This window comes from Polyodon spathula, chromosome 14, assembly GCF_017654505.1.
Source record: "Polyodon spathula isolate WHYD16114869_AA chromosome 14, ASM1765450v1, whole genome shotgun sequence".
Taxonomy (NCBI): Eukaryota; Metazoa; Chordata; class Actinopteri; order Acipenseriformes; family Polyodontidae; genus Polyodon; species Polyodon spathula.
In genome coordinates this window covers 24465316-24705479 of record NC_054547.1, presented here as the reverse complement: position 1 = coordinate 24705479, position 240164 = coordinate 24465316, and the positions used below count along the sequence as shown (strand labels likewise).

Below are 240164 nucleotides of genomic sequence, written 5' to 3'. Positions count from 1 at the left end.
AGGGTTAATACATCAAATCTAATACTTATACATAAAAAAATGTATCAACTAGTTCTGTGCCATTGGAGCATTATACATTATTACATTAGTATGTTAACACACCATAGGGGGATTTTACAAGTGTTGTGAGACATACAGTTTTAAACATGCATACGGTATTCCGGCAGGGCCCAGTGTTCTTAATGCACACATGGGGATCAGCAAGACGAGGGGCTAATGCACAAAAAAGCCAGGCTCACTAGGACGAGCAGTTAAAGACTGCTTGCTAGTGCACTACCTCATTTACACCACAGGGATCAGTCTCATACCCACACTCCCTGCACCTTTTAACCCCTACCTCACTCCCCAATTCTCCATCCCACACAATATTTCAAAGGGTTGCTACTTTATAAACTCATATTGAAATATTAGTTGTACAGGTATTTCCTGTAACATCAGAATAACAAACTAAATGGCAATCCCCTTTTCAAAATTCTGGTTTGTTTTCTGAGCTGAACTGGTGCATGCAGAAATGCATACAGGCCTATTTGACTAAAAGTGTGACGTAGTAGAATGCAGGTTCCTAGAGGGGCTGAAGCACGCACACCTAACACTACAGTTGCAAATGTAAACACACTGGGGTGTCAGCTTTGTCAAACATCTCTAACAAAACCACTCTGACCCAAACACTTACCTTAACCACATCGTAACTAAAAACAATAATACTAAAGAAATGATAAACACAGATTTCAAATCCCTTCCTACCTCTTATTATCATTGCCAGCATTATAAATGCTCTGCCTTCACTGTTGAAGATCTTTGGTCCTATATTTTATACTAGTATCCAGAGAGTGACAGAAACACGACATAGAAAGCAAAAGGACAGCAAGAGAACAGTCTCACTGCACCTGCAGCGCACTCCCACCTCATTCGGTGGTTAGAAACATTCCTCTCTCTGCCTCTATATCTGCTAGTCGTAGCAATGGAAAATGCATTGGTCTTGTTGTCAAATCGAGCACATCAGACAAGGTTTCAGATAAGGACGCGGTTTCCTGGCTAGAAGACTGCAGGTAGTTTCCATCACATTTCCAGTCCACTCATTTAAATTTAGCCCTACTTGGCTTTCTGCTCTGAAAAAGCAATGTAATATCTGAAGCAGATCTTTAAGCCTCCACACCTGTTGGAATGCCCTTCTAACCACAGTGCAACCTCAGACAGCTCTCTGTAACTGTTACTATGGCTTGTTTATAATATGTTGTTCAAGACAACAAAATGGGCTAAAAGTGACTTTGAACACTAGCAACGCACTCTGGTGAGAAAATGTTCATTCAGCCTATCTTCAAAGCTAATTCCTTTGTGCCCTGGAAAAATTGTGGTTGCTATGCATACAAAGCTCTTTGGTTATAACACCATATTGTGTGTCCCCCGAGACCCGTTATATAGCAAGGAAGCACCGTATGAATAAATCTCCCTCTCGACCTGTGAGGGTGATAAATAGTGAAAGGAAAAGTATCTGGACGGGCTGGCCTGAAAGTTCATTTCCGAGGTCGAGAAGTCGGTCAGCCTGGATGGAAGCGAGACTCTGTTGCAGGAACGTATTGACCTGCAAGGTAAATGAGGTAGCAGATGTAAGCAATAGACGCAGCTGGAATCGTTTACCAAGGGATCATGTGGGGTAGCATAAAAGGGGCCAGAGAAACGCTAATCTTTTCCTTCGCTTGGGTTGTGTACATAAACCTGGAAGGACTGAGAGCTGCAGTAGGAACTGCCTAAGAATATTCGTTTGTTTGTTTTGTGTGTTAGTAACTGTCTTGTTTTTTTAATCACCAGATGGCTAAACACATTCCTGAGCTGTTGCTTTTGGGACAGCACAACCCGGAACTACACTTCACAAACTGTCACCAAATAGCCTGCTATCACCCACCACGAGCACTACTACACACACCCGGGACTGGTGACAGTGTTTTAGTATTGTGGGGCGGATAACGATTATTGTTTGGGACTGTAAACCCGTTTGTTTGGCTTCGCGCATTACACATTGTTGTGTATTGCCGGAGCGTTTTTGTTTTTGGTCACCAGACCCGGATTATAATTAAAAACCCCTTTTCCTACCGGATTACAATTGTTTGTGATTTCTTCTGCACTGCGTCACCTCTACACCTGTTCACAATCACTGGCCAAATTGCCACAGTTAGCTAAAACCACTTTTGATTAATTGCATATAACAAAAGTTACAATTATTTTAATATGTTTTTAAGAAACACAGTTTTTAAAAAAAAGTTGTATCAAACTGTAAAATTAAAAAAACGATCTTGTTTTCAAATGTTAATAAAATTATAAAAAATTCTGTGTGCAAAATTTTTTTTCAAATACAAACTAAAAAAGTATCTGGGGCTACACTAGTTCTCACTTAGCTTTCCTTGCCTTTAAGGAGGTCTAATAATGCTTTACTTATTGGGTCATGCTCGGTCAAAGCAAGTTACTGGCTGAAAACATGACAGTTAATTGGGGAAGCAGCTGATTGGTTACTGACAGGAAAGAAACCATTGAAGGGGTGGATAAGTGCAGCACTAACTGATTTGTTTAGCCAAGTGTAGTGCCATATTTTCTTTTCAATAAAAATGTTTATTGTAAAATGTGTTTCTTTCAAAGCTGCACATTTGAGACCCATATAATGAACGGAAGTGCACAACAGGTATGCTTTATGGGATTATTTCCTGAATTGGCTTTAATACTGAATACATGGGTGGTCCTAATATTGACAGTAACTTTACATTGCAGTCAATAGGAGCATTAAGGGACTCTAAAAAAGTGGCCTTAATTCTGAGGTGGTCTTTATACAGAGATTTTGCTGTAGTGGAAAGGCAGATGATTGGGCCAAATGACCTCCTCTTGTTAATTTTTTATATTGTCATGTACTGTCTAATGAAAATGTAAGGTCTTATAATGTCAGTTGTACAAAGTGTATCTGTAAGTAAACATTAAATGCCAGTGCTCTGTCCTTAAAACACTGTGGATTGTACAGAATTCACACACAGCCTGCAGCTGTACTGAAACCAGACTGGCTGCATTTCTAAGCTTGCAGTTCCATGTCTCTTCTTGGTGTGGGGCAGTAAAGAAAGTGTCCCATTTGAAACATGTATATTACAGACTAAATCAGCCTTATGTTGCTATGTAACCCTCAATGTCACTACTATAAAGGAGCACTGGCATTAAGCTCTGTAAGAAATGGCAATGCCTACACTAATTTGACTCATATGTCTCTGTCACAAAGACAGCCGGAGTGGGAGACGTCAGACCAGAAACAGGAACCCGGAAATAAATGACAGAGAGGTGGAGCTGGGTGGAGCTTGTTTGCGCTCAGCATTTAATGAATTAACAGAACAGTAAATAAAAAGCCTTTATGCAGCTGTACCGAGACTCGATTGCTAATCAGTCATTCAATTGGAGTCACGGTACAACTGCTCATGAATTAATAAAGTGCAATTCCTCGTGCTCACATATTATTACATTTCACTTGAACGTGAAGTGCTGTGCAATCCTCGTGCCTAAATACAAATATACATTTTAAACACTCGTGTTACACAGACCTGTTTATATCCTGTGTACCAATGATTATACACCAACATTAACACACAACACAAAATACACACAGGGGTGGGCACTTTGCCACAGTCTCCAATTTGAGTGTGCATGGCGTCTATACAACAAGCACTGAGATAGCTAGCATGAGCAACTCTGGGAGTTTGTTTGTTTTTAAACATTGTATGAATGTTAACTTGCTGTCGACAACAAAGCAGAGCGTTTAGTTTCTTCATGAGTGAAGCTTAAATTACATGATTGCAAAATTTGGCGAAGGTCAACAGCACATCACATTTTGCCTTACAGGGGTGCTTAAATATAATTGAGAGCTAATCCATACAAACAAGCTTATATTCAAAGTTTCAATGCAAGTTACTGAAACCATCTGCTTGTCTGCTTACACTATTTTATTCATACAGAAATGTAAATGCACTGAACTGGGCTCATATAAAGTGGGTACCTGAGGGTACTAAAGGCACATTGTTGTATTGTTATAGCGCCACCTGTGGCAAAAAAGTATATGCTTGTCATTCTTAGCCCACTGCTTAAAAATTGATGAAAACTTGGTACCATGTGAATGATACATTTACTTTCAGTTAGCATACATTTCTAAGGATTCCTTTCAGAGCCAACCTCCATAGCTTAATGCAATTCATTCTTTGCACAGAAATTTTCCAGTTTTCCCATAGGGATAACATGCTTTAGCTTGGGCTATGATTTACCTTGCTTGACTAAATATCAGCATACCACTGTACTTTAACACACATGGTAAACTTGTTAATTCTCCAGGTTTAAATAAGTTCAAGGAATGATTACCTCTTATTAGCATAAGCAGCATCACTGCCCACTCGTTCATTTATGGTTCTTGTTTTTATAATTCAGTTTAGACTATGCAGATTTTTCAAAGACACTGTAATAGTGTAAAAGTCCAAGTTGCTGCTACTTCCTGGTACAAAATCACTTCCTGTGCCGTAGCTAAATAACACGTTGTTGTGAGTTTGTTTAGACACTGAGTGAATCCAGACACAGAGGGTCCAATATTGCTGCCAAAAAATGTGTTTAGCTGGCGTAAAGTGGGACTTTAGTGGTCACTGAAAATACGGCGTATGTAAAGAATAGTTTTCATCTGGTGTTCTGGACCCGCTATCAAATTAGCAGTTTGCTATCATTAACCCATTTAAATGATATTGAAATGTATTCAAATGAAGAAAAGAGCATGGTCTGGAATGCTAAGCAGGTGCAAACATTATGAGATGTAAGGATTTTGCCTTGCACATGGACAATTGCTGACCCTCCAAAAACTTTACGCCTCTGACAAGGTACAAACCATTGTAGAAGTGAGTAATTAACAGCTGTATAAAAGCACACACCTTCAGAGACCTGTCATTGGCCCCAGGATGGCTGCTGCGGTGACACCTGGCTCTTGTTGAGGACAGGAAGGAAAGCCTTCGGAGGAGGGCGAGACGGAGAAGACCCTGCATACTCAAACCCAGGGTCACTTTGTTTGGGATGGATTGTCCTCTCTGCTTGCCTCTTGAGCGGTGTCCGCTGTGATGTGGATGACGGCCCTCCTCCTGTTCCTGCTGCATGCCTGTGCTGCGTTTCGAGTTTTGCTTTTCATCACCTTTTCATCACCTGGTTTACTGGCCTTCTGGTAAAACCGACAGCATTGACTTTCTCCACTATAGAGGATCATATGGCCTCTTTGGTAGCATAACTGATGTTGGCTGAGGCTTTTCCAGATAGCTAAATATCATGCTGAGAGACCTCAGCTGTAAGGAAACTTTTATTTTGTTTTCCGTGCAGCAAGAGGACTTTGCTGCCTTTCTTTTTGTTTGGTTTTGTTTGGTTTGATTTTCGTGCTCTACAAATCTCAAACAATGTCTACTGCTGTCTGTACTCCCAGATCACCTCACCTCACCTCTGGGCTGTAAGTGAGGACGCTAAATAGCCCGAAGCACAGGCAGAGCTCACTGCAACCCTCATTATCATGATTGCGGCTCATTATTGGTGCGTGTTGAATAATTTGCATTGATCTTAAGCTTACATAGGCCGCAGTGAAAAATAATTGCCTAGTCGCTAGGCAATTTGGATTTTACAGCTGCAATAGTTTACACTGCGCCTTTCTTTACATCAACCCCAGAGGCTCAAACAAGTTTAACAGCTTTACTATACAAGTTACAAAATGCAAAATACAATCTTCTAGAACCTCGTACTTCAGCTTTCCACTTTTATATTCTTGACGTTTCACATCACCCAGCAGCAGTTCAATCTATCAGTCCCAGTCCTTCCTTTGTGGTAGCATCACCCCCAACACAGTCATTGCTTTTATGCAATTCCTTTGTTACAGACTTATTTTTAAACTGTAAAATGCCACAGAAAATTCTCATCTTTACCATCATAGTGATAGCTCTAAGTCTGAACTTACTGTTGTGGCGGGGTGTGTTAGCAACATGCTTGTTATTACTTTGCTTTTCCTTAGTTTTCACTTTTATATGAGTTCAAAGTTTTATCAGTGCATTCAGGCTTGGCTGTTTTTGTCTTGGCAGTGCTGTGTGCAGACTTGCCTTGGGAGAGGCTACAGTCTTGCTGCCTGGAGCCAGTCTCGTTGTTATTTCAGTGTAACAAATCCTCCATGTCCACCCATTTTCCTCAGAGCTCTCACCACTGAGATAGATGTCTTTCCCTGGGGAGAGCGCTTTGCCTGGGCTTGCTGAAAGAATGCACGGTGTTCAGCTTTCCTCCCACGCCTTGCTACATCCCCGCCTCCTCTCTCTCTTTGATTAACCTCGCTGGCACAGTCAGCATATTCAATCTCAGCGGGGAGAAATCCTGCACTGGTGAACAATGTACAGCTGTGGATCTGGTGGGTTTGAATTGTAATCCATTCTGGGGAAGTTACTTTTAAGAAGTAATCTGTTACATTTAGAAGTCACAGTAACTTATTACTTTGAAAAAGAGTAACTAGACACAGTTGCAATTATAAGATGTTACTACTTAGCCACAATTTACATTTTACAGAGAGATTTTTTTTTTTCGGTTTAAAAAAAAATATTGTTTGAAGATCCAGCTATCGAACCCTCTTGTTCCCTCTACTGACACCATTTTCTATTAAAATGATATGAAAAGCACGTTCTTGAAACACAATAAGTTTGACTTGCACTGCTGAAGTGGTTTAGGGTCTCTGTGCTTTAGCTGCGGTCCTTTTATTAAATGAAACAAAAAGCAACTATGTTATTTTCTCACATAAAATGTAATCCATTACCTCATGTCAGTGCTTGTCTGAAAAAGGAACCCTTACAGTTACAAGTAACTTAAAAATGTTTCTCCTACAATAACTGACTGCAATACAAGAAATGAAAATGGCAAAGGCACATTCTACTGCAAAGGACAATCATTTTAACAAGCAAGAAACTCACAGTTGCAATAAACAACGGTTACTGTTGTTGTTTCTTGATATCGTTATAATAGTTTTTTCCCCTCAGAAAATATGCCTGAGCTGAAAGCAGAGCCTGTAGTTTCCTTTATAAAAGTTTCCCATAGTCAGAGTACAGCAAAGTGTAATAACACATAGTGAAAGCATACTAAAACATGGGCAAGCATTGAGAAGCACAGAATGGTGTACTAAGGCATTTTAAAACACATGGTAAATAATTGTAAACTATGGTAAATTTGAAGTATAATCATAAGAAAAGCATGGGAAAACTGCCAAATTACTGTGGCAAACTTCAGACTGAGAATAGAGTGTTTTCATTACTAAAGTCAGGCTGAGAGCTGAGAATGGAGTGTTGTCATTATTAAAGTCAGGCTGAGAGCTGAGAATGTAGTGCTTTCATTAGGGGTTCAAAGCTCTTCATTCAGGCTGCAGGACGAGAGCAGCAAAATACTCACATCTGATAAGGCAAGACTGTTCCAGAGAAACAGAAAAAGGCAGCAAAAATGCATAATTGCTTCCTTCATTTACCCTCTTGCACAACACAAAAGCCTCTCCTCCTGAAACGAAACAGTTGATTTCTGTAGCGTATGTCTCCCCGTTAGCAGTTTCACTAACAGCCCTCTGTTAACAATCACTTATAAAAGCTAAAATTGATGAACTGCATGTCAGCGAGGCTTAAATAATGCTGTTAGCCGCTTGTATGTTTTTAAATAATGCTATTAGCCATGGTATGTTGTTTATTATGTCCTTAAAGAACACAGTGACAGTTTGTTTATATTCTCAGAGTGCCTGTGGTCATTTGCTCCTCAGATTAATATGCTCCAGTTTTCTGCATGAGATGTGCTTTACTGCCCCCTACAGTCCAGCCCTGGTCGGTGCCAGCGCTAGGGTTTACTGGGCCCTGGTGCAAGACTGAAGTAGGTGAAAGCTATGATCCCTTATTGATGTAACCTGTTAAATCCACTTCGAACAGATTAGATGAAGGGGAGACAGGTTAAAGAAGGATTTTTAAGCCTTGACACAATTAAGACATGGACTGTGTATGTATGCCATTCAGAGGGTAAATGGGCAAGACAAAAGATTTAAGTGCCTTTGAACGGGGTATGGTAGTAGGTGCCAGGCGCGCCTGATTAAGTGTGTCAAGAACTGCAATGCTGCTGGGTTTTTCATGCTCAACAGTTTTCCGTGTGTATCAAGGATGGTCCACCACCCAAACGACATCCAGCCAACGGCAGGCCAGTGGTCGAAAACGGCTCATTGATGAAAGAGGCCAAAGGCAGCTGACACGAATTGTATAGAGCAACAGACAGGCTACAGTTAGTCAAATGACAGTCCAGTACAAAGTTGGTGCCGAAAGACCCATAAAAGAATACACAGCTCGTCGTACCTTGACACGAATGGGGTATGGCAGCCGACAACCACAATGAGTTCCAGTTCTTTCAGCAAAACACAAGAAACTGAGGTTGCAGTGGGCTAAGGAACGAAAACACTAGACACTGAATGATTGGAAAAATATTGCCTGGTCTGATGAATCCTGGTTCTTGCTGTTTCACGCTGATGGGAGGACTAAGGTATGGAGAAAACCACATGAGTACATGCATCCATCATGCCGTGTGTCAACATTGCAGGCTTGTGGTGGTGGTGTGATGGTGTGGGGTGTGTTTTCGTGGCACACATTGGGCCCCTTGATAAATGTAGAGCAACGTTTGAATGCGACAGGTGGCAGTGTACTCATCTGCTAATGGATTTTTTCAGCAGGATAATGCCCCATGCCACAAGACTAGGATTGTCCAGGAATGGTTCCTCGAACACGAAAGTGAATTCAGCTTACTGCAGTGGCCTGTCCAGTCACCAGATCTCAATCCAATTGAGCATCTGTGGGATGAAATGGAACGAGCTATTCGGAGTAGAGATCCACTACCAGCCAACTTGACACAACTGTGGGAGGCATTGGAGTCAACATGGGCCAGCATCCCTGTGGAACACTTTCAACACCTTGTAGAGTCCATGCCCCGATGAATTGAGGCTGTTCTGAGGGCAAAAGGGGGTGCAACTCAATATTAGGGAGGTGTTCCTAATGTTTTGTACACTCAGTGTACTCAGTGTATGTAGGATGCAGTTGCATCCCTTGCACCCCTGACACAAGTGTTGTGAAATATCCTGCATCCCCTGGGATTTCTGCAGTCTGTCCAGCCAGGGGTGGACCTGAAGGATGCAAATTTTCATGTTCCTATCCGTCCAGTGCACAGGAAATATCTCTGCTTCACCTTTCAGGGGAGCGCCCTAGAGTTTTCCATGCTACCTTTCGGCCTCTCCTTAGCCCCCCGCACATTTTCAAACTGCATGGATGCCATCCTAGCTCCCTTCAGCTGCAAGGGATCAGGGTGATGAACTGCCTGGACAAATGGTTGATTTGTTGCCAGTCCCAGGAAGAGCAGTGGCCCACACAGCGATTGTGACAGAGCATCTGTCGAGGCTGGGTCTCACCTTCAACAATGCAAAAAGCCAATTAATATTGGTGCAGAGTACGGTCTACTTGGGTCTCCGACTGGATTCCCTCATGATGCGAGCCTACCTGTCGGACAACAGAGTAGCTGCCATTCACAATTGTCTGGCCCTGTTTCAACAAGGGTCCACAGTACAACTGGTGTTGTGTCAAAAATTACTGGGTCTGATGGCCGCAGCTTCATCAGCCATCCAACTGGGGTTACTTCACATGCACCCGCTTCAAGCATGGCTCAATGCTTTTCTGCTACACACCAAGCGCTAGACACCATCGGCTGACAGTGTCTTGCCTATGTTGGAAAGTGCTACACTGGTGGAGACTAGCCCCTCACCTGAGCGAAGGCGTAAGAATTGGAGTGATTTATAACCATCAGGTTGTGACGACAGACGTATCCAACTCTGGTTGGGGTGCAGTCTGGGCAGGCAGAGGAGTCCACGGATCCTGGTCGGGTCGCTGGAAATCCCTGAATATAAATGCGCTAGAGCTGAAAGCAGTTCACCTCGCATTACAACATTTCCAACATGCACCACAACCAACATGTCCTTGTTCGCACGGACAATGTGTCAGTAGTTGCTTACGTGAACCATCAGGGAGGGCTTAGGTTCCTGGGGTTACACCACATAGGCTTTCAGTTGCTGATCTGAGCACAGAGACACTTCCTGTCCCTCCGGGAGCAGTGAACTGGGCATCGGACCCAATGCGCTTTTGTACACTTTCCAACCTATACCGCTGCTCCCTGCCTTCCTTGAGAAGATCAGGAGAGAAGAGGCAACAGTTCTCCTGGTGGCCCAGGAGAATCAGATTTTCGAACTTCTGTCAGCTGCTGCAAGGCCAACCCTGGGAGATCCAGCTGCGCATGGATCTCAGCCAGGCGAAAGGCACCCTCTGGCACCCATAGCCGGGCAGACTCCAGCTCTGGGTCTGTCCCCTGAATGGGACCACCTGTCTGCCTTAGGGCTCTCAGGCGCAGTAGTCAGTACACTGCAGAATGCTAGGGCTTCTTCCACAAGAGCGTTGTACGCTTAGAAGTGGACATATTTTCAAAATTGGTGCATCGAAACAGCAAAAGAAAAATGAACAGCAGATAAGCAAAACAGAGAATGGGCAGAATACAGGAGTAGTGTCTGAGAGTTAATGTATGAGAGAGGGGTGCTATCATTTATATTTTGTTATTGTCTTTTTTGTTTGTAAGCAGCGCTAATAGTTTTGGCCATGTGTGTGGATAGAGAAGGAATAGAATGGGACAGATTGAGCAGTAGAGGTAAAAGAAACAAAGGTACAGGGAACGAGCTGGGTAATGCTAAAAGATTAACAGCATATAAAGAATATAAACGCAATACAGCCTGGTTGCGCTGCAGGTGGAATTAAGCTGGGAAGTGTTCACTAAGGCAGAGAGGCTGGGGTGCTGTTTTTATTGTAGCTAAACTAGTTTTCCTCGAGTATCAAAATTACTATACTCTTTTTATTATTTTTGATTATATTTTTGTTTTGTGTTTTTGTTTGGACTGAGACTTTTTTTTATTATTTTTTTTTTATTTACTGAGACACATTACCGTCAGAGAAGCACTGGAGATTGTTTGACTATTTATTATTTTGTGTCTGGGGCGCCCTCTGGTGTTCTTTACATCTCAGTGATATTTCACTTGGATATTTTTTGGGGGGGGATTTGTTTTTGTTTTTGTTTTATTTGCTGAGACGCATTACCATCAGGGAAGCACTGGAGATTGTTGACTACACTATGTAACACAATTTTTGTTCCTGGGTAGTAAGTGTTATTTCCTAATTGCTTATGCCTCAAAAGTATAGAAAATGGCTATTATTCCCCACAAACTTTGCTTTTTGTGACCAGGACAGTGATATTTTGAAATTTACCTATTTCCAATGAGAAAACAGACAAATTTGTGTCTTTTCGTTCACATAAAGTCAGAAAAAAACAACATATGAATCCAAATTAACATGTATTTATACTAAAGTAATACAAAAAAAATGACTACAAAAGATTTAGAAGCGAGTAGTTTTTCGGGATTTACGATTATACTGTAAATCACTTTCACCAATCAGCCCCCAAATGTAGTCTCCCATCATGTTCTCGTTATACTGTCCTTAGTAGCGGCGTTCAAAGTCCAGTATATCCTGGTGGAAGCGCTCGCCTTGCTCCTCCGAGTACGCTCCCATGTTCTCCTTGAATTTATCACGATGAGCATCAAGGATATGGACTTTGAGGGACATCCTACAGCCCATTGTGCCGTAGTTCTTCACCAGAGTCTCAACAGCTCCACATAGTTTTCGGCCTTGTGATTGCCCAGGAAGCCCCGAACCACTGCGACAAAGCTGTTCCAAGCTGCTTTCTCCTTACTAGTGAGCTTCTTGGGGAATTCATTGCACTCCAGGATCTTCTTTATCTGTGGTCCGACGAAGACACCGGCTTTGACCTTTGCCTCAGACAGCTTAGGGAAGAATTCTTGAAGGTACTTGAAGGCTGCCGTCTCCTTATCTAGAGCTCTGACAAATTGTTTCATAAGGCCCAATTTGATGTGCAGTGGTGGCATCAGCACCTTCCGGGGGTCCACCAGTGGCTCCCACTTGACGTTGTTCCTCCCCACAGAGAACTCGGTCCGCTGTGGCCAGTCCCGCCTGTGGTAGTGCGCCTTGGTGTCCCTGCTGTCCCAAAGGCAAAGATAGCAGGGAAACTTGGTAAAACCGCCTTGGAGACCCATCAGGAATGCCACCATTTTGAAGTCTCCTATGACCTCCCAGCCGTACTCATCATACTTAAAGGCGTCCAGCAAGGTCTTGATGCTGTTGTAATCCTTTTTGAGGTGCACCGAGTGAGCCAGGGGAAGAGACGGGTACTTGTTACCATTATGGAGCAGCACGGCTTTGAGGCTCCTGGATGAGCTGTCAATGAAGAGGCGCCACTCATTCTGGTTACAGGCGATTCCGATTGCCTCGAACAGACTGGTCACATTGTGGCAGAAGCAGAGCCCATCTTGACGGGTGAAGAAGCTGGAAAAAGGTTGGTGACGCTTCCTCTGATCTGCGACTTGCACACTTTCATCCAACAAGTTCCATTGCTTGAGCCTAGATGTCAAAAGCTCGGCATTGGACTTGGTGAGACCAAGATCTCTAATCAAGTCGTTGAGGTCTTTTTGGTTGGGGTAGTATGGGTTTCTCTCCTCAGCTCCACCTCTGAAATTGTCATCTGGATCTACAACGTCTTCCTCGCTCTCTGACTTGCTGCTCTCTTCTAAAGACGGCTGCTCTCTCTCCGGAGGAGTGGGTATGGGGAGCTCATGGCAGTGTGGCACCGGGGCGATGGATGAAGGAAGGTCCGGATACGTGATAGCAGGTGCATTCTTGCCAGTCCGACATTTGGAAGGGTCCACCATGCAGAAGTAGCAGTTGCTTGAGTGGTCAGTGGGTTCCCGCCAAATTCTTGGGATAGCGAACTTCATGGCTCTCTTTTCCCCTCTGTACCATCCTACAAAAATACATTTATTTCACCCATGACTAATGTGTAAGAGATTCTCGCAACATTTTTCATATATGATAATATATTTCAATAACATTGAAAATTATAAAACATTTTAAAATTAAAAACTTTTACAATTTAAAAAATTTTAACAAATTTTATAACATAAAATTCCGAGCAACAATTGTCCATCTTACCTTCCAGAGTTTTTTTGCAGTGCTCGCAGGTGAAATGAGGTGCCCAGGGTTTGTCTTGATCCCCGACAGGCATGCCAAAATATGCCTTGTAGGCCTCACACATCTTAGCAGATGCTTCCACTGAGTACTTTTTCGCTCTTGTCTTGATAAATTGGCCGCAGACCTAGCAAAATGCGTCTGCCGGATGCTTGCAGCCTCTTGATGCCATCTCAGAAAAATGCAGATATGTATCCACTTAGGCAGCTGGAACTAAACTGCACTGGTGGGCTTAAGGCCCTTGTATTTATACTACTATTTATATTATTGGAAAATTCTAGAAAGTTCTAGAAGTTACTTCAAGTTTACTCAGCACTGAATCTATCTGGAATGTTCTGGAAAATAGGTAAATTTCAAAATATCACTGTCCTGGTCACAAAAGCAAAGTTTGTGGGGAATAATAGCCATTTTCTATACTTTTGAGGCATGAGCAATTAGGAAATAACACTTACTACCCAGGAACAAAAAAAAAAAAAATAATTGTTACACGGTGCTATTATTATTTTGTTGTCTGGGGTGCCCTCTGGTGTTCTCTGCATTTCGGTGACATTTCACTTGGATATTTTTTTGGAAGATTTGTTTTTGCACAACGGGACTTTAATCGTTTTTTAAGAAGTTTTGCCTTGGATTACCTGTCTGATCGTTTGTTGTTCTGTGGTGATCTTTTGCAATTGCAACTGCACCGCACCCCGTAGAATATAAAAGTTTACTGGAGACGGAGGTTCCTGATTCCACGGCGAGACGTGGCTTGGATGTGCTAACTCTCCAGTAGCAAGATAAGTGCATTCGTATACTGGGATACACCAGCCACGGATAGTGGTGTACGGTGGCTCCCTGCCTATAAAGACATTTTAAGCTGCACCAGAGCTTGAACTGTGGAGACACATATGTATATGGTATGTGTATGTGTATGTGTGTGTGTGTGTGTGTGTGTGTGTGTGTGTGTGTGTGTGTGTGTGTATACAGTGCCTTACAAAAATATTCAGACCCCTGACCAATTCTCTCATATTACCTAATTACAAATGGTACACTCAAATTTCGTTCTGTTTGATATTTTATTTTTAAACACTGAAACAATCAATTATTGTAAGGTGACATTGGTTTATGTTGGGAAATATTTTTAAGAAAAATAAAAAACTGAAATATCTTGCTTGCATAAGTATTCAACCCCTGTGCTGTGGAAGCTCCCAGTTTGCACCGATGAAAGAAATTGCCCTATCGAGGACACAATTACCTTACCATTAGCCTCCACCTGTGAAACATTAAAGTTGCTGTCACATTTTCTTGATAAAAACCCCACTGTTGAAGGATCATTGGTAAGGCTGTGAATCTGAAGGAAAATGAAGACCAAAAAGCATTCTACAAAGTTAGAAATAAAATAATACAAAAACATAGATTAGGGAGAGGGTACAAAATAATATCCAAGTGTTTGGATATCCCAGTGAGCACAGTTGGATCAATAATCAGGAAGTAGAAGCTGCATCACACCACCCAGGCTCTGCCAAGAAAAGGCCGTCCCTCAAAACTCAGTGCTCAAACAAGAAGGAGACTTGTGAGAGAAGCCACAGAGAGGCCAACAATCACTTTGAATGAGATACAGAGTTCAGTGGCTGGGAGTGGAGTAATGGTGCACCAGTCAACCATATCAAGAGCTCTGCATAACACTGGCCTGTATGGGAGGGTGGCAAGAAAGAAGCTGTTACTCAAAAAGTACCATCTGAAAGCATGTCTGGAGTTTGCCAGAAAGCATGAGAGTGACCCAGCTGTGATGTGGGAAAAGGTTTTGTGGTCAGATGAGACCAAGATAGAGCTTTTTGGCCAAAACTCAAAGCGCTATGTGTGGCGCAAACCTAACACTGCCCATGCCTCAAGACACACCATCCCTACAGTGAAGTATGGTGGTGGCAGCATCATGCTGTGGGGATGCTTCTCATCAGCAGGGACTGGGCATCTTGTTACAATTGAAGGAAGAATGGATGGAGCAAAATACAGGAAAATACTGCAAGAGAATCTGCTTCAGTCTGCTAAAAAACTGAAGCTTGGGAGGAAATTCACCTTTCAGCAGGACAATGATCCCAAGCACAAGGCCAAAGAAACATTGGAGTGGCTCAAGAACAAAAAGGTGAATGTCCAACAGTGGCCCAGTCAAAGTCTTGATCTCAATCCCATTGAGAATCTGTGGCAATATTTGAAAATTGCGGTCCACAAGCATCGTCCAACCAACCTGAACAACCTGGAGCAAATCTGCCAAGAAGAATGGGCCAAAATCACTCCGACACTGTGTGCAAAGCTAGTACATACTTACCCCAAAAGACTTAAAGCTGTTATTGCAGCGAAAGGTGGCTCTACCAAATATTAATGTGTGGGGGTTGAATACTTATGCAAGCAAGATATTTCAGTTTTTTATTTTTCTTAAAAATATTTCCCAACATAAAACCAATGTCACCTTACAATAATTGATTTTGAGTTTAAGTGTTTTAAAAAAAAATATTGAACAGAACGAAATTTCAATGTACCATTTGTAATTCAGTAATATGAGAGAATTGGTCAGGGGTCTGAATACTTTTGCAAGGCACTGTATACATATATATATATATATATATATATATATATATATATATATATATATATATATATATATATATATATATATATATATATATATATATAATATTATACTAGATAAAATGGCAGTTCCCCATATTCTTTTCCTGTTCTTGCTCTCGTTTTTCTTCCTTCCTATCTTCTCTCCCAGGTCAACTGCAGTGGTGATTGACGCTTTGGGACAAGGAGACTAGCAGTGCACCAGAAGCCAATTCAGACAAGACGGTGCACTTTCTTGCTCGTGAAGGGACCATCTTGAATAAACGTGAAAGCACGAGCTTTCTTCTCGTGAAGCGGTACCTATTTGAATTAAACGTGTTGCGCAAAAGACTTTTCAGAAGAGTCCCAAGGTAACACCAGGACGAAGGTGGACCTAAAAATTGTAAAAAATTGATATACCACTTATTTTCTGAATAAAGAAGATGGCGTTAGTTAAGTTATCAATAGGTAAAATGGTAAACGTTGGTGTGCAACACCTTGTTGGAACAACGTGTGTGTGGGACACCCTGGGGCCTAACGGAACCAGCTTAGAAAACAAAGAATTAGATTAGTGAAAAAAAAAAAAAAAGAAAAGTGATTAGAATTAGTTGGTACATACCTGAGTGCAAAGTCTTCTGTGTAGTATTATTAGGGGAAGTATTTCCCAGTGAGTCCTGGTGCTCACTGGCCAAACACCAGGTGGCTGTAGTCCAGGAAGGAGATAGCTAAAGGTGACAGCTACATGTTACAAGTGTTCCTAGCAGCCATATCTCCATGCAATGTTCCTATTGTCTCAATATCCCTGGGTGCTGATGTACTGGCGACCCATTTTCTGAAGGGTGCTCAGTGGTTACGTCCTCCTTTAAAGGATGTCCTTCCCAAATGGAGTCTATACATGCTACTAAGGCCCCGTTTGAGCCCATATATTCCATAGAGCTGAAGTATCTCTCTATGAAGACAGCCTTTCTATTAGCTATCACCTTCGTTAAACGGAGGTGAGCTACAGACACTGTCCACGCACACTTCCTGTATGCATATTTGGGACAATGGAAATAGGGAGTCGTTGCACATGAACCCTGCTTTCCTCCCCAAGGTGATTACAGCTTTTCACTTAAATCAGTCAGTGGAACTAAAGACTTTCCATCCTCCTCCCATTGCGTAGGAGTGTGACAAACTGCCCTTCCCTGTGTATATTATCTGTTATATGTTGCGTGTGGTGTGTTAAATGTTGATGTATAGTCATTGGTACACGGGATATAAACGGATCTGTGTAACATGAGTGTTTAAAATGTATATTTGTATTTAGGCACGAGGATTGCACAGCACTTCACGTGCAAGTAAAAAGTAATAATATGTGAGCACTGGGAACTGCACTTTATTAATTCACGTGCAGTTGTACCGAGACTCCAACTGAATGATTGATTAGCAATCGAGTCTTGGTACAGCTGCATAAAAGCAACATGTTTTCACCCACTCGGGGTTGGGTGTTTGGTGAGTGGAGAACGGGAGAGAGAGTAGGAGAGTTATAATTTCAATTGCTATTGCGTGCTGGTGGGACCAGCACGATACTTGTTTATTGAACTCACCGTGTTTGTTTGTCGATCTGTTTACCATTTGTAAAGTGTTAGTCCGTTTTTGTTTGTCTTTTTATTTTGGCGAATGTGCCGTGTCCTGTGTTTTTCGTGTCTGTTTAAACCTTTTTATTTACAATAAACCGGCGCAAGCAAGCGTCTCATCATTTCACATTCATCTGTTCTGTCTTTGTGTATTTCATTCCTTCCTGGTTCTGACGCCGCCCACTTCGGCTGTCTCTGTGACAAGGAGACTGATAGGAGATTAAATTCCCTCTGTCCTGTTTGGGAAGTGAGATGTTATGTGGATAGAACGAGAGCGAAGAAGACAGGCCAGACACAACAAAAAACAATAATAAAGAAGCTGCCCGCATTATCATTAAGATGAACTACACCACTGCTAACCATATACTGTAACTGCCAATCAGCCACTTACTTTCTGCCATCTTAGAATCCACAGTAACAACTGACCTGCTCCCTTGCAATATTTATAGTGATGTCACTTAAGGATGAACACGCTCATTAGCATTTACACGTGAAATACAGTTTCCATGCAAAACTGGGCGTGGATTTTCTCATGTGTTTCATCATTTACACGAGTAAATGAGATTTATCTCTCTCTTTGGCGTTTTTTTTCAGTCACAAGCCTGATTTATATGAGTAGTTCTCCCAAAAATGCACACGCATCGCCATTTCACGTGTAAATTGCCCCACATGGAAACCCCATTAACGAGACATTAATTCAACTTATTTTGTATTTGGTAGCACTGGAAGGTGTGTGCTGTGCTGTTTTACCCTTTCTTAGACTTTCCCATTCATTTTTCCTGAGGGGATGTCAGATATTACAGATATTATAGGGTTAACATTAAATGAGAAAGTACTTCAACTTATTTTATATTTGGTGGTTTTAGGGTTAATTTGTGATGTCAATGTAATTACTTTTTGGGAAACCCCAACTACTTCTATTTTGGTATCAAATTGCTATAATACTTTTGTACTCTAGCTTGCAAAATACAAGGGTTTATAACTCCTACATACAAACTTGTAAAAGAATGGTGCTGCATCCAAGGAGTAAATTCCGCAGTCTAAATTATTGGTGAGTTATTCATATTAATATGTAGGAGTTATGAACTGTTATATGAGGTAGCGCGCTGTACAATGTAAATGGAATATTTTGCATGTTCATAACTAGAGATTGCGAACAGGTGGTTGAACCCCACCATGCTAGGTAAAAGATACCAACTATTTCATATCAACCTTTCAATCAAATTAGGTTGCTTTTAAGGTGGTCCACATGGAAAGTACCTTTAATTTGTGTATAAAACAGGTAGAAAATTTGACAGAAAAGGCTGTCCAAATAGCAGTTTTTCAAAATAAAACTTTGATAAATCACTCATTTGAGAAAAAAATCTAAGCATGAAGTTTCAGAAAACATTTCTGAACAAATTCTGAACACCAACACTTTAATGAACAAAGGCTAAAGCAACATCTTTCTCAATATATCTCTTAGGGGAAATGGTTAAAGGTTTGGGGCAATGCGATTGACATACTTGTAATAACTATTGAAATGATGTTACCCACTGGTTCATTACAGCTGTCATTTCTACATGAAGAATGCATTGCTCCAAGATAATTTCATATTTTACAAGGCGTTTTTTTTTTTTTTTTACATAGAAAGGCCAGCCATAATTAAATAATATTTGCAGGTGAGGGCAGGTGTCTAAAACGCATTGGCACAAAACATTGTTAATTTTTTCTAAGATCTATGTGTGTGCATATATACAAAATTGAAATTACCTTTGAAATACGTTCTTCATACATGAATGACACTGACAGCTTGGTGACGTCACTATAATATTATAGCGATCTTGGTTAACGCAGGCAAGCGCCTCCACACACAGGCGGAGGGCGGGCGCGAACCCAGGCCCTCTTACACCAAAGGATAGCACCAATACAGCTGTACAAAAGAGATGGCTCCTTTGCAAGGAGCGTATAATCGGGCCTATGTCTTTGTGTGTAATTACATCACCTACCAGCCCTTCTGCTGCCTTGCCCCATGCACACTACAATATTTAATAGATATAAATAATTTACATTGCTTCAAACATGTTTTTTGAAGAGATATTTGTCTATGCCAGTGGTCCTCAAAGTAATTTTGGCATGGACATAAATTGATCTTACTTGGCTGTTTGCGGGCATGCTGACTATTGCATAGGATCTTATCGTATACCCTGACTTCTCGCAACACAACACATTTATATATATATATATATATATATATATATATATATATATATATATATATATATATATATATATATATATATATATATATATCACGAGAAGGCGCTCTAATAAGGCTAAGTCTCAGGTACTAATTGTGCGTGCTACACTTATTCTTTAAATAATTTACATAAAATATCCAATGCAAATATTTTTTAAATAGCATGTTTACACAAATAACCGTGAATAAACTAAAATAATAAAGTGTAGACAGCGTCTCGCTTTGTTTCAATTTGACAAATCTGTCAACACTACAGATTTACAGTACAAAGCATTACACACAAAAGACAATATTCCTCCATCCAGGAGAGCAATCACCAAGAAAAGGTATTAAAACCAAGCCTCACCCAGGACAACTGGAAGAGGCTAGAGACTGGAAAATGCTGGCAGATGTTGGTCAACAGCTTATTTTTCTACCTGACATTGTCACCACTAACCTTCGACCAGACATTGCCTTGTCGTCTGGATCAGCACGCCTTATTCACCTGGTAGAGTTAACAGTGCCATGGGAGGATTCTGTGGATGAGGCGTATGAGAGGAAGAAACTTTGGTATGCTCAACTAGCTGCTGAAGCGGAACAGCGAGGATGGAGAGTCCGAGTTTACCCAATGGAGGTGGGTTGTCGAGGATTTGTGGCACACTCTACAACCCGGTTTCTCAGAGATGTTCAGTGGCCAAGAGTTGCATAGCACAGTGAAGAACTTATCTGAAGCAGCAGAAAGGAGCAGAAACTGGCTGTGGTTGAGACGGCAAGATTCAGGATGGGGATCTCAAGAACAATAGAAAGAAAGCAACGCTGATGTACGGGTAAGTAAGCTGGGCTGAGCTGAGTGGGGGATGCTGGGATGCCAGATTCACTGTTGAGCCCTCTTGAGGTGTCGTGGGCTAGTCGATGAAACACCGAGGATGGAAGGTGCCCATTTGAAGACCCCAGAGATGTACCCTACTTAGCTCAATCCAGACGGTTGTCATGCTGATGTGCTGGGGAGACCGCACTCGGTTGATCCCCGGAGCCAGCATCGCAGCCATTGTGTGTGCTGATGCGCTTGGGAGGCAAAATAAGCTGATCCCTGGAGCCAGCATTACACTTCAGCAATCAACACCAGACAGAAGGATCCCATCAGATGGAAAGCAACGCAAATGGATGGAGATGAAGATGGATCACATTAGTTTACTGTAAAGCTAGGTCTTAGTTGGTGCTTATCTTGGCGAGAGCCGAGTTCAAATCAGCATGGGGTTAACATCTAGTCTCATGTAATGGAAATCATGAAGATCTGGATATATCCATTGACTGCTGTGAATAGTGCAGCTGGCAACAAGGGAAAGACCTTGTGACAGCATGGAGAGACAGCTGACAGGAGGAAAGAGACCCCATTGGAGCTGGCAGGGGTTAGCTACCCTGGTCGGCAGTATCCAGCTCTGTGCTTTCAAAGGTAAGCAGGATGCTGGAGACACCCGCCCAAGGCTTCTAAGAAATTAAAGAGAAAAATACCCCTAGAGTCTGCGAGAGCAGGGGCAGAAGATGACTCAATGTTGGACAACATGGTTAATGACTTAGGAACGGAAATGGATATGAGAATGGAGAGTACTTCACAAAAGACTAGTTCAAGATCTGCAGTTAGCAAAGACATGGAACTCCAGGTTTGTGTCTGTGGCTGGAGCAAGGCGACAATGATCAGGGGTTTGAAGATTCATCAAGGGAGAATGAAATACTTAAGGGAGAAGGGACAAGGGCCTCGCATTGATCAATACTTCTTACAAAGTCAGTCAAGTCAGTCGAATGAAATCTAGCGACAGGAAGCAAATCACAGTTTGCAGGATATCAGCAGCCCTGTCATAGATGTGAGGAGGACTTGCATGGATACAACTAGTGATGAACCTAATGATCCTTGCGAACCCGGTCAGAAGAACCAGCATAAGAGAGAAAAGAACCTCAACGGACACAAGCCTGGAGTTAAATGGCCAAGAGCTTGTGAGAAAACTGCGTGGGACACAGTAAACACAGATCTCTGTTTTACTTTGGAAAGGTTAAATGGAACAGTTGAAAAGAAGCTGGATACATTTGGGGACATCATCTATGCATAAGGAAGTGAGAGGTTTGGAATTGAAAAAAGGAAGGAAAAAGTAAAAACTATTCCTGGAAAATCTAGACAGCAGTAGGAGATTGAACGCTTAGTTAGAGAAAGGAGGCAGTTGAGGAAGCAATGGAGAAAAGCAGAACAAAGTCAGAAGGAGGGACTCAATCTGTTACAAAGGGTCATAAAAGATAAGCTTGCAACATTGCGCAGACCTGAGAGCCTATGGAAATGCTACAAAAAGAAAGAGCATGCAAGAACTAACTTTTATAAAGATCCATTCAAATTTGTAAAGAAGATATTCACCAGTGAGAAAAATGGCACACTAAAATCATCTAAGTTTAAGCTAGAGAGCTATTTGGAGGAAACACATACAGATTCAAAAAGGCAGGAGCCTATGTCAATTCCTTCAGACATACCACCTATCAATCCACCCGAATACCTAAGTGGAAAGAAGTAGAGCAAGCTGTGAAAAAAGCAAGGGCATCATCATCTCCAGGGCCTAATGGAGTTCCATACAGAGTGTACAAGAGTGCTTCTGGAGTTCTACGAATCCTGTGGAAATTGATGAAAGTGGCAAGGGAAAAAAGGTTGTACCAAGAGCATGGCGCCGAGCAGGTGGAGTCTTTATACCAAAATAAAAGGATTCTACAAGCATCGATCAGTTTCGTCCTATTTCCCTATTAAACGTAGAAGGCAAGATTTTCTTCAGCATTATTGCGCAGAGATTGTCAACCTACCTATTAAAGAACTGGTTCATTGACACTTCAGTACAAAAAGCAGGCATTCCAGGTTTCCCAGGATGCTTAGAACACATCAGTGTAATCTGGCAACAAATTAAATCAGCAAAAAAGGAGAGGATGAAGCGCCATGTGACATTCTTGAATTTGGCTAATGCATATGGTTCAGTGCCACATAAACTTCTTTGGGTAGCATTTGATTTTTTCAGAGTACTGATGGCAATAACAAATTTAATGAAAGCCTACCTTTGAGGTTTGCAATTTAGTTTTTCAACTTCAGAATTCAGCACTACATGGCAATGCCTAGAAGTTGGAATAATGGCATGATGTACCATTTCTCCACTGCCTTTTACCATGGCAATGGAAGTAATTATTAGGACATCAAAATGGGTAGTGGGAGGAGAGCACTTGGCTTCTGGAATGCGACTACCACCAATTCGAGCATACGTGGATGACATGACAACAATGACTACAATCACTAGTTTAGAAGCAGTAAGGAGAAATTGCATCTTTAATTGCTTTAATCAGAAAACACAGGACATTGGGGAAACACAGCTCAAAGTCAAACAGCCGCGTGTTTTTTTCTGATAACAAGCTGGAACTCGGAGCAGATGATTCAAATTCAGCGTCGTTCCTAGACACGGGCGAGGGGAGGAGCCAACAGCACAGCAGAACAACGCAGTTAAACAAGGCAATCTTCCCAGTGACAGCGAGTGGGAGAAGTACAGGCGTGGGAAAGTGCAGAGCAGTTTAGAAGCAGTTTGAAAGCAGATTTACAGCTGCAGAAGAAACTAAACTTCAAAAAAAAAAAACCTCAACATCTCTTCAAGCCAGTAATCTGTGACACCTGCTTGATGTGGGAAATCCGAGAAAACCCAACGGAGCTAAACCAAGTGTGTGTAAAGTGCCGTGCAATCCAAGACTTGCATAAACTAGTAAGTATGCTAGAAATGGAGCTGGAAGAAGTGCGACAGCAACAGGATCTTGAGGAACTGGCACACCCACAATTCATGGAAGTCTACATCACCCCTAACAGACTGAAAGCCACTAGGGAGATATAAGGTCAGAACAGCTGGGTTCAGGTAGGCAGAAGCAGGGAAAAAAAGAAAATTCGTCAAACACAACCACCAGAAATCAAAACAACCAACAAATTTGAGTCACTTCAGAATTTTGATGAGCAGAACCAACAACAAGAGAACGAAAGGAACAACATCCAGGACCATATTAACAGTGGTGACCAGACAGCAAAAAGAAGGGAGGTCATTGTTATGTTTGTTCCTTTAATAATGACAAACAGGGCGTAGGTTTATAACCTTTATTAACAAACGGAAACTAGCTAATCGGATACAACTCAGGATTACCATACCAAGCTCAACTCCCCGGTTATTAACATATTCATGTACGTCATTTCCTCTCTGCCTATCAGGAACTGGAGTCCTTGTTATTAACACATAACAACACATCTTCCCACCTTTAAAAGAAACTACTTTTCTTTATAAATAAGGAAGTTTTAAACAGAACACATTTGTTTAATTTTTTTCCTTTCTACTCCATCTACCCCATCCTCAACATATCTCTGTTTACACAAACATACTTTTTTACTTTTATTTTTTACTTTTTTTTTTTTTAACAGTCTGTCAAGTTGTTGTCTAACCACAGTCCCTGTGCTATTGCAATTTAACAAGTTTCAATAAGTCTCTCATGTGGCTTTACAGTTCTTTGTGGTCTGCTATATAGCTCTGCTGGTGTACTGGGTACAGCTGTCAGACCAAAGTCAGTTTGATTCATGGAACTGTGATTAACCTGTTCACTGATGGTGGCTTTTGACCATTCTGTAGTGTTTTTTTGATGAGTATCAGCCTCTTGGTTTGATGTTTGATAACGAAGATCCACACGATTTCTCCTCAGAGCTGTTCCATGCTCTGTCTGGATCTCATAAGAACGAGGTGAGATTTCTTGTTGCACGCATCCTTGCTGTGTCCAGGTTCCTGTGGAGTAGTCTCTGAGTCGTACTTCATCTCCAGGCCTCGGGTTGGGTAGCTGTTTTGCACTCTTGTCATATTGCTGTTTTTGTATCTTCTTTTGTTGCTCTTTAGCGTGTTTGACTTTGTGCGCTCCCTTAGGTGTCAGCAGGTCTTTGTGCATTGGAAGGTTAGTGCGTATGCGTCGTCCCATCAACATCTGGACTGGTGACAGGCCGTTCTGCAGTGGTGCACTTCTGTATATCATGAGACTTCTCTGGAAGTTCTCCTTTCCATCATATGCGTTTTTCATCAGACCTTTGACGATTTTGACTGAGCTCTCCGCAAGACCTTTGGACCTTGGGTAGTTCGGGCTCGAGGTTGTGTGTTTGAATTCCCATTCCTTGGCAAAGGAAACGAACTCACTGCTCGAGAACTGAGGACCATTGTCAGAAAACAGTTCAACAAGGACCCCATGTCTCGCGAAGATTGTCTTCAGGTAAGAGATGACTGCTTTACTAGATGTTGATTGCAGTGTCGCCACTTCCGGATAGTTAGAATAGTAATCAGTGACTACAATGTGACTTTTTCCATTACAGTCAAATAGGTCAACTCCAACTTTGAAGTAGGGTCTGTCGGGCACAGGATGAGACATAAGCGGCTCTGCTTGCTGTTTGGGTCTGCAGGTGAGACATATTTCACATGAAGCTGTGGTCTGGCTGATATCTTGGTTCATTCCCTGCCAGTACATAGCTTCTCGTGCTTTGCGTTTGCATTTTTCTTCACCTAAATGTTCTTCATGTATCTTTTGTAGCATTTCCTTGCGTAGTGCTATCGGAATCACAAACTTGTTTCCCTTGAAGACGATGTCATTCACGACGGAGAGTTCTTCTCTGCACGTCCAATAGTTCTGGATTCTCCTTGTACAGTCATTCTTCTGTGCAGGCCATCCTTTCAGTATTCTCTCTTTGAGCTCTTTCATTGTCTCATCTGATTCTGTCTCTTGTCTGATCTGCTCAGTTCTCATGGCAGACACAGGAAGTGATGTCACAATCATGTTGACATAAGCTTGTATTTCTGCACTTTTCTTGTTATCTGCGCTTTCTTCCTTGTCTAAAGCTCGAGAAAGAGTATCGGCCACAAACATAAATTTTCCCGGTGTGTATATCATCTTCACATCATATTTTTTCAGTCTGATCAACATGCGTTGTATCCTCATAGGACAATTGTTCAATGACTTGGCCATGATGGACACCAGCGGCTTATAGTCAGTTTCTACTTCAAAGGCTTGTCCGTAGACGTACTGGTGGAACCTTTCACATGCATATGTGCTGGCTAGGAGTTCCTTCTCTATTTGAGCATATCTGGATTCTGCGCTCGTTAAGGCTCTCGACGCATAGGCAACAGGTTGCTAGGTTTCTTCGTGCCGTTGGAGTAGCACTGCACCTAGGCCGTACTGTGATGCGTCTGCAGAAATCCTGGTGCTCCTCTCTGGGTCATAGAACTTAAGCACCGGCTCCTCCATTATTGTCTTTTTCAGGTTTTTGAAGCATTCTTCCTGCTGATGGGACCACATCCATTCAGTTTTCTGCTCGAGAAGGCACCTGAATGATGCTTACTGCGTTGACAGTTGGGGTATGAACTTTGCCAGGTATGTCACCATCCCTAGAAACCGTCTGACGTCATCTTTGTTCTGGGGACATTCCATGTTCTCGATGGCTGATGTTTTCCTTGGGTCTGGCTTTACTCCTGCCTCGGAGAGGACATCTCCCACGAAGGTAAGTGTTTTCACGCCAAACTCACATTTGTCTTTGTTTAGTTTTAAGTTTACTTTTCGTGTCAAGTCTAGTACTTGCCTCACTCGTGCGTCACGTTCTTCTCGTGTGGACGCCCATATGATGATGTCATCCATCATAGTCTCTACCCCTGGTATATGCTCAAATAGCATATGAATTGTCTTGTGGTAGACCTCTGGTGCTGAAAGAATCCCATATGGTAGATAAAGAAATCGGTACCTGCCTTCGGGTGTATTGAAGGTGCATAGCTTCGAGCTTGCCTCGTATAGCTTCATTTGCCAGAAGCCTGATGAAGCATCCAGCTTACTGAACCACTTGGCACCAGCAAACTGCGACATGATCTCTTCTCTTGTGGGCAACTTGAAGTGCTCTCGCTTAATTGCTTTATTGAGATCTCTTGGGTCTAGACATATCCGCAGCTGTCCGTTTTTCTTGGTCACTATTACCAGCGAGCTCACCCAGTCTGTAGGTTCATCAATTTTCTTTATCACTTTCATCCTCTCCATACGTGCAAGTTCCTTCTTAAGTTTTCCTCTCAGTGCAAAAGGAACTTTCCTGCAGGAATGGACAACTGGAGTCACACTCTCATCCATGTGTATTTTGTGTTCACCAGGTAAACATCCAAGTCCCTTAAAAACATCTGTGTTCTCCTTCAGGAGTGAGTTTTGGTCGTTTTCAGTCTGTGATGTTACTACAAACACTCTCTTTACCAGGTTGAGTCTTTCACATGTTCTGAGTCCTAGGATTGGCTTTACGCTCTTCTCCTCGATTAGTAGCTGTGTCTTGATCTGTTGTCCCCTGTGTTTGAAGGTTACCATGCAGCCTACTTTGACTGGTACATTTTCTCCGGTATAGCCAGTCACTTTCACTTTCACAGGGTGAATTTTGCTCTTTGTTTTTAGTGTCTTGTAGTCATCAGTGGATAATAGGTTTACCTGGGCTCCAGTATCAAGCTTGAATGGTATTATAGTCTCATTTACAGTCAATGGCACAATCCATTCAGCTTTATAATCATAGCAGCTCTGCACAGAATCAACAAAGAATTCTTCTGGCTCTTCATTGACTGTGTGGACCTTTTTCTTTGCAGCCTCAGCTCTGCAGCATTTTGAGAAATGGTTCCTTTTCCCGCAGTTGTTACATGATTTGCCGAATGCTGGACATGACTTGGGTTTGTGACTGCCTCCGCATCTGCCACATTTGTTCTCTTGTTTCCAGTTATCAGCAAGATTGTCAATCAAATGCATAGGTGTGGGCGGGCTTAACTTATCCATGACGGGAAACACTCCTGGTACAAGAATTTCTCTTACTTGGTTTGATTGCTGATCATCAGCAGTAGTATTCTCTCCTGCTTGGGTAAGTTGCTCCTCAGTTTCGCTTGCACTGGTATTGCTTGTTGTATCGCTCATCTGTGTTAGCTAGCATTTTCTCTCCACTACTCACGCTTCCCTTTCAGCCTCGTGTAGCAGCTGTTTACTTTCGTTTTCACTCGCGGCGCTTGTGGCGTTTTACTGAGTCTTTTCTTTGTTTGCTCTGTCTATGCTCGCCAACATCCCACTCTGACACCATGTTATGTTTGTTCCTTTAATAATGACAAACAGGGCATAGGTTTATAACCTTTATTAACAAATGTAAACTAGCTAATCGGATACAACTCAGGATTACCATACCGAGCTCATCTCCCAGGTTAGTAACATATCCATGTACGTCATTTCCGCTCTGCCTATCGGGAACTGGAGTCCTTGTTATTAACACATAACAACACAGTCATGATTGTTGGGGACTCCATATTGAGAAACACAGCAAGTTCAATTCACAGTTTGGACCCCCTTACTACAACAGTGTGCTGCCTTCCGGGAGCCTCGGTCAAGCACATCACTGAGAACGTGGACAGGCTCCTAGAACGAACAGGAGACGACCCGGTAGTAGTCGTCCACATCGGTACAAACAACATTGGAAGAGACAGACCAAAATCCCTGCAAAACAAATTCAGAGAGCTAGGAAGGAAATTAAAAGAGAAAACCAAAACTGTGGTATTTTCTGGTATACTACTGGCACCTTGCAAAGGACCATATGGACAGCTGGAAATAATTAATCAAAACGCATGGCTGAAGACGTGGTGCACATGGGAAGGCTTCACCTATCTTGATCATTGGACCACATTCTACAACGAGGACTATCTGTATAGACGGGACAGACTGCACTTAAATAACAAGGGAACCAGTCTACTCGGAGAAAAGATCCTCGAGCAGGTTCAGAAGCATTTAAACTAGAAAGGAAGGGGGGAGAAATCAATAAAAAAACAGGAGGGAGACCGCATCAAAACAAGGACAACAACTCAGGTAAGACAACCATTAAATGTATGTATCTAAATGCTAGAAGTATCAGAAACAAAATTCTAGAACTTGAAGCTACTGCACTAACAAGTAACTATGATGTGATAGGTGTTACAGAAACTTAGTTGTCTGAGAGTGATGGGGACGAATATAATATTTGTGGGTATACACTGTATAGGAAAGACAGGCAGGACAGAAGAGGAGGAGGGGTAGCGCTATACATAAGAAACAGTCTTGAAGCCCAGGGGTTAAACCTGGACAAAGAAAATAAAGCCGAATCAATATGGGTCAGAATAACGGACAAAAATTCAAAGGGCATAATAATAGGAGCATGCTATAGACCACCAGATTCAGACGGTGAGCACAATAATCTGTTATACAATGACATTAGAAATGCGTGTAGCAAAGGAGAAGCCATACTAATGGGGGATTTCAACTTCCCCCATATAAAATGGGAAAACCCGGTGGGTAGCACGAAGGATGAAATAGAAATGGTGGAAATGACAAATGACTGCTTCCTAACACAATTTGTCAAGGCACCGACTAGAGGGGAGGCATGCCTTGATTTAGTCTTTTCAAATAACGAAGACAGAATAACTAAAACAGAGGTCAGAAAACCACTGGCAAACTCAGACCACAACATGGTCTCATTTGAAGTGTTTTTTAAAACCCCAAAAGTAAAGACTAAAGCTAAGGTTTACAATTTTAGAAAAGCAAAGTATGAAGGTATGAAACAGAGACTAACAGAAGTAGATTGGAGTAAAATAGAGAAAACACCCACAGAAAAAGGATGGTTGTTCTTCAAAAATGTAGTACTAGAGGCGCAAAACAATTACATCCCTAAAGTAGACAAATCTAAATGTAAAACTAAATGGCCAAAATGGTTTAATAGATCAATTAAAAAAAATATTCAGCGAAAAAAGGCACTTTACAGAGTATTAAAAAAGGACCAAAAAGAAAGTACGCAGAAAGAGTATACGGAACTGCAAAAGCAAGTCAAAAAGGAAGTTAGAAAGGCCAAGAGAGAAATAGAAATGAACATTGCTAAGGGGGCTAAAACCAATTCCAAAATGTTTTTCCAATATTACAACAGCAAGAGAACATTCAAAGAGAAGGTTAAATGTTTAAGAGATACAAATGGCAAAATCGTAGATGAAGAAAAAAAAATAGCAAATATATTAAATGATTACTTTTCACAAGTTTTTACAAAGGAAGATACTGACAACATGCCCCACATGTCATCCAGTTCCTATCCAGTTTTAATTAACTTTACCATAACCGAGGCAGAACTGTTAAAGGGACTAGGAGCTCTTAAAATAAACAAATCCCCTGGGCTGGATGAGATCCTCCCAATAGTACTCAAAGAAATGAAAGAAGTTATTTACAAACCGCTAACCAAGATCATGCAGCAGTCTCTTGACACAGGGGTGGTACCGACAGACTGGAAAATTGCAAACGTAATACCGAGCCACAAAAAGGGAAACAAAACTGAACCAGATAACTACAGACCAGTAAGCCTGACTTCTATTATATGCAAACTTATGGAAACTATAATAAGATCCAAAATGGAAAATTACCTATATGGTAACAGGGTCCTGGGAGACAGTCAACATGGTTTTAGGAAAGGGAGATCGTGTCTAACTAACTTGCTTAATTTTTTTGAGGATGCAACATCGATAATGGATAATTGCAAAGCATATGACATGGTTTATTTAGATTTCCAGAAAGCTTTTGACAAAGTCCCGCACAAAAGATTAATTCTCAAACTGAACGCAGTTGGAATTCAAGGAAATGCATGTACATGGATTAGGGAGTGGTTAACATGTAGAAAACAGAAAGTACTGATTAGAGGAAAAACCTCAGAATGGAGTGTGGTAACCAGTGGTGTACCACAGGGATCAGTATTAGGTCCTCTGCTGTTCCTAATCTACATTAATGATTTAGATTCTGGTATAGTAAGCAAACTTGTTAAATTTGCAGACGACACAAAAATAGGAGGAGTGGCAAACACTGTTGCAGCAGCAAAGGTCATTCAAAATGATCTAGACAAGATTCAAAACTGGGCAGACACATGGCAAATGACATTTAATAGAGAAAAGTGTAAGGTACTGTAAGGTAAGGTATGTCTTCATCTAGACAATGTGGGGAAGCTATAAAAAAGGCTAACAAGATGCTCGGATACATTGTGAAAAGTGTTGAATTTAAATCAAGGGAAGTAATGTTAAAACTGTACAATGCACTAGTAAGACCTCATCTTGAATATTGTGTGCAGTTCTGGTCACCTCGCTATAAAAAAGATATTGCTGCCCTAGAAAGAGTGCAAAGAAGAGCGACCAGAATTATTCCGGGCTTAAAAGGCATGTCATATGCAGACAGGCTAAAAGAATTGAATCTGTTCAGTCTTGAACAAAGAAGACTACGTGGTGATCTAATTCAAACATTCAAAATTCTAAAAGGTATTGACAGTGTCGACCCAAGGGACTTTTTCAGCCTGAAAAAAGAAACAAGGACCAGGGGTCACAAATGGAGATTAGACAAAGGGGCATTCAGAACAGAAAATAGGAGGCACTTTTTTACACAGAGAATTGTGAGGGTCTGGAATCAACTCCCCAGTAATGTTGTTGAAGCTGACACCCTGGGATCCTTCAAGAAGCTGCTTGATGAGATTCTGGGATCAATAAGCTACTAACAACCAAACGAGCAAGATGGGCCGCATGGCTTCCTCTCGTTTGTAAACTTTCTTATGTTCTTATGTTCTTAACATTGAATTACCAACTAAATCAAGGAGCATCTCTATAATTAAAGGTAAAGTAGTAGATAAAAAGTTTTACATTAACGGTGAGACAATACCAACAGTGTCTGAGAAGCCAGTAAAAAGTCTAGGGAGATGGTATGACGGGGATCTAAAGGACACAGTTCACGTGGGAGAAATTAGACAACAAGCAGTGGAAGGTTTGAAGAGCATAGACAGCAGTGCTTTACCAGGCAAACTGAAACTCTGGTGCTTTCAGTTTGGTCTACTGCCAAGACTGCTGTGGCCACTGAGTGTGTACGAGGTTTCCTTGACAACAATTGAGAAGCTGGAAGCTTTAATCAGTTCATAAATCAGGAAATGGTTGGGAGTTCCACGCTGCCTCAGCAGCATACGTACAAGTACAGCATAAGCGAGCAGAGCTGTCAACAGACTGCTGTGGCGCTTTTGTTGGAAAAAGTGTTCAAAGCGTTCTTTATTTTTCCACGCTAAGACCCTCCAGAAATATGTTCACGACCCATAATTTAAGAATAGCTGCCGCGGGCACAACGGCCTGGCTTCGCAGGCACAACTTTGAGGACCACTGGGTATAAAAATTATCAATTATGGTGGGGCGAGTCATTTTTTATTGATAAAACAGCCTTAACTAAAAACTGTATATTGCCTAAAGAGAAATGTAGATTCATTACACTTATTTCAAACTTTAGCTGCTTCTTGAAACAGGTATGATTCTATAATATATATGGGAAAAAGAAAGTTCCAGACTCAGGTCGTAGGTAGAATAGCAAAATTTCATTTTTTTTAAAGTCAAATTTTCTCCCTAGGGCTCTTCTGTAGCTGTGCGTGTACGTAAGGTAAAAAAAAGCAAGAAAGCAAAGAGACCTGAAGGAAGGGGGGGGGGGGGGTACAGAAATTCCAAGGGATGCAGGATACTTCACAACACCAGCCCTGGCCCCTGGTATCACCCCCATAACGTATGGACCTAATTCTCAAACAAACATTTGGGATCATTTTGTTTAAGTTTCTGCTCTGTCTGTACCTGAGTGTTCCCTCATCAATTGTCCTATGTCTTATGAGTTTTATTTATAAAAGAAAATATGTCTTTATCATGAAAATGTTCTCTTCACATAAAAGAGAACCAGTGATTATGTTAATGAATCTAATAAGAGGTAGCATTGGTTACAGCTTCGATAAATCTATTGTAGTTAACAAAATAATCCCATCTGCTTTGCAGTTCCATTATCCACCTACATGGGTCTCAACTTTGCAGTTTTGAAAGAATATAGCAAATTTACTTTCATCTCAAAACATGGCAGCTGATTCTACATTAGATTACAGAAAGTTTTCAGTTTCCATGCCTTCATGAAAAGTTACACTTCCTGGGTCATTTCACAGCAGCAGTCAGTGTCTTCTGGGTCAAAGTATTGTGGCTTACTTCAGTTCCCACAGGCAGGCAAGGCAATCCACGCACAGGTGGAGGGCGGGCGCAAACCCAGGACCTCTCACACTAAAGCATAGCGCAGATACCGCTGTACAAAATTGTACAATACAGAATGTTATCGACTGAAGCATGTCAGCATCTGGTTAGTTAATGATAGGAATGAAGCCATTGAAGTGGTGGGGATAATTTCACCCTCCAGATGAATGAAGCATGGCTTCAGTGTCTTTATTGATGACATAGTGCAGTACCAGATATCATGTTTTAAAATAAAGAACATTTACTCTAACATGTGTTTTTTCTCAATCTGCACATTACATCACACGTGGAAATACTGGAATATTGCATCCTTATAAAAGTTCACCACAGTGTGTTTTCACCTCTACTTTGCTTTTCCCATGGTTAGTCAAGTGTTAAAAAGAGGTACCGTTAGGTTATTACCATAACCCTGGTTCCCTGAAAAAGAATAACAACCATTACCAAAGTTGCTCTTCTGTTAATGTATTGAGAGCCTTAACTTCGTCACATGATCTATGACCTGTTTTGTTTGACCCTCTGCGCGTGTTTTGGAATGCGCGCAAACTAGCCAATTGTCCAGACAGTTCAGGATCTGAATACCCTGCAGTCTGAGTGGAGCCAGTGCTGTATCCATGCACTTTGAAAATGTGCGGGGCGCCAATGATGGCCAAATGGCAGCATGCAAAATTCGTACGCGTTGCCTCGAAAGGCGAAGCGCAGATACTTTCTGTGCATGGGATGAATCGGGACATGGAAGTAGGTGTTTTGCAGGTCGATCAGTTGGACGGACTGGAGGATACGCTGTGCTGTCAACATGTTGAACTTCCTCTGTTTGAGGAACAAATTGAGGACCCTGAGGTCCAGAACAGGTCTGAAACCACCGTCCCTCTTGGGCACTAGGAAGTACCTGGAGTAAAAGCTGCTGAGGGCATTGCTTGGATCCATGGAGCGCACAGCGTTCTTCTGTTGAAGATTGGAAATCTCTTGCTGAAGGAGTATTGCGCTCGCTGGTTCGACGGTGGTGAGGGGCACACCCTTGAAGGGTGGCGGACCTAAGCGGAATTGTAGAGCGTATCCATGTCTCATTGTCGATAGCATCCAGGAGTGGGTGCAGCCTTGCCATGGGTCATTGCCTTTGGTCAGTCCAGTTGTGAGGGGGGTTAGTGGCAGCCCTTGGGCTTAAGAGGGGGCGGGTCTTTCTTATGCCCCGGCCTCGGTCTCCAGCCGGAGAACCGGTTACCCCTGGCCGGCAATGGTCCCTTGCCTCCGGCTCTGCCTCTGCCTGCTTGTCTGTTTTCGGGTGGAGGGCGGCGTTCAGGCCCTGTTGCCCCAGCAGGCTGTGAATACCAGGAAGGTGCGAGAACTTGGAGGCTACCTCAGTGGCCTTGTGGGACCTTTCAAGGCTCACATCAATGGTCGCTCCAAACGACTGCCAGGGAGTAACAGGGGTATCTAGTAGTACTGCCTTTTCGGTCTCGACGACCTTGGCATGTGCTAGCCAGAGGTGTCTGCACATGGCTACCAGTGCTGCTAGAGACCTGTCTGATGACTGACCGAACTACCCCATTAGGTTGGTAATTGCTCTTGTTACCGTGAGTAACTCCCCTGTCTCTGCCTCCATTGCCTGCTCCTACAGCATCTCTGCCAGCTGTGTCTGGTACACGACCAGCATAGCCATTGCATTGGCCGCCTGGCTGATAGTGCCACTGAAGTATACGCCTTTTTAAGCATGGCGTCAGTTATTCTGCATGGCTTGGATGGGCAGGTCGGGTCTTTGTCCCCTCTGGTGAAGGTGGATCCCTGCACCAGTACTGTGACCGTGTCCCCGATGGTGGAGAACAAGCCTAAGCCCGCTTCTTGGGTTCCTGCAGTGTGTAGCAGGGCCTCTGCTGTTCTAGAGGCTGAGGGAACGGAGGCTGGGTTACTCCAAGACGAGCAAACTAGCTCCAGGAAATCCTGGCACAAGGAAAGGGCAGCTGTGGGTACCCTTTCTTCTGTAGGAAGCGGTTTCCCTTTTCCTCCTGTTCTAATGGCCAGGGAATGTCCGTGGTTGCAGCTGCACGCTGCATGAGTGTCTGGAACTCTTCCTTTTGCGACATATGCGGCAAGGAAGGTAAGGAACCCCCCGCTGTGGCTTGCCCAATGGATGTGGCTGTGTCAGACACGTCTGACCTCGACGCTGTAAAAGACAACTCACCTGGGCTAGGAGGTCTATGCTGGGGATGGGGAGTGAGACTGGGAAAGTTGGGGCTGCCCGGTGGTAGGGTGCAATCTGCCCTGAGATTTAAGCAGGGTCTCAAGCATTGTCTGCTGAGCCCTCACAGTTTCAGCCAGCTCCCAAACACGGCACTCAGCCGAGCTTGGGCGACTCTGAGGTGACTGCGATGGCGAGCTTCTGCGCCTGCGCAGGGAAGGAGAGAGACGTCTGCGCGGTGACAGCCTGTCCCCTGGTGAACGCCCCCTCGAGCGGTACCGCTGAGGTGGTGACCATCTCGCTTCCTCTGAGGTGGAGAAGGGGAGGGTGACCCAGGTGTGTGGGGGAGCCCACTGGTCACTGTGGCAGGGGGACACACACCTCTGCGGAAGACCTTGGACCATGGACCTCATTCTTCCCTGGCTCGGGGAAGGAGACTCCATTGGTGATAGGGCTGTTCTCCTGCGTTTAATTCTATTGGAGAACTTTCTGCATGTAGAGCGGTCCAACTCACCCACCAATGCTTTGGTTGTGTGTTCTGGCCCCAAGCATCTGGCACAGGACAAGTGCTCATCCTGTCTATGCAGCTTCGCCGTGCACTGGTCGCACTGGTGAAAGCCAGCAGAGGACCCAATTGATTGCACTGACATGGCGCCTTAGACAGGGCTGCTGCACTCGGTGCCGAGATCGAGCGGTTGGTGTTGAGTCAATTGGAGCCGAGGTTGGTGCCAATAGTAGCGCGTTCGGTGTCGGGTTGTAGACGGCTCCGAAGCTATTCACCAGTGCCGAATCAGTCGGTGCCAGAATCGGCGTCGAAGAGAGCGCTATCGGTGCTGAGCAGTCGGTGCCGAGCAGTCGGTGCCGAGTCAATTGGTGCCGAGGTTGGTGCTGATAGGTAGCGTGGTCATAGCAGGGCTGTAGACGGCGCTGAAGAGGTTCACCGGTGCCAAATCAATCGGTGCCGGGAATGGCACTGAGGAGAGTGCTGTCGATGCCGAGGTCGGTGCCGATGTGTAGCGCGGTCGGTGCTGGGCTACAGACAGCTCCAAAACTAGTCACCAGTGCCGAGTCAATCGGTGCCGGGATCGGCGTCGAGGAGAGCCCTGTTGGTGCCGAATAGTCGGTGCTGAGTCAAATGGTTCTGAAGTTGGTGCTGACGGTAGCCGTGGTTTTGTGTCAGGTTGTAGGTGGCACCGAAGATGGTTACCCATGGTGCCAAGTCAATCAGGACCAGGTAGGCGCTGTTTTTCTCAGCCTCAAGGTCGGCAGGAAAACCACGGTCGATGCCGGGGTATGCAGCTGATTCAGTCGGCTTGGTCGCTGAGGGCAACCGCAGCCGCGCTAGGAGAGCCCAAGGCTTGAGAGGGGCGCTAGGCCCTAGCTGTTTTTTTCTTTTTAAATCGGCATAGAGGACGACCGCGCGAGTCTGCGGGGTCTCCTTACAGCACCAGACTAGCTCTCAACACGGTACCTGGAAACTACACAAATCCTCATGCAGTTAAAAAGAGAGTAATGGCCGCTTACCAATCTCCCGAGAGGGGTCGAAACCAGCTCTAGTCAGTAAACTGACGAGAGTATAAGGTAGCAGCACTCTCAAGAACACTTGGAAGCATGATTCTAGTGTGGAAAAATCAAATTTGACGGTAAAAAACTGACAAACCAGCCAAATTCGGGCAAAGAAAGCACAAGGCAATCTGTGACCTTTCTCAGTGAAGTGAGAGAGAAAATGGCGATATGACATCTGTGAGGATGTCCAGCAGGAGGTGGGAGGGACTTTCCCCTCACAGCAGGGCCCTGATAGGGCAGCTTTTTTATATATGCTCAGTGATTGGCGGCCAGAGAGGGCTCTTCCCATTTGGTAATGGTTGTCATTCAATTGAAAGGGACGCTTGAGTTATCTTTAAAGCATTAGATACAGACAGAAACTACATTATGTGAGCTTTCCACAAATCTCTTAATGCATTTAACGCCGTTTACCCTGGCTTTCCAAGTTTTTAACTGGCTTTACTTTACCTCTCTGTGTTTTACAATGCTTAACCATGCTTTCACTGTTCTTTGTTACACTTACTTTGGGCAACTTTTATAAGGCAATCATTTCAAGGGCTGCATATGGCTTTGCTCGAAGGCAGATGCAAATAATACTAGAAATAGATAGCCATAAAAAGTGAATATGTCTGTCCACTGAAGCTGTGCATGCAGTTACTGCTGTTCTACTGCACTTAAATGGCTTTCTGAAACATTCTCAACTTGCACAATTCTCCTCTGGCGACATCTGGTGGCCTAATTAGATTTTTATACCTTCACATATTTATTTTTGTAAATTAAATACAATCTACTACATTTTTACAATCTACTACATTTCAAGGATTTTAATAATAATCTATTAAATGGTACACCTATTCAATTTGCATTTATGTACGGTATGTTATATTTCCCTGATAAAAGTTGACCACAGTAAACGTGCTTAGTAGTTTTCCCCTTGTTTTCCCCACTTATACTATGCATTTACTATAGTTTACTGAAGTGGGCTGATTGTATTTTTAGATTTGTGGAAAGCTCACATAATGTAGTTCCTGTCTGTATCTAATGCTTTAAAGCTAAAACAGTGATAACTAAAGCGTCCCTCTTTTTAGCATTTGATTTTTTTTTTAATAACATGTGCTTTCTATTTATCAAGTATCATCCTATTGCTTTGGAAACACTGTGTTTTACTGGTACCTTTGATTTTTATCTTAGCCTCACACCCACTGTAACAATGGGAGACTGGAACCCTGAGGCCGATCGACTTTGGAATTTACCTTAAGCACAAGAAATGATATACAGCACTGTACCAAAGCAGCAGAGCTAGCCTTCAAAAGCTACAGTGTGAAGACTGAGAAATCTGCATTGCTCAGAAGTGAAACACACACACACACACACACACACACACACACACTCTCATTCATTGTATGAAGTAACACAGGGAGAGGATAGTACTTTGGGATTTGTAGTTCACAGCGCAAAAATACAACTTCCATTATGCAATGGCGTAAACAGGAGGGACTCGCGCATGCGCAGTATGTACCTGTTCCTCTCAAGCGAGAAAAGCTGGGAGAGCCTCTTCAAATAGAAATAAAATATTTATACTCGATTTTTTTTCAAGTTAGCCATCTTACAGATGGAGGTACCACAAAATATTTGTTGGGCTGTGAGACCTTTAGCTGGGCCAACTGAAGCCAAATAGACCGCGAGTAGAGGGGGAGACTGCCTAGGATTGAAGAACCCAAGAAGAACAGGAAAAAAAAAGAAAAAAAACAAAATAAATCTTCCTCTCCAGGCGGAAAGGGCTGCGGCTGCCCTGTCAGACCAGCCCGCCCGCAGAATGGCTCACCTCCTGCGGAATCAGGTAAGGCCGGTGGGGTGGGGGCAATTCTTTTCTTGGCAGGGGTGAGAAAATACACACTATGATATTACAGACGTGTAGTAACAAAAACAAATCGTTGTATTGTCTTAAATTCTACGGCTTGTTTAGTCAGATTCAGAACGCAGTTCATCAAAATATATTTTAGAAAAAGTAGCAGTTTAAGCACTACGTGTAATATTCCCGAATTCCTCTAGTTTATCCCAGTGGTCGGATGTGGTGTTGTGCGCGACTGCAAGTGTACCTGTAGCTTTTGGAAGCCTCAGTACTGACAATGTTAGATAAATATGCTTTTAAACGCGTTTGTCTTTTCCGCACCTAAATGATTTATAAGATTTGTAACCGTCCAACGGGGTCAGTTTCTGTTTTAATTAAAAAAAAAAAAAAAAAAAAAAAGGATTTGTTTTATTTATGGGCTTCCTTTTTGGCCAAGAAGAAAACGTAATAAAAGGTAGTGATCCTGGCTAAAGAATTAGGAGTGCATTATGTATTGGGAGAGTTACAAGTAGAATGTCTTTGTACAGAACTTTATGCACTAGCTGCAGAGCAGAAAGTCAGTACAAAGATCTGACAGCTAGACCAGCAGCGGGCAATCAATCAATCTTTATTTTATATAGCACCTTTCATAGTGGACCACCATTACAAAGCGCTTTACAAGATGCATTAACAACAACAATAAAGTCCATAATAGTTTAAATACAGAGAAATGCATTATACATTAAATACAGTGAAAAATACATAATACATGATATAGTAGCATAGTACATGAAAAGGTAGCAACAACACAGCAGCTAATTGCAGATAGTAGGCTTAAAGAGCATGCAAAGCAAGAGAGAACAAGTGGGTCTTGAGAGTTGATTTAAAGCGAGCGATGGTGGGTGCATCACGCACCAAAGCTGGAGAGTTGAACTGAAGAGCTGAAGAGAGTTCTAGAATCGGAGCTATGAAGCTAAATGAACATTCTGCAAGTGTGGTGCACTTTTGCTTGTGGATAACAAGCAGGCCAAGCTCAGCTTGCTTGCGGGCAGGGACATAACGGGTCAGCAGGTTGAGGAGATACTCGGGACCTGTGTGATGAAGGGCATTGTAGGTAAACAGGAGAGTTTTGAAAGTAATCCTGAACTTTATAGGTAACCAGTGCAGCTGGGCAAGACGCGGTAATGTGTTCACGTTTTTTACATCTGTTAAAGATCTTGGCAGCAGCATTCTGAACTAGCTGCAGTCGGTTTATGATGCGTGCCGGGAGACCACCATAAACAGAGTTGCAGTAGTTCAGTTGAGAGTAGACACATGCATGACAAAGTATCTCCGCGTCCGGGAGGAAAAGGTAGGGACGGACTTTGGAGATGTTTCGAAGATGGTAGAAGGAAGATTTGACCAAGGAGGAGATGTGGGCATCAAAGGAGAGGTTGCTGTCAAGAAGTACACTAAGACTTAGTACTGTGGGGTAAGGTAGCGGCAGATAGTTTCTGAGGTTCAGGGCAGCTATATTGAGATTCTTAAGTTGAGTTGTAGATGCTGCTAGAAGGAGTTCAGATTTGTTAGTGTTCAGCTGAAGAAAATTCAGACATCCAGGCCTCGATGTCTTGAATGCAAGCTGAATGCAAGCTGAGAACAGATCCTTGCAGTTTTTTGAGTACCGGTGTAACTCAGGCATGCTTAAGGGCAGCAGAAACCAAGCCAGAGTCCAGGGACAGGTTGAGAGTGCTCCTAATGGAAGGAGCAAGGTCATAAGCACAGACGGACAAGGTTAGTCAGTCACGGGTCCAGTGGGCACGTGGCAGTAGTTGATTTCAACAATAAGCTGGACACATCAGCAGAGGAGAGAAAGAGGAGAGGGCAGGACAGGCAAGTGGAAGAGAGTGAAGGTGGTCAAGTAGTAGACTGGGTTTGTGGCAGGAGAGCATAGAATAGATGTTTTCAATTTTGTTCTGAAAGAGGAGAAATTATGACATGTAACGAATCAAGGAGTTAGAGCAGTTTGTAGACTCCCAGGTGGAATTGCATGTGGCCCTGCTTTATACATAGAGGGAGGTGGGTGGACCAGAGAGAGTGGACAGTAGCGAGAGGGAAAAGGAATAGGGTAGAACAGTAGGAGGAGAGTAGAGTCAAGAACCTGCAAACAGGTTTCCATCTCTTGGGTCACAAGAACAGGAGTTGGATAGTGACCAGGGGGAGGAAAGTTAAGAGTAGCAACAGATTACAGAATAGGTCAGTAACACAGTGGAGGATAGTGTTGGTGCTCCTAGCAAGCCTGCTAATCAACAGAGTATGGACAGACTGAAGCAGACAGTCATAGTTGGGGCTTCAGTTATAAGGCATATAAGCCCCTTTTACACTGGCACTAAACTTGTTCCTGACAGGTTTTATCTTTGGGCCATGTTCAAGGAAAATAAAACAAATAAATCCAGGGGAAAAATCATTGACATTTTGAGCTGATAGTGCGAATGAAAGGTCACATATGAGTGTAGAGAATATTACATATTTCATCATTCAACAAAGCAACATGATCTGAGTAGGGTTTTTTGTTGTTCAAAATAATGACAACAAAATCTGTTCAATCAGATACATCCTTTCACCATACATCCTGTCAAACCTTACACTAGTCACAAGCTGGTCACCCCCTGGCAAGCTGGTCACCCCCTGGCAGCCGGTCTACCCACTTAGATCTGAGACCAAAAGAAAGTAACAATAGAAGGGTCTTTCAGTCCCATGAGATAGGCAAATCCTGAGGTCTGTTCATTTTCATAATGACATAATGCATTGGATATTGTCATTCCAGTTTTCCAAGATTGTATTGTTTGGTTGTCATGGTATAGCTCTGAGTGTAATTGATGCAGATCTGATTTGCAAACGTGACAGGCCTTGTGACAGCCAAGATTCTTTTTGAATATAAAGTTTCCGAGCATTCTAAAACCACAACTAATCCCTAATGGCTACACAATATTGATGGTGGAGGTTAAAGATTTAAATGAATTGTTCAGTAAATGCAATTTACGGTTTTTCTTTTCTGATTGGGTAATGTGTGGGAATTTGTAGATGTGGGAATTGGAACAATTCAGGTCAGAATGTGCCCCCATTCTGTTTTTTTTAATAATGATGTATTATGTGAATGCCTAACTTATTATTTTTCTTGCCTTGTAAACTGACCCTCTTGTGCAAAACATGTTACAGACAGTTCACTGTATTTGTTGGTTTTACGTGTACAACAATGTAGAGTGTAACCAAAACAAGCATGAAGCATTTGGGTGGCAGAAGAGTTTTAACACTTGGAATAGTTCTAAATAACATGGCCCACTTCTCTTTTGGAGCAATTCTACAATACGCAAAGGGACAGCTAGCCTGCATTTGCTATTTCTTAATCAGAACTTAAAACCACATTGTTGTAAATTGTGTTAAATTTAACACTGACATATAAATGAAATCAAAGAAGACCGAGCACCCTTATTTGCTCCATAATACACTAAAATACAATACTTTGCTATCTGTTACCTGTACATTACCTGTATATTTTTCCATAGTCACCTCTGCACTTGGTGAGAAAGCATGCTTTTGACTGTGTTGTTGGGTTACACTCCCAGTGAGTCTATATACGAGGATGCGAGCACCACTCGGTTTGCTATGGTACAAAGTCAGCCAAATAGGCATACTATTACCTACAGCAGTAGGTTGTTATGCTATTATAGCTCTAATCAAACATGTTTTAAAAGGTGTGACCTTTTCCAAATTGTGTTTATGTTTTACAGTGAACCCAACAGTTGTTTTTTTTTTATTCATATAATAACGGTGTACATAATGTTTCAAGGCAAATTGCTTGAAGTCTGTGTGTCTTTTTTGAGGTCAGGAGATGTCTGAGGTCAGGAGATGCTTTCAAATCTAAGCTCAGCTACTGACTTGCGGTACAGTGAGACCTGGGGTTTTATTTTTGTGTATGTGTGTACAGTATTATTTTGTAATTGGTGCTTTAACAAACACTTCCTTCTGGTGTTTTGGCGAGTAAAATAAATGTCCCTTCATGATTTTTACAGAGTTGTTTTATATGCACTTTCAGGTTGTATGACTGGATTTATTTTAATAGGAAATTAAAAGTAAGATGGGTCAGAGGTCTATTTTGTTTGGAATATCGGTGAACATTGTTTGAACTGCTGATTAAGGCTAAATTTGCTTCCTTCATGAGAAATCATCCAGCTCAGGCATGTGGCAAAATGAACCTCTGACCCTGGATACAAATATTCAATTACAGAGATTTTACAATGAGGAACATAAAAAATATATTAGAAGGGTCACGTAAACAAAGTAAAAAAGATAATGATCTATATTCAAACTCTCATTGACATAAAATGCTGTGTTTCTGTGCAGAACTCGCGGCTGGACCCCGAGGAGTACTTCACTAAGTTGGAGCGCATAGGCAAGGGCTCTTTCGGGGAGGTGTACAAGGGGATTGATAACCGCACCAAGGAGGTGGTGGCCATCAAAATCATCGACCTGGAGGAGGCAGAGGATGAGATCGAGGACATCCAGCAGGAAATCACGGTGCTGAGCCAGTGCGACAGCCCCTTCGTCACAAAGTACTATGGCTCCTATCTCAAGGTACAGTTAAAAAAACAGCAACGTTTATTTTTTGAAACTACATGAAACGTCTTGCAGGGTCTGACGAGCCGTTGATAGTGCGGTCGGGGTGGAGATATCCAAGCTAAGGAAACTCAAATGAAACCGGTGTCAGTCATACCTGACGTGTTCCTAGTGTTGATTTTGGATACCAGTATCTCTGCCCCTTTAATCACAGTGTGCCATAAGCTCAGCTGGTCAGAAGTGACTCGCAAACTGAAAGTGATAAAACCTGTTGTGTAATTTACAGGTTTCATGGTGTTGCAATGAATAATCCCAGTCAAATGCATACTCTAAAAGATGAGTGATTTATTATGATATTTTGTAAGCTCCTGAAAAATAAACATTCAAAAGGAACAAGCCTAATTCTAGGTAATGTTTTTCCCTTAACAACTCAGACCTTTGTATTGATTTTCGATATTGTATTTGTGTGGCCTGCTGTGATTGAACACCAAGAAACTATCTGAACATGGAACACGGTAGTGATATAATGATTCGTTGTGTGTCGATGAATGGTGATTCTTTCCTTGCGTGGTATATCCTTTCAGGATGCAAGACCAAACAACATAGTTAATTGAAGTTGACCAGATGGTTTTTGAATGAAGAGTAAGTGTGTTTATAGTTGGTATGAATACCACTTTTTGTCTTCCTATCCCATTAAATTTTTTTGTCTAAGTTAACGGTCCATTATTAAATGACCATTTGATCTTATTCTGCATCATACATGTACCCCATTGGGACCATCACTTGTATCGTGATGCATATCTTGATACATATCATATCATGACATGTGTATTGTTACACCTCTAGAACACAGTGCAGAGATGCCAGCATTGAAGAAGGGCAACCTCAATTACTAACTGTTTTATTGAACTTGTATAATACAACCATTTCATGAACTGCAAAACACAAATGTAGTCATTAAAATTGTAAAACTGAACTACCTAACTAGACATGCCCTGAAAATATGTAAAGATAACCCTAAATACATTGTCGCAACTCATTGGTTAAAGAAACGAACACACAAGTAGTATTATAAGAAATGTATTTCAAACGTCCTACTTTCACTATGAATTGATATATGTCATCTACCAGATAAAACATTACGTATTAACCAAGTAAAAAGCCTACTTCAAAACAAATATGCCTACTGTCGCACAGGTGGAAAACCTCCTTGTGAAACACATTTTAAATGGTCAGCATGCTACAAGGCTAGGTTTTGGCAGTATTTCTTGCACTATGTAAAATTTGTCGTTTTCACTTCATAAACAGCTGTTTCCACAATGTCATCTTCATAAGAGACAGACAGACTCCTCGGGAATGAATGTTAAAACACCTTCGCTGCTAATCCACAGTTAGTCCAGCCCCACAAACATGGCAGTGATGTATAACAGTGCGTTACAGTATGTTGATTTTGAGAAGTATACTATAAGTATAATATACAGACAACACTTCTTGTTCTGTACTGATGAATTAAAAAAAAAAAAAATACAAAAATCAGTCTTTAAGTGTGTTTTTTGGCAGAATACACAGGTGGCATGTGTCATTGTTATGCTTTGTACAAATATTTAAAATCAACAGCTGGGTAATCCAAAGGAGGTGAAATTTCCAGTAAACTTAAAATTTAAGATACTAACCTTGACTTGGCACCTTGGGTTTTGTTCAACCTGAGTAGACCTTTTATCACACGACAATGTTTGTTCTGCCAACCATTATTGCTAAGTGGAACCCACTGCTCCATCGAGTTGCATTGAACATTACTTTGACAAAATGTTCACAATGGTGACGCCATTGTGAAAATTGAAAATTCCATGGATGCGGTTCAGTCAATCACTTGTGCTGAAAGTGCTTTCGTATTGGATTCTAACAAGACTTGATCTAAATGACAAACAAAAAAGGTGAATTCCGAACACGGTATTTAGAAAAATAAACCTTTTATTGGAGGCATCTTGATGATTTGTCATACAGTAGTGTGTGTAATACAGGAGACAGCCTTTGACTCACAGGGATGCCCTACATTCTTTTTATATGTAATTTTACTGTGGTTGTGTACGTTTACACAACACTGTTAAAGATATGTCTTAGAAGTATAGCGGATCAGTTGAACCCTTAAAGTTAGTCCTGTCAGACTTCTAATACAACACAAAGACGGGAACCTGAATTTCTGCTTTTTACATGTACAATTAAAAAAAAAAGAAAAAAATCAATTGTAATTTAACCTGTATTACTATTAGTCATTGTGATTTCCACAGACAGTTCTTCTGCTGACCTGATAAGCACTAATCAGTTTTTGGAAAGCTCCATGTAAATTCATGTGAAATTCTATGCAAATTGCTTTTTGTTGCAAGTGGAGTTGCCAAGATATTACTGTAAAACAGGATGAACTGGATTAAGAAGTGAAGATGCTTATTTCTCGATTTCATTGTTTATTATGAGTCATTGTGCAATTCGTAACTGCTTCTTATTGTGTTGTAGAACACGATGGAAAGTTTACCTTTTCTGTGTGCTGTGTTGTTTGAATCGCACCGTTATGTTTTTAAACCCATTGCCGACCTATTACTCGCACATCATGGGTCATAAATCAACTATCAATACATTTCTCAACATTTACCTGAGCGTTCACCAGGAGAAAAAACAATGTCATCTAAAGATCGCAGTGTATCCAGATCACGCTCCCTCCTGCAACAATGCTGGTTCTCTGTTCCCACAGTATACCTCTCATTTCAGTCAGCACCAGCATTGTTGCAGGAAGGACAAGGCACTGGGTATACTGCGATGTTTAGAAGAGAAATCTCCTTCTCCTGGCGCATGCTCCCAAGTAAAAAGTTGAAAAAATTAATTCCTTTTTTGATTATCTGTGATGTAAATAATAAAATATAGCAAAACTATCAGGAATATGTTAAGAAATGTTGAGATATGGACAACAGCTAATAGAGCAAAGGAAAGGTATGTGTTTCTTGTAACCGTTGCAGGGTGTTCTGTATCACTAAGGCCTGGACACACATACACAGTACGTCCACTTTTTAAATAACAACATTAATTATCACTGATTTACTTCTATTAATTCTCAAATCATAAAGTTGCAAAATGCACTGATTTTTTAATAATAAAAGCAAACTATATATGCTACATTGATGACTATAACAACACTGTACAGTATAGGGTACACTTGATATTCATAGGCTATACCTAATCATGTATATTTGAAGTAGTAATGAGAATTCAAGTTTGTTCAATATGGAACACTTGAATCATGTTCTTTCATGCCATGGCAATCTATAAATTAAGAAGGCCACAAAGTGTGTGCATTATTTGTAAAGTTTTTAAATTGACTCAATAACAACTATTTAAACTATTAACAACTTCTCATCAGAGCCCTGCATCACCCAGAGAGGTTTGACCAGAGAAAAGGGTCCTGCAACAAAAATAAAAACAATAACTGAGCAACATTTAATGAACATTAATGTTGGATGTACAATTATGTTAGTATGTGCAGCTGCTTTCTTACAAATTTGCTCCAGTAAATAATAACATGCTGACCTGGATGTATCACAGAATTCCCTAGAGTGCAGTTACTGGTAGAACTCAAACTAAAAGCATCAGTTTATCCCTTGCCCTGCACTTTTTAAAACTTCTGATTACATGAGTGAGAAGTAAAGTTTAATTGTAGTGCCTAGATTGTCAAGTGTTTTTAAAACTTTGCAGCATTGAAACCACAGATTTGGGAAGCCTGCTCTTCGGTAATAGTTTTGGATGTCTTGGATGAAGGTGTATGCTGACTCAGAAATGTCTTTATCTAGACAATGTGGGGATTCTATTAAAAAGGCCAACAAGATGCTCGGATATATGTGAAAAGTGTTGAATTTAAATCAAGGGAAGTAATGTTAAAACTGTACAATGCATTAGTAACACCATCTAGAATATTGTGTTCAGTTCTGGTCACCTCATTACAGAAAGGATATTGCTGCTGTAGAAAGAGTGCAAAGAGCAACCAGAATTATTCAGGTTTAAAAGGCATGTCATATGCAGACGGGCTAAAAGAGTTGAATCTATTCAGTCTTGAACAAAGACGACTATGCTGCCTTTTGATTCAAGCATTAATGACAGTGTCGACCCAAGGGACTTTTTCGACCTGAAAAAAGAAACAAAGACCAGGGGTCACAATTGGAAATTAGAAAAGGGGCATTCAGAACAGAAAATACAGGGCACTTCTTTACCCAGAGAATTGTGAGGGTCTGGAACATACTCCCCAGTAATGTTGTTGAAGCTGACATCCTGGTATCCTTCAAGAAGCTGCTTGATGTGAATCTGGGATCAATGTACTACTAACAACCAAACGAGCAAGATGGGCCGAATGACCTCCTCTTGTTTGTAAACTTTCTTATGTTCTTGCTTTTTTTTTTTTTTTTGGTTTATTAGCCTTGCTGTGTTGCCTTGTCTTTGCAGGGGACCAAGCTCTGGATCATTATGGAGTACCTGGGTGGTGGTTCAGCCCTGGACCTGGTAAGTTCTCTTTGCCCATGCCTCCCAGCTCGGCTGCTGGATTCAGAGAAATGGCTTCAGTCAACCAGCCTGCTTGCACCATATTATTTTAAGGAGTAACCGTGTTAAATCATACACTCTGCTTTGCTGAAGGAAGTCTGTGGCACTAGTGTCTCACAACAGCAGTGTGGCTCAGACACGATGTAAGTAAACATGAATAAAGGCTCAGCCACCATGTAAATAAAACTGAAAGAGATTCCTGTCACACAGTCCTGACCCCCTGCTCTGTCTCCCAGCTGAGGCCTGGCCCCCTAGAGGAGACCTACATTGCCACCATCCTGCGGGAAATTCTGAAGGGTCTGGACTACCTGCACTCGGAGAGGAAGATCCACAGAGACATCAAAGGTACCAGCACTCGGGGGCAGCATTCACTCTGTGTCCTTTCCCTGTCTCAGTTCTGCCCAGAACAGCTGTATTGATTTCATTGCATGAATCTACAGTGTTTGACAAATTGTAGTGACCTAGATCCTTCACCTTCTCCACCTTTTAATATGAGCGCAATCTTCAGACAATATTATCTTATAAGTAGTGATCACACATTGTAATGCTAAACATACAGAATACTTAAGTTGTTTAATGATTGCGCTTACGTTAAAAAAATTGATGGAAAAGTAGAAATAAATTAAGAGCCAAATTGCAGAATTGGGGCTACATAGGATTCAATACACATGTGGAAAAGATAAGAATGTGGCAATAAACAAGTTATAGAACTACAGTGGCTCTCAGAAGTATTCACTCCCTTGGACTTTTCCACATTTTATTGTGTTACAACATGGAATCAAAATTGATTTAATTATGAGTTTTTGCCACTGATCAACACAAAAAGAGTCCATAATGTCAAGTGAAAAATAAGACTACAAATTGTTCTAAATTAATTACAAATATAAAACAGAAAATAACTGATTGCATAAGTATTTTCACCCCCTTTGCTATGACACACCTAAATAAGCTCTGGTGCAACCAATTGTCTTTAGACGTCACATAATTAGTTGAATGGAGTCCATCTGTGTGCCATTAAGGTGTTTCACATGATTTCAGGTTAAATACACTTTTGTCAAGCTCCCGGGCTATTGTTGTTGTATGCACAGTGTCTCCCAGCTCAGCCGTGGAAGCCTGTAATGCCTTTAGAGTTGCCATAGGCCTCTTGGTGGCCTCTCTGACCATTAAGCGTGACTTTCCACAGTAATTTTTATTTTTTTTTATTTACCTCACTTATAGGCAGTCTAAATCTCATTGTATAGACCGTTGTCATTTCTAGGATTTGTCTAGTGAATGAGGTCTCTCCTATTCTACTTGTGATTAATAGTCATCGTGACAAACCGAGAGCCCCTAACTATTCCCACATTAAATCACAATGCTTGACAGTTCAATTCCCTTGAACTGTCAAACATGCCGACAGAGCTATCCTTTATGAATATCCTCGGCTGGATTCACTTATGTCTTTTCTCCTGGCAGCTGCCAACGTCCTGTTGTCTGAACAGGGTGACGTGAAGCTGGCGGACTTCGGGGTGGCAGGACAGCTGACGGACACCCAAATCAAGAGGAACACATTTGTGGGGACACCCTTCTGGATGGCCCCTGAGGTTATAAAACAGTCAGCCTACGATTTCAAGGTGAGCCTCCGGACACTTCTCAGAGACCCTGATTACCTGTAATCCGGGACCAACTCACGTTACCTTAGTTAAAGTAGACCACGATCAGTGCTAATCAGGGTCTGTGAAATTAGCCATGTGTACAGCAAAACTCTGTGCAGACACAGTATTGTTCATCCCATTTGCATCCCTCCTGTTTTTAAAGATGTAACCCTTATCCTGACCCTATTGATGTGCTGCTTTATATATCATTATAGTGTGGAGCTAATCCCCTGTATTACCATTGCAGGCAGATATCTGGTCTCTGGGGATCACAGCCATCGAGCTGGCAAAGGGCGAGCCCCCAAACTCAGACCTGCACCCCATGAGAGTGCTGTTCCTCATCCCAAAAAATAACCCCCCCACTCTGGAGGGCACCTACAGCAAACCCTTTAAAGAGTTTGTGGAGGCCTGTCTCAACAAGGACCCACGATTCGTGAGTATTCAAATCTCTGTTCACTCTCTACAGCTCCAGCCCCATCCAGTTTAGAATGGATGATCTGGTTGCCTTTTTTTCCAGGAATCTATGATGTAATTGTTATTCTTATGTGAAGTGATTATCCAGGGACAGTAGAGGTAAAGCTGCCATTCAAAGGCTTAGCCATCTTGATAATCCCTGAAAAATAGATGGCTGGCTAATCAAAAAACTGGACTAACACGTCACTGCAGCTGAAAGGAGGAGTCAGCCTAGATTATGTAAGACAGTACTTCCCTGAGTAAAGACACAGTTAACCAAGACAAAAAAACATGTCTGCATGTGCTGCAAGATCACTATAGTCAACCATCTTTGTGTGTTGATGACAACAAAAGAGCCAGCATAAGAATGTGTCCTTTATATCTGTAAATAGTGTGTTCTTTTTTTTCTCTTTATAAATGTTACTTTAACTTGCCAGCAAATACCTCTCATTTTGCTCAGATCAGGAAATTGAATCCAGAACTGCTATCTGCGCTTTCAACTCTTTGTAAAAGTAAAAAAATAAATGTTTCCCTGGCTATAGAATCTTATTGCTTTCTGAGATGATTAAACCAGAACACTTGAAGTGTACACATACTTTAATTGAAATTCTTGGACAAGTCCATACCCATCTTGTACAGCAACCAACAAATGACCAGTACAAAACAATTATTATTATTTTTTTTTTTTAGATAAGTTTAAAAAAAAAAATGTTGGGTACCATACTGTCTTCTGATTGTCTGTATCTCTCTATCTTTTCTATCTATCTATCTCTCTCAGAGGCCCACAGCAAAAGAGCTGCTCAAGCACAAGTTCATAACGCGCTACACCAAGAAAACGTCCTGCTTGGCAGAGCTCATCGACAGGTACCGGCGCTGGAAATCCGAGGGGCATGGGGAGGAATCCAGCTCGGACGATTCAGACATGTGAGTATTCATGTTCCATACTCCTAACTGACTTGGAAGAAATAAACTGCTCTTAGGATACACCACACAGTCTAAAGGCTAGTATATTCTTTATAGCAATTACAACCCTTTACCACACACCCTAATCGGTAAGCGCAGCACACAAACCAGGACCAGAGGATTTGGAATAGGCTTAGAACAGAGGGAAGGAGGCATTGGTGAGGGTATGGAATGGGCTACCTAGTCATGTTAAGGCAGAATCACTTGGATCCTTTAAGACCCAACTTGACAGTCAGAATCAACCACTAGGAACTGTACAAGCTTAGATGGGCCAAACAGACTGTTCTCATTTGTACATTTTCTTGTGCATTGTGCATTTTGTAAATATATAAAGTGTAAAGACATCCTGTTAGATTTGGATTAATGGAGGCACACAACTTGTTTATGTTTGGAATACATATTAACATGTAATTATAACTAAATGCAGCGTTGATGTGTTTGGAAATTCCATGCCTAGTTGCGGATCTCAGGAATATTTTATAGTTTAGCTTACTAAAGAAATGCTGGCATGATGCCACTGTAATTAGGTTGGGATCTTCATTTGAAGGGTGGGAAGTTGTTCTTGGGTGTTTCTCAGTCCCAATGGACACTAACAAACTGTTAGTTTAAAAGGATACAATGAGCCAAAAGTCCCATTATAAAAGAATGTGAAATCCTTGCTTTGTAAACAAAGATTCCACTGGTGTTCAAAAAAACAGCTGTTAACAGTTTATACTTCACGTACAAAACCTGGAATGAGGTTTTCTTAATGATACCATTTTGGCATGGTAGTGTAAATAATTACATTTGACACTTCTGGCAAAGAGAAATTGGGTAATTTTTGGTTCTAAATATGTTTTCACAGGGACGGGGATGCAGAGGACAGAGACCAGTGTCCAGTCTGGACGTTTCCCACTGTCCGGCCGAGCTCTCTAAACAAACTCCAGAATGGAATATCCCTTCCACATTCACAAAAGGTGAGCCTGGGGCTTAATTAGACTGTGCATCAGTATATATGGATCCATGTTGTATGCACTTGTGTTAAAATGAGCACAAATACACTCTAGTATTGCACTTTATTTTTTTGACAGGGTTTGACATTGTTTTATTTCCATTGTTGCAGAATGTAGATGCAGTGAAGAGACAGCCCAAATCACAATGTCTATCTGCACTGGTGACACCCATCTTCAGAGAGGTAAGTTTTGAGCAATTTCTATGCAGAATTTACATCAGTTTAAATGCGTACCATGCAACTGAAGACATCACTAATCTAAGATGTTTCTCGCCTCACATGGTTGTAAAATATGTACTTTGTGATAATAGAAATTCAGTTTAAAGGCTTTAGAGGAGCTTAAATTACATACAAAACCAGATACAAAGAACAGGTTCTTCAATCTGCTACAGAACCTTGCTGAGATGCGTCTCTGAGGAGGAACGTCCAGTCCTGCTGCTTGTCAGCTTTTCACAGCATAGCCAGCTTCAAAACTTTTGTCAAGGTTCAGCTCACAGAAATAAAATAAAATCTGAGAATAACTGCTTTATAAACATCATTAAATATCCTAATTTTGCACTGGCATTTTGTTTGCTTTCTGCAGTTGAAAGAGAAGAGGCGAGCGAGTGGTAGGAGTCTAGGAGCGATAGAGGAGCTTGAGAACGCCTTTAATCTGGCGGAGGAGTCTTGCCCAGGCATCTCGGACCGCCTCATCACTCACATGTTGGAGAGGGTGCGGAGGTGAGCAACCAGAGGGACATCTTACCCTAGTTTACATTAACCCTTTGCAGTCCATTTATTCAGCACCAGTCAGGGGCGTCGGGTCCAACTGTATCTACAGCCAAGCCCCATCCCTTGTTCACTGTATTTTTCACATCAATCTTTATAAACGTGCATACTGATAAATCCTCTCCTGATCACTCGTTTTATCACCAAACTCAGTGCGATCCAAGTCATTATTTTATTAATATAACATCTCAAAAAGCTCTGCAAATGTCCGTGATATTCTTTGAGTGCTGGATGCAGAAGCAGCTACCTCCTTTGTTATGTCCGCGTTATCTCTGTAGTGCATGGGGCTATGAGAGTCGCTCTTTTTTTTTTTTTCGATTTCATTCGGCTCATGTCGGTCTCACTTGGCCATTGAAAGGTTTTCTCAAATTTTTTCCGGAGAAAAAGACTAGAGACGTCTTTACGTCTTTTCGATGATCTCAAAAAGATAGGGAAAATTGTAATGTCGGACCTGGTCCAACGTAGGACTGTAAAGGGTTAATTTGAAGAGGAGACCATTATATTATGGGGAATTTAATTTTTGAACCTTTAGCGGTTCATTTATTCAGTGCATGTCATGCGCGTCAGGTCCAATTCATTATCACACACGCTGCTTAAGTTATTTTATTCATAGTAAAACAGGCTTAAAAAAGCACTGCATCTCAACAGGACATTCAGTACTACATCTCCAGTCCTGCCCCACTCCTTGTTTGCTTTATTTATAACATACAGGGTTTGACATTAACCATGGCCGGTAGTTATGAAGCACCACAGACCCGACTGGGCCGGTTACATTGAACTAGTACAATATATATAGTGCATATGGCTTCTGTTTTATGAATCCAAGCTGAACATTAATTTACAAACCATTTTTTTAAAAACATAACTATGAACTAACCGTAACTTTCCCACCGCATGTCATATTTGTTGTAGAGTCAGAATCTGAGACTGCGTACCGAAGTGCTGTGTTGCTCTGGTACTCGTTCCCACTGCAAATCTTTTATAAAATCGGGTTTTCTACAACTAGGCAACCAATAAGCCAAAAGGAAAGTGCTGAAATCAATAAATCATAAAGAATGTAATTATGGAAAAAAAAATGAAGACAAACATTTAGAGTGGAGGCTTCATTATGACAGAGAAAAAAAAAAGTAACATTTTGCCTTGTTTGGCATCAGTTTCCCAGACTTGCAGTAAACAGCAGCTTTATTTGTGAATTCAACATTTCGTTTCCATCATATCCAGTCTCACAGTAAGATGTCCCGATGGATACCCAGATACGCGATCGAATTGTCTAACTTTTTGATTTGGGATCCGATGTGTTCAGGTCAAAAATGCCGTTCAGAATCTTTCCAGGACTCGTTGGCATCACTCAGCAAGATTGGCGCTGACTTGGGAGAGGCTACACAAGCGACAACGCTCTAAGTAGGACGGTTATTATTTTGTGTTGAGTATTGTTTTAATAGTGTATATTATTAGGATTATGGATGGGAATTAAGAATAGTTTCCTAGTTGTTTACACATGGTGCAACATTTTTATGTATTAGATTACCCGAACTCCAAGAGTAAAAGACAAATACATGTGCACAAGCAGACAGCATAACACTGTAAGCCGGTAAAGAATTGTTTAATGAATTAAAATATACAGAACTCTTCCAATTAAAGCAACAATAGCATAATATTGCGCAAACCACCAAATAACTTTTGCTGTAGTGTATTTAGAATAAAATAACACCTATCATATAGCAACCTAAATGTTCTACATCTGTTTAATTCATAATCTTAGTGTAAATATTGTAACCTGGCCAAAGTAGAAAATACATTCATACATTACGATAGTTTAACATTACTAATTATAACTAGCCATCGAGTACTGGCATCAGATGAATCAAAGTCAAGTTACTTTGTTTATTCAGTAACCTGTAAGTCATTCAAAACAAGGATCCCTGGTTGTACTTTTAATGGTCAGTGCAAATGTTGCCGTTACTCCATCCATTCACAAAGTCAACAGTAGATGTTTTACATTGAACTGCAGTCCAGAGCTAAAAATATAACTCCTTTCCAACTCCAAGTACCTTGCATTTTCTTATAGTCACTGCGTTGTTGTGCTTAACATTTAGTACGTCTTTATATTTATCACAACATTAAAATTACCTTTCTAATTTCAATGTTACTCAAGTTTGGATTAACCTACTTCTTTTAGCACTTGCTATATACATGTTAAATGGCTGAACTAACATATTGAAAGGTTTTGTTTAGCCACTTTCTTTTGAGACGTGGCCTCTCTTTGGTTCCATACACAGTTAGAAACATACTGAAAATAAAAACCATCGTGAAAAAATAAATGCAATATATAATATATTGGGCCAGTAAAAACACTAGCTCAGTGGCCCGAGGGGCTGGTAGTTAAAAATCTAAACAGAGCCCTGACATACCTCTTCATAGTAGTGCATACTGATAAGTCATCTCCTGATCACTTGTTTTATCACAAACTTCTCAATAATGCTGTTCAAGTCATTATTACTATAACATCTCAAAAAGCTTTGCAAATGTCTGTGATATTCTATGAGCACTGGATGTGGAAGCAGCTATCTTGTTTATGTCCATGGTAAAGGGACTATGCGTACTGCTCAGATCTGCCTTTTTCCAGTGAAAAAACGACTGTGCTTGACGTCTTTTTGATGACCTAGGACCATAAAGGGTTAACGTTGACCCAACCAAGACTGTTAGACTTCTTGTTGTGGCAGATTAATCTGAAAATCCAGCTAATCCTCTGTTACTTTAATAAAATGTCATACTTTAGGAGCACACTGTTCCAATAGATTGCTATACCCCATCCTCTGCCACTAGATTAATGCGGTCCGAGGAATGGATATCATAGGGTAAAAATAAACAAATTCACCACCCCTCCAGCACAGAAAACAAAACCTAAACCAGCTTGGAGTACTGGAAATGTTATGAGGGACGAGCTAGGTGAAATCAGCAGCAGTTTTGCAAAATAGACTACAAGTATAACAGGGTAAATATTTCCATTACCACAGACACGCCATGTGGCCTAGAGCCCATGGGGATAAAAAATAAAGCCAACCCTTAACGCTATTCTTGTAATCTTACTTTTAAGACCAAAGTCTACAGATGTATTGCTGGACATTTCCTTATTTGACAATAACCTTTTACAAGTCTTTTCTCTCTCGCTCCCTAGGTTTTCACTAAATGGTAACAGTGCCCCTTCTGCGCGGTGAGGCTGTGTCTGCATCTATTAATTCTTGGTCCCTTCAAGGAAGAGCCATCTTGACAAACCTCTCCTGCTCCTAGATCCACTCTCTGCCCAGGCCAACCCCCAATTTACCTGCTGCTGAGAAGAGCAGCCGCTGCCACTCCACAGGGGGGGGGGGGGGGGGTGTTAATATCCAGTAGGTCTTTTAATTAGAGGTTATAATTAAAGATATTTTTACAGTTTTCTTTATGAACAAAGAATGTTTAAAAAGAAAGAGATTGTTGTGTATGAAGCTGTATTAGGTATGTCATATATAATAATATTGATTGGAAGTGTTAAATATTTTGCACATAAAGCCCTATCTATCTTTTAAAACTATTTTGTGGCTGGTTTAGTGAGTTGTAGTGCTTCCCATGAAGTGCTCATGGGTGAATGTTGTGCCTGGTGGGAGTTGGTTAAGTAAGAGGGTTTGCACTTAAATCAGGTAATCTGGAATATTCACCCCTGATCAGCAAGTGTGAATATACAGTGTGTACACATATTGCTGTCACATTAATGCAAACTTTCAAAAGATGAAATCAGTGATATTTGTAGGCGATAGCTGGGAATACTGTGTCACAGACAAGCTCAGTAACATAAGCCTAGAAATCGTTATTGACCACCATCAGGTTTCAGTAAACAAGCCAAGTGCAGTCGCGACAGGACACTGTATAGATTTGCAGCATGTTTGTTTTTATTTGAAAAGACCCTTACCTGGAATCTCTGATTTAATGATTAAATATCTTAAATGTAACTTTGTTTGCTCCATATTCATTTCACTTCTGAGAATATATGCAATTTAAAAGATTATTCCTAGACAAAAGCCAGATTAAACTTTGTAGCTGTAATGTGTACCGCTTCCACATTGCTGCACTGACCTTGTAAAACTTATTACCTTAATATGTGAGGTTTGATCAAATCTTAATTGTCAGGTACCATGATAGTCAAATAAATTAAATGCATAAAATTAAAAAAAAAAAAAACTTAGTTTAAATCAGTTACTTTTAATTGATCCTTTTCTGTAATTACATGGTATGAATATAAACCCTACATAGAGCTACAACAGTTTGTTACAGAAAAGCTATTCCAACAACATGCTATGCAATAAATAGTTATTACAAAGTTGTAATGGAGGGGACCGTTTAAAACCTGGTTAACATCTCTCTCTAAAACAACAAAGTATCCAAACAAACTAATTCAGGGAGAGTTTAGGGGGTCAATGCAGAGCCACACAATCAGATTTATAAAACAGCCCAGTTCAGTAGCAAAACATCATGGAATTGTGTTTCAGCCAGAAAACGCACAGCTATGCAGATTGAGACAGAGGTAGCTAAGGATTCCAGTCCTCTTAATGACACTGCACCTGGTTAGTAGCACTGTATTAGTCTCTTTGAAGGTTTCAGTGGGATCTTTAAAAACAGTAATAAAATCAACGGTTTTGCTGAAATGTTTATTAGCTACACTTGATATATATCTTTTAAGTAATACTAAAGTACTTTAAGTGACCCCCCCCCCCCCCCCCAAAAAAAAAAAAAAAAAAAAACACAAATTATCCAAAATACACACACAGAGCGATCAGCTTTATAGTCTCTCTTCACAAAAGGGACATGAAAAACTGTTTAACAGGCATCAGAAAACAGTTCACACATAAATTACAAATACATTGAGGATTTTAGATCTTCAAATAAACTAGAATTATAAAAGACTAAAAAAGTTAGACTGCAGTGCTGCTTTGGAAAAACATCAACAGGTGATGGGCTATTCCAGTACAAATGCAGTATTTTGCAGCTTTTAGTGATTAATATGCACCCCACAGAACTGCAAAGTGACAAAATGACTAACAAACCATAACAAAAAAAAAAAGATAAATAACCATTTCAAAAGACAAGGATTTTGAAATGAGGGCTGCTTGCAATGCCCTCTTTATACAAGAAAACATTATTTTCATAACCTTAGCTCCCTGAAATAGAAATGTAACCATTAACTTATGAGGTAATGGTTACATTTTGTACTTGATAGGGAACTCAAATTTAAAGCTGTAAAAAAGTAAAAGATCAAATCCTTCACTACTGACCATAAAGCCCAACAAATATGAATACTGTAACCATCATTCTGTATGAAGATGCCCATTGGTAACCAAGGCATGTTAACAAGTAAAACCATGATGATATTCTAAACTCAAAGGTGTCACAGAAACTGACAAACAAACTGCAGGGATACTTCACTGCTTATTGAAGCTGTACAATTTTTAGTAGCCAAAAACAGACACCACGAAGTGGGGAAACATGTCACACTAGCCCCTAACATTTATGCAACTCTGTCTGTTTAATGTTCACTATATTTGAAATTGTACCCCCCCCAAAAAACTAAGTGAAATTCATCAGCTGAGCAGCTTCTTTATACTAAACTAAATTAGTACTACCAAGAATCACATGTTAAAATGACCATCCTAAACACATATTATTTTAAACTACATCAAATAAAAAAAACAGGCCTTATATAAGTCACAGCATATTTACCACATATCTGTAGGTAAATCTATGCAAGAATTAAAATGTTTCAGCGGTACTGTGCTTCTTCAGTTTCTTCTGCACATTTCCCAGATAAAATTCCTTGCCTGTAATGGCCAGTTCCTCCCTAAGGGAACCTGTTCCCATCTACTTGTGTACAGCTGCAATCAGCTGAGAAATCGGTTCTAGCACACTGTTCAAACAGAATCACACATTTGCAAAATTGGCAAGAACACAGGACAACATTATGTCTTCAGTCTTATAGATTCTTCCTTATCCGCAGTCTATGGCATTTTCTTCAGGGTAGCAACAACCTCCCCCCACTTACTGTTACCATCACAACCTTTTACATCTTATTCTTCAGGTTAATTTGTATGTACTTCTTGTGTTAAGATTGTCTTGCAGGCAGCATCACCCACACCTAATGGTGTCCCAGTTGTTCTACTGCTCTGGTCAGGGTTTGGTGACGTGGTAGCTACAATAAAATTAGGCTGGGTTACAAAAGCATGCTACAATAAAGTGAGCTGATGTCCAAGGTTCTAGTGTGGGTAGACATTTCTGAATCACACCTGTTAACATGTTCAAATGGTAGCAATCTTTTGCACTGGGTGTGCCACAGCCCTTAGTGTTTTTAATGTCCAAGAAAAGAAGCCTGCCCCAGTCTGAAAGGCCACACCCAGAGAGTCTGCAGGCCCTGTCCAGTGCACACAGCTCCAGCACTCATAGCTGCTCAGTTCCCGTTAATTTCCTTGGATTTCTTTGGGATCAGAAGGCTCATTTTCCCGGTGGCGCTGGCAGCACTCTTGATCACCTCCATCCACCTGCCAACCGGAATAAAGCAGGTCACTTAAACTAGACACACAAATATACTGATCGCCCTTAAACATTCTGGGGTCTATTCAACATATCTTAGCAGCTACAAATACCATCATTTAAATCTTTTAGATATTTTTACCACTAGAAATACTAAAACTAAGCTGTACTGCTTGGGACCCTTTAATAATTTAACAGAAACAGTGGCCGTATTTGATCTGTCAACATTGAGATCAACTGAATTTATCCTTCTGTGTTAACAATTTAAACATAAACTTTGATAATGTCAACAGTTGCTATTGCATTCTTTGGGCAAACTGCACAAGGATTTGCTATTAAAAAAAATCATTAAAAAATCAGGTAGATGGCGAGTATAAAATACGTACTATTAAAAAAGATTACCTCAGGCAGCAGGTCAGAATTAATAGCTACAACAGAGATTTCTAAAGATAGCGGGCTTGTTTAGTTATGCTGTAGGGTACTGGTTTTGAGAAGCTCGGTGTTTAGACAAAGCATTGTCTGCAGTGTGGAGCGATGGGGATTTCAGTAGCTCGTTTGATAAGAGTGCTGGGATTCTGAACCTAGTCTAAGGAATTGTATCCAAGTTGATCAAATTATTGGAAGCACTGTTTTCATGGTCAAAGAAATTGGATCAAAGTCAGATACGATTTATTTGAGGAGCAAAATATTTAAAATGGCACCAGCTAAGTCAACAACAAGCTGTCACTGCAAGCCTGTCAAAGAAGGGCAAAGAAAAAACTAGAGGGGCAAAACGGAAGTCTTAATCTTAAAAAGGAATCAACAATGTTTACATAAATACTTTACGAGCAGCACAGAAACCTGGACCAGAGGACACAGTTAGAAATGAAGTGGAGACAGAGGACAGGAGACACTTTAAGACAGTTGTGAGGGTATGGAATGGGCTACCTAGTCACGTTGTTGAGACAGAATCACTTAGATCCTTTAAGGCCCAACTTGACAAAGTTCTGGAAATCAATCAGCACCAGTAAACAGACAAGCTTAAATGGGCCGAATAGTGTGGCAAAGAGCCCGCTCCTGTGTGTATTTTGTGTTACACGTTGTGTGTTAATGTTGGTGTATAGTCATTGGTAAAAGGTATATAAACGGGTCTGTGTAACACGAGTGTGTACACAGACCCGTTTATATCCCGTTTACCAATGACTATACACCAACATTAACACAAAATACACACAGGGGTGGGCACTTTGTCACAAGCCTCCTTGTTTGTAAATTCTTATGTTCAGTGATGTTTCCTCAAATTGAAATGAGTTGAAACATATTTAAACTTCTTCAGAATAAATGTCATTGACTTGGCAGGTTGGATCCAATTTCTTTAACAATGAAAATAGACTAAGGTTTGAAAAGCCTCTAGGCCAGATTGGCCTTCACAGTAGAAAGATTAAAAGGAAGTGTTGTGTACCTTTCAAAGGTGTATTCACTCTCAGCTCTGAAGTAGTACACGTGCGATTTGAACTGCAGTTTGAAGACGTATTCTTTGTGAATGCAGTCTGCCTCAGCTGGGGTGCCGACTGTGTAACCTAGCAATGGGAGACTTGCTAATGGGAAGTCATCCTGCCAAACGAGTGAACACAGTTACACTTAGAAAAACATATTGCAGGGGTCTATGCACTAGACTTGGTGGATAGCAAACCACCACAGATTTGAATAGCTCCCTCACCCCTAAAGCACATTCAAGACGAAGCAACTCGGACATTTTCAAGCAAAGTTCCTCAAATCATGATTTAGAAATTGTGGCTTGAACCATTTAAATGTGGAAACGGCTTTAAAAATGTCACCTACAGCTTCATAAGGATGTCACAAAGCCCTGGGCTATATGGGCTTAAGAGAATTGGCCCTCCAGATTTCCAGCTTTAGGCATTTGGGGGATACAGATTGCCACTACTTGAACCTGATCTCATTAACTAGGTTAGTTGTATTGGGATACTGACAGTTCAGTCCCTGTAGGATAGCTCTGTAGGAATTAGGTTGCATGAAAACCATTTTATGGCAGTGATAACTGGGACACTATAAGCAGTGGCTTTAAAATACAGCATGCTGGCTCATGTAGGTTTGGAATGCAGTCTAAATTGTTAGCTACACAATAGCTTTCCTGTTTTATGCAACACTTTAACCTTTTGTCACCAGACTATTCAAATTTGAAATGCCCCAATATCATTTGAATTCCTATGTATGTTAAATTGGGGATGCCACCACAAAGCTACAGGCAATACTTAAGGTAATCTATTATATAAACCATCAGCAGTACACTCCCAACTGAGCATTAGTCCCTTTACTGCTAACATTAAGGATTTTTTTGTTTATTTTTTAATTTGATATGGTTTATCAGTTTCCTTTTTTTATGTCATTTTTAAAGAAGCTTTGGAGTACATCTGTTTGTATTTTTATGCTCCATGCAGTTTTCTTCTTATGAATCACCTAAATCTGAATGTTCTTGTTTTTAATCCAAAAATCCAATAGGTGGCAGTATAAACTGTTTATGAAATCATACAACCAGTTTCAGACTAAATTTCAAAAGAGACACACCATGTGCTTTGCAATTTACTAAAAGTTATGAACAAAAAACAATACCTGCTGTATATTAGAAATTAGGAGTTTTAGCTACGTGGCCACTCACATAATTGTATAAATTTGCCAGAAAACATACAACTTAAGAATAACATCCACCTTCCAATTGTAAAGTCAGGTTCTCAATATAAAAATCTCTGATACCTGGTGTGTTTTGTAGAAGAAGAGACAGAAGTTGGTGAGGACGACCCAGAGTTTCTGCCAGCCGTTGCTGTTTTTAAACTTTCTCAGCAGGTATCCGGAGAGCTGGTTCTGAAACAGGAGCAAGACTAGCTGTCAAGAGGAGTGACACAACCTAATGAAATTATCACTGCTAGCATAGAGACTGAAGGAAGATACAAACCTGCATGGAGCGAACCGCCTCATTTTGTTCCCAGCATTTATTATTTTCTGACCAACTTCTTACTGGAAAAGCCTGATTTTCCAAAAGCTAAGTAATGTTTAGGTTCTTACTGCTTTCCTAATTGCATCATTACTAAACTTTAATTTGATTAAATCCATTTTTTAGCGAGTCCTGAAGGTGGTTAGCTGTTCTGAAACATGTGGTTTACCATACCTTGGCCTATACATAAATTTAGGAAACAAAGAGAGACACCTTTGAATTTCTTTTTACCCAAAAGCTTTTTTTTAAAACCATAGCAACACCCCTTCGATCATCCCACCTCCAAGCCAAGTGCCTCCTACAACTAAGAGCACCATAGCAGATGTCAACCCCTGGAGGAGAAGCCAGCTCCACAGCTGTCAACCAGCCAGGTGAGGTGAATGAGTTTGTCTACTTTGACTATCATACCTGTGAACGCCTCAGGGCCACTGGAACTTAGCCCTTGGGATACCCAACTAAGACCATCAACTGGGAGCATAGCCCACCTGCCAACCACACGGTCGTGCCTTTAACAGGGGGGCTCTGAAACATTCAGGGCCGATTTATTTTTCTTATACCTGTAAATAACTGACACCTGACTACAAAGGCTGATACATCCCTCTGTGTAGCGAAGAGAACAGTAGATTAGATGAGCTGGGCTGGACAGGAAAGGTGACTATTTAAAAATCTGTCTTGCAGCTGAGGGGAGGCCAGGGGCAGGTGCCAGCTGTACCTGGGTCATGCGCTGGTAATCAGACAGAGAGAGGTTCTGGTTACGGTACCAGCACACGAGTGATGGTGTTGGGTCTCTGGACCTGACCCGAGAGATAGCGAGGGGGGAGCTCCCGGGAGACAGCAGGAGAGCAGAAGATTGAGACCCCAAGTGAGAACGAGAAGAAAAGAGAAAGACACAGGAAAGGATGGTTAGCACAGGGAGAACAGCAAACACAGAAGCAGTTAGTGACAGGACAGCAATGAAGTCTCTACCCAAGTTTATAAGTAATGTCAGAAGCACAAATTCAAAAGACGCTGTTGATAAAGATTTTTGTTAACATGTACCTCAGTCCATTTCCAAAATAACTGCTGCACCAAGGATATTTACTTCAACAGCAGATTTGAATATACAGGCGAACTCCAACCTGAAATCAGATTGTGGAAACTGTGGCATGTGCATAATGTATTTCAAAGCTTTGCTAAAATAATCTAGACTGCTTTGGTTTTGTATAAATTGTAAGTTTCTAACTTTAGACATTTTCAATTAAAAAGCATTGATTCTGGAGAAATATCAAAAGGTGAAACGGCATTAACCTCCAGGTAACCATTTCTATAAAAACATTAATACTAAATCCCTCATATGTCATTTAAACAAAGAATCATTTGGACATACTACAAGTGTAATAATATTTTCCACAATTATGGGGAAAAAGGTCTAGAGTGGTTTTTATTAAACTTTACTGAACTTGTATTAAACTTTCTTGAAACATCACTAAATCAGCATGATTTAGATTAGACCTTTTGCAGAAACTGCTAATTGAATGGCAGAAGCTGGGTTACTGAGGTGTGCGGGTAGTTTCTTGGGAGGCAAGGACACCGACAAGCAGGATTTCACTTCATCCTTCATACTGCCTCATCAGCTTCTCACTGTGCACTCAGAAGTACTAAGCAAAACTCTCTGAACTGTATCTGACATCACACAATGAGCCAGAGACAACAGGTTTATGTTTCCCTAGAGACAGTACAGAAGAAGAGTGACAAATGAGTAGTGCTGAAACTACAGAAAAAACGATGAGACAGAGCGCCTGGAACTGACTGCAGACCTGTGGGAAAGTGAATAGCAGTGTTAGAGAGAGTGGCCAGCGAGTAACCCAGGGAAACAGAACACCAATTTAGCACTAAACCACCAAAAGAGGCAGCGTGATATCTAAACCCCTCTGGTTAGACTATCTGCTGTCCCAAAAGGGTTTGAGAATAAGATACCTTGTGGGACTCCACTGGAGGGGATGCCTTTTCTCCTATCATTTGTATTGCGACACAAGACTAAAAGCACAATATAGCTCTGAAGCTCACCAAGTGGTTCCTGAACACGTTTGTTTTACAGTTGGTATGAAAACACATTCTCCTCCTCATTTAATGATGGACCATTTTTATATAGTAATTTGATCTTCTGCATCATACTAGTAGCCCATCAGGACCACTATGCATATTGTGATGTGTATTGTATCAAGGCATTAGATCAATGCATCATTTCACTCCTATTAATGTCATGAGTCTAAGGATCCCTTTATTTATCAAAGGGGACTCAAACAAGTAACAAATATTCCCTGCAAATGGTTAGCCATGAATAAGTAGTTCACCATGACCTACAGCCACAGTTGATAGAAAAGCATCTCAAACAATTACTACCCACAATGTGGTTCTGAAGACAAAGCCATCATAGCTAATGAGCAAAAGGAACACTCATACCAAGTTTATTACAACTGGAAGAGCAGTTCAAGTGTACAGATAGAAGCGTGACAAAGACGTTCCGAATGGGGGTGGAATGCAGCAGCAGGACCGGTTTAGTTATCAAGGAGTCTCACTGGTGTAGACCTGTCGAATCTGAAGCCTGGGCATGTCCTGAAGCCTCCAGCCTATACCCTAAAACTTGGCTGATGGTGTCCCTGGGTTCTCAGAGTGGAGTGAGGAGGGAGGGAAGGGAGGGGTACCTCCACGGCCAGGCTGTGGTCAGACATGGACACACTGGTGTTGCGGTGCCAGCACACGTGCATGGTGGTGTTGGCGCGGTGGTGCGTCTGCTTGTCCAAGGAGCTGTGGGAGGAGTGAGTGTCATCTTCAGACTCTTGATCCAAAGACACCTCAGAGGACCCTGCGGGGTGGGGGTGGAGCAGAAGCATTTGTATACTTTTTAATTTTCATTTACTGGAACAGATGCTGCAGATATAATGTATGCTACTCTAAACAAAAGTCTACCATGACAGAACAAATGTAAAAAAAAAAAAGTCTAGATCTTCATATTAGTAAATCATCTTATGTATACTGAAGAGACAAAAAGTTGATTATATATGGGGTTTGAATTTAAAAAAAAAAAATGTATAGAAAAGTTGATATAGATAGAGAGAGATATTATAGATAGATAGAGGTAGATAGATATATACTTATTTACACCCCCCTTTCAATTTTCACCTTTTGTTGCATTATAGCCTGGAATTAAAATGCATTAAAATATTTTTTTCTTCTTCATTTATCTACACAACCTACCCCACAACTTCCAAGTGAAAAAAATATTCTAGAAATTTGTAGAAAATTAATTAAATAAAAACTGAAATAGCTTAGTTGGATAAGTGTCCACCCCCCTTGTAACAGCAATCCTAAATTTGCTCAGGTGCAACCAATTGCCTTCAAAATCACACATCAAGTTAAGTGGCCTCCACCTGTGATTTCAGGATAAAGTCAGCAGTTCCTGTAGGTTCCCTCTGCTGGGTAATGCATTTCAAAGCAAAGACTCAACCATGAGCCCCAAGGCACTTTCAAAAGGACTCCAGGACAAAGTTGTTGAAAAGCACAGATCAGGGGATGTGTATAAAAAAAAATAGCAAAAGGCCTTGAATATCCCTTGGAGCATGGTCAAGACGTTTATTAAGAAGTGGAAGGTGTATGGCACCACCAAGACCCTGCCGAGATCAGACCGTCCCTCCAAAGTGGATGACCGAGCAAGAAGGAGGCTGATCAGAGAGGCTACCAAGAGGCCAATGGCAACTTTGCAACAGCTACAGACTTTTATGGCCAAGACTGGCCAAAGTGTGACAACAACATCCTAAGCACTCCACAAATCTGGCCTGTATTTTACTCAAGAAAACCCACCTTGAATCCAGTTTGAAGTATGCAAAAAGATTCTGTAGCCATGTGGCAAAAAGTTTTGTGGTCTGACAAAACTAAAATGCAACTTTTTGGCCTAAATGCAAAGCGTTACGTTTGGCACAAACCCAACACAGCGCATCATCCAAAGAACACCATCCTTACTGTGAAGCATGGTGGTGGCAGCATCATGTTATGGGGATGTTTCTCATCAACAGGGACTGGGACACTTGTCAGGATAGAAGGGAAAATGAACGGAGCAAAGTACAGAAAGAAAAACTTGAAGAAAACCTGCTGCCCTCTGCAAAAAAGCTGAAACTGGGACAGAAGTTCACCTTTCAGCATGACAATGATTCAAAGCACACAGCCAAAGCTACACTGAGTGGCTAAGGAACAAAAAGGTAAATGTCCTTGAGTGTCCCAGTCAGAACCCTGACCTAAATCCAATCATATTTGAAGACTTGAAGATTGCTGTCCATCAATGCTCCCCAAGAGAACTTGACAGAGCTTGAACAGTTTTGTAAAGAAGAATGGTCAAATATTGCCAAATCTAGGTGTGCAAAGTTGGTAGAGACCCAACAGCTGTAATTGCTACCAAAGGTGCTTCCACAAAGTATTAACTCAGGGTGGTGGAGACTTATCCAATTGTGATCTTTCAGTTTTGTATTTTTAACATCTAACTTTTTTCCCCTTAAGTGTGGAGTATGGTGTATAGATAAGTGGAAAAAAAACCTAATTTAAATGCATGAAACTGAGGCACTGACAACAAAAAAGTTCAAGGGAAGTTTCAAGGCACTGTAGTGTGTGTGTGTAGGTGTATGTGTGTGTAAATGTATCAATGATACACATTATAAATGTATTATATATATAATATATATATCTATATTAATATATATATATATATATATATATATATATATATATATATATATATATATATATATATATATATATATATATATATATATATTCATACACACAACAAAAATATAAACACAACATGCAACAATTTCAAAGATTTTACTGAGTTACAGTTCATAAGAATCAGTCATTTGAAATAAATTGGGCCCTAATCTATGGATTTCACATGACTGGGAATACAGATATGCATCTGTTGGTCACAGATACCTTAAAAAAAAGGTAGGGGCGTGGATCAGAAAACCAGTCAGTATCTGATATGACCACCATTTGCCTCATGCAGCGCGACACATCTCCTTCATATAGAGTTGATCAGGCTGTTGATTGTGGCCTGTGGAATGCTGTCCCACTCCTCTACAATGGCTGTGCAAAGTTGCTGGATATTGGCGGGAACTGGAACATGCTGTCGTACACGTCGAGTGCTCAGTGTGTGACATGTCTGGTGAGTATGCAGGCCATGGAAGAACTGGGACATTTTCAGCTTCCAGGAATTGTTTACAGATTCTTGCATCATGGGGCCATGCATTATCATGCTGAAACATGAGGTAATGGCGGCGGATGAATGGCACGACAATGTGCCTCAGGATCTCGTCACGGTATCTCTGTGAATTCAAATTGCCATTGATAAAATGCAATTGTTTGTTGTCCGTAGCTTATACCTACCCATACCATAACCCCACCACCACCACCACGGGGCGCACTGTTTACAACGTTGACATCAGCAAACTGCTTGCCCAGATGACTCTATACACGCTGTCACAGTTGAAACCGGGACTCATCAGTGAAACGCACACTTCTCCAGCGTGCCAGTGGCCATCAAAGGTGAGCATTTGCCCACTGAAGTCGGTTATGACGCTGAACTGCAGTCAGGTCAAGACCCTGATGAGCACGCAGATGAGCTTCCCTAAGACTGTTTCTGATAGTTTTTGCATAAATTCTTCAGTTGTGCAAACCCACAGTTTCATCAGCTGTCCGAGTGGCCGGTCTCGGACGATCCCGCAGGTGAAGAAGCCAGATGTGGAGGTCCTGGGCTGGCGTGGTTACAGTGGTCTGCAGTTGTGAGGCCGGTTGGACGCACTGCCAAATTCTCTAAAACGTCGTTGGAGGCGGCTTATGGTAGAGAAATGATCATTCAATTCTCTGGCAACAGCTCTGGTGGACATTCCTGCAGTCAGCATGCCAATTGCATGCTCCCTCAAAACTTGAGACATCTGTGGCATTGTGTTGTGCGACAAAATTGCACATTTTAGAGTGGCCTTTTATTGTCCCCAGCACAAGGTGCATCTGTGTAATGATCATACTGTTTAAATCAGCTTCTTGATATGCCACACCTGTCAGGTGGATGGATTATCTTGGCAAAGGAGAAATGCTCACTAACAGGGATGTAAACAAATTTGTGCACAAAATTTGAGAGAAATACTTTTTTTCTGAGAATGGAAAATTTCTGGGATCTTTTATTTCAGCTCATGAAACATGGGACCAACACTTTATATGTTGCGTTTATATTTTTGTTCAGTGTATATACATTTCTCATCTTTTAGGTGGAACATACTGCATTTGTTTTGAGCCAACAATTGAAAGGTGCATCATTTATTAATGTATTCCGAGTTGTCAAAAATGTACAAGCTACCCCCCCCCCCCCCCCATTAATTAAATTACTGTAGTCAGATATACCAACCCTACTTCTGTTTTTAGCACACTGAAGGCAGCACTGGCCTAAACATTGGTCTAACATACTTGGATTCTTATAGTTTTCTGTAACTGTAATGGATTTCCTCATATACCCAGCATAATCGTAACTGCAGTTGTAAGTATTCATAGGTCTCTCTACACAGATGTTACACTTACTATTGGATTGATCACAGAGACTGCTATCCAGAAACAAATCCGACTTCTCCTGGGACATCTTTGCCACCTCGATTGCCATGTTCAGGTCTTCAATCCACTTCCCCATCTCCACTTTAGAGCTGCAAGGAGCGAGGAAACAAAGCAGGGTTACTAACAAACAATGAAGGTCAACTTGAAACTAAATTACAAGATTAATTTAGGAATGTCAACAAACTGGAACCTACAATATTTAAAAAGGTACTTTAAATTTATCTGACTTGCCAGATGGTTTGTGCCTTACCTCGCAGATACAACAATTGTCCTCTGGGCAGAATAGATGGTAAAACAGTGAGGAACAGACAACTCGTTCTCATTCTCCTCAATCTGAAAGCAATTGAAAAACCAATTAGAGCCAAGAATAGACTTCTACACAGTATGGACACCCTTGCATTGCACAGGAGACTATGACCAGTGCATCAAGCATGGAACAGTGTATAACTGAGGTTGTGGCAGGATAAAGAGACAGATGAAGTGGATACACAGCTATGTTCATAGGAAACTACATTTCTCCTGGTGATTGTTCCCGAGTAAAAACATAAAAAAGCAATTCCCATGATGTGTAAATAAAAAAAAAACACACATTACAAAAATAAAGTATTTTACTATAAACAATGGAAAAGTGTTGTATATATTTAAGCTTGTGGCTATATTTGTATGTCTACTATAATTTAGGCTGTGTTTTCACTTGACTTTTCTACTCTCCTTTAAGAATTCAACTGATACTTAAGGCATTTGTATATCTCAATCACAACTGAGAAACGTGTTAATAGTAAAATTGATTTAACTGAACTAAATGGGCTTTTAAATCCAGTCTTTTTCATTTCAAAAGCAGAAGCAACTCCTATTTATCAATGTAAATAAATAGGTTAAAAAGAAAGATTGTAATAGTGTGTCCAGCATAAATTACTTTATCTTTCATTATAGCTTTAATAAAGATTAGTCACTTGTTAACATGTTGCGATCTTGTTTGTACGTCCTACTTGTTAATCAAATTAAATAAATTAAGGCTTGGCCAATTTAGTTTCACAAAAAAAAAAAAACGAATTAAATCAATTTTAATATGTTTCTCAGTTATGATTGACATACATGAATGGCTTAACAAGCCAGGGTAAAACACTGAAAATTAGAAGCCCTAATTATAATCAAGTTTTCACTTCCTCTGCCCTCCTTAGGCATAAGCAGAAAGGTCATAAAGGTTACTACAGCAACATCTGAAGAGAATTACAGCACACATTGTTTACACACGAGTTCCACAGCAGTTTCTAAGGGACAAATGGATGTTCCATGGGTGACTGTCATGGAAGAAGTGGGACATTTTCAGCTTCCAGGAATTGTGTACAGATCCTTGCGACATGGGGCCATGCGTTATCATGCTGAAACGTGAGGTGATGGCAGCAGATGAATTACATGACAATGGGTCTCAGGCTCTCGTCACAGTATCTCTGTGAATTCAAATTGCCATTGATAAAATGCAATTGATCGTTGTCTGTAGCTTATGCCTGCCCATAACATAATCCCACCACCACCACGGGGCGCACTGTTTACAATGTTGACATCAGCAAACTGCTCGCCCACATGACTCCATACACGCTGTCTGCCATCTGCCCGGTACAGTTGAAATGAATCCCATTTTTGTACAGTGCTTATAGAACCTTAAAGACTGATTCAATAGATTAGAGATACTCACGATCATGCCGTGTAGAGGGAGCTGCCCATGCACTTTAAACTGGTTGGTGGCTGTGACGCCTTTACTCGTGTACAGGAGCATGTCTGAAAACTAAAGACACACATAAATCACCATGGGACCCAGACAGACTGCAGATTATCTCTGCATGCCAAGCAGCAAAGCACTTACAAGGCATACTGGTTTCAGTATTATTTGAAGCAAATACCGGTACAAACACATTTTTTAAAGTTTTTATTTTAAAAAGTTATTTTAATTTTTATTGGAAATAGGACATATGAGCTATAATTAGCTTGTTTACAATGGCTTCCAACAGCAAATTACACAAAGTTCAAGTGCTATCTGTAAAATAATAATTCTACTGATGCATTTAAGTGATTAAGTGAGAAATGTACCTTTACACATTACAAAATGTGTCTTCAGTAAAGCTCTGTTGGTCAGATGCTGTTTTATTTGAATAATGGCTTGCCATAACAGCCTATAGTTAATTTGCATTGTCAATCACCTTAATGCAGGCTTTAAGCACCACACCATTCTAGCATTGCTCTGTGCGTTTGAGCAAAGTAATCTTCTCATATGCATCTTTATTAGATAAGCATTTCACTGAAAAGGAAAAAAATACTCTCAATCCATCAGTATCACAGGTGAAGCAAGATTTAGTTTCGCATAAGTTTTAACAAACATTATAGTGATGGATTGATTTGAATGAAATCCCCAATCACATCCAATCATCCCCAATGAAGACCAAGCATGCATTGCGTAACCTCATCATAGCATACAGTACCGAGAAAGTATTTGTCCCAGTCTGATTTTCTGCATTTTTGCATATTTTTAGAACAATGTTAGCAGATCTTCAACCGAAATTTAATATTAGATAAAAAGGACCGAGTGAACAAATAACACAAAATTGATATTTATTTATTAAAGAAAGTTATACAACACCCAATGCCCCCTGTGAAAAAGTAAATCGTCCCCTTAGACTCAATAATTGATTAGGCTAACTTTAGCAGCAATAACTGCAAACGCTTCCTGTAGTTATTGATCAGTCTCTTACAGCGCCGTGGAGGAATTTTGGTCCACTCCTTCATGCAAAACTGCTTCAACTCAGTGACATTTGTGGGTTTGAGCATAAACTGCTCGTTTCAGGTCCTGCCACAACATCTCAATGGGGTTTAGGTCTGCACTTTGACTAGACCATTCCAAAACTTTAAATTTCAACCATTCTGATGTAGACTTGCTTGTGTGTTTCGGATCACTGTCTTGCTGCATGACCCAGCTGCGCTTCAGCTTCACCTAATGGACGGATGGCCTGACGTTCTCCTGTAGAATTCTCCGATACAGAGCAGAATTCATGGTTCCTTCAATGATGGCAAATCATCCAGGTCCTGACGCAGCAAAGCATCCCCAAATCATGACACTACCACCACCATGCTTGACCATTGGTATGAGGTTCTTACTGTGGAATGCAGTGTTTGGTTTCAGCAAGACATAACGGGGCCCATGTTGGCCAAAAAGTTCCACTTTTGACTCATCTGTCCATAGAACATTGTGCCAGAACTCTTGAGGATCATCCAGGTGCTTTGTGACAAACTTGAGACGAGCATTCATGTTCTTCTTAGTGAGCCCATTTTTGCTCAGTGTCTTTCTAATGGTGGAGTCATGACCCCTGGATGTTGTTCTAGGGTTCTTTGAGACTTCCTGGACAATTTTCTCTTGGAGAGATTTTGGCAGGACGGCCACTCCTGGGAAGATTCAATACTGTCCCAAACTTTCTCCATTTGGAAAGAAAACAATATGGCTCTGACAGTGGTTTGGTGGACCCCCAGAACTTTAGAAATGGCTTTGTAACCCTTTCCAGACTGATAGACATCAACAACTTTTTTTTTCCCCAGAGGTCTTCAGGAATTGCTTTTGATTGTGGCATGATGTGCCTCTAGAACCTGTGTGTGGACAACTTCACTCTGATCGCAAGGGCCAAAGTTAGTCAGATTTATATTGGGCAGGGCAATAACTTTTTCACACCTAAAGATTGCATGTTTGATTACCTTGTACACCAAACAAATGAAAGCACCACCAAACTTGTCATTTTTTTCTCTCAGACTCCCTCTATGTACTACAACCCACAAAAAAGATCTGACCAAATTCAATGTGAAAAATGTGCAAAAATAGAGAAAATCAGACAGGGGCAAATACTTTTTCATGGTATGCAACTGATAGATGTGCAGGGTGCGGAATAACCAACGGCAATTGCCGAAGTGCCCAAGCCACTTGACCAGTGCTTAATTTGTAAAGAAAGAGGTGGCGAGGTGCAAGCAATGACAATAATAACCATCCTTAAAAACTGCACATTCAAAATCATAACACGTTTATTTGAAAGAGTGCTGTACGTAATAGGGTTGCATATTGGACCGCAAAAAACGGTCCGATATCCGGTTCAGCCCTGTACCACGATATGTACCACACCGCCATTGGAGAGTCAAAAAATAAATAAATAAATAGTTCGGATTGGACTTCAACGTCAGCGGTCCATATCCCTTTTTCTCTACTGAAGTGGTCAGCGAGGCCTAAATCCAGATCATGCTCCCAAAGCTTGATTAGTGGCTCAGGACTGTTTATCAGTCTAAAAAGACATTTATGGTGTCTGTGACACTGCCAGCGTGGTAATCTTTCACGTGACTTTAGTGTGTTTCTCTCTCTGAGTAACACCTCATTAAAGTTTTATTATTAGACAGGTTCTTGTGAGACTGGTCGTGTCACAGTCACCAAAAGAGCAAAGTTCACTAAAGTAAATATTTCTTTTCTCAGTTTTCAGTTGGGGTTACCCAATTCAAAATTGTTTACATTGTATTTTTGTTGTAAAGCTATTCTGTCTGTACAGTATAGATATAATTACTTTGCAAAACACCGAAGAATGTTTCATTATATAAAAAGGTGCCATATAAACAGTACTATACAAAATTATGATCAGAATACTTCATTACAGAATACTGCCAATTCTGTTTGTTTGTTTTTTTTGTTTTGTTTTTTTTTAACCTATTGAGTCAAGCTTGCTAGAAGAATGTTACATTTTCCTCTAGTCCAGTGATAGTCAAATTTGGCCCTCAAGATTCGTTCCAGTCCAGGTTATCACTCCAAGCAGATTCTAAAACAGTTAACTGAATCGGTTTAACTACTTTAGAACAATGTTTTTCCATGTGAAAAAGAGACATTGCGAACCTCTCAAGGTTTCTGTTTACTAACATTTTAATGTTCTGCTATTTTGAATGTTATTCTATCCTGTTCATTCTCTTGACAGAGAATAACTTATTAAAATATTGTATCATTTAAAAAGATAATTGTTTTTGATGGTAAAGACTAAGAATTAAAAAGATCATGTGACATGTTTACAGGCTTGGGTTTATTACATGACAACATAAAATCCACATGTTGATTGTTGTATCCGTCATAACTTCTCATTGCCTCTGTGGGATTTGGCTTTGAATGCACTGTAGTGATCTGTACAATTATGTTTTGTACTGTGTATGCGTAGTGTAATTGTAGCTGTATTGTGTTGTATGCGTACTGTAATTGACGCTGTGGTGTTGTATGCGTACTGTAATTGCTGCTGTATTGTGTTCCTTTTCCGCTATGCATTTCCTGTCGTTTGCTTGTATAACCCTGTCTGCCCGTGAAAATGTAACTTACGTTTGTGGTGCTGTCTGTTTCCCCTGTAATTGGCTGTCTGTCTGTGCCCATTGGTCCTGGTGTGCAGCTGAGGACCAATGAGATGTGGTTAAAGCTCCAGCACCCGATTAACATAAAGGGGTGGAGCTATGTTATAAAAAGGCACTGTGCCGCCATTACGTGTTGTTGTTAAATGTCCTGATTTGGTTGTGTTCCAGAAAATAGTCAGAGCAGTGGTCTCTGACTGGGTGCTAGAGATTAGTGTCCTGAAATAAGATTTGGAACCGATTTTAGTGTGTTGTCTCCCTTCTTCCCTGCCTGCGCAGAATGCTACAGTATTTTTTTGTTTTGTTTTTACTGTAGACTATTTTATAAAGTTAATGCTTCAAGTCTTAGGAGTATGCAATGTTTTATACATTGTGCATGTTTCCTTCATTGCACGAGTTCCAATCTTTTAAAAACAGAGAGAAAAAAAACGTGCTGACCAAGTGTTTGTGTGATGGACTGGCCACATACCGGCCCACTCTCTGTACTGGACTTCCTTAAAATGTACCAGCCTTCCACAGATTTGGATTGGACCACTCACGAAACCTGGTCCGGTCTGCATCCTTAGTACATACTACTGTTAGATGTGTACATTCACTTATTCTATATCACATACAAAGTAGTAGTACATGCTAAAAAATGTATTAAAATGCAACCGCAGAACAAATAATTAATAAAAAAAGCCTGTATCAGTGTTTTGTTATGGTTTTGCATTTAAATGATTTAAAAAACAAACAAATTAAAAGGCATAGGACTCCAGAAGGATGGCATTTATTTAAAAAAATAAATAAATAATGAGAATTTAAAAAGAAAGCATTTTGAGATTTTTAACTAGAGGTACCAGGAATATGACTCTGCGCGCCCAGAGGGTCCAGGGCTGTGCCACAACAAGCCCCGGCACAAACTGTCTGTAAAGTTGCCTGTAAAAAAGTCTGCCCATCATTGCCGCTGGTGTCCATCAGCACCAGCACATCTGATCTACAACCCATTCACAAAACTTGCTCAGCGTCAGCTGGCCCATTCTCTGCTTAATTTCATCCTGCGAGAAAATGATTCATCATAATGCATTATTGTTGCCATTCTTTTTACTGTGCATCTCCCAGGACTAAGCCACAAGAAAGACGTATTGCATCATTGGTTAATGACGGGCAAGCAAAGGAAGGGATGTTAGACGGAGCTCTATGACCGCGTCTCCAGGAATATTCAATCACAAAAATTAAATCATTGGCAGTGTCACTTTGATTGTTCTGTCTGTGAGCACCTTGTTAACTCAAAAGCGTTTAAATAGAAATGAAGAAGAGCAGTAAAGTGGCAGCGAAGTGTTTGGATTTACCAAATTATATACATCCAGCTGTTCATCATTGTAATGCATTGCCTGACAAAGTTTCTATTTCAATTATATTTTTTTCCCCCAAAGCCGCGTTGTTTGTACAGGTTTTGTAACAGCAGATAGCAACAGCTGAGCAGACACTGCAAAGAAAAAACATAGCTGCCGTGAACTGCCTGATATCTGCTACTAACTGCTGTGTGCTACTATTTCACGTATGATAGTAATGTATTATGCACTTTCCACTGTATTTAAAGCACTATTTAATGTATTCTTCTACTATCATGTACTATGCACTTTCTAGTGTATTTAATGAATTTTCTTTTAACCGTTTATCATGTATTATGCATTTCTCTGTATTTTGAAGTATTATGGATTTTCTTGTTACTGCATCTTGTAAAACACTTTGTGATGGTGGTCCACTATGAAAGGCGCTATAAAAAATAAAGATTGATTGATTGACTGATTTGACCATTATTGTTATCAAACTCCAGCCATGGGTAAATCTTCAACCAGTTTGCCTGAAAAATCTATTTTTTGTTGTTTAACTTTTCCTTCACTGACATCGCTTGTTTGTGCTGCTGTATTACTAAGGTTGGTTTATACTTCCTCACAGACACTTCTACGGGTGCACCAGAAGGACAGACGGGATTTTAAAATTGCCTGCCTCGTGAATTAAATGAATGTGTAAATTAGCTCATATTTTTATGAGTAGCAAACAAGTAAAACTGATCAGCTGTTCTCCATACTACCTCCGATCAGAAGTATTGAACAGCTGAGCAACCTTACTGATTTGATGGGGAAAGTAATTGCATATAGAAAATAAATAGAAACGTTAACTTATTAGTGACTCAAATATATAAAAAAATATATAAATATATTGTATTTATTATTAGTGTTATTATACAAGTGGTTCCTGTGCATGGTAGCCTACGTAAGCACCAATATTCATTTTAGGAAAAGGTTCATTACACTATTTTCATTCAGTTTAGAGGCAAGTTTAAAGTCCTGTTCTGTTCATGTTTATTGGGTTCCTCAAAAACTTGCGCTATCGCGCTTCACTGACTTGAGACCATGTGACAAATGCTGGATTTCTTTCAATATCATCCGACCCCGTGCGTTTCGCGGTCGCAGACACCCAAGAAAAGGCCGTACAAAAAAAATAAATAAATAATTAAAAAAGGGACGCAGCTCACAGCAGTGTCATTCCACTGACAGACCAAAAATTGGGTCGCAGTTGGAAGTATAAACCAGCCTTATGGCTATATTTAAGCTTCTAATCTAATCTATGTATTAGTGCTGTGTGACAGAGTTTATTAAAAATTACCCTGAATATTTTTTTGCCAAGTTACCCTTTGTATTTTTCATTATAAAAAGTTTGTTGTTTTTATATGATTTTTTTATACCATTTTATTTTTACAATGGAAGTGACATTTTATTTTTTATAACAATTGGTGTGTGAAATCACTCAGAAAACACTGACTTGTGTTTGTTTGAATTAATTTTAACATAAGAGGCTATATCTATTTTTTATTGTTTTATCAATGAGTATGAAATCGCCTTGGTGTCCTTGGGTTGGATTTATGTTTTGCCCCCTAGATCTGCCTTGGTGCCCCTGAATCATGACCTGGATGTGCAAGGCAAACTGACGGTTCATGTCAATCAGCAATCTAACCATCCTGCAGTATGTACTTACGGTTATACCCATTCCTGGTTTTACTACGCGTTTGATTAGCCACAGTGTACTGGTAACAAGCTAGGGTGTGTTATTAAATAAACCAGGAACTGATCAAATTGCTATGCAATGGGATTCTTATTTCCATCGCTGGTTACATAAAGATACAGAAATGGCAATTCCAATAATTCAGTAAGAACCATTGCAAAGAAAGCGTGCACTTTTTGTACCCGTACACCCCCCCACCACGACCCCCACACACACACTATCAATTGTATTGAAAATATAGTGGAGTTACAGCAGCACAAAAACACAATAAAACGTGAAGATTTGCTTTACAAAAGTGAATTAATTTTTTTCAAATTCAGAAGCAGTTTCCGCGATATAGCTTAATTCTTGAAATGAGAAAGTCTATCACCTCAAAAAACCTAGTCATAGTGTATGCATGTTTTGTAACAAACATCCATTTAAAACAGCTGCATTAAATTCACAGCTGCAGTTAACATGCTATAGCTTTTAATTGGTCACACAATTAGCTGTTAGTAATTAGGAGCATTCCTGGTTCCAATAGTCCCCCAGTCTACAGGGGACAGGTGTACATTTTTGGGAGGGAGGGACATACTCACCAGGAAGAACATTCGCTGCTGCAGCCCCTTTTTTGTCAGTTTAAAAAGACAGCCCTCCCGGATAAACTCCTGGGGAAAAGAAATACATGAAAAGAGACAAAAACCGGGGAATAAAACAATATAAAACACATTTTTTTGAAGGTTCAACCTAAAAAGTGGTCAGTTCTGTTGGAAAACATGAAAGTTGAAAATACAGGTTTAAGAACAGGTAAAAAGGTTTGGTAGATACTCTGAATAAGGGCTGATATTAGTCCACAGAGAAGATAACGGGGATTTACATTTTGAACACAACTTTGCCTATTTAGTCAAACCATATCTGTTCTCTAAGGTCATATTTAGAGTGCTGTATAAGTTACTAGCATTTGCATTGCACACTGTATTGAAAATGTTGCCCTTAGTCTAGTTTGATGGACTCCCCATGTCCTTTTAATTATGCAGGGACCTTAAAACTATTCCCAGTCCTGTCTTGCTAGTCTGCATTATTCCCCATAGAAGTTACTGCCAGAATCTACATGAAGTACTACTCTAAATATGTCTGCGTCCGTCCACCCCCTGGAAAATGTAGGCACACTCCTCTACTGAAAGGCTGCCTGAAGCCCAGCCCGTACCCACCCTGCCAGAGCCAGTGAGGCTCTCGATCCCAATCAGGTCTCTCTGCAGCTCTGTGAGCTTCTGGAAATTCTCTAGTCGGATCAGACTGGTCTGCAGCTGGGCAGCCATCTCTGCCACCTCCTTCAGGGCATCTAAAAAAAAAAAAAAAAAAAAAAAAAAGAGGGAAGTGTTGGGATAGGGCGAGAGACAGGGCTCTAACCGAATCGCTGCAGCTTTTTGTAAACTCACCTTTGCAGTCGCTGTAGTCCTGGTAGTCGGGAGTGTAGTGCTTGCAGAGTCTCTCCAGGATGAGCTTGTAGTGCATGAGTCTCTGGATGGGCTTCAGCAGGAAGGTGTTGAGGGGCAGGTAGCAGACCTTCTGCAGCTCAAAGTCTTTGTACACAGTCTCTAGCTTCTTCATCCGCTTGGTGGCCTTCTCCAGCTCTTTCAGCACCTCATCATGCTTCTGCAGGTAGCTGGTGAACTCCTGTGAGGGAATGCAAACAACAGCTTGGCACACAATCACATGTTCTATGTACTATGAAGTCAGTCTCTCAGTAACAACATATTGCACTACCATACTTAACAGATAAAAAGGTGGATTTCAACCTTTTTTCTACCAAAGCATTTGTGGACTGTAATTATTCCTTTTTTTAATAACAATGTGAACAGAAATTGTAAAAAGTTGCCAGTTATACGTACAGTAAATAGTGTCAGCGTCATTAGCTGCTTCATTCTTTAAAATGTATTAACTAGTTCCCACGGAAATCCGTGGAAAAATTTCCTATATCTGCAACGATAAGAATGCGTTTTCTACAAAATTCTGCAGCAATGACTTATGAAAAACAGTGTGAATGAGTATAAAATAAGAAAAAGTCAGTTAGTTAAATTCATTTTTTTTTTTTTTATTAAAGCCCTTTACTAAAATCTGAAAAACCTCAGAACAAACATTTGCCATATTTTATGGAAATCAGAAAGAAAAAAAAAACAGTTACAATAATTTACAGCACTGATTATTGGATGCCATTTTTTAAAATACATAAAACATAACTATTCAAAACATATGAATATTTAATCACATTACTAACAACATTTGTCTATCAGGATAAGATTGTAGTTGTGCACTGGGATTCAAATTACCATTGGTACATTTTACAAATGCACCGTTTTACAAATGTGTACTAGGCTTGGAGCATTCTTGTACAAAACTGGGTACTTTTTAGAAACATGCATTGTTCACCAAAACTTTGTAATTTTAAAAACATATCCACATCAAGACAGCACATAGAAATAGTTTGGAAGCTTTGACAAGCACCTAAACAGTGACAGGCAACACTGATCGGCTGATAAACTAGCATTTTTGTTTCTTTGACCAAGTCCACTGTAGAAGTGTTAACATTACATACCACAAAACAAAACGGGAAAGTAACGATTTAAAAAAAGAGGATTTTCACAAACATATTAAATCATCCGAAGTAATCGGATAATATCTAATATAGTTCACAGCCCCCTTCCTTTTTGAGCATTCATGTTACTACACCATGTACGAAAAAAAGTGTATTTGACATCTTTCAGGACTTGCAACATAGGGAGTATAAGCAAGATCCTAATTGTTTTTCTCTGACCTCTCTCACAGGAGTAACAGAACAACGCTTCAGTTTGAACTTGCGACTAAACTATGTAATCCTTTTGTAAAATAACAATACCTTATTTCGTTCTTCAGTAGCCAGTGTTTGTCTATCCATGCTCGTTGCCATGGTCTTCTGCCATTTAACAGAAGCTACGACAGGGAGTTATTGGAAATACTGGACTCGCATTTTGCATTTGTGCCCTATCTTTTGCCATTATATTCAGTGCTAATTTAAAAATGTGTTTGTCGATTGCATGAAGGCGCTGCTGTCTTGACAGACGTGCCATATTGTTTTTTTCTGTGATTTTCTTTATTGCCTTTATTCAAGATTGCAATTCAACAGCTGAAATCACTCCATATTCGTGTCCAATCAACTGTCTCACTAATTAGGTGATTAAGTGCATATGCTTCAGTCAGTCACTCAAGCTGTCATGGATCGAGTGATTAAAAAGAAACCAAAAATATTTTGTCACTGTCCATCATTTATATACCTTATTAAGTTTAATAAGTTTATTTTGATGCTTGATATATATACCTGTACAAGAAAGACATTCAAATACAAATGAGTGACTAATATTTGTGGAACCTACTCTACTGCAACATGCACTTGCTTGCTGGCAGATACTGACAAGCATATGCTACAACTGCAGCCACCACAGCCTTGCCCTGATTACACCAATTAAACTGATACTGAGACAGAGCACAGCCCTACCTTGAGAGAGCACATGTTCCTCAGCATCACATCACCAATCCTCTGGCAATCCCCCTTCACGTGAGCATTGGAGCGTCCCTCCCTGGAAGAATCAAAAATTGGTTAGTGAAATGCCCGACTGTTCAGGAAGAGTGCGTTACAACTTGAGATCACAGACTCACCAGAGTGCCAGCCTCTGGTCAATCTCTTTCAAAAATCCACGGTGAAACTCATAAATGGGGTCAATGTTGGAGAACAGCAAGATCATCAGGCCTTCGGGCATGGCGTTTTCCTTTATCACTGCACTGCGGAACCACTGCAGAGCAAAAGCAATGCCATTACACACCAGCTACAGCCTGAAAGCATTAATCTTTTGGATGCCATTAAGAAAGGGTTGAATAACACAAACACACAATATGTATATGGGTTATTCCAGCATGGAACCATGCTTACAAAGAAACACTTGTAAGAGGATGTTTCACTTCTCTACGAAAAAATAAACTAGTTAACCACATGGCTTTGACTATTTCATAAATCAAAGTTAATCTTTGTTCCACAGGAGTGCCCTAAGCTTATATTTGTATGCAACAAAGCAAGCAACTGTTGAATAAATATCCTATGGACTTTTAACTGTTACAGGATTACATAAATATATATTTAATTACAAAAAGTGTAAAGACTTTTCATGAAACCCAAATTAGGTGCTACAAGACAACAGGTCTTTTAGAAGCCACTTAAATTTGGTGATTAAATTAATAAATGCACATTCCTGGGATTTGCTAATAAAATTAGGCTTTTGCATATTGACAGTTGTACATTTCATATAACACTGTCCACAAAGTCAAGGCAAAATATGGCATAAATATGCAAAAAAAAAAAAAACACACGAGCATTTATATTGTAAATTTCCCTCAAATATAAAAGGCATGCAACCAGTTATAGGGAAAGAATAGAACAGAGAGATGCTCACCACTGTGATAACCTCCAAATCTTTCAGGTAAGTTCTCTCCGTTGTCAGAACCTCTTTGGCAATAAAGTAGGCTTTGTCTGCTGGATACCTCTGAGAAATCAAGAAACACAAAGTAACTGTCATATCCAACAGCAGGTTTCCTTTCTCTTCAAATTGAATTTAAGGGGATTTTTCTTTCTTCTCTCTAGTCCTCCATGCTTGGAAATATGTGGAAAGTCTAAAATCCAAGGTCTTAAATCCCTTATCCAAAATAAAGTAATGTCATGGCATCTATCCAAGAATAGTATAGTTTTTAGACCACTAATGACTTACCCTACTATACTGTACCCTATGCTATTCAAAATCAGTGTGGTTATTTGTAATGATATGTGTGTGTATAGATATACATACTGTGGAAGGGTGTGGGTATTCACTGGCACGAGACAAAGATGTAGTTGGAAACACCCCACAGGTGTCCAGTTTTATTTACTTTCTTCCTTTTTAATTCTTATTTTTAGTCTGCAGAGGGTGCTGTTGTCCGTGGCTTGAGTACCGACAACGGTAAACAAGCTCACGGTCATACCAATCCAGGTACACATTCCACTGCAGGTGCTCTATAAATAATAAATCATAAAAGAACAAAAGGCAAAAAGGGAAAATAAACACAATAATAAAAACTACAAAATAAAGGTGGTGCACTCGGCAGCGTTACCCTGACCATCAATATCCGTACGCTTACTCCCTCAGCCTGCTTCCTATACATGTCTTTCCTATTTTGTCTTTCAGGGGCAGAGATGAGGGAACCACAGAGCGTTATTTTATAGGTGCAGCAATCCCCCAAAGCTCGCCCCTCAGTCACTCGAGAGGGAAAGCCCAAAGACCCTCTTTCCCACCTCTGTCAATGCTGTGACTGACAGGCGGCTGCCCCCTACCTGCAGGACCATGCATATGCCAGATAGTCAGCACAGACCTCCCGTTACACAAAATGATTTGATATATATATATATATATATATATATATATATATATATATATATATATATATATATATATATATATATATACACACACACATACACATACATATACATACACAGTACTGTGCAAAAGTTTTAGGCAGGTGTGAAAAAATGCTGTAAAGTAAGAATGCTTTCAAAAAGACATGTTAATAGATTATATTTATCAATTAACTAAATGCAAAGTGAGTGAACAGAAGAAAAATCTAAATCAAATCCATATTTGGTGTGACCACCCTTTACTTTCAAAACAGCATCAATTCTTCTAGGTACACTTGCACAGTCAGGGATTTTGTAGGCATATAGTCAGGTGTATGATTAAACAATTATACCAAACAGGTGCTAATGATCATCAATTCAATAAGTTGAAACACAATCATTAGCTGAAACAGAAACAGCTGTGTAGGAGGAATAAAACTGAGTGAGAAACAGCCAAACTCAGCTAACAAGGTGAGGTTGCTGAAGACAGTTTACTGTAAAAAGTCATACAACATGGCAAGACTGAGCACAGCAACAAGACACAAGGTAGTTATACTACATCAGCAAGGTCTCTCCCAGGCAGACAGGGATTTCCAGATGTGATGTCAAAGCACTTTTGAAGAAGCACAAAGAAACGGGCAACGTTGAGGACCGTAGACGCAGTGGTCGGCCAAGGAAGCTTACTGCAGCAGATGAAAGACACATCATGCTTCCCTTCGCAATCGGAAGATGTCCAGCAATGCCATCGGCTCAGAATTGGCAGAAAACAGTGGGACCCTCCTACACCTATCTACTGTCCGAAGAAGTCTGGTCAGAAGTAGCCTTCATGGAAGACTTGTGGCCAAAAAACCATATCTCCGACGTGGAAACAAGGCCAAGCAACTCAACTATGCACGAAAACACAGGAATTGGGGTACAGAAAAATGGCAGCAGGTGCTCTGGACTGATGAGTCAAAATTTGAAATATTTGGCTGTAGCAGAAGGCAGTTTGTTCCCTGAAGGGCTGGGGAGAGGTACACGAATGAGTGTCTGTAGGCAACAGTGAAGCATGGCAGAGGTTCCTTGCAAGTTTAGAGCTGCACTTCTGCACATGGAGTTGGGGATTAGGTCAGAATTAATGGTCTTCTCAATGCTGAGAAGTACAGGCAGATACTTATCCATCATGCAATACCATCAGGGAGGCATCTGATTGGCCCCAAATTTATTCTGCAGCATGACAACGACCCCAAACATATAGCGAAAGTCATTAAGAACTATCTTCAGGGTAAAGAAGAACAAGGAGTCCTGGAAGTGATGGTATGGCCCCCACAGAGCCCTGATCTCAACATCGAGTCTGTCTGGGATTACATGGAGAAGCAACTGAGGCTGCCTAAATCCATAGAAGAACTGTGGTTAGTTCTCCAAGATGTTTAGGCCAACCTACCTGCCGAGTTCCTTCAAAAACTGTGTGCAAGTGTACGTAGAAGAATTGATGCTGTTTTGAAGGCAAAGGGTGGTCACACCAAATACTGATTTGATGTAAATTTTTCTTCTATTCACTCACTTTGCATTTTGTTAATTGATAAATATAAACTATTAACACTGTATATACACACACGTACCTTTTCTTTTGCCTACTGCCCACACTCCCCTCAAGATCCTCCTTTTCACCTTCCAACATAGCCAGGAGCAGTAGTTAACTGATTGCAATTAATATTGTAGCTCTAGTTCTCTCCACCAAGATGAAATGGACACTGAAGCACAACCACTTATTTTGTAATTCAGACCTATTCCATATTATACTATTCTAGCATTTTAGGTGTTGTGTCACCATCTACGGATACAACCTATCCTTCACCCATTCAACAGGTGAAACATGCTTGAATGTCTCAGATATCACATTTCTAATAGGTGTACAGTGTTATTCTCCCCCCCACCCCCAAAAGTGCAGTATCTTGTATACAGTAGCTAGCTGTTATGTTTCAGCTTCACTAGAATGAGGTTTATAAAGATGCAGCAAAAAACCAACTCCATAAACTGCAACTAAAACATCAGCCACTGTAGCATCAGAAGGGGGGTCATCATATCATTCTGTGCATGAAAGTAACATAATTGGAATATACAGAGGGGATCTTAAACCATTTGTGTCTTCTTGGTCTGGTCACAAACTCCCCCACTGACAAAGAATGTTTTTAGAAAGTCATAAACCAACTGCTGAACAAGTGTTTTATCTCTACCTATGACTGAATGAGTCAAGTTGCTGAGGGCAACTTCCAGACAATTCTGAGAACACTGACACTAAGACGAGAAACAGTTCTTGTCGTAAATCTAGCCGACAGGGCAAAATAGCAGACCAATGGAACAAGGAGACGCGTCAGTACAAGAACCAATGAAAGACGCTTCACGTGGACTCAGGCACTGCCCAAAATAACCAGACTAGCCAATCATAAGGTTGAAGTGAGAATCACCAAACCCGCTGACTTTGAAAGTGTGAGAGAGCTTCTGATGAGAGCTGAAGTTTCCAGTGTGCTGCCGTGGAGAAAGCTGCAGAGGCATGGGAGCATACATGCTCGAATTCACAGAAGGCAAGGAAGAACCAATGTTCTGAATAATGGCTACAATCATCTTCTGAGGAAGAGCCCTGCCACCTGTCCTACGACTGGATCAGTAAACGGGATATTGCATTAAACTGTGCTTCCACATAGTCATACAGAAGAATTGCCACAAGAACACTTTTATAAACTATATAACTTTTCAATTGCAACGCATTGGCTGAATTGAGTTACGTCTGATCAACGGAACTATTCCCAGTGGGAAAACTTCCAACAACAAAGATAATGTTGCAAACCTTGGAGATCAACAAGCTGATCTTCATTTGAAAAGAACTATTTGTATTGTGAGCCTACGCAATACAATGCGTACAGCAAAATACTGTCTACATTGGAACTGTGGATCTAGAAACATGTCTAATATTAAATACTTTATGACCCGAGAAAATAACTGAAGCAAATGCTATCAAGTTAAGTGGATAAACTGTTCTAGGAATAGAATATAACTTCCTGTTTTAGAGTGTGTATTGTTTGTTTGGAATGTGCAACTCAAAAGTGTTACCTCGTAAATGCAGAGAATTTCATTATTGCTCCATTTGAATATATAATCAATTTATAATTAATTTGAATATATAATCAACTGAGGTTGATAACATTATTAGTTTGGTACATCACGTCTAAACTAAATTAACATGGTCAAACTAATTTGCTAAATTAGGTGCTGGAATGTTGGGATTCCGTTCTGAACGGGAAGTTGAATTAATTCTTGTGCATATTGACATGATCGATTACAACAAGAAACGGGTATTAAATACTAATGCAAAGTAGACACTACGATAAAACATTCAATACTAGTATATTAACCATGTATGCCAATGATGTTATGGTCATTGTAATCGTTTGACTATGGAATCAATGAACTGCATATTACTATTCACGCATATCTCTAACCAATAGCCTTTCCTTTCTGTAATATTAGATTAGTTGTGCACCCCTTTTTACCTTAAATAAGATTGTTTTTGATTTCTGGCACGTTGTGTGGATGTAAATTGTCAAGGGAATCAGAGTTCTACATGATATCACCAAACTGTTATGGTATGTCTCAGTTATTAACATTTGGACGTTCTTAAACAACGTGCCTACAGACTAATTTATATATAAACTAGAGTTGCTAGCAACTATAAAGGCTTCCACGAATACATGGTTTAATCATCACAAATAATTGCCAATACAGCTCGCTACGTTTCCTATAATTAGTTAATGGGCTACTTAAGTTGTATCATGTACAGAGCATAACCTTAAGTACACTGATCTGTGTTAGATACAGCTAAGGTGCTATAGGCCAATTTTGTGGGTTTTGAACCTTAGAGGTCAAAGGTCATGGATAATGTGTTTTTTTTTGGTTTGTTTTTTTTATAGCACACGTATGACTTCCTATGTGTTCCATATGAACCATAACTATCTGATTCCTGAGTCACAAGGAGACAGTTTTTAGCTTGACCTTTTTCATAGAGCACACGTGTCTTCCTATAAGTGTCCCATTATAACTATGACCCCCTCGGCACGCCCTAGGAGATAAAATTTAAACGTTAATTGTAATATGGCCGCCAAACCATGTGACCAATCTGTTACGGATCATAAAAGTTGTTTTTCAATTAACAATATGGCCGCCAAACCATGTGTCCAAAACAAGCCATTTTGAAATACAGTACTTCACATTACCCTCTACTACCATACTCAGTTTCATGTCTCTAGTATACTGCAGTATGGATTTATACTTTAACATATGTAAATATAGCACTTGTCCTGAGCAAACGTGACAATTTGGGTGCCGATCAACACTGCAGTTTCAGAGAAAAAGATATTTGAATATTTTGCGCAAACCCAACACGGCGAGCAAACCAACTGTCCAATTGATTTTTTTTTCAACGTTTTCTTTATGGGTCATTCATGCACTACATGCTGACATTGTCAGATCTCCATCTTAAGTCGTTTCTGTCAGTTTTGAAAATTACCCAAAATTTTATGAGATCTAGCCTAGTGGCCATACTGTAAACTTTTTCCACTCGCGGATGCCAGTCTGGTTGTCCACACATAGGCATCTACTTACGTATGCGTTTTCATGAGTATCCGACAAAGTTTTGGCAGAATAAATAATAATAATAATAATAATAATAAACACAGCAGCAACAATAGGCTTCCCAGACTTGGCTTGGGAAGCCTAATAAATTGTATACCAAAGTCACTACACCACAGTGCAGTAACAATCAGACGAGAGCAAGAAACATGGGCTCTACAGGTTACTGTGATCTGTGAGCTTGGTGACAAATGGCAGCAACATTTTCGTTTTTTGCCCAATCCATTAGGAGGTGCAAATTCTCTTAAACTCTGCATCTGCCCAACATATTGCTTTAAAATAAAAACGATTGAGCAGGAGGCTGGCAGACACGTTGGCCTAGTTAGAGCTGAACAATTGGGAAGGGGGTCGAGAAAGGTATACAGTACAAGCACTGTGGCTTACTTGTTGGAGCTAAGGGTTTGAGTCTTTGTAGCTTATTGGATGGGGAACAGTGTAGCCAAGTTCAATTGAGGGCAGGGATTTACCGGGAGGTAGGATAGTTTAGTAAATGGAGCAGGGTATGTTGTAGATGCAGAGGTACTGCAGGGCTCAGAAGGTGAGCAGAGGGCTGGGTGGAGACAATGTACCTTCTTCCTGCCCTCCTCCTCCTCCTCCTCCTCATCCTCCTCCTCCTCATCCAGCCTGGCAGTGCCCACCTCGCTCAGGATGGGGCTCTGCAGAGGTGAGGATGCCTGGCCCGGCTGGCTAAGCGTTGACATCTGGAAGGAGGGAGACAAGGTCAAATGGCTCTTCAAGGCAAAGGGAGAGCGTGGAGGGTTGTCCATCAATATCCCTGCCAGGAGAAAAAACAAAGAGCTCTCAGCACTTAGACATGTGGCCTCTGGAACATTTGCACTTGTGAACCTATTACCTAATCAAATATAATGCCAAAGACAATAAATTCATTAAAATGTAGTTCATTGGTAGATAATGTATTTGGAATGACGTTTGATTTAAAAAATCTTGAATGAATACTTGATCATTCTGTACCCGCAGTTCTCTCTACTTTAAAACGGCAGATAATCTTCAGGAGGTATGGATTCCAATACTTGCTCCTTGAGAATTCAGCTTACCTGTTCATCCTATGGGTCTATAGGCATAAAGCCTTGGCTATCAAATCATAGTACTGACTTGTTTGTTTTAAGCATCCACTTTCAACACCAGCACACAGAGCTCTGCGTGTGGGAAATGACACATCAATGCTAATTGTATTAATATTTTGTATATTTGTTTTTTCTGCCCTGACTGTGCTGTGATACATCTACCACTATAAAACTTTAATCCTACTCATTTTAAACCTACAGGTTATGGCAGATCACTATTTACTATATTCACACCACCATCTGCAGGGTATTATCACCATATTCACCCGATTCTACTTGTGTACCAACATTTTGTATCCAGTGTGACTGCAGTTTACTGCGTGTGTCTGAAATTGAAAATTAAGGTCACTAAACTTAAGATCAGCTAATGCGTGTTTAATTCTTTTTAACCAAGTTTGGCCCCCCTTTTGAACAAGGCAGCAATGTAGTAAGCCTGTTCCACATGATTATCAGTTCAGTGAGCCATGAGCTCCAAATCTGTTCTTCAAAATCGATCAAAACATTGTCACAGTGAATAGTTGCTCTGGCATCTTGACATACACCTCGTCCACAGTGTAAAATAGATTACAGGATGCACCCAAATGGTTATGATGAGCTGGTATGCTTGGGCTTTCCGCTACAAAAAAAAAAAAAAAAAAAAAAAAAGAGTATCATGGACAAAAGCCTGACCAAACCATTATTCAACCACCAGCAGTTTGGACAGTTGGCAAAACTGTCAAGGCAAAGGGCTACCTGTGACTGCTTCCATATTCTAAATCCTGGCATCGGTTGTAAACAGAGGTGTATGACTGTTTCTTATTCTTAAAAACACTTCTTTATCTTTACATGTTAGCTAACAGCTCAGGCTGTTGTATATTCTCCATTGAGAGCACATGACTCAACATGAAGCCACTTTGCAATAACAATAATAATAATTAGGGTTTACAAATAGTGACATATACCTACACATCTCAACATTGACCTTAATACATGCATGTTAGCAAATGCATGTTAGCAAATTGTGATTTTTTAGCATGCATAATTAAGAGAACTCAGCACTTAAGAAAAAAAAAAGTTATACAGGAGTGATAGGAAATGACAATGACAAATATAGGAAATAAACAGGCACAAATTAAACCACATAAATACCAGGCTGATAATGTTAATGAGAGAAGGATCATCATAACACAAGAATCAAAATCAGTCCCGTTTCAAAGCAAAATGTTTTCTCATCCTTCTAGTAACATTTGTGACATCTAAAAAACTGGGCTGAATTTTGGAATAAGGATTGCAACAGATGTTACGAATGTGGAAATTAATGTTTCTAAACAGATTTAGACAACATGATCGCATGCAAATCAGCATATCTTGAAACAAAATATAGTGAATAAAACATGACTGTCCTTACAATACATACCTTTCTATTCCTCTTGAAAAATTCTGCACCGTTTCCAAAGATGTTTAAACGTGTTATATTAAAAAATTGAAATCACGGGTATGATCATCAACCCTTGAAACTCTTGTGATGCGTGTTCTGTGAATTAAGTTTGTTTGAGAGAACACAAAAAACTCTTCTCCACTCAATGCCGTGGCTTAAGGGTGTCTGCTAAGAAATAAATAAATCAGTGTAGTAACCACTTAAGACATGCTCCTTATACAACATATATCTGCCTGAGTCAATAGACATTTCAACCACGCATTTTCACTAATCAGATTGAATTTCCTACAAAAGTATAACCCTATTTTTCACACTAATATATATATATATATATATATATATATATATATATATATATATATATATATATATTTATTTATATATATATATATATATATATATATATATATATATATATATATATATATATATATATATATATATATTTTTTTTTTTTTACCATGAACATTATTTTTAATATTAATAGGGGTACCGATGATCCCACAAGTTCCACATTAATGGATTACATCACTGACTTCAGTCTACTTATTACATTAGTGAGGATGTTCAATGCTGGGTCCAAGAGAGCTATCAATTTCTAGAGACTGGTTTTGCCAAAAAAACCAGTGACATGTACAAACCAGCCAAAGTAGAAAAATGAAAAATATAAGATGCGATACCTACAATAGGGGAATATTTCGGTAAAATGATTTGGCCTTACTTATAAACTTCTATTTCTGATTTTGTCAAAACATCCTTTGGCAGCCATGTTAACATATTGAACTGTAGGCTGTAACTCTCAGCAACACAGTTACAATCTGATGTGTCCATTTCCAATCCCAACATTTTTCTGCGTACTGTAGTTGCAGAACTTAAGATCGGAAAAATCAGAAGACCAAATACAGGATCTATTTCTTCCTTTGAAAAGATTTCCAATTCAGACACTTCCAAACATGGGAGCAAAGATATCAACTGTTTAATGATCAATGGAATCGTCATTGAAAGCACACATAAATAGTGTCACTTCACTACCAGAGTGCAGCCTTAACAGATAAGGAGTTGCTTTCCTTCCCCTAAATAAAAAGAAAACCCAGAAGTAAAACAGAAAAGAAAACACGGAGCTCCGGAGGTTGCTCTGTGACCCGGAACTAATTTGTGGTACTTGTATATCAGGAAAGTTGCCAGCCTTTTGCACAACCCAGCGCTTTAAAATATACCCTGCAGCAGAAAACTAAAGCAGATAGGGCAAAGGTAAAGAAAACACTCACAGCAGTTACTGTAAAAGATAAGTACAGTCATGCACTGGCCATGTTCCAAAATAAACATGGAGTCTTAGCTGGAAGGGGCTTGTGAAATTTGGCACCAGCACACAAACACATATCCAATAAAAGCACTAAAAAAAAATAAAAAAAAATTGAGGGGTTAGTGAATTAAAGTCACTGTAGATCTACATATAGTACAACTAGATTAACTTTAAAATATAAAATTTACAGATGGGAAAATGTTTTTGAGGGAAATAGCAAGAATGTTTAGATTTCTAAATATATCCTTATGAAGCAAAACATTAACTAAATCCAGAGATAGGAAACAGGGTGACTCTCACAGGAGCAGTGTGCTCAAAGTAGAAAAGGAAACTACAGATATGCAGGCTTCAGAAAAGAAGGAGAGCTATCCATACAACACAAAGAAAATGCCTCATGTCATTGGACCCAACTTACTTTTTAGTTAAGGGAGGTGAAATGTGCTTGGATTTATATTTATTTAAAAAAAAAAAAAAAGTATTTTGGATACCCTATAGAGGACTTACACTTTACCAACTAGTGACCACAAGTTAAATAGTTGATGTCATTAAAAGGTAATTATACAGCAGAGTTCTAAACTGTATATATTTAGGGTATTTTACATATTTTTTTATTGTATACACTATCTTAGCAATTGAAGCCATCAACATAATATATATTCTATCCATTTCTGCCTTGTGCTTCATGACAAATCCAATAATATAATTTTTTTTTTTGTGAGAACAGGCATTTTGTAACTATATGCCTTAAAAAGATTCATGTGGACAAAGGAAAGTGCTGTCAAGAACTGATTGCTACTTTAATTCAAGACGGTACCTGCTGCATAATTCACTGGTGTCTGAGGTAAAGTCTTAAGGGCCCATCAGCAACCAGACAATTGAATGTTCTGTTTTTCTTCAGAATGATTCCATTGCAAAATTAACTATTATAAACTACTTGCATAGTATTTAAAAATACTGTTGGTTTTCTGAGAAAGCTGTCAGGAAAACTGTCAGGAAGAGTGGTCATCAATTTTGCATGAAGTTCCACCAGCCTATTTTTCCAAAAAGTTTAATATTTGTTGTATGTATTTTCTTCAAGACTACTACTAGTAAAATTGTAAATAAGCACAGTAAAACTGAATGTTTTATTATTGCATTTTCAATTTAAAAATGGGTAATGAAGATCGCCAGGTTACTATCAGCATGGTTAAAAATCAGCATACTAGCCCAGAAAAAACAGAAAAATCGGCCGAGGCACAGGCCACGACCTGGAAGGCAGAGTCACCATACCAGTGTAGGACAGTCAAATCTGACTCGTACACCTGCGTAATTGAATTCAGACTACAGTGGCTACAACACAAAAAAATTCCAGGAAGAAACAACCCATGCATCAGCAGAATGACTGTAGCTCGCCATCTGCATGAAAATGATTTGCATGCTCGGAGGCCGTTCAGGGGTAACATGTTGACAGATGAGAGGCAAAATCGTCATCTTCTGTGGGGCAGAGAACATCTGAGGTGGCGGCAGAGTGTGTGGTGGTGTGTTTTATTCACTGATGAATGCCAATTGCAAGACTTCAAGAAAACGATGTCAAGGTCTTGCCAAGTCCAATAAAGCATCTCTAGGACCAAATCGCTAGTACAGGAGACAACCGCAACCAGCCAACCTTAGCCATCTGGCTACAGCTGCACAGGAAGAGTGGCTGAATATCACACATAAGTCTATCCAAGACTGATCAGTTCAACGCTGCCAAGATTGTGTTAACACTCAAGTAGGTCATACCCAATACTAACTTTTGTAATGTTTTCATTGACAGCAGGTCACGTTTCATATTGAAAAAACAAATTCTGTGATCTTATTTGACATGTTTATTAAATCCATTAGACCTGAGGTGTTGCGTTTCTTTTGTGCATCAGTTTGCGTGTGCAAAGTAGGAAAATTGCACAAGTGGACTACATAGGATTCACTAGGTTAGTTTCTGCAAATACACCCATGGTAGTTCATCAACTTCCATAGTAAATATTTAATTTTTGGCTGTCAATTATAGTACACAATGTTTAACTTCAGTTGTATGAAAAATAATTGAAGGCATTGTCACATCATGCCTAATTAAACCTTTTTTTTTTTTTTTTTTTTTAAATAAAAGAAATAAATAAAATAAAACCTGAAAATCAGAACCCCAATAACATATCCATTGCAGTGAAACTACAATAAACAGACCAGAACATTTTGAAATGGTCAGATTTTCACCATTTTAAATGATTGCATCCTGTGAAAATTCACAAGAGCTTAACAATCTAAAATGAATTTAAAAAGTCTGTTTCTCCAGTTACACAAAATGTGATTATTTTATTTTTTTGGTATAGTAAAAATTACAATGAATACAAAATTTGCTTAACACCAGTACAAAATATAAAAAGTAAAAAAACCTAAATGGTTTTCTAGGTAACAAATCTTTTTTTATATTGAATATAAGAATATTACTATTTAAAGTACCTGGATATTTCTAAAACATGGGAATAAGAAAGGACAGCAAGTGAGAGTGAGTATATGGCAAAAGGCATGTTTCGGAATATGGAAAGGAATATTGAAAATTAGGAGCTAGAACATGTCGTATAAACATAATCCATTAGAATCAGAAGATATGTAGACATTAAACAAAAAAAACACACCTTTATGACATCATAAAGGGTTTTTGGATTACACGTTTGCTGATTTATTCATCAGTCACATAAACATGCTTATCTTTTGTTTCCAATTTCCTACTTCTTCCATTCAGCATGTATTCCGACAACCTTATTTTGTTCTTATATACAAAATATGAACTTTCAATTGTTTAATTTCTAATTCCAATATTCAAAGCTCAATTATTGAATTTCTAATTCCAATATTCAAAGCATTGCAGTATCCACTTTCAATGGTCACCAATATGCAGTTAAACTTCTGTGTAGGTTCACAAACCACAAATCTGCACCAACCTGGACTGCTTTGCCTTTGCCTGATTCTTTAACTACCTTACTTGTGAAACCAGCCACACAGGTGAGGCTAAAATAATAATAATAATAAATAATTTTTTTTTAAATCACATTACAGATCGGATTATATTATTTCTCTAGTCATCTTCAATGAAAGCTATATGAACGAAGGCGTGCCACAGAAGATGCATCTCAGTGTACAATACTATACTGGTATTATGTACTGTACTGCATTGCTGGGAAGTTCTAGGAGAGTTGAATGTTCACTTGCTCCACAGGGATTGGTACAGGAGTGCTACCTAAGGAGAATTTTTATTTATTTATTTTTTAAATACCACTCCAGAGTAGCCAGTGAAAACAAATTTACCTTCAAATTTGCTAAACGGATCACCTTATCTGACACAAGCAGAGATATTCATTTGATATCTAGCTTTGAGCTGACTGGATTAACCAATAAAATGCTTCCCAGTTTTCAGATTCAGGCAGATCCACATCCATATGAGCAACAATTGGGTTTAAACTTTACCCAGAGCTGGACATGGGATTTAATTTGGACTTCAAGCACAAGAGAAAAGTGCAAAACTGAATATATTAGTTTCTTCACACTGAGTTTCCCCAGATTGAAAGTGGACACTGTAGTGCTATAGGATTACACCTTCTTGCCAGAGAAGGTAATAATAAATGGCTGTGATAGGTTTTAGGAGTAGAGAGGTGCATCGAAGTGAACTCCACCAGCGTGAGAGTGGCTAAGGAACCTGAAACCCCTTTTTTTTGCAAAATGACAATAATGAGAATGACTAAACTGCACCTCATATCACCAAATTACATTAAAAAAAATGTTAAGACAAAAAGTTAATTAGTGATTTTCCTTCTTCATTAGCTTTGAAAACATTCAAAATTAAAACTATTTTTCTATCACATTGTCACATAGAAATAAATGAATTAAAAAATGTAGTTCCATTTCAATTATAAAATGTAAAAAAATGTTTATAAAAATGTCTTGAAAATACATAATACACAGCAATTATAAACAGATATACCATCACCCACACACAGCACAGTAATGCTCACTCAAACAGATGGTCTACTGTTAGCACTACAACAATCCTGACATTTTATTCTATTTTTAAAAATAGATGACAAACAGGTTGTATTCAGAAATCTAATGAAAAGCACAGGGATAACAAGTACATAACACATGCTAATACTTTATAAATAAGGGACAAGATGCCCACGTGTTTGGAGAGAGAGAACTATAGTGATTAAAAAAATGTGTAATGAACAAATGTTTCTCAATCATGCTAAATTCACAAAAATTACCAATTACTGACCCTCAGAAAAAGTGTGACACTTAGGATATGCAGCTGACTAATAAACCTAAAGCAGCCCTGATTTAGAAAAACTGCATAAAAACTCTGCCAAACTCTGTATATAAAGCTGTAAGATGTATGTTCTGGCTCCTTCACATTAACATTGCATTAGCAGAGGCATGTGGATAGGCAACAAAATTTTAAAGGATTACCGGGATGGAAGAGTCAGGAGGCAAGGTCTCAATGGTTTTGCATAAGCACAAAAGAGTTTCCAAAATTTGGAGCATTTCTGTGGTGCATTTCTGAATCTATGCCACACAGATGCCAAAACAGAAGACATTTGCTGTAATTTAACACAGCATACACATCCCTTGACAAAAAATGGTGTTTGAATTTTTTATTTTTTTTTTTAATTTTGGGAAACAAAGTGTTAAAGAAAAGTTACCAAATATTCTATTCTAACACATTCACTTTGTTCACTGCGCAAATTTACAATTCTACCAAGCTAAAAGGCAATTGCATGCTTTCCTATAATCCTACCTGTATCCTGAATTTTTACAGGTTTCAAGAACTTCAGTAGTTCAAACCTTATGGAAATATTTTTCAGTGAGTTTGAAAAATATTTTATTCCTGGAATGCCAACATCATCTGGGTCACAAAGAAAATAATTTAAAAAGATCTCTAGGTCTATATAAAACCACATTGCTTAATAATGGCTTAGTAATAAAGTTCGGTGTTTTGCACTGACATTCATAATATGGCACGTTGGTGATTAAGACCACAGTATTTATTGGCACGTTTGTTACAACTTCAGTTAACATTTCCCAGATTAAAAAAAAAAAAGCCCCAGTCAATTCCTGGATTGTATTAATCTTCTCCTTGTCTATCTCGGGTCAATATAGAAAGTGCTCATTGTCTACCTCTTTACAACTGCAGTAAGATATGACTGTGACCCCGTAAGACTCCCCCAGTACAAATTTTGAACATCATCCCCCAAGTCTGTGTTTATAAAGAGCACAAAAGGAGTTAGAAATTACAGGTTTATGTGGGGCCTCCCAACCGCATCCCTGAGCCCCAGTGTCTTAAGGCTGTGGCACTCCAGAACGAAGTTGTCGCCAGGCTCGCTGGCCAGTGGGTTGTTGTAAAAGAGGTTGTGCTCAGGGGGCAGGGCACTCTCAGAGCCCCATTCAGAGTCTGAGTCACTGCCACTGCTGGAGCTGGAGCCCTCAGTGGCAGTAGGAGGGCAGCTCAGCTGCCCTAGCTGCTCCACGATGTCACTGAACTGGAAGGCTGAGCTGGATTCAGAGCGAATGGAACAGGCTGGGAAGTTTATCATGGAGCTTGCAACAGATTGGTTGCTGGAGCTGGGTAGTTTGAGCGAGGCTGAATCAGAGTTGCCATTGAGAGGCAGGTTCAGAGATACAGAGTCAGAGTTGCCGTTAAGCGGCAGGTTATCAAGTGAGCTGTACTGCGAACGACTGTTAACCAGAGAACTAGTTTCTGACTGGCTGCTGCAGACCCCACGCACTTGAACAGAAAACAGGTTGCATTCTGAATTGTCATTTTGGTCTCGACCATCCCCATACTCAAATCTGCATTCTGATAAATCTGTGCCACAATACTGGCTTTCATATTCGTGCCCCTTTGTGCCACAATGAGGGCTCTTGCCATGTGGGACCTTAGTGGTCCCAGGACTCCCTTCATGATCCTCATAACCAAATTCACGGCGAAGCTCGCAGTCGTACGCATATGCAAAAGCCTCTGAACCCCCGCCGAAAAATGATATTTCAGCAGGGTCATCATCTATAAACTCCTCTGTCACCTGAAGTTGTACATTATTGAGTGTATATATTGGTGCCTGCCTGGTAAGCAGCTTGCTTGCATCAAACTGTCCACTGGTGAGGAAAATCCCACCAGCGGCTTTATCCTCCTCCTGCTCATTATCATCATTGTCATTTTGGGGGTGCTGGGGACAAGGTTGGCTCAAACAGCCTCCCATCCCTGGGTTCAAAGCACTACTCTCTATACACATAGAAGAGGGGCTGCAGTGTACTGCTGCCTGGTAAGAATTGGCACCTTGGAAGGAGTGAATAGGCTGGGAGGTGCCCTTCCCAGGGTCCTCTTGTAGTGGGGTGGTTGGCTGGGCAGGCTCTGGCTCAGGGCAGGGTGGTGTGCTGGAGGCATGCAGGGAGTGGAAGGAGACAGTGGCGGAAGATGGGGAACCCGGGACCTTCAAACCCTTGTTGAACGACAGACTCTGCAAGAGAAAAAAAAAAAAGGGAAGAAAGTAGATAAAGATAACAGGCCTTTTATTTTGCTTAAATTGCCCGTTTAAAAAAAAAAAAAAAAAAAAGAGAACACTTATTTCATTAAATACAATTTAAGAAATAAAACCATACCAAAAGTAACTGAGAATTGGTAAATGGTAATTGAGTAAATGGAATTGGTATGTTACTGAACGCCACAATTACTAGTCCTTTAATGTTAGGATTACAGACTGGGCTTACACTAGGCCGTACTACAATAAATTGCAGGGAATTGTTCTACACTACCCATGGCAACATTTAATATTCAACATGATATCGAAGAAGATGCTGCTGCATTACCGATTGTCATCTACTGTATTGGAGATTATAGCATGAAACAGAAATCTTATATTGGCAGATAGAGGATTCACATCAACGACGACAAAATGTACAGAAAAAACAAACGCGGCATAAATCAAGTTTATTTTATATTCAACAAACCCTATGCATACCAATCATTGTCACTCTCATAGGCAAATACCAAAGTATTAATTAACCATTTTATTCCATTGACAAGCATTTAGCTACCAAACAATTTTTGCATGACATTAAGCACTATTGGCCATCCGTTTTACAATATTTTGAGACACACACGTGTCAGCAGTTCATTGCATTTTGTCTGTATCTACTTACACTATTAATGTATTTTTAAAAGTGAACATTCAGTATTATAAATGAGATGTACTTTTAAAACATCTCAAAATAAGTACTTAATACTTTGAGGTGTCGTGAGGCAGCATTTACATGCAGCAGCTGAAGATTCAATTACTTTCGGATTGGCTAAAAAGTATAGAAATGTTTCTGTTTTGAGGTGGCTGATGATGGAATAGTAAAACAAGACCCTGTTTTTCTCAATGGATATTGTGACGCAAGGACCACAAAGTTAAAGCAAGTTATTGCTCATGTAAATATTTATCGTCTGTTTTTTTTTTTATATATATATATATTTTATTTTTTTTCTCTCATAACTGTTACTTCGTATGAAAGACAAAAGAAAACCCAGTCACAGTTCTTGTGCATTATATTTTGCTATTAAAACTATTTCATGGATTGACATTCTGCGAATTATTTTTTTTAAACTATTGATTTTTTAGTATTACTATTCTGCGCAGGACAGCCGCTATTAGATTGTTACCTTTCTTAAAAATGTACACTGATTAGAGCCGTTAAGGGGAGATTTTAGAATGATTATGGAAATTACATAACAGCTAGAAAGGCAATATTGATGGTAACCTTATTTTACAGACAATTATTGCTAGCAAATATTTCTTGTCAAAGCAAGTGTCACGTGTGTTACATGGGTTTACTAGAGATTAGGGGTGCAACAATTAAATCGATGCATCAATTACTGATCACTTGTCCTTAAATTTCCAGAGCTTCGATTACATATTGGTGAATCGATTAATCAAATTAGAACCTAGTTTGAAGTCTCCTGTTGCTGGTTTGCAGTAAAACCTTGAGTGTGTGAGTGCACTTCTTTTAGTGCTAGTACAGTAGATTAGCACACTGCTAGGAGACACACTTCAGAAGTAGGCCTATTGTATTCACAATGTTTAAAAATTAAGGCAATATGTTGGGGTTTTTTTTGGTTTTAAATCTATTAAATCTGTCATGTCGTGTTTGGATTATAAAGCAATATTATATGAAAAAGCTGAATTTAGTATGACAGTTAAATTAGTCAGTATTTGTGAGATTAACCGATGTTTTGCTTTGACAAAATGTTAACAGTAATGAACAGCCATAGTTCAGATAGAAATGATTTCTGTTAAAATATAGTATTTATTATTACAATGTTAAAGGGACATCTGACGCAGATGCACGCACATTCTTTAGTTGTTTAAAAAATAAGTCCTTTGTATTTTCTTTTTTTTTTTTTTTTTTTTAACAATTGGAAGTGTTCCACTTTGAATAGAAGTTGTGCCTTTGTTTAACTTATGCACTACTATATTTTTAGTTATTGGATCTTCTGTTAAACAAATGTTTGTTCTTTATTTTGAAAAACAAAACGTTAACGTATCGATTATCATTGACAAATGCCTATACGATAATCAAACACAAAATCAGGGTGCCGATTGCACCACTACTAGAGATAGATATCGACATACAAATAAAAGTGGGTAAAGGTGGGCACCAGACATATATTTGTAAAAGGGGGAGGTGAAATGTTCTAGTTAAAAAGCAATGCAAAACTACCAACTGAGCTTACAAGGTCCTGCTGGTGGACTGGTGGTTGTATTGTTACTGACCGTGTTGGTTAAAGTGTTGCAGCACTAACCTGTTTTGGCAAGTCTGCATCCAAAGTACGAGTAGAGATCCGTGCTCTGCTGTGTCTCCTATAAGAGGGAGAGACAAAAAAAAGACAACAAAATCAATTATTATTAACTTCTATCAAACACTGACCTCAAATACGAGAGTGGGACTGGAATAGTTTCTAATATAACCAATTGACTAATGGTGTTAAGGTACAACTCTTAATTCTCATTATTTCTGATTATAAAATAATATCCAACATGTGGCATTTTCTCCAATATCCATCGGCCTATTTATACAAGAAGTGCACAAGCATTCATCTCAGCCCAATAACTAATTTAATCACTAAACAGGTAAAAATCAAAATCCCATCATCATTAGCAGACCTTACCTCTGATATGGTGTTCTTCGAGCTCCACTGTCTCTCACATAGTCCACCAGCTGTTTCTGTGTTCTCCCGCTGCAACAAAATGAGAGTAGTCAGGTACTGGGCTAAAATAATTTTGTTGTACCAAAAGATGCTGCAAATATGTATTATAAAAAGGACAAAATGTAAACAAATACACTGATAAAGACACTAGCTGCCACAAGTCCATTTTACCAACAGACACCACCACACCAGGATAAGCCACAGCTGGATTTTACAGCACTGGAAAATTCCCTCCTGGATTGCATCAGCCGCCTATCTGGTTATCCATGAAGAGCCTTTAAAAGAGCCTTTAAAACACTTCAATAAAATCCAGCTGTGGCTTATACTTCTCTCAGCACAGTATAACTTGATACAAATCAACCCCTTAGTTTCTCACCCAACACAGAAAGACTAAGGAGAAAATGTGTACAGACCCTAAGACAGATACAATTTTTGTTTAATACTTAGTAGTTTTTGTAGTGAAATAGTGAAGATACTTAGTAGTATCTTCACTATTTGCAAACAGAGGTCAGATCATTTTACAGGAAATGTGATTTAAAAACTACCAATCCAACTACTTAAATTGTCCCCATCCCTACAACTCTTATTTTCTGTCATTTACCAACCAGCTGCTTCCTCGGGTTTTGCAGCCAGGAGCATGTATTGACCACGCTGAAGTACACACAGAATGGCAAACTAGAATGGAGGTAAGCTTGCAGTGAATGAACCCCAATACCTGTATCTGAAGGAGGAGCCTCTGCTGAAGATGATGGGTTTTGACTTGGGTTCAGGCTGGTCCAGCAGGCGGAAGAAGGTGTGATACTCAACGCAGTTCTTCCAGAACACCTTGCACTGATCACGACTAATCATGAGGAATTCTAGAGTGTCCTGGTGAGGTCCCTGGAAGCACAACTATTCGAATTAGAAAGGCAAAGTACTCCAAAAGGTTTGGGTCTATATAAAGCCATGTTTGTTCATTCTATTTGGTTATCAAGGTCTTTAGAAAGCTTTCTTTTTATCAATGAGCATATTTAATGTTTTGTTTGAAGTTTTAATAATCTCCTTAAAGTATGCCAGATCAGTGCTGGTAGGGAGCAATCAAATCTAATATTTACATTGATTACTTGGGTATAACCTGTCCCAGTTATTACATTTAACATTAGACTATGAACTATGTAATTCTATTGATAAATATTTTAACTAGAAGTCTGCCAATGTTTTTAAAGCCAACCTAAACCAGCTTTCATTACTCAAAACACCTTCAAACTCACTGAACATTTGCGAGAGCACATTAACCCCACAAAACCTACATGGACCTCCGGGTGCAGCTTGATCAGAAACTTCTTCCTCTTGAAGCTCAGCTTACGAATCTTGGACCAGTTGAACGTGTTTATCTTGGTGTTTCCCTATTAGACACAAAACAATCCCATGTTAGATTTATGTCCTGCCTATTCCCATCTATAAAATTGACATTTGTGGATCATATTAGTGCAGCAAGAATTTACCTTCAAATACAAAAATCAGCATTACATTAATTTGATAGAACACTATAAATTGATACTATAGGTGGTGAATATGGCTAAATACGGAAATTAAAATGTGGGCTATTGTTTATTTTACACAAGACTGACATTCATCACAAGCCACAGCTTTTACTTCAGTGGCCTCTCAGCAACAAACAAGTACATCTCCATTAATTGTATTTACTTTATGCACATTTAAAATTGTCAGACGTCTTCCTATACCCTCAGATTTGGATGATCTTAACATGCAAACAAATGTATTTTTTTCAACCTAACTGGAAAAGCAATATGTGACAGATAGACAGAAACCATATACCCTCAAGATTAGGATGCAATCAATAATCTTTGCTAAAGATTGAACTTAAAATGTATAACTGACCCCAGTCCAGTTGTTTTTAGAAAGTGTCCTTCACTGCATCAGACTGGGTGCATCCATTTTGAATAGAATGGTCATGGGTGTAAGGGCACCCAATAAAGTGAGATTGTTTGTGGTGGTTAAACGAGTATGGAGTAGCAATCACGTGTACTGTACCTGGAAGACCTGGAGGCCCATATGGGAAACTGCCAGGTTAATTTTGGTTCCTTCACGGTCTGCAGCACAATGAAAGCGGATTCCGTACATTTCAAGCTTGCGGGATATCTCTAGCACCTGGAAATCTGACTCGGCTGGTGTCTGGCCCCTGGCACAACAAAGCAAGAAAAGGTCCATCAAAAGAGAGCAAATCCAACTAAACTAGAAAGAAAAGTGTTGGCACTCGATCAATTAAACACCTTACAGCTAGCACAATCTTTAAACAAATAACGCTACATGTAAAGAATGAAATAGAATTTTGCTCAACTCCAAATTTCTGTTTTTTATACATCAAATAAAACAGGAATAGATAAAAAACATGTTCTCTTTTTTGACAAAGTTAAAAACATGAAAAGCAAATGCTGTTTGTATATTGTTCTACAGTGCATTATGGTGCAAAAAGCATTCAGCCCCTTCTATTGCAACTGGTGTCTGATTCTTTCCAGTCTTTAACCCCAGCAATAATCTCAGAGTTCAACACCTGTCATATTTACATGAATTTAAATAACTTGTTCTGGTGAAGGTACTAATTAAGTTTCAATTGGACGAGTACTAAAAACACTAAACAGGCTCCACCTTACATACTAGTTATTGAGAGAATCAATCTGGAGTGCTAAAGAACATATGAAGCAAGTTTTATCACAACTGGATTAGCGACTTTGAATTCTGTTAAGTTGCAGATGAACCACGACTCTGAAACCCCTTTTCCCTACCCTTGCCTGCTGTCATTTTAAAATGTTAGCCCCAGGTACTCTACAGTTTACTATACAATTGACACTACATTGTGGAGCAACACTAGACTAGCGTTGGTTTCAAAAACAGATAAACCTTGGACTAAATAAACATGTATTCCAAGTTTCAAATAAAAAAAAAATTAAATATATTAATTGTCCCAAAATCCAATACATGCATACCTGTGTAAAAAAAAAAGACTACAGCTGTACACCAAAAGATTAAGGACCTAATTTACTAAACAGCAGTAACACGTTTTGCAGACAGTAAGCCCCTTTACTGCGTGCTGTGTACACCTGCTGTATTCACTAACCAGTGGCAAGCAACCTAATGTGGAAAAAGTACAGCATGCGTCATTTAAATATAATGAATAATGTCAATGTCTGGAAATGTATGCAAATCACGTCACAAAATACTGCCAGGGAGGTATTTGATATGCAAACCATATTCACTTAAGCGCGCTAACTTTACTAGACACCTCAGCGTGTGTTAAAAGTACCGCTTATTGAAACCAGGCGGCATCACAGAACCAGCGGAAGAGTTGCACAAGAGAGTGAGAACAGTTAAGGAGAGTTTTTCGGACCAGGCAGATGTTACTAGGACTATGCGAGGAGGAGGTAATAACTAGATACAGATGGAGCACAGATCATACTAGCCTTATATATAGGGCCCCGTAAAAAAATCCTGATATCACTAAAGTCTTAGAAATCGTGTATTTGACTGCCTACTGTGAGAAATATGTATTTTACTTTCCTTTCAGTATTTTACATTACTCTACCTCCCCTGTTCATTTCATACTTTTTATCAAGTAGAAGCAGCGTTACAGTAGCTTTACATGGTCCGGCATCAATGCCAAGCACTTGGTTATTAGGGCAACGGGGTCAAACAAATAACTGATTCATGATTGGTGAATTCTTCATACTGTACAATGACGTAACATGCAAGTCAGACGGGAAATTTAAAATGGTTGTTTAGATAGTGTTGATTTATTAGCTTGCAGTGTATGACTAACATTAAAAATGCAGACAGCTGACAAATCCATCGAACACAAGATCGTGTTCAGAGCTACGAAAAGGGGACTTTGCAAACAGATGGTGGGATTCTGTTTGCTCAACTTGTAACGAGTCTTTGGATCACCGAAGAAAAGGTACTATTGACAAGCATCTTGACAGCACAGTACACAAAATCAAGAAAATCAAACGAAGTTCAAGCTAAACAATTACTGAACAAGCAGGTCACAAATCACAGGATTGTTTAAAGAAAGCACAGAAAGTGGAGAAAGACGTAATGTCAACATGTTTGAATTAGTGGAAGCCTTTGTTGAGTGAACATACAGATACAACGGCTGGTCAATGAAATAGTTTTTTTAATGAAAAAAATCACTAATTGTGGAGCCGTGCCTAACAGTGACACACTCAGACAGAGTATCTGTATGCAGCACACTACTGTTTTGTACATTATTTTCATCCCACAGAGCTTTACAACTGCTAATTCAGAGGAACGTACTGTTTACTTAGTAGACACACTGCATCCTGACTAACCACACAACAGCAACAGGTCAGGATAACATTAAGATGCATGTGGAGAATGGCATCATTTTCAATTGTGTGTCTTCCTTTGTAATAGACAATAGTCCTTTTTCCATCCACCCTTTAAGCTCGGTAAAACTTATGCGAATAATATATCTGACAAACGCTACGGTAAACGGTTTAACTTTTTACTCCATGACAATCTTGTTCACTAGAGGTGGTTTTATTTTTTACTCGCAGCAACATTTTATTTGACACTAACATGGAAAACCGTAACGACCGTACTTCTGGTCCTAGCACCCTTCACCATTCCAGCGACGTCAAATTGTTTGATGCGCATGCTCTGATGATCATTTTAGCGTGCGATGTGGCTTCTCCCTGCCATGTGGTAATTCTGGTCATTTACCACCATTTAGTGAATGAGGTCCTCTGATCAAGGCAGCTGCAGTGGTGAAGTCAGACCAGAAACACAAACCAAAAAAAAAAAAAAAAAAAGGAATGACGGAGCAAAACTGTGACGCTACGGCTCAGTGCTTTTATTAAATAAACAAAAGCAAATATTTAAAACAGAACAAAACACAAAATCAAACGGCATGTTGGCCAAACAAACCGCAACAAGTAGTATAGTGCTGGTGCAAAGCCAGCACGTCTAGCAATTGTTATCTTTCTATTAAATTTCACCTCCTGTCTCCACTCGAGTTCACTCTAAATACGCTTCCTCGAGCGGCCGAACTGCAGCTCTCTAACTTTGTGACCGAGGGATCAACTAGCCATCAGTTATTGCATTCTCCCTGCTACCTTTTGCACGGGTTTACTATGGATGCGTGGCTGTCAGCTAATTACATACTTAGTAGCTGATCAGTCACACATTCCCACACAGTATTTAAAATGTAAACAATACAATAACATGGAAGATGGCACCTTGTTCGTCCTGCTACACAACAATGAAATACAAACACTGCTTTTTTGCCGTCACATCTACTTACAAATCAAATACAAATAAACAAATATGTACAAAGGGGCGAGACACTCCGCCACAGCCTCTAAAACAAGAACTCAAAGACTAAAGTCATACCATTTCAGAATGGCATCCATATTAAATCAGAGGTCAGTGTAAAGTCACATGACCACAATATGGCAGCAATTACATAAATCAAACAGGTCTGACAGAAGAAATACTTTGGAGTTGTCAGCAACCAGAAGGTGTGGGGATTCAATTAACCCTTTTGCTGCTAGGGCTTTTGGAACCATCAGTGCTAGAGGTTTTTTCCTGAATTTGACTCTGAAATGATTCAGTCCCACATGTCTAACTACCCAGCTGCTTATCCCACAATTTCCACGTGGAGTGCAAGCAAGTCCAAATTTGTCACTCCCATGAGAACAGCGTGCAAGTGGTTATATGTGCATCTGCAAAGTTTAACATGTCTTTTTGACATGATTCAGTTAATAAGCTGACAAGAGTTGTCTGCAGTTTTGTTTTTCACTGGCAGATGGCAGCAGTAAGAAATGTTCTTGACAGACCAGGTCATAAACAGCTGAGAGTGAAAAATGGATGCCTGCGTCTATCTAAAGAGAATAAAATAAGGGTAGTTATTTTTGTTACAGGCTGTAAGGAAACCTTGTCAGGACTGGTACTGGTCAAAACAACCTATTTATTGTACCTATACTTCACAGATAATAATGCATATAAGAGCGCTATACACCTGTGCCTAGATACAGTATATGACTTGAGTGAAAATTTGCGACCCAAGTTTTCTGATGTATATTAGCATTGATTAATAAAATAACTTCTAAAAAGCCATATACCTGCACAGGTATTATGATGTTATTATAATGCTGCAATTATAAAAAAAAATATGTTATGTATACTCTTATAGCTGCCATTGGAAATGGTATGTTGTGACCTATATTATAATGCTACAATTGTAAACACGTTGTTATTTGTTATTTGAGTTCTATTGAAATATTTCATAGACAATAATAAAAGTATTTAAAAAAAAATTGCTTCAGTGCTAAGAAAAACCTACATGGAAATTGCCAAAATAAAAAGGGGCAGTTGGGTGGTTAAAGGAAACATAGGAAACCTTTTTTTTTCAGTACAATCTGAACTTTAGTGATGTTACATTTGGAGACATATCTGGTCAACTGATTGAGATACCGCAGGTTAATGTAAAAAAAAAATGAAGTGTTAAATTTTCTATGTAACTTTAAATCTCTGGAAAAGTTATTAACACATTGTACATGTCTCACATTGCCAATATATGAAGAAAAACATTTTTTTAACAGCTATGTTTGTCACAGCTATTTAAACATTATTATTAAAAAATAAACAAAAAATAGAACACTGCTAGGTCAAATGATCTTCTAAAAAATTCAAACTACATGACATTTTGCTTGGTACAGTACACGACTGCCTTACAGATTTTCTTTTTTTTTTGCCTTTTGTTCTGTATTTTCTGACCCTCTGCACATACCGTATCCAAGGAAGCTGGAAAACGATACACATTCAGAACCTGTAGGTTGTGAGGATTACAACGGTACTATACTCAAACTGAGGTGGACTTTGACCCCTCTTGCAATGCATAGAGTATAACTTGCCCAATTTTCATTTTCAAAATTAAGGATTACCACCTCACATTATAAGGCTTATTTGAAGTTAAACTTCACATTGGCAAGATAACTGTCAAATGTTGTTCTCACTTCAAAAAGTGCTTTACAAAAACTAGAACATTTTATACTTCTACTTCAAAGCTTTTCTTGCACTGAGGGCTGATGTGAACCTACAAAAAAAATAAAAAATCGCAAAACTTCAGGTTTACTCCCAATGATGTGCTACAAGAGCTAGATATATGAAATGTAGACTTCCATGTTCTGCAACTTCTAAGGTTTGCAGGGATACCAACCATGTTAACTTTTACTGAGGTTCCTGGCTGCAATAAGCCTCAAAACAAGACAAACCCTGGCAGGCATTTTCCATGATAATTCTGCCAATGTTGACATGTGGCACCTCGCCACATTTAGCACGACAAAACTCTCTGTGACACCAAGGTAACCGGGGACAGCCATATATTTTCTTAATCCCAGAAATCATAGAATTCAGGGATGAGTAAAACAACCTCCACCCCTAAAGTCTGTTACCCATAACCCCTTCTGATATTAGGCACAAATGACAAGTTTATATTTAGTTACACAATTGTTCCCCAAAAGATGCATACATGACCTACAAATGTTTGGTATCCCTGCAGAATGTGGAAATCCTACATGTATATTTAACCCTTTGCGGTCCTATGTCAGACCAGGTCCGACATTACAATTTTCCCTTTCCAGTCCTTTCAATGGCTGAATGAAGACAAAAAAAAAAAAGCAGAGGATACAGATAATAATTGGGCACACTAAATTGGGGAGAAAACCAGGGTAAAAAATTGGAGACGAATAAATTTAAAAAAAAACAAAACAAAAAAAAAAAAAACACACACATACAACTCCACTCTTTAACTAAGCTGAACTTAACTAAGTTAAAACAAAGTTTTTATACATCACTGCTTGTGGGCAAACCCTTTCCAGGTAAATTCCTATTTAGACCAGTAGCTTCTCACTCATCTGAACTATCAAAGCGTAAAACCTCTGTTGACATTCTCTTTAGGAGGGTTTTGAAACCTAGAAGGTCGCCTAACAGAATGCAAAAAATCTCTAACTGGAGTGGGATCAAACTCTTTAGGATCCAGACCTTCCAAATTGATTCTGAGCAAATGTTCCAGTATCTTTTCCCCTAGCCTGTTTCTCCAGTTAGTTTTAAAATGCTGCATGACTGAAAATGATCGCTCTACTGGGGCATTGGTCACTGGGATCACTAGAAGCACGTGCAAAACATTTTATATTTGGAAAGTGTGTTTTATACTTGCCAATCACACTCCTCCAGAATTCACCTTTGTCTAGAAGCCCTAGACCCCTAAAAGCCTGAATTGTTTAAGTTCGTTCCATTCATAAATGACTTCCTTTGCATTTACACACACACCTAAAAGGTTCTGCACACTGATCAAGTGAAGTGCTCAGGTCCTCATTACCAAACACTTGCAATTGCTCTGCATTACTAGACCATGTTGATAGGTCCAACAACTTCAAGCAGCTCAGAATTGGATGTCTAGTTTACAGTAATTCGTCAAATCTGTCTGCGATACATTTTTTTTTAAATTTCGTCTACATACACGTCCTTGTGCAATTTAAAGAATTCAGTATCCCTTCTGACATCTAAGAGTAACTGCTTTGAATTCCAACTCTATATTCACCTCTCACATTTTCCAACAGCAAACATAGTTTTTTGCATGCAGGTTTATCACCACGACTATGACAGAGTGCAAGAGCTGCTTCAACACAGGACAGAGCGTATGTAAAATCGGCATTGTCACTTTAAAAATTTATAGATAACCTGGCTAGCAGAGAGAATTTCATCACAGAACATTAAATGCAAAATAAACTTTGCAGATGTTAATGTTTTCAAAATCCCTTTGGAATTTGAACTTTGCTCTCTGCTACCGGTTTCAGCTGCGTTCAAGTGCTGCACTATGACACTAAGACCGCAACAGAACTTCAGTTGCTCTGCACTTATGTTCCAGCCATCGTGACCATGAACACAGCTGGGTTTTTCAACCTCTGTTTCTAAAAAGTCAGTTAATTCTTATAGCTCTCTCACTTCAAAATACGTTCCCTTCACTGCATCTTTAACAGCAATGATTAAGACAATGAATTGCTACAATCCACGGATTCTCCTCTTGGACGAGCAGCGAAACCTCTCTTCACACCCAGATTCACCACCGCAATGTCAGCGCACAAGCCAACTAACTTGCTCTCCAACTGCCCTTGTAATCCTAATTCTCTAAATGTTGAGAACTGCCGTGTGTAACCCTATCGCAGTTGCAGATTTTATATACCTAAGTCTGTAAAACTGTATAGGAAATTCAGATCAGTCACATCATACTGTACCTAATTATTAAAAACTTACATATTACACAATCCCTCTTATAATAGACTACAATGCATCATTCGATATTGTAATTTTTTTTAAAGTAAACATACCACAATAATCTGGTTTTCACACACCCGTCCGATGCTATATACTTCACAAAAAACAGCTTCTCCATATTTCCAGCATCTGTTGCTCCATCAAGCAGCAGAGAGAAAAATCTGTTTCTTATAGTCTACAAGATTTTGCACCAGAACCTCATCAATTGTCTGGGTAAATGTTTTGCACCCTTGTCTGTTGCTGTAGGCTGTACCCATATCCACTCCACATTTCTTTTCTAAATCCACACATTTTTCCAAAGAAGTTCTTCTTTTTTTCAAGCGTGTAAACTAAGTCAAACAAGAAACTTGTTGCCTGTCCTGCAGCTCCCTGGTACGCCATGCACGGCCTAATGGTGTGGTCTTAAATATCTCTTCGGCAGACTGTGGCTTATTGTAGAACTTCCCTGCCCGAATATGGCAGTCCAATTTAGAGTGCTTTAAGATGTTGTCCTTTTTTAGAGCACTGCCTTGGATTCCTCTAATAAAAGAATCGTTAATTCTGCAAGCCCCTTAATTTGCCTTCAAATTTTGTGCAAAGTTGACAGTATAGTCAGCATGGTTCCCATCAGCAATTCTGTACTTCAGACAAATCTGTCAAAGTTCTGAAATCCAATTTTTAATAGTATAAATCTGACGACAATTGCTACCACTTGCCATTTTCAACTTCAAATGGTATTTAAAAAAAAAAAAAAAAAAAAAAACACACACACACAACACAAAACAATTCTGCTTTTACTGTTCACGCTTGTGTCTTTTAAACTAACACCAAAGCTCATTGGCAGCATGTTAAGCGGGATTGGTTGCAGTGCACATCAATAAAATACATTTACAGTGCTGTGAAAAAGTATTTGCCCCCAGTCTGATTTTCTGCATTTTTGCATATTTGACACAATGTTATCAGGTCTTCAACCGAAATCTAATTTTTGATAAGGGACTCAGAGTGAAAAAATAACACAATTGATACTTTTCATTTAAAGAAAGTTATGCAACACCCAATGCCCCTGTGTGAAAAAGTAAATCGCCCCCTTAGACTAAACAACTGGTTACGCCACCTTCAGCACCAATAACTGCAACCAAAATGCTTCCTGTAGTTATTGATCAGTCTCTCACAGCGCCATGGAGGAATTTTGGCCCACCATGCAGATCTGCTTCAACTCAGTGACAATTGTGGGTTTTTGAGCATAAACTGCTCGTTTCAGGTCCTACCACAACATCAATGGTGTTTAGGTCTGAACTTTGACTAGGCCATTATTCCAAAACTTTAAATTTCTTGTTCTTCAACCATTCTGATGCAGACTTGCTTGTGTGTTTTGGATCATTGTCTTGCTGCATGACCTAGCTGTGCTTCAGCTGACCGACGGATGGCCTGACATTCTCCTGTAGAATTCTCTGATACAGAACAGAATTCATGGTTCCTTCAAGGATGGCAAGTCATCCAGGTCCTGATGCGACAAAGCATCCCCAAATCATGACACTACCACCACCATACCTGACCGTTGGTATGAGGTACTTACTGTGGAATGCAGTGTTTGGTTTTCGCCAGACATAACGGGTCCCATGTTGGCCAAAAAGTTCCACTTTTGACTCATCTGTCCATAGAATATTGTTCCAGAACTCGAGGATAATCCAGGTGCTTTTTGGCAAACTTGAGACAAGCATTCATGTTCTTCTTAGTGAGCAGTGGTTTCCCCCTTGCTACGAATCCCATTTTTTGCCCAGTGTCTTTCTGATGGTGGAGTTACGAACACTGACCTCAGCAGAGGCGAGAAAGGCCTGCAAATCCCTGGATGTTGTTCTAGGGTTCTTTGTGACTTCCTGGATGACTTTACATCTTGCTCTTGGACAGAATTTGGCAGGGTGGCCACTCCTGGGAAGATTCAATACTGTCCCAAACTTCCTCCATTTGGACAATATGTCTCCGACTGTGGTTTGGTGGAGCCCCAGAGCCTTAGAAATGGCTTTGTAACCCTTTCCAGACTGATAGGCATCAACAACTTTTTTTTTTTTTCCCCCGGAGGTCTTCAGGAATTTCTTTTGATCGTGGCATGATGTGCCTCTAGAACCTGTGTGCTGACAACTTCACACTGAAGGGAAGGCCCAAAGTTAGTCAGATTTATATTACGCAAGGCTGGCCCAAATCAGGCCTGATTGTTAACCATAGTATTCAAACAGCTGACCCTAATTATTCCTTTAATTGGGTTGAGTTAACTAAGGGGGGCAATAATTTTTTCATGCCCGAAGATTGCATGTTTGATTACCTTGCACATCAAACAAATGAAAGAAGCACCAAACTTTGGTGTCATTTTTCTCTCAGATTCCCTCTAAATATTACTACAACCCACAAAAAGATCTGACCAAATTCAATAGGAAATATTTGCAAAAATGCAGAAAATCAGGCAGGGGGCAAATACCTTTTCACAGCAATATATTCTCCAATGACAAGTATTACTGAATGGAATGAAATCATTGTCAGCCCACTCTGACAGAAGTACCACTGCATTTTCCAAAAGAAAAGAAAGTACTGCTGCATTGTCTACAGTACCTTATGTGTTTCAAAGCAAATAAACTGAAATAGTTGCTTTGCTTTTTCGCGAGCCATACATACATGTTCATCGCATTTATCATAGCATCGCATTGCAAATTGCAATGAGATACCGTCTGTTTCCAAATAAGTGCTCCGTAATTTTTTTTAAACGATCGGTTACTCACAGCCTGTGGGACAGTGCGATGCGAGGACCTGAATGGGCACTGAATGGGTTAAAAAAAAAAAAAAGGAACAAATCAAGGGATGTTATGATGTTAAACTTCGACTATGATGATCAGATATAATACTGCCCTACAAAAAAAGGATATTGTGGCTTTAGGAAGAGTCTAGCAAAGAACAACCAGACTGATCCCAGGGCTAAAAGGTACAAGTTATTAAGATACGTTGAAGGAACTGAATTTAAGCCTAGCACAAATAAACGTTAGGGAAAAAAAGGACAGTACAAGAGGAATTTGAGTTGACATCTTTAGAACTAGAACAAAATGTATTTATTTATTTCATTAAAGTTGAGAGTTATTGCTACTAAAGTAGCAGGATCTGATAATATAAACAATAAGAAATTCTTGGATCAATCAGCTGCTAGTAACATATGGCTAAACTGAGAATGACCCACACATTCCCCGCAGGTTTTGCTCAATAAAATAACTACAAATTAATACAGCAGATGTACACACACAAACAGAAATCTTTCAAATGTTTGTCTCATCGAAACTAATCCCAGCACTGTGGACGCTTTCAAAAGCAGACACGTTCTAATTTTACTCATCTTTTAACAGCACAATCACATCACCTTCCCCAATACTACAGCCTGTATGGCCAATAAATGCAGCTTGCATGGTAGATGAGAAGAGCGAGCACTGAAGAACCAACTGAAAAAGACTGCAAGCCATCAGGGATAACTGCAGATTTGGAATGCAGACTTTATAAACCTTTTGTGGGGGGGCTACGATACGGATTATCCCCCCCCCCAAAAAAAAATTACCAATACTAATGCATCTAAAAAAAAGGATCCTTTAATTGCATTTCTTAAATAGAAAAAATACAGATCTGTTTAGCTAAATGATATGCTTCTTTTTTGCTACACACAAGTTACTGTAAAGAAATTCTTCTGGACTTTTTTCCTTCCCTCACTGCTCAGATGGGAGGCAAGCAATGATTAGCTGCATATTAAATGGTCTGAATGTTGTCAGATTAACAAAAAAAAAAAAAAAGCCCATCTGGCTAATTTTTCTCAGCGTTTCCATTTCTTTACAAACACACGGTCGGAGGTATGATTACTTTTTTTTTAAAAAACAACAAATGTGGGATTGAGGGAAGGTCAGGTTACCGGAAACACGACTGTCTTAACTGAAATGCATGAGATGGGCCCTTACAGATGTCTCTGGTGGAATTCCATGATCTTCTCCTGCAGTCTCTCCTGGTTTGGCAGCAGTTTGTTCCTTTTTAGGTGCTCTCTATCTGCAACTTCGTCAAAATCTCCAATCTCGGCTGGAAGAAACGTTACAAAAAGGGAGAAAAAGATTGAAATTAAAAAAGGTCAAATTGCAAGGGCTTACAAATGTTAATTCTCTTATCCACATGCAATTCATGGTTGTTGGTTTGCAACTGGGTCTTGCTTCTGTTTATTGCACATTTAGAAACATTTAGTTCTTCTTTTCTGCAACGCTTTGGATATGACATGTTATGTTTCCTTCTATCTTTATATGGATTTAGTAACGTAACCGAGGTGTGCTGGGTTTAAATTAGACCATGGCACACAAATCGGTCTAACTGTAATGGAAGTTTCATCTGTGTCTGTAGTATAACTACAAGGACATGATAAATTTAGGACTATAACTGCATGGTTCAGAGAATATTAACATGGTTTAGGTAAGAAATGAACAGCATTCTGCGCTGTGGTTGGTTGAAATGACCTAGTACAATGAAGAAATTAGAAAATGATTGAGTGCAAACATCCAATCACGTTCCAGATCTAGCGGGCTTCTATTCTTCGTAGATGCCCACTGGAACGATAAAGTGCTTAACTGTGAACTATTTTATAATTTATAATTATAATTTTAAATCAATCCGAGCATACATACCGGCCTTTCCCCTTAACATTCTAATCTACAACTAATATGATAACATAAAAAGCTACTTCAACATACTTTCTAACAATGGTCTAGAGACAGGCAAAATCATGTCGGTGACAGGACACCATAAATAAGGCTCAATTCGCAGCTACATATAGCAAATCAACAGGAAAGACATGATTGGTCCACAATTCTGTCATCAGCTGGATCCAAACAGCCTCCCTCAAAATCAACCAGTCAAACTGACAACCCCGTTTCCTTCTTTCCGCACCGGCCAATCCACTCCCTGCCAGCTTGAATGACGCCCCCCCTCCAACAACAACTTGAGTCAGACTCGATACTACAACAATTCAACAATTGTACATGTCCAGATAAATACTAAGAAAGAGTAAAGACCAATATATAAATGTTACCCAAATAACAACAACAACATTTTCTCTGTGTACGTCAGTTTTACATTCCAATTATGTCAGGGAGTATTTTCCTCAGAGGAAGGTTAATCAGCAAAATATCACAAGTTCATGGTAAATATAGGTTTTAAAGTTTGAGAGGAAATAAATAAAATGTTTTCCAATAGCGATAGAACCCTCTCAATGGGGGCTCTACCATGTGGTAGATGACCTTGACTTTCGTTAGTGCCCTTGCCTACGGCTCGGGACGCATAACTTCAGTCGCAGTCATCTACCACACGGTAGGGCCCGCATCGACAGGCTCTATAGTTTAAGAATATATGTGCTGCAGTGAATTGCAAGCAAATACATTGCACCCTGGGGCTCTGTGACAATGGTTTGTGAAATGTCTCTGAACCCAATGATACCCAGTTGATTTGCTTGCAATTTAGCAGATTACATGGAGCATATTTAATCATGGAAAATGACCATTTTTATATTAAAAAGAGGAGCCAACATTAGTGAAATAAGGTTTATTTAAGTTTTTTGGATGAGCTTCCATTGTTTTGGTCAATAAAGTCAGCTTCTCAGGCAACCAGGTGTTGAAGTGGTGACAGAAAAGGTTGTTTGAGACCGAAAGCTGTTAAAAGGACCTCACAATGTGTTTAGAGCAGGTTTTGCACTCCAAACCATGCAATACCCACTCCCCCCAACACAGGTAAGAATAAAAAAAAAAATCATCCTGTACTGTGTCTACCAAAATATATTCCACAGCATTCTTAACTCTTAGCGGTCCATTTATCTGCGTTTGTCAGGCACTTCAGGTCCAATTTATTTTCACACGCGGCATATAAAATACACCCACCTCCCCCCAAAGAAAAACAGGTTTAAAAAGGCCCTGTATAGCAAAAGGACATCAGTACTGCATCTCCAGCCAAGCCCCATCCCGTTTGCTGCATTTTTCACATACCTCTTTATAGACGTGCATACTGATAAATCCTCTCCTGATCACTCGTTTTAATTACCAAACTCCTCAATAATACGATCCAAGTCATTATTTTATTACTGTAACATCTCAAAAAGCTCTGCAAATGTTATATTCTTGGAGCGTTGGATGCAGAAGCAGCCATCTCCTTCCTGTGTGTCCATGTTATCTCTGTGGTGCAGGGGCTAGCTGTATTGCTCAGATACGCCACATTTTTTTTGGCTTCATGGGCTCCTATCAGTCTCACTTGGCCATTGAAAGGTTTTCTCTGCTTTTTCCGGAGAAAAAACGACTAGAGACCTGTGTATTACGTCTTTTTGATGAACACTGGACTGGAAAATTGTAAAGAAAGCCCTGGTCCTACACTCACACTGCAGCAGATGGGAGGCAAGGAGGGCAGCCGTGTTTTCACTGCAGGTCAATTTGCCCTCCACCAGATCTCTCTTCATCTGAAGGGCAAACAGGTACCTAAAATGATAAGCAAAGGGTTCATACATTTTTCCCCCACCCCAACATCAAAATTCCAGATTTTCCAGATTTCCTCCCCCCCCCCCCCCCCCCCCCTTCCATTTTAGTTAGTTTCTACTAGTTTTTCGATAGTTATCCACATAGGCGGGCAGCCGCAGAGCATTATAGATTTTTGTTCCAGAGCAGAAGTTGCTCCTGGTTTTCTAAAAATGTGTGTCAGAATCTGGGAGGTGCATATATAGCAAGACACAATCAGGTATGCAAAAAAGAAGTAAGACACAATCTAAGAAATGTCCAATATCTGAGAACTACGTTTGCATTAACAAAAAGTTGCATACTGCAAGTAAACTTGTCAAAATAGGATACTATAATGGTACCAACAGTATATTAAAATCATACCATTTCGGCACAAGTATACTTGCAGTGTATTACATTTTGTAAGGGATGATCTTGGACTCTGATCCAAACTTCTTTATACCCTCTTAAATGTTTAACACTATGGGAGGTGAAAAATAACAAATGGAAAAAAAACGTGCACACATTACATATAAAAATGTGCAAGTGGCATTATACACGCTATAGTAAAATGACAATCCAAAACGAACAATATAAGCTGCTGGAGTAAGTTAAGGAAGTCACCTTGGATAAAAGCATAGCTAAATTTTTATTAGTACTGTTTTCACTCTGATTTTCTTTATTACAGCATTTGTCACTACTACCTCTAATAATAGCAATGACAGTGCAGTGCCTATTTGTGGCATGCTGCATCCAGTTTTCTGGCTATATCCTATTTGTTGAAGAAAACAGTACAATTCCTACCCTACCCCCCAAAAAAGTGCATCAATGTTTCAGTTTTGTTTCAATTGCAAATGCTAAATTTACATATGGCTCTTATTTAGAGCTGTACGAGCCACGATCAGCAGCAGCTGGAATTTTTTTTTTTAAATCAGTATTTATAATCATATAATGAAGATCATATAGCGAGGATATAAATAGTACACTCGGCTGATGGTTTGGACCTGAGACTGTTGATGCACTCAGTACTTACTATAAGTTACAAGCAAGCACCCTACATTTATAATACAATTAATGGTACATTTTATGGATCACATTAAAAGAACCTTGCTTTTTCATTTAACATGCTACGTTTATACACACCATAAGGGCTATTTTATTGATTTATTTATTTTTAAATCAGGTCAGTAATGATAATGATCAACTTTGATTTTTCCTGGGTTGGGAAATAATGTTAACAATTTAACAAAGGTAACATAAAATGTGAATCCTGGTGAGCACAGTACAGTAGCTTATAATTTCAGTCTGTAACTTTGTTTAAAAATGTATATACTTTGGCTGTCAGTGTCCATTTTACATTTCGTTTCACTGGAGAAGACACTGTCATGTGACATACCAGTGCACTGACTGGATAGAATTGAGTTGTCAGGCGTTGTTAGGGGTGTTACATGGGGCAATTCACGTGGGATTTCGTCGCAAGCAATATACTGTAGTTGCTATCAGTAAATTGCATAGACAATTTCTGCTAGAGCAGCTGACCCCGCTTTTGAGATCAATTATTAATAAAAAAATAAATCGCAAATTATTTTCATTCTCCTTGGTAAAATTCCAGACGAAGACATTCATAATGGAGACAGGGCTTCAAGCATTTAAGACCTGGAAATCAGTTTGGCATTTTCCCATACTTTTTCCAGTCTAGCGTACAAATCCTGTAAACAAAGGTTACCTTTTATAAAGTCAGAACTCAGACTGACAATACACATAGCACATTTCAAATGATATTTAATATAATTGTAACCAGAATCTAAAATGCCAATGACAAGTAGAACGTGTATTTAACAAACGTAGTAAGTGTTTCTAAATCTTTGTATGCTCCCTATTTGTACTGGCTTTCATACCACCAATGTTGGATTAATCATGGTGCTGGTAAGCACTGTAAACATTTGTGACAAGGGAGTCAATTTGTATGAATTAGTATTTTCAACCAAAATGTATTTTATTTTGAAAGAAACAAAAACATAGCAAAAAGTTTTCCAGGTCAGTCTTTCTCTCGGGTTATGAAACAAGAACATGGCTGTAGCTGCCAACTTTTTCAGAGTAATAAGTTGTTTTATTTTTAGTTTATTTATTTATTTATTTATTTATTTTGACAACTGACCTGAATCCAACAAACGCTCAAATTTTATGCGAATATATATTATTTAATGTTTACAAGGACCTTTGTATGTGCTTGCTTGGGTTTTAGTCAGATTGTCTCCTTTTAGAATGTTCCATTTTTTTTTTTTTTTTTTTTTTTTTTTTTTTTAATTGAATGAACTAGGTGTATGAGAACAGCATCAACAAAATGATAGCTAAAGTTCTTAATATTGTCAACACTGTATGATTTATAATAGATTTAAAAGTACACACTTCTGATCTGTATTATCAGCATCACTAGAAGATGTGTGTGCGTTACCTGGTGTACTCCTCATGAAGCTGGCCAGGATCAGGTGGGAAAAACTTCACTGAAAGCCTGAAGAGTGTGTTCTTGGGCCCTGAAACAAAAAGCATATTATTCCAATACCAGGTGTACTTTGGTCTTCACTAATAAAGTGTTTGAACGAAAATGGTTTTGTCCTTATGATACAATAAAAATAGGGAAATGGTGGTGTACCAAAATCTTGATAGTTAACAACTTAGCAACATTAGTTTAGAAAAAAAAAAAAAAAGTCTAAAAAGAATTCAGTCTATAGTCTAGCATCGTTTTTATAGCTACACTGGCACAATTACAATATTTGGATTAAAGCCACAAGTAAAACTCCCATTAGAATCAACAACTTTAATTCAAACTACCCTCTTCATGCATTTTATGTTTGAGCAGTTTGGATAAAAAGGGTTCTACTCTTTTTACATAATGCTGTATGTATTTACTTTTATAATCACTTACTTCGCACTTGTTTTAGAATGGGTTTTACTGGTTCCAGCCACACCTAAAAACAGGAAGAAAAAACAAACAAAAGTAGTAAACAAAGATGGAAAAAAGAGTATTCCGATTAAAATGATAAATGACTGTTCTGTGAAATCGTGCATCCATTTGACATGAGTGTTTGTCTCGAATGTATTTCCTACTCTTTCAAATCTTTAATACTGTATAATGAAGTCGCAAATGAACAGCTAACTACCATATTTTAACCACCTAATGTGTTTACCATTGAATTTGTCCCCGTCTACTGCTTCCTCTGTTAACACACGGTCATGCATTGGCATCTAACTAACACTCCATATACCGGTACAATAGGTACTAATTAATCATGACTAATGTTACAATGTACTTCTATCTTATCATCATCAAGTTTTATTCCAGCTCTGTCGTATTTGCTCTCACTCAAAACTACTCAAACAAAAAAATGTTTGTGAACAAAAACAAAAGCACCCCTGGTAGCATAATCTAAGCGATTGTCATATCAGATCAAATGGTTTGTAAACATGAAGTATCATTGATATTTCAAGAGGTTAAACAAATGCGACAATGAAAAGGTTCCTTTCTACTGTACACCACTTAGAATGGAACTTTGAGGGAAGTATAGAACACAATTGTGTACCAATTGCCAACTGTCTGCAATGACGTAGCTTGGAATAGAACCTGCGATCTCCAGGCTATAAGGAGCATCCTGCACTCCATACGGAGTGCCTTTACTGGATGCGCCACTCGGGAGCCGTGTAGAGTGGTTTATGAGAAATCATGATAAACAGGGTATAATATTAAGCAAGACGACATAAAACAGGTTCATCTGCACTATGGTTTTTGAAAGGCTACTTTTTTTTTTTTTATTGCGGTATTGAGGGAGGCGTATGTATATTGAAGTTTATTTTTGTGGATACAACTTGATCAGGATGGCGAAGTCATCCTACAACTTTAAACTGAAACCTGCTGAACTCGCAGATCAGATCAGTGTTTGACTAGGCGAGGACACATACCAGTGTAGCATGGAGAGGGAAATAAGAGAAATGTCAATTCAACACCGAGAAGGTAGGTTTATTTTCCCTTTCTTTTCTTACAGCAGTTTCTAAGAGACACAGGGCTGAACTGTTTAAAAGGTGATGTATTTCTCTCTCTTCAACCAGCAAGACAACTAAACACTTGCGGACTCCTGGTCCAGGCAGGGTTTCGGTGAGTAAGAGGAATTGATCCTGTGGTTATCACCTAAAACAACAACAACAACAACGCTACAACAAGAGCTACACTAGTGTCTGCTTGACACTCCAAACCACCACACCCCCACCCTCCGAACTTCCTGTCTAATCAGGATCCTGCAGCATCTCATTAGCCAAAATGCCATGCATATGACCAAAACAGAAATGCACTTAAACTTAAATAACAAATCATACTGCTCCTGCATTAGAACTAAAATGTATAATTATTCTTGCTAATTCCTAAATAAAAAAAATGAATATATGTGATGCTGTATCAGTACATAGTGCTGTGTACCTACTGTATTCTTTTTTTGTTTGGATTTGTGATGGGGTGCCCTCCCCTTGTGCATATTTATGTATTATTTGTAGTATTATTATTATTATTGTGTTTGTATGCGGGTGGAAGAAACAGCCCGTCATTATTGTTTGAGATCGGCGAGCGTGGCTGGAGCCTTAAATGAGGTAATTTATTAAATGGGTAGTTAAGGCTCCAGCCACAGATATAAAAGACCCACTCCCAGCTCACGAGGAGGAGGGCGTCGGAGTAGAGACAAGACGTCAGTCCGTGAATAAGACATAACAATTGCTATAGTAATATACACTTGCCTATATTTTGTTCTGTGTGTATTTTGTTTTGGCCCTTGTGCCGTTTTGTGTAATTTATTTATTTATTTTTTAATTAATAAAATGGCGAGTGCCAATGCGCCTCAGTTTCATCCCCCTACCTTTTGCTTTGGTGTACTTCCTGGTCCTACTTCCTACTACCACACACTGCAACCACTCTGCCACAGGGTTCCATAAACTTTACAGTAAAACACTGGCATGCTCCAGTGTGTAACTTATTTTAAATACATTTTATTCAATTTTATTGAATTGTTTTTTTTTTTTCTATTTGCAATGTTTTGCCATACTTTGTATGCATTTCTTTATTAACTTCTGATAGTATTTGAGCTGAGGTGAGGAAAAAAATGTCCACGTTTCATTACTGAGAGCTGCGTTTATTCAAGAGTATGTCTATTACAAATTTGATATCCGAGTGCGGCGCTTATTCAAGGGTGGCAGTAATACAGTATTGATCTATAAAAAACAATTGGTTCAAATTTATAAATTATTAATACACATTTATATTCCTGAGCAAAGGAGAAGTGAAAATGCGTTTCCCTCTCAAACTAACCTTCAAAATATACAACTTGCACCAAAAGAGCAGTGAAAACTAAAGATTAACACTACTAAAAAGAACATTTAACAAGTCATTCAAGGCAGTTAAACTTCAAAACAATTTTACCATTTCCTCCTTGGTTTTAGACACTGCTCAGCGAATTCACAAGTAGTGGCTTCTACAGAAAACACTTTTTGGCTGACTGAAATTGACAAAAGCCAAGAAACTCAGGATACCAAATGACTGGTTGGGCAGGAAATTATAAATCATGACCAAAAAACCCAGATAAAAACATTCAGTTCTGCTTGGACTTATGGTCAAGAAAATGGAACTTATAAAAAGTTTTCCAATTTATTTGTAGAAGCTAGACAGCCGCCTTGTTAACAGCAATTTGTAAGAGATGATCTTTGCCATCTATTTCACCAATAGGTAAACCCCCTCTTACACATTATTAAGTTGTGTAAAGCACATACCCAGTTCATCTGCATGTTTTGGAATTCCAGGCCAAAGTAATCATTTTCAATCAGATTGAACCGTCGAAACACCTTTGTCATCAACTCCTGGCCATCAGACTTGGACTGGAAAAGAAATGAAAAAGAACCAATTAGGCCTAGCTATTTAATATGCACTACACTTCAAACACTTGAGGAAAACACATAGCTTAATCTTAAAATCCAGCATTCCCAGCCACAGCACCTTTAAAAGCATAATATGAAAACTGTAACATTTGCAAAAAATTATGCTCACTTAGTTTCTAGTAGCTGACTGATTCCAAGACCTTAGTTTTTCAGTATTCCACACACATTCAGGATTTTTTTTTAATGCAGAACAAAAACTTACATTCAGAACTTGAAATGGGAGTTTTTGTGAACAAAAACAAAAGCATCCAATACTCGAAAGGGGATGTCATCAAAACAAATTTGTACTATGTTTATTCTTGTGTATTATATCCACAAAGTTGAAAATGGAAACAAGATGGACAGCACAGCCAAACAATTTAAATAAGTATTTCAGAGCCACTTGCATAAAATGTATTTTTTTTCAGGTCTGACACAAGTGCAATGAAGCTACTATAGGATTTTGCCAATTAACCGATAGCTCAACTCCATCATTGCCAGAGCAATGCAATCATTAGGGAAAAAAAATAAAAAATAAGTAATTCCCACAGCACAGCCGGTTAAAAAATGACACCACATTATTTTGCATAGGAAGCCTACACTGGCATACTGTACCAGCTGACAGAGTTGGGTTATGCATCGAGACAGTAAATGAAGGGACTGTGACAGAGTGAAAAGGAATCTGACCTCTAAATCTCCCTCCCGACCTGAAAGAGCACTCTGTAAGGTTGATGGTAAGCGTTCCCTAGACGGGCTAACTCGATGGTAGGACGAAACCGGAAGATGGCCACTTTGGGGGAAGCATGTAGCTGCTAGTGCCCTGAGCAACCATTGCAATCAGCTGCGAGGCAGACATTGGAGTTACCATGGTGACGGGCTGATTGCAGGGGATTACAAAGGGGGGGATTTCAGGTAGTAGAAAGGGGATGCTGCTACGCGAGTATGTCCCCTTACTGCTGATTAATTAACCAAGCCGGTTAATTAATCAGCAGTGACACTTTCGCAGCAACATGACCACACACACCAGAAGCAACACAGAGGCGATGCGACAGGTTAGAAAAGTCCCAGATCTATACAACTATTAAAAATTGCTATTGACGAAACTATGAGCAAGATACGTACATATATGTCAACGTGATGTGGTAATTATGAGCGTCTTCTCTAACGGTATTTCAACAGATCAACAGATTTCAACAGGCTTATCCAATTCCTTCGAAATACTCTCATATTGTCTTTCAAATCTGTATCTTTAATTGTGATGCACTTTGTCATAAACCTCTGGATATTTTTTCAAAACGGCAAGTATTATAGTTTTCTCCATCATTTGGACACTGCTTCACCCTGCTGGACCACGCGCATTGAAGCTGTTCTCTGACTGAACAATGCCCTAATTGACATGTCAAATCACAAAAAATAGGATTCAATCCTATTTCATGCCGCTCCAGTGCCGCTTATTTAACGGAATGGTGAAGCAACTCACCAGAACAGGAAACACCAAATTGCTCAGCAACTTGTATCTGATTCAGGTTTTTTTCAAGCGCTCAAACAATTTCCAACTTTTTGTAGCAAAAGAGAAACAGCGGCACACTTCGTCATTTGTTTATATGCCATTTTGTAGTAATGGGGTGCACTCGTGGAAGTCAGAATACAAAAATGAGTCAATGATATGGTTCTGGAAAGATTTAATAAACCAATCAGTGTGCCTCAAGACTCTCGCGATGACAAGTCGTTGTTAAAGACTGAATACACCATTTTAAATTCCATTACTGAGAGCACCGTTTATGCGAGAGGGCTGTCTATTACAAATCTGATATCAGAGCAGCGATTATTCAAGGCAGTGGTAATTCAAAGTAAAATGATATGATTTTATTATAATGCTGCCTAATAAATGCTACAGTAATATGTTCTTATTCATATCTCTACTGAATTTAATAGTCAGTTTATTTTAATCTAGTGTGAATTGATTACTGTATTTTAAGTTTCAATGGCTCAACTTGTTTTCAAAATGCTTTTGTTATTTACAGTTTTCTAAATGTTTTAGGAAAGTGTGATTTTTTATTTTTTTTGTACAATGTAGGGTAGACAAATCCAATAAAACATGTCTCAGTGTTACTTTTAGATTATTATTTTTTTTTTATGGTTGCTATATGTATTGGGGCCCTGTGCCAAACGAACAGTTTGATGGACAGTGGATTTGGACAGCATTTCCATGATTTGTGATTGTCTTTCTTCCATGAACATTAAGCTGCATTGTCCTTGAAAAGTGCTTCACACAAATAATTAATGGTATTTGAAAACATCTGCCCGTGCAGCAGCACATGTATTGTTCGTTCTACACTGAAGCCATCATAAATAAAACACTGACAGAATACCGAATGATCGTGTGTGGTATGCGTTTTATTCGCCTTAGGAGGCTGTCCTTGTGGTTTATTGGGACATCCTCATGATGTGAATAAAAACCAGACACCATGAACAACCATTCATCTAACAGGGCTCATCTTAAAATAGAGTTAGACAAACTATAACTGAGCCAGTCCACACAAACCAGAGTAAATGAGTTTAGGATTAGTTATAAAGCTACAGAATTGGTTAAGCCTCCCAACTTAGAACAGACACCACAACATTTCTGGAGAGATTGTGTTCATTTAAAAAAATATATATTATACACACACACACACACACACACACACACAACTGCAATCTGAAAGTTAACAAAACGTGGCTGTTTGAAAAAATGCGCATTTGCATTCAGGGACATCTCGAATGCAAGATATTTAGGATAGTACACAACATTCAAATTACATTCAAACATAACATATATTTGTACACTGTACAGCAACCTCAATACATGCAAAATAGCTCTATTTGTGAGCTTACCAAAATCTCCCTTACCATTAGACCACATTGCCTCTTGCTGGCATTCTAAAACTACAGCCATTGGGCTACAGAGAAGAGTAAAAATACAAATTTGGTGACACTGCCTGACCCCAACTTTTAAACAAGATACTGTGTTTTATGTCCCTTGAGACAACCAACTATGCTGTTTGTTTCCACTACCTCCAGTTCAGAAGCCCCCAACCCCACATTCCATTTTTAATTTCAGAACAGTAAAACGCAGGATTGGCCATAGCACTGTTCCAAATCCTTGATAAAGGATCCTGTGTTTCCAATCCTGTCTCCCTGCCAGGGACAGCAGGAGTCAGGGCTTTTTCAAACTCAGGGAGGGTCCTGCTTCTAATAAAGCTGAACAAAAAGCAAACACCCCTTCTCACAAATTGGTTACATGCTCAAAGTCAAGGTTCAGGCCAAAAGCATTGACTCAATAAAATATTCCTTATGGGTCATTCCAGCAAAAATGGACAATGACTTGCATCAATTAAACATCTTGGAAAGCTTATGAAACACATTTTTAAATGTGAATCATGTTATTCATCCACAGGTCACCTCCACAAGACAAATAGTAGGTCAGCAAAATTGGCATTTTCACCACCTTCAGACTGGAAATGTTTAAACTTCAAATGGAACTAAAATTCCCAAACAGTATAGCATTTTTCAAAATGTTTAACCAAAAATGTCCTGTTCTATGGAGATCTTGCATTCATCTGCCATTTATAATATGCCTTTCATGATTCATTTGTACTGTTACTGAATACTTTGTGAAACCATTATAAAGGAAAAACAAAAAATACTAAATCAATATACTTTATGACTGATGGTTTAAACTCTAAAACGACTGTTTGCAGACAGATCCATTTTAAATCTGAATGTAAATGTACAGCCTTATTTCAGATACACACCAACCTTGCGGGGTAGGAGCTACACAGACCTTTGCATGCACACAATACCTGCCCTGGAAATGTGGTTTAGGTATCATCTACCCAAGCAAAACTCAAATGTGGTCATCTTGAGCCGGAATGAGCGTTATAAAAATAGGACGGCCAAAGATTACTGTTCCCTTATATAAAAAATAAATAAATAAAATGCTAAATATTTAAAAATGTGGGTTTTATGCTTAGAGAAGCTACATGTGAAAGTGTACTACAGTGTTGATAGTTTACATTTTAAACGTTAGCCAAGATTTAAACATTTAGAATTTTGCCAAAATATGTAGGCCAAATATAGGCGTTTAAATAGTAGGTCAATTTAATTCCTACTATCTACACAGAAAGTGTACTGTGTAGGTCAATGAATGTGCATATCTTGTAGACTGTCTTATACAAAAATACAGTACATTTATAAAGAGGGCTTTTTCAATTGGTTATAAATCAATGTTACAAGCTGGAATGCGCTTTACCATAAAGTTTAAACTTTTAGGTAATTAAACAAATTGATCCATTGGTATGAGGGGCCATAAAATGTAGGCCACCATGACCTATGTCGACAATGTGTACGAATGTACTGCACTAGATGCAAGGGGTCATGATTGCTAGTGTTGTCAGTAGACAGTTTACACATAAAAACCTGCTGCTGAATACCCAATCTGCCTTCCTTGTAAACTGGATTGGAAAAAGTCAAGTGCCCAAAGGCCATGACTTAATTCAACACATAGCAGCACATTTACAAAGACAAATAAGCTTCTCCCACAATAACATGAAAAACAACCAGAAAAAAGGAGCACTCTTCCCAATAGTTTACATTTGTTGTGAATGGAAAAAACTACACTACAGTATTTTTACTCAATACAATACTGTGTACAAAGTGTGTCATATATTAACATTTACTTGCATATTAAAATGTTAAACCAAGAACAATGATTCACATTCTTGCCGGGCCACAAATGACTCACTGTAAACAGTAGGAAATCCTGGCTGCTGTAGTCATTTCCTTATTACTTCCTATAGGGAAATAGATCTACTGCTTATCAAACCATTCTTTTTCTGGCTCAATGATATTCTCCTGTATTAGAACAGATTTCAAAGGATGCAATTCGATGTTTAATTAAAATGTTAAAGCCTACTAGGGAAAACTGTGGCAATACTGAATAGGGGCCCCTGACAACTGGCTTCCATTTGCACAACAGCAATTTCATTTTACGCATTGTGGAAACATGGACATTTTTCAATGTTTGATGTGAACATTAATAGATAAATTGATTGAACTGAAAAGCCTGTGTTGTATTATGCTTTGTGAGCAAAAGCCATTTTGTGTTTTATAAATGAAATGATAGAATTTTTAGGTAATGAAGGAAATGTTTTGCATTAGCAAATTCTTACCAATATAAATAGCTATGAGGAAGAGGGGTTTTAAGATATGAACCAAAACTTAAATTAAATTAGTTTGTTCACTTGGCATAGAAAATCACCTGGGTGTCTTAATATTTACATTACTACTATAGTACACCTATTTTTATGCATCGCTTCAGTGAAGCATCGCAGGCAGTGTGAATGGCTAGTATCAAATACACGTTTTATTTTTTGTACAAACTTACTGTACAAACTTATTTTTGGTTAAAAAAAAATGATGAACTTCCAGCCTACAAACTAAACACAAATCAAAAATGGTTGTGCAACAGGCCACAGTATTAAGTATCTTTAATCTTATTTATTTTGGAAACCATTCTCTAAAGAGAAAACATCTATTTTCAAGACTAAAACCTCACTTTTATAAAATGGCTTTCTCTTAGTGTGTTTTAATGTAACTTTAAAATTGCTGCTTTTGTATTGTGAATACTGTTATTTAAATGGTCTGAATGGCAGTTGTATGTGTGACATGCTATACAAATGTACTGTGGTTTGTTCTTTTTTCTGCTATATACTGCAGTGCTTTGCGATACTTTCAAACTATACAAAATGCAATAAATAAATTTATATCTACTATACTGTTGTCATGAGGAAGTTAAATAAAAAAAAATGACCTTACAGTTCACATTGTTTAAACTAAAATGCAAAAAAACTATTTGTATACGCCATCTGCAGGGTCAGCAGTCCGGAAAATTAAAATAAATAAAATAAAACTGTTTAAAACAATGTTTTGACTAACTCAAATTGTCAAATCGGTTTAAACTCTTGTTATGTAGCTTAGTGGTGCACAGATAAGACAGACTGCACAGATTCAGAGGAAACCAGATAGATGCTACCCATTAAGACATTTCCTTTGCTATCAGATCTATGGTGGAGTTTATTTAGACAATGAGGGTTAAAATCAGAAACCGGGGGTTGCAGGCAATTCAATTCAAGAATTCAGGGTGCAGTCAGCTGTATTTTCCACCACAAAGCCCACGACTGGGCAGGAACAGACAGAGGAGACAAAGTGGTTTCCACATGCACTTCTTGCCAGCCCTGCATGGCAATGATCCCAAGCAGCAAATTTTGCACCTTTATGGAGTGCAACCTCCAAATCTTGTCTGGACAGCCTATTTATATCAAGCAAGTGCGAAAGCACTGGACACAGTGAACAATTACGAATTTGAATACAAATTTCGCACACATTCGCTTGTCACATTGTGTCTGGTGTGTCTACAGTCCCGCTAGCTGCTCGCCACAAGTGAAATGTTTTCCTGCTGGCTCAATTCATTTTCACCAAATGTTTTGTTTCATTTCATTTCGCCCAATAAAAGCAATTTAGCTTGATTATGGAATATACACACAAGCATTGTGTTTGGCAGGAACGAGGTACTGATTAGAAACAAAAATATGACCGCTGTAGTCAGTTGCTGTTTGCTATCTCTTTAAAATATTCAGAAATAGTAACAGAATGGTTCCAAGAAGATTCAGAAGAGGAACAATTAATAAAAGAATAAGCACATTTATTATTTTAAGAAGGATTCATCTCACTACGATTGATTCTTAATGTCGGAATCGGTGCAACATTACTGTCAGTAGTCCCAGGTGAAAAAACATGGATGATTTTTTTTATTTTTATATATATATATATATATAACACACACACACACACAGTCATTGCTGTACAATCCTACTTAATATTGCAAGCTAGTGTAACTAGAGCTGCTGCTGGTCAGTGTGGCATTTATATTAACATACACTTCTAGCACTGTCTACTGGCAGTTTAGCTTTACTGTTCTGCAGTGGAAAGAAAACTGCTACACCACCAAAATAACATAAAGGCGAAGCACATGAATATCTGCAAACCAATTCAGAATTTAGGAAATCTGCAATCTGCAAACACTTTTTTCACATGGGACTAAGTTTGGCATTGATTAAATGGGAACTGTTATAGCGCACTTAAAATACTGTTTGTGTAAGTAAAGGGTAGGATCGAGCATTTAAATATATACGTATTTTCAACTAAAATACACGTCTTGCTGAAACAGTATCTTTATAGCCAGTTTATACAAAATGTTCACAGCAATAATCTAAACAAATATCCACAAAATCATGCTGTAAAATTATTTCAGCCTTGTGAAGTTGTAAAAGGCAGATAGTACCTATAATATGAATTCTACCAGTGACAGTGTGCTGTTTGTAGGTCACACAGGCTTGCACTGGAAGCTGAAAAGCTCCCCTATATTTGTGTTTATGGAAACCTGTGGGGAGTGTGGTGTTTAGGGGAGAGGGTTGTTACACACAGTTATAGTTAATATCTTTGCTTTGTATACAATAAAATAGTAATATATATATTCATTCTTTGGTGTGGCTTAAGTTTTTGCAGTGTGGCTGAAAAAACTCTTAAGTTACTTTAGTCATAGTGGCTAATTACATGAAAGTCTTAAAGGGAACGTAGTGTGTAGCGGCATTTACAGTGCCAGAGTAAAACGATTTAAAAGGGTTAGGTCGGTGGGATTTTTAACAAATCTGGGGGTGGGGGATTGATTTCGCTTTGTCACACACACTCCATAGCTATTTTATGCACAGAATATGATTTTATTGAGCCTAACTTTATACTTCCAACTATCAAATTGGTGCCCAAAAGGCCTTGTTGCTTACAGGAAATACTTCGTTAGGATAACCCTGCCAAAAGATTCAATTTTGGAAGCATAACACTGATCCATAATTAAACTCTGCATTTAGTTTCCATAATATTTTAATGTAGGGTAGGGCTTTCAATTTGTATATGAAACTATGCTTTTGTGTTTCTATTCTAGTAGCAGTTCATGGGGTTGTCGTAGGCTTTTTTGTTGTCTACAGTTTTCTTTCTTGCACCCACTGTGTCGAAAGAGTTTTGTTCTTAACAGAGGCTCGGTGCATTTGAAATTACTCAACTGCAAATGAACAAGACACATTATTCAAGTGCATGATACACTGAGGAATATAGGGCCTACAATCTGAATTTTAATCCCTGTAACCACTAGTGCTTTCCAGTCCCCACCACTAACCTTGTCTTCAGACAAAAGATTTTAAGTCCTCCCCTCCCCTTGACAATACCTCAGCTCAATCCTCAGACATACAAAGACAGATCATTTCTTTAAAGAAGCTTCCAAACCATTTTTTACTTAACCTCTTAAAGCTGACAGGTTAAAGCCAGGCAAAACCATACTACAATGTAGACGAGTTGGGAAAACAGTATCATGGCAGCTCTTCCTACAGAGCACACAGCTTCCTCCATATTTCTCATGCTGTTTCTGCCTTTTCTCACCATTAAACAAGCAGGGACCTGTATTTAAAACTAAACCCACCTCTGCATTAACAGCATCAGAGATGAAAGTGAGTAAAAGTAAAAACAGCGGAAAAGTGGCAGGTCCACTAACGTGTTAGATTTTTTGCTCAGGAGCACAAATTGAAGTTAAGGTTCAGATTACACCTGAAATTAAAATGTATACCAAATAACATTAATTTAACTACTGGTGAACAAAACAGCAGCTGCCAAGCAATTATGCATCAGGATGATAAAACAGAATCTGTGAAACTTGATGAAAGTATCCAGAGGACGGACAGACAGACAGACATATATACAGATAAGATATATATTGATATATATATATATATATATATATATATATATATATATACATATATACATATATACATATATATATACACACACACACACACACACTATATCTGGAAAAAAGCTCTGGAAAAAAATGAGACCACTGCAAAATTATCAGTTTCTCTGGTTTTACTATTTATAGGTATTTGTTTGGGTAAAATGAACATTTTTCTTTTATTCTATAAACTACTGACAACATTTCTCCCAAATTCCAAATAAAAATATTGTCATTTAGAGCATTTATTTGCAGAAAATGACAACTGGTCAAAATAACAAAAAAGATGCAGTGTTGTCAGACCTCGAATAATGCAAAGAAAATAAGTTCAGATTCATTTTTAAACAACACAGTACTAATGTTTTAACTTAGGAAGAGTTCAAAAATCAATTTGGTGGAATAACCCTGATTTTCAAGCACAGCTTTCATGCGTCTTGACATGCTCTCCACCAGTCTTTCACATTGATGTTGGGTGACTTTATGCCACTCCTGGCACGAAAATTCAAGCAGCTCGGCTTTGTTTGATGACTTGTGACCATCCATCTTCCTCTTCATCACATTCCAGAGGTTTTCAATGGGGTTCAGGTCTGGAGATTGGGCTGGCCATGACAGGGTCTTGATCTGGTGGTCCTCCATCCACACCTTGATTGACCTGGCTGTGTGGCATGGAGCATTGTCCTGCTGTTAAAACCATTCCTCAGAATTGGGGAACATTGTCACAGCAGAAGGAAGCAAGTTTTCTTCCAGGACAACCTTGTACTTGGCTTGATTCATGCGCCCTTCACAAAGACAAATCTGCCCGATTCCAGCCTTGCTGAAGCACCCCAAGATGAGTCCAATTTTCAGCTTTGCCCAACACGTGTCTCGCACCCACAGTGTCTCGCACCCACTGTGAAATGTGGTGGAGGATCGGTGATGATCTGGGGGTGCTTCAGCAAGGCTGGAATCAGGCAGATTTGTCTTTGTGAAGGACGTATGAATCAAGCCAAGTACAAGGTTGTCCTGGAAGAAAACTTACTTCCTTCTGCTCTGACAATGTTCCCCAATTCTGAGGAATGGTTTTAACAGCAGGACAATGCTCCATGCCACACAGCCAGGTCAATCAATGTGTGGATGGAGGACCACCAGATCAAGACCCTGTCATGGCCAGTCCAATCTCCAGACCTGAACTCCATTGAAAACCTCTGGAATGTGATCAAGTAGAAGATGGATGGTCACAAGCCATCAAACAAAGCCGAGCTGCTTGAATTTTCGCGCCAGGAGTGGCATAAAGTCACCCAACATCAATGTGAAAGACTGGTGGAGAGCATGCCAAGACACATGAAAGCTGTGATTGAAAATCAGGGTTATTCCACCAAATATTGATTTCTGAACTCTTCCTAAGTAAAAACATTAGTATTGTGTTGTTTAAAAATGAATCTGAACTTATTTTCTTTGCATTACACTATGTAACACAATTTTTGTTCCTGGGTAGTAAGTGTTATTTCCTAATTGCTTATGCCTCAAAAGTATAGAAAACGGATATTATTCCGCACAAACTTTGCTTTTGTGACCAGGACAGTGATATTTCAAAATATCACTATTTTCAATGGGAAAATGTGTGTCTTTTTGTTCACATAAAGTCAGAAAAAAACAACATATGAATCCAAATTAACATGTATTTATACTAAAGTATTACAAAAATGACTACAAAAGATTATATACAGTATACTGTAAATACAGTATACTGTATACAGTATAATCATATCTCAAAACTACTCACTTCTAAATCTTTTGTAGTCATTTTTGTATTACTTTAGTATAAATACATGTTAATTTGGATTCATATGTTGTTTTTTTCTGACTATGTGAACAAAAAGACACACATTTTCCCATTGGAATATTTTGAAAATATCACTGTCCTGGTCACAAAAGCAAAGTTTGTGCGGAATAATAGCCATTTTCTATACTTTTGAGGCATAAGCAATTAGGAAATAACACTTACTACCCAGGAACAAAAAAAAAAAAAAAAATTGTTACACGGTGTTATTCGAGGTCTGACAACACTGCATCTTTGTTATTTTGACCAGTTGTCATTTTCTGCAAATAAATGCTCTAAATGACAGTATTTTTATTTGGAATTTGGGAGAAATGTTGTCAGTAGTTTATAGAATACAACAAAAATGTTCATTTTACCCAAACACATACCTATAAATAGTAAAACCAGAGAAACTGATAATTTTGCAGTGGTCTCAATTTTCTCCAGAGCTATATAATTTAAAGTAAACTATTTTTTCTTACCTGCGCACAAGGGCTGAGTTAAATGTCTTTTCTTTTGAATCTCAAATGCAACTTGTTTACATCAGAAAGTCCCGCCCTTTTAACTGTTAAAAGGTCAAAAAAGAACTATGTAGACTTTCATAATTACTTGAGCTAATCATACACTTGTTTGGGCCTATTTGCAATACTAAACATTTAATATTGTAAATGTTTATTTTAAGCACAAAGTTGACATTTTCTGCTTCATTTTATGTTACCATGGACTAGATATATAATATATAATATATATATATATATATATATATATATATATATATATATATATATATATATATATATATAGTGCTAATAAAAACAAACACCAATTGCTTATGTCATGTAGGTTTAATAAAACTTAAGGGACCGTGCACAACTTAAATAAATTAATAAATATAAACTTAATGTTTTTGCCAGCACTTCCTTCCATTCCATTATGTTCGCCATTTTCTGCAATGTGGACTGTAGCACTGCACCATATCTGTAATTCACAGCACTTGTTTGTGGATAACTGAACTAGTAACTTGCCAAGACAGCCGTCTGCAAGCGCCAACGGAGCATGTAATACAAAAACAACCGCCTTAATAAAATCGTGCCTCATGTTTTTTCGCCCCCCCCCCCCCCCCCCCCCCCCCCCCCACCCCTACCCCCCCCCCCCCCCCACCCCCCCCGTTCAATCAATAATTTAAATAAAATAAAAACGAACCTCGCCAATCGTCACAAATGTGTTAAAAGCTTAAAAAAAACCTAAAAATTAAAAAGACAGCGGGACCAATTTTTGCCCCGGGACCTGCATTGATCACATCAACAGCCCCGATGGACTGAGCACAATGCTAAATCCCAAGGATAAAAGAAAGCTCAATCACGTGCCTATATCAAGTCAAAGGTCACACTGTTACAACAGAACTCCACTTTTTTTTTTCCCCTCAACCACAGTGTAAACAAATAATGATTACCTTTTGTCCTTTAAGCCACGTACCTTGAGTAATTCTGAAGGTTAATGTCACACAGGTGAATCAAGTGACATAAACCTTCAAGCTCCTTACTAAGGTCACAGAGTACAAGGTCAATTTACAGTCAAGTCATTCTTATGACTCAATGTGAAACAAATATAGGTTATGAAAGTTATCAAATAGGCAAACCTCTTTTTAGTAGAGCGTAAGATTTAGACAGAAGTTTACACAGACACACAGTAAGGTACAGACAAACATGGTTCCTAATCATTATCAAAAAAATCTGTCCATTGTAAAAGACGCTATGATCATGTTGGTACATGATAATGGGTGAAAATATCAGAATAGTTTTAAATAAACTATTTCAATATTTTGAACAGAAAAAACTGAAATCCAGGACCATGTCCACAGACAACTGATAAATATGACACTGGTTAAAGTCAAAATAAAGTCAGGTAGAGGCTGAAAAGTAGACTTTGTCTTAGTTCTACTTCTCCTCTTGTTCGTCACTGAAAACTGCAAGCACTGCAGTAAAGAAATCAGGTGCCATCCTTAATTTCTATTCACATGACAGAAACTGAATAAATAGGTTTGAAATTTTGTTTTCAGAATGTTGCTAGCTTTTGAACTATAGGACTGTTTCTTCTGTAGCCAGTACAAGTCAACAATTCTCTCTCAGGCAAAAGTTAAGCATAAAAGGGTCTTAATACTCTAAATGTGTGCATCAGCTCAGAATACAGGAAACACTACATTTAATAATGAACTGGATAATTTACATGTTTAAAGTTTCACTTGAGAACCAACTCCATAAGAATGAGCAACAGGAATTAAGCCACTTTAGTTTTAAATGTGATGGACAACAAGTTTTACTGTTATACTTTTGCCCGTCAGACAAGTACATAATACAAATAAAAAAAACTAAAAAATGTTTAACTAAAACCTCAAAGCAAAAATATACACAGAGCACACAAATACACAAACTTTTAAACTACAAATTGCCTTGGTCTGCAGTAGGAGTCCAGTAAAGTTTGACAGACAGCTCTTGGAAGAATACTTAACATAATATTTACAAAAACTTATAGCTAAGTGGCACATCCAGTAAAGGCACACAATTAGCTGAGCTGGGGTGGGGAGGGCTTAGGTCGGCCAGGGTGTCCTTGGCTCACCACGTACCAGCAACCCCCGTCGACCAGCCGGGTCTGTCTGCAAGCGGCCCAGAGCTGCGCGGTCCTTCGACGCTGTAGCTCTAAGGTAGCTGCATGGCAGGCCTGCAGAGTGAGAAGCGGATGGCTGATGACACACATTGCAGAGGACGCATGTGTTCATCTTCATTTCTCCCGAGTCAGCGCAGGGGTTGCAGCAGTGAGCCAGGCTTAAAAATTGGCCATTTAAATTGGGGAGAAAATGGGGTTAAAGACAATCGGCAATTCCAAATTAAAAAAATAAATAAAAATCACAAAAACCTTTAAAATATTTTATGTAACTGTTTAGCAATTTATTTTTTAAAAAGCTATAAGTTTTAAAATGTACTCAAATTCATTTCTTTAGAAATCTCCAGAAGTGTAATTTAGTGATCTCCTACCTAAGACTGACGTAGTTGAATCTTTTTAGTTAAATTATTTTTGTTTTGTCATGCACAAAAGTTAGATGGGCTCAGTTTTGTTAGGGCTGAATTAAGTTTTCTTTATTTGATTTCCTGAAACAAAACTTATTATTAATCACTAATTGGTTGTGTTCATTTTTTAATAAAAGCAAAATCCTAACGGTGATATTCTATTTGTGTGTGTGTGTGTTTTGCAGGACAGTGAGAGGTCAAGCAGATTTATAAGGACAAGCATTTTCAGTCTCCAGTTTTATAAATTAGGGACTCCTGTGACTGAGGTAAATTATCTTTATAATTTATATATATTATATATATATATATATTATATATATATAATATATATATATTATATATATATATATATATATATATATATCACCCTGAAATATATATATATATCAACTCATAATGTGGGGAAACCCTAGTGCAGTTATATTCTATTTGTGTGTGTGTGGGTTTTTTCGTTCTATCAGCAGGATAAGGCCTAGTATGATATGATTTTTGAGGGCAAATATATATATCTCCGATTACACAACCCTTGGGATACGAACAAGGCAGTTACAACAGCAGAGATAGGCCTAGATATTTTACCAAACACTCCCCCCACCCAGCTAACAAGTTATTCTTTCTATCAATATTACTCCTAATCTCAGACTCATCTGAATGAATGTGAGAAATCTTGCAAACAAAAGCAACAAGCACTCACCTCCATCTCATAGACCTCCTGAGTTTCATCCAGTGCCTCCACTCTGATCTGTAGCCCATTCCCGGAGTTTGGGTTCCTAGCAGAGTCGGCCAAAGTTGTGGACAGACTTTGGCCAGGCTCCAGGGTACTGACCGCCACATTGGCACTGACCCAAAGTCGTGTTCCTGGGGTCTGCAGGGGACGGTAGGAGCCCTCAATCTCACCCATAACTCACCCAAGGGTAACAGAAACCCTGCCAAGCAAGAAGAGACATGATCATCAGTGCCTACATAGCTATCAAATACTACCTTGATAAATATTTGCACATTCAATTATTTTCTATTGATCCAAAAGAGCCAGAATGACAAGCAGTATCAACTGAAACTTTTTCACATGCCTCATGCCTGCCCTTGTGGCTCTTTCGCCAGAACAAAGTTTGACAAGGCCAAATGTAAATCTTACTAGTATGAAAAAAAAAATAACCAACTGCGCACAAACAAACAAATAAATCCTATGACAGTAATGCTGCAAAAATATAACTTTTTTTTTAATCAAACCAACAGGAAATAATTTGTAATTAATGTTCAACTTCCTCCTTCATGCATTATACAGTTTATTAAAGTTATCAGCTGGCCGTTTTTCATAGCATTTCTTGATTCCTAAAATACAGGGCTAGCAGTTCTGGACAACCCTTGGTACTAGTGCCCGAGTTCTCAAAATAATAAACCTGTAACTTGGCACGATTAAGTAAGCACAGGCAGACCTAGGGTTTCTTCTGAACATGGGCACATTCTGCATGCTGTAAATTCACTATACATCTACAGTCTTTATTACTCAATCGACAAATCTAATTCTAGTGTTATAGAAGGTTTTTTGTTTTTGTTTTTATTTTTCTAGATCAAGTTTGCTAGAAATTAAAGTTCTGTTAGGCATTTTACTTGATTCTTTGTAATTTGACGTGCATAACATAAAATATACCAAAATCACCTATGATGTATCGAACCTAAATCCACCCCCCCCCCCCCAAAAAAAAACAAACATACAAACAAAAAAATAAATGTTTATTTTGTCTCTTGTAGTTTAACAATAAGCTAAAGCCTTATGATAGTAAAAGTTAAAAGCAAAGCATATCTGACTAACTTAGATCAACATATAACTGTACCTCTTGACTTAGAACAAAGTACAAAAGTGTTTCAATCCAACTGGCGACGATTATATACACTTTATAAATTATTCCCGTCATTGACGTTTTATTATTGTCGACCTCAAACTTCGATAACATATGATAAAACACAATATATACTTATCAAAAACAATAATTAACAAGGCAAAAACAAAACAAAAAGTTGGTTTTCATAACACTTTTTTCCCCCGTGATGGACAACGCTTAGACGGAACCATAAAACACGGTCTTACCTTAAAAACAAAACAAAAAGTACTGTCAAATTCAGCAAAAATATGCAATGTTAATTAACATAAAAAGTAACCTTCCAAAGGCAAATACGAATTAAAACTTACTGAATTGTAACAAAACCGTTGATTTCTGTTTTTTTTTTTTTTTCCCCCAAAGTTGGGGATTTTTTGCAAACCTCTTTCAAACCTTCAGAAAACTCAGTAAGCACCATGAACGAAGAATATAAACTTTCCTCGAGGAAGGCACTGTATACCGTTTCAAAATAAATTCGAATTATTTCTACCTGAATTTCTGTTGCTTTTGCCTGGAACTCCTCCGCGAAGATACTCAGACGGCCACAGCAAACCTACTCTGAGCCACTTCACATTCTCATTGGCCGGAACTAACACCCTCCCCATCTCTCATTGGTCAAATAACAGAATCAGTTTGGCCTGAACTTTACCTGTACACGATTTTCGTTGGTTGTAACTGCGAGATCAAATATCCCCATCAAACATCTCCGATTGGTTAGATGTTGGGTGTCTCTGAAATGTTGATTTGTTAGATTTATGATGACTGCAGACTAAAGTGCGTTTGTTTGGATTGGTGTAGCTGACCTTAAACGTGGAACGTAGCCCCCTATTTATATGTAATTATGTAAATGAACTGTTTTATTGTGATATCTAATCTGATAGCATGCATTTACAACCATAGATAGTGGCGAGCGTGTGGAATGGATTACCAAGGTAGGTTGTTGATGCTAAATCAAGGTACAAGAAACAAGGAACCTGACGACCTGGGGTAAATGGCCTTCTTTCGTTCGTTACTTTCAGCACACATTCGTCGGGGAAAATGCTTTACAGCTAATTGCACGATGGGATATATATATATCGTATATATATATTAGCTATATATTATATATATATATTATTATACATAATATAGCTAGATAGATAGCTAGATTTAGATAGCAGCGATCTATCGCATTGCAGCGAATTAAATGTATACATCTTATATTTGCATATCCTGATTACCCATAATTGCATATCCTGATTACCCATAATAGGTGCTTTCTACCACCTTAACTTGGCCAATGTTTGCATATCCCGTTTATATACAATTCTATTACTGCTTTCTACCACCTTGACTCCAAAGCAACAGTACTTGTAATTACTAATACATGAATGAAGGCTACATTTGCACCCTGAGCCATTCGAAAAAAAACAATAATACCACAGTAGTGACGTTTAAAATGGCATATTTGTCTAGAAGATTATGCTTGACCTTTAACCCATATTTAACTCCTGTGCACCCGGAGACCACTTTCAAGCACTCGTTTGTCTCATTTTCAATCACGTGACAACACCCACAATTTGTGGTTTTTAGTCACTTAACAGATCTGTCTGTGAAAATTTACAATCATCCTCCACCAACGGGAGCACCAAACAAGTGAGCCGGACAAATAATCTTCGACTTTGACAGCGACTAAGAAAAAAAGAAAACATACCCCACTGAAACACCATTTCCTTAAAAATAGGTTATTTTTTGCAGTTCATTGTCTGCCCAATTTAATTCACTGTTCCTGAATGATCAAAAAGAAAACTATATTTAAGATTCTTTAATATTTACTTAATTTACATTATTACGTTACTTCATTATTATTATTATTATTATTATTTTATTATTATTATTATTATTTATTAAACTCAGTTGCAATTTGAACCTTAACACCCATCTAATTGTCTTTTTTTATTAGATACTAATATGTATGATAAAAAAGAATAGCTATTTAAAATCGTAGCATGCAAATTTACAAATGCTGACAGTAGATTTTTTTTTAATGATAATGTCATGAAACAGTACAATTTTGTATTCATTGTTATTCTTATATACAAAACAGTTTTGCAAGCTACAAGAACTGGAACCCTGAACTTTACACCCAAGTATTAGCCTAAACTGTGTTGCTTCTCATACTTCTTTGAGGATTTAAAACAGTGAGCCCTTATGCTGATTTCTGCTGTCATCTCATCTTTGGTTGACACTAATTCAACTTCTTATCCTCCTCCAAAGTAAATGGTGGTAGATGAAAGGATTCCAGTTCCACAGACTGATTAATGTGGAAGAATGTAACCACCTTGGGGAGAAAAGCAGGGTTTGCACCAGTGACATTCTGCAAGCATCATGCTATGGGGATGCTTCTCTGCGTCAGGGCCTGAAAAGCTTGTGAATATAAAGGGCAAAATGGATGCAGCAAAGTCCAGAGAAATCCTGGAGGAAAACCTACTTAAGTCTGCAAGAGACCTGGGACTTGGGAGAAGATTCATCTTCCAGCAGGACAATGACCCCAAACATACAGCTAAAGCCACACTGGAGTGGCTTAAAAACAAAAAGGTCAATGTCCTGGAGTGGCCCAGTCAAAGCCCGGACCTCAATCCAATTGAGAATATGTGGAAAGAGTTGAAAATTCCCAAAGGTCCCCATCCAACAGATGTGCAAAGCTGGTAGAGACTTATCCAAATAGACTCATGGCTGTAATTGCTGCCAAAGGTGCCTCTACCAAATATTGACTCAAGGGGGTGAATACTTATGCAATCAATTATTTTCTGTTTTGTATTTCAAATTAATTTAGAACACTTTGTAGATTTTATTTTTCACTTTGACATTATGGACTTTTTTTGTGTTGATCAGTGGCAAAAACTACGAATTAAATGCATTTTGATTCCATGTTGTAACACAATAAAATGTGCAAAAGTCAAAGGGAGGTGAATACTTTTGAGAGTCACTGTATCTCTCCTGGCCATACTTTTGGACCAGCAGTAGAGGAGATCCTGCAAGGCTCTCATAGAGAACGGGAGGCGTACCGACAGGTGGCTAAAATGCTCCCCTCCCATGCCCTGGCATGGGGAAGGGGGAGGTGATGATGTCTGGCAGTAACCCAGATGATTCCAATCCCTACAGCTACACAGGGCGACCCAAGGCACCGCCTCCAGGCCTCCGCGGCAAGGAGCCATCAGCAAGGACAGGGAATCACCGGACATAGGTCCCCAGCACCCTGTGAGACAGTTCCAGCGGAACCGCCCCAGACAGCCTCCGCCCCAGCCTCAGCAGCCCCAGCAGGGGCCCTGAAGGCTTGCGGCCTCAGACCCACCCAATCGCACAACACTATCTTCAATACTGGCGTAATAGCACCTCAGACTCCAGGGTGCTCGCCACCGTACACACCAGTTACGCACTGCAATTCCAGTTGGGACCTCCTCCTTTTCGAGGGATCACGGTCACATCCGTGAATGACCCTCTTCAGGTCTTGGCCCCTAAACAAGAAGTATAAGCATTATTTCAAAAACAAGCCATCCATCCTCTAGAACACACCTCTAAAAGAGAGGGGTTCTACTCGAGATACTCGAGGGAAGTGTCTTTGAGTTTTCAGTGCTGCCATTTGGCCTCCCCTTAGCCCCCCGCACATTTTCAAAGTGCATGGACGCCATCCTACCTCCCTCGCAGCTGCAAGGGATCAGGGTGATAAACTACCTGGATGACTGGATAATTTGTTTCCAGTCCCAGCAGAAAGCAATGGCCCACACAACAATTGTGACAGAGCATCTGTCGAGGCTGGGTCTCACCCTTAACAATGCGAAAAACCAATTAATTCCAGTGCAGAGTACAGTCTACTTGGCTCTCCAGCTGGATTCCCTCATGATGCGAGCCTACCTGTCGGACGACAGAGTAGCTGCCATTCACAACTGTCTGGCCCTGTAACAACAAGGGTCCACAGTACAATTGGTGTTGTGCCAAAAATTACTGGGTCTGATGAGCGCAGCTTCATCATCCATCCAACTGGGGTTACTTCACATGCACCTGCTTCAAGCGTGGCTCAATCCATTCGGCTACACCCCAAGCGTGACAGACACGTTGGAAAGCGTTACACTGGTGGAGGCAAGCCCCTCACCTGAGCGAAGGTGTAAGGATGGGAATAATCTTTAGTCATCAAGTGGTGACGACAGACATATGCAACTCTGGTTGGGGGGTGGTCTGGGCAGACAGAGGAGTCAACGGATCCTAGTCAGGTCGTTGGACTTCTCTACACATAAACACGATGGGAGCTGAAAGCGGTTCACCTTGCGCTGCAACATTTCCTACCTGTGTTCCTCAGCCAACATGTCCTTGTCCACACAGTCAACGCGTCAGTAGTAGCGTACGTGAACCACCAGGTAGGTAATCCGTGGGGTTACACCACATAGCCTTTTGGCTACTGATCTGGGCACAGGGACTCTTCCTGTCCCTCCGGCTGTACATCTCCCAGGAGTGGTGACCTGGGCAGCGGACCTCCTTTCCAGGGAAGGTTCTCACCCGTCAAAATGGCAAATGCACCCTCAGGTGGTGCAGCGCATTTGGGAATGCATCGGGGAAGGCCAGCTTGATCTCTTTGCCATGGCAGAGATGACCCATTGCTCCCTGTGGTTTTCCCTCCGCAGGTGTGGTAGTCCACTAGGCGTTAACGCCCTAGCGCACGAATGGCCTAAAGTGCTTTAGTACGCTTTTTCTCCTACACCGCTGCTCCCTGCCTTGCTCGAGAAGGTCAGGAAAGACGAGGCGACAGTTCTCCTGGTAGCCACCAGACGGCCGAGGAGAATCTGGTTTTCGAACCTGTGCCAGCTGCTGCGAGACCAGCCCTGGGAGATCTGCTGCGCATGGATCTCCTCAGCCAGGTGAAAGACACCCTCTGGCACCCAGAACTGGGCAGACTCCAGCTGTGGGTCTGGCCCCTCAATGGGGACTGTCTATCCTCCTAAGTGTGTGCGTGTCTATATATATATATATATATATATATATATATATATATATATATATACACACACACACATACACAGTGCTGTGCAAAAGTTTTAGGCAGGTGTGAAAAAATGATGTAAAGTAAGAATGCTTTCAAAAATAGACATGTAAATAGATTATATTTATCAATTAACTAAATGTAAAGTGAGTGAACAGAAGAAAAATCTAAATCAAATCCATAATAGGTGTGACCACGCTTTGCCTTCAAAACTGCATCAACCTTCTAGGTACACTTGCACAAAGTCAGGGATTTTGTAGGCATATAGTCAGGTGTATGATTAAACAATTATACCAAACAGGTGCTAATGATCATCAATTCAATATGTAGGTTGAAACACAATCATTAACTGAAACAGAAACAGCTGTGTAGGAGGAATAAAACTGAGTGAAGAACAGCCAAACTCAGCTAACAAGGTGAGGTTGCCGAAGACAGTTTACTGTCAAAAATTATACTTATCCGTCATGTAATACCATCAGGGAGGCATCTGATTGGCCCCAAATTTATTCTGCAGCATGACAATGACCCCAAGCATACAGTGAAAGTCATTAAGAACTATCTTCAGTGTACAGAAGAACAAGGAGTCCTGGAAGTGATGGTAGGGCCCCCCACAGAGCCCTGATCTCAAAATCATCGAGTCTGTCTGGGATTACATGAAGAGAGAGAAGCAACTGAGGCTGCCTAAATCCACAGAAGAACTGTGGTTAGTTCTCCAAGATGTTTGGGCCAACCTACCTGCCGAGTTCCTTCAAAAACTGTGCAAGTGTACCTAGAAGAATTGATGCTGTTTTGAAGGCAAAGGGTGGTCACACCAAATATTGATTTGATTTAGATTTTTCTTCTGTTCACTCACTTTGCATTTAGTTAATTGATAAATATAAACTATTAACATGTCTATTTTTGAAAGCATTCTTACTTTACAGCATTTTTTCACACCTGCCTAAAACTTTTGCACAATACTGTGTGTGTGTGTGTGTATATATATATATATATATATATATATATATATATATATATATATATATATATATATATACACACACACACACACACACGACTCTGGAAAAATTAAGAGAGCACTGCAAATTTTTCTTAAATCAGCATCTCTACATGTATGGCAGCCATTCCATTCCAGTGTCTATTGAATTCCAACACAGGCACACCTCATTCTACTGAATGAGGTACTGATTAGGGGATCACCTGAACCAAATCTTATTTAATGAGGAAAAGTATAAAAACCACTCCTGTGATCATTACTATCCTCTTGCAATAGGACCAGCTGGATGACAAAACAGTGCTAGTAGTACATCAAAAGTAATTGGTATCAAAAAATAGCTATTGACCATGCCCAAAGAGTTGAAAAGGAAAGTTTTGAGTGAGGAAAAGAAGGGTTCAATTCTGGCTTTACTAGCAGAGGGATACAGTGAGCGTCGGGTTGCTTCCATCCTTACAATTTCAAAGACAGCAGTTCATAAGAACAAGATCAAGCAGCACACATTGGGGACAACAGGCGGGGCTGAAGTTGTGCAAAGCTAGAAAAAAGAAGAGTGAGAAGAATGAGAAGCAAAGAAGAGCCAGGCTGAGGTTTGCAAAAGACCATAAGGATTGAACCATAGAGGACTGGAGTAAGGTCATCTTCTCTGATGAGTCCAGTTTTCAGCTTTGCCCAACACCTGGTCGTCTAATGGTTAGACGGAGACCTGGAGAGGCCTACAAGCCACAGTGTCTCGCACCCACTGTGAAATGTGGTGGAGGATCGGTGATGATCTGGGGGTGCTTCAGCAAGCTGGAATCAGGCAGATTTGTCTTTGTGAAGGACGTATGAATCAAGCCAAGTACAAGGTTGTCCTGGAAGAAAACTTACTTCCTTCTGCTCTGACAATGTTCCCCAACTCTGAAGAATGGTTTTTCCAGCAAGACAATGCTCCATACCACACAGCCAGGTCAATCAAGGTGTGGATGGAGGACCACCAGATCAAGACCCTGTCATGGCCAGTCCAATCTCCAGACCTGAACCCCATTGAAAACCTCTGGAATGTGATCAAGAGGAAGATGGATGGTCACAAACCATCAAACAAAGCTGAGCTGCTTGAATATTTGCGCCAGGAGTGGCATAAAGTCACCCAACATCAATGTGAAAGACTGGTGGAGAGCATGCCAAGACGCATGAAAGCTGTGCTTGAAAATCAGGGTTATTCCACCAAATATTGATTTCTGAACTCTTCCTAAGTTAAAATATTAGTATTGTGTTTTTTAAAAATGAATATGAACTTATTTTCTTTGCATTATTCGAGGTCTGACAATGCTGCATCTTTTTTGTTATTTTGACCAGTTGTCATTTTCTGCAAATAAATTATCTAAATGACAATATTTTTATTTGGAATTTGGGAGAAATGTTGTCAGTAGTTTATAGAATAAAACAAAAATGTTAATTTTACCCAAACACATACCTATAAATAGTAAAACCAGAGAAACTGATAATTTTGCAGTGGTCTCTTAATTTTTTCCAGAGCTGTGTGTGTGTGTGTGTATATATATATATATATATATATATGTGTTTGTGTGTATATATATATATATATATATAATATATATATATATTAATATAGATAGCATTGTGATTGTACTGCAAATAAAAACTAACCTTGCACTCAAACTCAGTTTTGTTTGCAATGTGGTCCAGTTCCTCCGTCTATTCCCCACCTCCCTGTTACAGTCTTCAACAACTTGCAACAACACCTCTGTTAGACAGGATGGACCCCCTAATGCAGGATCTCAAATTCATAGACTAAACCCTAACATCCTACCATGATATAAATACCCACCAAGCACAGTTAATAAAGAAAAAAACAACCACAGAAAGGAAAAGTTATCAAATTATCAGCTGTCCCCAGTTAATCAAAACTTTATCAAAGAAAACACGCCTGCGATATTTCAAAACTCACACGTTGTTTTGTATTCCTTAATCCTTTCCCCAGGTGCAGTGTAGCTGCTTCTGGTGCTGTCGTTGTGTGTATTGTATTTTGGTATCTCTAGGCACCAATATATTTTTCAATTGGAAGCTCTAACTATTTATTTTTTAGATCTCCATCACGGAAAATACATTTTTAAATGAAAAGTTAATCAAAGCATTTTGATTTGATTAAATCAAGTGTATTATTCATTCAAATGTTGTTGGATAATTTAACAGTAGTATTTATGTCACACTACATTTATTTAAATAACTCAGGATTCAAAGCTTTGAGAGTAGGGCAAAGTATTGTGTTTGCTCACTGAGGCTGAGCTGAAGCCCTAGGTAACCCTACCCACCCCCTCCTCCCCCAGCCCCAGCCCCAGCGCAGTGTCCTCAGCACTACTGTACATTTCATATCTCTTTCAGTGCTCTCTCTGCAGATTTTTCTCCTTCAGACCCCTGCTCTGTTCTTTTCAAAATGGTCTGGATTTAAGAAAATAACGGCTTCTTTATATTTGTTCCAATTTCAGTCACAGAAACCAGGAAATTGGAAATTAAGTGGAAATACACAGAGCATATGTAGGAGACACTTCTTCATATAGAGTGGTGAGGGTAGGGAATGGGCTACCTAGACATGTTATTGGTGCTGAATCACTTATTTAACAGCTACTAGGAACTGATACAGATGGGTTAAATGGCTTTCTCTTGTTCGTACATTTTCTCATGTTCTCATGTTTTTAAAAGCATTTCTTATGGATGAAAGAACCAGACAGACATTATTAGATTAAAGACTACTTAATCAACAAACCAAAAGGATAAAAGAACTAGTCAGTAATATTGTCAATGAACAGGCAACTGAAAGAGAAAAGCAGAAATAAATTGCAGCAAAGTATCATACTAATATCCTTCCAGACACAGAGTCTCTTGTCTAGAGGAGGATGAAATGGCATTGAAACACACTGAATCCAACTATCAAAGTAGTAAGGTCCTTATCACTACTGTATATTTCAATTTCCTCAGATAAAATGAAGTAAATAATTCTCTGTTTCTCCCAGATAATTTGCTTATTTCACTATACACTTTTCTGCATTTTTCAGAATGCAAAAGTATGATGATATGAAATAGAACAGCCCTAACAATGAGATGAATAGTCAAATGCATTCCCAATTCAATGAGGTTCCTACCACAAATAAAAAAAACAGACATCCACTGAGAATGACAAAAATCTTCTAAGGGCAAAATTATGTGAAGTGCAGTGTATCTTAGGGGTACATTTTAAATAACAGAATCCTTAAAGATCCACCTGTTCCTGTATAGGCTAGCCTACAATTCTGCTTAAAGCTCCTCGAAGCAAGTGAAAAACACGCAAGGAGAAACTGACGCAGTTCCATCTGGTTTTCTGCAATAACAACAACAAAAACAATGATGAATAAGGAGGAATCACAATTTGAAATTTCATGAGCTACCTTTAATGAGATTAATTGCTGGAAGTTCTCCATGTGAATATGAATAGAAATGAATACAGACAGCTAACTGAATCACAACAATGCAAAGCCCATGCATCATACAACCCACCAAAATGAGGCCCTGTGTATCACATATTGTGACAAAAAATAAAATGACAGCAGTGACATCTGAACTGTGATAGCATAGATGTATTTTTTGTCAGGGGCCAAGCCCAGTCTTCTGAAAGGGTAACCAAATCGATGCTCTGTTAGATTCAGGTCCAGACTTACCTCCACCAGGATCTTAAGACGTGTGATCCTCTGTAAGGGCAGGACCAGGAAGGATTTCAGAGGCAGACGATTACACCTAGGGTCCTTTTGCAGCCGGGACAATATCTTAACAAACTGGCCTTTCTCCTTTCTACAGAAGAGTTAGAGATACAATGTGTCTCTCGCTGACCAGGAGGAAGAAATCTATGTTCAGTGTCCCCCAACCTTTTTCATAGGTTTGGAAAGTTGGTTTTACATGCTTTAGATATTGGGAACTACATATCCTATTTTTTGTTTTTGTTTCACCTCAGTTGTCCTATTAATAAAAAGTCTTTGCTATTGAATCACGTTTTCTGTGAATATGTTTTTTCCTGCCTGAGGTTGTGTAGGGTCAGCTCTTGGTACATCGTGTTGCATCTATGTAGGCTGAGAAGTGGTTCCAGGAATGGTACTGAATGACATCACAGATGTCACAGAAGAGGTTGCCCTCCATATTCTCCTTCAGGCCCTCCAAGAAGCTAGAGAGAAGAGATGATATATCTTAACCTCTTGAACTAGACTACCAGACAAGAAGGACATGGTAACCTCCTGCTCTACAGACCATCGGAGGACTTGCAATTCCATGCTTGCAGCTCAACCAAAACATCCTTCAAGTGTTTTGTAAACAGCCTGTATAACTTTATTATTAACCTCATTATTATAATGCATAATAATTGTCCATTGCTAATTCATTTCACAGAGTGTAAAAGTCATCTTAACAACAGAGGTGCCCTATATATAGACAGAGGGCGTCAGTTTCCAGTTCTGTAAATATGTTTTAGAAGATTGTGTTCTCACCTTACTGTGCTGTACCTGCACTACAAATAAATGGAAGGTTTCAGTTTCACATTGTATAAAGAAATAGTAAAAACAGAAACCATGAGACTAAAATAACTTCCACACATGTAAAGTGATGAGAATTCCCAGATAAACCAGTGCTTCTGGGTGTGTACTATCTACTTGATTTCAAAAACATACATACACCAGCGATTGTTTTCATGAGAGGTCTGGAAACCTGAACTTCAACTGAGAAAGCTTGAAAATTGAACTGATGCTCCTTGTGGGTGGTTTCGAGAGCCTGCATCAAATGCATTCATAACACATTATGTATGCAGTGTTTAGGAGTTCTTTCTCATTGCTGGATTCATTTTAAAATCAAATAGATTTTGTTAAGCGATCACAATATCACAAGGAGTTACTCTCAGTACCAGAACCATTCTTTTTCAGTAATCTTAAATTAATACACCTATAATCTGCATATTTTGCTTACTTTTACTGTAAAAAAATGTATAAAATGTTCACATCTATTTAAAGTAAGTTAATGATCTTATATGTATTGTTGTGGGTCATACTTTTTGCTGATTTCCTTGATCTTGCCAATGCCAGAGAAAAGCGATTTCCTGTGGTAAGGGTCAAGGGTGCTGTTGAGTTCTGGGGAGTCCAAGAAGTGAACCACAGCCACAGTGAGGCTGCTGAGGTAGAAGTGCTCTGTGGTCTCAATCTCATACATACTCTGGGGCAGAGAATAGGCAGACATAAAACAGAAACCTCTCTCACACAGCTTTAGAAGAGAACATTACTAAAAACAAGTATTCAATAACATACATCCCTGTCGTGGCTGTGATGCAAATGTTAATGACCATGACATGCAGAGGGTTCCAGGAAACCTTCTACAGTACTGCGGGTTACCGATCAGTTGCCATGGAAACTCTTTTTCTTAAAAATCATGTCTCAACTACATTTGTAAAAAAAAAAAACACACACCCTGGTTGTATATCATAATAGGATAGAATGCCAATTAGCAATACAATATTCAATCACAATTCTCCAAATTAATACAGAAATGCAAGTGTGACATACAGACAGACATATAGACATAGACCCCCTCCATCCCCAGAATCCAATATTCTCAATAACTTCAGATGATAATGTTACTAGCAGAATGTAAGTGTGACATGCAGATGGACACATGTAAGAACAGACACCCCTGTATATTCTCAATAGCTTGAAGAATATAATGTTAATACCATGTTTCATGATAATTGGGTAAGCAGTTCTGCAGATACAGTAAAACTGGTCTAATCCAGCATCAATTGGGAGTGAATGAGACAGTGTGCTGGATTACAGTTACTATAGAAATCTAAAATTTTACCTAAAAAAGGTAAAATGACAGAACTATTTGTACGTGTGTGCGTGCGTGCGTGCAGGACTCTGCTGGGATACTCCATATTGCTTTAATTCAGAATCTTTTCAGAATGTGTGAAACTGTTGCCTTGCGATTTTGGATTTTTCACATGGCTCTTTTTGTGTTGGTAAACTTTTTGATAAGCACACATTTTCTACCAAGAGATAGCTTGCTGTGTGGAAGTTTAGACATTAACTGCACTATTCAGAATGGTGCTGCTCAATGTCTTCCTTTTGTTTTATTTTTTTTAATACTAGTTTAAACTGGTTTTAGACAGAGAAGATTTACAAATCCTGCCAGATTCCAGAATAGACAAGTTCTGGACTGTAGAGAGGATCACATTAATTTCAACAGGGATTTGGTCAGGACCCAAAAATCATGCCAAATTCTACAGAAAGCAGAGGGGCCTGATTAGACAGGATTTGCTGTATTTGCTGAATTGTATGAAGTGTGTACAACTGCCTCCACTATCTCCCCTTAGCAGGGGTTATATCCACGGAGGAGAATAATAAAGCTAAGCAGAAGAAAACAAAGCAACTCCCATTTATATCAAACAAAGCATGCTACACCTCATTGTACAAATAAAAGATAATTGATTAATTTTTAGGTGTTGGCAGTGAAGATATGTTTTATGCAAAACCCATATAAGGTAGTCTTACAATCAACTAAATATATGGCAAAACTTCACCACCCTTCCCAGCTTTAATTGGATTTGGCACACCAAGTGTAGGGGTTCTTTGCTGAAAAAAACCCACAAGGGGTTATGTCTTGTCTGCTCTTCCATACCTCTTGCAGCAGGACCTCCTATTTCTTGAGCTGGGGCAGAATGCCACTCTCTTGGACCACACTGAGCTCTTGCCAATACGGCTTCAAGGACCTGCGACTGTTGGAGATTCTCCTGGTGACCTGATCAAGAGGGGACCCTGTCTTCTCCTTCTTCTGGCCTGGACTGGGTTCCCCTGAAGGACAGCTGTCTGCTTTATCAAGCTCATCCTGTGAGGTCCTTCCACTCATCCCTGTTTCTTCTGGGAGGCACTCTCACGTCTCTCTATTTGCCCCAGGTCATGAGTCATAACTGTCTCATTTTCGTGTGAACTCACATTCTGCATCTTGGTTTTCGTTACCTCACTGGGTGAAGTCATGACTACATAAGTTGAGGGTGGCCCTTCCCCCTCAATGACGCTTCTTTCTGCGGCACATTCCTGCTTTCTGGAATCCCGGAAATGGATTCTGCTTCCTTTTCTCTGCTGCTCCTTATCATGACTGTCTTTAATATCCTCGTAATCCTCTCCTCTCATTCCTGTCCTCTGTCTCATCCATCCTGCCACAAATCTAACTCCTCTAACCTCATCTCCCTGCCTCTACCAATTTCCACTCCAGAACAACTGCCCTGACTCCCCCCTCCCATTCCACTCTACAACCTTCGAGCGAGTGGTACACTGCCAGTTTTCCGCTTTCCTGTCAACACATTCCGTGCTCGACCCCCTCCAATCTGGCTTTCGCATGGAACACTCCAGTGAAACTCTTCACTCTCTGCTCTTGCTGCCTCCCTCTCCTCTGTCTTAATTCTCCTCGAATTTGACACAACTGACCACTCTATTCTCCTGTCCTCCCTTGCTGACCTGGTTCTCCTCCTACCTCTCCGAACACACCTACCAGGTGTCCTGGCATGGCTCACCCTCCGTCTCTTGCTCTCTTTCGACAGGTATCCCCCAAGGCTCAGTCCTGGGACCCCTCCTGTTTTCTCTCTACACCCACTCCCTGGGTCCCCTCATCTCCTCCCATGGCTTCTTGTATCACTTCTATGCTGATGATGCCCAGATCTTCCTCTCCTTTCCCACCTCTGACATTTCCTCCCGTATCTCTACCTGTCTCTCAGCCATCTCAAACTCAACCTCTCTAAATCAGACCTACTTTCTTTCCCCATTGCTGATCTCTCTATCTCTATTCTATTTGAATCCACCAAGAACCTTGGTGTCACCCTTGACCCCTTGAACCCTTGATCTCCTACTCTCAGCACATCTCTACTCTGGCACACTTTCCATCGCTTCTTTCTCAGCAACATATGAAGAATTTACCCCGTCTCACCGATTACTCCACGCAGCCCTGGTACTGTCCCACCTCGACTACTGCAACTCCCTCCTGACTGGCCTCCCTGCCTCTGCTACCCGTCCGTCCAATCATTCTCATCCATTTATACACTTACTACATATTCTTACTGGACTTTACTCATTTAAGCAAATATTCTTATCTGGATCGTCTGGGGATCACGCCCTGACTTGTCAGTGAACACAGTAGTTAGCTATGCACTGAATTCCTTCAGAGCTCGTTCTGATGGAAGTGAGGGGCTAATATTAGTTGTAACAGGAATCTACTCAGTCCCAGGCTAGTTAGGCTACACTGATTAGGATTAACTGCAATAATAAAGTTAACCGGCCCATAGAGTAGCTTGTTTCCCCAGTGATACCATAAGAACATAAGGAAATCTATGAAGGAAGACCCCTCTAAGATGGTCCTATTCCTAGCAGCTGATTAATCTCAAGTTGGGTCTTAAGCATCTCAAGGATCTACAGTATCTGAATGCTTTTTTGTCCAATTATATCAAAATTATATGTAAACTACCTCTGCCCCTTTAAAACATGCTTCTCTACTTGTTGTTTACCATCTGTCTGTCTAGACAGTCATTAGGAATATAAATGTTTAATATTTAATTGCAAAAATACCTTTTGTTTGGCTTCCCAGAGTTTTGTAGTTTTCCCCTGCATTTTTACCTTGTTTCAATAAACACATACATTAATTTTGAACAGGACTGTTGTTTGTTGCTAGGTAACCCACAGCTTGTATGTTTTTCAAAGCTCTGGTGTATTTTTATCAGCTGTGGAAATATCTAATCATGTCCTCGCTGGTTGGGAATGAGATCATGTGGTATAATACAGTAATAGGTATTTTATAAATTATATTTTAATTGCACTTTGAGATGATTTTGATTTGTCTAAATGTGTAAATCCTATTTTCTTATACACTGCTATCTCAATATTTATCTATCTACACATAAAAATAGTAAAATAATGAAACAGTGAGTTAACAAAGGACCCTTATACAATAAGATAATGATTTACATTACAGGAGAGTAGATGTTAAAACTTCATGCTGATTTGAACTCGGCTTTCGCCAAGATAATCACCAACTAAGACGTAGCTTTACAGTAAACTAATGTGATCTATTTGCATCTCCATGCATTTGCGTTTCTTTCCATGATGTAGATATCCTTCTGCCTGGTGTTGATGGCTGAAGTGTAATGCTGGCTCCAGGGATCAGTTTATTTTCACTCCTCAGCACATCAGCACACACAATGGCTGCGATGCTGGCTCCGGGGATCAACCACAGCGAGTCTCCCCAGCGTATCAGCATGACAACCATCTGGATTGAGATAAGTAGAGTACATCTCTGGGGTCTTCAAGTGGGCATCTTTCATCCTTGGTGTTTTCGTCGACTAGCCCACAACACCTCTAGAGGGCTCAACAGTGTTTCTGGCATTCCAGCACCACCCCTTCTGTCTCCCACTCAGCTCAGCCCAGCTTACTTACCAGTACATCAGTGTTGCTTTCAGAATCTTTCCGTCTCAACCACAGCCAGTTGCTGCTTCTTTCTGCCGCTTCAAATAAGTTCTTCACTGTGCGACGCAACTCTTGGCCACTAAACCCGACATCTCTGAGAAACCGGGTTGTAGAGTGTGCCACAAATCTTCGACAACCCACCTCCACTGGATAAACTAGGACTCTCCATCCCCGCTGTTACGCTTCAGCAGCTAGTTGAGCATACCGAAGTTTCTTCCTCTCATATGCCTCATGCACAGCATCCTCCCTTGGAACTGTTAACTCTACTAGATTAACAAGGCATTCCGATCCAGACCACAAGACAATGTCAAAGGTTAGTGGTGGCAATCTCAGGTGGAAAAATAAGCCGTTGACCAACAGCTGCCAGCATTTTCCAGTCTCTAGTAGCTTCCAGTTTTCCTGGACGAGGCTTGGTTTTAACACCTTTTCTTGGTGGTTGCTCTCCTGGACGGAGGATTATTGTCTTTTGTGTGTAATGTTTTGATGAAACTGGTGGCAACTTATTGGTCAGGTTACGTTTGTCTTCCAATGCTAAGGCCAAACATCGCAGCAACTGGTCACGGCACCAAGTAAACCGTCCTTTGCTAAGACTCACCTTACATCCTGTCAAAATGTGCCTTAATGTTGCAGGTGATGAACACAAAGGACATGAGGGATCCTCACCCACCCAGATGCTGCCTCCCTTATGCATTTGTTGCGTGAATCTACTAATGTCATTTCCAGTCAGACTTTGGCGCACATACTCCTTGGTTAGAGCAGAGACTGGTAGCTGCATTATTCCTTTACCATAAAGTCCCACTCTGCTGCCAACCATTTCCTGACGTATGAACTGATTAAAGCTTCCAGCTTCTCAACTGTTGTCAGGGAAACCATGTACACATTCAGTGGCCGCAGCAGCCTTGGCAACAGACCAAACTGAAAGCACAGAGTTTCAGTTTGCCTGGCAATATAGTACAGTAACCATGAATTAACGAGTCGTGAAATAACAAGGAAGTATTTGCAGTGTTGATGAAGTTACTTTTAAAATGTAATCTGTTATAGTTACCTGAAACAAAGATACAGTAACTTACTACTATGAAAAAAAAGTACCTAGTTAGTCATGCACGGTTCACATTTTACAGAGCTATTTTTTTTGGCTTGATCAGGCTGCAGCTCAAAATGTTCCTTGAAGATCCAGCTATCCTTTTATTAAATGTAACTAACAGTAACTATACTATTTTTTCACATAAAATGTAAGCCTTTACCACATTTCATTACCGGTCTGAAAAAGGAGCCATTATAGTTAAATATTACTGAAAAATGTAATCAGATTACAGTAATGCATTACTTGTAATGCTTTACTCCCCAACCCTGTGTTGTTGCAGTAGAAAGCTCTCCTTGGTTTCTTGGTAAGGGGTCGGCTGTGAGGGAGCAGTACAGATTTGTACTCCATTGCACCTGTAGCCTTCTCATCTCTGTGGAAGAGCCACACGGGTGTGGCTGGCCTGGGGAGTAGAAAAGTGTTTATTGGAGTTCAGTTTGGGGTCCAGAGAAGCGCTGCCAACCCTGGGGTCTCTAACTTTCTGGCGGAGGCGTGGCCCCATCTATCTCGCTGAGGTTTAGTTTGATGCTCATCCTCATGACCTCCCGAGCACCTCCAAAGGTGGCACAGACACGGGCAGCACGGTGAGCATTGCCTGGACTTCATCCTCCTCCTCCAGTCCCCTGTCTTCCCGATGGTCCTTCACATCCTTGGAGCTCCTGGCACACAATAAGGAGACATCAGCACAAAATCAGAGGGTGGATCAATGGCTTGAGAATGGGAGAATAAGTCTTTTAAATCCAATCCAGGTTAAACCATTAAAAAGAAAAAAAATTAGAGTGCCCAATTACCTGACCCCCAATTTTCTCCCCAATTTAGAATATCCAATTATGTCCCCTCACCACAGCAATTCCCCATACAGCTCAGGAGAATTGAAGGTCAGTGGGTGTCCTCTGATCCCACAACCAAGCCAATTGCCTCTTTACACCCCCTTGAGGCTAGCCCTGCAGGTGCCCGCTTGAGCTCAATGAGGAGAAACAGTCCCTGCTAGTTTTGCCTCCCTAACTCATAGATGCGGCAGAGCCAATGCAACACTCCCTCTGGGATCCCCAGCAAATACTGGCAACAGCCAGCCTGTGAACCTGCGCTCCCACCCTGCACACTACTCGACTGTGCTTTTACCAGGTGAGCCACTCGGGGTCCTCAAAAGTGATTTTAATTTGGTGGTTCGTGGAGGGAAGGTGTTCACAACCCCCAATAGACAGGTGTCTAAATCACAAAAAAAATGTTTTTTGCATAACATGTGTTCATTCTGAAATGCCAAAGACTGGACTGAACTACCCTCTGTACCCCTAACAGAGCAATCCATCCAGGATGGGGTACAGCTCACAGCCTTGAGGTGTTACAGTGCAAGCATTCACAAAAACTAAAATAACATAGTATAGATGAGTGAAGGAAAAAGTTCAGAAGTGTGTTTGATTTGGTCTGAATTATTACTGGCTAGGTGATCAAAATGTAATGGCAAACATTCAGGTGTCTTGGGTAAGGTGACCATATGGCTCCATGTTCAGCAGGAGTTTGGGACAGTTAAGGCTTTTCAACTCACAACCCAATGTATTCTGGTAAGCGTAGTCCTGCTTCTCTTAAAGGAAAGAATGGTACCTGAGACAGGTAAAATGTACCAGAATGCAAGGGGTTGTGAGTAGAAAAGCCTGAACTGTCCCAAACTGTCCTGCTGAACAAAAAGCCATATGGTCACCTTAGTCTTATGCCTCTATGCTCATTGTGCCAGAAATGTGTAATGGCTTTGGGACTTCATGAGAAGCCATTGAGACTATTATACTTTTCCATTGTGCAACCGATGTGGTAGCTCAGAACAGGCTTTGTGCGACACCAGAGAATCCTGGTTAATCTACTGCTGAGCCACAGCCATATTCAGATATGTTCTGAGGCCAAAGTGTTACTGTCTGGAGAGGCTAGGCAAATAGACCAGTGGAATTGTACCCCATAGGCACTTGTGGAGGTGGAAAACCTGTCACTTCACTTGTAACCTAATCTGGATTTAGTACCAGGCCTCCATAGGTAAAAGGTCTTATTAACCCACTTCACCACTCAGCCACATGCATGTCATTTAAACACTACAGACAACCTAAGCAGGGGGATCCCGAGTGGTGCATCCGGTAAAGGCGCTCCACCTGGAGTGCGGGATGTGCCCTATAGCCTGGACGTCTCCGGTTTGAGTCTAGGCTATTCCACTGCCGACCGTGGATGGGAGCTCCCAGAGAGTGTGGTTGTTTTTTATATTTCAATTCGGAATATAAAAAGTTATTTCACTAGAGATGAAAAGCTACGCGGCTTTCTGGTACCAAATCACGTCATGTGCTGTAGTTAAAACTGACTTCAATTCACTGGTCTTACCTACAGTAAAGGAACCACACATTTAAGACCTATACAGTGAATATATGTGCACGGTGTGGAAAATGCCTGGAATACATTTTATATATATGTTAAAACTATTACAAATTTTTCCACATTTTACTTCAGCTTACAAAACAATCTATCCAAGGTTTCGTTATCCAACAATATTACTGTGCTTTGTTCTCCCTCTGCACTAGTAGCTGTTTAATGGTGCTGCTGGCTCTGTAGTTCACTCAGACCCAGCCTGTGCTTCAATTGAAACACTGTGCTGATAGAGCCTGGCGGAGGGGGTGGGGACAGGGAGACCCTGGCGGAAGGGAAACCCGGTCTTGGATTCATGGCGAGGCAAACAGCCAGAGACGTTTTGTTCTGGATCACAGCTGAAGCTGTCCTGCATTCTAGCTGGGTATTACTTTGATGGAGCTCATAATGGAAATGAAATTCCCCTTCTGTGAAATAAGAGTAAGTGTTTTTGTAAGTTTGGAAAACTGTAAATTCATCCTCCACTGGAAATTCATCCCCTAGCAACAGTACTGGAAGTGCCTGACCATTCGAACATCTACTGAAAATGTCAGAGAAGAATTTGAAGAAGCAGATCTCAAGATATACTCAACCAATATGGGGGAAAAAAGACATCACATACATGCTAATCAATAATTTCTGCTAAGGATGCAAACAGCAAATCTATGTGGACAGGGAATTTCGCATGCCTTTGTAAATATTACAGTCTGAAGGTGAATGGGGCACACTGAGGATTCTGGATAATGTGGTTCTGCCCATGTTGGTCACATTCAAGGTTGACCATGCACCCAAACACAATGAAAAACCTGTCAGAATGGTTTTCAAAACGAGACCTGATGTTTACCCACCTAGATCAACCAGTCCCTTGATCTCAATCCCATCAAAGCTTAAAGTAATTGTAGCTAATAAAATAGTTCCCTAAATGTTCTCTGCCAGGCACATCCATTCATTTCGGAAAATGTGTTTTAGAACATGATATATTTTAAATTAAATCTCTCTTTGCAAGCCATGTTTTTAGACTGTCTTGTGCTTTTTGGGTCTTTTTACCCTGGGGGTAATATTGTCCCCATCCCTTATTGGTTTCTTTCCTGTCAATAACCAATCACACCTATTGACTGACAGACCCCTATAGACTTCCTGGAAACCAAGGCAATCAAACCCTAGAGCCTACTTTAACCTAATGTAAGCCAATTATTGGCATAAAAAATATTTTTTTTACATGCAATTTCTAAAAACATTCATTGGCCATATATCTTACAATGGCCAAAAGGTGGTCAAAAATGTTTAACCTGTTTGGTAGATTATATCAGGCAACAGTGAAATAAATACAGTACAAACTCTACTTCAGTTCCAGAACACGCCCACAATAATATCTACTGGCCAGGACATCCTATATAATACAACACATAGAAATGTCCCACACATCATATCTTTCAGTGAACTTAAAGAGGTAAAGACTGCCGAACAGGAACACTATACAATACAGTGGCAATAAAGCCTTTTTGGCCCATTACTGATTGTTACAGAATTTCTGAAAAGATATGTGTGCAGCATTGCTTCAGCAGTGTAGTTGAAGGGCTCAGTGTAACAATGCTGTCTGCAAGTGTTAGCAGAGGCCCTGATGCATCTCAAGCTTGATCTACTGTAGAAGATACTGTGGTTACAGCTGGCATTGCAGGACATCCATGTGTGGGAATTCTTACAACCAGTTTGGTATAGCATTTCAAACCTAATTAGAGCCAAATCCCATTACGGTTGTGTCACAAAGACGGCCGTAGTGGGTGACGTCAGACCAGAACCAGGAACCAACAAATAAACAACAGAGGTGGAGTTTGGTGAAGCTGAGCGATTGTTTTCGCTCAGCTTTTAATAATTGAACAGGCAGAAAATAAAAGGTTGTAAAGACAAACAAAAACACAGGACACAGCACTGGCTGCCAAAACAAAGAGACAAACAAAAACGGACTACACAGACAAACTATTCTTATTATTGTTACCTCCATCTACAATCCTGTTCTCCACTCACCGAACACACAATCCTGAGTGAGTGAAAACATGCTGCTTTTATGCAGCTGTACCGAGACTCGATTGCTAATCAATCATTCAATTGGAGTCGCGGTACAACTGCATGTGAATTAATAAAAGTGCAATTCCCCGTGCTCGCATTAATATAGCAGGCTATAAAACCGTTTTACTATCAATCTTATCTGTTAAAATGCGTGATACATATAAATACTGAAAGACTTCTTCTCCTCAGGTAGTGAGGTGCTGAACTCACCCGAAACTTTGTCTTGTGTGTGCTCTTAGAGCCTTGTGGAAGAAGCCAGTTTTCAAACAGGTATAGAGGAGATTCACATAGCTCTACCCAGCTAAGTGTGGTTCAGTCACAAGAAAAACAGAAACAAAGAAAAGTGCTCCTTATAGAAAGAGACACGAAGCTCTGCCCCTGCCTGTGCTGCCAGCTAACAAAGACAGGCATGCCGCTGGTATTGAAGCAGAACAATAAAACCAACCCTCGGGCTTCACCCCAGCCTGCAAGTGCGGTTCCAATCACTTTCAGTTTAAATTAAAAAACAACTTAAAGTGAATCCAGATAACAAAATAATTCCATTATGCACATCCATTCATTATATGGGTCAGAAATATGTAGTTTTCAAAGAAATCTATTTTTTAACAAACATCTATTTTTCAAAAAGTGGTGTTACACTAGGTTAAGAAACACTCTTTTACCTAGTGTAATGCCAGACATCATGTTTTTAAATGAAATATGAATGTTTTATTTGAAAATGCAAATTTTAGATCTATATACAGTTGTATGCAAAAGTTTGGGCACCCCTGGAAAAAATGTATGTTACAAAGAATCTTTCAGTGAACAGAAGCTGACCTTACCTCTACATGGTACAAAGTTAAACATGACACCTTTCTGCAAATTTGAATACATGATTACTATTTATTTGTATTTATTACAGATTCAAAATAATAAACAAAAGTAGACATGGCACGTGCAAAAGTTTGGGAACCCTTTGGACCATTCTTAAGTACTTCTTAAAAAGATGATTACTAAGACCCAGAAAGGTTGATTCACTCGTTAGGGCTTCAATTAGTCGGGTGAAGTCAATTCCAGTGTTGAACTATTACAATGAAGGAACTTCATACCTTCTAATCTGTCAGACTGTGAAAGTTGTTCCGTCTGGTTTCAAAAACCATGGGCTCCTCTAAGCAGATGTCTATACACATACTTAAACACACACACACACATTTTATACATATATATATATATATATATATATATATATATATATATATATATATATATATATATATATATATATATATATATATATATATATATATACACACACACACACACGTGGCATACATATACACACATATATACATGTAAACACTTAATATTTCATTATATAATACGTGTACTTATATAAGCTGATAATCATAAGTGAATTGCATTCAAAAATTTAATTTTTAAATGAAAATGTAAATCTTGTCAATTTCAATGAAATGGTCACCCAAAGCAAGGGCATTTCAGACTGAAGCCCAAGTCAGTTAAAAGTCTGAAATGTGTATAAAACTGTGTTAGAACACTGGCCTAAGTATAAAAGTGTCTTTGTTAGATGTTCTCTGAGTTAACTAACATGTTACCTAATTAATCTTTTGTCACCAATTATTGTTAACAGGTTAAGGTCCATGATTACTATAAATATAGGTAGCATAGGCACACGTTTGTCTTTCCTGAATGTAAGGGAGAAAAAAATTGCAAAATACGCTCTTAAGTAAAGAAAAAGACAGTCTGTAATTACTTTAGGAAATGAAGGTCAATCTTTAAGACAAAATGCAAGAACTTTCCAAGTGTCTGTAACTGCTGTGGCCAAGACCATCAAACGATTTGAAGAAACTGGCACTCATGAGGACCGAATAAGGTCCGGCAGGCCAAGGGTGACCTCAGAATCAATCATAAATCAAATAAATCATAAAAATAGTGCACAATATATACATAGGGGTGGGGCTCCCAGTCACACTGCTACATATAAACTCTCCTCGAGATAATGCCTGAGACCATTTGTCATGTTTTAGAATGAACTAAGAAAAATACCATACAACGACTGCAATAGGTTTAATAGAAACTTTATTACAAGAAAAAGGTATTCATTAAGTATTTGTTGAGTACATCATTAAAAAAAACAAGACAGATAGAGTGGAATGTTAACTGCACAAGTAAGAAGGCTCTGGATTAGGGGGCAGCTGGGTGATCCAGGATCCACAATAGAAAAAAAAAAGATGCTGGATGTCTTCAGACAATACCCTCCCAAAGGCTACTTTCTGCATGAGGGTATGGGCAAACTCACCTGCACAAACTCTGCAGCATTTTACCTCATGTCAATGGTAGCTTCTAGCACAATACATAGAAAAACAAATATTTTCCTTTCAGGGACCACATTTATTTATCTGACAGGAATGAATGCCACCATTAATCAGGAGCTTTCTCCTGTAGATCTGGATAAACGTGGGTTCTCCCAGTTACACTATTGATATGACACTAATTACCATTATAAAAACTGACTTCATTTTCAAAGTTTGTGTGCCATAGTTTGTCACATTAAAGGTGCAGTAGGAGAAACAGCTATGAGACAGAAAAATACATCATAAACTAATAAGGAATATACAATTGTGGGAGAAAGAACATATCAGGATTTTCATCTTGGTTAGTTAGTGAGATATCTTTTGGTTATCTGAAGTTAGGTCAAGTATATATAGTAAACAAATTGAATCATCAAATGTGTGCCCTGGCTCGGGTAGGCCCTCAGCCACATCTACTGAACCAAGTCCTGCCTTTCCTTCAAGCAAACTGGATTTCCTGTGCAGTTGAGATCCGTTCTTACTGCACACAGCCGCTTATAGCACCGAATACAGAAATCCTTAGAGTGGAGTAAATTACCAACATTAACGAACACCACATTTTATTTTAGTAAATGTTGTATTTACCTTATATACAGTCATTCAATTCCTAAGCCTCTCAAAATTAGTTCTGTATTCCTGTATAGATGGATAGGAAAACTTGAGGTAGACAAAGCTTCCCAAAACCTGCCCTGATATCAACATTAGCTCTTTAAACAGCTAGTTTTGCCAATCATTACCCTTATGCCTTTAAATATATGCCTAAGCGATGGATAACATTAGTCTTCAATAGTTTTAAATACAGGAAAACTTTTTTTATGTACAATATGGTAGGTGACTAAGAGATTTTGAAATTATGCAAAAGGGTACTGGGGAATTTATGATGGTACCCAGTTCTGTGTACGTGCACCCGTCTATTTAAATTGTACTCTCTATGAGAATTCATATTGACAATTATAATGAACTGACCTATCTACCGAGAACTGCACTGTAGCATAACTTACTGGCTTGAAAAGACCTTTGGTAAAAGAAAACCTCAATCACTGACCAACTCACATAATAGTTAATTGAGCATTAAGAGACAAATGTAACCAACTAGGGTCGACTTGGAATCTAATCACACACTTTGATCAGGATCTGTTATTCATAATGCACTGGTTAGCTGGACTACAGAGACCAGAAAACAAGTAGATAGCAAAAGGCAGCTTTAAATGTAGCAGCATTTGGCTTCTTTTTTAAAAGTTTTGGCTCCTGTTGAATAACTATCCATACTGTTATGCAAATAATAATAATAATCATAATAATTAAACATAATAAAATAAAAGTGAAAACACAAGACACAACATTGCTTCTAAAATGAATACAGAGTACTAACACAAGTGGTTGAAGAAAGCAGTGAGAGGGTTGAATACAGTCAACACTGTATAGCAGATCCTCAGTCGAAAGAGGGCCTTGGCTTCTTTGAAACACCTTGTCCTCGGTACTGAGCTGACTGGTCTGTATCTGGTGAAAAAGCATGCAACATACTTATTTATGTATTCATACTTTTTTACTTCTTTTTTTAATTTAGAATGTCCAATCATTTCACCCGATCTTTTCCCCAATTTAGAATGTCCAATTACTTTCCCTTACCGCAGCATTTTCCCACAGATCAGGAGAACTGAAGGTCAGTGGCCATTCTCCGACTCCACGACCATGCCAATTGCCTCTTTACACCTAGGAACTCGAGAGTGGTCAGTGAGCTACCGTCTCTGGAGGACAAAGGCCAGCCCTGCAGGTATGTGCCTGAGCTCACCAAGCGCCTGGCCAGTAGGGTCCGCTGTAGCGCGATGAGGAGAAAGTCTGACGTTTTTGCCTTCCTAAACCAACTCCAGAGCTAATGCAATACTCCCTCTGAAAGGTGTTATCCAAATTTGAAAGTCGTAAAATGACAAACAAATTAATATTCTAATGTATCAGACATATTATTTAGAAAGTAAATACCAATTAGCCTGATTGCTTTGTCAATAATTAATAGTGCGCTAAAATGTCATTAAAGCTTGGTTCCTAGTAGCAGTTTATCTAGTCTGTTAGATATCCCAATGTTTAAGCAGCAACAGTGTGCTTGACAGAGCACTCCATGCACATAACCCTCTGTCTAAGTGCGTCCTACACTCCTTTACTTTTCTTCACTCTTCTTACAATAGTGGTAGGGTGAACCTTATCACCTCTTTAGAATTTTACAACCTTCCGTTCTCTCCTCCCTTCTTTTCATTAGGCTAAATACATTTAATTCCCTTAACCTATCAGATACATACGTTATGCCTTTTAGCCCTGGCAATAGTCTAGATTAGATGGGCTGAATGGTCTCCTTTCGTTAGTACTTATGTTAACTGGACTATCTGCAATGTCCTTTGTGTAATGCAGGAACAGAATTGGAATGTAGTATTCTGTTTCTCACTAGTGCATTATACAACCTTTTATCTTGCTTTTCTCCAATAATTTAGCCCTTTTGTAATGATTACATGACCCCACATACAGTATAATGTTAGTAAGGCTGCTGGGTCTGATTTCCTGGCTCTGCAGTGATTCCCCAGCTGTCCCTCTTGTGGTATTGGAAGAACTTACTATAACGCCCTGTGTGTAAGATTATAAAACACAGTAACATTTTCCTGCCACTACCTTTATACACTGTCGGTGTCCCCGTCTCCCTGCTTCTGCATCTGGGCCTGCATCTTTGCAATCATCTGCTGCATTCGCCTCAGCTGGAACACAAACACAAACAGGAGGTCAGCAAGAGGAACAATGCTAACACCTGCAACTCTAGCGAGGAAACACTGGGAAAGACTTGAAAGACAAGAATTTCATAGAAACTTAACCCCCTTATCATAATTGGAGTACAGCTTTTGAAACACTGAAAACTTTCAAACACTTTTGAAACACTGAAAAATACACTAAACATATACTAAGACAACAGGTTTTTGTTTTACACAGGAAATCAAGCAGCATCAATGTTTCTTGCGTTTGTAAGGGGAGAAAAAGTACTTACTGTATTGCATAAATACAATACATAAATACCATATTGCATAAATAACTAAAGAACTCTTATTGTTTTGTCCACTATAATTGACTGCTATAGTGTTTTCTTTTTTCTATAGGCGTAAAAGGTCAGGTTCGTACAACTTGCTCACTACTTTCATTCAGTGTTTAGACTATCATGCGTGATTATGGTCAGACAAATCTGGCCATTGTTTGCAAACATCAGTGCGGTAAACTAACTGGACTTCAAAGTTCAATTTAATTGTGCTCAATTTCAAGCTGTGGTTCTGTAGAGGAACATCATTCCGAAACGATACCTCAGCTTCTTTTTCCATCAGGATCATGTCCTTGTCCACTTCCTCAGTCTCCACACCCTTCCTGTAAAACACAGAAGTATCAGTTAGCAGCACGCCTATCATTTTACCCACCTGCGTCATCATCTTCCCAAATCTGAGGGATAGGGATCACCAACCACAAACCAAATAACCTTAAAATGCATGTAAGTGTTCTCTCGAAGCCACTGCTGTGATCCCTTGATAATGCTGTGGCAATGACTAAGCTTCTTACTGTGTGAACTATGGTTTCACTGTCAGTGATTGAGGTATTACAACAAGATTACAGCACAATAGTGCCCTCTTCTGTTTGCATAGCAAATCATCACAACTAAACACACAAACCATCCTGAGATTGCACAGCACTGTTGTAACTGCACCTCACACACACTCTCCTCCAGAGAATAACCTCCTGTTCGCAAGTCTTTATTTAAACAGATACAAGACAAGAGTACTGTTCACATGCAGTAGACACAAGCAATTTGTCGTACAGGCAACCGACTCACCCTTGGTAACAGACACAAACTGCAACCTCTTGGTATCATCCAGGGGGAACACTGATGCTCATGACAACGTGTGTTGTAATAATTATCTTTATACCACTGGCTATAATAGTGAACCTGTTTGTTGTTTGTATATTGCTATGAAAGTTACTGTACAAGGCATACTTACACAATGTTTCTTTTTTTTATTTGAGGAGTGTTTTAAGGTTGTTTGCTACAGTTGTTACTGCACATCTTCATACATCATCATTACATAAAATAACAAATCTGAAATGTTAGCGTGGGTACCCATATGGTTTTTTCTACGGGATTTTAGTATGTTTTTTCGTAGGTTAAATGTGTGTATAATGTAAAAAATCTATGATTTTTGGCATAAACTAACTGCACCTAAACTACTGCTGTTTAAGGGTATACAGAGGCAAAAGTAACAAAAATCAAAAATCAAGAGTGGTTTTTAGATTGTATTTCTGTTAACTAGAGGAATTAACCAATGACTTAACACAATTTCAGCAGGAAAGTTTTTGATAGAGGAAGGTGAAACTAATTTGATAACAGATGACTTCAAAGAGCCCAATAGGTAATGAGTTCAATCTTGTTCTAACCGTAAAAGTAGTAAAAAACAATCCTAGAAGGGATTATGCAGCGAAACAAAGAACCTGTAGTACAAAGAAACAGGGCCAAGCAAACACTGTAACTCCATTAGAATGAGTCAAAGCCATTACCAAACTAAAATACTCTTCAGTAAAGAATACATAGCATCAACATGTCTGCAACTAAACACACCTCATTTAAGAGTACGCAGCAGGGTTCCGAATGTAGCAACATGTGGGGTGGGTAGCTATAACTGTTTAAATAACGTACCTGTAATTTTTTTTTTTCATTGCTTAACTTTTTACACTTGTAACTTTAAAATCTGTTTTAAAGCTCTTTTTAAAATGTCCATTCTAGTGCCCTGACAGTGTAAGGATTATTGTCCACATTGTCAAAAAGGTAATACAGCAATAACAATCCATGATGTGGTACGGAACAGAAAAGCCAGAGCACTTATGTGTTTTTTTTACTGCTTTTCCTGCAGCGATTAAGATGACAGATATCAAAGCCCAGTACACTAGAGAGGACATTTTGAAGAGAGCTTTGAAACAGAGTTTAAAGTTATAAGTGTAAACAGTTGTCACAGTGTTGACAATAAAAAAAATGACAGGTACTTTATTTAAATCAGTTGAAGCAACACATGGAGATGGGCAACGCTTTTTTTTTTTTTTTTTTTTTGGGACCCCACTACTTACCCTTTAAGGCAAACTCTAAATTGAATACTTCAAAAGAAAGCTATTTTATTTTGTTTGGAAAAAGTAAGACTTCCAGTAGGGAGTGGACTCCACATGACATTGGAACCTTTCTGCTGTCAGGCTAGGAAAAAACATGGGCAAACTGCCCTCCTCCCAGAAGAAGATCTTTTATATCCATGCATCATAACATCACTCCCACTCAAAAGTAGAAAGGAAATGACCTGTACCTGTACACCCAAAAAATGTTGGGAAAGGTGGGTGGGAAGACAGCTGTGGAGTCCAATCCGAACTGGAAGAAACCAATTTACAGGTAAACTCCACACAACATTGGAACTCCCCATACACCAAAGAATTAAAAAGAAAGGGAGGTGATAAGGAGACATGTGAATGCTGTTTAAGACTCATCCTGTACCAAGGATAAGACTGTGTGAGCAAACTGGTGAGAGGTGGATACATCCAAGTTATAGTGTTTCATGATAGTGTGAAAAGGAAGAACAAGTTGCTGCTAAACAAATATCAGCAACTTTCCTAATATTTGCCCAGGACGTAGCCACATCCCTGAGAGAATGAGCCTTTACATGCTTCGCCAGCGGTCTTTCTTCAAGTTTGTAACTGAACTTTATATAGTCCTTAACCCATGCTGCTATTGTCTGTTTTGTCACTAATCTGCCCTTAAGGAGAGGGGCAAATAAGATGAACAGCTGACCACTATTCCAAAGGTCCTGAATATGTAGATCAATAGTGCCCATCTGACATCGAGCAGATACAATTCCTTATCCTCCTCTGACTGATGAGGTGGAGGATGCAATTCTGGTCACTATGTAACACAATTTTTGTTCCTGGGTAGTAAGTGTTATTTCTTAATTGCTTATGCCTCAAAAATATAGAAAATAGCTATTATTCCCCACAGACTTTGCTTTTGTGACCAGGACAGTGATATTTTGAAATGTACCTATTTCCAATGAGAAAACTGTCTTTTCGTTCACATGAAGTCAGAAAAAACAACATATGAATCCAAATTAACATGTATTTATACTACAGTAATACAAAAATGACTACAAAAGATTTAGAAGTGAGTAGTTTTTCGGGATTTACGATTATACTGTAAATCACTTTCACGAATCAGCCCCCAAATGTAGTCTCCCATCAAGTTCTCGTTATACTGTCCTTAGTAGCGGCATTCAAAGTCCAGTATATCCTGGTGGAAGCGCTCGCCTTGCTCCTCCGAGTATGCTTCCATGTTCTCCTTGAATTTATCAAGATGAGCATCAAGGATATGGACTTTGAGGGATATCCTACAGCCCACTGTGCTGTAGTTCTTCACCAGAGTCTCAACCAGCCCCACATAGTTTCAGCCTTGTGATTGCCCAGGAAGCCCCGAACCACTGCGACAAAGCCGCTTTCTCCTTACTAGTGAGCTTCTTGGGGAATTCATTGCACTCCAGGATCTTCTTTATCTGTGGTCCGACAAAGACACCGGCTTTGACCTTTGTCTCAGACAGCTTAGGGAAGAAGTCTTGAAGGTACTTGAAGGCTGCTGACTCCTTATCTAGAGCTCTGACAAATTGTTTCATAAGGCCCAATTTGATGTGCAGTGGTGGCATCAGCACCTTCCGGGGGTCCACCAGTGGCTCCCACTTGACGTTGTTCCTCCCCACAGAGAACTCGGTCCGCTGTGGCCAGTCCCGTCTGTGGTAGTGCGCCTTGGTGTCCCTGCTGTCCCAAAGGTAAAGATAGCAGGGAAACTTGGTAAAACCGCCTTGGAGACCCATCAGGAATGCCACCATTGCAGCCTCTTGATGCCATCTCAGAAAAATGCAGATATGTATCCACTTAGGCAGCTGGAACTAAACTGAACTGGTGGGCTTAAGGTCCCTGTATTTATACTACTATTTATATTACTGGAAAGTTCTAGAAAGTTCTAGAAGTTACTCCAAGTTTACTCAGCACTGAATCTATCTGGAATGTTCTGGAAAATAGGCAAATTTCAAAATATCACTGTCCTAGTCACAAAAGCAAAGTTTGTGGGGAATAATAGCCATTTTCTATACTTTTGAGGCATAAGCAATTAGGAAATAATACTTACTACCCAGGAACCAAAAAAAAAAAATGTGTTACATGGTGTTATCGCTTGTGATAGGTGAAACTATGAGACCACTTTAGGAAGAAAAGAAGGACTAGTTCGACAGACGATCCTGTTATTAAACTGTATATATGGCTCATCAATAACTAGGGCCTGCAGTTCACTGATACAGCGAGCCGATATAATCTGTCAAGAAAGCTGTTTTCAAAGTGAGGCGTTTCATATCGGCTGATGCCACAGGCTCAGATGGCCATGCCTAACTCTGAGAATGTGTGTCTTTCAGCAGCTATGGTGCTAACCTGAAGTACGAGGGGTTTCCAAGGAGTACTACTTCCTGATCCAGAGACAGTAGGTCTCTCCTGATGGGTAGGTGTTTACCACAGCAGGGAACAAAAAGCTCGGTCCAGAAAGGTGTTAGCAATATCACCTGTGCCTAGTCTCTGTCCACTTTCTGTAACACCTTTGGAATGACGGGAAAAGCGTACAGAAGACCCACCCCCCAGGGAATGGAGAATGCATCTGATGCTAGGGCACCCTGATGAGGGAAGCGGCTGCAGAATAGCAGAAGGTGGGTATTTTCAGGGGATGCAAATAGATCTACTGGAGGGCAACCCCATTTCTGAAAGGCACCACTCGTATGGACTTGAACATGTTTTGCTTCCCTGGTAGGTAGATGACGTGTAGTTTGATGGCTTTGTTGCTGCACCACCTTCCAAGCTTCAGTGCCAGAGAGCATAGGGACCAGGATTTTGTCTTCCACGAAGAACTGGTAAGAAATCATACTTTTTCAAGGCTTTTCTTGCTGTGAAGGACCAAACGTTGACACAGCATGTTTAGCTCCAAAAACCTAGGAAGTGAACTCCACAGGTAAATTCTGCAAGGTTTGCAAAGATAAAAGATATACTTTTACATGAGGTCCCTGGCTGCAATAGGCACAAAACAAAACAGCCTAGTAAGATATTATGCAATGTTGACATGTGGCACCAACCCATCTTTAGCATGGCAAGATTCAACCAATATAAAGATATTGTGGCAGGGTCGAGACCCTGCAAATGAGGAAAAGTGTGTTTTTGCTTTGTTTGTTTTCATTTGGGGGTTTATGTTTATTTTGGCGAGTAGTATTGTGTAAAAAGTATGTAAATAATTATTACAGAGTCAGGCCCTCTGTCAGGGACATCCTACCTGCTGTGTTTGCTTGCAGGGAAAAGCAGTAGGTGATCAGCTAGTTATAGATCCCTAATCAGCAGGCGGACATGTCCCAGTGGGGTGTCTCATGATAGAAAGGTCCTACTAGCACAGCACTACAAGGCCACAGGACTAATAAGGTCCACGCTACCTGCACAACAAACTGTGAAAAACTAAATCCTCTGATCACCTTGTGTCTAACCAGAAGATGCCGAAACCACATATGCGTGTGTGTAACTGGGGTCAGGTTTTTAATTGTGTAAGGAACAGGGATTAGTTGAGTGATTTTAAAATCCCATGTAAAAGTATAGGATCAAGGTGTATAAGCAGAGCCTGCACTGATTAGCAGATTAACGTTCGCACTATTCAAGGCAACTTTTATTTTCACAGTGTTTTTTTTTTGCTTTTTGTACATTTGTTTTATGTCCCTAGAGAGCCTGGTGGTTCTTCTGTTTGTATTCCTATAAATAAATCCATTGCAACTAAGCAGTGTTGTCAACATAACCTCCATGCCTCTCCCTGTCTCTCAGCGGATAACCCACACCCCTATCATACATTTTATCTATCTTCCCAATTACAGAATTCAGTGGTGAGCATAATAGCCCCGAAAACCAGGATATATCAATGAAGTACTAGATTCTATTCAAGCCACTTGTGCTACAATAGGTCAAATAAAATGGTAGGGAGAATCACACACAAATATGGGAAATTAAATTTACAGTAGTTACTGTATTTTACTCAACTACCATATCTCTGAAATGCACTGTCCAGTATACACATTATTAGAAACAGGAAATGTACAGTAGAAGCAATTACTGTATTTAGTGATTCACTCAACAATCAACATTAAACTCTGTATCAACAACTGTGAGAAAAACATTATAGTTCTACATGCCGAATATATAGGCTACCCTTTACAAAGATTTACCATGGTATTTTGCATGGTCATTTAGCAGTGTTCCTTTGGTTATAGTATTAATTTGCCACAGTTTGCTATTTTTCTTTTCTTTCTTTTTTAAATATGCTTTACCATACTACTCTGGGCTTTAACGTGTTTTATCGTGTTTAGACACTGCTTGTAATGGACGTGTGCAGCCTGCAGGAAGTACTATGGTAAACGGAAGTCCTATCAAAAATAGGAAACACACAAAAAAGAGGGATGAGTGAAATGCAAAAAAAAAGTAAGAGTGGAAGCAACCAAAAAAAGACAAAGCAAAAAGATGCGGCAGTAGAAAATTCCACAGCGTGAATCACAAAGAGCAGGAAACTTGCCGAGCACACAGAGTGCTCTGTAGCAGCGCCCGCTCCTCTCTGAACTGGAAATCACAAGGTAGGGGAGGTTACTTCTTTATCAAGAGGCAGGCCTGCACCGCAGACTCGGTGCTTGCGAGACCTGTTTTAGAGGTTTTATCTTTTGTGCAATAGCTCCAGCGTACTGTAGTATACGGGAGTTCTTTTTTTTTTTTTTTTTTTTTAAATCACAGAAGCCAAAACAGCGCCTGGTTGAAAAACACAAATACAGCATCTAGACTGGACAGTGCTGCTTTGTGTAACTGAGTATGTTTTACTATTTCACAGTGTATAGCTTGCACTGGTTATGTGTGGTTATGTATTAGAAAGAGGAAGAGATATGGGTTAATTAAAATGTTTGATTAAAAACAGCTTGTAATGTACCACTTATTATTTTATACATTTCTTGGTACTGAATTTACTCTAATCTTCAGTGATTCAACTTAGAAATCATTTAAGTTTATTTTGCCATTATAACTGATAGCAAATGATACACTCATAGGAGTGGATGACATGGTTGCAGGGCAAGGTGGCCAGACCATTTGTTCTAAAATATAATTAAGTTCTGATGCTTTTTTTTTTTCTTTTGCCACAGCTGTTGAAGTTAAACAGGAAATGAACTATTTCTGGAAGTTAGAAACTGTTTGCAAGTGTTTGTTTATGCAAGTGTGTTGGGGATGGGAACTGACTCTCACATCTGTGAGCCACTGTGTGCATAAATGGGTGGGATGTAATGATGGGCTTTAAGAGCTTACAGTAGTACAGAACTGACAACACGGGCTCTCGGGGTTATACTTGATACTAGACTATAATAGGATCACATCTTTAACCCTTTGCAGTCCATTTATTCAGCGCTTGTCAGGCGTGTCAGGTCCAATTTATTTTCACACATGTCGTTTATTTTACATGTGCTGTTTAAATTTATTTTTCAGAGTAAAACAGGTTTAAAAGGCATTGACTCACAAAAGTACACTCAGTACTGTATCTCCAGCAAAGCCCCACCCTTTGTTCATTGTATTTTTCACATGCCTCTTTATAGACGTGCATACTGATAAATTCTCTCCTGATCACTGGTTTTATCACCAAACTCCTCAATAATGCGATCCAAATCATTATTTTATTACTATAACATCTCAAAAGCTCTGCAAATGCCAGTGATATTCTTTGAGCGCTGGATGCAGAAGCTCCATCTCTGTCTTATCTCTGTAGTGCATGGGTCTATGAGATACACCCCCCTATTGGTCTCACTAGGCCATTTAAAGGTTTTCTCAGCTTTACCTATACTTTACATCTTTTTAATGATGTCGGACAGAGCCCAATATCGGACTGGAAAGGGAAAATTGTTGTCGGACCTGTCCGACATAGGAACGCAAAGGGTTAACAGCTTTGTTTTTTTTTTTTTTTTTTTTTTTTGTGCGAAACAACAGCCAGGTTACAGCTGGTGGGTTACAGCTTGGTTCATGGATATTACTTTTTGCATGGTAAGATTTTGGAAGTTGGTGGTTTATCTAAGGATTTTTGACAAACACCTTTAGAAAGTCTTGCATTTAGAAGATTTGAGTGTTCAGAAAATAATGTATGCTGGTTACAACTGCTTTACCATCATGGATACCTTATTATTATGTGCTTTCCTTGCAAATGTACCATCATATATGTATAATAGGCTTCTTCTCACAAGTTCAATTCTTCCTGTGGCTGTTAAGCACATAAGAAAGACTGTGATACTGATTGTGGCACAAACTGATCAGTTCCAAAGTTTTTTCTGTGTAAAGTTTTTATAAAATAGTTATATCTTTGAAATAGATGTTTCATAGTTTCTTTTTTTAATGACCATGTTTTTTATTCATTAATTCAATAAAATCTATGAAGTAACACTAGTCTGTTCTCAAACAGAGTGATTAACCCGATTGTTGGAGTGCATGCTGCTTTTTCTTCTCACTAGTGATCTATACTACATTGGTGTTCAGGGAGGGAGCGGAGACGCAGGGAAACAGACAGGCAGACAGATAGACAGCTACGTACGCAGGAGACAGAGGCAGAAGGAAACCATGGGAAGACAACCTGCCGCCTTTCTTGAGACGCTCGGAGCGGAAGTTCTCGTAGTGAAGGTCCTGTGTCACCTCCTGAAGGTCCTGCATGTGGGTTCTGAAAGAAGGGCAGACAAGTTAGATACTGGCCAAACCCACGCCAACTCAGGCTTTAACGATTACATCATCTTACAGGGTGCCTGCTGAAACTCACCACAGCAATCAATGGTGAACATGATGAAGCAATGTTCAGCCACCAAGCAGTAGATTGTACTTTACATTGCATGTGCATTGCTTTACACCTCCAATATAAACAACCACATCTAACAAAACCTGTGTATTTCACATCACTTACTGTGAAATATTGAACAAGCAATTTTAAAGATTTTCCATCACGACATGAATTCATGAAACAGTTTACAAATTTAGTGAAAATGTATCATATCAAAATCTGAGGATATATGGAGTATTAAAACAACCTACAAGTTACCTAATGATTCCTAATGAATGTGAAGAAATAAATGACAAATGTTCTAGAACGTGGTATAGTGCAGCAATATTATAGGGATTACTGTACAAACTGGAACTCTAAATGGAAACCTAACCAGGACTGTCCCTTGTAACATCATTCTTTTTAAACTCCCTCTCCTAATACTACTCTTCTGACCCTTCCAGGACTCACATGAGCATGGTGCGAAGCTTCAGGAAGTCATTGTGCTCGGGGTTCTCCACCTCTACCACACCCCAGGGGTACAGGCGTCCTCGTACCTTCTTCCCTTTAGCCTCAATCTGCTGGTTCGACCCCACCACCGCAAATGGGACACTAGCCTGCAACACGACACACTATTAGTTAAGAAGATGTTCTACCTAAATTGGTTGTAGTTATGAAAATACTGAAACAGACCATACTTGTGTGGCAGGGTGAAAGCCCTGCCGATGCACAGATGTGTCGGTGTGTTTGGGGAATTTTACGTTGGCAGGGAGTGGGAGGAGTTTTGTGTGGTGTGTTTACATTAAAGCGGCAGCTCAGCCTGAAACTCAAAGTGTTTGCATTGTTTTGGCCACTGTGCCTGTTATTTTGTTCTTGTGTTTTGTTAGTTGTTTTATTATTTCATTTGTTACTCTTGCACATCTTAGGTAATTCCACCTCATAAATGTTTTGGGGTCAAGCAACTTATAAGCTGCAAAGCATGTCAGTCTTCTGGAAGGAAGAAGGCCCTGAATTGACCATGAAAGTGGTCTGTCTGAAAGCAAGGTCTGCAAACAGATTTTTTTTACCTAGTGTAGTATTAGAGCTCATATTTTAATATGAAAACACATGCTTTCTAAATGTGCAATCTGTGTTTCTCTCAGAAATAAAAATAACATATTTTACATAGAGTATATTGTTTTTCCTGCCCTTATCCTTTGAACTGCTAGCTGGGCTCTAGAGAAGTTAGGTGTGGATGTTTACAGCACATTCAAACACAAATCAGACAAGTCGTTTAAGATTTATAAACCCAAACAGGCAATTTTCCAGGCATAGGCACTACTGTAACTGGCAAATGGTGCCCCGGAGTGTTATGGGCCCTCAGTGAGAGCTGATGTTCTGTAACAGCCCCTCTAAACAACAGAAACTTCGGCTGCTCAGACCTCATTAACTTCCAGCGATTGTACCTTAAGGATGCGGGTCTGTTCTTTGAAATCCTCATCTTCATCAGATTCAGCATCAGGGAGGTGATAGATCTTAATGCCATGCTCATCAATCTCATCTAGAATCTGAAACGGAAAAGGCATTTAGACCAGATACTGCAGCAATTGCTTACATTCCTTTTAGGTAAAGACTAAAGAACATAAAAGCTGGGTTTGAAATAGCAGGGTTCATCCTGCAGGCTCTGTTTTTCATACAGCATTTGTTTCAGCCTGGTACCACACAAATCTTTTTTTTCCTTATATATATATATAATATAATATATATAATATATATATATATATATATTATTATTATGTGTGGTTGTTGTGTGTGTGGTATACACACAGTGTGATGTAAAGATTTTGCTACGATCCATAAAATTTTTCTCACCAGCTCTGATGTTAATCAGTCTATACCTCAGCTAACCCTTGGAACAAAGGTAAGTCCAGCCAACGTAAAACAGAACTTTAATCTGGATCTTGTTGTTGCAGAGTACCTGATCATCCAATTCTGCCTGAGGTTTTGACAAAAATGAATTATGACAGATGATAATATAAGGATTCAAATTATACCACACATAGCTGTCTAAACAACAGGGAACGCTCCGTGCTTCAAAACCGGCACTTAATCAGAAAACCTTTTTATATTTAATGTTTCATCTCTGGGATAAAAGCCACTATTTTCAGCTTGTGCAAGTTACATCTTGAAAGCTGATTGTACTGTAATTATCAATAGAAGCTGGCTGTAGTTGGATTTCAGGTGGTCTCTTACTCTGCGCTTCAGTCTCTCTCTCTCCTTCAGTGTCAGGGTGTCTGCTTTGGCGATGACAGGGACAACATTCACTTTATTGTGGATGGCCTTCATGAACTGGACATCCAGAGGCTTCATTCTGAAAAGGGCACAGGCATAAGAACATAAGAAAGTTTACAAAGGAGAGGCCATTCGGCCTATCTTGCTCATTTGGTTGTTAGTAGCTTATTGATCCCAGAATCTCATCAAGCAGCTTCTTGAAGGATCCCAGGGTGTCAGCTTCAACAACATTACTGGGGAGTTGATTCCAGACCCTCATAATTCTCTGTGTAAAGAAGTGCCCTGTATTTTCTGTTCTGAATGCCCCTTTATCTAATCTCCAATTGTGATCCCTGGTTTTGTTTCTTTTTTCAGGTCGAAAAAGTCCCTTGGGTCAACATTGTCAATACGTTTTAGAATTTTGAATGCCTGAATCAGGTCGCCACGTAGTCTTCTTTGTAAAAGAGTGAATAGATTCAATTATTTTAGCCTGTCCGCATATGACATGCATTTTAAACCCAGAATAATTCTGGTCGCTCTTCTTTGCACTCTTTCTACAGCAGCAATATCCTTTTTGTAGTGAGGTAACTAGAACTGAACACAATAATCTAGATGAGATCTTACTAATGCATTATAAAGTTTTAACATTACTTCCCTTGATTTAAATTCAACACATGAATATTTAGGGTTTATACAGCAATAAAAACAAAAACCCTGGGCTATTGCAGACAGACATGCATTTTGCTGTCATTTTGTAATCTCTCTTCGATTTTTAACTACTGGCCCCTCAGGTCACTGAGCTAGTGTTTTTATTGACCCGGATGCAGTTTTATCTGGTCCAATATATTTATATATTGTTTCATGATGGTTTTTATTTTCAGTATGTTTCTAACTGTGTATGGTAACCAAAGAGAGCCCATGTCTCAAAAGAAAGTGGCTAAACAAAGTCTTTCAGTATGTTACTTCAGCCATTAAACATGTATATAGCAAGTGCTAAAAGAAGTAGGAGAATCCAAACTTGGGTAACATTTTAAAGAAAGGTAATTTAACGTTGTGATGAATGTAAAGATGTACTAAATGTTAAGCACAACAACGCAGTGACTATAAGAAAATGCAAGGTACTTGGAGTTGGAAAGGAGTTATATTTTTAGCTCTGGACTGCAGTTCAATGTAAAACATCTACTGTTGACTTTGTGAATGGATGGAGTAACGGCAACATTTGCACTGACCATTAAAAGTACAACCGGGTATCCTTGTTTTGAATGATTTACAGGTTACTGAATAAACAAAGTAACTTGACTTCAATTCATCTGATGTCTAGTAGTAATTATTTATGTTAAACTATTGTAATGTTGGAATGTATTTTCTATTTTGGCCAGGTTACAATATTTACACCAAGATTATCTTATAAATATTATTTGTTAGAATTAAACAGAAGTAAAATATTTAGGTTGCTACATGATAGGTGTTATTTTATTCTGAATAAACTACAGCAAAAATTATGAATTGGTGGTTTGCGCAATATTATGCTACTGTTGCTTTAATTGGAAGAGATACACGCTGTGACGTTGCTGATCATTGAGTTCTGTGTACTTTAATTCAGTAAACAAAAGAAAAAAAATGTGCCTGAGGAAATAGGGTGCACAGCGAAGACATCTTGTCTTGGACATTGTATGAACACTTTGTGAACCTGGCTAAACTTTACCGGCTTACACTGTTATGCTGTCTGCTTGTGCACACGCATTTGCCTTTTACTTTTGGTAGCATGAGGGACCCGAGTTCGGGTAACAGAATACAAAAAAATGTTGCACCCAGTGTATTCAAATAGAAAACTATTCGTAATTCCCATCCCTAATCCTAATAATAAACACTATTAAAACAAAATTCATAATACAAAATAATAGCAATCCTATATTGAGCGTTGTCGCTTGTGTAGCCTCTCCCAAGTCCGCGCCAATCTTGCTGAGTGATACCAGCGAGTCCTGGAAAGATTCTGAACGGCATTTTTGACCTGAACACATCAGATCCCAAATCAAAAAGTTAGACAATTCGATTGCGTATCTGGGTATCCATTGGGACATTTTACTGCGAAACTGGATATGATGTAAACGAAAAGTTGAATTCACAACAAATAAAGCTGCTGCTTTTTCTGCAAGTCTGGGAAACCGACACCAAACAAGGCAAAACGTTACTTTTTTTTTTCACATAATGAAGCCTCCACTCTAAATGTTTGTTTTCATTTTTTTTTCACAATTACATTCTTTATGATTTATTGATTTCAGCGCTTTCCTTTTGGCTTATTAGTTGCTTAGTTGTACAAAACCCAATTTGTAAAAGATCTGCCGTGGGAACGAGTACCAACACTGCACTTTGTTACGCAATCTCAGATTCTTCATTTACATATAAAACTGTTATGATTTAAATACTTTGAAAAATCAGTGAAAAACCATGCCAATGGAGACCTTGGCTCAATCCTAAAACACACCTGTCTCAGTTTGCAACTTTTGCTGTTCCCAAGAGCAGCCAGCTATCGGTCAAACGAATATTTTAAACCTGCATTAACCCTTTGCTATCTCGAAGTCTTACTGACAGATAGATAGATAGATCGATCGATAGATATATTTGTTTTCACCTACCATTATGTATTCTTCCTATATGTCATTATGACATTGTGTTCAAAGGCCTGGATCAGAGACACTCCAAACTGCACTGGAGACAGTGAGGTACCCACCCATGTCCCAGTGGAGAGATGAAGTAGAAGCAGCAGTGCACTCGATTATCCACTATGTGCCTGCGGTTCAGTCCACTCTCATCATGAAGGTACCGCTCAAACTGGTCATCGATGTAGGCAATAATTGTGCTGAAACTGAAACAGAGAACAAGAAAACATTTAAATGGATATAAATAACAAACTGCAGATGCTAGTATCACCTCATCATGTAAAACAGCATATTAAACAAATAACCATGTATACTTTCAAAACAGAAATGTATAAGAAGGTGGCCATAACCTCTGAAACTCATGGTTTATTAAGTCAGCTGTGATGATGCCCTTCTGAATTTCCAGAAAGATTTTCAGGGTGTTTGACTCCATGAATCGTAAGTGATACAGACAGGAAACAGTAATTACAGTTTGCCTCATGCAGTAATAAAAGATCATTAAAACAACTCAAATTCAACTAGCTATTGTAACTGATGTCTCTAATGATTTTACTGGTTCCATTTTTTATTCAGAAAAGGGTTTTTTAAACAGAATTTCATGTTTACTGCTGACAGTTTTGTAAATGGCAAAATGAATAGGGCGTACAAAAACATTCATGTTATTTGGTTTCCAGATCTTGTTTTGTTTCCTTTTTTGTGTTACATTCTTGAAACTGATTATTTATTTATTTATTTATTTTAAAAAGCACTTTTCTACTATAGACCATTAAAACACAACTCTAGTATATTCCTCAAAACAGCTTTTTGCATCATCCATGTGATAAGCATGAGACTAATTAGATTATTAACATATTACTTTTAAACGTCTGCGGATACAACTAGATCAGGATGGCGAAGAAATCCTGCAACTTTACACTGAAAGCTGTTGAGCTCGCAGATCAGATCAGTGTTTGACTAGGTGAGGACACATACCAGTGTAGCGTGGAGAGGGAAATGATAACAAGAGAAACGTCAATTCAACACCATCGGCTAAGGTGAGGAAGTTGAGTTGATCCTGTGGCTATCCCCAGAGTCTCTTATTAGCAAAAAAGCTGTGCATACAACCAAAATAGAAATGCATTAAACTTAAATAATGCAGCACCTGCATTACAACTAAAATGTATTACTTTTCTTGTTAATTCATATATACATATATAGTGCTGCTGTATTTACTCATACACCAGTATCAGTACATAGTGCTGTGTACCTATGGTATTTTTTTCGTTTGGGTTCCATAAACTTAACAGTAAGATACCAGTATGTTCCAGTGTGTAATTGTATTATTTTAAATACATTTTATTCAAGTTCATTCAATTCATTTTGTTTCTATTTTGCCATACTGTGTTTCTTATGCGTTTCTTTATTAAGTGTTGTATTTATTTGAGCTGGGGTAGGGGAAAAAATGTCCATGTTTCATTATTGAGAGCTGCGTTTATTACAAATTTGATATCGGATGCGGGGCTTATGGTCTATAGTACAGAATATATTGCAATGAACCATGCTGACTTAATGAAAAACACAAGCAATATAAGAACTGCAAATCAAATAACATGAATTATACCTGAAAAATATTGAATTGTGTACAGCCTATTCATTCCACCTTTAAATGTTTACATTGAAAAAACAAAACAAAACTAAAAAAAACTAAATGCTTCCTTTGTCAAGGGGCTGTTAGACTTCACAGGATACCAGAGCCACACCACATGACTGGGAGCAGCACTAACATCTAGGTGTGAAAGAAAACCCAGGCGGCTGGCAAGGGCCACTTCCTATCTGCGAGAAAGCACTGCTGCACAGAGCTCACCAGCTTCCGGCAGCTCTGGGTTGTTCCTCTCTCACACAGTACATACAGTAACTGAAGATTCAGGGAGAAGGAGGCAGTTAACTGAAATGAGAGTTTTTGTATCCTGGTGGCAGAATGTATTAAGGATTGGCAGCTCTGATAAAATTGGTTTGTAAAATAGAATAAAAAGGATATATGAAAAAGATCGATAAGGCAAGAAGTTCAAACAATGAGGCAGTAAAACACTTCATATTTACAGGACAACATTGCTTATGTGATTTGCCGAGTTAAGGGAATATAGCTGTGTAACAAACAGTAAGCCACTAACTCAAAAGTGTATGTTCCCATGACGTCAATATGGAAGTTAGGGCAGCGGGCAATGTCATGATCAACACAACATTTAGTATGCACGGTTTGACACTGCAGCGGCCAGATCTTTGTCAAATTACTGTCAAAAAAAAGGGTTACCTTTTCTTGTATGATACCAACGACCTTGACCAAGAGAATCATATGATACTGAATAGTCTCAAAGCATTGAGTTTTTATCACCCATGAAAAGGTACAGTTTCACCCAAGGAGTTACATCGTTATGAGGGAGGGGCAGCTGATCTACTCAAACATTTAAGTAACTTACTCAAACACATTTTTCCTATACGGTGGGCTAGATTTTTTATAATTGTATTGTATTGTACAATTTTTTATATCGCTTGCCGATTGTAGACCATGTCATCAAAACTTATTTCAAGTTCATCGCTTAGTTAAACTGAAACCTTTTCAGTCCAAGATAATTAGGAGACCCTGTGACAGGGATGGCTGCGTGGTGACGTCAGACCAGAAGCAGGCACAAAACACAGGCAAGGTACTGCAGTGCAAAAAAGGCACTGTGTATATACACACAATATTTAAACAAAAGACACTGCTCACAGACCTAAAATAAAAGTTTTAACAAAATCACAAACACAAAAACTGAACACACTGGTCAGGCTGGGCAGATCGCTTTCACTGATCCTTTTTTTTTTTTAGTTTTGTTTTCAAACCAGTCTCATTCTCGCTCTCGTTCCTCCTCCGAATACCCACCCAGAGGGCAGAGAACTGCAGGCTTTTATTTACTATGGCCGAGGGGTTAACTATCCATACCCCATTACCCCTCGGCCACAATCTGCACAGGTTTTTTAATTAGTAATTGGCAGAGGAAGTGCTGCCAAGCTCGCCTCTGCCAGAACACATTTAAAACAAAACAAAAACACACGGCTTTCACCATCATATATAAATACAATTTTAAATACAAATAAATAACCACGGCTTTCGCCGTCATTTAAATAAATAATAAATCACTTACTCTCCTGTACAGGGCTCCTAGCCCTGTTACAGACCCCAATACAGTTCAATTAACATGAACCAGGAAGTCCAGACTCGGATAGGCAATAACCCTCTTACAATCTGCAATGGTTGTGTTTGTGGTGAACACGCAGGGAGGCCTTCACTGCAGAAAAAGAGGCTGCCAAACAAGAAATGGTTTGCTATCTATAGCTGGCTTAAAGAAAGCACAGCATGCTGGAATAAATCAGCAATTTTTTTGCAGAAGTCAAAAGAATAATGACATTGATATGTGAGGCAGCAAAGGAGAATATGAAATGAAGAAACCATGAACTGGCTAATAACAAAGGAGAAATCCCAGCATTGGTGTGTTATAAAACTAACAAGAACAGTTCATCACTATTAATACAAATATTATTTAAAACAAAATAATCAGTAAATAGAGGCTGAAAGGAAGTACACACAACAAGGAGCCCAGGCCAGCTGCTCAGGCTTGGGAGTACGTGGTTCAAGACGGGACAGCCAGTAGACTTGTCTTTAATTTCAAAAAAAACCAAGTAGGTATATAATGAACTGGCCATTGTGAATGCCAAACACCACTATCTGAAACAGACAATATTCACAAAGTACTGCGAGAACTGAAACTAAATCATTATGGACCATATTCAGCTCATAAAGCATATTTATCTCTTAGACGTGAGGAAAAAAAGTTGTTACACTCAAATCCTGAGGTTGTTTTTGGTCTCTTATTCATAAAGCATGTTGATGCGCTAAAATCGGTTCTAAATTTTAGACACGGCTAAACAAAACACAATAGAATTTGTTAAACGTCTCTTAGTCACATTTATGCAACGCTAAAACAAATAGCCAATTTTTTTTTTTTTAAACTTTACATTAATGCTAATTTAAATAATCACTTCAGTTTCACTATTTTTTTGCAATTTAATAGTCAGCAGCAAAGAGGTGCAAACGCAACCATCTCAGAAAACGTTAAGTCTTGTATCAGCAATATCCTTTTTGTAGCGAGGTGACCAGAACTGAACACAATATTCTAGATGAGGTGTTACTAATGCATTGTACAGTTTTTACATTACTTCCCTTGATTTAAATTCAACACTTTATTATATATCCGAGCATTCAATGACAAAAGAAAAAAAAAAACTCCAAAAACCTAAAAAGGTCACAAAAATGATTGTGATTTGTGAAATGTCAGATTTTTTTTTTTTTTTTTGCTTTAATCATAGGAATGGACCTGGGAGAGGCCACTTTGATGGAATTCCGTGTACAGAAAACTTTCACCCATGTCTATATCACATTCGTTTCCAGCACCGTATTTAACATTTATTATTTACAGTATCCTGCTTTTTGCCTGCTTCAGTACAGTATTAAAAATTAAACTTAGTTTTTCCTTGTCTTCCTTGTATGGCAAAAAGGAAGAGTAGCTCCTTTTGACTTGCCCGATGGCAGAGAGAGGCGAGTCAATTTGTAGATGTGCCCCCACCTATTGGACTATGGATAGTGGCACTAGTTGTATTGACATTCTTTTTTGATTTCTCAAAAGGTGTATGTTACACCCATAATATTTAAAGCTAAGTGGAAAAAAATGATCCCACAAATATGAGCAATTCATTCTGTTGCGGGCATGTGGGGAAAGTAGCTTCAACAGTAGATTAAACTAGCTACCATTGCCATGAAAGTTTGATATTTACCAACTTTTCTATACTGTTATTAGCATACCAAAACTACCACAGTATATATCAAATCACATTTAATTAATCAAAAACAGACTAACAAGTTAAAATTCCTAGTTTTTCTTCCAGATCTGCCCCCCTGGATCAGTCTACCTGCCCCATAAGGACCACATACCAGTCCTGACTGTTGATGGCATCTCCATATCCTGGTGTATCCACAACAGTTAGCCTCAATTTCACTCCACGCTCTTCAATCTCCACTGTCGATGCCTCAATCTGAACGGTCCTCTCGATTTTCTCTGGTAGAATGAATCAGAGGAGAGAGCAGCAGGTTAGTATAAGGTAGACTGGTAAACAAAGATCTGTTGAATTTCAAGATGCACTAAAATATGGTTTCAATCAGACTGTAACTAAGGGTTATTTTACAGTGATAGGGTAATGTAATAATTTAACTGCAAAATGAATTCACCAATTACACCATATAAGTGGTAGTACCGTATTTGCCTGAGTAAAAGTCAATCTCATGTAAAATTCGAACTCCCATTGTGAGGGCGAGATTCGAGTATAGGGTGCAGATGTGTGGCTAAGTACTGTATGTGAACTTGCCTCACGCACTTAATGCATGCCTGCCACAGGGCTCTCCTGGGTCCTAAACCCTGCTAGGTACAGAAGGGGATTGCAGTAACCACACACTGGACATGACATTTGCAGATATTAAAGGTTTGCTGACATAAGGGGGGTTTTGCTTGTGTATTAGTCGACCCCCCCAACTTCAGGATTGTGTTTTGGGGTTAACTTTCTCTACTTATACTTGAGCAAACATGGTAACTGTAGTTTTTGTGAACAAAAAAAAAAAAAAAAAAGAATCCCTGGGACATAATCAAAGGGGAATGTCATATGAGATGGAATGTTTCTACCTTTATAAAAAAAAAACAATGGCAGTGAAATGGTTAATTTCTGTAATGGAATTTCTGGTGGATTTACAAATACAGTACGATAAATGCAGTATAACCCCCCTTCACTGGGATTCATAATATCACCCTCACCTGCAGCTCCTGGGATGACTCTCTCTGGGTACAAGTCTGTCAGAAACAGGCTGTTTATTAGGGTTGACTTTCCCAAACCAGACTCCCCTGAAAGACACAACTGATTAGCTTGATTTGCTCCAGCCTGGACAAAAGCCTGGATTACATAACATTAAAAAAGCATTGGCCTTTGTACTGCTGTAAAGTGCATTATTAATTGAAAAGAAAATCATAACATTTTGGCCATTAAATTCCATATGGGTCAGTATCACCCTCATGATGAAAATATGTGGGAGTGAAACATACTTACCCACGACCATGAGGGTAAACTCAAAGCCCTTCTTCACAGATTTACGGTGGACCTGGTTGGGCAGGTTGGCGAATCCCACATACCCGGGGGTTTCTGGGTTTGTGAACTGGCCCTGCTGTATGAGAGAGGGGTAGAGCTAAGGAACCACTGACACCAAAATATTCAGGAGTTGACCGCACTAATACAGCACACTTTAATCACAGTCCCAAATCTCACTTTAGTCCAGGCTAGTACCACAATACACAGATGTGTTTATTATAAACACTTTTGAAATGTTAGTAATATTTGACCCAACCATATTCTCACCTACAGACAAACTGCCAATATAAGTGGTATTAGTTGGAATTACCTTTAAACTAACAATTATTGACTGCATATAAACTGTACAACCAGACCTAAGTGAAACCCTGGCGACCGTATAAAAAACCACTCCTAGGTAGCATTCAATAATAAATAAATAAATAAATAAATATAGTGGACAACAAAATGGAAACACCTAGGTAAATGAGGGACACCAAGTATATTGAAAACAAGGGCTTCCACACAGGTGTGGCTCATGCTTAATTAAGTAAATAACATCCCAGCATGTTTAGGGTCATGTATAAAAGTGCTGGACAGACCTGGTTGCCTATAATTATGGCTAACATGACTGCAAGAGGAGACCTCAGTAACTTTGAAAGAGGGGCGATTGTTGGGGCGTGTTTGGTAGGAGCTTCAGTGATCAAGACAGCTCAACTTGTTGATGCTTCACGAGCAATGGTGTCTAAGGTCACGTCGGCACAGAACTCCGAGGGAAAGACATCATCAGAAAAGGGCAACAGTGGGCGGAAGCACATACTCCAGGATCATGATATCCGTGCATTAACTCAAAGTGCAAGGCAAAACAGGTGAGCAACTGCAGATCAATTGACTGCAAATTTCTTACTGGGGCACAAGCAGACAGTTTCATCAAAAACGGTCCGCCGAGAACTCCACAGAGTGGGATACCATAGTCAGGTTGCAGTGCACAAACTGCTCATCACACCTGGTAATGCATGCTTGCAAGTCCAGTGATGCAAAGAGCACAGGCAATGGACTATCGAGCAGTGGAGAAATGTGGTCAGATGAATCATCCTTCACCATGTTCTCGAACAAATGGACGAGTGCACGTGTGGCACCAACCTAAAGAACTGTACAACCCTGAGTCCTTGGTTCCAACAGTGAAGGGTTCTGGTTGTTCTGTAATGTTGTTGGGCACATTTTCCTGTAATGGTTAGGGTGCACTCATTCCCTTTGAAGGCTAGGTCAATGCTAATTGCTACTTAATGATACTGACTGATTATCTTCACCCCATGCTGAAGCATTTCTTTCCTGCGAGGGGGGGGTGTGTGTGTGTCTTCCAGGATCCCCCCATCCATAGAGCACGTGTGGTAGCCCAATGGTTTGATAAGCATGACACTGATGTTATCCAAATGTCAGTGCCTTCTCAGTCACCTGATTTGAACCCAATCAAGCATTTATGGGATATTCTGGAACGACGCCCGAGACTGTGTTTTCCACCTCCATCAACCAGGCATTAGTTGATTGACTTTCTTGTGGAAGAATGGTGACGCATCACTCCTGCAGAATTCCAGAGGCTGGTAGACTCTATGCCACGGCGCATACAGGCTGCACGTTGTGGCCCAACGCCCTATTAAGTGACTTTACATTGGTGTTTCCATTTTTTTGTCCACTTTTTTGTTTGTGACGTGCTCATTCTGTTTAAAATATTAACTTATTTGCTTTATACACTACACATTGGGTGCTGTTCCAATGAACTAACACATACTAATGGCAGGAAATCCAAATTCAGACTGTCTAAAGACAGAGTGTGGTCAGCTCCAGGTCACTCTGGGATTGTTTATACAGGAAGGCAAGCAGCTGGAGAGTTGACAGCATAGCAAACATTCTCCCAACAGCAGCTCATTGGAGACTGTGCCAGAAACAATCAGCATCAAACCTTAAAGTGATTGGACTGAAATGTGCCGTTTTGAAAGAAACACAAGTTTTAGCAAACAGGATATCTGGTATTACACTAGGTTAAAGACACTGCCCCACCCCTTTACTGTGCCGTACCAGACCTGTTTTAAAATGAAAATACATTTGTAATAACATGCGTTTCTTTACAAACTGCACATTTGAAGTGCAAAGGGTAGAATGTGTGGAAATATTGTGTTAGCTACAACGAATTCAAACAGTAACTTGATATGAAATAGTTATCTTATTGAACGTATTCTTTTTGTTTCAAACTTTGTACCACTTTCTGTTTCAGAGAAAAAACAGAGAAATTCAAAGCATCGCATGGCTTCAACAGAGCTCTCTAACACCAGTGTAACCATGCAACACTCTGCCACTGCTAGATGGAAGAAATACCACACAGAATATATGTGACATTTCTTTCATCCACTTGGGACAGAGTGTTGCAGCGGAAAAAACTTAGAACAAATCATGCTTACCTTCAGTTTGTCAGCTTGAGACATTATAAACTGCGTTTCAACCTAAAGACAATAAAAAACAGTGTACTGTAATTTCAGAGTTTTGATATCACACATGCATCAGCTTGAAATGTATGCTTTTTATTTTTTATTGGTTTAAAAAGTAAATGCTTTGTCTACACCATGTACCCATTTCAAACAGATGGACAGCAAGTCCTAAATGCTCTAACATCTAGAGCCCCTACAGTATACATTTAAGAAACCTTTCTTTTTTCTTACATTTAAATACTTACATGTTTTTGCAAATTTTAGAATACTAAATAATAATTGTAAAAATGAATATGGGCATTTGTAATACATTTATACATTTAGACTAGAAACATCCGCCTCTTACTTCAAGGTGTGCAGCCTCTGAACTGAAGGAATGCACATTCATATTATTCAAACTGAAGGAATACACATTCATTCATATTCTAACTAATGTTGAGATGCAACCTTTGCTACTAAAAGGTTTAGTAATTTGGTCACTAAAGTTGGTGCATGAAATACTAAATCTTTACAGAAACCTGTGGGTGCTCAAAACTATAGTTCAAAGATAAAAACATAAACTCACAAGGCAGAGAATAATGAGGTTTTTGTATATATATATATATATATATATATATATATATATATATATATATATATTCATTCTCATTTCTGATACAGAAAACAACATGCTTTTTAAAGGTGCACTGATGGAGCACAAAACAAACACAAACCGTAACCACACAGTGCTGTGCAATGCTGGTAGCTCACATGTATTTAAATACGTGGCTATTTTAATCGGTGATAATCTGTATTTTCCAGAAGACACCTTAAAAACGAGACTGTTTTGTTTGTATACATATATTTTGGCATCTGACACAGTTTAAAAGATACCACAGTGGTGGATTTACAGAAATCTTTAAAGCTCCCCTCACGGGGGTTGCTAGCTTAAATGTGACAAACTAGACAAAAAAAATGGAGGCTCATGTTATCATCTCAGTATCATTAAAGAGTAAACCAAAATACATGTAATTATGCAAGAGTGAAATAACACAGCCAGCCACTTCTTATTTTCCCAGATTTTGATACTACCAATAACTAATAAAGCTGTCCTAATAGCTAACTATTAGCACAATTGGGTAAGCTGTAAAAATGTGACATAGTATAAATTGGTAAACAACAGAGGGCGCAATCTCATTGGCTAACAAGTGTTCCAACCTGTGCTTGGAACTATTAAAATCATCCCATGATTCAGCTGACAATCAATTAACTTTGGGATAGGTGGGGTAGGGTGGGGGTGCCATTTTAATCATACAATAACACTCTACTGTTCAAATATAGTACAAAATCTGTATGGGATGCACTCATGTATACTGAATTAGCAATCCATAAGGTAACATCGTTTGGTTTACCAATCGAGAATGAAAACTGGAGCCATACCACTCCGTATTAGGGTGATTCTTCAACTACAAGCACTTTGGCCACCACATAATGATTACAAATAAAAGTGGTTCAAAATAGAATATATCAATTCTAATATTTAGCTACAGTTATTACAAAAAGGATGCTATGATCAGCAGTGACTTATTCATTTTAGAATGGATACACTTTAAGCCATTTTCATGAAGTCCTTGAGAAAAATCTCATTACCGTCACCATTCTAAAAGTCTGTTTTAATTAAATATATAAAATTAGAATTAATGTAATAGAGAGATTTATTTGTAAAGGTAAGAGATACTGCATTAAAAAATACTTTTTAATATTAAAGATGACACTTTATATTTGTTTTCTAAGAAATGTGATTTTTTTTGTACATATAATTTTATTTTCCTAACATTTTTCTAATAGTACCTTAATATTTACCTGGTGGTTTTTAGCATGGCTATAATACATAAGGTATTTTAGGAGCATAAATAAGTTAATTATCCCAAAAATGTGATTGTCGTGGTAATGATACAGTCGTTTTGGTAGACAGGAATGTTCTGGTAATGACACACAAACATTTACTTTGTATTATTTTCACACCATAATGTTAATGGGTGTTTGTGGCGGAAGTTACAAACAAGCATAAAAAATACCTTGAATGACCTTTAACATAAAAATATCTGTTATTAAAATTGTAATTGCTACAGTAACAGACCAAACAGCCTACAATTCATTTTATTGTCATTAGTGACAATTAAAACTTTTTTTAAAAACAGAACTGACTGAATTCATAAAATTAAATAACAAATGTTGCTAAAATTGTAATTCTTAAAACAGCACCTCAAACTTAGAGGTAATTGTAGCTGTACTGTCTTTAGTGTGTTGAATTCATAAAATTACGTTACAAATGTTACTAAAATTGTAATTCTTAGAACAACATTTTAAACTTGTTTATTTTTATTTATTTATTTTTTTATCTGTATTGCTTGCAGTGGACATTTTGTTTCAAACAAAATTAATAAATAATGAACCTGGACAACTGAGGTACATTAATTAGAATCCAAAGCAGGCACAAATTTCCTGCCAGACCTGGGTCTCTATTTGCATATGTCGTTTTGTGACAGGTTTCGGATCTGGAATTATACCAACAATGCTCTCTTGTTTGTACCATATCACATCATCTTTCATCGGTCAAAAGAATCGACTGACGCCAACATGATGCATTGTTTTAATCTGAGCAGAATCGCTAGCATGCCAGGATAAGGATCACCATCATAGACAACAACACACCACTTTCCTACAATTCACTGATATCCCTATTAGATACAATTTCAGTCGTGCATTCCCGTTCTTGATTGTGGTGCACTGGCATTGACATGAGAACAGTACAAGGATTTAAACATTTGCAGAAATCTGGACTTGAGCAGAAACAACTCCTCAGAATCCTCCAAGTTATTTCCCCAGACACATCAGTGACAATCTGAAAAAAAGGGGGGCATTTTAAGATTCATTTACATTGGTCCTTTAAGGTATAGTTTATGTCCTTTCTCCACAATAAACTTCATATAATTCACAATAATAACACTGATTAATTGTATTATTGTCATTACCAGCACGGTGGTGTCATTACCATGACAGGACTAATGTGCGACAGTAGTGACATGTTGTGGTAATGACATTTAACACTTTTTTAGGCCTAAAACCTAGGATTTCAGGCCTACAACATAATACTGCACAAGTATCTCTTGGTAAACTTTAATTTTATCACAATATACCATATATTTAAAATTGTAATTAATTTACACAAGTTACAACATGATTGGTAATGACACGTAATAAACATAACCCCATAATTGAAGATATTTACCTTAAATTTTTCTTCATAGTAACGACATAAAATGAAGACGCTCCCTCCATCGGCTCCATGTACTTTGTTGTGTCTTCCTCATTTGCATGTGACCAAATATACATTTTTATAAAACTTTATTTTTCTGTAATTTATGCTTTGCGATGGTAATGACGGCAAAACTAAGGGGCAACCGTGTTTTTGACAAAAAATAAAGAAAAAACACATATTGTCCAAACAATTCATACAACATTGTTTAATGTATTATTAACTGTACATACAAACATGAAGGAATGTTAGATTACTGCAACATTTTTACAAAAAAATTACAAAACAAAATGGAAAAATCAGAGAAGGGACAAGTTCAAAGCAATGAAATATACAGAGAAAAGTATAAAAAATATAATATTAACACAATATGGAAAACATGAATTGGCATAGATGAGGAAAACCTTCTTGTATTACTGCCATTATTGACACACACTATGTTATATATACATATTTTTTATATATATATATATATATATATATATATATATATATATATATATATACACATATACACACACACACACACATATATATATATATATATATATATATATATATATATATATATATATATATATATATATATATATATATATATATATATATATACATTATTAATCAAATATTATTTTGGGACTCCAAAATGCTTGTAGTTGAAGAATGGCTAATTAACTGGTTCTGTGGTATAGAGCACTGTATATTAAAATGTAAGTATCTGGTCAGAGGTTCATCCAGTACAGAGGAGTACTCAGAAAATGGCAGTCTTACGGAGACGTCTGCAGTTCGAAGTTACGCTGAACAACTTTATACTTTTATACTGATGCGGCATCTCTCATTTTCTAGTCGACCTAACAGACCGCCCAGTCCAAAATAAATCATGCTGGTATAAGTGAATACAATGTAATTATTTACTATGTGTATGAAGCACAGTAACTGCATCTAGATTATTCCAATGTTCAATACCAGTCAAAAACGACACGTACTTTAAAGGGTGTAACTCGAGTAAGTCTTTAAATATATAGATTGAAGAATAGCCTGCCCATATTCCAATTTTAATTCACAATTACATTTGTAATACTGTAAATTACACTGTAAAAAAAATTAACACAATTGGTTGTATTATTAAAAATTTAAAAATGATTTCATTTCTGGCATCTGGTGTATGATTCATCAGCGAGCTCATAATGCTAAAATCCGTTATTTAAATATTAGTAAACACCTTTTTATTCTACAACATCCGCCTTTAACCGCAGTTCAAAATGCCTTTCTCTTATCACCAGGTATTACTAAAATACAAAACAAACAATTTCTAAAGTTTCGATCTTTTGCTATCAAACTTGATAATGATGTTTATTATAAGATAGATGGTCCTCTCAGTCTGACACGACAAAACCAACTGTGTGATGATGGCTATGTGTAAGTGACAGGAAAAGGCATATTAAACATTACAAATGTGTTTCTTTGTGAACACAAATTACAGTTACTCTAAATAACTCACCTTATCTGAATCTTACTTCCAACTCCGTGGGAACCCCGTGCACTAGTAAGAAGAGGCGTATAGGTCTTCTGTTTGTTTGTAAAAAATAAACCCCAAATTCCTCAGATTCCGGAGAGGGAACAAGAGCCAGCTTCGCTCATGAGGAACCCAGAATGCACAGAGGGAAAGCTCCTCCACAGGCCCACAATGCAGCAGCATCGCCTGCTACAGCTGCTGATGAGAGAGAAAGAGAGAGAGAGAGAGAGAGAGAGAGAGAGAGACGCTAAGATAAATAATACTGTGTATGTTCTTAACGATGGTCATCTTTTTACTTTTTGTCTTAAAGGCTCATCTGTGCCCTGGTTATTCATTTTATAGCATGAATGTATTTTAAAAAGTGTGGTTGTTTGGAATACAATACACGTGTTGCACGTATTTTATTTTTTATGTTTTTGTACTGTAAATATTGCTGAACCCAAATCTTAAATAGAACTTTCAAAACAAATAACCGGGAACCTTTCGTCAAAAACAAGTTGTATTACATGTCATCAGGGTTACAACACACCCGAAAAACAAGAACGATTTGTTTCATAAAGTATATCAATCAATCAATTTTTATTTTATATGATAAAGTATACATGATATACAGTAAAAATAAATAAATAAAAAGCATAATGCATTAAATACAGTGGGAAAGTACATAATACATGAAATAGTTCACTAAATACAGTGGAAAGTGTATAATGATAGTAACATAGTTACGTGAAATAGTAGCAGCAGATAATAGCAGATATGAGGCTTAAAGAGCATGGAAAGCAAGAGAGGACAGAGGGGTCTTGACAGTTGAAAAGCAAAGCATATTTTACTTTTGCAAAACCTGATGATTGAATTAAGGCCCAGCGCGCTGGGTGAGAAATAGGCGATTAGAAAATAAGGTGTATTACTACATCATAACCAGTATCTGTGACAATTTCTTTGAAATGCAAGGAGTAATTTTCAGATATCTATGGATATCACAAGATCTCCTGTTTGTCATGTGAGTCCAAAAGAATCTTTCTGCTCCCAGATTATTTTGACCATATTGCCTTTGTTATGTTATTTGAGAGGATTATAGGGTTGTGCAGTATAGCCTGTTCACAAGTAAATGGATAAAAAAAAAAAAAAAAAAACCCACTTAAGCTCAGATATCAGACCTAGCTGTATACAGAGACTGAGCACTTTATGCTATATGTTCTTTTTAATTTTCATTTATTTTTCCAGTTACTGATGTTGTCAAAAGCAATCATGTTAGTAAAAATAACATGTAACAGTAACTGCTCAGAACACTCTAGAACTTCATTAATTACTTTCACAACAGAAGATTAATGTTATTTTCTTTACAACCTCAAGAACTAGACAAATAAACCAAGAAACTAAATTGAGGTCAAGGTATCTCACATAAATTTAATCTCACAAATAAAATAACTCAATAAGCCCATCAAGGTATTTAAAGTTTTTATAAATATTTTTGATAACATTTACCCTTTCAGTGATGTTTTCAGTGTTGCATGCATCCTGTAATGTCCCTTTATAAATGTAAATAATTACATGTATTGATCAATGTAGAAATAAATCAATTCAACAGACTGTGACCTTTCACTTTTGGAAACCAGCTGAAATACTACCACAAATACTTATAGTTCTGTAGTGCACACATCACGCAGTCCCAATTAACATTGCATGAGTTTTTGCAGATCAGTTGAAGTGTTCCCTGTTTGTGAAGAGAAATTGAATAAAAACAAGTTCATTAAAAAAATAGTGCAATGCTGCCATCGTGTGTTGAGTCTACAATTTTATGTTCAATGGTCAAAAGACAAATGGCCATGCTTGGGCTTGGAGTCTAAACAGCAAGTTGTCAATTGCTCTTGGTAAACTGGTCAAGTATTTCCCATAGCAGTGACTGGAGCAAGCTAGCACACTTAGGATTGATAACTACAAACTGCACTTGTATCACTTAATGTATGCCAAGTATTTTGCCTTGTCTGAATTCCTATTAGATTATAACTGGATTGTCTATTTGGACTCCTGTTTCAACATAATCCTAAAATGTCTTTTGAATTTCAACAATTTTGGGAGGAGGATAATGTCCCTGTCTACAGAACCAGAGAGCACGGGTGTTGGTTTTTCACACTCCTCTGGCCCAATTATCACTCCAGGATCCAGCCCAAAGTATGATTGGTGGAATTTGAGTACATTTACAAATTGGGATTAATTTCCAATGTATAAATGTGCTTTGTTGTGGAAGTAAATATGCAAATGTGATTTTCCTTTTTTTAAATTTCAGAATTGAAGGGATTTATAGGGTAGTATTTCTGTGCTCTTGACTGTGTTATGCAGTAAGTGACTGTATTCCTAATGCCAGCCTGTGTTCAACCCTATAGAACTCATTGTGGTGTTTTCTACAGTTGACGGTTTCTCTGCACACAAAGCATTATGGTCATGTAAATAACCCATGAGATAAATGAGTAGCCCTGGTATACCTCTCGTTAGTTCTGTAAAATACTTTTTTCATTATTGTTATTTTTTTCCACAAGCAAAGCATTGTCAATACTGCAAGTATGGCCCAAGGCTTAAGAATTGGTATATGATGTTATCTAAACATAACTGAATCATTCATAGTGTCACCAGTAAATACGGTACATTTGTCTTAAAAGAAAACAAACTAGAAATGGAAGTTTTTGTGACCAAAAACAAAACATCCCCAGGGGCATAATGAAAAGGGAAAGGCGTAGCTGATCAAATGGTTTGTAAACATGGTCTCAGTCAAAGATATGGCAAAACAATGTAAAACTAAAGTTTTTTTTTTTTTTTAAATGGACGCCGGTAACGGGACTTGACATAATGAGTCAGATGTGTAAAATAAAGACATTTACTTATTTTATCTTCAACAACTTAACAACAACAATACCCACCCCTTTACTCTGTATGAATCATTCTGGGTGATTATAAGTGATTTATTGACCTTATTAACATTAATTAACACAAAAATAAAGAGGCAAGACGTCTGCAAAATATCTGTTTTAAAATTTTATTATATTTATTAGAGGACATTGACAGCGCACCTTGTGAAGACTTTGACAGCGCACCTCGAATTGAGATATATATTATATATATTATAATATATATAATATATATATATATATATATATATATATATAGATGTTAACATATGTGATCAAAACAGCTTTGCAAAAGCCTCTCTGGTCTGTAGAATGCTTGTCACTAGGACCCACATCCGGTATCAAATCAAACCATGTGTTTGCGTTTCCCACTATATCTTCCTGTAAGAGTTAGGTGTATGTGTTTAATGTGTACTTTCTTTAAAGATACATGTAAGCAATTTACCAACGCAAAGGCTCTGACGTGTCTCTGCGTGATTGGAGGCCTAGTTCCTGTATAAATCAGGCAGACTCCACGGCCACCCTCTTACAATTGGAGTTTCAAAGCTTCTCCGCCGGAGAGGTCTGACAGGAACACCAACACAAAGTAAGTCAGAAATATTTACACAATATTATCCAGGGGGAGTAAATGTCTACCATAAATGTTCAATGTCACTATCAGAGATTGTGAAAAGCGATGGGAAGATGTTTGTAAATGTGTTTTTTATTTATTTTTTAGAGGCCTTTTTTTTTTTTTTTTTTTTTTTCTCAGTAAAATGTCCATGTCGACTCCATGTCAATTTCTCCAGACTGTACAGCCAGCCATCTGCCCTACTGCTTACGTGGACTTTGTTGGGTGCTACTTGTAATTAACTTTGCTCTTTCTGAAGAAAAAAAAAAAAAAAATTATTTACAGTTTTGATCCGGGGTGATTTTAGTCGATGGCTATCGTTTAAAATTTGATAAGGTCATGTTTTAATGTCTTTTAAAATTGGTAAGTAGTTTCCTAATGTAATGGAGTCTCATCTCAATAGATCGCTACGTGTCACCACTGCGCATGTGGAAATATAAAGTTTAGTTAACCTTTTCATAAGTTACCCAAATTGATTGTTTGTTTATATTTTTAAAAGCTTTCATCAAGTGTTTGATTCTAACTGCGAATGTTTTTGGTTTGTTCAGTTTTCTTCAGTGCAAGAGTATTATTAATTGTAGTCGTATTAGTATTGGCTGATTTCTTACCCAACCAAATTTAAATTGAGAACAAGTTCAAAAATACTAAATTTTTATATTGCATGAATTGGCTTTTAATGACTGGTAATGCTGTATTCGATTTTGTGAACTGCTAGAGTACGGTGTGGTTGGGGGATCAAATGGCGTCATTTAGATGGAATTCCAATTTTTACATGGAATTTGATCAAATTCAAATGTAAATGAAGACATCCATGACTAAGCTTAGGATACTGTAACATTTTGTGCTGAGTGTATATCGGCTGCTGTCCCGTGCGAAGTTTAAGTTATTAGAACGCCGTAGACGTGCTGAGCTGGCAGTCTGCATATTTAATGGGGCCAGAGGATTATTAAAAAAAAAAAAATTGGCTGGTTTACTTGATCTCTCCCGGAAATGCATTCAGAATATCGATAACTATCCATCTCAACTTGGTTTGACGTTCCTTTCGTATAATCGTCGTTTTTTGGGTCATTTACTTTCACCTTTAACTGACGTGTAGGCTACGAAATATCTTCAATGTACTTTTGTCTAGCAAACCCTTCGAAACGTGGATTAAAACTAATTTGTTGAAATTGGCGAATTATGAATGAGACGATTGTTTTGCGAAAGCTGACATTACTGTACACTTATGATTTAAACAAAAAAAATGTCTGTTTTGGTACAGCATTTGTAGACAAGGTTGATTTAAACATTTCTCCTTAAGCATAGTAATTTCGAGGGACACCCATATACTCAGCGGGCCATAACTCTGACTTGGTCAAAGTTTTGTCGGCTGGGCTCATGTAGATGTTCGAGTTGTTTAAAAACATCAAGTCTTAAAGCTCTAACTTTCTCTTAGCTTTTGTGGTGGCTGACGAACCTTCAGCCACCAACTTCCCTTACCTAACCCCGTTTCACTAAAGCAGGATGAACTGGATAACGAATTGCTGCTATTTACGACACAAAGTTTAGGTTTAGAAAAGACACTTTTCTAACTTGCTGCTTGCTAGTTTTGTTGCACTATTTTAATTTCACAATAAAAAGTCTGTAATCCTCCTGTAGTTTAAAGTTGTATATTCGCATGCACGTAATAGGTTTCTAAAACTCTTGTTGGTATGTTCGCATGCCACGAATACATATAGAACCCATGTCTCGTTTTTTCCACATTTAATAGTAAAACGTATGGTGGCTTGTACATTGTAGTTAAGGCTACCCCAGATGTACAAAGTAGTATTTAAAACAAAGGGTCAATTTTATTCATAGTTTACTCCACTAAAACGAATTAACTCCAGGACAAGAAAATCTCATAGCTAAACTGGATTCAGTTGAAGTGTACTAATCACAAGATCCAGTTTAGTTGAAGTTGTATAAAACGATCAGTAACAGTTCTTTTAAGAAACTAAGTCCATGTAAACAAGCACCCTGTTGTATGGAAAAACAGGCTATTGTACTGTTTCAAGAAGCATTTATTATGGATAGAAGTGCACCTATTAGACTAGGTTATTTCCCCCACTGATTATACAGTTTTATATAGTTAGTTCTATTTTAAAATCTACATGACTAGTGTGTGTGTACTTCTGCAGTTTACTTTTTAAATTAATTCCTATATACTCTGCATATTTGGTCTAAGGTTTAGAACATAGAAAATACATGTTAGGTTTGTGGTAAGGCTGCTGTAATCTAGCCCAGTATAATTGCTTAGTGAAAGCACCGGTATGCAGGGAGCACAGAGGTATGCCAATTACACAGTAAACATTTTTTAGGGTTGAATTGTTGTAGAATATTCAAGTCTGATGTGATACAACCAGAAGGAACGTCGTTTTTGTGTGTTACTCTACTAAACCCATATTGAGAATGGGAGCTATACAGAGCAAGCAGACTAACAAGGTAACCTCATAGGACTAGCTTAACCCACTTAGTGTGGAACTTTGTACCAAGGCTCTGGTTTAGTACCCTGCAATTAGTACTAACCTTCATCTGGTTTAACTGCTGTTCCTGATACGATCAAATTGATACGCTGCAAATTACCCAAAGAGGTGATATACTGTTTCATGTTACTGATGACTCTAATATTGTACTTGAGCCATGGAAGTGTAATGTGTGACTTGTCTGGGTACCTGGTAAAGGATGCATTGATGGTTCTACACTCCAGTTTCAGTTACTCTTGTTAAATTCATTTTAGTAGTTTTATTACTGGAACTGCAGTTAAATAGTTTCTCTTCCAGCTAAGAACAAATCAAGGTATAATGTGAAACTGGATACCAGTGTTATCCATAGCTGTGCTGGTGGGGTGGCGATTTCATGTGTGCACAAAAGCATTACTTAAAGCTAGCGAATAACATGAATGTAGTACATTTAATGACGGATGCAGTGCAAATCAAATGTATGCCTTAAATGTTTGAGAATGCAAGAACCATCTCCATCATCCCTTATTTTGTAACCTAGAATTCAGTAATTCAAACCTTTTTTCTGCTCTTTCAGTTGTTGCTGTACCAGTGTAAAAGGGTGAGTATTTAATTCAGTGAACTTAAACCCTTGTACGTATTGATTTTATTATGTATCAATTGTCCACCCCTTCTGTTCACCCACGCTTTGCTATAACTTCACGTTATTTACTCTCCAACTTTATGACCCTTCTGGAATTATGGTAATGAAGGTATTTTCATTACCACTCGCAAAACCATTTGATTCAGGTAAACTTTAAATTGTAAATTAAAACTATATATAAGAAAGTATGCATACAGGGCGTAGTGTTAAACAACTGACAATTTGTAATATGCCACCTTGAAGGAATACTGGCACAAAGGAAATTAAATTGTATGATTTCTTCAGTGTTATGTAATTACATGTTGGTACCTGGTTCTGTATTTACAGTGGCATTTCGCAGGTGTCCAATATTTCTAATCCAACCATCGCTATTCTGTGTTGTAGGCAAAAGCTGGCAGGCTGACACAAGCGGAAAGCTTATCAGGACGGATTATCTGGTAACTGACCATTTAGCTGGTAAGAAATGTAACTTCTGAAATGCTAATTTTAAAAGCAGTTTACCATCAAAACTTTGTTTTGGACAGCATTTTGTTTGCGTTCCCATCCAGTAAACCCATAATCTGGTGACCTTGTATTCACTGGAAGTAACCGGTCATGAGGATGCATTATCATTGCTCATATTGGCTGAGAACCATTGATAAGCCTAATTTAATGCTGCCAATGTCAGCCTGGTTAGAGCAGAGCATTTCTGATTGAGGCAGAGCTGGTGCAGAGGCCCAGTGAGGGAGCCTGGTTTGCCTGCCCTCTGTGTGCTGAGGCTGGCCCTCTGCAGAGCAGCTGCACAAGGTATTGGGGTTAGCAGGGAAATCCTCTTAGCTTTCCAAGGCATTTAACCTGCTGAGGTTCTTTAGAATCCAGCACTTTATTTTCATACCCTGTCGCTCTCATCAGTAACATGTATATTAATTTCACTTAATTTTAATGTACTTTTCAGATTTATCCTGCTGTAGTAACTTTACCTGTTAAACTGCATACTATTCTGCCCTGATAAATCAAGAAGTGCATCTTTAATGTGTTGGATTTTTTTTCTTGTGTGTTTTATGAGAAATTACATGTTAGACTTCTCTCCCTCTATTAAATAGGGGTAGTAGTGACTAGTGAACTGGACAGAAGTGATTCAGGCTCATACTGGTAGTCGACTAAACGCACCCTTCAATTGCAAAGCAGCAACTTAGTAATGTTTTTAGAGTATACTTGGCAGTATGATATGGTTAGCAATGTCAGGACTTTGAATTCAGTTACAAACCATTTGATTTACAGTTGCAAGTCTCATTTAAATTAAACCCTGGGGATGTATTTTGTGTGTGATGTTGTTTTCTCCCCCCCCCCATCTATTGATGCTTTATATCAATAGATAATGGTTCAGTCTGTATTCTGATGCATTGTGTGTCTTCCTCTTAGTGGCACACCCGGACTCCGTGTGAAGTGGGATTTCGACCATGAGCTCTGTCGCCGTACTTACGCAGGAGAGCTTCAATGAGCATCGCAGTGGCCTCCTGCCAGAGCAGCTTGGAGGTAGGTGCTCCCCCTCCACTGCTATTTACCGTATCCTTATTCATATCTGTCCCTGCTGTTACAAGCCTGTGTCCACAGTGGGTGGATCCCCCATGAGATTAATCTGACTGGGCCCAGATTCAACTGTTCTACGTCCTTTGGTCGTCTACTCTACACCATTGCAGATTCGAGAACAACTCTTACTGACATTTGCATTCCCAGGAAATATCTATGGATTAATGCTGCTTTTTAGCTTTGTTTAGGTGAATTAGATTGCTTTTGTCAACCAATAGAAGTGTTGGCACTTCTCTCCAGTGGTCACATTTGGTTATTGTGATAAGGGAATTTCACATTTGGGAATATCATATTTGGGAAAATACACAATGCCACCTTAGATCAGAGAATAGTCTGCACAGACTACTGTTTGAACACTTGTCATGCAAGCCTCAAAGATCTTCTACCTAGAACTAAGCTAATGTGTCGGAATCTGCAAGGCTCACCCAGTGTGATATTTGTGCATGCTTGGTTGTATTTCAGCTAAGGACATGCAGCCTGGCTCTGAGGATGAAGGGACCCTTCCTACCTACAGAGAGGCCTTTCCACCTCTCCCCGAGAAAGCTGCCTCTCCTGATGGCACCCAGGAACCTGCCAATGCCTGGACTAAGATTCGACCAATTAAGTCGTCCATGATTACCCAGGTAAAGTAGGGAGAATTCTGTGGGGGATTGCACCAGAAGTGTGTCCATTAAGTTCCTCATCCCTGTTGGTTGGTTGAGGTTCATTGCAAAACCTGGTAACATTAGGACCACAAGTCTAACAACCAATGTGATGCAGAGACTTCACTACTTCAGAATCTGAGTCAGACAATACTCCAAGCTGTCCAGATTCAGAACGTGAAATGGACAATTATAGGTTGTACAGCTTATGAATTGGGAACTTGGAACAGTGTTGGGTTGAACCAGAGGTGAAAGTAATTTTGCAGGTACTGTAATTGTTTTGTCCATTTTGGCTTAAATTTTGGTGTTTGACCAAACTTCTCAAACCTTTCGTTTCTCCTACTGCCCATGTAATTAGGGTTACCAGATGGGATGCAGTAATAGTTTAAAAATTAAACATTGGGTGTATTTATTGCAGACGACAAGTAATAATTTTCTATACTCTTCTCAAAACCATGTTAAATGTGTGAAAATCCAGATTAAAAAAAAAAAAAAAAAAAAAAACTACTAGGTGACTGGGACTTGACCCAGTAATGAAGGGTTTTACTGATTGCTTTTCTTTCCTGACTCTGCAGGTGTTCCATGTGCCCCTGGAAGAGCGCAAATACAAGGACATGAACCAGTTTGGGGAAGGTGACCAGGCTAAGATCTGTGTGGACATTATGTACAAGACTGGGGCCCATCTGGAGCTTTCCATGGCCAAGGACCAGGGTCTCTCCATCATGGTCTCTGGGAAGCTGGAAGAGGTCATGAGGGCTAGGAAGGAGATTGTTTCCCGACTCCAGACTCAGGTGAGCATTTATTTATTCATCTCTGCTACTTGTTAAACATTTACTATCAGTTGAGTAGCACTTTATATTTTATTTTAGTGTTGTGAACCCATATAATGTGTTTCAATTGGTTTAATTTTGTAACTTTTTAATAATTTCATTTTAGAAATTAACACCAATAGTTATCCCTCTCCTTTGGACCTGTAGGCCTCTGCGACTGTGGCTATCCCAAAAGAACACCATCGCTTTGTGATTGGTAAGAATGGCGAGAAGCTGCAGGAACTGGAGCTGAAGACTGCCACAAAGATCCAGATCCCGCGGCCTGACGACATCAGCAACCAGATCAAGATATCTGGCACCAAGGAGGGCATTGAGAAGGCCAAGCATGAGATTCTCCTAATCTCTGCTGAGCAGGTAACGAGCAGACCAGTTTAATCCTGTGGCCGGTTGCTGAAGGTTTCAAGGGGTGCTTGAACCTTGATGTTGCATTCTGCCCAGTATGATAGAAATTTGGTAGTGTAGCTGGCTTAACTTGGTTTGTGATTGCTGGAACCATGTGTACCCAGATGTATTAAAATTTGTGTTCTTGCTTTTCATCCTGCAAGCTATGTGTCTGCCATATCTTGTAGACCAAGTTTTCAGAACTTCTGAATGTCTTTCTTGGTGACTGGGAAGGTGGTGGGCTTGCAAATGATTTCTCCATTTGAACTGAAAGATTGTGTATTTGCAGGACAAGCGTGCAGTGGAGCGTGTAACTGTAGAGAAGGTCTACCATCCCTTCATTACTGGGCCATTCAACAAGGTTGTGAGTGACATGATGCAGGAGACTGGAGCCAGGATCAACATTCCACCACCCAGTGTCAACAAGACTGAGATAGTCATCACCGGGGAGAAAGAGCAGGTGGCCCAGGCTGTGATTCTCATAAAGAAGATCTATGAGGAGAAGGTAACTGGCAGGGGGAGTGGAGAATAGTCATTTTGTTTAATCTGTGGTTGACTGGTAACAGTTGTTTTGGGGTTAAAGTAGGGCAATTAGAGGAAACATCCCCCTTGTGCCAATTCTGGTTAATGTTTACATGCAGCAAACCCAAAGCATATTAATTTTGCCACAGACTTGTGGCAGTGCTCTGGAATGTAGATCTGTCATTAAAGCTGCTATTATGCTCACGCATGTTCTTCCCCTTTGCAGAAGAAGAATGTGACCACTATTGCAGTGGAGGTAAAGAAGTCTCAGCACAAGTATGTGATTGGACCCAAGGGGAACTCCCTGCATGAAATCCTGGAGAAGACTGGTGTCTCGGTTGAGATCCCACCCACTGACAGCAGCTCTGAAACTGTCATCTTGCGAGGAGAGCCGGACCGTCTTGGACAGGCTCTGACGGAGGTCTACGCTAAGGTAGGAGGCTTTGCAGGGTCTACAACAATAAACTGGCCATATGTCTTATTTAAACATTTAAATTTAAAATTGGGTAGTTGACCATTTACTGACAAGGGAAGTCAGTAAATGCCACAGTAAGACTGAGACTAGGCCTTTTGGGCCATTAGTGTCTGATTCCTGTAACTGGTTGATCTTAACTTTGGCAAGCTAGGTCTTAAATGATCCCAATAATTTGGCTTCAACATGGCTACAGTGAAGTTGTGTCAAAGCTCCCAATCTACCAGGAATGGACTGACTTATTGTTGTATGCACTTATTCCTCTAACTAAACTATTTTAACATTTAATTGTCCTACTGCTGTCCCAGGATTCAAATGAGGATTACGTTGAAGTTAATACTTTTCCAGAAAAATTGCTTGCTCAAGCTTTTTGTACTTTAATCCAAATGTATAACTTTAGTTTGAGAAGGGACCTAGTCTGTTATAGCTTTCTCATTTCACTTTGAGAAGGGACATTGTCGTGCATATTTTTTAGGCGAACAGCTACACTGTGGCCTCTGTCTCTGCTCCATCCTGGCTGCACCGCTTCATCATTGGCAAGAAGGGGCAGAATCTTGCCAAGATCACACAGCAGATGCCAAAGGTAAGTTTTATTTTTATAGAAAAGGAGACCTTTGAGTGGGCTTGACCAAAAGGCACCATAATGATTTGTACTTTCGTAACTGCTCTGGTCTGTATTATGATATTCTGTAATGTGATTTTATAATGTGCTACTTTTGCAACAATTTTATAAGTCTCCCTGAAATAAGGGCGTCCGCAAAAAAAAAAAATCTACATCCGGTTACCTGTAGGCATTTAATGTTGCATTCAGTTTTGGAACACTTCTTGAAATGGAAGTGTTTTGATAGTACTTGCTCCAATGGTTTCCTCCACCCTCCCCTCTTTTGCCAGGTTCACATTGAATTCACAGAGGGTGAGGATAAGATCACCCTGGAGGGCCCAACCAAGGACATGCAGCAAGTCCAGAGTCAGTTGGAAGCAATCGTGGTTGACCTGGTGAGTGAGTCTTCACATCCCTTCTGACTATTTGGTGGCACATAGTGGTGCTTAACTGTTTCTAGTGTGCAAACTGTCTGTGGGTCTGGTATGGCACCAAAGGCATAGCAGGAATGAGCAAAACCCTTAACCAGATTTAATGCATAAAGTACACTTTAGTGAAAAAAATAATGAAATGGAGGTTTGGGTTTATTCTGTGTACTGGTTATTTCTTTAAATGATGGAAATTGTAGCTATGTGGAAAGCAATCATGATGGAATACTAACATGTTTTGGAAATTCTATTGCTCTTATATATGCCCACAGGGACAATTAATATCAGTTAATTTTCAAATGTGTTCTTATTGCTGTATAATCCAATACTATTGACCTTGGATTTAGTGGAAATCCACCCTCGCTGCCACTCCCCCCCCCCCCCCCCCCCCCCCCCCCCCCCCCCCCCCCCAAAACCTTTTGTATGTAGTATGGTTGGGTTTGTTGTGACTTGCGTGTTTTGTTTTTCTCCAATAAGGACCTTTTTTAATTAAGACCTATAAGAACACGACAGTGTTTCTAGTCAGGAGGGTAGTGATGTGAATTGAAGCCTGTCTTCTCACTTTCCACCCTCTTCCTTGTTCAGGTGAGCCGCATGGACTACACTGAAATCACTGTGGATCCAAAGTTCCATCGTCATCTTATTGGGAAGGGTGGAGCAAACAGTAAGTCCACCCTCTAGTGGAGCTGGAGATTTATTGTATTAAGGTTATTTAATCTTTTCAGTTCTGGTGGCACCTCAAGGTTCCGCTTTATCTTAGTGCTGTATGTTTATGTGACTTGTGATGGTATGTTGGAACCTTGTGGGACTCCTAACTGTTGTGTAATAAAGGAGTTTTATTCTTCAGTTTCCCATTTGGGACTGAAAGGTTTATACAAACAGATGCTAACTCTTCAAACTCCTTTTGGATTGTCCCAGTTGTACTCTTGCTCAAATTCCTTTTTTTTTTCTCCCTAGTCAACCGGATCAAGGATCAGTACAAGGTGTCTGTTCGTATTCCTCCGGACAATGAGAAGAGCAACCTGATCCGGATTGAGGGCGACCCCCAAGGTGTGATCGAAGCCAAGAAGGAGCTGCTGGAGCTGGCATCCCGCATGGTGAGTTTCCTGTCCTCTGTCTCCTACTGTGGTGCACAAGTACAAGCCTTGAGGGCTCTGCTTGTTCTAGGGTAGAATTTATACTGTGGTCTCAATAGTTACAAATTAATCCTGGACAACTGCTAAAACAAATTGCCTTTTGAGGCTGCTGTATCTGCTGCAGTGGTTGTATCTGGGGACATCGTAGTTCTCAATTGTTGGCATGTGCATCAAAGTTATGAGTATTGTGAATAGTGGTGTGTTTTTTTTATACAATAAAAAGTTGGCTTTGAGCATAACTGATCTGTTTTAATTGTGCAGGAGAACGAGCGTACAAAGGACATGATTATTGAACACCGTTTGCATCGAACCATCATTGGCCAGAAAGGGGAGAAAATCAAGGAAGTCCGTGATAAATTCCCGGAGGTAGGTTGTTGGTGATTAGCTTGTATGTCAAACTTGCATTTGCATGCGAGTGCAGGGAATGGGGATCTACACTTTCCTTTTACTGATATGCTATCCACCATGTGTTGGTAGATTTATTAAAACCTGCAGTGCAGTATACTGAATGTATACTGCTTGACATTCAGGTGTGCTTTTGATATCCTTCCTAGTAAAGATGTACAGTGAGCTGTGGTCTGGGATTATTAAGCCAGTGTAACACAAGGCAACTTTCTTGGCAACTGTTGCATCAAGAGTTGTTGGCAACCAAGTTGCTTCAACTTCTATAACACCAGGCAACTTCCAGTGGCAACTTTCAGGAAACAAATACATTTTTATAGAATGGTAATGTATCATAATGTGGCTGCATAACCAGTTTGGAGTCATGCACTTACAAGAATAAAATGCTTGTATGTGAGGCTGTATATTTACTTGGTTAAGTAGTTGTTTACAATAACTTAATTTGGGGAGCTTATAGCAATGAATTCAAAATTTAAGCTGTACACTTTAATTCATACGTATGTACATAAATAGACCTATAAAGCAAACTATTTGGTTTGCCCAAATGTTCAGACAATTCCTTCAGGGATTGTCTTTTTTTTTTTATCCCGTTTTGAAATGTTCTTCATTCAAAAGATCCCATAAAAACCTGTGACCTGAAACAAGTGCATTACAAATGGAAATTACTGTATTATATATATATATATACAGTACTATGCAAAAGTTTTAGGCAGGTGTGAAAAGATGCTGTAAAGTAAGAATGCTTTCAAAAATAGACATGTTAATAGTTTATCAATTAACAAAATAAAGTGAGTGAACAGAAATCTGCATCAAATCAATATTTGGCGTGACCACCCTTTGCCTTCAAAACAGCATCAATTAAGCTATAACCAGTAACATGATTTAACATTAAATATATCCAATATGTATATAACTTTTAAAACAATTTGATCAATGCAATCTTAGTTTGTTCCCCACTAAAGTCTCTTTGGTAACCATGTTTATTTTTTTTCTCCTCAGTCTATGTAGAAGTCACGATGTAAATCTGGCTGATTGGTTGTTTCACCGAAGTTTTCAGAAACGTTGCAACAAAATCAAAATTATTATTTTTTAACAATCTGGAGGAAATTGCTTGACGAAGTTGCTGCAACAGTTGCTTAAGTTGCATTGTGTTACGTCGGCTTTAAGATTTGGTCATGATGACCTAAACATTTCAGTTGCCCTTTTTAAATGTAGGTCATGGTTTTAGATTTTGGCTTTTTTTTTCCCCTCCAAAAAAGGTAATCATCAATTTCCCTGACCCTACACAAAAAAGTGACGTTGTCCAATTTAGAGGACCCAGAACTGAAGTGGAGAAATGTACCAAATTCATGCAGAAGATGGTCACTGAAATGGTGAGTTAACAACATATCGCTTTACCTTGAATGCAGAATTTTATTTTTTGTCCAGGTTGTTTGTGTGAGCTTGGGCTGATGCAGCTACTATTGCTGTTAAACTAAACTTTTTTTTTTTTTCTCAACTATTTTAGATGGAGAACAGCTTTTCTGTTTCGGTTCCAATTTTCAAACAGTTCCACAAGAACATCATTGGAAAAGGAGGAGCCAACATTAAAAAGGTAGGAAGTGCAAGCACTTGAAGGGGGGGGGGGGGTCTTTCTGCTTTGCTCACGTGCAGGATATCCTGTTAACCCTATGCTGCTAGAGTGCTCTAATTTCAGGACTTGAAATCCTGATAGTGCAATCTCTCTTCCAGGTTGTCTCTTGGCAATAAGTCGGAGGACAATCGATTCTTTCTGACCCTTGTTATTGGTATGCATTGGGAACAAAAATAGACAGCTTTGATACGCATCACAAAAACATACACAGGAAATATGTCTACCAGAGCATATTTTGAAATGGAAGAGGAGGACAAGATTGTAAGCAGGCTTGTACTTGACAGGATGTACACCACACTAAATCACTTGTTTGCTTGCCTAGTGGTGGCCACATTTATTGTCACCCAATTTGTCTTTGATTACTGCTTTGACTGCCATAGTTACACTCCTGACTTCTAAGCTCTGAAGTTGGCCCCCCTACAAACAGCACAAACGTTGAATTATGTCCTTTGTGCTGCTATAGTTAAGATATTGTGTTTTTTTTGGGGAGTGACATCACTCTGTCTCCCTACAATGCCAGAATTGAACCAAACTTGTCTTTTTGTGCTGTTCAAACAAACATTTGTGGTATTATGGTTTCTGATACATTAACAATATTTTTTTAGGGGTGTGTCATCAGCCCCTTGAAATATATAAAAGTTGCACTGTAGTACTGTTGATTTCTATCATTAAATATCAAACTTCATACAAACAGTAACACGCTAAATTCAAAACAATACTTCAGTCTATTAAATGTGTAGTAAAATAAAATGTAGAGTAATAGAAACTGAAGTAAAATGAAGACCTCTGTGCTACCACAGCTCTAGGCAGGGACAGCATGAGCACAGTAGAATGTTAAAGGTGTGTTCACTTGAAAATTACAAAAAAACAATTATCTGTTGCAATTGTGGGGGAACTGATGAAACTCTTATGATTTAAAAAAACAAAAACAAATACTGCTACATCTGCACAGCCTACTTAGAAATTTGTCATACAACGATGACTCGCCTTGCTGCTCAAAGTAATAGTTTTTCAGCACTGGTCGGGGCTGTTCTGTGAAATGCGATTTCCCCCGGAATCCGCTCCTGCCTCTCCGCTTCAATTTCACTGGAAAACTGAGTGGCTTCCTTTTTGTTCATATATTCCAATGCTGTTTTACTGTACTGCTCTCGTCAGTTTATTAATGATTTGAAGTTTGTCTGTCTCCACAGAGACACTGCCCTAATAAACTCCATGTGCATAAAGAATAGGATTGCCACCTTTTCCACAGACCAAACCCAGAAATAAGTCAGCCTAGCTTTATCAAAACTTTAGTATACTGTAATAGTTTAACACAATACCACAAGATCTCTGTACAAATCAATCATGCAGTATACACAGTATTGTGCTCCCGATATTTCTAGTAATCAAACTTGCAAGAAAAATAGTAGCTATATCACAGTAGGTTAGAGGCTAATCTTGCCCGAGACAAGTAGCTGGTGATGAATAACACTGTAGCAAATCAATGCGATTTCTGAAGTGACTTTTTTTTTTAACTGAAAAGCTCATTTGTCACCCCTCCATAATAAATATTACTAAACATTTAGATGTTAACTATGGCACTATTGGTTGTGTGTCTGTAGAGAGACTAAATGAATCAATGGACTCAAATTTGGTTCAGGTTTTTCAATCATGGCTACTGAAATTTGCAATGTTTATACATACAGGCATGCATATATGTGGTTTAATTACTATTGTATAATGTAAATAACACATTTTACTGTAAAGGATATGCATTTAATCACACCCAGATCAATGTAATGTAAAGCGTTATTCAAATGCTGGGTGCACAGTAGACTGTACTAAACATGTTTACTTAATGAAATGTCTGCTAAAACAGTATCTAACTAGTTATAACATCTACAATGTTGTTGCAACAACTTGGAGAACAAAGAAGGCCTTCTAAAAATAAGTTACAATAGGCATTGTTATATGACCCTTCAATTAAGATATTAGTAATTGGAAAGGATTATTAACTGCAGTACACTAATGATAGGCATTTGCTAACTCTCAGTTTTAACTCTGGTTCATTAACATAACACATTGGAATGATCACCACATCATGCAGTAACTGTAAGGCAGTATAGCATGTGTGAAAACTTAAACAATAACGCTTTAAACTTAAAACTGGTTACTAGACTAGCAAGTACTGGCAAAAGTAACCTTTTATACGATGCAGAACTAATGTTAACATTGTTTAGGGACTTTGTGATACTGCACAGTGCATAGTAGTGTCTACATGTGTTGACAATAACAATCCAAAGCAAATTTTCACCATTGTTACAGATTTAATAAGTCTTACATAAACTCTTCTGGCTGCTACTTAATTAACACCTTGTAAAATAACTACAACTGCCAAAAAGTTTTACGGCTCCCAAGCCCTAGTAGCACTAAGCGTGTTTAGTTCTCAATATGCCAAGTTCCACAGAAGATGATTTTGAAAGTTTTTTTTTTTTTGCAAAAATGCATTGGGCGGCCATCTTGTTTAACACACAAATGCCATTTTTGAAAATAAGTTTTACCGACACAGGCACGATAGTTTTCAAATTTGGAGTTACTCAAGTGAACCATTTAACTGAAGCAGTTTTAAATATAAGAATGCAGCAGTGGCAGCCATATTGTTTCACGAAACATAACCATTTTAACATTTTTATTCCGCTGTCACCGGAACGATGCCTACCAAGTTTGGAGTCTGTTGGTCAGACGGTTTTTCAAATGAAAGCAGTCTGCTGTCAAGGGTGCATTTTGCTGAAATTTGCGGCAGCCATCTTACTATTGAATTGTATCACAGCAGCTTCAGCTTTATTTGGCTCGTGATATCTGCCAATTGTCAGATCAGTCACTTCAATGGTGCCAAAGAACATTTCTGGAAGTTTCAAGAAGAAATGAGTCACACGGTCATTTCGGTTTAAGTCAGTTGTATTTACACAGTATCAGGGTAGATGCTTGTGAAGTTTGGAGTTGGTCAAGTAAATAGTTTGTCAACTGACGCAGGTTTAACTTTCAGATGTAAACGTGTAACTGGCAGCCTTGTTTTTACAAAAAAAAAAATCACCATTTTCACATGCATCTCATTGTTACTGGGATGATAACTGCCAAGTTTGGAGTTTGTTGGTCAAACAGTTTTTAAAGAGCAGCAGTTTGTTCAGGGCTCGTTTCGGTAAGATTTGTGGCAGCCATTTTGACATTAATTTATCACAAACTTCTGCTTCGCAAACTTGATATGGGTTTGGATGCTGATGTATGCCAAGTGTCAGGTCAGTCGCTTCACCGGTTTCCAAGAAGATTTCGAAAGGTTTTATTAATGCGTTACGACGCCAATTGCAGGGATGCAGCAGCACAATTTTTTCCGCATCTGACAGCTAATGTATCCACGCTGTGGCCAAGCAAGTCAGAACCTGATCAGTCACAGCTTTGAAGCAGCAGTTTCTGGGGGGGTAGAAAAAAAAAAAAAGCCTTAATACTTCCCAGCCAAAGGCGTATGTTTTCATGACTCTGCGGAAAAATAATAATAAAAACCACAGTAGTAACAATAGGCTTCCCAGCCTTTGGCTTGGAAGCCTAATAAAACACAACTGCTTAACCTACAGGTACCACAGTAGCAGGTGCGGTTTATACAGCCTCAGTTTCTGATCGCATCATAAATTCCAAATTTCCTAAATCCATTGATGGAAATGTTTGGTCTGTTAATTTAAGCAAATTGGATTCATCGTTCACTTTCATATTCACTTTGACATCTGACACATTCTTTCACTTTTGTGCTGCATACCACCAGTCTGTCAGAGGGCAGGATCGCACACTATGCCACACTCTGATTGGTGGAAGTGACAATCAAATCCAAACTGCCAATTAAGACTCAAATTCCACTCCATAATAACAGCACAAATGAATGGTTTGGTTCAATTCCAGCATTGTAGGTGGGGCTGAGTGACATCACTTCTCCTAAATAAAGAATTGTTAGTGTCTTAAACTATAGCAGCACAAATGTTTGTTTCAATGGCAAAAACGAATGATACATAATTAAATGTTTGTGCTGTTTGTTGGGGGGCCATCTTCAGAGCTCTGTGTGTGTTGTGGGTCTATTGAATTCTATAATTCATTATGAAATGGAGTTGGGAATATAACACATTGTGCCAAAAATAAAATGCATTTGTTTGCTTTAATGTGGTGGACACTATTTATTGCAATAGTAAAATTGAGGGTTTTCAGCCACATGACCCAGATGGCCACGATGGTTGCTAATGCAACTTCATTATCTTCCACACTACTACAGTGCGAGTTTTGGCACAGAACACACTACTCCCCTCCCAGGTGTCAGGAATTGAAAAGATATAGAGAAGTGCCAGATTATAAGAGTTTGTGACCCCTATTGTGCACCGCTGGTGCTTTTTACAGCACGGAGCCATGAACTCCTTGACTTTGGAGATATCTGGATCTATCTAGGTGAGAACCCCTCTGCCTTCACAGATGAAGTGCATATAAATGTATGGATAGTTGAGTACTTCATCTCAGGATGGGTAAACAACCTGATGGTCTGGCATTTAGTCAAGTTCTGTGTTATCAAGGCCAAGGTAAGAGATGTTATTTTTAGGAACACTACTATATCACTAGCCCAAACAACAACAAAACCACTTTTTTCTTTTTTTCTTAAACACTTATTGTAACAAAACAAGGACTGTCTAGTAATTGGGAAAATTCAAAACCACACTATTAAACTTGGCACAGTATAGCTAATGGCTGATTATTTAAGTTTAAAGCCACAAATTTATTATTGGTGTCCACTTAAAATGCATAACTACTTTTGCTGTAGAAATTGTGTATGAAACATTTCAATAAAATTAAAAGGTTCAAGTCTATTTACATTGTCATGAAAACCCTCAATAGCTGGGCTTACTCATTTTTCTATATACTTTTTAGTATGTTATACAGACTTTAAAGAATTGCTATTCATGTGGATATATTGAATTCTAGGTTTTGTGTGTATCTTAATAGATATGTTGCATGTTTTACCTGTGTCTATACCTTTTATGGTTAAGGCTTCATATGATTTGGTCATGTACTTTGATGCTTTGCTTAGTCTGGACTAATTGCATAAAATACCTGACAGTGCCTGTAAATGGGTCCGTTTTGTCAGACCATGGCTTGGATAAAATCTTGTTGCTCCTCAGCAGTAGATATTTAAAATTGCAGCATTTTGCAACTAACATTTAAATGTTTTCTATATTTAACTTGAAGATGTTAATTGGCCTAATGTGGAATGTAGTTTATATACAACAAAATACATTTATATAATTGGAAAAGGGCTAGGTAAGGCATTTTTTGTGGCTATATTGGGCTTTAATTTCTAATTTTAAGGTTGCCAAACTGCAATCTCTGAAAGTGGACCTATTCATGCCCTTGTGTGGACAATCTGCTTAGGCAGTGAAGGGTTAAACAAGATTTGGGAGGTGGGCAGGGGAATAGTTTGCTTGGAACACATCTTGGGTGTTGATATTTAGCCTGCTTTGTCCCTGTGTCCATTTATTCAGGTGCGACGCATCAAATTTATTTTCACCCAAGCTGTTTATTTTACATGCACTGTTTTAAAAATTTATTCGCAGTAAACTGGTTTTGCACTGCATAACGTGACTCGGTACTGCATCTCCAGTTCAGCCCCCTTAGTTTGCTGTATTTATCACATCTCTTCATAGTCGTGCATACTGAAATTTGTTTTATTACTATAACATCTCAAAGCTTGGCAAATTTCTTCTTTTTTTTTTCTTAGTGCTGGATGTGGAAGCAGCTATCTTGTTTGTCCGTGGTGAAGGGACTATGCGTATTGCTCAGATGTGCTTTCTTTTTCCAGCTTCTCTATTTACCATTTTGAAAGCGCTTTCCAGAGAACTATTAGGGACCTGTGATTTGATGTCTGCAGTAGGGCTGCAAGTGTTAATCGCAATGCCTCCCTTCACCACCCCCCCCCCCCCCCCCCCCCCCCAACTCCAGATCCGTGAAGAAACCAATACGAAGATCGACCTTCCAGCTGAGAACAGCAACTCTGAAGTCATTGTCATCACTGGGAAGAAAGCAAACTGTGAGGCTGCACGAAACCGTGTCTTGGCCATTCAGAAAGAATTGGTAGGTTAACTGAGGAGCTTGGCTACAAAAACCAAACTGATAGCAACTCTTAAGAGATTAGAGAAGTCAAATTTAGCAACTTTAAGTATACTGTAATCTTTTGTGCCTCTTATTTTCTTTCTATTTATAAAAGTTCTTGCATTTGTAACAATACATATTGGCTGATCTTATTTTAAAGCTTTAAATGTCTGCCACTATTGTCGACATTGTTATTACTGGTCTGTAGCTTGCTTGTCTTCAGACCCTGATTTCTTGTAGAGTATTTCTCAGTCTGTTTCCTGCCTTTGATCCTGTATGTGTAACTCTGTTCTCTGTTTTGCAGGCGAACATCATTGAGATGGAGGTCTCCATCTCCTCCAAGCTGCACAACTCCCTGATTGGCTCCAAAGGGCGCTTTGTGCGTTCCATCATGGAGGAGTGTGGAGGTGTCCACATCCATTTCCCCACAGAGGGCTCTGGCATTGACAACGTGACTATCCGGGGGCCAGCGGAGGATGTAGAGAAAGCAAAGCAGCAGCTGCTGTCCCTGGCTGAGGAGAAGGTATGGCCTTGGAACTTTTCCTGAGAAACCCTGTGTATTTTCTTGTCCTGCATGCACTTTTTTAAAATTTTTAAACTAACTTCCTGAATGTCTCCACTGGCTAAAAACTGTACAGCCCTGAGAGGGAATGTCTTGATAATACCTGGTGTAGTCGGAGGCATGTTTGCATGGTTTCTTAACTTTGAAAACCTGAGGTAACCCTCTTTTTCTAGGTGCGAAACCCGAGCAGTGTTCTGCCATACATAGTTAGCATACAGTTACACCTTTACATAGACAGGGTGGTTTCCCTTTCAACCAATAAGCTAGAGCCAACTCAGTTGGGGTAGCAAAAGAAAGGGAGACGGGTATTTACGAGGTAGTACAATAGACCAACCGATAAGCTGGAGTCGGCTCAGTTGGGGTAATTAACAAGGGAGACAGGTATTTATGAGGTAGTACAATACAGATCAGCAGATAAGCTGGAGCCATGTTCTTTTTTGTCACACCACCCACAGTTTAGCTTTCAGCCACACATACCTGCAGTTTAATACATTTACTGTATTTCTTTAAACTTTATAGATCATAAACTCAATGCTTTAAAGCATATAACTCGGTGAATTGTAGTACAGAGTAGCAACAAACATATACAGGAATGGTTCTATGCAATTATTCCCCTACACTTCAAACCCATCCCCCCTATCTTTTGTTTAGGTTGTATAGTATTTTAGTAGTAACATAAGACAACTTCACTGTAATATCTTAACAGCACTAAGTTTATGTAGTGGCCATGCTGCAGCAAACCACTTTTGGCATTCTGAAAACGGCAGGCTGGAGGAGGCCTTTTTGCTCCTGTTACACAAAGAAAAAAAAAAAAAATTTTTTTCTTTTTCCCCCCCCCCCCCCCCCCCCCCCCCCCCCTGTTTAGCATTACTCCTCAGTGTGACACCTCGACGCACGGTCGACGCTGATGGTGTTCAGGACTAACACTTCCCTCCACGTTTGTAGGCGTTCCACGCGCTGGTCCACGCGCGACAACACAGGCGCCCGGATCATGTTCCCCACAGCTGAGGACAAGGACCAGGAGCTCATCACTGTGGTGGGGACAGAGGAGTCTGTCCGGGATGCACAGAAGGAGCTGGAGGGCCTCATAAAGAGCCTGGTAAGGATCTGAACTGAATACCTATCCATACTGTATTCCCCTGTGAGTATAGAGGAGTGTGCATTTTAATATAGATAGATAGTCTGGAGTAGCTGGATATTTATCAACTGCTTTCTTTTTTTGCAGCAGAGTTACATGATTAGTTAAGGGACTGTGTACAAGCATAAATGTTGGCAGTAGATGACATGATTGTAACAATTTACTGTAATTACACAGGCTTCAAATGTAGTTTAGCCTGACTGTTCCTGTTAAGAATCTAAAGCAAAAGCAGTTTCATAACTGTAAGAAAATATTATTGGCTTGACTGGTCTTGGAGTAGCTAGAGGTAGCCAGCTAGTTTTAGTTCCATATATATAAATATTTTAATGGTTTAACAAATCCAACACTAGATCAGTATTTCTGTCAGTGTCGCTGGTCATACAATGTAGTTAATTGATGCTTGATTTTTTTGTTTATTCTCCCCTGGATTTGCAGGAGAATATAGTGGAAGATTTTATGATTGTGGACCCGAAGCATCACCGGCACTTTGTCTCTCGACGCGGGCAGGTTTTGAGAGATATTGCTGAGGAGTACGGAGGTGTGATGGTCAGCTTTCCACGTACTGGCAATCAAAGTGACAAAGTCACCTTGAAGGGAGCGAAGGACTGTGTGGAGGCAGCCAAGAAACGCATGGCTGAGATTATAGAGGACCTGGTGAGTGCTGGAGCCCAGGGGTGTCTGCACAGGTGGGCAGAGGCCTTTTGAGAATTAAAGATAAAATGGATAGGGTCCACAGTGGACAGTATATCCAAGTCTCATTCAGTGTTTTGTTTGTGAGTTTCACTTTCCTGAAATCTGTAAGTATAAGGTTAATGACAAGACCAGTGCAATACCCTCCAGTAGGGCTCTGTCATTGATAATGAAATGCATAGTTTGATGGATGCTGTCTAATTGTCTCCTTTAACAGCAGCACTTGGCTCAATACAATTCTGAGCAGAGTGTATTAAGGGGAAGACTTCTTGATTATCAATATTACAAAGAACCAATCTAGGGTTGGTATGAACCTTGCTGTGTTTTAAGCTTTTCCAAATTGTAGTGTTTGAAACTAACAGAACACATTGCAAACCAAAAAACAAGTGACATGGTGGGCACTGAAAAGGAATTGAACATTAGTCCAGTGTCGTCTTAGAGATCCTAGTCTAATAGCCTTTTGTAATGACATATTCTGGTTTCTCAGGATGCACAGGTGACCATAGAGTGTGTGATTCCTCAGAAGTTCCATCGCTCTATCATGGGCCCCAAAGGCTCCCGCATACAGCAGATTACTCGTGACCACAATGTGCAGATAAAGTTCCCAGAGCGTGAGGACCCCCAAGGTAAATTTAATTCTCGCTGCATAGAAATCAAATTTAAGCTTTTTTTTTTTTTGAAAAACTGCAGTGTTAACTGCCTAGATCACCACTTGGTTAGTTTATCCCAATCCTAGCTAAGTTTACGGATTTGTGTTTGAGTGATAACAAAAGCTACATCTTTAGTACAATTAGTGAGGGGGACTAGTTTGCTTTTGACAATTGAGTCCTTATCAATATTGTAATGTACAACTAATCTAAACATCTGGGTCTCCCAATTGTGCTGCAGGTACCCCAGTCCCCCTGGAGCCAGCACTGCAGGAAAATGGAGAGGTCAGTGGAGAGCCTAGAGAGTCAGCAGACCCAGCAGCTCCCAAAAAGAGTGATGTCATCATCCTGTCTGGGCGCAAGGACAGGTGTGAGGCAGCTGTGGAAGCACTTAAGGTCAATCTGTTTATTTGTATATATTCTAGAAACATAAACTGTAGTCTGTCAAATTTGTAAACTAAGATTTTGAGGAATATTATTATTAATCTGTATTAACCCTGTGCGGTCCAATGTGGGACCAGGTCTGACATCATAATTTTCCCTTTCCAGTCTGTCAGACCCTGTCTGACATAATCAGAAATGTCAAGTACAGGTCTCTAGTTTTTTCTCCAGAAAAAGCGGAGAACCTTTCAGTGGTATAGGTGAGACTGGGAGCCTAATGAAACCAAAAAAAGGCATATCTCATAGCCCCATGCACTATAGAGAACACTGACTTAAAGGAAATGGCTGCTTCTGCATCCAGCACTCAGAATATCGGACACTTTACAGAGCTTTTATTTTGTTAGTAATAAAATGACTTGGATCGCATTGAGGAGTTTGGTGATAAAACGAGTGATCAGGAGAGGAATTATCGGCATGCACATCTATAAAGGGGTATGTGAAATACAGCGAACAGGGGGTGGGGCTTGGGTGGACATACATTACGGAGTGCCTTTTGCAATTTAATTCCTTTCTAAACCTGTTACTCTGGGGGTGGGGGGGGGGGGGGGGGGGGGGGGGGGGGGGGTTGGGATTAAACAGCGAATGTAAAATAAATGCCGTGAGAATAAATTGGACCCTATGCCTCAAGCCCTGAATAAATGGACTGCAAAGGGTTAATACACGTGTGTATTTATGGGGGACCTAGTGAGAATGCAAACCATTATGTAATGCAACATTAGGAAATGTCAGTTCTGCCAGTCAAACTGAACAGTGTGTATTAACTGGAATTTGTCTACAGGCTCTGGTTCCTGTCTCCATCACAGTGGATGTGCCCTATGACCTTCACCGCTACATCATTGGCCAGAAAGGAAGTGGGATCCGCAAGATGATGGATGAGTATGAAGTAGGTTTCATTTAAGCAGCAGTCATTTGTAGTTTTATTAAATACCTGCATTTCATTTGACATGAACCAACGTGTTTCAAATCTTACCTTCCTACGCTATAATTCTAAAGATGAGCACCTGTTTCTCGCTTGGATTTAAATGAGTCTACCCTGTTTATTCGTGGGATACTGAATGATGCATTTCCTGCACAGGTGAATATCCAAGTGCCTGCCCCCGAGCTGCAGTCGGACACCATCTCCATCACAGGGCTGGCTTCTAACCTGGACCGTGCCAAAGCAGGCCTCCTGGAGCGGGTCAAGGAGCTCCAGGCTGATCAAGAGGATCGGGTAAGGAGGGGCTTCACTACCATAGCTGTCAATATTGTGTTTTTTTTTTTTTAAATGTATATGCATTGTTTGAGGTAGAAGTGTGTTTTAAAAGTAATTGCAGTGAAGTAACTTACAAAAAATGATGGTGATTAAGTAGATTCAAGAAAATGCACAGAGTCCTTTTCTTCAATCAGTTGCCAGGTTTATTGAAATATGCAGGGAGTCTGGTCCCAGGTACAGGACAAACAGAATACTCATTACAATGTTTGCATAACATTAAATACCTTTCTGTATAGATGGTCCCTCTCCCCTTTCTTTGACACTTAACCAATGGTCAAGGTACAACACATTATTCTGTTAATTTAGTGTGTGTGTAGTCTAGTGGTGACAACCTCCGAACCTCCATAAATCTGCCTCTTTGATCCCAGTGGCATTATCTCTTTCGATCTCTCTGAGAACCTCTGGGTCCAACGCCAGTCTCTGGGAGCCTTTTAGCCCCTTTATGCTTTGCATTCCAAAGTCTTACAGCCTGGCCCCTTCTGGTCCACAGCATTATCTTTTTAGCTTGCAGTCAACGCTGGGCAAGAAACTTGTAGACACAATGTCTCTATCAATGGTTAGCAGTACATGCAATTTGAACCAAACAGTCTGCTATCTGCAATATTAGTCTCTCTTCAGAAAAGAACACCAGTATAGCTCTGCCAGTCCACATGTGTAGCAAACTGCTAATCAATTCTCAATCCATGTTTTAGAACATGCAGCAAACAGTGGAGTTCCATATTTTCTCTGCCATGCACATCCTTTTCATAAGGTCTTGGGTGTGCAGTTTTGAAATGTAATGTTTGCTAAAACATGCATTTGTCTAGTGACTATAAACCCAGAAGACACTACTGGTGTGAAATGAAGCAGTAAGACTTCCTGGAAGGAGAGACAAGTAAAGAGCAGCTTTAACCTAGTGGTGTCTGTTTTCTAAAATGAAAGTACATATTTAATTTTAAACTGAATGTTTGCCACTTGATTTGCAGATTTGTTTACTACAATTACTTTAAGTGTGTCTTTCAAGATTAATTGCACCCAATTCCCTAAAGCTTTTAAAACCATGCATGGGTCTTAATTTTGGGAAATCAAGCACAGGTGGCACTCATTCTAGGTTTTGTGATTAATTTTCTACATGAATAAACTGCTTTCTAGAAGACTTGTAGACTTTCCCAAATTAGTAAATGGGTTTTATATATTTTTATATAAACTAAGGGAGATGTTTGGGCAACTTTCTTAGAATTGCACCACTTTCCTTCCTTTTTATAAACAAGGAAGAAACATTTTGACTGGAACATAGCATTTAGTCAAGAATGCCATCTTTACCAGTCTTTTAACCTCTGCATGGATTTCACTTCTCCCTTATCCAGGCTCTGAGGAGTTTCAAGCTGACCATCTCTGTGGACCCCAAGTATCACCCAAAGATCATTGGCAGAAAGGGAGCAGTCATCACCCAAATCCGCACGGAGCATGATGTTAACATCCAGTTTCCAGACAAGAATGATGACAACCAGGTACAGAATGCCCCCTGCTGGGGACTTGGAAATGTTAAGGGGAGCTAGCAATGTATTGGAGCAATATATGCAATGCTGGTCATCTAAAACCTATCCACAATAAAATTGCCCTGACCTTTTTATATCTTAAACTACTAGGTCACCCCCTTTTTTAACAAAAACTGCCTGCCCCATAAGTCAGACCCAGGCTGAAGCAGTATTTGCCAAACAGTTGATTTGTGTGTAATTTGTCTTTTTGTGGGTTTGCTGTGCAGGACCAGATCACCATTACAGGGTATGAGCGCAATGCAGAGGCTGCTAGAGATAGTATCCTGCAGATTGTGGGAGAGCTGGAAGAGATGGTCTCGGAGGACATCACCCTGGACCACCGCATCCATGCCCGGATTATTGGAGGCCGTGGCAAAGGCATCCGCAAGATCATGGATGAGTTCAAGGTGAAGCCCTTCCTCCTTGTTCGTCTAGCTTTTGCAGCACAATTTCAGCTGCATATCTGATTGCTTGTTGGCTTTAAACATTTACATGCCCTTGAATGACCCTAAGTAGTAATTTTGTCCATCTCTTGAATCCAAACGATATCATGAAGGGACCAATATAATTTAATTGTTAAACCCAATGGAATACATCCTGTAGGTGGCTGTAGTAGGCATATAAAATGCCTTTAGAATTTGACACTGACTTGAGTTTTTTAAGTAACAAATGTTCAGAGCATGTAGTTCTGTGATCTGCAGTTGCATTGTTTAACATTTGGATCAACTCACAGGTGGACCTCAAGTTCCCCCAAAGTGGAGCGGCTGACCCAAACTGTGTGACTGTCATCGGGCGCCCTGAAAATGTGGATGAGGCCATCGACCACCTGCTCAACCTGGAGGAGGAATACGTAAGTAGTGGGCCAAGTGGCTTTGTCATCAAGAATTACTTTAACTCTTTGCAGTCCTGTGTCGGACCAGGGCCGACGTTACAATTTTCCCTTTTCAGTCCGATGTCGAGCACAGGTACTCGTTTTTCTATGGAAAAAGAAGAGAACCTTTCAAATGCATAGTGAGCAATAGGAGCTGAATGTAGCTGAAAAAAGAAGCATCTCGTAGAGAATGCACTACAGAGAACAGACATAAACAAAGGAGATAGCTGCTTCTGCATCGAGCGCTCAGAATGTCGCAGACATTTGCAGAACTTTGAGTTGTTATAGTGATTTATCATTATGCATGAGATATGTGAAATACAGTGAACAAGGGGTGGGGCTTGGCAGCAGATGCAATACTGTGTCCTTTTTAAACTGGTTTTACTCAATTTTTAAACGGTGCGTTTGAAAATAAGTGACTGGACACTCCTAACAAAAGCAAATAAATGGACCGCTAAGGGTTAAAGCCACAGGACACATGCATGGATATTAAACTGATGCAGTGCAGGCTTGAAATGTGTTTAAAAACCTAGAGAATAAATGGAAGTTGCACTAATTGATATTTCATCTAGGCTTTGTTTTTCAATTTCAGGAGCTCACAAAATACTTCAACTTTTTTTAGGGTTCATTTGGACAGGTTTTGTCACTCTGCTAGTCAAACGATGAACTGTGCTGACCACATGATGTGTTTTGATTGGGGCTGAAGTACTGCCATTTCTCAATAGCAAAGCATCTGATATTGACTCCCATTTCATTTGCTGTGGTGTTTCTCTTTCTCTTTCCCACCCCCCCTGGCTGCAGATCAGAAGCAAGAAATGTTAAAGGATCACTTTAAGTAGCCCCCGCAACCCATAGCACAATTAACGAGTATCGTGTTGAACCCAATTTGGCTAAAGTAAGCCACACCCTTTTTAGAGCAATGCATTTATTTGTTATGATATTTTGCAAGCCCCTTAATTTAAGCAAGTGTATCTTGTTTTAAAACCTAGCCTTCCTTGCTGCTTAAAAAAAAAAAAAAAAAGGTTCCAATATATTGGCTTTGTTCCCCAGATGGGAGATGTGGGTGACAGCGAGTCTCAGACATATATGAAGCCTCGAGGCAGCACTACTGCGGACGAGCCCAGGGGTCCTTCCAAAGGGTTTGTGGTGAGGGATGCTCCATGGACCGCTGGACCCAGTGACCAGGTAAGAGTTTAACCTACACATGGTTTCAGTGAAAAAGCAGGAGTCCTTTTTAAATGCATCTGAAATCGTGTACTACCTGCCAACATGTACTGTAGAGATGTCGCTGAAGTAACTTGTATTTATTCATCACATCACCTATCGGAATAAATTCAGTCACTTGAACTACCTATACTTCTAACAAGTATTTCTTGCAGATTCTTAGCTTAGTGAAGCGATACAGTAAAGGCTATGCTTTCTTAAACTCTCATGCTCCTAGAACTATGTGGCCATAAACTATTCTACTGACACGTGGAAAGCTTGTCGCTTGTGGAGCAATAAATCTACTTTGTGGTTTTAGTATATTATGTTCTCTCGCTAACTGAGCATCAAAATAAACTTACCAACCCATTTATTTTTGAAAAAAATAAGGTATGTAAATGATGGACCTTGACCTTGGCGTTTTTTTTTTTTTTTTTTTTTAATCTTCAATCATCCATCCTTGACCATGAGACAGTAAGAGAGCAGTGCCTTTGTGCAGTCGGCATGTTGGAGGCTGGACTAGGGCAGTGTACTGTGGCATGCAGTCTTGCGTGCTCAAAGCCAGCAATTTCAAACCTGGTGATGACTGACTAACTGGACACACTGTCAATGACAGGCCACAATAGGAGACCAAGCATTGCAACAGCTGCCCAAGATACAGATCTTGCAGCATGTTTGTTGGTTAATCTTCAATAAAAGGGCACTGCACCTGCTCTAAAATAGTTTGTCTTTTGGTCACATGTAGTGAATTTTATCCAAATATACATGTTTCTTTTGATGCTCAAGTATAAGTTTCAATGTGCTCAGTATTTACAGAACTGTTACTGCTTTGAGAATCATGGCTTCCTTCATTTTAGAATTTTTTTTCCTTCATTTGCTTAGTATTTTGGCTAATCCTGAGTGACTTTTTTATATACTCCTTTCAGGCCCCAGACATGAGCAGTTCAGAGGAGTTCCCCAGCTTTGGTACTACTGTGGCCCCAAAGTCCTCTCCTTGGGGACCCAAACGTTTCTAACCTGGAAGTAAAAGCTTGCAGTCCCAGCCTCATTTCCCAATGACCACCTGGACACTGCCCCTGCCCCTGAGCTGTCGGCCGAGCTTTTGAAGAGGTCGGGCAACTAGGCCACAAACCCCTTGATAAATGGACTGCCTGCCTCTTGATTAGAAACCCAAAGGAGAGCAAATAAGCTCTCCCCTTTTTTTTTTTTTTTTTTATTTTTTTTTTTTTTTTTTTTTAAATCCTATGTTGACTGAATTCTTCCCTGTGGTATCTTACAGAATAACTTTGGCTTAACAAATCTGTTGCCAACGTGCAACCCTTACTACTTCCACTCTTACCCTGTTACTATTTGTTTGCAGTTATTGTGAGTCTTGACTCTGCATTGAGCTGCATGGGAGAATGAACAGACCTACTCATTCTATTCAAATGTCCTGTGACTATGACCTGTGTAGCTAATAGTTGTCATCCTGGTAAAGACAGATTTTTTTTTTTTAAAGAGAAATGATCAATATTGGATTAACAGAACCCACAACCTTCAGAAGGATGGCAGCAGCCTATAGTGTACAAAAGCAGTTAGAGGTTACTTCATTTTTTTTATTGGTTACAAGGTCTGGCAATTGGCAACAACCCAGTTTTTTAAATTTGCCCCATTTAAAGGTCCGGCAGTCAGGGCAGAGACTTGCCTTTCTCTCATGCCTGCTTTTAGAATGGGGATCAAATTCTGTAGCCGCTGTGTTTAAGTGGAAAAGTGCCATTAAGAGAGTGGAGTTAAATAAACTGAATTCCTGAAACCCTGTGTATGCGCTTCCTGATATTTGATCACCTTGATACAGAAGAAATTCACTTAGTGAAGTATACATTTCTAATGCAAATTTTTTTTTTTTTTTTTTCTTCTTCCCCTGACTTGGTGTTTTAAATATTCTCTGGCATCCACCTAATTTTGATTCCATACCACGGAGAAGAGAACAAAGCTGCTATATTTAGAACCCACTGAACAAAACCCTATAGGACCATACTTAACTTTTCAGCTGCCAGGAGCAGTCGACCCTTTTTGGGTCCTAGCCTTTAAGGTGTCTAGAACAGTTACCATAACAGATGAGAGCAACGGTCAATCACAAAGGGGTAACACTGCATGTTTACCTGCAGAACATGATTTTGTTAAGTGTTAATGTTTTAAAAATTCATGCTAGGCCTTTTCTAGGTTAAATATTCCAATGTTGAACTGGAAAGTTAAGTCTTGGTTTTGTCTTGGCCAGTGGGTTGGAGTCCAGTCCTCCTTTTGTCTTCCTGTTGCTAAGTTGAGTAATTTTCCCATGGCTTTTTTGTTTGTTTGTTTATTGGCTAACTTCAGAAATGCAAAAGATAACTGGATAACTCTGGAATTGAAATGTCCACAAAAATAAAGGAAATTTAAGTAGTTTGACTTATTTTTTTGGTGGATGTGTTGTCATTTCAGTAACTGTTTTAGATTTTACATCTGATACAAATGACCCTGATTTTGCATAAATCATCCTTGAAATACTATCAAACCTGGAAGCTGACAAATCAACCCCTGTATAAAATTTGGCACCGCCTTCCTAAACAACCAATAACATACTTCCAGTCATACTGTGATAGAGAGCAATATTGCTGTACTAGGAGGGACAAATTTCTGATTTTTAATTTTATACGAGACGTTGCTAGATATGATTGCTGGACACTACCACATTCCACCAAAGAAAGGATATGCTCAAGTTTGTGACCACTTTGGAATTGGTGACATAATCTAATTAACAAACTGCAATATCTATTTTTGATTCACAAGTTTTAGTACTTGGGTTTAGTGTGTGTGTGTATATAGTAAAAAACCTAATCTATGAAAGAGTGGAGGCAGTTTGGCCTGGCTAAACTAGTCTGGTTCCTACTAGCTGACTGATCTCAGAACTGTCAAATTGGGTCTTAAAGGACCTAAGTTAGTCTGGTTCATTTAATGCCAGTTGTGCTGTTCCTTTTGGTGTGAGCAGAATTGAGCACAGTATTCAAAGTTTGGTCTCCCTAGTGCATTACACAACCTGAGTAACCACCCCTGGACACAACGCACTTTAGAAAGAACGAGATTTGATTTATTTGATATTTTTTTGCAGCTGCTAAACAAGCCAGAACAGGGAAATAAACTGCTGCTGAGGCTTGCACCACTCAACCTGTGGTTAACACACTGAGCCCTTGTCAGGGTTACCCTTTACAGAAGTACCTTTGTTCAGCCCCTTAGCCTCTGTACAATTACACTGCTACTTACCTATTTGCGTAGTTCTAACCTTTTACATAATTGGTACACATATTCAATAATGTATTCATACCCAACATATATTTCAAGGTGTCAATGGTTAGCTTTTAGGGTTATATACACTCCTAGACCAGTACATGAACAGTTCCTAAAACCAACTGTCATTGCAATTTTTATTTCAGTATTTGTTGCAAATAAGGTTTATGTGTCTTAAGAGGCATTTTCATCAGCAAACACTTCCTGGTCTCTTTTATCAGTGTTGCTTTGCAAGCAGTTCCGTTTACTGGTACCGTGGTCTTCATTTTCATGACTTTTTAGGGCTACATATTTTTTAAAACATTAGAGACAAAAAAAAAATGTAATTAGTCTAAATCCCATGCTAGCCTCTTGTTACCCAGTGCCTATAAGTTTCCCTGCAACTGTAATACAACAACTGAATGTATTGTTTATTATGTGCTTTCAAACTAGTTAATAGTTTTAAATTGGACATTTGGGGAATTAGAGTAGGATGGAGTTTTTTTTTTTTTCAATCGCTACTGCCTGTATAGGCACATATGGCAGTAAATATATATTTAATTCCTTTGGAAATCGCATGCGTTATCGATCGTTTTGCCCCATCCAACTTGTGAAACTTTGTTCTTGTAACTTGTAAGGTATCAGTAGTTGACACATAGTGTTATTTGATAGTGCCACCATCTAATAAATAAAACTTAAGCTCTATTTAAACCAATGATTATAGTTTTCAATCAGGGTGTTTTCAAGAAAACAATTAAAGAACACATCTTGGTTAAAGAATATGACTCTATTAGGCATGTAAGATATGTAATAATCTAATATGGGGACATGTATTTTGGTTACATTTTCTGAACGTTTAAACCTTAGGCTTTGACATACAGAACTAATGCCAAAAGTTTTGTATCACCCTATAGAATTAACACATTTTGCTTTATATAGTAGAATGAAACCTGCTGAATAATGTTACGCAAACATATTAACTTTTCCGACAGGGGAGCGAGTATATAGTTTGGCCCAATTACTTTTACTCTGAAAAAAATATAAAGCTGCCAAATATATATATATATATATATATATATATATATATATATATATATATATATATATATATATATAATGTGTGTCCTCAGTGTAGCAACTTGGCGCTGTTGTGTATTAACTTTTTTTTTTTTTTTCTTTTTAAACGGTGGTTAATTTAAATTAGAAGTCACTTTGTATGGCTATGGGAAAGGAAAACAGAAGGGAACATACAATGTCTTAGCTGGATGTGACCAGATTGAATTGGCAGTGCCGCTCTGCATGACAGAAATGTTTGTTTTACTGGTAAGAAACAAGCCTGTGGTAATCTGTTTATTTAAATGTGTGCGCAGTTTTGTATAAAATGAAACTGCACATTTTTTTTCAAAATAACCTACTTTAGTAAGCTATATAAAACTTTTTTTGACGTTTATTTCTGTCCTCTACTTCCTTTAAAGCTGTAGTTAGCATTGTTAAACCATCTCTATTAATTACATCATGGATATCTGGAAAACGAGCTAAACCATTTTAATAGCTATTCGTTCAAAAAAAGATATCTGGTTTACTGTGTTTGCAGAGTATTGATTGGAAATAAAATTGGTTATCAATAGGGATATAAAATAATCCTGCTTGTGTTTTTGTATTACTTAAAAAAGACGATCACATATGTGAGTAAAATACACGCGCACATTGCAGCATTCATTGGAAGACGCAGGAACAAGAGGGCAGTATTTACTTGTGTGTTTCTCCTTACTGTTCTATTGTTAGAAATATGACTCTTTCAACACAGACTTTGAGTTCAAATATTTTAAGTGTGCAACACATCACTTGCTGGAGTAAAAAGAAAGGCTCATTAAGTCAGCACAAATGCCATTTTAAAGGCAAATCGTTTGGGTAGGAATATAAGATTCCTGCAAATATTATTAGTTTAAATGAAGAGCATTCCCAGTATAGACAATTTTAAATACAAACAGATCCTGTCATGCTTGACCAGCAGTACAACAGCAATAGAAAACATTCACTTTTCATGCAAGTACTGTTAAGCATTTGTCTGTTTGCTCAGCCAAGTGGTTGAGAATTAAACCCTGGCATAATTATTTTATTTGGAAAAAATGTATTTCTTGCCAAGTTTTGTTCTGTGAGTTATCAACAAGTTAGTATAGCTATTTTGTATCTCGGACACCTACTTTGATAAGTAATAGTTAAAGGGTTAATGTGTATGGGCTTGTTACCACAGTGGAAGGATATGCAGATTTGTGATTTTATCCTCCTGTATGTCATACCTCAGCTGTAGTAACAGAAGCTCAGGATAGTCAGGTGCTTCACATTGTCCTCTTTAAAGAAAGTTACTTGCAGTAAGAGCTGCCCTTGTGTTTGCAGCATACAAAATTAAGGGTTTTTATGCACAAGTCTATTGGTCCAACATTAGTCTAGTGGCCCTGCCCCCATCAACTTTTTTGTATCCATGATGGCGCCTCTGACATATCGCTTTGTAGTTCCCTTTAAATTCGGTATCTCAGTGCGCAAGGTGCACATGGTGCTTGGTCCCCATAGCTACAGCGCTAGTGCATGAATGCACAGTGTTGCACGGTGCACATGGTGCTTGGCCACTGCTACAGAACTAGTGCAAGAGTGCATGGTGTGGCAAGGTACTCGGTGTGCACGGTACTCAGTACGTACAAAGAATGCAGTGTTTGGCTTGCACGGTGCACATGGTGCACGGTGCCGACCGCTACAGCGCTAGTGCATGAATGCATGGTACCCTTGGAGCTCACAGCTCCAGCGAACTAGTCCCGGCAGCGCATACGGTGCGTGTCAGTCGGTGCGCACAGAGCCAATGCGCACAGCACTCCCGTGCTTGCTGCGCTTGGGACGCATACTGCTTGGTGCACTTTGCGAGCATAGCTCCGGTACATGCATAACATTAACAAGCACCATGTTGAGCATCCAGTGGTGTGAACCTGCTAATCCAGGACAAGCATTCGCTCTGTGTACAGTGCTTGGGAGACCAACATGCCCAGGAAGCTATAGGCAGACAGGACTTTTGTGACCTATGCACAGCTCTTCAGCACAAAATTTGTCACCGTATGCTCAACAGGTCCATGGGGTTAGACGCCGAGTCTCCCATGGCCGAGCCGTCGGCAGCACTTAGGGCACCACCCCCAGATCCCCTGCACACAGACTTCTGCGCCTAGACCTCCCCTCAGACGAGAAGGGTGAAGCATTCAAAACAAGCGAGGGACATTATTTACTTGAAAAAGCAGGTGACACAGGTCCTTGAGCTTCTGTCTAGACAGCAAGTTCCTGCGGTACCAATACAGGTCCCAGCTCCGCTGCTACCCACACCAGCACCGGCCACTGAACCGCCAATGTGAGCCCAATCCGAGGCTGAATTGCAGTTATTGATGGCGGAGGAGGACACGCTATCGTTAGCAGCCTCCTGGGATGACTCGTTCCCCACATGAGATGGAGGAAGAAGGGAAATGCCGGCACTGAGGGGGAGTGCTGCCAGCTTCTTGCAGATCCCCTGGACAACACCGACAGAGCCCCGCCAGTCTATATTCTGGACACAGGCAGTGGCTCCTGTGGTGCAACCCTTCCCACAGTTTCCTGACTTCAAGCAGGAAGCACGCTCCTCTTGCGACAGGCCAGCATTAGTGCTGAGTGAGTTGAAGCAAGCTGCTAGGCTCGCTGCATTAGAGGATGCGGGGAAATTGGGGCTGGCAAGTTCCCTTCGGTTGGTTAAGGCTCCGCTGGTGGGTGGATTGCCCAGAGGCCCCATGTGCCTTAACCCTCAATGTAGGGTTACAGAGACACACCTAAAGAGGGCTTATGCAGCGGAAGCACAGGTGACTCGCCTAGCTAACATGAGGAGTATTCTCACCACATACCTGGATGGCGCGTTCACAGAAACCCAGCTCCCAGAGCCGGTGGACACAGAGCTCCGCCTTATATCTAGTATGCCGGTCCAGATTTTGGACCTTCAAGGGCAAGCCCTAGGCCAAAGCCTGGCAAGCCTATGGCTGTCGCAAGCTAGGGTACCTGATGCAGATATGGTGGCGTTATTAGAGGTGCCAATATCCCCTGGGCATACATTTGGCCCAGCTGTGGTAGATTTTACAGCCCTTCCTCCGGCAGCGCAAGGCAACTCGGCAGGTTGTCACTCTGCTCCCACCCCGCGCCCCAGCGTGAAGTAGGTCGAGCCATTGGCAAACCCCTTGGGCGAGGACCGCCACAAGAATGGTCCCAGTACCCATGGCCCCACTGAGCCACCGCCTACAGGCCTCAGCGGCAATGGTAAGCCGAGCCCCTCCACTGACCGCAAGGAGCGCAGGCTGTGGTTCGTCCGCGCAACAGCGTTTCAGGAGGCAATTCCAGGGCCGTTGCTGTAGGCAGCCACCTCAGAGAGCTCCGCCCCAGCCTCAGCAGAACCTTGAGGGCCTGCGGCCTCATACCCCCTTTACCGTACAACAGCTGCAATATTGGCGCGCTCGTACCTCAGATACCTGGGTGCTCCCTACCGTAGACAACGGTTACACGTTGCAATTCCATTTGAGACTTTCTCCTCCGAGGAGTCTCTCACACTTTGTTTCATACCCTCTTCATGTCTCGGTAGTCAAAGAAGTGGCATCCGTGCTGTGCAAGTGAGCCATCCATCTCCTATACCCCACCACCCTGGTTCCCTGAGAGACGACCACCACCAACCGCGATCGGTCGCATCTGTCGCCCTCACAGGTTTGATACAAAAAGAGAAATGGATTCCTTTGGGTGACGGTTTTAATCCTTCGGTGGGCGGGACCGAGTGCATCATGCCAGGAAGGGGCCTATCGGCAGCTCTGATCTGTAGAGCTCGGCGATACCTACCCAATGGGCAGGTCTATCCCATACATAATGTTGTTGGTGGTCATCTTCTCTTTCAGGGAACCAGGGTTACGGTAAGTAATCTAACGTTATCCATATACAGAAATTTTAAAATGTGACATTTTGAATTCTTACATGAAATTCTGTGCTACTATTATGGCTTCCAGTAGACTTTTGCAAACATTTGTAGTTTCTTTGATTACATGATAAATAAAATATCTAAATTATGTTTATATATATATATATATATAATATATATATATATATAATATATATATATATATATATTTATTTATTTCTCCATTCTGAATTTTAGTGCTGCAAAACTTGAATTGAATCAGAACAGGAAAGCTTGGCAAAAATTGAAAGTTTCTAGAGATATTTGTGTTTTTGTCCCAGTGGCAAAAATGTTCTGGCTATGCCAGTGCTTATGATATAGGCCTACTGAAATCTCTTACATTTCAGTATATCATCGACTCCATTAGTCTGGGGCAAGTAAATTTCACATACTGTACTTGGCGCATCCATCTTTATTAATTTATTTTGGTGCCTAAGGATGAGGGAAGTGGAAGTGCTGTCGGTGCGGCTGTGCACAACTGTACTCTTGCTAACGTATGAACAGTTGTCACAAAGACGGCTGTACTGGGTGACATCGGACCAGAACCGGGAACCAACAAATAAACAACAGAGAGGTGGAGTTTGGTGAAGCTGAGCGATTGTTTTCGCTCAGCATTTAATAATTGAACGGACAGAAAATAAAAGGTTGTAAAGACAAACAAAACACAGGATACGGCACTGGCAGCCAAAACAAAGAGACAAACAAAAATGAACTACACAGACAAACACGGTGAGCTGGTATTATTTGAACTATTATTCTAACTGTTACCTCTGTCTCCAATCTCGTTCTCAGCACAGAAGTACACAGGGGTGGGGCAACATTGCCACAGCAGTGTATGGTTGATCTGCACTGCCTGTAATATTGTCATGAATCGGTTTCAACCAGTTAGCCCTAAGCATTGCAATGTGAGGATGGGTGTTTATTGTTTCAACCTATCAGCACCAAGCATTGTTGTGCAATAGTGTTTAATTTCTGAAAGTCTCCTAGCATCTGGTTTCGCTGTGATAACTGAGCTCAGCAGTCTGATGACAAAAACTTTCTCTAATCCAGCACTACACTTAAAACAAAGCCGAGCAAGGACTATTTTACTGTTAACATACATGTGTCAAAATATCTATCGATAAACAAACCCTATTATAACATGTTGTACATGTTAGTGTTTGTTTGTTTAGCACTTCCCTTTAATAAGCTGCTTGTTGGTATTATAGGTGCTGTACAGCACTGCGCAGATCTGCCACTGGAACTGGCTCTGCCATTTGGTGCTACTTATATTTGTACTTTATAAATGCTCAGTTAATAAATAGTTAGTGTGTGTTTACTATTACAAAACCATAACTTGAAAAAGATTGAACAGCAAAAATGAGGCTTACCAGAGCTTCTTTACCTTCTCCCCCACTGTTAAACAAAATTAGGCGCCCCTGCCTCTTGTAACAACATATTAAATATTCATCCATTTATCCCCGAGATTATGAAATATTTCCCACGCTACAATTTATCAGTCACTGCAATGATGTAACCAAGTACACCCTAACACTAATTAATACATCTATTTAAGAATGCAATGTAATTCAATCTAATAATTGAATACACACATTTATTTGTCCTTTATTTCAAACACACACAACCAGTGTAAAGGCTACATTATTAAAGGTACAGTTTTTATTTCTTCTTCAGTGAGAGCAGAGTGCAGCTCTCAGTGCAGCACTCAGCTGCAGTGTGTACTCAGCCTTGTCCTCCTGTTACCTCTCCTGAGTCCCAGGCTCAATCCACAATCCACATACAATCAGGTACTTTACAAAGTCTTTTAATTCTCTAGCTGCAGATCAGACTCCATTGCCTGCAGACTGCATACATTTCTACAAGGATACTTCCCTTTTTAATTCTTCTTTACTTGAGAAAAGCATTCTTGATTCTTGTAGAAAACTGAAACAGAAATTAACCCCCCCCCCCCCCAATTCATCACGTCTAGGCAAATAAGAGTTTACTGAAATTCAGAATCACTAAAACATTTTAAATGTCTAAAATACTGAAGACATTGAAAGTTAATTAATTCCAAAACTACACAGTAAAACATCCCCAAATGAACCATACTTATAGTAACATTACCATTCTTTATTATACAATTTGAATATCCAACACACCTTTTTTTAAACTTATTTTATATAAATTCCAGTAGTTTGGAACAGACACTGATCACAAAATGTTTGAAGTGGAATGCGTTATGTAAATGCAGCATGTAACTAGAATGGAGAAACTTTGTCTGCGTTTATATAGTGCCTGTGTGTACGTTGGTCAAATGTATAACTTTTCTATGTAACCAGTGTGGTAGATGTAGTTGTGACGGTGCAAAGCCTTCTTACATAGTGCAGAATTAATCTCTATTCTGTACTATGTAGAAGTTTAACGTGTAAACAATAGCGACATCTTATCTGAAGTTTGTTTAAAAATGCGTTGAAATTCAAGTACTATGATAAATAACCGTATACAAAAAATATCTTAATACACTTTTTTAGAAGAACTACCCCACCCAAAGTCTCCCCACGAAACAGTCAATTTTATGACACCAAAATAAATATTGAAGGGAATCCTTGGGGTGTGTTGCAGCAGCTGTAGTGTGTGATACCTAAGAAAAAGCAACAAGCCGATGTACCAAGTGTGTGAAATTGCAGCCTACACAATGTTAACAAATATACCCTCGAAACAAAACAAAATAAAAAAAAAAACATTAGATTGAGTGCAGAAAACAATACAAAAATAAACATAAGCAATCAGTGCAGAAAACTTATAATACTTGTTCATAACCTTATTGTAAAATCTTATCGTAATTTATCTTGTGCGTGATCATGCCGCAATCCAAATATGTGAAAAGTGTTTCAACCCAGAATTAAAACAGCGTGCTCACTTTACCGCAGAACAGTACTGTTTTACCATTCTGTAGTGGAAAGAAAACCACGTCACAGAAAAAATAATGTAAAGGATTATGCAGTTCATGAATATCCCTGCAAACCTGTCAGTTTAGGAAATTTGTAACGTTTTTTCACGTGGCACTAAGTTTGGCATTTATTAAATGGGAATCTGAGTTACAGTGCAAATCAAGTATAATGTGTATTGTAAATGGTAGGGTCTGGCATTATATAGCAAATACAGTAACAAGAAAAAGTATTTGCCCCTGATTTTCTGATTTTCGGCATTTTTGCATATTTTTGACACTGAATGTTAGCAGATCTTTAACCAAAATCTAATATTAGATAAAAGAGACCATGAGTGAACAAATAACACGGAATTTTGATACTTATTTCATTTATTTATTAATGAAAGTTATGCAACACCCAATGCCTCTTGTGAAAAAGTAATCGCCCCCTTAGACTCAATAACTGGATATGCCACCTTTAGCAGCAGTAACTGCTTTTTGCCAAACTTGAGATGAGCATTCATGTTCTTCTTAGTGAGCAGTGGTTTCCACCTTGCTACTCTGCCATGAATCCTATTTTTTTGCCCACTGTCTTTCTGATGGTGGAGTCATGAACATTGACCTTAGCTGAGGCGAGAGAGGCCTGCAGATCCCTGGATGTTGTTCTAGGGTTCTTTGTGACTTCCTGGATGATTTTATGCCTTGCTCTTGGAGAGATTTTGGCAGGATGGCCACTCCTTGGATGATTCAATACTGTTCCAAACCTTCTCCATTTAGACAATATGGCTCTGACAGTGGTTTGGTAGAGCCCCAGAGCCTTAGAAATGGCTTTGTAATGCTTTCCAGACTGATAGGTATCAACAACTTTTTTCCAGCGGTCTTCAGGAATTTCTTTTGATCGTGCCATGATGTGCCTCTAGAACCTGTGTGCTGCCAACTTCACTCTGATGGTAAGAGCCAAAGTTGGTCAGATTTATATTGGACAGGGCTGGCCCAAATCAGGCCTGATTGTTAACCAAAGTATTCAAACAGCTGGCCCTAACTATTTGAGTTGACTAGGTTGAGTTAATTGGGGGGGGGGGGGGGAATAACTTTTTCACACCTGAAGATTGTATGTTTGATTACCTTGCACACCAATCAAATGAAAGAAGCACCACACTTTGGTGTCATTTTTTCTCTCAGACTCCCTCTATATACTACTACAACCCACAAAAAGATCTGACCAAATTCAATGTGAAAAATGTGTAAAAATGCAGAAGAGCAGATGGGGCAAATACTTTTTCATGGCACTATCTGCACGTTTTCATATAAAATACACATCTTTTTGCCTTGCTGAAACAGTATGTTTATAACTTGTTTATAGTATTGTTAAGTGGCTAAAGTTTTTCCAGTGTGGCTAAACAATGCTGTTTCTTTAGCCACAGTGGCTAACTAAATGGAAGTCTTAGAGGGAACGTAGTTATGGTATAATAATAAAGATCTGCAACAGTGTTGCTTGTTAGAGCTGTGTATCGGGCTCACCCAGGATCTAGTCTCATCTGTCATCAGAGGGGAATTTGCTAAAAAAGTTCAGTGAAGTTCAATCTTGTCTCCATGTTGCATACATTACACACACCAAACTAAAGAACATGCTGTCACAACCAACCCATTGAAGAGTATTGAAAGCTGAAACAAGTATTTTAAGCAAACCAATTTCTCACGTGTAAAGGAATAATCCACAATGTTTCACAGGATTATTATTTTTTGTCCATTAAGCAAGCTGAAAACACAGCGTAGCGGACTGATTACTGCACCATTTTTCCATGGAGAAACCCTGATATTGAAGACACACTCATTTCCCAGTCTAAGGTCAGTGAAGATAGTGGAGTGTGAGGCTACAGTGGTGGAGCCATGGTGACCCCAGAAGGAGCTGGAGTAGGTGATGTTGAAGCTGTGTGGGATCCTATCCATAGCGGCAAGACTGCCCCAGCTCAGAGAGTTGGGTCCCACAGAGTCAGTCACTAGTTGTCCCAGCAGGGATGGTTCTTAGGAGAAAGAAGGACAAGGCCATTATTTAATATATTCAAAACACAATGACACTGTCAACGCACCACACAAAATCGTGCAAAAACATGTTCACCACAGTTCATTTGCAGTTTACCCTGTCTTCCTGTGACGGAAAGATGAGTTCTGGTGATGAATCTTCCTCCTGACCTGTGAGGGCGCTAAAGAACGGGAGGAGAAGTATCTGGAAGGGCTGGCCTGACAGTTCGTTTCCGGGTCAGGGAAGTGGGTCAGCCTGGAGGGAAGCGCGACTCTGTTGTAAGACCGTATTGATTTGAAAGGTAAACGAGAGGCAGCTGCAAGTAATAAGGCAGCTGCAACCGTTTATCTCGATATCATGCGGGATTACATATAGGGGCCAGGGTAACGCTGATCTTCTCCTTCGTTTGGGTTAAATGAGTGGAGAGAGAGAAGGACTGAGAGAGGAGCTCTCAGAGTGGATTGTGTTAGTGTTTGGTATTGTTGTGTCTGTCCGTGTAACTGTCTGTTTTTGTATTTAGCACTAGACAGTTACACGGACAGAGCACCTGCACGTTTTCAATCACCCAGGACTGGTGACCGTACCGTTGTTTTTGTTCAGGACTGTGCCCTTGGTTTCATTATCCCCGTGCTTTACACATTGTTGTGTATTGCCGGGGATTTATTATTTTTGACGGTCGCCAGACCTGGAAAAGAGCAATAAAGCACTTATTCACTGAATCACTGTTGTCTGTTCATCACTCCTGCACCTCATCACCGCGACATCTGTTCCCCTTACCAACCACTTTGCCACACTTCCCCATGATTGTGCTATCTCTATACAGTGCTTTACTATGGTTTAACTTTTTAAAATTGTTTTCCTTTGATGTAACTTATTTAACAATAGATAACGTATGTTTTTAGTTTTAAATAGCAGGAATTACGAGCTACATTCTCTATTTCTCCAATGAGCCTATAACTGCACTATTGTTCCCGAACAATTACCCCTGCAACTGAACGTGTGTGGCAAGTTGTGTTGCAGGGCACAAAGTGTAGAGGTGATGCAGTGTTCAAGATAACGACATGCAACAAAATACTTGTTAAATGGTTTTTATTTGTAATCCAATAGTCTGATGTCAACAGTAAACAATAAATGGAGGACTGGGAGCACACAACGATGTGTACTGCGAGCTAAAGAAACACAGGGTTCGGTCCTGAAATGATGAGCACAGTATTTAAACACACACAATACACAAACACAATACACCAACACAAGTCCAAGTCTATTAGAGCTAGTGGTACAAATACAATGTATCCGTGAACAATAGTGCAGTGTTGTCCTGGTTTTTGCTGGCCTTAAGCGACAGCTCCGGATCGTGTTAGCTGTCTAATAAATAATACACAGTACAATTAGAACCGACCAAAAAAACACTAAACACTCACTGTAATATTTTGCTCGTCCTTCAGCAGTTCTCTTAACCATAAACAAAGGAACAGATCACCTAGCTACGTCCCCTATTTGTGCCTTCAGCCACACCCCGTTGGTTAGCGAGTGCAGCCGTTTCTCCTCCAATCCGCGGATACCACATCACTTCCCTCTGGGGCGATGACTTAACGTACTGCAGCTGTGCCCCCTTTCTAGATGGCTGACTTTCACCTAACCCTGGGAATGAGTTCTCAGGCCATCCAGTCCAGTGCACTCTGTTCCCTTCACACTGTGTCCTCAAAGGTCAGGAGGGAGATTTATCACCAATAATCATTCTATGTCACAACGTGTTATCCAGATTAGTCAGCTACTGCAATGCAGAGAAGATGTTTGCTGCAAACCCTGAATTGCACGCAATGCATGTTCAGCTCAAACTCCACATACCTGTGTACTAGCAGGGGGCCAGCCTTTCAGACAGTTCACAGGGAAGATCTGCACTGTGTAGAGGCAGCCAGGTGTAGAGAGCTCACAACAGCAGTGGGAGTGTTTGCTGTTAAGGTCTGACTTGTCTGCCAGGAGTCTTCTATCTATAGTGTCCACCAGTCCTGGCGCTGCATTCCAGCTCAGAGACAGTGATGTCGGCATGGCAAGAGGAACAGACATCAGCCCATTGTAAGAGTCTCCATTGACAAGCAACAAGTAAGACAATGTCTCGATTTAAGTTAAATGGAGTATTTTGAATTAGAAAAGCTTTCTAATGCTTGAGTTAGGGTGAGTTTTGAAGTGTGTTTACAAACCACAAACACTAACTACAATGCTAATTTGAGTACCATGTGAAAAATGCATCTGAAATACAAAGGTATTATTGACTACATTCTTCATACATAACTACTAATATCCCCTGTAAATATAATTGACCAGTCAAATAAACACAAGATTTTGATTTGCAGCCTATTGCAAATGAACATTATCAATGTACTGCAAATGATTACTTTAAATAGTACTGTAGGAATATATTTCTAGTTTAAATGAATAAACTGCTGATGCTATTCTGTGGATATGTATTTTCCGGGAAGCATGTAAGGCAGATTCTTAAACGTACCGTCTTCACAGAGTAATTTGAATGCATTTCCACAGCCACGGTCATTCCATGTTTTGTTTAAAGTGAGAGTACAGAAGACCAGAACCTCCCCAGTACCATTATTTGGCTGACCACAAGCCTGATTCGCATCTCCATCTGTCTGTTTGTGCAGTCTTAACCATGTATACCAGTCAATGGAGGTTAGATCCTGTTCATTCTGAGGGGTAACAGTGACCAGATCTGAGTGGCAGGATCTGAAGTAGCATCCGTCCATGTTTTATCAGGATGGATGAGATGATAACTTCTAAGTGCACAACAGGAGGTTGCAAAAAGGGCTAAAAAACTAAGAAAACAGTCAGAAAAAAAGATCTTCCAAATAGAACCAAAGCTTTTCTTTCTATTTTTTAAAATGACATGTTAACAGTTATCAGACACATTTTTCAACATTTTCTCTCACAGCGAAAACCCTGTCAAATTGAGTGTGTGGTGTTATGGGGGAATATTGGGTTGGCAGGGAGTTTTACTTTGTTAATAAACTGTATGTTAGCACATTAAACTTGCAGCTTTCTGTTTTGAAGTCTTTCTCCCTGCAAATATGGTTGAGAAGTGGGACAGCACCCCTAGAGACTCAGACCAGGAATTGCAGGTTTGAAGAGAAAAGAAAGATACAAAAACTAGAAGAAAAGAGAAAATGGAGCAGGACGAAAGCATGAGGAGCATCAGTTGTGGCAAAAGGAGGATAGGGCTCTGTGGTTCGGCGCTTGTGGGGAGTTTGGGCACCTGTGGGATGTGTGCCTTTATGAAGACCCCCTTTGGCACAAAGCACACAGGTAGGATGAGAAGAACATGGTGGAGGAGTGGCTCCTCGGGATAACCAACCCCAGCCACTTACCCAAAAGAGCTGGATGGAAGACTTCCGTGGGCCTCGACCGTGCAGAGCCCAGGCACTATATCGGGTGCTGCCCTTCAGGGTGGAAAGGAGGGGAGGAGAGGCCATCCCTGGAGATGAGCAAAGGAGCCAGTACTGTCTCTAGCGCCAGAAAGGGAGAGCAGCTGGGACATCTACCTCAGCAGTCTCGAGGCCAGGAGCTTGTGCCTGTCCAAGTTTAGAATTCTCTCATTACGCGTGGCTGACTCTGAGACGGGGGGAGGTATTTAAAAGACAAGGTGGATGCGCCCTGCTGAATGTGGCACATGGTGGACCATAAGGTCAGAGAGCATCGCCTCCTTTCCCACAGAGCAAGTATGCGGTAGGCTCACGGTGTCTAATAAGAAAACGACTACCTCGATTACACTATGTAACACAATTTTTGTTCCTGGGTAGTAAGTGTTATTTCCTAATCGCTTATGCCTCAAAAGTGTAGAAAATGGCTATTATTCCCCACAAACTTTGCTTTTGTGACCAGGACAGTGATATTTCGAAATATCACTATTTCCAATGGGAAAACGGACAAATGTGTAGTCTTTTCGTTCACATAAAGTCAGAAAAAAACAACATATGAATCCAAATGAACAGGTATTTATACTAAAGTAATACAAAAATGACTACAAAACATTTAGAAGTGAGTAGTTTTTCGAGATTTACGATTATACTGTAAATATAGTATAATCGTAAATCTCGAAAAACTACTCACTTCTAAAAAATTGTTACACGGTGTTATTGGACACCAATTGCGTAGAAGGGGAGTGTGACAGGATGGCTTTACAGGGGTGACATCAGACCAGAAAAAAAACTGAAGTGCAACGACACACAATGCGTTTATTTCAAATAATAAAACAAGATTTAAACAAAACAAAACACCAAACAAAAGAGCGCAAGGGCCAAACAAACAAACAGTAACGAGTAGCATGCTGTTGCTAAACCAGCACACTTAGCAATTGTTTACTTCTCTTCAAGGTTTACTTTCCTTTACCACGACTCGTTCCGCGTCTCAAACACACTTCACTGTGCAGCCAAAGCTGCAGGTCTTTTATATTCTGGCCGAGTGGTTAACTGCTTATCTTATTACCCCTCAGCTGTAGTCTGCACGAGTTTAATAAGGATGAGTGACTGATCAGTCACACATCCTAACAAGGTTTTTAAAATATAAACAATATAAAACAATAACAAATAATATTGGCTTTTGCTGTCATATGTACATATAAATAAATAATAAACAAAGGTGTGGGGCACTCCATCACAAGGAGTCAACATTTGCTTACAAAGGTATAAATACCCAACATTGTAAAGTTTTGTCAGTCTTTTTATCGCTTTCAAATTGATTCCATGGATATCCGTGCTTTCTGATACAAACATATCATGAGCTGTACTGAGGCCTCGTCCGAAGTCAGTTTGGAACTTGTGCTTATATGACTGTATTGCAGGTATACCTTTTTTGTATATAAAGTGTTTTTGAATCAAAATTCTACAAAGGTAAAAACAAGTGATCTTTTTTTGTAATGAACAGATTTTCTGAATTGAAATACACTTCTTAAAAGGGTGTCACATGAACAAAAATAAAAGCCGAAAACTTCCAAGCTCAATGCTAGGATTATTTTGAATCATTAATTACACAGCACTGTATTAATAAGTGTTCTGTTTGTAATGTCCTATTATGATTACTAATAGGATTCATAGCTTTACTGGGAGTCACTATAATTCAAAATCATATAAGTGTGCAAACGGTGTGTGCTTTTGGCTTGTGTGCTATGGCAGGCCATCTGGGTCAAAAATGCGTTTAGTACACGTTTCAGATATTTAGAACACGTATTGATTTGGCCCAATTAGAATACATAAAATACTGTGGGCAGGATTTTCAAAAACCAGAGTTATTGTATTGAACTCGTGGTATAGTAGCGAGAGCTTTAGTAGCAAGTGATTTAAAAAATCAAATAAAATCAAATAATTAAACCCCACAACTCATTTACCCCATTGAGGTGGATATTTTGCCACAGCTTACTATATAAAAATCTTTTAATGTGCATTTTACAATCTTTTTTTTTTTTAGTTAAAAAAACATACCATATGCCAGCTATATAGGCTTGCTTGGAATTTATTTTCTTTTATTGAAATCTAATTTCCTATGTATTTTAGTATGTACGATTGTAGGCTAGAAATAAACATGTTTGAGGTGCCATTTGTGTTTGTAAATATTATTAGGGATAGGATTTTATCATGGAAAATTTGGACGTAAATCACGGAGAGGTCACGGCCAATGCGTTCAAAATCACGGAGAAAATGACAGAGGGAGAATAAAGTCACAAGGATTTGAAAAAAAAGAACTGTCTTTAATAAAAGCATATTGTGGCGCCTGATGCACACAGGTTCAGCAAAGAAGGATGAGACAATCAAATGCAATTTCAATGTGTTTCTTTTTTATTTACCCTGCAATGGTGACTACAAACTAACAGCAGCATTTAAAAGCGTTGAATAAGTAGAGAATAAAGACGCAAACAGGGGAAAGGCTAAGCAGACAGGAAGCGTAAAACACTGGGGGTGAGAAAAACACACACG

General features: G+C 39.4%; 4 protein-coding genes across 8 annotated transcripts; 2 read left to right on the top strand and 2 right to left on the bottom strand.

The window, feature by feature from the left end:
- The first annotated feature begins 37993 nt into the window (after positions 1–37993).
- On the top strand, positions 37994–56297 carry LOC121326971 (serine/threonine-protein kinase 25-like). Its single transcript, XM_041270651.1, has 11 exons — positions 37994–38337; positions 42712–42942; positions 47407–47463; positions 47739–47847; positions 48958–49115; positions 49384–49569; positions 50368–50513; positions 51397–51508; positions 51655–51726; positions 52127–52263; positions 55490–56297. Exons 1-11 carry the CDS (start codon positions 38314–38316, stop codon positions 55527–55529), a joined length of 1272 nt encoding a protein of 423 aa, XP_041126585.1. The 5' UTR covers positions 37994–38313; the 3' UTR covers positions 55530–56297.
- An 805-nt stretch (positions 56298–57102) lies between these two features.
- On the bottom strand, positions 57103–138110 carry LOC121326969 (FERM, ARHGEF and pleckstrin domain-containing protein 2-like). 4 transcript variants are annotated; one of them, XM_041270649.1, is made up of 27 exons: positions 138023–138110; positions 136347–136578; positions 121765–121869; positions 118886–118928; positions 118415–118493; positions 115847–115944; positions 113404–113518; positions 102125–102272; positions 101380–101475; positions 100806–100969; positions 100052–100120; positions 99686–99743; positions 97181–97361; positions 87605–87810; positions 81397–81486; positions 80609–80742; positions 80448–80529; positions 78355–78592; positions 78127–78257; positions 77515–77583; positions 70182–70271; positions 68736–68818; positions 68456–68574; positions 64540–64700; positions 61618–61725; positions 60308–60459; positions 57103–58874 (listed from the first exon to the last, which is right to left on the bottom strand). In XM_041270649.1, the coding sequence occupies exons 2-27, from the start codon at positions 136551–136553 to the stop codon at positions 58784–58786; spliced, it is 3117 nt and encodes a 1038-aa protein (XP_041126583.1). In that variant the 5' UTR covers positions 136554–136578; positions 138023–138110; the 3' UTR covers positions 57103–58783. The 4 variants fall into 4 exon arrangements, 3 of the variants coding, with proteins under 3 accessions (XP_041126583.1, XP_041126582.1, XP_041126584.1); XM_041270648.1 differs by lacking the exon at positions 138023–138110 and adding an exon at positions 137844–137998; XM_041270650.1 differs by lacking the exons at positions 60308–60459; positions 138023–138110 and adding an exon at positions 137844–137998.
- A 22531-nt stretch (positions 138111–160641) lies between these two features.
- LOC121326863 (septin-2) lies at positions 160642–191404 on the bottom strand. 2 transcript variants are annotated; one of them, XM_041270448.1, is made up of 13 exons: positions 191238–191404; positions 186412–186453; positions 183938–184052; positions 183649–183735; positions 182778–182901; positions 177844–177978; positions 175095–175212; positions 174308–174409; positions 173334–173479; positions 172647–172769; positions 164263–164323; positions 163589–163671; positions 160642–162430 (listed from the first exon to the last, which is right to left on the bottom strand). In XM_041270448.1, the coding sequence occupies exons 2-12, from the start codon at positions 186433–186435 to the stop codon at positions 163591–163593; spliced, it is 1116 nt and encodes a 371-aa protein (XP_041126382.1). In that variant the 5' UTR covers positions 186436–186453; positions 191238–191404; the 3' UTR covers positions 160642–162430; positions 163589–163590. The 2 variants fall into 2 exon arrangements, with proteins under 2 accessions (XP_041126382.1, XP_041126383.1); XM_041270449.1 differs by having other exon boundaries at positions 172686–172769; positions 191238–191403.
- A 3251-nt stretch (positions 191405–194655) lies between these two features.
- On the top strand, positions 194656–223395 carry LOC121327431 (vigilin-like). The gene is given in 29 exon segments (XM_041271502.1): positions 194656–194741; positions 197823–197846; positions 198273–198344; positions 199290–199403; positions 199920–200080; positions 200674–200889; positions 201076–201282; positions 201599–201814; positions 202058–202264; positions 202779–202886; positions 203195–203299; positions 203918–203996; positions 204290–204429; positions 204730–204834; positions 206130–206243; positions 206378–206464; positions 212507–212638; positions 212961–213179; positions 214084–214317; positions 214792–215010; positions 215534–215672; positions 215935–216089; positions 216913–217017; positions 217210–217344; positions 218733–218876; positions 219131–219310; positions 219637–219753; positions 220825–220959; positions 221904–223395. Coding segments are annotated over 26 exon segments (3825 nt in total). The 5' UTR covers positions 194656–194741; positions 197823–197846; positions 198273–198344; positions 199290–199327; the 3' UTR covers positions 221994–223395.
- Positions 223396–240164: the final 16769 nt, after the last annotated feature.

Coding starts and splice junctions, on each gene's coding strand:
- LOC121326971 (XM_041270651.1), top strand. CDS start 38,314: ATGGCTCACCTCCTGCGGAATCAG. Junction 47,848..48,957: donor GATCCACAGAGACATCAAAG/GTACCAGCACTC, acceptor TTCTCCTGGCAG/CTGCCAACGTCCTGTTGTCT. Junction 49,570..50,367: donor TCAACAAGGACCCACGATTC/GTGAGTATTCAA, acceptor TATCTCTCTCAG/AGGCCCACAGCAAAAGAGCT.
- LOC121326969 (XM_041270649.1), bottom strand. CDS start 136,553: ATGGGTGAGATTGAGGGCTCCTACCGTCCCCTGCAGACCCCAGGAACA. Junction 78,593..80,447: donor GGAACATGTGCTCTCTCAAG/GTAGGGCTGTGC, acceptor ATTCCCTCACAG/GAGTTCACCAGCTACCTGCA. Junction 64,701..68,455: donor TCTCTGTGATCAATCCAATA/GTAAGTGTAACA, acceptor CCCACCCCGCAG/GGTCCTCTGAGGTGTCTTTG.
- LOC121326863 (XM_041270448.1), bottom strand. CDS start 186,435: ATGTCTCAAGCTGACAAACTGAAG. Junction 164,324..172,646: donor CTTCTGCCTCTGTCTCCTGC/GTACGTAGCTGT, acceptor TGTGTTTTACAG/GAAGGGTGTGGAGACTGAGG. Junction 163,672..164,262: donor TGATGGAAAAAGAAGCTGAG/GTATCGTTTCGG, acceptor TTTGTGTTCCAG/CTGAGGCGAATGCAGCAGAT.